The 288,358-nt window shown below is 37.1% G+C and overlaps 2 protein-coding genes across 2 annotated transcripts; both read right to left on the bottom strand.

The window, feature by feature from the left end:
• Positions 1 to 63,121: 63,121 nt before the first annotated feature.
• On the bottom strand, positions 63,122 to 279,085 carry LOC149550329 (protein SEEDLING PLASTID DEVELOPMENT 1-like). Its single transcript, XM_089793382.1, has 9 exons — positions 278,448 to 279,085; positions 209,145 to 209,359; positions 190,630 to 190,780; positions 139,592 to 139,783; positions 90,816 to 90,978; positions 90,265 to 90,518; positions 65,996 to 66,172; positions 65,678 to 65,839; positions 63,122 to 63,626 (listed from the first exon to the last, which is right to left on the bottom strand). The coding sequence occupies exons 1-9, from the start codon at positions 278,907 to 278,909 to the stop codon at positions 63,321 to 63,323; spliced, it is 2,082 nt and encodes a 693-aa protein (XP_089649508.1). The 5' UTR covers positions 278,910 to 279,085; the 3' UTR covers positions 63,122 to 63,320.
• LOC149550330 (uncharacterized) lies at positions 107,710 to 111,330 on the bottom strand. Its single transcript, XM_089795070.1, has 7 exons — positions 110,202 to 111,330; positions 109,830 to 110,062; positions 109,565 to 109,714; positions 109,292 to 109,423; positions 109,023 to 109,090; positions 108,480 to 108,885; positions 107,710 to 108,345 (listed from the first exon to the last, which is right to left on the bottom strand). The coding sequence occupies exons 1-7, from the start codon at positions 110,873 to 110,875 to the stop codon at positions 108,152 to 108,154; spliced, it is 1,857 nt and encodes a 618-aa protein (XP_089651196.1). The 5' UTR covers positions 110,876 to 111,330; the 3' UTR covers positions 107,710 to 108,151.
• Positions 279,086 to 288,358: the final 9,273 nt, after the last annotated feature.

The raw sequence follows: 288,358 nt of genomic DNA, 5'->3' as shown, positions 1-288,358 counted from the left end.
CATTACGACTTCCCCTTAGAACCTCCCATTAAGACAACTCCTTAAGACATCCCATTACAACTTCCCCTTAGGACCTCCCCTTACCTCCCCTTAAGACAACCCCTTAAGACATCCCATTAGGACTTCCCCTTATGACCTCCCCATAAGACTTCCCCTTAAGAAATCTCATTAGGACACATGTATTCTTTACTAGTACTCTTTATGTTCTTAAAATATATTTTTAAATTTATTGATTAAATGTTGTAACACATGTATTCTTTACTAGTGAGCTTTATGTTCTTAAATATGTATACAATCTATTGATTAAATGTTGTAACACATGTATTCTTTACTAGTACTCTTTATGTTCTTAAATATGTATACAATTTATTGATTGAATGTTGTAACACATGTATTCTTTACTGGTGAGCTTTATGTTCTTAAATATCTATACAATTTATTGATTAAATGTTGTAATACATGGACAAAATAACACATGATCTATGAAATAAAAATATGAATATTGAAAACATACATACATTCAACATGAACATAAGACATGAACATAACATGTGTACATCTACAAAATTACACATCTATGAAATAATACATACCCATGTAAAATGTATCCAAAATACCATATAAAATGTCTCCAAAATACCACATCAAATGTCTCTAAAATACCACATTGAATGTATCCAAATAACATATAAAATGTCTCTAAAATACCACATCAAATGTCTCTAAAATACCACATCAAATATATCCAAATAATATATAAAATGTCTATAGGACACCACATCAAATGTATCCAAATAACATATAAACAACATCAAGGTCTCCATATTAGAGTATCTGAAATACAACATCAAACATATCCAAATAACATATAAACCACCACATCAACCACATCCCCTTCTAATCCATGACCCCAAAAGGCTCTACGATCTGGGTCTAAACCTTGTGTCAAATGAAAGAAATTTGTTATATTATAAAATTATGTACATGCATGTATTATATCATATGTACATATATATCAAATATATATTAAAAATGTAACATACCTATGACTCATGTCGTGGAGGATCTGTTGGGGTCTAAAGATCTCGAAAACACAACATACTATCACTTAGACCCTATAGAACACATGCATGTACACAAGTTAGATTGAATCACTTGAATAAATGTATGTCTCAAAGTACACATGTAGAAAAGCTCAAGTACACGTTAAAATTATAAGTGTAAAGTATAGTAATAAAAAAATTTAAACATATAAATTTATATTTTATGTAGCATCATGTTATGCTCTACCAATCTGATTGATATCTGAATCATGTAGTGATAAAGTAGCCTAGTCCAAGTCAACCGTATGATTTGAAAGCATAGTGGTAAATAGATGCTACGGTACTATGGGGGCCTGAGTATGGGGGGGTGCTATAGGAGGTGGTCCAAGATCCACAATAGGTGGGGAGTTGGGTGTTGTAGGGCCCTGTATAGGAGCAAGTGCTGTAGAAGGTGCATGGATATCCTCCTGTCTCTGTGAACCCTATGATCCTACTATGCATGAAAGAATAGGGCTAATGTGTCCACCAATGTCACTAAGAGGAATCCTCATGACTATTGATAATGCTTGATATGAACCAAGAAGATCAAATGCTAAATAGGATGCCATATGATGCAATGCATCCACATCTGATATAACAGAAACCTCTAGTGGAGATGGTATATCTACTATCATATACACATCTTCACCTCTTGTGCTAGAGGATGCAGCTATCGAAATGGTACCACGAGATCATAACATATATCTGCCACATTAATCTAAAGACATCTCTTGTAACTACATAGCAACTGTGGCAATGTTTGAATAGATCTGAGTCCTAAATGTATCATCTAGAATAGTCATACCCACAACAATCATATGTGGAGCTCTCAGCATGACCAAAAGGTTTGGACCCACCATTGCCCATTTATTAACAAGTGTAGGGGTGTCCACAGGTCTAAATCTTTTTGGTAATCTATGGAGGCCCTCTCCAACATGTCTCAAAAAATCTATATAATCTACATCATGATGTAAATAAAATTTTACAAACAATTGTTTGCAAAAATAAAGAAGAAACTCATGCTTCTATGGCCACCTGTGATGAGAAGCTAACTAGTGAGGATATATGAATGGTGCAACAAGATGATTTGTACACTTCATAGCCAAATAACCTCTAACCCTAGACCTATCTATATAACAAGGAAACATGCTCTTCACCATACACTATAGACCTCTCGATCAATCTATGCATACTTCATAGTTCCAGTGACATTGCGAGAAGGGGAAGAGTAAAAAATCTCAATATTGATATCATCATATGGGTTGTATGTCTCTATCGGTTGAATCATATGCCATAACTCATCTCTCATAGAAACAATCTTCTCCCTATTAGGGAGAGTGGTAGAATCCAAAAGTGTAGAATCGAGAAACTTTATAGCATGAGATAACCTAGCAACTATATCTCTAAATAAATGTTGCCTCTCTTCAGAGGATGATGTAGGTCTACATGTTGTACCTGACTCAGTAGTAGAACGCCCTCCTTGAACACTAGCCTCCCTTGCCACTAGTACGAAATGCCATAATGATATGCAATGAAGATCTATGTCTATAAATGTAGAGTTAAGATATATGTAAGTACATATAAAACTAAAAGTTAAATTTAATTTAAAACATGTATGTATATATATATGTACAAAGTTGAATGTAACTAAAAAATATGGATCATCATTTTATTTAACACACATGTTAAATATATATCAACTTGATGTATCTAGCTCATGTATGTGAACACAAAATTGCATGTGTATGTGTGATAAAAAACTAATTTTCATAATTAAGTTAGCTTTCTTCTACTTAATTTTTAACTACATGTTAAAGCACATAGGTTTACTATGTTAATATTTTCTAAAATGTAACTTATTTTTAGCTATCTTGAGGTTTGAACAAGTTTTATAAGTTTCATGTACATGCATGTTATTATAGTTTCCAAGTTTTCTAAGTTTGAAATTGGTTAAATTTTAAGTTTTCAAGTTTGAACAACTAGAAGTTATTATAGTTTAGTTCTATCTAATGTTTCACTACATGTTACTTATCTATATAGGTTTGTACTATGTTAATATTTTCTCAAATGTAATTGATTTAGTTATCTAGGTCTCAACTTGAGTTTTCTATGTTTGATGTAAAATATACATTTATGATTAAGTAGATATTTAATTTAAAAATACTCTATAGTTCTTTATCTAACATAGGATGTAACTATATTTAAAAAAAATCTAAATACTCAACTACTAAAACACTTAAAATATAATTTATTTGATTACTATTAAAACACTTTTAAAAATAATTAATTTAACTAATATTAACATGTAATAACTAAAAAACAATTTCAAAAATTAAAAATAAATAAATTAAAAAAAACCACGTACCCTTACAGCTGAAACACCCTAATCCACTCCTCAAAATTTGAAATTTGCAATAGTGAAAATGAGCTCCAAAAGTGATTTTCTACCTATTTATAATTTATTGTACCCTTTCAACCATAAGGGTTTTGGCATAACCCTGGTGGCCACGTAGGCATGAAAAAGTTCCACACATGTGAGGCCATATGGGTTTCGATTGTAACCCTTATGGCCGAAACTCTTACGACCAAAATCCTCCTAGATATCCCAAAGGGTGACACAATTTCATGGTTTTACCTAGAGACAACATCAAAGCCACAAAGAATGACACATCACATGTGGAAGTTGGGATACAATAGAATGAGTCATCAAGGTAATATCATTCCATCGGATGTTGATTTTTTTATGAAATTTAAATTTGGATATTGTATTTTGTTTACTAATGATATAATGGATGTTCATGAAGGTCGGCAAGGCATCAATGAGAAACTTCAAAAAGGGCTTAAAAGTTATCCTAGGCAATTTAGTAGGTTATCATACTACGAGTACCTCTCAATTGCACACTTATTTGATGTTATGCATATTGGAAATAATGTAACCGAGACACTATGAAAAATATTGGATAGAAGGCGTGACAAAGAAAAATTGGTCAAAATTTGCAATGGCATTGATAAATCCAATTGTGCATTGAAATTTTTCCTTGAATCAAATAGCAGTGGAAATTGGATTAATATGAGCATCATTCCTTAGTCATTAACACAACAATAAACTAATTCCATATACAAAGCCATACAAAAACTATATTTCCCATAGGATTTGTTGCAAACATAAGCAGTCTCATATCAAAGAAAGATGATTTGGGGTCAGGGTTGAAAACACATGATTGACATATCTTCATCAAGGTAAGTCATGTTCTTCTTTATTTATAATAAATTTGTGAAACATCATGTACTTTTGATTATTTTATTTTATAATTTATTGAAAAGATCATTTTATTATTACTGCAGTACATTCTACCTCTATCTCTCCCACACAACATTGACAACATGAGTGTCAAATATGTTATATATGATCTTGGGAAATATATGAGGTTAGAAGTGTTATTTGTTATATTTTTTGTATAGAAGTGTTATTAGTCTCGTTAATATATTTTTGCACAATGAATATCTTCTAGGTGGTTATCATCTAAAGAAATTGATTAAAAAAACATATAAAAAAGTGGAAGAGAAAAATTTCTCAGCTTTTGTGTGAGATGCAAAAGTGTCTACTTTCAACTTTTTTAAATACACAAGAACACTACCTCATACATCTAGTTGAGGAGATCAAATTGTGTGAACCTATACCATCTAGGTCAATGTGGATGGTTGAGAGACACTTGAAATTTTTGAAAGGTTTTTTTTGACATAGAGCATATCCCGAGTGTTCTATGGGCGAGGGATATATGGTCTACCAGACCATGGTGTACATTAGTGAATATCTTTCCAAGTTTCCATCAACGATCCATGTAGATCGCATTTGGGATCCCAACTCCATGAATAGATTCGAAGGGGAGTACTTGATGGGGAAAGGTAGCTTAAGGAAAGTGAGAGGTAATTATAAAATGTTATTGTAGTTAATTAATTCTTATCCTTCATCAATATAAGTTGTTTCTAACTAGTTTATTTATTTTATACAATTGCTTGTGAGTGGGATGCACTTCATTTGTATATTGCAAACAATCTTGATTGGATGATAGTATAGATTGAATGATTTCAACAAATTTTTCACTCATTAACATGGGAAGGTGTTATTTCATTGGTTAAAGAAGCTCATCATAATGGAGATCCCAATGTTATGCCAATGGTAATTAATCTAGCAAATGATTTAAGAGATGGAAATGAACATATAAGTTAATCTATCATGATCCATATGTTTAATATTAACTCAAGGACATATGCATAATTTTGACATGTTTAAAAAATAACAGGTCAAGCACCATAGAGCTATGTACGAAAATAGTCACAAATTTTGCATAAAAAAGGTGAATGAGGCTAAAAGAATTTGTGATTCTGGGATAACTACAGTGTTCAAGCTCACCAATATTTTATCTAGAAACAACACGTGTCCTCAACAATCTGAAAATAGATACTATGACATTTTGGAAGATATAATTGAGTGTGACTTTAATTCCTTCAAACAAGTTCTATTTGATTTCAAATGGTACAAGCTACAACTGAATCAAAATGATCTTGATAGAGATGTTATTGAATACGATAATTGATTTACAATGATTAATACAACACCATTTGAGCCAATTGGAAATGAGTCATATGTTCTTCCAAGCCAATATGAGCAAGTATTTTATTTTGGCATTCCACATAAAAAAGTTGGTCATTTTTCATTAGACACAATCCAAGAGGAAGACAGGGAAAGTATAATGTGATTGAAGAAGAAGATATCAAAGAGGTGAAAGATGAAGTAGATGATGATGGTGGTGAAGATGAAGGAGAAGATGATGATGCTGATGATGGTGAAGATGAAGAAGGAGATGATGCTAGTGATGATGATGATGGTGATGATGCTAGTGATGATGATGATGGTGATGATGCAAAGATGTTCATGATTGCATTGATGATGATGATGACAACAATGGTGATGGTGGCAAAGATGATGATGGTCGTGATGGTGATGGTGATGGTGATGATGACAACAACAATGGTCATAGTGATGATCATGATGTTGACGATGGTTATTCTGATGATTTGGATGATGATGGCAATAATGATGATGTTCATGATGATGAGATGGATGAAGAAGATGATTAATGACATGATCAATGGAAATCTATTAGGTGTTGATTACTTATAATATATTTTTTTGTAGAGGTGTCAAATTAAAAAATATACAATTTTTTTTTTTTGTGATGTATGCATATTGTTCATGTTATGTTCTATGTAATTTATAGCATAAGTATCATGTAGTTTGCAACTATCTTAAGACAAATTATTGTTAACCTCATAATGCTTTTTGACAATTGAGTGCCAACACACTTAATTACATTCTACATTGGAGCCGAGTACATCATGTATGCTGAGCTACAACATGAGCTAAGTCAGAAAAGACATCAAGTGCCGAGTAATCTTCAAGTGTCGAACAGCTTTCAAGTGCCGAGTGAAGATTAGGTGCCGAGTGAGTACAGGTGCCGAGCATGATCCAAGTACCGAGCATCATTTAGGTGCCGAATCTTAAAGGATGTTGAGCAAGATAGGAGGATGTACAAAAGCCGAGTTACAGAAGGTGTTGAGCATCAGGAAGCAGTAAGTGCCAAGTAACACAGAATCAACATATGAGTTTGAAACTTCACAAACTCAGATGTAAACCATTTTCATAGCTGACATAAGACAAATCTCAGAAGATTTAAGTGATAAGATCAAATAATTTATATTTTCTATGCAATCTACATGCAGCCAATAAGAAAAATGGAGAAGGCATGCAACCAATAAGCGATGTGCAAGGAATAAGCTGAAATCAGAGATTAAATATGGATCATAGATCCATACCTAACCCTAAGTCTTCAAGTGTCTTTATAAGGAAGATGAAATTAGATTGAGAAGAGAGAGAGCATGAAAAAGTGTATAAGGAAGTCTAATATTAGAGAGAAGAGAATCAGATCATAGAGGATCAAGATCACAAAAGAGCAGATCAAGTGCCTGTATTCAACAATCGAAGGATTTTAAAAAGGCTAGTACTTTTGATTCACCCCCCCCTCTCAGAAGCATTCTTTCCAATAAGATAATCCAACAATTGGTATCAGAGCCCAGTTTCTCTCAAAGAGAAGCCTAACAACTTGGAGGAAAAGATCTAGGGATGGAAGTCTTCAAACTTGGAAAGATCATTGAAAACCAAGTGCTAGATGTGCATCTCACTCTACAAAAGGTAGAGGAAGCTAGAGTGGAATTAAGAAAATCTTTAAAAAGAAGAAAAGAGATAGCTATAGCTGAAAATGACTGATGCAGCAATAGCATAACTGATGGAGAAAAACAAAGCTAAAGCAAATGAGATAAGATCTCTCAAGATGGAACATGAATCACAAGCCATAATGTTATGTGAAATCACTGAACAAAAGAAAAGAGCAGTTGAGGACAAAGTTATGATGGAAGATGACAAAAGAAATCTTGCAAACAGAATGGAAGAAAAGAGTACTGAATTAACAAGGATCTCAAACATGCAAATGGATACACTTGCTCAAATGATGAACCTTCATCATGAACTTAATATGAAAGATATTGAGATCTCTACTCTGAGGATGCAAAATGAACAATTACATAATGAACTAAACAGAGAAAAAGAGATAGCAAAAAATCTCAACAAGTCAAGCAAAGCCATAAAGTACTTTGAATAGTTACTGAAATTCCCAAGATCAACCCATGATACATCAGGACTTGGATACAACAACACTGAAGTTGGAGAATCATCAAAGAGTATTGAGCAAAGAAGTGACAAAGGTAAGGAGTCTAAACCCACTTGTCATTTCTGTAATAAAAAGGGACATACTGCTAATATTTGCAGGAGTAAAAGAATCAATCAGTATAACACACATCAAAGCAAGAGTTACTGTCACAAGTGCAAAATGCAAGGACATATGACACAAGACTATAGATTCAAAGTCCCAAGAACACAAAGATTTGATGGACATTGTCATAACTGCAAGAAATATGGACATAAGGCATTTCAATGCAGATCAAAGCCCATGTGGACATCATATCAACCAGCAAAAGGGAATGAAAGTCACTACTATTGGGATTATAATACTAGGTATAGTTGTCACTATTGCCAGGAATATGGACATACACCCCAAAATTGCATAAGAACACATTTCAAGGGAAACTATAAAAGATGGTTGAGTCAAACTACATGTTTCAGTTGCTTGAAAACTGGTCATACCAGCAAAAACTATCCAACAAGGTCCAAAGCACCAAATACTGATGCCAACAAAAGAAAAGAAAAGATTGATTTCATAAGAGGACAAATGAACAAGACTTGGAAGAAGAAAGATGAGCGCAATACATCAAGCAAAGGGATCACTTCACCTAACGGGTCAAGTGATCACACTTCATCAAACTAAACATAAGGGAGATGTATGGGACTGATATACAAAGTTATATTATACATTAGTCCCAAGACAAAGAAGCACTGAAAACAAGAATTAAGCATAAGATAAGATGCTAAGACTAAACTTGAACAATGATGCTGAGTCATCTTTGGATGCTGAGTGAAACTGCTTAAGATGTCAAGTTATCAAAAAAGTTAGTAGATGTCAAGTAAGCATAGCTGCCGAGTGGATGTTGATTTGAAGAACATTTGGAAGCCGAGTGATAGGTTTAGGTACTAAAATGCATTAAATGCAAAAGTTTCTTCTGTCGTTTAAAAGTAAAATTCGAATTCATTCTTGAGTCATTCAAACAAAGAGTGATTATTTTGAGCACGTCTGAGTGATTTTCAAGCTTTCAACCAGTGATTTGGAGAAAATCAACATCCACCCAAGCGATCAAAGTATCTATTTAGGTATTTCTCACAAGTGCTAAGTTTTACAGTTTGAAAAGTTTTGCTTTAAAATTGTTGAAACCCTAGTTTGGATACAAATGGTGACAAGCTCAAAAATGACCCAAGAGAAAATGAGTCATGAAATTCAACTTTTTAGCAATGAAGTTAAGCAACCCGAGTTTAGAAAAATACTAGAGGTTGCATATAAAAATGATCCCGCTGGTGCCTATCCGCTATTCCTAAAAAAGTTGTTATGGTTCAGGATGTGCGAAAATGCTAAAATTGTAAAGTAGGAGCAATAGGAGATTTGGAAATCTTCAATGCCTATGACAAACTCTGCAAAAATGGTATTCTGAAATATAAGTTTTCTATCATAGAAAAGAAGGGTTTAACCAAAGCCCTAGTTTTCCCAATCATATTAAAAAATGAGTGGATACGCATTATACTCAGCAGAATCCATGATGGACCATTTTGGTTAGAATAAGGGCAAGTTAAGATTACTAAGAAAATGGTTCATAGGGTTACTGGTTTTCCAACCCTAGATCAACCAAAAATATTGAGGAGCGAAAAGAAGGAAACAATTGAGAAAAATACAGGTGCAAACTGGAACAACAGAGGAATGACCATAGATACTATTACTAATCCTCTTTTAGATTTTGCTGTAAGGATCATATCACATAAGTTCTACCAATCTAGCAGGTTAAATAGTTTACCCTGCATAGCAGTTGATGTGGCATACAAAATTGTAAAGAAAGACCACACTTATGATCTTGCAGAACTCCTGTTGCAACATATTAATGAAAATCTTGGAGCTATTAGAAAATCCAAGGGAGCACAGTGCAAATTTGGTCCAGTGTTGGTTTGCATGTTCTTCTATGTAATGAAGGAATTCCCTTCATTTGGAAAAGTCAACTGGAGTCAAAATAAAACAATTGTTGATCAAATTAATGATTTCATTGCACAAATGGGAGATAGCTTTGATGATCAAATGTCTATCTATTTTGAGGATTTCAAAAATGCAATTAAGAACATAATGAGAATACTAGTCTCACTGGTAGAAAAGCATATAAATGACATATGTTTTCTTGTTGATATTGATTACACCTACATACAAGTAGTCCTTCCTAGAACAAGATGGCTAAGACCATTAGGATATGAGCTTGATGTTGACCAAGCTTATGCAACCATCACAACTTCACTTGCAGAAGAAATGGATAAATCTACCAAGGCATTTGGGACATATGACACTGTAAAATCAAGAGTTGTGACAGAACTCAAGATAGTGTCAGCAGTAAAGAAAAAGGACAAGCTGGTAAAGTGGATAAAGAAGAAATTTGGTATTGAAGAATTAAGAGCAGCAGATGAAGAAGAAGAGATCAGTGAAGGAGAAGAAGAAAGTGAGCCAGAAGAAGAGCCTCCTAAACTAACTCAAAAACAAGGTGAAAAGAAAGATGAGAGTGCCGAGGAAACAAAAACCAAGGAAGCACCTATCAGAGGCAAAGTCATTAAAAGAAAAAAAAAGACCTCTCCTGCCTCTTAGCCCTCACCAAAGAAAGCTTCCATGCAAACACCAAAGAAGACAACAACCAGAGCTAAAACAAGGGCCTCTACCCAGAAGGCTAAAGAGGAAGCCACAAAGAAGAAAAACACAAAGGCACAGGAAGAGCAAAAGAAAAGGAAAAGATATGTGGCCCAACTTGATACTGATGAAGAAGATCAGATTGAAGAGGTAAGTCCTCCTAAATCTTCAATTGATATATTATGTAAGAAGATTAGGAATGGAGACCTAAATGAAATGAAAAATATTGATTACAATAAGTTAAGTAAAGAGGAACAAAATAGCATAGAAGAATCAGTCTATGAATTTATGGCACAGTTCAATTATACACCTCTTGAACTAGATGGACAATTGCCAAAGGAATTGTCTAAAATTGTAGAAGACAGATGGCATTTCTGCCTAATGATGGAGAAAGAAATGAGGGACTCAACCATAGCAAACTTACTGCCTGATTTGACAAAAGAACAAGTAACTCAAGAAGTCAAAAGGCATAATAAAAGGTTTACACCCAAATATAGGGCATTCTCCATCCTGAAAAACAAAATTAAAGAAGTTGTGTAGAGAACAACAAGAGTATGGAAAACCTTGTACAAAACATTTGAAGACGCTCTTGAAGAAATATACAAAGAAGAAGCTGCTGCCAAACTGAAAGAAAGAAGGAAGAGGAGAGAAGAGAAAACTGAAGAAGAGAAAAAGGTTGAAGAAGAGGAAAATAAGAAAGAAAGAGAGGAGGAAAGGAAAGATGAAGAAAAAGGAACTGATGAACAACAAAGTGTGCAAGACACACATCCTTCACCTCCCATCTCACCTCACTCACCTACCACACTTGCAGAAATCATAAAGATTAAGGATGTTGTTGACACCACTTGTCAAAACATCAATCCACTAACTGCAGTGAATCTTACCAAGATCCTTGACCAAACGAATCTACAAGCACAATTATGTACAAATCCCATATTGGTCGGTGTGGATAGTCTTCAAAAGTCAGTAGATAAACTTAAAGAGGTCAAGGTGCCATCACAAAAACCACCTCAAATCACTCAAACTACTGTACTTACATTTCTACCACCTCTGTCACCACCAAGATTAGGCACTCAAACTCATCAAGAGTCGAGTGCAACAATAGAGGTTATCATAGGGACAATAGCTCAGATAGTGAGTACACCCCCAGCAGCAGTAACACATCAAGAAGAAGAGGAGAAGGAAGAAACCTAGAATAAAGAGGAGTCTGCAATACAAACTTTGGTTGAATTACCAAAAATAGCAACTCCCACAAAACCTAGTCATGAGCAAAGTACTGAAAAGATAATTTTATATGCCAGTACACCAAGTTCAAGTTTTACAAGGGTAGCCAGGACCATCCATTATGGTATTCCTGAGCTTGATAAAGAAATCAAAATAACCTATTATGATTCAAGCACTCTCAATGAGGAGAAGATGAATGAAATACAAAGTGCATTGGATAAGAGGAGGAGACAAGAGGCAATGAGAAGAGATTACAAATACAAGTAGGCAATGAATAAAATAAAAGATATATTCATGGATGCTTTTAGTCTTCAACCTCCAGATGCAAATAGGCCAATACTTGAGCAATTATCTGATATAGTTGATCAAGTAAATAATGAAGACCATGATACTAATGCAAAACTATTGGAATGGTCAGAAAAGAAGTTTTTGGGAAAAGTCAACTAAAAAATAGCTAATAACATAATTTTGGGACAGGTTGACCTAGCCAAGAAATTAGAAAATGTAAAAAGTGTATTAGGGAACATATTCTCCCTTTACAGTAAATTGTGTGATTTTTCCATATTCACACATGAAATAAATCAAAAAATTTTGAATCTTGAGAGTAAATTAAAACTCTCCAGCATGCAACTACCCTCTGATCCTGCACAGAGTGAAAAGAAATTTTCTCATACTTTACACACTCAGAGCGAATTAGCTGCATTATCAGCAGAAGAGGCCACTATCAAAGAAAAGCTGATGCAAATTCAAGCCTCCATAACTCCTCACTTAGAAGTATTGCACAAGGAGCAATTGTATGCAGAAATAGTCTTGAAGAAGGATCCCAATATTTCCACACATGAAGGACTTGTTGATCTCGCAGCAGAGCTTGCAATCCAACAAAAGTCATTGGATATTGCCTTAAATAACTGGGATGCAGCTCTCCAAATACTCCTTGAGGTAAACAAGACATTTTTGGCCAAACATGGCATTACTATTTAGGACCCTTTGACATAAGTGTCAAAAAAGGGGGAGAAAATATATAATGAAGGGGATATAGATATTATACAAAGGGGGAAATAATGAGTTAATGAAGGAGCATAATACATAGCACAAGATAGCATAGATACTGGCACAATCAACTTAGGGGCAGTTACACAAATTTTGAGGTATATATACATTTTTCAATTTTGAGTAAGGTTTTTCAACCTCTGTATATACCGAGTAAGTTTAGTAAATGTACTCATAAGGTCACTTAAGTGTTTTTGTCACTCCTGTCAAAAGGGGTAGATTGTTAACCTCATAATGGTTTTTGACAATTGAGTGCCAACACACTTAATTACATTCTACATTAGAGCCGAGTACATCATGTATGCCGAGCTACAACATGAGCCGAGTCAAAAAAGACATCAAGTGTTGAGTAATCTTCAGGTGCCGAACAACTTTTAGGTGCTGAGTGAAGATCAGGTGTCAAGTGAGTACAGATGCTGAGCATGATCCAAGTACTGAGCATCATTTAGGTGCTAAATCTTAAAGGATGTTGAGCAAGATAGGAGCATGTACAGAAGCTGAGTTACAGAAGGTGCCGAGCATCAGGAAGCAATAAGTGTCGAGTAACACAAAATCAACATATGAGTTTGAAACTTCACAAACTCAGATGTAAATTATTTTCATAGCTTACATAAGACAAATCTCGAAAGATTTAAGTGATAAGATCAAATCATTTATATTTTCTATGTAATCTACATGCAGCCAATAAGAAAAATGGAGAAGGCATGCAACCAATAAGTGATGTGCAAGGAATAAGCTGAAATCAGAGATTAAATATGGATCGTAGATCCATACCGAACCCTAAGTCTTCGAGTGTCTTTATAAGGAAGATGAAATCAGATTGAGAAGAGAGAGAGCATGAAAAAGTGTATACAAAAGTCTAATATCAGAGAGAAGAGAATCAGATCATAGAGGATCAAAATCATAGAAGAGTAGATCAAGTGCCTGTATTCAGCAATCAAAGGACTTTAAAAAGGCTAGTACTTCTGATTCACCACCCCCCCCCCCCCCTTCTCAAAAGCATTCTTTCCAATAAGATAATCCAAAAATGATTTACATATGTAGGAAGCTATACCCTTTAACAAGGATCATACAAAGTGACATGGATCAGAGAGTATAAGTTTATTACATACTTTCTCTTTACCTTTGACATTAACTTTAGGAAAAAATCATCAATATTAGCCTAGTTTTATAGAAAAATATTTCACTCCTTCAACTATATCTCTCATTTGATAGGCTCTAGGTACCACCAAATAGGTATATGTTAGATTTGTCTTCCTCAAGTGAGGGAAATGTGGGAATAGAAAAGGACATTGAGACATGTAGTAGGTCTATGAAAGAGAGAAATATTAGAGGGGAAAAGCTTAGAAGAAAATTCAATAAACGCATGCAATTTTTTCTTTCTCAAGGGGGGTCATGTTGTTATGATGATGAGGCAAAGGGAGACATCAAGGTTCCCTTGAGGTACACACATCTTGAGAAAGAATGGGTACCCAAGGAACTACCTCCAATTAACACTATTTTTTGTGTTAACGAGAGGATATATCACATAGCTCCATCATCATTACATGGTTTGGGCTTATTTTTCATAGATGGCATAAAATTCAGTTATAACAAAGTCTTTGAATTGATGGAGTATGTAGGACCTTGTTACAATTACAGAAACTAAATAAGGATAGTTTAATATAAAAAAAGTATGGGTAGGTATGCACTATCAGCAAATTATCTACAATGGAAAGAAAATGATCAAAGTAAAAGATTTTTTGTATACATTGATGGAAGGCCAAAAGCAATAGGGAACATTGTAGGTTTTATAAATAGTACGTGTCTTGGGTCAACTAATAAGTGACCCAATTTCATTTTCAAGGCACGTGAGAGAAATTATGTTTTTATATGTGTGAATCAATAAATTCAGGGTAAGAGTTGCTAATAGATTACAATTTGAATCACATAGATACAAAGAAAGTTACTATCATGGGACTTGTAATTACTATATATGTAAAATTTAAACTAATTACTTCCAATTAGAAATCTAATATACAATTTACCATTTTAATAATAATTTTTTTTTTCCTAAGTGGACTATTCCTTTCATTATGTTGATGTTTTTATATATATTCTTTGTCACAGGGCGACATGGCCGATCCATCGGATGATAGAGGTAGGGATGTTGCTCCCATCCATTCTCTAGCATAGTTAAACCTTTTGTACAAAAAATTATAGAATTGTAATTTTACAAAATGTCATTTTATTATGTTACTTTCGTGAAGGTTTTGGACTTGTTTTGATTGTTTTACTGATAATTTGTGTCACAATTTGATTAATAGGGAAAGGAAAAAGAACATATTGCACAAGAGCAATTACTTGCTAATATGGTGGCCATAATATCATGCAATGATGACATTGCATATATCAGTGACCTTGTAACCTTGTGTAAAAAGACCCTCAAGATCATCAATCTACAAATTCTTGGGCTTATCATGGATCCACATCCAACAAAAGTGAAACATGCCACAATAAATGAATTGTGTCATAGAGCATGTTTTTTAGAAGTAAGAAACAATGAGTCTTTTCCTAGGACAATAGTTCAATAAAGCTTTATGTTTTATACTAATTTATGGATCATGAACCGTAGTATGTATGTTTTGTTACAAGATTTTTTGAGACCACACCAGGTTGTTCCACCTAACAAGAGTACCAGTGTATGTCCTTTAGGTATGTGATTTCAATTCTCAATCATTAGAAGGGACATTATTTTCTTCATGATTATTATTGACAATTTTATATTACTGTTGTCATGTTCACTCTTCTCCCTTACTTAACCACTTGTATTCATTCTTTGATACTTAAGATTGATATAATCTATTATCCATATACTCTATAATTGATACTCATTCCTAATATGTTATCTTGGCTATATGCGAAAAACTCATATATCTTTTCTAATTATAATTGTTGAACCTTTATGATGATATAGTCTTAAAAGTACATCCTCTAGACCAAATCCATGTCCACGAGCTTGTGATGATTCTTACTAAATATGTGACGGGTGTTGATCAAATCGTTAGTTTGGTTGTTGGTGCCCTTTATAAGACTATTGTCCTGTTGTGCTACTGGTGAACCTTTATATAAGTGTGACTCTCTCATCATGGTTCTATTGGTGATCTATGTTGTACATAATAGTTGGTCTAAAATTTTCTATTGTTGCCTCTAATATGATTCTGATGGTTGCTATAGTGTTCTTGTGATACTATTTTTGCATAACAATATCATTAAAAACTTGCATCTATAACTTTAGTTTGTGCCTCAATCTGAGTGCCAAGTTTAATCCAATGATTAAATCTCCATACATGTAACTGTATTCTTGTGTGTTGAAGATGATGACAATAGATATGTATCCAAAGATCTTTAAAAGATAATTCCTTCCTAAATCCTGACTGTGTTCATTTCTTCTTACACTCGACTTGATAATATTTATTTGAAATGACTCATGAGTGGAGAGTTTCTCTCGATAGCAATGCAATTATTATTATTTATTTATTATTAAATTCTATTAGAGGAAAATAGGGGACATGAAAAATACATTGTGTATATATATATATATATATATATAGTTTTTTTTAGGTGCTGATGATTTCCATATGCCTACTTCCACGAGGCCGGCTAGCACTCCAAGATTGTTGACTATAGGATCGATAACAAGGAGCACACAAACATCCACACCTATTGCAACTAGAGCTAGTAAATCCTTGTTTTGCTACATTTTTTTATGTGTTAAATATGATAATATTTGCATGTTCTTGTTCATTTGAGTATTGTATGACATTGATTAACTTTGTGCAGGGATAGGTACACCTTCTCATGGTAATAGAACTGATACTAGTATTGTTGATAATTTACTAGCCTTTCCTAGAGCAACTTGTGTTACTTCTATTGGATCACTGGAGGCATCAGTATTGATAGTTGAGAAAGATATCATTCCCTTAAAATTGCCTAAGCTTCTAGGTACTTTAAAATTGTAATTATTTAGAGTGTATTGTAGTTTAGTTATTCATAATTCATTTTCAACTAATGATGTCCTGATGATTTTGCAGGAAATGATCCTTTTTATGAAACTTTTTATGATTTAACCTTGAAGATATCAAGGCCCACATTACATAAAAGGTACGTAGCTTGCTATAATTTTTTGCTACATTTTTTTGTTTATCCATTTGTTCTAATATATTCAGCATACATAGCTTGAACTAATTTTTTTATCTAACAGTTTTGTTTTTTTGTTAAAAGCTAGACTAAGAAAGCCCCTAAATTAGAAGATCATCTCATAAAAACTATAGAGGAGTTCTTTGCTCAAAATATTTTGAACAGAGCCCAACTTCTAAAAAAAGCTTGCAAACATCTAAAGACTATGAGAGACTAGTACAAAAGGGCTCTAAAGCTCAACATAAAGTATGAGCATACTCCTATGTTGCCATAGCTAGAGTGAAATGAAATTATTAAAGATGCAAAAGAGAAATGACTATGGGATAAAGGAATTAACACACCACCCGACATAGGTATGCAGTCGTATTCATATAAATATGCACAAATTAGTGATCTCTAGTTATTCATTAAAATGCTTGACTTGATTACAATAACTATAATCATATATCTAACATGTATAATATTCTAGGTTAGATATATGCCTTTAAAAAATATTACATTTATATATCTAACATTTACCTTACCAAGAGCTTTACACCATCTACCAAAAGGGATTTAGGTAATAAATCAAACTCTTCCAAACATATACCAAAACTAAAGGTAGATTCAAACACCCATTACTAAACTCTCTCCAATTCCAAAATCTTAGATTCTAACTTGTTCATTAAGGCACATAACTTGTAGGCCCTAATTTAGGTTAACGGGCCTAAAGAGCACACTCAACCTATAACCTCCCAAAACCTTCAAGAACTATAACAAACAACCTTCAATACACCATTACCATGTCATAACCTTCCAAACTACAAAATTTTAGGCTCAAGGGATGCCCAAACCTTCAAATCCTTGTTATAATGAGGGTTTCATTGTTGAATATGATAATTGTCTCATAAACTTCAATTTCTCATCTATTCCATCCTTCCAAGAGAATCTTCAACATCTCATGAATGCATACCAACATTCAAACACACATGCACACCATAACCAGGCCTCTGTCACATTTTTTTTTTCAAGAATGATGATTCACTATTTTTGCTTACAGCAACAGTTTAACATGTTGACTCATGGTCAATTCTTTAGAAGGGGCAATGGTTACGATTCAAACCCATAAGATAACTATCAAGACAACCAAGAAAAAATTAACATCTTTCCTAATCCCCATATAGTGAGAATCATATAGTCATGTATTCTTTATTCTAAATTTGCATAGTATCTATTGTCTAACAGTGAGCAGTGAGACCTTTTGCCATAACTCAAAGATGTAATGCATACTTATAATATCAACAATAGCTCTAGATATTCATCGCCACATATAAGAAACTTAATAATCACCATGACCTTGAGACAAAGGAGGAGATAATAAGAGTAAAATCACAATACCATTATATCAGCAATATTTCACAAAAAATGACAGATTTATTATACAAACTCTTACACCCTGCTCTTCATATTTCTAACTCCACATCTCCTCTTTGCTTTCTATATGTGATTACATTGTTTTATACAAAAGCATGACCTTTCACCTCCTCTAAGAGCTCATCCAAGATGGATGACTTTCCATCTTCCAAAACATGTCATTTTTGCAAAAAAAATGCTGACAATTTTTTTTTACAATTTACATGTTTAATTTGTTTGTGGATTTATATAATCTAAAATATTTCTAGAAGTGTGATTGTGGATTTATATAATCTAACATATTTCAAAGTTTACATATTTAGGCTATAAGACACATTGAAGGCAACACAAGCTAGGAAAGAGAAGGTTGGTCAACACCATCTTGGCTCTAGTGGATATATGCAAATTCACTCACACCTTGTAAGTAGCAGTAAATGAAATTTCATATCAATTATTTTATATAAAATTAAAAATAAGAAATAAATTAATTATTGATGATATTATGCAAAAAATGCAGGGCATTGAATTTAATCTAGCACCCACAAAATAGGACAAACAAATTGGCTTCAAGCAAGGCTATAAAGCAGTGGTTGCTCGCCATTGTACTGATTCTAGTGCAATGGTTGTCACACAAGTAAATAGGCCTAATGAATAATAACAGTAATGAAGAACTTCATGAGAAATAATCAATTTGATGTTAATCTTGAACAATGATAACAATGCACACATGACATTTCTTTGCACCCTACAACTATGGGCATAGATCTTACTCATGATGAAAAAGGCACAGATCCTACACATGATGAAGACCTCTATGTGCATCACAATGATACAGATACATATTCAATTCCTATTGAAAATTAATCATATAATTATTAATAAAATTTAACATCTTAAATTGCAATTGGTTTAACCTTTATGTGATAATTTTTTAGTATGCAGAGCATGATGTTAGTGTTGAGCATGTTGAGGTTGGGGCTGACAAAATGTGACAGTACATGATGTGACACTATCAAGTAAAGAAAAATCCTTGTTTTGTTCGTTAAATTAATGAAATACTTATAACATTAAGAAAAAGTTTAGAATTAAACCCATTTAATTCTTATTGTAGGGGCGCATCATCCTTGTCATTAACAAAAAAGAAGAGGAATCCTGATGTTGTAATATTAGAACCACAATAGCCACAAGATTTCAAAGATAGTCATGATGTACATATTAGCCTTTATCTTCAAAAAAATAAAAAGGAAATGAAGAAATGAATGTTAAAAACCTTGTTTCATGATGAATGTGTTGATGGATTTTTATGAATGTTGCTTATTAATGAATTTTATGTAATGTTATTGAATATTGTTATGTGATTATAATAATTCACATGTTCACAAATTATATATTGATGAATGTTTATAGCTATTAATAAATTATATGTTGTTTTAATGAATAATATGTGAATATAATGATTGATGTGTTCACAAATTATTGACGAATTTTTATACATATTAATTAATTGTATGTCGTGTTAATGAATATTATGTGATTATAATGATTTAATGATATACTTCTAAAATGAATGAATAAAATATTTAGTTGTTAATGGAGAATTTAGAGTGATTATAAGGGGGGGGGGGGGAGAGGCCAAACGAGTTTCCACCTTTATGTGGTTGGTCTTTTTAAGTAGAAAATATGAAAGGATTCTCAAAACCAAGTGAAGCTCAAACTAAACCTATCAAAACTAAACAACAATATATGGTCCCATCAATTCTTTCCAAATGCCTTACCAACTTGACACTCAAACAAACCTTGACTAAATCTCATCATAACACCTTCTAAATAGGATTAGATGGATCAAACTCATTTGCTAATTTCAAAGGCTTTATGAACAAACTCCCAATGGAAGCTTCGCCATTTCCATCACAATTTGATTTGAATGTCATACTGTGACTATGGCATAACAATGACACATGAAAGGATCCAAACCTCCCCAATGCACACTTCAAACCAAATAAATAACCTCAATGCACTTGAACCATACCTATCTTGAACTAGCTCATTTTCAAGTTGTTCATCCTTTTGTTGCTTCAACCCCATATTCCTCTCCATGGCATCAAGCCTCATTATCTCTCTCTTTCTCAGTAGTATAGCTCTACCTCCTTTCCTCACACAATTTTTTCCTCTTCTTATCTTGCTCTCATTTCTTTTTTCCATTACTCAATGATCCCTTCAATGCATTGTTATATTAGTCAAAACATATGAATATGCTTTAAATGTTGATGATAAGTGTAATTTCCTCTAGAATATAATTCCTTAGTTACTTAAATGAAAAAAATTTAGGAATGAAATACATGATTTATGGAGGGTCCTCTTGTGTGAGGCATTTTTTTTGTGTAGGTTTTTTCCAAGGATATTTCCATTCATATATTTCAACTTACAATAATGAAAGTATTCTGCTAAGATTTGGATCAAATCTGTATTTTGAATTAATTTGTTTCATTTTTCTTGGTTTCAAGCAATACAGAAGGAGGCCCTAGTTCAATATGCAATCTCAATTGATATGCATAGGACAATAGGTGGAGCTAAAAAATACATGTTCGCATTTTTTTATATAGGTCATAAATGTAAACATGTTGCATCTTTTTAGCTCCCCCTGTTGTCCATGCATATGGAATGTTGTTGCAAGAACATTCTCAATTTAGAGTGGTTATTGAATCTTATTTTGGATGGGAGGGTGATGTAGGGAGCTCCCCTTAATACCATAAATTCTTAATAGAAACAAAGAAACACCAAAAAATGTGAGAAGAAAATATGGATTTCTTATTTGTGCCACAAATGTAGAATTACAGAATTCATAAGTACAATATGCTAACCCACATGGGCACCTTTAGTACAATAATTTGCAAAACAAGCTGCGAACTATCACCTAGAGCTCCCCTAGACAATGTTCGGGCCTTTCTTAAATAGGTAGTTTTATGCTGCTCGGGAAGGTTCTAGATGCTCAAACTTAATATCCTAGGGCCAATAGACCCTAACAATGCACATAGAGTTGGCCAAAGACATCTTTGACAAATTATTTTAGAAATTTCAGTAGCCCAACTTCCAAAGGCCATAACTCACGAACCATTGCTCTAATTGGCTATTACAACCACTTTTAAAAAAAACTAGCTCCTAATCTATAGGCTTGGAATTGTGCTAGCACCCTTCCATCGAATTTTCAAACCTCATTCGAGCACTCTAAGGCCTCCAACAGTGAGCCTGAAGATTTTTTTGCAAATTTTTCCACTGAAAACCTGCAATAATTTCTTTGATACTAATGCTTTAGCAATGAGATTTTTATGGTAGGCTTACAACTCTAAAATGAACCTTCCTATAAAAAATGACAACACTATGAGCTTGTATGACAAACTTACTAAAAATAGTAAGTTCCCATAAATCATAACCACCCTATCTACTAGTCCTTATTTAATAGAAAAGACTGAAAATAAAATATTTTTGGGTGATGCAAGATTGCCCTTGCACCCAAGATGCTTATGCATTACACACTCAGGGTAATTTGAGAAGTGACCCCATCACGTCTCAGGTGTTTAGAGGAAAACCAAGATAGTTAAACTCCTCCTTTGCTAGCCATGATGAATCCTCAACTAGTCTACCTTTCCACTTGACCAGATATTCCTCATAAGTTTTGTTTCTAGTACTTTTTCCAATAGGATTGTCGAGTATCTCCTCATTCTCCTTTGTAGTCAAACTAGCTGCTGAAATGATCCACTGCACTTTTGCAACTTCATCTCCATCATGTCCTTCATAATACTCTGTCAAATCTGAAACATTAAATTCTGGTGAAATATTCAATTCAGCAAGCAACTCCACTTCATACCCATTACCATAATAATGCCTCTTTACTATCTTGCACGGTCCAAATTTCTTCATCTTCAACTTATTACATGTACCCATTGGAAAATGCTCCTTTCTCAAATGAACCATGACTTCATCTCCAATCTAAAATTCTTTATATCTCCTTTTCACATATGCCTTAGCCTTATACTGTGTATTCATCTTTATGATGTGCTTCATCACCTCCTCATGGATGTTCTTCAAATGTTCTGCTTCAGCACTACTTATCTCTCCTTTATCCAACTTCCTTAGTTTAGAAGCATTTTTGGGACTACTCCCATATACAATTTGGAATGGTGATTTACCAATACTCCTATTGAAAGAATTATTATATGCAAATTTTGACTATGGTAAAATCATATCCCATCATTTTGGTTTATCTCCAACCAAGCATCTCAACAAGTTTTCCAAATTGGGATTCATAACTTCTATCTATCCATCAGTCTATCGATGATGTGATGAACTAAACTTCAAATATGTCTTCAACTTCTTCCAAAATGTATGCCAAAAATATCCAACAAATTTGGTATCTTGATTTGAAACTATACTCTTGGGCAGACCATGTAGTCTCACCACTTCTCTAAAAAACAATTCTGCTAGATGAACAACATCACTAGTCTTCTTGTAAGGAAGAAAATGTGCCATCTTTGAAAACTTATCAACCACTAAAAAAATAAAATCATGCTCGCCTTGTGTCCTCGGTAATCCAAGAACAAAATTCATGCTGATATCCTCCCACAGCTTCTTTGGTATAGGTAATGGTTGATACAACCCTATATTCTGCTTCACTCCTTTTGTCATCTAACATACTCTGCAACTTTGTACAAATTTCATCACATCTTGTTGCAACTATGGCCAGTAATAATTTTCAGCAACCAAAGCTATGGTTTTATCTCTGCCAAAATGTCTAGTCAATCCTCCACTATGCTTATCCTTGATGAGATTCTCTCTCATTGAACTTCTGGGAATGCACAACTAGTTTCCTTTGAACAATATATTATCCCAGATCATGAAATCAAACCACTTTGTCCTATCAAGTGTAACACGTTCTATACAAGCCTTTTACACTTCACCAAAATTAGGATCATCTAGATACAATGTACTAAGATCCTTGAACCCAACCACCTCTATTTGCATTTCTGTCAGCAAAAGTTGTCTTCTACTAAGAGCATCTGCAACTTTGTTAGAATTCCCACTCCTATGTTTCAAAAAAATGTATAATTCTGGAAAAACTCAACCCACTTTAAATGCCTTTGGTTCAATTTTCCTTAACTATTCAAATATTGCAAAGCTTAATGATCAGTATACAAAACAAACTCCTTAGGAAGAAGATAGTGTCTCCACTTCTTCAATGCTTGAACTATAGCATAAAATTTCTAATCATAAACAAAATATTTTCTTTTTGCATCATTCAACTTCTCACTAAAATAAGCAATAGGTCTACCTTTCTAGCTCAAAACAACTCCTATTGTAGTACCACTAACATCACAATCTACTTGAAACACCTTGTTAAAATTAGGAAGTGCTAAAACAGGCTACTCAGTAACTTTCTATTTCAACAGAATAAAACTCTTATCTGCTCCTACAGCCCACTTAAACTCTTTCCTATCCCCTCTCATTGTTTCAATTAAGGGTCTACAAATACTGCTAAAACTTCTTATGAACTTTTTGTAAGATGTAGCCAGTCTATGAAAAGATCTTACCTTTGTCACACTCCTTGGAGTAGGCCATTTAAGAAGAGCCTTCACTTTCTCTAGGTCCATTTTTAGACCTTCTCTTGAGACTACAAATCCCAGGTACACCAACTCTTTCTTTACAAAACTGCACTTCTTCAGGTTTATCAACAACTTTTCTACCCTCCACTTATCAAATACCTTGTGAATATGAATAAAATGCTCCTCTAATGTCTTACTAAAGATCAATATATCATCTATGTAAACAATGACAAACTTACCTAGAAACTCCTTCAGTATCTCGTTCATGAGCCTCATGAAAGTGCTTGGTGCATTGGTTAGCCCAAAAAGCATGACTAACAACTCATATAGTCCTTCCCTTGTCTTGAAAGTAATCTTCCACTCATCACCTTCTCTGATACGAATATGATGGTACCCACTCTTCAGGTCTATCTTTGTGAAATACTTAGCTCCACTCAAACAATCCATAATATCATCCATCCTTGGCAATGGAAACCTATATTTTTTGTGATCTTATTGATAGCACAAAAATCTGTGCACATCCTGCATTCTCCATTCTTCTTTGGTGCCAATACTACTAGTACAACACATGGACTTAGACTCTCGAATCAACCCCTTTTGCAACAATTCATGTACTTGTCTATTCAATTCTTCACTTTCTATTGGTGTCATTCTATGCATTGCCTTGTTTGGAAAACTAGCTCCTAGAACCAAATCCATCTAGTGACTGATCTTCCCCACTAGGGGCAATCCTTCTAACACATTATCTAATACTATATAAGAAAACTCTCTCAACATATCTACAACTTTTGTAGGTAACTCCTCTACCTCTTCTTTACTATCTTTAGGAATTATAGCAAAACACATATGCTCATACTTCATACCTTTAAGAAACTCTTTTCCATTAACAAAACATATTCTACTAGCACTACATACCTTTTCTTCTTTATCTTTCAATGGCTTCAACTTATGTTTCACTCCATCCTTAGTTAGAGTGTAGGTATTTTCTCACCCATCATGTACAACATGCCTATCAAACTGCCACGGCTTAACCAACAATATATGACATATGTTCATAGGTATGATATCACATAATATCTCATCTTGGTAGCTTCCAATCTTGAACTTCACTAAGCACTTCTCATTGACCATGACCTTATGGTCATCTTGCACCCAAGCAATACGGTATGGAAGAGGGTGCTTTTTCCTTTTCAGCATTAACTTGGTGACCATCATTTTTGACACCAAATTTTTAGTACTTCCACCATTAATGATCACATCACAACACTAATCTTCACATCTACACCTCGTGCAAAACAAGCTCCTTCTTTGTTCAGGTTCATTCTCACCACTCAGCAAGACTCTTCGATTAACTAAGACTTCTCCTCTTTCAACATCTTCAAAATGTGAGGATCTGGCATCTTCATCAACATGTGCAACTCTCACCTAACCTTCTATTCTTTGATCTATCCTTCCTTGGCACTTGGTACATTCAAATGCTCTATGCCCTTCTTTTTTGTAGTGAAAACATTTTCCACGGAAGCCTCCTCTTCCAAGTCCTTATCATCTACCTCTTCCTCTCCGATCTCTATTGTTCTGATCATGAAAATGATTGAAATTGTTTCCCCTCTAGTTTTGACTGCTACTTCTAACCTCATCCTTGTTCTTCTGATCATTATTAAGACCACCATAAGATCATCCACTAGATCTTCTACTGCAACCTCTTCCATTGTTCTTATTGTCAAACTTCTTGCTTAGTTTCTCCTCAACTCTTAGGGCAAACTAGTATGCCTCCTCAATAATACTCATTCAAACTAAACTTAGCTCATCTTGAATGATTGGCCTTAATTGATTAAGATAATGAGCGACTTTCTCCTTATCAACTTTTGCATGGTTGGTTCTAATGAGAACTCTTTGGTATACTCTTGAACAAAAATTTTCGCTTGCTTTGACCCTTGCATTTTCTTTAACAAATCAAGCTCATAATCTACGAGAATGAATTGTCGCTTTAGTTTATCTTTCATTCGATCTAGTCTAGTGATTTTGTCTTTTTTCTTTCTATTTCTCTCCAACTGAACCTCCTACCACAAAATCTTCACATGTCCCTTTAGTTTTTCCTTTGCAAACTTGACCCTATTAGGATCATCAATATCGTCATACTCAAAGTACTCCTCTAGTTCATTGATCCAATCGATTAGCTCCTCTGGGTTAAGATTTTCCAAAAATGTGGGAACCTCAAACTTAGGTCTTTTTCCAATCTTGGAAATGGCCCTAAAAACCCCTCTTCCTCTAGATTTAGAGTTGCCTCTACTTTGACATTTTTTTCTACTTCATCATCATCCTCACTTTCATCTCTTATGGGAAGATTCATTCATCTACACATTTGTTCTTCCAATGCTTGCATTTGTCTTTGGGTGGCTTGAAAACCCTTGGGTGTAACACCTACAGCTCTTCTACCACGCTCTCTTTATGGAGGCATTTTTGTGCTTCCATTGAAACCCTAGTGCAAACTGCCTCACAACCAACAATCTATCTACACACTCAACCCAAACCATGGTCTTGGTGTGAACTGCCTCATAGTCGGCGATCTATCCACACACTCAAGAGCTCTAGCTTTGATACCACTTGATGTAGGGAGCTCCCCTTAATACCATAAACTCTTAATAGAAACAAAGAAAAAATAGCAAATGCAAGAACAAAATATGGACTTCTTATTTGCACTGCAAATATGAAAATACAAAATTCATAAGCACAATATGCTAACCCACATGGGCACCTTCAGTACAATAATTTGCAAGACAAGCTGTGAACTATGACCCAGAGCTCCCCTAGACAATGTTTGGGCCTTTCTTAAATAGGTAGTTTCATGCCACCCAAGAAGGTTCTAGATGCTCAAACTTAATACCCTAGGGGCGATAGAATCTAACAATACACATAGAGTCGGCCAAATACATCTTTGACAAAATATTTTAGAAATTTCAGTAGCCCAACTTCCAAAGGTCATAGCTCACGAATTGTTGCTCCAATTGGCTATTATAACCACTTTTTGAAAATGCCAACTCTTAATCTACAAGCTCAAAATCATACTAGCACCCTTTCATTGAGTTTTCAGACCTCATTTGGGCATGCTAAGGCCTCCAACGATGAGTCTAAATATTTTTCTATAAAATTTTCCACTGAAAATCTGCAATAACTTCTTTGATATTAATGCTTGAGCAATGAGATTTTTATGTTAGGCTTACAACTCTAAAATGAAGCTTCCTATAGAAAATGAGAACATTTTGAGCTCATATGACAAACTAAAAATAGTAAGTTCCCATAAATAGTAACCACCCTATCTACTAGTCCTTTTTAAAATAGAAAAGACTAAAAATAAATATTTTTGGGTAATCCAAGATTGCCCTTGCACCTAGGATTCTCCTACATTAGAGGGAGAGAAACCAAAGACATATGGATGCTTAACAGGCTACAAATACTGATTCTTCACTATTTACATTCTACCATTGAGTTCCTTCTTTTGACTATTGCTACATTCTACATTTTGATGTTATTAAAAGAAATGTTTTGTTTCCTTTGTTCAAATGTGCCATGTATTGCTAATTGATCATGATTTCATTGTATTTGGTTGCAGGGTACCAAGCATCAAAACTGAACAAGTTAAGTTGGAGTGTCCAAGTTTGGCAATGATACTTGAGGTTTGTTACTACACTAACAATCTCTTTTATTAATTTATGATCTGGTTAGAACATTAGCAGTTTTATTTTCCTCGTTAAAAGCATTTTAGTTAGAACTTACTCTTGTATCATTTCATTATTGTAAATGGGGATGCTTGAACTTTGAACTCTCCAACATGGTATTTAGTTTTAGTGGGGTGAACATAGCAAGTTCCATGTGAATGCCTTAAAATGGCCTTAACATAAGTACTATGAATTACAACATGTTGCTTTCTTTATAAGTTGTATGCAAATTATGATTTATTTCCTATTACCATTGCTTCTCCGGTAGAAATGGACAACATGTTGCTTTCTCTATAAGTTGTATGCATACATGGAGCTACTCTCGCAAGAGATTGTGTATCACACTTGTCCACCACATAGGAGAAAGTATTTGATTGTCAATATACATATATCATGAACAATTGTCTTCTTTGTGTCATTTGAGAATGAGCCTATTATGTCATGGGTTACAATTTAAAAGGCTTGGGAAGAGGTGAATATAATCAAGCATATTCATACTTGTTCTTACATTATCTTTTTGAAATTACAAAATTGCTTTCACTGACATTATTAATTTTTGGTTGTGTACAACAAGAGTTATACAATCATACATTGACGTTATATACAAGAGTTTGGACTGTACATGTTGAGAAGTAAGCCATATTTTGTTTTATCCTAATTTTTGTAGTATTTTATCTGACGCTTGTGTGTTATCATGGTATGATATTGTTGTCATGGAGATAAATTACTATTGTTGGCGAGCTTTTTCCTTGTTCGGATTTGTGGTCTAAGTTTGTTGCAAATATTTGGCACATAGCTTTATAGAGTACATAACAAATAAGTTAATGATTTGAGATTTTTTGTAATGAAATTGTTTGATGCTGAGCTAGGGTTTCACTTTCAACACCATACTATTGACATCTTAATTATTTTCTAAACAACCATAATGAATATCTTTAGAGGAATTTAAAGTTTTTAATCTAGAAGTTGATAGCATCCATAGACTGTTAGCACCTTATCTAGATAACCTGAGAATACCAACTCAAATTGCAAGTGTAGAAATCACAACCTCGCTAGATTTAATAAGGATTTCAATCCAATTAAGGTGTTTCTTAAATGGTTGGTCCTAAAATAGTCCTTTAAACTCACATTATTTTGTATACATTTCGAAGGGCATCGTGTTCATATTATCATCTCTCCAATGACTAATTTTTATCAATAAAATTTACATCTAGTTATGAAGAAGAAAATGTATACAAATACTAAAACAAGCCATAACTTCTCTCCAGGGTTTCAAAATTTCTTCCTCGTGCTTGTGGAACCATAAAATTTTAAATCTATAATAATGATTTTTATCTCAAGCCTAATATACAACGAGACATCTAGTCTTACTCTGATATATTCTTGACTTCATAAGACTATTATTAGCCTCATGATATATAGTGGGCTATTTTTATTTTATTTTTAAACTCTAACTAGCATTGATATTCCAACGTGTCCTTCCATCGACAGTATGACTAACCCATCAAATCATCTCTAGCAGTAATCACTATTTCAACACATCTTATCATCAATGGTATGACAAACCTGTTGAATCATCTCTGACTATCGTTGATATTTTGACATTTCGAACTAGTTGTTATGATTTTCTTCCCATATTTTACTATTTTCCATGCAAAGAAACCTTGCATACATATTCAAATTTTCTTATTCCCAACAAGAGGAATATTGTTTGTTGAACATCCAACATTAATTTATTTGATTATACATTGTGGGTCTGCATACCTTCTCTTGTTCTCTCCAATGGGTGGGAACAATGACTGTACATTGGTGATGGAAGTTCCTTGCAAGTTCCTCCTTCCTTTTTTCACTTGTACATTTTTTATTCATCTTCTTTCTCTTTTGGAGGGGCTTTTTTCCCATGGGTTTTTCTCGTTTATGATGTTTGTGAAATATTCCTTTATACATGGCACCTCAAATGATCTTGAAGCAATGACCTATCTTTGCATGTTCTTTCATTCTCCCTTAAGTTGCACTCAAAGTGATCATAGGCTTACTCTAAGAAGAACCTTAGAATCTCTAACCCCATTCTCAACAACAATCTTAATGGAAGTTAATTGAAATGACATGGATTGAGGAGAGAAAATCTTACCTCATAAAAACTCATGGCTTGCATGAAAGGGCCATGGTAGTAATTGAGATGCTCAAGTTTCTCAAACTCCATTGGTAGTTTGTAAATGTAATCTAGAATTCAGAGGCATATGATCTCCTTAAATGGTTTATGAAATTTATTGTTGAATGTTATTTGTGATCCATCTTCATAAGACAACACTCTTAAGGAATTGCTCATACACTTGAGATGGTAGTCCTTAATTTCGATTGTAGGCTGCTCATTTCTTCCACAAAATAGGTGCCTTTTAACTTGTTGAGTGTTTGCACACAAGTAAACCATATATCACATTGTGATTGCATATAAAAAATGTATTTCTAATAAAATTAATAGAATGACATACCTCTTATTCTTTTAAAAAATGTAATAAAATCTAATAATACATATTCACACCCCCTCACCCCACTCCCTAGTGTTTCTTGATCCTAAATTGATCTTGCCAAAAACATCCACACCTTTACACACATTTTTTGTAGCAAAATATTTTGAGTGGCAACATACATAAACAAATATTTTTTGTTCAAAATAAATGCCAATATTTGTATTGCATAATTCATTTGATTTTTTTAGATGCCATCTTTACTGAAGAGATAGTAATATTTAATTATTTAATTATTATTGATTATATACAAGATACTACTAATGCTTGTATATTTATATTTGATATAATTTTATAGCCCAAATATTTTCTTGTGAATAAAGTCCACACCTAACAATATGAACCCAGAACAAAATAAGATGACAATTGCTACATTGTGGTCTAAGTTCAAAAGAAAGAGTTATGGAAAATGTTATTGTCCTTGCAAAAAATGCAAGGACTTAAAGAAACAAAGAATTCTAATCACAACCGCTCAGAGACATTGTAGGCAACATGATCACATTGAAGGGGGAAAGTATTTCAAACTAGTAGAACATGGAGGTGTGAATATTGAAGCAGAAGGTGATGCTCCCATGGAAGAAGATGATCTTGAGGCAGAGAACACAATTGAAGATGTTGGTATTGGTGCAACTGATAATGTGCCAGAGAATAGAATTGAACAAGATGTTAATGGTGCAACTGATGAAGATGATGAAGACTATGATAGTTGTGCATCTAATGATGATGAAGAGAACCTTGATATAACGGTAATTGGAAATGCATACAAGCCCCTGTACCAAGGCTCCCAAATAACACTTATCTCCAATGTATTGTTGCTAGTAAACTTCAAGGTTATGACTGGTATATCCAATGTAGCAATCTTACATATGCTAAGGTATAGTGTCATTTTTGTCATGTTCGATGTTAGTAACATTAATGTTCTTTATGTTAATAATGTTTTTCAATAGTTTGATAGGTGAGTGTTTGTTACCACCATCAAACATTTTGCCTTGCTCTTATCAAGAATTATTGGCCATTAGGAAAGATATTGGAATGCAGCATCAAACAATACATGCATGTTCCAATGATCATATTATATATCATAAACAACATGAATTTGCAACAAAATGCTCTAATTGTCACATTAGTAAATATTGATCAAATCAAATAACGAAAAAGGTGCCTCACAAGGTTCTTCAGTACATTCTCATTATTCCATGTTTGTAACAATTATTTAAGTGTACTAGCTTGACACAATTTATGGATTAACATGCACGCAATAGAATTTAAGATAACATTATGCGTATGTCTATGGATGGTTTTGCATTTAAGGACATATAAGATAGGTGGCCAGTATTTAAAGAAGAACCTCGTGATCTGAAGCTTTCATTGACAGAAAATGGTGTTAATCAATTTGGAGAGATGAAATTTGTTTACTCGAGCTGAGTTGTTTTTGTTATTAACAATAACATTCCTCCTTGGATGTCCATAAAGAGGGAGCACATAATGTTGGTAATGATTGTACTAGGTATTTTTCCATTTAATAGTCATCTAAATTAATCTATAAACACAATATCCAAATGGTCTTTATAATTATGTTTTGTTTATGTTCATTCAACTAGGTAAGTACCAAGTAAAAGATATGAATGTATATATTGAGCCATTGATTGATGAGTTGGAGTTGTGGAATGGGGTCACTATGTACAACATCTCTAGACCAATTGGTGACAAACAATTTCATTTTTGTGCAATGCTCTTATGGACAATACATGATGCCCCTAGACTAACATATTTTGTGGTATGTAAAACTGTTAATACATATTTTTGGTATGTAATAGTGCTAATGCATTTTCATTGTATGTTTAAGTTGCATATAACAATTATAAATATGAATCTTATAATACACATGTCATCCAATTATATACGATCTTGTAGGTCTTCTAATAGAGGAAAAATTTGCATGTCCAATTTGTGATCCAAAGATGAAATCTTGTCATTCAAAAAATTTAGGAAAGTAGGTGTTCAATGAGTATAGATAATTTCTCCACAAAAATCATAAGTATTGAATTGTTGAAAAACATCTTTTCAATGGGAAAGAAGAGACAACATCAAAGTCATGAAGAATGACACCTCACATGTGAAAGTTGGAATACAATAGAATGAATTGTTGAGGTAATGTCATTCCATCTAATGTTGATTTTCATATAAATTTAAATTTGGATAGTATCTTCCGTTTACTAGTGATATAATTGATGTTCGTGAAGGTTGTCAAGGCATCATTGAACAACTTCCAAAAGGGCTTGAAATCTATCCTAAACAATTTAGTAGGTTGTTGTACTATGAGAAATTTCAATTGTGCATTTGTTTGATGCTATGCATATTAGAAAAAATGTAATAGAGACACTATGGAAAATATTGGATGGAAGGTAGGACAAAAAAAAATTGGTCAAAATTTGCAATGACATTGATGAATCCAATCATGCATTGAAGTTTTTCCTTGAATTAAATAACAATGGAAAGTGGATTAATATGAGAATCATTCAATTGTTATTAACGTAGCAACAAAGTGATGCCATAAATGAAGCCATTTTTTAAAAAACTAAATTTTCTACAGGATTTGTTGCAAACATAAACAATCTCATATCAAAGAAAGGTGATTTTGGGTTAGGGTTGAAAATGCATGATTGGCATACCTTCATCAAAGTAAATAATATTTTTCTCTATTTATAATAAATTAGTAAACAACATGTACTTTTGATTTTTTTATTTTAAAATATATTGAAAAGATCATTTTATTATTACTACAGTATGTTCTACCTCTATCTCTCCCACACAACTTTGACAACATAAGTGTCAAACACGTTATATATGATCTTGGGAAATACATGAGGTTAGAAGTCTTATTTGTTAGACTTGTTGTATAGAAGTTTTATTAGTCTTGTTAATATATTTTTGTGTCATGAATATCTTCTAGGGGTTTGTCATCTAAAGAAATTGATAAAAAAGACATAAAGCAATGGAAGAGAAAAATTCTTCAGCTTTTGTGTGAGATACAAAAGTGTCAACTTTCAACTATTTTCAATGCACAAGAACAATACATCATACATCTAGTTGAGTAGCTCAAATTGTGTGGACTTATACCAACTAGGTCAATGTGGATGGTTGAGAGGCACATAAAATTTTTTAAGGGCTTGGTTCGATAGAGAGCATGTCTTGAGGGTTCCATGGTCAAGGGATATATGGTCTACTAGACCATGGTGTATATTAGTAGATATCTTCCCAAATTTGTATCAAAGATCCATGTAGATCGCATTTGGAATCCAAACTCCATTAATAGATTTGAAGGGGAGTACTTGATGGGGAAATGTAGATTGAAGAAAGTAAGAGATAATTATAAGATGTTATTGTAGTTAATTAATTCTTATCTATCATCACTATAAGTTGTTTCTTTCTAGTCTATTTATTTTAACAAGTTTTTCGTGAGTGAGATGCACTTCAATTGTATAGTGCAAACAATCTTGATTTGATGATGGTATGAATTGAACGATCTCAAAAAAATGGTCGCTCATTAACATGGGAAGGTGTTGTTTCATTGGTTAAAGAAGCTCATAGTAATAGAGATTCGAATGTTACCCCAATGGTAATTGATCTAACAAACAGTTTAAGAGGCGAAAAGGTACATATAAGTTAATCTATCATGACCAATTTGTTTAATATCAACTCATGGATGGATGCATAATTTTGACATTTTTGAAAAATAGTAGGTCAAACACCATAGAGCTATGTACTACAATTACCGTAAATTTTGTATAAAAAAGATGGATGAGACTAAGAGAACTTGTGATTCTAGGATAATTGCAGTCTTCAAGGTCGCCAATATTTTGTCTAGAAACGAAATGCATCCTCAATAATATGAAAATAGATACTATGCCATTTTGGACGATATAATTGACTCCGACTTTAGCTCCTTCAAACTAGTTCTATTCGATGTCAAATGGTACAGGCTATGAATGAATCAAAATAATACTAATAGAACTGCTATTGAACATGATAATTGATTTACAAGATCAATTGACTCAGTTGGAAATGAGCCCCATATTATTCTAAGTCAATGTGAGCAAGTGTTTTAATTTAGCGTTCCACATAAATAAGGTTGGTCATTTGTCATTAGATACAATCCAAGAGAAAGACCAGTATGATTGAAGAAGAAGATACCAAACAAGTGGAAGATGAAGTCGATGATGATGATAGTGAAGATGAAGGAGATGATGATGCTGATGATGGCAAAGATGAAGAAGGAGATGATGATGATGATGATGGCAAAGATGTTCATAATGATGGTGATGGAATTGATGATAATGATGAGGATGATGATGGTGGTGGTGACAAAGGTGATGGTGATGGTGATGGTGATGATGATGATGATGATGATGATGATGGTTATAGTGATGATCATGATGTTAACGATGGTCATTTTGACGATTTGGATGATGATGGCGATAATGATGATGAGATGGAATTAGAAGATGATGAATGACATGATTAACGAAAATATATTAGGTGTTGATTAGGTTGAAATATTTGTTACGATGCTCAATTCTTGGTGTTGATTACTTATAATATGTTTTTTGTAGAGGTAACCAATTAAAAAATATACAATGTTATGTTCTTTACGATGTATGCATATTGTTTGTGTTATGTTCTATGTAATTTGTAGCATAAGTATCATGTAATTTTTAACTAACTTAAGACAAATGATTTACATATGTAGGAAACTATACCCCTTTTACAAGGATTGTACAAAATGGCATGGATCAGGAGGTATAAGTTTATTACATGCTTACTTTCTCTTTACCTTCAACATTAACTTTAGGCGAACTTCATCAATGTTAGCCTCATTTTATAGCAAAATATTTCACTCCAACTATATCTCTCTTTTGATGGGCTATAGGACCACCAAATAGGTATCTGTCACATTTTTCTTCCTCGAGTGAGGGAAATGTAGGAATAGAAGAGAATAGTGTGACATGTAGTAGGTCTGCGAATGATAGACAAACTGGAGGGAAATTTTTTTTAAAAAAATTTAATAAACGCATGCAATTTTTCTTTGCTCAAGGGGGGTCATGTTGTTATGATGATGAGATAAAGGGTGAAATCAGGGTTCCCTTAAGGTACACACATCTTGAGAAAGAATGGGTACCCAAGAATTACCTCCAATTAACATTGATTTTCGTATTAACGAGAGGATATATTGCATAGCTCCAACATCATTACATGGTTTGGACCTATTTTCCATGGATGACATAAATGTTAGTTATAACAAAGTTTTTGAATTGATGCAATATGTAGGACCTTGTTACAATTACAATAACTGGCTGCAGATAGTTCAATATAAAAAATAGTATGCATAGGTATGCATTGTCAGCAAATTATATACAATGGAAAGAAAATGATCAAAGTAAAAGACCTGTGCACATTGATGGAAGGCAAAAAGCAATAGGGAACATTACATGTTTTACAAATAGTATGCATCCTAGTTCAACTAATAAGCGACCCAATTGCATTTTCGGGGCACGCAAAGGAGATCATATTTTTGTATGTGCGATAAAATCAATAAGTTCAGGAGAAGAGTTGCTAATAGATTAAAATTTGAATCACATAGATAGAAAGAAAGTTAGTATCATGGGACATGTAAGTACTATATATGTAATATTTAACTAATTACTTCCAATTAGAACTCCAATATACAAGATGCCATTTTAATAATAAGGTTTTTTGCTAAGTTAACAATTCCTTTCATTATGTTGATGTTTTTATATATATTATGTCACAGGGCAACATGGCTGATCCGTCAAATGAAAAAGGCAGGGATGTTGCTCCCACCCCTTCTCTAGCATAGGTAAACCTTTTGTATAAAAATTTATGCAATAGAAATTTTACGAAAATTTCATATTATTATGTTATTTTTATTAAGTTTTTGGGCTTGTTTTGATTGTTTTGCTAATGTTTTCATCACAATTTAATTCTTAGGGAAAGGGAAAAGAGCATATTATATGAGCAATTACTTGCTGATATGGCAGCCCCTGTATTATGTGATAATGGCATTGCATATGGTAGTGACACTATAACCATGTGTAAAAAGACCCTCAAGACCATCAATCTACACATTCTTGGGCTTGTGATGGATCCAAATCCAATAGAAGAGAAACAAGTGACAAGAAATGAATTGTGTCGTAAATGTTAGAGTTTTAGGTGACTCTACAACATCCTCAAGATCAAATGAAAGACTAAGATAAATTCCACAAGAGATTGGCAAGACAATTGTATGAAGATACAAGAATGTTATTATTGATAATGAACTTGATTGAAATCTAATGGATTGATTTGAAATGTACATAATAGGCCTCCTTATATAGACGAGATGATGAGAGACAATGATAAGGAGAAGATAAGTTATCACCCACACAAGGTGGAATCACATGTCCACCAAAGGTGGACCATCCTCCATTATGCAATGAAGTATGTGCATTGATGAGGATGAGAATGTGATAAGCACACTAAAGGTGAAATGAGATAACAACTATGACCACCTAGAGTGGAATTCTCCTACACCATGTGTTCAATTGAGGTGCAAACTCCCAACTATCTCAATCACAAACTAGTATGCAATGCATTATCTTAAGTAAGATTAAGTAAGTGTAATTAGTGAATATTTAATTACACCCTCCCCCCCCCCCCCCCCCACAACTTAGGGGAATGCACTTAAACTCACAATGCAAGATGGGTCCTAGCTACTAGGCCATTTTAGGTATACATGTACAATATGCAATGCAATACATGAAATGTAATCTCTCATAAAGTAGAGAAAGAGAGAAAACCTCATGGGAAAAATCCTCGTCCAGAAATAGAGATGAAAACAAGATACATGGATGGATGGAATACTCAATACCCCACAAAAATTGCATACATCATGTATATATAGAGAATGATTCCCCCATAGGAAGGAAATAAGGAGACATGATATTCCCCCACAATGAAGAAGCTCCAATGTATATGAAGAGTACCTACAAGCAAAATATAATCCAATGCCTACAAGAAACATGTCTCTCCTTAGGAAGAGATAAGCACATCAAATGATGAAGAAGTTAGTCCATGTAAACATGGAGGAAGGAGGAAGAAAGTCTTCATGTATACATCTCTGAAGACTAAATAGGTGTCTTCAAGTTCAAAGATTTTGTCACACCATCAAGTTGACCTATGAGATCTGAAAAACTAAGAGAATGTGAAGAGTTGGGAAATCCAATCTCCAAAGAAGGTGAAGAAGTATCTCAATGAGAAACCCCCCCAAATGTATTAACCAAATCTGTATTATGAGACTCATCTGAAAGAGCATCTAAGAATTCATTCCACACTGCAAGATCTTAAGCATAAAGATCATCCCGTTGAATAGTAGAACTCATGTCTAAAGAAGCAGGAGGTCGAGGAGTAGGAAGTTCAACACTTGTCTAAAGAACAAAATGATTCAAGTCTCCAATGTTCTCCTCACATGAATTATTCGCCCTTGATAAAGGGTTAGGTACATCATGACTATCATCATCATTATAAACAAAATATACAAAAGAATACAAGCATGATGTATGATCAACAACTTCCATAGCTATGACATCTCTAGTCTCCACATCCCTAATATAGACATAATCAGGAGTGAAGTCAACAATTTTACCTTGTGCCCCATGAGTAATTTGGTAAATGGAAAAGATATTAGTGGTCAAGGATGGTACACAAAGAGAATCATTAAATGTACCATGTCCCATAGGAATAGAACCTTTCCCACAAACCTTCATGTATGTATTATTACCCATCAATATAGGTGAAGTACAAGGCTCAATAGAAGAAAACATATCCATAGAAGATGCCATATGATGTGATGCACCTAAATCAAGAAGCCATTTACCTTGCTCAAGATGTGTGGAAGCAATGAATGCTTTCCCTTTACCTTTGAATGATGATGCAAATGTAGATGTAGAAGTTGCCTGATGTGTAGAAGGAGCAAACAATGATGAGGGTAGGTGGATATTGTTCTTTTGAATAATGTGAGTGAGCTCATCAATCTTCTTATGGAAATATTTATGCTCATCATGTTCTAGCTTTTTGCAATAAGCACATTTATCTATCTTTCTTCTAGATATTTCCTCTCTTGAAGAGGACTTGGATTCAATATTATGTTGTGAAGCAGAGTCATCACCTTTGTCATGTTACTTAGGATCCTTGTGTTATTTGTTTCCCTTTCCTTTGGGAGCCTTTAGAGAGGAGTTATTTGCAACCAATCCTTGATACTTGGAAGGCTTCAATTGACCCATGTGTGCTAACTTTGCTTGTTACCTTGTGAGATGAGTTGCAAATTCATTAAGTGAAGACATTTTGTATGCACTACCAATAGCATCCATAGTAGCATAAAATGTGGAAACAAATATTGAATATTCTAAACCTAGCTTGGAAAGAATAAATAATATCAATTGTTCATCATCTTTAGTAATACCACAATTAGAAAACTCCAATCTAATAGAATTGAACTTAGAGAAAAAGTCTTGAATATTGTCAAAATCACATACACTTAGACCTATAAGCTCATTCTCCAATTTGAATTTTCTTATTCTATCAGGTTTACCATAGATTCCTTCCAATGTTGTCTAGGTATCATAAGGATGTGTGTAGGATGCAATATGATATATCAAATCATTAGAGATGCTAGATCTAAGAGTGCCAAGTGCTTTATCCCTTCTATCAAACCACTTCCTTCTTTTTGCAACACCTGTAGCTAGTTCTAGATGTTGTCCAAGAATCACTCTAAGCAATCCAATACTCATCAACTGATTAGAAATTGCTTGTTTCTATTCATGATAGTTATAGGGAGTGAGTAATGGAACTTTTAAAAAATCCACAATGAAATCAAATGATGGCTGAAATCAATTAATAACTCCTTCAAATTATTGATTCAGTTAAAAAAATTGAAATCCAGGTATTCACAAAGTGCAAATATAGCCAAAAAAGATTGATTTCTAAAAGTGATATGCCCACTTTAAATCACTAAAATCTGATTGAAAATCTGGAAAGTAGAGAAAAAATCATGCACTTTAAAAAAAAATTGCACCTAAAAATGTTACTAGATGTGTCTAATAGAGCCTTGAAATTTGCAAAAAAGGGACTTGCGATTTTCAGAAAAATTCAGAGACAGAGATCCAAAATCACCTACCCCATTGCGTAGATTGTGAAATCCTACCTCAAAACAAAAACAAAAATTGCTCGTAAAAAGGAGTCCATATGGCAGAGATATTGTTGTTTGAAAATCGTCACTGAAATTTATTTTTTCAAATCACCATCGTTGCACCTTCAAAAATCAAATGGCTATAGATTTGGCCTCAAATGTTCGATTTGGATGAAACAAAATTCAATTTAAGGGATTTTGGACCTCCTCTATATGATGCCAACCTTTGATTTACACTAGCAAACTCCAATTTTTGTCTACAATAGAAGGTCACAAAATACGACTCCCAAAATCTTCTCCAAATTGTGATGTCCAAATTGCCAAATGTTGCACCAACAATGAGTCAAGCCAAAATTCCACTTTTTGAGAAGAGGTCTTCACACCATGAGAGCTCTGATATCATGTTAGAGTTTTAAGTGACTCCACAACACCCCTAGGGTCAAATGAAAGACCAAGATAACTTCCATAAGAAATTTGCAAAACAATTGCATGAAGATGGAAGAATGCTATTATTGATAATGGACATGATTGACATCCAATGGATTAATTTCAAATGTACATAATAGGCCTCCTTATATAGGAGATGTGATAAGAGACAATGATAAGGATAAGATAAGCTATCACCCACACAAAGTGGAATCACATGTCCACTAAAGATGGACCATCCTCCATTATGCAATGAAGTATGTGGAATGGTGAGGATGATAATGTGATAAGTGTACTAAAGGTGGAATGAGATAACAACTATGACAATGTGATAAGAGACAATGATAAGGAGAAGATAAGCTATCACCCACATGAGATGGAATCACATGTCCACTAAAGATGGACCATCCTCCATTATGCAATGAAGTATGTGGAATGATGAGGATGATAATGTGATAAGTGCACTAAAGGTGGAATGAGATAACAACTATGACCACCTAGCATAGAATTTTCCTACACCATGTGTTTAATTAAGGTGAAAACTCTCAAGTGTCTCAATCACAAACTACTATGCAATGCATTATCCTAGGTAAACTTAAGTAAGTGTAATTAGTGAATATTTAATTACACCAACAACAGAGCACATTGTCTGGAAGTAAGCAATAATGAGTCTTTTTCTAGGACAATAGTTCAATAAAGCTCTATGTTTTATACTAATTTATGAATCATGAACCACAATAGTTCAATAAAGCTGTATGTTTTGTTACAGGAAGTTTTGAGACCACACCAAGTTGTTCCACCTAACGAGGATACCAGTGTAAGTCCTATAGGTATGTGATTTCAATTCTCAATCATCAGAAGGGACATTATTTTCTTCATGATTATAATTGACAGTTTTATATTACTGTTGTCATGTTTTTGCAATCTATATTTTAAAAAGATAATACATTAAATTATGATTATTTTCCAAGTGTTGATGCTTTCCATACACCTACTTCCACGAGGCCGACCAACACTCTAAGATCGTTGACTATAGGATCGACAACAAGGAGCTTGCAAACATCCACACCTACGACAACTAGAGCTAGTAAATTCTTGTTTTGCTATATTTTGTTATGTGTTAATTATGATTTCATTTGTACTTTCTTGTTCATTTGGGTATAGTATGACATTGATTAACTTTCTACAAGGACAAGTACACCTTCTCATGGTGATAGAACTAATACCAGTACTAGTGATAATTTACCAACCTTTCCTAGAACAGCCTGTGTTACTTCTACTGGATCATTGGAGGCATCATTGTTGATGGTCGAGAAAGATATGATTCCCTTAAATTGCCTAAGCTTCTGGGTACTTTAAAATTGTAATTATTTAGATGTAATTGTAGTTTACTTATTCATAACTCTTTTTTGAGTAATGATCTTGTGATGATTTTGTAGGAAATGATCTTTTTTATGAACCTTTTTATGATTTAACAGTGAAGATATTTGGTCCCACATTACATAAACAGTACGTAGCTTGATATAATTGGTTGTTACATTTTTTCGTTCATCCATTTGTTCTAATATATTCAACATACATAGCTTGAACTAATTTTTTTATCTAACAATTTTGTTTTTGGTTAAAAGGTGGAATGAGCAAAGCCCTGAATTAAAAGATTTGCTTATAAAAACTATGAAGGAGTTCTTTGTTCAAAATATTCTGAACAAAACCGAAATTCTAAAAAAAGCTTGCAAACATCTAAAGATTGTGAGAGACTAGTACAGAAGGGCTCTAAAGCTCAACCCAAAGTACAAACATCCTCATATGGTGCCACAACGGGAGTGGAATGAAATCATTGAAGATGCAAAAGAGATGAGACTAAGAGATAAAAGAATTAACCCACCACATGACAAAAATAGGTATGTGGTAGTATTAATATAATTATTCATAAATTAGTGATCTCTAGTTATTCATTAAAATGATTGACTTGATTACAATAACTATAATCATATATCTATCATGTATAATCTTCTATGTTAGATATATGTCTTTAAAAAAGATTACAGATATATATCTAACATGTATACGATTCTGTAAACTATTTACTAACCAAAACATGACCTCTTCAAAAATTAAAGTTTGAGAAAACTACTAATCAAACCTTACTTTATTCATGCACTTGAGGTAAGTAAAATAGGGCATAGAGTTGAAGCAAAAGTACTATTACCCATGTATAAATCAAACATTAATTTTAAGTTATAATAAAATGAGTTTTTTTTCCAACTATAACATTTCAAAATTTTAGAAAACAATCATATTCAGAAAAGATTTTAAGATAACTTCAAAAACTCAAATTTTATACATTTTTTTTACTATAGTAAAATCGTTCATACATAACAAGGAATTGATATCTCAAAAAATTCAGAGACTAGTTCATATAAAGTGGTGTTTCAATCAAACTTCAAAATTTATACACACTATAGTTTGTAAAATTAAATCTTTCATAGATAAGAAATAATTGATTTGCAAACCATAATACCACCTTATTAAAAGAGTGGATTCTCTTCCTAGAATTGAGAAAGCATTTGTTGCTAAAGAGAATTGTCCATCATGATGTTGTCCATAGGCATTCCCAAGCTGGAACTTAAACAATTGTTCCCCAAATTATTATGCATGCATCCCTTCAACATATTTGAAATCTCACTATCAGCATTATGTTTTTTCCATGAATGTGGATTATATGTATTATTCTATCTTTGTTTAGCCATTCCATTGCCATAAGAAACTCCTACATTGCTTCCCACCATTGCATCAAAACTAGACAAATAATTTCCATAACCATCATCAACACCGCCCACATATAACTGCTCAGAATGCTTTGTGGATAAATTGTACTAGTTAATGGAGCCCAAGCCAAATTGGGTATGCATATACTATTGTCAAGATAATGAGTAAACAAACTATTTGCTTGACCATATAAATTTTCTCCAATAACTACATTGCAGCCATTATCTACATCTATGTCAAGACCTTGAATATTGTTGTTTGTCCCATGGTTGTTTTGAAAACCTAAATCTTTTGGAACTTGAACGAAAGATTCACTAGGCATATTGTTCCTTGTTTGGGTATTCTCTGGAAGAGAACCTATAATAACATGATTATATACATAGATTACGTTATATATCTAACATGTATATGATTCTATGGTTAAATACTTAAAAAAAATTATAGTTATATATCTAACAAAAAGGTATAGCTTAGCAGTTAAAAACCATATCAACTTTATAAAAACAATCGTAATTAGAGATATTGGAACACACTTTTACACAGATCTTGCCAAATGATGTTAGTTATTTCCATCTTATGACGAACATTTATATGAAAGGAGAGCAATTATCTGGAAAATAACATACCTTGTCAAAAAACAATATGATTAATCATATGAGAACCTATGCAACAAGGACTCGATTACCATGCAACCAATTTGACTAATCTTTGCATGTTTTTCCATAATAGAGCTTCAACTAGGCAGAAATTGACTTCATTCATGCATAAATACTAAAAGAGTTGTTCTAGATTTTGCTTTATACTTTTACCCTTTTCAAAAAAAATTGAAGAAGGTAAACACACACACACACACACACATATATTTGACTTGGATAGGTGATCCAAGTAAAAAAAAATGATAACTAGACCTCCCATACCTTCATTAGTTATAATGGTTACTTGTTAGGAAATTGGTGGGTTCAAACAAATTCTAGCTTAAGGCATATGAAAAAACAAAAATATCGAAACACATTTGTAGCACATTGATTTAAATTTTTAATGAGAAGACATCAAAATATTAATTAATTTTGTTTGACATATTTCTAATATATTTCAAAGTTACATATACAAGCTATAGGACACATCAAAGGCGACACAAGCAAGGAAAGAGAAGGTTGGTTAGCACCATCTTGGCTCTAGTGGATATATGAAAATTCACTCACACCTTGGAAGTAGCAGTAACTAAAATTTCATATCAATTTTTTAAATATAAAATTACAAATAAGCAATACATTCAATATTGACGATATTATGCAAAAAATGCAAGGCATTGAATTTAACCTAGCACCCACAAAAAGAGGACAAACAAATTGGCTTCAAGCAAGGCTATAAAGAAGTGGTTACCTGCCACCACATAGATTCCAGTGGCCAAACAAATGAAGAAGATTCAAGTGCATCGGTTAACACACAAGTAATTAGGCCTAATGAATACTAACAACAATTGAGAAGTTCATGAGAAATAATCTATTTCATGTTAATTTCAAACAATGATAACAATGCACACATGACAGTTGACTGCAATCTACTACTTTGGGCATAGATTTTACTCATGATAGCGAAGGCATAGATCCTACACATGACGAAGACCTTTATGTGCATCATAATGATACAAGTACATATTCGATTTTTATTGAAAATTAATCATGTAATTATTAATAAAATTTAACATCTTAAATTGCATTTGGTGTAAGCTTTATGTGATAATTTTTAGTATGCAGAATGTGATTTTAGTGTTCAGCATGTTGAGGTTGGGGCTGAACAAAATGTGAGAGTAGATGATGTGGCACTATCAAGTTACAGGTAAAAAAAAAAATTCTATGTTATGTTCTTTAGATTAATGAAATACTTATAACATTAAAAAAAAATGTTTAGAATTTAACTCATTTATTTCTTATTGCAGAGGCACATTAGCATTGTCCTCAAAAAAAGAAGAGGAAGCCTCATGTCATAAGATGAGAACCACAAGAGCTATAAGAGAGTGCCGAAGATAGTCACAATGAGCCTATTAGCCTTTATCTTCAACAAAAGAATAAATGAATGTTAAAAACCTTGTTTGATGATGAATTTGTATGAAAGTTGCTTATTAATGAATTTTATGTCATGTTATTGAATATTGTTAGGTGATTATAATGATTGATGTGTTCACAAATTATTTGTGAATGGTTATAGGTATTAATGAATTATATGTCGTGGTAATGAATGTTATGTGAATATAATGAATGATGTGTTTTCACAAATTATTGATGAATATTTATACGTATTAATTAATTATATGTCGTGTTAATGAATGTTATGTGATTATAATGATTTAATGATATACTTCTAAAATGAATGAATGAAATATTTACATAGTTTTTAATGAGAAATTTAGAGTGATTATAGGGTGGGGGAGAGGCCAAATGAGCTTCCACCTTCACATGGTTGGCCTTGTTAAGTAGAGAATATGAAAGGATTCTTGAAACCAAGTGAAGCTCAAACTAAACCTATCGAGTTGAGAGAAAACAAGACTTTCAACTTGGAGGCAAGTGGCATGCTATAGTGGACTGTGCTCAAAGTGAACTAGAGGCAGACCCTACCTCATATTAGGTTATATGTTTTTCATACATAATTGAGACAAATAATTTTGTATCAACTATCATGTGTTTCTGATTTGATATGATTTGCTTTTTGAAATGAAGGTTAAAATTGCTTTTGTTAGCAATCTTCCAAACAATGCTAATGAAGACTTTTAAAGAAAGTTGTTTGAACCTTTTGGGAAGGTATAGTTTCTCTTCATTCTTTATTATAAAATAAAAATTTGACAATTGTCAATTTTCTCGGCTAGTTGTTGACATATTTGTGTGTGGTTGCAGTTAGAAAGAGTTGTTATATCCAGAAAGAGTAATGTGACTGTTGACTTTGTTCACTTCTTGACATGCGTTGTAAGTATAAAATCAGATTTCACGACAATAATTTTTCATAAGTATGTTTTGTTCTTTTTTGATGCCACGGTTCAATTGATATAAAATTACAACATTTTTTAACACATTTGAGGTCTGATGTATTCTTTTGACTTATTTTTTCACATTCTATAATGGTTGTTTTGCCTTGTTTCTTTGTTGAGTGCAGATGGTGCATATTTTGCAATTTGTTGTTGAATGGGTATCATTTTTTTTGTAACAAGACCTTGATAAAGCAATCAAAGAACTTGATGACAAAACTATTGATTGTCCTGATAAAGCAAATAAAATAATTTTGTTCTTGTGCACCCTTCCACTGAATATCACTTTTACTATTTGTACATGATAGTTTTGTTTCTATTTTAAAGCTCCTATGTTTGTAGTGTTGACCTGATATCAAAATATGGATTATAAAGTCCATTAGAACTCTCATTAGCTTCATTCACTGATATAGTTATGTCATTGTTCAACCTTTGTTTGGGAGATACCTACTGCTTCATTGATTTTCTCAATTAGGTCATGGTTGCAAAGCCAGCAAACAAGGCTAAGAAATGAAATCATGAAGACAAGTGCTCATAATCTTTCCAGTTAACTTCTGCTCTAATCGATATATTCATCTCTCAATCTACTTTAGCTTAAGAAGAAAGGGCTTTGGAGTGAATTTTAGTTATTGGGTATGAAACTGTCAACAAAACATAGTTTGAATTGTTTTAGCCTTCCTAGCATTAATGGGGACTGTAGTGGGTGAGTTTATGAAAAGTCAAGTAGAAAATTGGGATGATTATGTGATAACAAGTGCAAGGTTTAAGGCATTCAGAGGGAAAAGGTCAAATTGGGAAGCTAGGTTTCAATTATAGAGAGATCTCATCATTAAAGTTGCTTAGCATTTGGGTCGAATTATAATCGATACAGAAGAGGTTAATTGTCTTCTCTTCCCTTCATTGTTGATATAATCTAATTATGCAGATTTTTGTTTTAATTTGGACATATTCACTATAGGACAAAACATTTTTTTCTTACACAACAATAGGAATTTGATTATATTTATGATTTTTTTTCCCAATAAAGCTTTTTAATATTTATATATAGTAAAACTATGTTAATATTTCATGCACTATGTTTTACAGATTTATGGCCATCGATTCCTTTTGAATGGATCTATCAACAGTCCTATAACAAACCTCACTAAATGTCTATTTGGTGGTTTTGTCAATGTGGCCATATTCATACTTGGTTCATGGTAGAATTTGTACCCATAGTTGACGAGAAGCTCTATCTCAAGCTATATAGCCACATCATGCCTAAACATAGCCTATCCTCACCCTATTTATATTCTTCTATAGCTCATTTCAAAATGATATACTCCTATTCATAGTGATGATGAGATAATCAAACTTACTAATATTTGATAGGAGTCAACTCATGTTTTGTTATCATTAAAAAGAGTAAGAGGGTGTTGGTTCATGGAATAGATTATTAAACTATTAATAGTACAATAATAGCACTAGTACAATTTCAGCACAACAACAATCTATCAAAAACCAAAAAAGAGAGTCAACAATAAAAAATGTCTAGTAATGATGTGATTAGCCTGCTATTAGCCTGATATACAATGAGACTATTTCATTTTTTCTAAACTTTGGTTGTCGTCAATATTTCGACATGGCCTGCCATCTATGGTATGATAAGCCCATTGAATCATCTCTAGATGTCCTTGATATTTTGACACAGACTGATATCGATGGTATGAAAAACCAGCAGAGTCATCTCTAGCAGGCGTCAATATATTGACGGGGTTTGTCATCAATGGTATAACAAACCCATCAAATTATCTATGGCTGGCATCGATAGTTCGACATTTCAAATTAGTTGTCTGACGCCGCCATGTGACATAGATGGGGATGATTTTCGATGGACTGGCTTGTCGATAAATTGACAGTCATGGAATGCACCAAAATTTTGATGAAATTCTAGTGACCTTGACTTTTGGCATTCAAGTGTTGAAATTTCAACTACCCACAAGTCAAAAAATTGGTCCAAATTTACTATTGTTACTTTTTTTTAAAGGTCCTTTAGGTGTTGCAAAGTTTTTAGCTTCAATCATTTTTCTAGCCCAAAGTGGTCTTTTCTTGTTGTTATTGTTATGATTTTCTTCTTGATGCTCCCTCTGAATCTTAGGGTCGATTAGATTTTCATTTGAGGTTTCTTCTAAATACTCCCTCTAAAGCTCAGGAGTAGGGTCTTCCTCCATTTTTGTGGGTGAATTCTAAATTTTTAACTCATTTGAGTACTTTGACCTTTTGAAGGTAATGCCTTCCTCAAATATGATTTCTCAACTCAGTTCTATTTGTCTTTGTCGAGTTATGTACATTATGTAGACTTTTGAAGTTTAACCTACAAAAATTCCCTTCTTCCCAAAAGGTTCTAGTTTTGACCTCTTCTCTTTGGGCACATGAATATACACGAGGCAACCAAATATCCTTAGATGGCTCATATTATGTTTTAGACTTGTAAAAGCCTCTTTAGAGGTTTTGTTATCAACATGTGAATGGGGACATATATTTTGGATGTAAATGACTATTCTTGATGCTTCTACCCAAAATGAGGTATCTAAAATTTTGTCATACATCATTGACTTTGCAGCCTCCACAATAGTTGTTTTTTTCCTCTTAGCTACACCATTACGTTGAGGATTATAGAGTACATTGAACTCCCTCTTAATCCTGACATTCACACAAAATTCTTTAAATATTTATGAAGTGTACTCTTTCCCATTGTTAGTTCTTAGTGTTTTAACTTTCTTTCCAAAGGAGTTTTCTGTTAGGGCTTTGAACTCCATGAACTTTTTGAGGATCTCTTTTGACTCTTTATGCTTAAGAAAGTAGATCTAGGTTTTTCTAGAGAAGTCATCTACAAAAATTACATAATATAGGCCACCTCCCATGGAGGGGGTAGACATGGGTCCACATAGGTCAGAGTAGACTAATTCCAATATAATTTTAGTTATGTTCAATTTGTTCTAAAAAGATCCCTTGGTGTTTTTCCCTAAGGCACATCCTTTACGTGTTCCATTATGATTTGGATTTAGTTTGAAAAAATCCTATCACTAATTTTTCCATTGAGGTTAGGGCTTCAATGTCATATCTCATTGGAGTAAGAAGTTTCATGATCAAGTGTTTGTTTAGATTCAATGCGAAGTTTGTATAGGTATCCTTATCTTATACCTATTGTTTTAGCTTTATTATATGTAGAGTTCTTTGGCCATGCTAGATTTTCCCATCCATGAAATTGACCGTATATCCATTATCTTCTAGAGCAGATATTGATACTAGGTTTCTTTTAATTTTAGGTACAAGGGGCACATCTTTTAGTTGGATAGTATACCTAATTCTAGTTTAATCATACAAGTTCCCACCCCTTTTATAGGGTGTAATCATCCCCAATGGTTACTTCTTTGTTAGTTTCTTCTACCATAGTATCTAGATGTTCTTGGAATCCAGTGATATGTCTTGATCATCCATTATCAATCACTCAAGTGTTGAATTTTTTTTGATACATGATTTCATAGTATTGAGTAGAATAAGAACTAATAATCATCTTTTGTATTTGATTTTCCAACTTTGGCAGAGGATGCTTGTTTCTTTGTCCTATCCAAGCTTTTGACAACATAGTGTCCATAGTGATCACATCTAAAGCATTGAACTTGTGAAGCATCTCTTCTTTTCTTGGATGAACCATTTCCATGAAAATTGATTTTCCTTTCGAAGCTATTATTTCCTTTCTTATGTGAATTTGTGTTAAGGACATGCATATCCTCATCTATAGATTTGTGTTTGTTTCCTTTTGACATTTGTCTTGCTTCTTCTTGAAGGCAATCAAATCTTAATCAATCCAATGTCGTAAGTGTTGGTCTCACACTTATACCTTGTATAAATGACTCCCATAAATTTGGTAGGCCACCTAGGGCTATTAGGGATAACTAGTTGCTCTCATTTTTGTATCCAACAGATGATGATTAATCCCTCAGTTTGTTTATTCTCATGAAGAATGCATTGATGGATTCTCATGTGTTCATGCTTATGTGATTTATTTGCCTTTTGAGTGCAAGAGTTCTTCCAGTGTTATTTATTTAAAATGAGCTCTCAAGGGTTTTGAACATAAGGAAAGCAATATCTTGTTTTGCTAATATAGGAACTTTATGATCCCTAACTATATCAACTATTAGTTTCATAGCATTTCCGTTATTCTCAATCCATTGCGAGTTTTCTGGTTCATTCTCAAGTTTTGTATTCTAATTTTTTACAAGTTGGGCTACTTTATTTCCTTTTAATAGCATTATTATCCTTAATTTCCAAGATGTGAAATTGTTTGCATCTTCAAGGAGATCATTTAATCTAATTGTGTTTGTCATTTTGAAGAATGTAATGTGACTGTAGTAACAAGGTAAGCAATTCGAGTTCTCAAATTCGATATGGATCTTCTTTACCTAGGCTCTAATACCATGTAAATGGGGTAATATTGATAGCAATTTTGATTTGAGGAATATTGATATACTTTGTTTGCTTGGAGATGATAATCAAATTAGAGTGGATTTGATCTACAACAGTAAAGAAAATTGTATATCAAAGCTGAATATGTATATGTTGATCTTTAGTGTGAAGTTGCGGATATGAAGAGAGAATACATTTATCTATTTCGATGATTATCTCTTCCATTTTGGTCTCTATATATAATGGCATTAAGGGCCATATCATGGATGGATATGTCCATTCATGATGTGCCTTCACATGAAGAGACATGAAGGCTCATAATGAAATATATAACACATCTGATACTAATCAAGTGAGATTAAGCATTAATTAAATTGCATTAGTTAAGACCTCTGATCTATATGGATTATGTGCTTGGTCCATATACAATATGTTGAGGACATATATGATCAACAACTGATCAATTTGAGCAATAGATCATTTACTCAATCTCTGAGAAATAATCAGGAAGTGTGGATTTCAATATACTATACTTATATATGGTTTCGATCAAGTGCAAGGATTCTTCCAAGGTTTGTGAAGAGCAATGCAAATATAGCACAGGTATTATTTGCAAGAACATGTATGCATGTATGTCAGTTCGCATAGTGAAGTGACATACATACATATATGCACTTTTGTTATTGACGTAATCCTTGTATCTAACCGAAGCTACAAATATCAACAAATAATCTTTTGAACCCTTCTTTTGTCTTATCCTATCATTTCAAGTACCTCAACAAGATTAAAAAAATAGGGCAAAGTCAAGGAAAAGTATGGGAACATCAGTGTGAATGAGAATAATGGAGATGGAGAGGTTAAACAGATTAAAATAGTCAAGGGTGGGAAGGAGATAAGCTAGAGAGGTGTGTGGATGGTCATCACTGTCTACATCAACATTATACTAGCAAGTAAATCTGACTTCACTAAGTAGCTAGTATTGCCTTGGATTGCCAGACACTCAAAAGTTTTAAGCATGGATGCAATTGCTATTTTGCAGGAAATATGAGATAAGTATAATGATGATCATCTTCTTTTGTAGAGTAGGATATGATCAAGTCATATTTTTCATTATTATATATGTTTGCATAAATGTTACTATAGGAGATAGTTTATTCCATGGTTACGGAGAGACCCGTCTCGCCCCTAAAAGTTGTGTCTCAGAGATCGATACACGTCTCAAAGACTTTTCGCGTCTCTAGAGACCTCAAAAAAGGTTAGAGACTATATGATAAAGTTTCTTGAAGTTTCCCAATCTCCTCATCCAAAAAGTGAAGTCTCCTCGAAGTCTCCTAATAAATAATAAATGTAAAATATAATATTAAAGAATTATATATATATTAGCCCTCATTTTAATGTTTTTAATGCAAAAATTAAGACCAATGAGATACAATCTTGTGATTATGTGAGTTTGAAATATTTGACTCTATATTAATGTGACATTGCTATTATTATTTACTTTAGTCTTTTAGTTTTATAGTATTACTATTTTCAAATTTTGTTTTTAGTATTAGACTCTTTAAACTATTAACAAAAAAATTGTCGTCTCCAAGTACCCTTGTCTCCTATTTTTGAAAATTTACCATATTGGTACCAATACCAGTATCAGAGATCTCCAAGTCTCCCTGTCTCCCGATGACCTTGGGTTATTCTCTGTGGCTTATTATTTATGTATCAAACTTATATTGTAACTTTAATAGTTTTATATTAAGGTTAATTTTTTAGAAGGGTCATTGGTTGAGCATATCTATGATTGGAATCTAGCTGCAAAGTGGCACATGTGTATTGGTTATTTTTTTTCTTCAATTGCACCATCCATAAGTAAGCTCTTGGACTTGATGAACTAAGGATATATTGGAAACCTTCAAATTGAAGGAATCTTTAGCGGAATATTTTTAAAGAGATAAGAAATTTATTCTAAGTATTGATCATGAGTATGTATGGCTATTAATCTCTATTATAGTTGATGTTATGAATTATTAATATCACTCTTGTTTGCAGAATGCAACAAGCTAAAGATATTGCCTGGATGATTCATTCAAAGGGAGATGCTCAGCCTGAGAGGGAGGTTGCATCATCTTGCTTATTGTTGTGACCAAAGTGGTTATTGATTAAAAGGGAGTTCTTATGGAATCCTCATCATTCTCATATATGCTTTTAATGATTGTGGTATTTGTAAAATTTGACTCTTATTGGAAAAAAATTTAGCTATGATTTTATGAGCTAATATTTACAAGAAATTAATAATAAGTTGTAAGGACAAACTTGATAACTCTTTCACTTATGAGAGATTCATAGTGGACATCATGTAAAGAGAGTCTGTGATGTCATCACATTGAGATATTATGTGATGGGAGTTGGAAGTCATGTTGAGAGACTCCATGATTGTATCACATTGAGAGAGTGCTAGATAAAATGTTGGTTGTCAACCTTATTATCATGGATCATGTCTACAAATGTAATTATATTACCATTGTAATAGATATGTTCCAAATGCATATTTGAATCTCATATAAGTATGAGAGAAGGAAACATGTCTCCAAGATTTAAACATGATTAGTTGGTATAAAATAATATAACTAACCATATATATATATAAAGGAATATTTGTATTATCATCAATAATGAAACTAATGATCATATCGATATGATTGCAACTACAAACTTAACACTCTCTCTTAGTTGGGAAGGATTGATATAGAACATATTATGTTCTTGAGCATACGAAGAGATATCATCTCGGTATGATATTCTTCGAATGATATATTTAAGGACATCAACATAAATCCATCAATACATATATTATATATGGAATTGGCTACGATTTATAACGAGACTAAATTTCTCAACACTTTTCCTTTTAGCAAGGAGGGAAATCAAGCAATTACTATAACATTATTATAGGTTTAAATACCACCTTAAGTGTGGTCTACAATAGATTTAAGTTATGGTGTCAGGCAATATCTGACCCAAAGAACCATAACAACTTTCATGTTGTTAAACAAAATTCGGGCCGAAGAACCAAGATAACACTTGCTCTAACACATTTTGGTGTTAGGAGATAGGTCTACTATTGATAAGATTGTCACCTTTCGATAGTTACTTTATGTTCATTATCATAACTTCCGACACTCCCAGACAACAACTTAATGTAGTTTGTTATGATAACAGGTCTAGTTATTGATAAGATCATCACCTTTCAATAACTCTCGTCTAAATACATCAATGAAAGATCATCATCTTTCATGACATATTTACAACAGCATCATGTAGTAACTCACATGATATCCACCATGAACCAAGACAGACGGTGGACCCACCATAGCCGCTACTAGAGGATGGAACAAAGGGTTTTCACCTAATACTTCTCTCATAGAGAAGAGCACATTACAAAAAAAATCTCTTAGAACTTCTCCTTATAGAGAAGATATCATCCACAAAGGATTGCATCTCAAAATTTCTCCCTCTGAACATCGACCCTGGGAAGTTAGGTCCTCTAGTTCCTCAGAAAATCTCTTCACCAAGGATGTCTATCGAACCTGCTCTGAATCTACTATCAATTTTCTGGTGAAAAGTCAACACTTCCTCACAATGCACTCAAGAGTAGACCCATAAAAATCATGCAGTCCCATACAAGTATTTCTAAACTCTCTCTAAGTATTAATCTTCTAAGCTCCCACATTGCCTTAGAAGAAGTGTCATATTCCCTCTCAATGTAGAAGAATCTCATAATCTCAATCATCAAAGATTTTTGCTTCAAGAGCCCCTCACTCTCTCCATCTTGATCATTAGGGTCTTTAGAGCTACTGTCATTAGATTGAGTCTACATAATATTGGTAGTATATGTAAAGTACCAACCTTGTTTTCTTGTAAGAATATCTTCAAACACAAAGGAAAATATCAAGGCAAATAACCCTTATAGTATGTATAGTTCTACGATTAAGAGAGAGACTACAAAGAGTAGATAAATCTAAAAGATAAGAATACTTATCTATACATGAAGATTCAGAAATTCTCTTAGATTATTTGAGAATGGAACATCTCCCCTCTAAATAAGGTTCAAGTGGGAATGGAACATTGAATATTATTCCCCCCACAATGTAAAATTTTCACTCATTCTTATATTGTTGAACAATTTTGCATCAATATGACAACCCCTTTCTAAGTTCCAACTTGCTAGTCTCTCTTTGAATCTCAATCTCCCTCTTTTCATGTGAGAACATTCTTGGGGGAAAATATCAAGGCATATAGTTCATATAGAAATATAAATAAGAATGTTAACATCAATTAGAATGTTAGCAATCTGACTCGTGCTTGTTACTAACAATAATATAAATGATTGTAACATAATTTATTTTATATTTTCAATAATAGAAGAAAGATAACAAAATACTTAATCTTTACCATTCATACTCCCATAATGATGTGCGTACTTACGTAGGTATGTATGTATGTAAAGTTGTTTCCACGTGTTCCCTATTATATAATACTTATTAAACATAAGAAAGAATATGAAATGGACATTATCTTGAAGTCATACCTTATTACTTGATACCCAAAATCCACCTTTGATATGTCTATATACTTATTAAGGATTATTGCACCTTTGTATAACTTATTCATATTCTTAGGTTATACATTGTCCAAAATATCTTTGATGTGGGTCTAGTCACTAAGCTATTGCCTCTTTATGTTTTTTTTTTTCTTTCAGAAATGATTGTCTTAATCTAATTTTCCATTGTTCTCTCCAGTCTATACGATTATGAGGTTACATTAATAGTGTGTGGTAATGTAGTGCCCTTTGTTTATATTTAGGTCAACTTGGTGTTAGTATTGATAAACACCAATAACACTTCTTTATTAATATTATTGATCAATTTTATTAACAATTCTCATTGTTGCCTTATAATTGCTCAATGTGACAAAGCAAAGCAATTATTTTCAAAAGACCAATGAAAGCAATGGCACATGGAGCGGACAACCTTCATACTTTTGTATCATTCAGATTATTACACCATGAACACCAACAAATGAAATGCTTGATCCTAACTTTTCATCTTTCAATGCTTTGGCTAGGAGCATAGCGACAACAAACTGTCTAGATCATTGGCATTAATATATATTGTTTCACCTAATGTGAATGCATGCCAATAAGAGATGGGTTGATCCCTTGTATATTGGCATAACTTCCAACACAAGTTGCCAGGAGGACACAATAAATTAGTATGGAGATTAATGATCAGTCAGGAACTCACAAATAGTAACGTTATGCGATAAGACCCACACCTTGTTGTAAGAGAAATTCATGGAGGGAGTCGAGTGTTAAAAATGAATATACTAGTTATGATAAACTTAGCATTCAAGTACTACAAATACAAGAAGTTATGGTAACTAGAGCTTGAAAGCAAATGCATTTTAAATCCATTATACAATGAATCTCACCTACTCCAATCTCAAACACTCCAACATCTAGCAAAGCACAATCTCTATTATGGTCTCTCTCTAAATTTGCCTGATGCATATATACATAATATAAAACAATATTTGTACTTGTTACTGATCACGCTGTATTGCAATGTCAACCACCTTAAATGATGTTATCTTTTCGAATATATGATGATTTATATTCTTCTATAATAGTGCTACAATCAACTCAGATTGAAGGACTCCACTGTCGTGAGCCTAGTTGTGTGCCATGAGCTGAGGGTTTGAGCCGAGGATTTTCTTCTTCCATTGTTGTAAGCCAAGTTGTGTGCTAGGGCCTGTGTCGAGTGTCGTGGAGCCAGGGTCGTGCTCTGTTTGCAAGGCAAGTCCACTCTCCTTGTCATGAGTTGTGACTATCAGAGTCATAACTATGCCTACGTGCCCTTGGGCCGGTCCACTCTCACTCACTCTCTTGACATAAGTTGTGATAGTCAGAGCCTAGTCATCGTGCCCTTGTTGCCTTTAACACACGGGTGCCATAACACACGGGTTGGGGGAGAAGGTAAGGTTTGGTTCTTTGCATGTGAACCGTTTGACAGAATGTCTGACTGGTGAACTATGCCTCTATTCATTGTTGTGTGTAGGCATTGGTGGAGGCATTTGGTGGCATTGTGATAGGTGTTTGATAGAATACCTGGTTTGTGGTAAAGCTGTGAATTTCCAGGGGCACTTTCTTTTTGTGGGCATACCTTCTTTCTTTATGAGCTATGACACCCTTATCTAATCCAATTACACTCCAGCAGCTCGTTGATCGCTTGACTACAGTGGAGTCCGTTAGTGTTGTCCAGCAAAATGTTGTTGCTCAATCAACTTCACTCTATATTAAACTTGCAAAACGGTTGGCTTTGTTGGAATATGAGAACCACACTCTATGAGATACTGTACAATCTCTAGTCGTTGAAAATATAGGCCTCAAGGCTAATCTGAACTCTGCTACATGCACCTTAGGGAGTTAGACACTATCAAAGAGAAATAATCAGAGATCATGGATAAGCATTCTTCACTGTTAAGGGAGACTGAATTGAAAGTGAGGTTTTGGGCTTCTTTATGCAGCTCTGCGGTTGAGGCTCCCCTTTTAGGTGTTGAGAAGTTAGTACAAGGGAAGATGGACAATGAGCAGGTTAGGAGCACCTGTGAACTAAACCTGTGAGTCCATGGTCTCCCCTCCATTGATGATCCCTCGACTGCTAGATACTCTTTCCTCAAGGATCAGTTGGACATTTCAAACATCACTCTTGACAGGTGTTGGTTAGGGCCAAATGACACTCTCTTCATCCGGTTCCTCTCCCTCTCTAACAGGTCGTGGACTCTTAGGGAAAAAAGAAAGTTATTCTCTCTTTCCCCTAAGATCTACCTAGATGGGGACCTCGCCCAATCACAGGTGGCAGAACTCAAGCAAGCTCGCGCCCTCGTTATGATAGCCAAACAAGAGGGTAAATATGCAGTCATCAAAAATCTTAAAGCAGTAATCCACGGCACCTTTCTTGCAGGCTGGGTTTCGAGGGCGGCCTCTAAGGCCAAATGACAGGCTCAGCGGCAATTGACCACAGGCTCTTTGTGCCTCAACTGTTGGAACGGTAATGGTATCCTCTGGTCTGTCTGGCTTACTTAATCAGACTATTGGTTCTGCTAACCTTCTTTTTATTACAAAGACAAATGAGAGTCACATGCATCCTCTTCCTGGTATTTCTGGCTATCAGTGGCTCTCCTCTTTTAGAGACAAGGTTCGTTGCTCTGGTGGGGTCAGAGGTTTTGGTGGGGTCACCTATCTTATTCAGGACCACATTTTCAATATGATTTCCTTGGTTCACTCTGACAACTATGCTAGGTTCATGTGGATTCGCATTGATCGAGGGACCTCACTCTATAGAGATACCTATATCACTGTCTGCTACTTCTTGCCAGCATTTTTGTACTACACAGTTCACAACACTGAGGGTAGGGACCCCTATGAGGACCTTCTTGAGCACATTACTAGATTATCTACCATGGGGGACATCATCATTTTGGGAGACTTCAATTTGTGGACCAAACACCTACAACCTCCCCTCCATTATCATAGGGTTGATCCCATGTCTATGATTGCTTCTGATTCGGGTTCTGTGGGTTTGCATCGACTCTCTGAGGATCCTTCAAGGACCCTTCACTAGGTATGGTCGTAATTTACTTCAGCTTTGTGAATCATTTGACTTAGTGATTTTGAATGGGCTCTCTTGTTTTCATGGCTCCAAACTCTTCACTTGTTGGCTACATGGGGGTGGTGTTAGCATTGTGGACTATGTTCTCTCTATGGCCTCCTTCATCCCTCTCATTTGTCGCTTTACCATCTCTTTCCTTCCTCTGGTTGACCATGCCCTCAGCATCACCCTTCAGTTGCTTCACTGATGGCAACACGAAGCTCTTCATCCATCACCTCAAACGACTTATCCCCCAGGACCCCTTCTCCAACTCCAAGGCCGTCACCTCCATGTTCCACTCACTTGAGTTCGCCTTGTGGGAGTCTGCCCTTTTCTCCATTCCCCACTGCACCTCCTCGCTCACCCCTCGCCCCACTTGTAGGTCTTGCCCCATGAACTAGTAGTTTAATGAGGACTACAAATCCTTTCAACGCATGCTTCACTCTGATCCATCTACTTCTTCCTCCTTTTCCTCTCAATTGAGGCTCGACCACCACTGCTTTCTTCACCATAAGAAAAGGAAGCTCACTTTGTTGCAGTGTAGATGTCTTTGTGCCACGTTCTTCTAGTCTCCAAAGCTCTTTTGGCGCACCATGTTTCCTCCCTCCCGCACACCCCCCTCCCTCCATTTTGGACCTTCACTCCCTTGCCTCCCACACCACCCTCTATAATATTCCTGGCCAACCCCCTCTCCGTATCATCCTCCCCCCCACCTGTTGTCACCTCTTCTCCTTTTTCCACATTTGTGAGGCAGTTAGAGTTATGAATAGTAGCAGAACTCCAAATGAGGTAGGATTCCAAGATGAGTTCTTCAAGTTGGGTATCTCTATCCTGAGTCCCTTTCTTAGAGTGCTCTTTAATAGAGTGGTTTGTGTCAACTTTTCCGACTATTGGTCACGACATATTATCTATCTGATCCATAAATCTAGGCCAGCTTCTGACCCCAAAAACTACAGAACCATCATGGTTGGGTATACCTTTACCAAACTCTATGCGACTGTGTTGAATGTTATCTTATTCAAAGAGCTCGATCAGTGACATTGTCGAGCTAGAGGTCATGCTGGTTTTGTATAGATTTTCAAACCACTAATCACATTTTGACCTTACAAGCCATCATTGAGAAGGCCTGCCACCGCTCAACAAAATTTTACTGTTGTTTGTTATCTTTCACAAAGCCTTCGACTCTATTCCTCCCGTGGCTCTCTTTCAACGTCTTAGGGACATTGGGATCTCAGAGATTCTCCTTATAACTATTATGAGGTTATACGAGTGCGTTGTGAGCAGATTCAGGACTCCATAGGGCTTCTCTGACCCTATCCAAAGCATTATCGGGGTGAAACAAAGTTGCCCTCTCTCCCCCACTCTCTTTGGCATCTACACCGACGAGCTTGAGGCATTTCTCCATGAGTGCTCACTCCCTAGCAATGGTTGTTACTTACATCAGGCGTTGTTACTTACATCAGGCGTTGATCTCTATTCTCTTATTTGCTAATGATGTGATTCTCCTAGCTTCTTCCCGCGATGATCCTCAATGACTCCTTGATGGCTTGGCCTCTTTTTGCGACTCACGTGAGCTAGTTGTAAATCTGGTCAAGACTCGAGTTATGGTCTTCAATTGTTTGAGGACATCACACCTCCATTTTTACTTCTAGGGCACTGAGATCGAGATTGCATCTTCATATACTTACTTGGGGATTAAGTTTTGGGACCTTGGTTCAACCTGAGACCAACTGTGCAACCCAGAGTCAACAAGGGGCTCGACTCCCTTGCTATTCTTGAGCAACAGTGCTTTCAACACCACTTCCAGGACACGATGACTAAGATGTCCCTTCTTGACTCCCTGTGTCAAGCTGACTGTCCTCTATGGCTCTACTATTTGGGGCCCCTCCCTCTTGGAGTTTGACTGGGCCTCTGTTGAGAGAGTCCAAACTCTTTTCCTTCGGCACATTACTAGATATCACTGGTCCACATTGCATAGCATCTTTCTGGCAGAGTTTGGTGCTCACCCTTTTAGATTGGGGACCATCTTTGATTTAGTTTAGCTTCTTCATTGGCTTCGAAGCTTCATTGATTCCTCCGATGATCGTCATAGATATTCCTACTTGGCTTACTGTTCCTCTATGGAGGTTGCGGGTTTGGACTCTGGTTGCAGGTCTTGTTGCTGGTACACCCAATTCTCTGCCCTCTTGGGCTCGATTGGTATTAGTTTGGATCGTCTTCCCCCCTTTCAGTTTTCTCTGGATGCTCCAACCCATCTTCTTCCACCTCAACGGGAGTTGAATGAGCATGTTAGACTTGACATCTACAGACAATATGTTATCATGACCTAGAGGAATCCCCCATATGGGCTTCGCTCATGTATGGCCTTCTATGCTGAACACTTCCTTGATATCTAGGGCAGGATCATCTTACACCCTTGGTACCTCACTTGTCATTGGACTCACGCTCTTCGCATCTCCTTGGGATCTTTTAGAGTGGGATCTCAGCGGCTACATATTCAGACTGATTCCTAGATCGACAAGGAGGATAGGATTTGTCGACTTTGTGACCTGGGGAGGTTGAGACTGAATCTCACTTTATTTTTCGTTGTCCCATTTACTATGAGATCCAAGGGAGATTCTACTATTTGTTTAGAGAGTGTCGGTCTCTTCCCTCATTCTTCAGATATATTGACCAGCACTATCTTGCACTCTACCTTCAAGTGACCATGTGGCTTTGCGAGCACACTATACAGCTCCAGCTTTGCTCGACATCGACCCCTACATAGCTCATCACCTCTTTCTTCAGTCCTATAGTCCCTGCCCAAGGATTGAAGCAACCTCCCTCTACTATCTCGATTCATACCAGATCTGTGAGACCCCGTAGAGATCACACTCGATAGCGACCTTCCAAAGTACTTGACTGCTCTAGTGCCCACCTTTCCATTTTGGACTACTTCTCACCTGTGAGGAGTTCTTAGTTGTTTTTATTCCTTTTCTTAGTTCTTTTGTTGTTTTGCTTTCCCGTTCTTTCTGCGAACACTATTTGGTGCTCCCCCTTGTTGGCATTTGCCCTTTGTATTGTTTCCAGTCCCTTAAACCCTCGTTGGTCTCTTGTTGGACATTAATAAATTTATCTTATCTTATCTTATCTACTCATTTCTTGTGAGTCCTTTTATGTCCTCTTCTCACTAGTAGATTTAATGCAAATAATATTTCCTTTTCTTATGTTGAGTTGAATTGTATCTCGATCCTATTTATTCCAATAGTATGTTTCTGTGATGATGCCACAAGTCTTAGAGCCTACTGCTCCATATGAATACAGTAGAAATTGAGTTATACTCGGTGGTACCATGTGATTTTCTAGTTAATATTTATATGTACTTTGGATTTCTCAATTCCAAAACAACCCCATATCATTTCCAGTCGATATAGTTGCTTCTAATTGTTTATTAGCTTTGGTTAGTTTAAATGTTGATTGAATTATTATTTTGAGTGTGTCTGCAACATGGGTTCTACTGTCGCTACATTAGTTCTCTGTGATAGTCACGATTTGAACTGTCACTCATAATAAAGCTATGGGTTACGATGAAGTTAGTTTTGATTCTCTTCTATTGTTTAACAATAATTATAATTCCTTCACAAATGATGACAGTTATAAATAGTCTTTCCTACATATAGAATTTGCATGGGCCACAATATGTTTTCAAGGACTCCTGTCTAACTTAATTTCCTTACCCTTCTTACATTTTTGTTACAATATATGAATTCTATCCACAAGAGTCTATGTGATGGTACTTTGAATCTTCTTCTTGTCTAGTTTGTCATGCCGGCTATTTTTGAATCAATGATTCTCATTTGCTAGATAGGATGCCACATTTGTATCGGATGAAGATTGCATCTCTTGCTTGTTATTGGTAAATGTTATAATAATAATATACTTTTTGTTTGATCATTTCTCTGATCTTATATCCTCCTTCTTGAATTAGTTGATTCTTGTGTCTACTTGCTGACCATTTCTTATAGATTCTTCTGAGAATAACCTTCCAATTCTTTTTCCTCCATACCCAATAGTCTCTATGGATCTCAAAAGAGAGACAATATACATTTGCAGCCTTCTCTAATACCATATTACATAACATGGATCATGTCTGCAAATGCAATTATATTGTCATTGTAATAGATATGCTCCAGATGCAGATTTGGATCTCACATAAGTATGAGAAAAGGAGAAATGTCTCCAAGGTTTAAACATTATAAATTAGTATAAAATAGTATAACTAACCATATATATATATAGGAATATTTATATTATCATCAATAATGAAACTCATGATCATATCAATCTAACTGTTATAACTACAGACTTTACGAACCTTACTAACTTGTCATGTTGAGAAATTTCATCACAACATCATGTTGAGTGAATCCATGATGAAAGGTGATTGTGACTTTTGCAGACTTGTCATTCCATGACGTCACATTGAGTGTGTCTGTGCTGAAATTTGACTGTGATTTTTGCAGGTTTTCATGTTTAGTGATTCCATGGTTTTTTATGATTAGATTTTATCATTGACATTTTGATTACAGCCTTTTGTGACTATTTAGCTAAAGATCTCTCTCTTGCTAAGAGTGAGTGTTGGAGATTGTAGCTGCAATAGAGATCTTTATCTCTAGGCGTTAATACCGTTGTGGTCACCTTCAGCTGAAAAGGACATTTGTGTTAATTTGTAATATTAAATATTAACACATCTGTCATTTAACATGTGTTGAGGTATGGAAATACAAAGAATTGTATTTGAAAATAAGGAGTCATATTTGGGAAAATCATGAGATCTTCGGTTGTAATGTGAAGAGTATCTCTGTGTTATATATATTGCTTCAAGTGAAAGGACATTACATACGAACATTTTCTTATCAATAAAATGCTAATTTATTGTGTGCCTGGATTTTTCCCTTCATTTTGGAAGGGGTTTCTCAGGGTAAGTATATGTTATATCTTGTGTGTTTTCCTTATTGTTGTTTATCATCTATTTTCTGAGGATTATCTTTAACAGTGTTTACAGACATACATATGAGTACACATGTCAATCATGTTCATCTGTTACAGGTGGTAATATTTTTGAACTTCCACAAATTATTCTGCAAAGATCTATCAACACTTGTCATCTTGTGCATATCCCTGGAAGGAATTTCTATTACCATTACTGATTAAACTTGTATTCTTAATATACTTATTTCTGTATTTCAGAAATCAGATACACACAAAGCAAAACAGACCTTCATCTTTAACAAATGTGAACAAGAAGTCATCCATGACATATCATCTGAGTTTAACAAATATAAAGAGGGTGTTTTCATTGGACTATACCAAGTATATGTCAGTGGACAATTTTTTGCTTGCATTGATTACATTAGAAGGTATATACAAATATGTCCCCATTTAATAAATTAATAATTAGCTATGAATAAGTACAGTATGGTGGAAATTACCATTTATAATTACACGGGCTTTTAAATTGAGGCTTCAATAGTCAGGTAAGAAAGGAAGTCTGGAAACAGTGGTACCTGATGTCCTATTGACATCCACATCTTCCAAGGAGTTTTCATGTCTTTCTTCCATGTTCATATCTGAAATATTGCTTCTTTTAGAGCTATCATTTAGTGGTAGGACTCGAAGTCTTGAGCTTGACTCTGCGCCTGCCTTCTCTGCTGTTAATTTGTAATTCTCTACGAGCCTCATTTGAAGGGCTATAATTTCAGAACATCTTGGAAGAAGCTCAACAGGCTGCCCCTTGGGAATTACAATATCTTCAATGGCTAGTCTAGCCTCCTGATAAACAAGAATAAATTAGAAACCTATTTATTTAGAGAGGTATTGATTCTACATCATGGTATTATAAACTATAATTCTACAAGGTCAATTAAAATTCCTAATATGTTCTAAAGCAATATATTAATTTATTAAATCATGTCACTATGTGATATCAATTTGTCTGTTCATCATGGTTAAGCCCAAGAGGTCCTTGATAGTAAGGTTATTCATGCTTCTGGTATCACAAACATAGAACTGATGGGTTGACCAAATGGCAGGTTCTGTTGATGTTGGATATGGAATCAGTTAGTATTACTATCTTCAGAGTTACTTGTCTGCCAGCCTTGCACTCTACATCTTTGTAGAGGTTTCCTGAGGTGCTGTGAATAAACATTATGTGGTGGTTGATGATGTTTGTTATGTTTTCCACAAATAGAATATTGTTTGTGATTAAATGGTTAGAGCAGATCGCTGCACTTCCTTTGCAAGAACCTGTGGTCCACCCTTTGTTGGTAGCACAGATATCTGAGTGGTGAGAAGCATAATTATTGATTTTGTAAGCCTGCTGTTATAGGGATGCAGAAGGGCAAGAATGCAGTAGTTATCCATATTAATAAATATGATGAAATTTAAAGGAAATACTCTTGAGCCTTATTATCTCTAATTTTAAGATTTAATTCCACTGGTAACTGCTTATCTACTTAGAGATTTAGACAGATGTGAACACATGTCCCCATCATTTAAACTGAAGTATATAGATAAACCAAAACATAACATAGATTCCAAGAGTGTTATCTATCACCCTTGATGATGAGTCGTTCCAAAATTCCAGTGCAAGAGATAATAATGGTATCCAAATTTGGAGTGATCGTAAAAATGTTTTTCCTTTGATTAAAACTTGAAAATCCAATTTCATATGAGCAATCTACACCATGAACCAAGACCAAAGTCCTATCTTCTTTTGTGCAAAGTGGATAATCAAACAATCCGCTGGATCCAACCATGGAAGTTCTTCATTTATTTACAATCCATTTGCAGATAGTTTTCGGACAGAAAGATGTCTGAATGGACAAATCAGCACCGTCTCCTTGAGCTTCCAAATATAACGTTCAGCATTTCCACTACTACTCATAAATCTGGTGAAAAGCATTTTTGCTCCTATGATTTCTACATTGTAGAATAAGCATCACCTGAGAATCTACTCCCAAATCCCTCCAGTTCTTGAGGTTGATAATAAGTTCCTGGGTTTCAACAGACTTCCCACCCCCGGTTTTGTCTCATTCTTATCAGTATGTCTGTCCCCATTATTGGTGACATATCATGATTTGTTGGAGCACAATTTATTACAATTGAGAATTCCAATCCACTAATTTGATGTTCTCTGTAAATTCCCATTATCTTCATAAACTTAACAGATTTATTCAGATTGTGTTCTGAAGATTTACAATCTTGTGTCTGATTTAGTCTGAGTTTTTCCTCTCAAAATTTGATAATATTTCTACACGACATTAGATGGGAGTGGCTTTAGAAAGGATAGAGAATCATCCACACTTGTAGCAAATGCTTTCACTATTTTATACCCTTTAAAGTCCTTTAATTTTTAAACTTTGATGAATGAAATTGAAGTCAGCATTCAGTTAGATTATTTATTCATCTAAGCAGTTAATATATAATCAAAGGTTACAAATTTAATTGAACAGTTATTCCTCTATTCATTTTAATTTACAAGTCCATACGCATTTTCAAAGCCAACCTACCCTTGCTCAGCTCCCCCAGCTTAATTTTCCCACATCACCTCTTCATCAAAGTTTGATATTATAAATTGTAAATTGATTATTAAGTTATTAACTGTTGATTACTGTGCATAGCATGTACATGATTCTATCTATATTACCCAATAAGCCTTGAGGCCATCACAAAGGACTGCAAACACAGTGTATACTGTATAGAGATGCACTCTCAGTTGAAGACATTTTTATACAATATCTCAATGTTTGTATACAGCCACAACTTTCAAATTAACAGCCAAAAGTTAACAAGCAAAAAAAAAAAATTCATGGGCTGTGTACCTCCAAAGCACCCATCTCCTCTGATGAATTTCTTCTATCGGCTGCTTCCTCAGAAATCATGCAACCATTCTTGAATCTGTTTGGTGAAAACAGAGGCGTTCCAAAACTTTCCATCCCCAAAATGGCACGCATTGCCCTTGCCATTTGTGCTGTTGTATTTGCCTGGATAAGACAAATAAATTTTATTTCAATCCTTTTAGTTATGATAATGTACTAATAAATACGTTTTCCTGATCTCAAGCCACTTTGATTCTAAAAAATTTCATCAGAAAAGCATTCACTTTGGGAAATAATTAAAATGAAACTTAGCCAAATTACCTTTATTACAAATACAGGTAACTGACGATATTTAGCCATTTCCTTAATCCAAGAATTCTGTTTGATCTTAGAATTCAAAGCAAGCATTGCATCAGCTGCACCTATGTCGTTAGTCAGCTCAACTGCATTTTCCAGCCCCATTGCCTCCAAAACTTGCTCCAGATTGGCTTCAATTATCTAAAGTGCAGTCTCATTATTAGTCAATTTGCCAAGCTCAAGTTTTTAATTCACAAGTGCTTTAAATAGTGATTGCATTGAACAATCTACGAAAGTGAGTATGCTGGCATTTCGAGACCATCATCTTCCTATTCTTGACTTTTCTACTGGAAAAGTAAATTGAAATTCAACAGCCAAAAACAGAGTCAAATGCTTCTCCAAGAACACTAAGAATTGCCCGAGCTAGCAAAATAGTTGTCATGAAAAAACCATGACTATCTGTTCCAGCAAACCAAATCATGAATAAATTATGAAATACTTCTCTTTACATATAAATGATGATATGATTATTAATACATTCTATATACATTTTTCCATCAATAACCCTCTGTGTATACAATCATTCTCACTTATGACCTTAAATACTTCTTTTGGATATTTCCAAAAGAAAAAACAAAAGACTCTGAACTTCTTAGTTTTTTCTACGTTTAAGGCTCTGTCATCTGTCAACATATTTCATGTTATTTGATGCAACATGTCTTCGGCATTTGTTCAAGCTTTGTATTGAAATCGGAAATCATTAATATCCACTATATTTACCATACTTGTTTTCATTTTTCTAGTTATCTTGGAGTTACTAAGATCTTCAGCTTTCCTACCACATTTATCAATGTAAGAACTTGTTTGGGTCAGTGATTTTCTGGAATTGTTTGCGGATGTTGTATAGTGTCTATTCATGGAATCCAAAGCAGTTCAAGAATCCAAACAGTTCCATTGACAATCAAACATCAAAGTACATAATTAGGGTTTGAAATTAAAGCTGTACTATACATGTAAGAGTTAAAGTGGTTTTCAATAAACATTTTAGTGTACGTTCTCAAGAAAGCTTTTTATTTCTATTTTGCTTCCATTATGTAGAATTTATTAGCAAACAACTTGCAAAGTGGACGACTCAAATATAATTAAGGTTGTGATAATATAATTATTATGATACAATAATTATATTGATTACTAATAATATCATAATTACATTGATAACATAACTATTATATTATTGTGAAATGATATAATTATATTTCATAAATTACATTATAATATAATTACTATAGAATTACAAATGAGTAGTACTTACAAAGAAAAGCTGTGAGGATCTCGTCACATAGATTATCTTTGTTCTATTTGCTCCTTAGTGTAAGTGCTATGCATTATTAACACATTTAATCATATTTATCAATTATTTGAAAATATAAAGAATGCTACGACAATAGATTACATTACAAAAGAGGAATTTTGAAAAACAAACAATGACCTAAATTTTGATTCTTTTTTTTTTTAAATATATTTTTAAAGTAATTCGAGCCTCCAATTGACGATCGGGTCGGCCATTTTTTCCTCTACGAATATAGAGGAATAATTATAATCAAATGAATATAATATTTATAATATGTTTTTGGGTGAGCTCAACTTTATTATATTATTGTGGACCAACATTATTATAATTATATTAATTGGGGAACCAAATTTTGGAAGGGTGGCATCCCCCCATGTATCCCATTTGATTGCTATAAAGGAAGATCAATCTTCCTCTATTGAGGTAATACAACATAGAAAATATATGATTTTTTTCATTAATAGATGTAGTGCTTGGGGGAGACAATCAAGGATTATCTATGGTTGGGAGGGCAAACAATTGCCCATGCTTAACAAGCACCAGGAAATCAACATGGTATCAAAGTAGTGTTCTTTCCTAAGGGCTTGTGAGATGTGGAGTGTTTGGTTGTATGCATCATTCCTTTCAAGTACGATTTGCTGCATCAATTGTTTCATATAGCAATCACTCCAAGGTAATAAGGATTAAATAAGCCAAAGGGACCAAAGTTCATACCCTTTTACACTTATGACAGATTGTATTTGGGTTTGATGTAGCAAAGAAGAATATGGGGCATTATATCACTGTGGGAGAGTAATTATACAAAACGTCAACCCAGAGCCTACATCAATGACACTAAAAAAAATGTTTTGATATTCAGGAGGATATTCCAAAGATGGGCAATATCTAATAAGCAACGAGCAACCAATAGCATAGCACCAGGCACCAACAATCTCATGCTTGTGAAATCCAAAGGCAAGCAAGCCTCATCTAACACATTGTGTTACATTTGTACCTCTTCTACATCTTTCTAGCTAACAATCTGCCTTTGTGGCCAAGTCTCTGCCTGTGTGAATAACATCGATATGACCTTGGGCAACCATTCGCACTCAGTACCACCTTTGTTGCCTAGCTTCTGAGCATGGACGACCTACAGGTGTGTAGTGTGAGCATCGAGCTCCTACCTCTGGCTGAACTTTTGTCTCAACCACATCTTCATTGATTCCTCAACCTAGCCCTACATTGTTGGTCGGCAAATGCAGCTTAATTTGGTCGCGGCATCTTTAGTTGGCTACACCCTAATCCTACTATGGCTAGTGGAGATTTCCCACATGTTTTAGAATCATCTAGCAATTTTAGGTCCCTCATTCAAATACCTCTCCTCTAGCAAAGATCGACTGCGTTGTTTGAAAAAGATTGCATCTGTAACCGCGCACATAAAAAATGTCTCCTATGCTGCTTTAAAATCTACAATTGTTGTATTTGGATGTGCTACTACCAAAGTACATCATTCCAAAGACAAAGAAAGTCGACCAATAATGTTATCTCTAATACAATGATCACAAAATACAGACAATATAGTCATGTGGAAATTATGTAAATAGCTAAAAGGGTGAGAAACAATATGTTCCCTTGCAGAGGAGGATTGGGTTATGGAGGAGGATTGGGACCCTTGCATAGACACTTGACCATCCATAGCTGTTCTTGTAATGGCATTTGGCTGAACCATGAAAGAATTGGGCCACTCTTATTGTTGATGCACCAGAGCTGAGTCAGATTGAAGATGACGATAGGTAATAGATCAGAGAGACGATTAACACTTAGACTCATTCTTAGCAATCTGTTTGATAGAGAATTAGGAATTTGGCCTATGAGATTATTATCATTGAGGATGAGTTGCTCTAACTTGGATAGCTTCAAAAGGCTAGAAGTTATGGACCCAGTAAGCAATCCAAACTCTTAGAGCTTAGCAAGAAGAATTTGAGTTGAAACCAAATGTTATTGAATAATATCTTTTATGACCAAAGCTCATCCAATGGCCAATATTTCTTTGTTTGTTTACATTGTCTGAATGAATTGTGCCATCGATTGCCTGTGAGTTTGAATGGAGTAAAAACTTTCTCTTGTAGAGATGGAAATTGAAGTGTCACATAATTGCACTAGATCCTATTGCACACCATCAGATATAGCAAATTGTCTCTGCAGATATCTAAATTCCTCTCAAGTAATACTAAGTTTCATTTTTATAATCCTGACTGCTGTTGATTTACAGTGAAAACAGTGTTGTGCAGTGCCTTAATCCTGCAGTTTGTTTGACAATTCACTCATTGGCATTTTTTATCGATAGGGCCTCAATCTAGGAGTTTATTTTTTTTTTTTAGCTTGTGTTTGTGATCCCGAAATTAGTTATTATTGTTCAACATTGGGATAAAAACCAATCTGAGAACATTTCAGACTCTCACTGTTGATAACTTCTAATGGAAGTTTGTTGTTGTCACTCCAAGAGTCACAAAGGATTCGTCCAGGCCCCAGTATTGCGACTAATTTTGAAACCCATTAGGAAGGCTCTCACATAACTCTCAAACAAGGAATCCAAATATAGACAGTTGTGAGTAAAGCCACCATAACAGAGAACTCAGAATAAACATCTAAGATAAATTTTCTATTGAAAGGGTCTAAGAACTAAGGAGAGACTATTCTTTGATGCCGGAAAAGAAAACCCCTCCAAAGTTCTAATTGCTTCTATAGACAACATTTTTCAATCTCTTAGAGTTCATTTATGTCTGTTGCTGCTCAATCTTCTAGAACTGTAGAGGCTGAGGTTGGTGTTGCTGGCTCAAACAGACGAGAGGCATTATAAGATAATTTTTATTGAAAAATAAATAAATAATAATCAAAGCCATTGATTTTAAGTTATACAATGTCACGAGAAAATAGAAAAATAAAAAAAATGCTTGAGGGCAAGCAATTTGAGGAAAGGCAGACTTGTCATGATCCCTAACGATAGATAATTCATGATGATTATAAAAAATACTCAACAATATTAATATCAATTTATAGATAATAAAAATCATATTTGATGAGATTTATATCATTATATATACTAATAATAATTAGATATTGTTAATGTAAAATTATAACCTCAAATCATTAATCCAAATGTTTAGCATATAACTTGGCAGTACTATTCAAAATAATAATAAAGAACTAATGCAAATGTAAACATCACAATGTATAACCTTTTAGCCAACATGATAAAAAGCCCATGTATTTTGACATCAAATAATATATGTTATATATAAAAATGATATATATGAACGATGAATGAATGGGGATATACCAAATTTATTGGATGAATTATTTCGACCACAATGATCATATAATGGGAAAATATATAATGTGAAATATATAAGAATAACGAGAATCTTATATATATATATATATATATATATATATATATATATATATATATATATATATATATATATATATATATATATATATATATATATATATATATATATATATAGTGATTGAAATGATTTAACCATTTCTTTGTTTCTTCAATATACTTCCAAGAGTTGATAGATGGTGTTGTGTGGGGAGAGGCAGAGTAAAACCAGAGGAATTATGGTGTCAAGCACTCTATGACAAGTAAATCCATGCTCTCTTCGAGATAGTATAAGAAGAACATAAACAATCTGGGTTAAACATATCACCTCATTGAAATGATATAAGATATTTTGTACCATTTATAATTAGTGAAGTGTTTAATAGTTGTTAAACTTGGATTGTTGATAGTCTCCAAGAAAGGGGTCATCACACCACCCTTTGTGGGTAAGGCAAGGTGGAAGCACCTGCTGTGGACAATGCAAGTTGGTAGTACTTTCTTTAGATAAGAGATCTAAGACCTCTTCCATCCTCTCCAGGCAACGTACGTTGTAAACACCCTCTGCAGGCAATGCAAGGTGGTGGTGTGCTCTTCTCTAAGAGAAGATTTGAGGTGTAAGAACACTTCTACCCTCTATGGGCAATGCAAGGTGGTGGTGTATTCTTCTTTGGGAGAAGATTTAATATGCAAGACCTCTCCTACCCTTTGCAAGCAATGCAAGGTAGGTCCATTGTCTGCAAGTATACAAGATGGTGTTCTTGATCACCCTCTAAGAGTCTCATGGTGATAATGTGAATATTTTGAATCCTCCCTAGCTAAGAGGGAATCTTGAAATTAGCTAGAATGGAATCTAGCATACTAAATTCTAACATTGTAAGATTGTTGTCCCTGCTAAGAGGGAGACTCCATTCAGAGAGAGTCTAACTATTAAACTTTGGAAGAGGAGGTCAGAAGGTTGATATTAGATTGAGAGAGAGAGATAGGCTAATCTAAGAGGAAGTCTTAGCATTCAGGGAATCTTAATGAATTCTTCTCTAAGAGGGAGATGCTTGAGCTGCAAGACTTCTTCATCCACCCCGTGTGAATAGGTATGGTGGATGACATTACATGGTTCTACTTATTCACCCTCTAAGAGTAGCTATGGTAAACATCATGTCAAGATTACAATAAACGCTTGTGGGTTATTTGATTTCCACCAAAGGTGATGGTTGACAAACCTTGTGTCTTGATTGTTCAGAAAAAATCCTCCCTAGCTAAGAGGGAGTGTTGATTTTTGTAGCTAGGTTGGATCCCTTCTTGGCTGACTTAGATATAATTAAGGTTGTGATAATATAATTATTGTGATACGATAATTAAATTGATTATTGTAATTGATAATTAAATAATTATATCAATAATATAATTATTATATTGCGAGATACTATAATTATATTATGTGATAATATGATTATATTATTGTAATTATATTGAATAAAAAAATATAATCGTGAATGCATGAATGAATATGCCTTACAACATACAAATAATTAAAATCTAGGGTTGCCACAATTTTGTGATGTCAAATTGGCAAAATTGAGGACAACACTCTCCCTCCCATGGGAAGATATAGAGGAGAAGAAGGATCAAATGGAACAGTAAAAAAATGGAGAAGACGGGATCTAGAGCAGATTGAGAGCAAAAGTATAAGGAGGGATCTGAAATAAGAATAGAGAAGGAAAGAAGAAAATGAGAAGAGAATATACAGATCTTAAATAAGATATGTGCAGATTCGGAAGGTAGTAAAGACATACTTGATAACTGAGAGCTAGTGAAGATTAAATAAGGAGTGAAATGGGCAACAGTTGTCAAATATACGTATCTTTTCATAAGCAAAGGGTGCGACCCTTTCGTTAGGGTGCTATTAGTTATCCTTGCCTGCTAAACATCAAAACCAGATGCGTACCACTTAATTATACGTGATTCATCATTTTATACATCCCTGTCTTTATAATCATTCATATGTTAAGTATGCCATACATATATATCCCTATTTCTATAATCGCTCATATGCTAAATATGACAGCACACTAAAGAATAAGCTGTCTATATTTGCTTCATAGTATCTAATATAAATATATATGGAACTTGTACTATATACGTGTTTGCAAAGATATATGTTTCATTAATCATGCTGATTTCATGTTATATCTATAATGGATAGTCATGCATTAAATATAACTGTAATCATAGTAATGCAAGTAAAAACTGTTAGCTTAATCAAGCTCTGTGTTTCAATTGCAATATTTATTTGTATGTTGTAAGGCATATTCATTAGCTTGTCTCAATTAAGCATTGAGTGACCAAATGCAAAAATGTGACCAAATGCATTTTCCAGAAATAGAAAGGGTCCATCTCAATCATCACCAACTTACCACAAATAGTAAGTACACAAAACTAAGCCCAAATGAAGTCCAATATGAGCTAAACGAAGACCAATCTGTAGCTTACTGAATTGTGGAGAAGATAAGACCCTCCCAAGTCAAGCCACTACCTTAGAAAATCCTCTATCCACACTAATTAGCCTATGAGGATCACATTAATAGGCTAATCCATGAAACTCTGATACTGAGAAAAATGGAGACATCACATTAATTAAGTTCAACTTAATAAATAGCTTCAACTATGCAACTTAATAACAAAGCTCAATTAAATATTTGAGATAGCATGGACTCAAGGTGTCACCCTTGCACTACCAAAAATAGAAACCCACTCTCCAGACTTAATATAAATAGTAAGTCAAACAAGCTTAGACCCTCAAATCCAAGTGTCAGCTCACAAGGGTCACGATGATAAATTCACATACCCATGCTTTTGAAACCTACTAAATTGGGGAAATCACAATCCTCCCTCCCCAAGATTGCATGTCCTGAAGCAACTGCAACCCAAGGTATTGAAGTATAACCTTTGACTCCTGTGTGGGATCCACCTCATCTTGTAGACCTTGCAACTTCACCAAAAACTCTTTGATGACCCACCTACACATGTGCCTCTATATTCAATATCGCCTCGAGGATCAACTCTAACTTCCCCTCATCATCCAATGGGAGTAAAGTAGAAGATGGAACAACATGCTTGCCTGACGCCTTCTTTTTCAGCTATTATGATCAAAGATGTCTTGCACTTTATCTTTGTGAGGCCACCATGCTCCGTGATAGCACGATCAAGACACTGCTTCCCCACCAGCACTCATCTACTCAGCTCTATTCAGTCTACCAGGCTTTCCAGATGTGTTAAATCCCATTCTGACTACTTGCACCAATGACACTCCTCTGGGAGAGGCCAAAGATAGTGCAGTGCCTCTACACATCAGCATTTGTATCATTCAGTAAAAGATTTCTTCTCACCCAAGAAAGACTCCTAGCGCTTTCCCTGTCTCTGTTCTTTGTTGCTATTACTTTGGCTGTATTCATTTTTGTTTGGACACCTTTGTGTGCTCCTACTGGTGTTTGCTTCACCATTGTAATCCTTACAGTCCCATAGACCTCTTTTTGGTCTTTTGTTGGACATTAATATCATTATCTTATCTTATCTTATCTTGAGGCACAATACATGAAATACACTATGCACTTTATTGTCCTTTGGCGAATCAAGCTCATAAGCTACCTCATCCACACATCTAACAATACAAAAGGGACTATACTAGTGAGGCTTGAGCTTCTCAACTCCACTCTTCCTAATAGATGCTTGCATGTAAGGCTACAATATTAGATATACCATATCACCCACTTTGAAAGAGGAAGAAATCCTTCGCTAATTAGCATACTGCTTCTGTTGATTCTAACCCTTATCAACCTGAGTTTGCATGGCAATTTTTAAGCTGAAATGGGGTCGGGAGAACTTAAACCACAAGGAAGTATATGACAATGTGACCTCAATCTCCTTGCCATAGAAGTGAAAGTATAGATATGAGGTCTTCAAACGGTTGAAGACCGTCACTTGGGTCTTGCCCAAGTTCACAACCAAGTGTCGTGACACACAAAAGGAGGCCAACCCATCAAGAAGTCATTGTAGCCCCTCTAAGTAGGAAACCAAATGAACCACGTCATCGACAATGTAACATCTACTTTTCTCGGGTCTTAACTAACAACTAACATATCAAAAAATACAATTATTACTTCATTTTCATAGGAAGACAGTTAAATTAGTTACGTTCATATGAATGAGATTAACAATTAAACTAAATTCCATAACTAAGAATTGAAAACACCATCAATGAATTTACCATGGAAATTAAAATCTACATACTATGAAATTCGAAACCGAAATCAATCTGGGGATGCTTCTACAATCACCTAGATTAGTCCACAAATACCACTTAGGATCAAATGACGATACCATCAAATACCATTATATCAAACTCAAAAGATGATTACCATCAAATACCACCATATCAATATCAAATGACGATTACCATCAAATACCAATATATCAATTAGGGCATCAGTTACCATTGGATCATTTAGGGCATCAGATATCACTATATTGTTTAGGATATCAAATACTATTGTATCATTTAGGGCATTAGATACCATTGTACCGTTAGGACATCAGATACCACTGTATCATTTAGGGCATCAAATGTCACTGTATCGTTTAGAACATCAGATACCACTGTATGATTTGGGGCGTTAGATACCTCTGTATCATTTAGGGCATCAAATGCCACTGTATCGTTTAGAACATCAGATACCAGATTTGGGGCGTCAGATACCTCTGTTTCGTTCCTTTTCTTCTTATTGCTAACTGTGGCAATAACATAAGATTAGAAGATATGCTCATAATCATTATTCTTATAAATGAAAGACCGAAACAACAATCCTATAAATATATTCCATATTCAGTTGGAAGGTCAATCAAACTAAATGATTATCAATTACATTGACAAGAAAGGTTGCTTTCATCAAAGGAAATAACCAAATTCCACGATATAAATTAATCCATCATATCTTCTACTTGTATCATATAAGTAAAAATACCTGTTACCAATAAATGTTTGAATACTCAACTTATCTTTATCTGATGCACATCCTGACATCTCGTGGAGAGGGGAAACATTGTCAGGAGCTTAACCACCCAACCATGGACCTTAAACTTATCCTCACACTTTCTTTAACAAGAAAGGCCCTTCCTACCCAAAATAGACATGGAAAAGCTTGTCAACCATTGAGCATCCAGGTCTCGAATCACACCACTCGATTTGACAACAGAAGAAAATAATAAACATGATCATGCATGAGCTAGTAAATGATTCCTTTTGAAAATGATAAATATTGCTATGTCACATCGATTGTGTTTCATGTTATTGCAGATTCCTTTCTCTCACCTCTTCACCCTTTTCCTTGGCTATACAGCCGGGTGAGTCCCAAGTGTTTGAATCTCAAAGCAACCAGCTCTTTCCGTTGATCCTCAACTGATATAAGAATATTATATCTTTCCATCTCATCACAATCTGTGATTCCAACAAACGTAATCTTTAAGACATGCAAAATAATATCATTTGATTTTGACTTTCAATGGTATAAATAAAATATGATATCATGTCAAGGATACTTGGCTTTTATTTATCATAAATAGTTCTATCTTAGAAATGCTCTATCTGATGATGTTTAAGCAAATGATTTGCATCATGATACAAGACTTTATCTTACTGTTATAGTAAATTGGAATGTAGTGATATCTGATAATAAAATATATTGTAAAGCTTGGAATATAAACACCACATAACCTAGTTAAATCTAGAAATAGAGTGGTCTCTCGTTGGACGCTATCAATCAGCCTTACCCTACAGAGGTATATGAAGTATAGGAAGAAGACAGGTGCTAAAAAGAAGTTGGATGCAAATTTAAAAAAATCGGAAAGTAACATGAATCTTGGTTAAAAGTTATCAGCTGGCACCTTCACAGAAAGAACTCCGAATGCAATCTTAGTGTGATTCCAATCATGTATTCAGCAAGAGTATAGATGAAATGAGAATCATTGTGGCAGAAAATATGCAAGAAAAGAACAAAGGGAAATATGCAGAAGGATATCTCGTGAGGAATGAAAAAACCATGGTCTCTCACGGCTTCCATAATATAAAGAGATAAAATGTTTCTTTGGCTTCCAAGAAGCTATAACATAAAAGAAGTGTCTTGGCTCTTGGACGCCAAATAAATATGCCAAGTGTTCAATCGGTTTGAGTAAAGAATTGAATAGATAAGAAAAAGAATTTGAAAGGTTACAAATCAAAAGAATAATATAAACATATTTATTTACTTGCAGGTAAATACATTTTATTAAGATGACACATTAAATGTTTATCCAAGGTTGTACCTTTTAAATATGTATATCTAAAAACATGTTTCATCTTGGAAGATTTATTTTACCTTCTTGTACATGCAATTAAATGTATGTATTAAATAGATAAAATCTTGTATAAGAATAATATTATGATGTCATCTTTAATTTATATCTATGTGCACATACATAAATATGTATTAAAATGATGTGGTGGAAAAGTCAACCAAAAGCCAATGAAAGTATTTACATTAATTAAGTTAGAATCATTAATGTTTTTAATGTTTATCTAATAGCTCATACATGTCTAATGTTTGTATCATGTTATGCAATCGTTAGGTCCTCAACCGTGGTGATTCACGATTCATAACCATTTGCCCAGTGATGGTGATGCTTCTGTGCCCAATTCTTTTCTAACAATGCTTCCACCTCTTTGATGTGCTCCCTATAAGGAAATCCTCCGCAATTAAATTATATTATCATAACAAGTTATTAATCATAAATAATCATAATGGCTAACCACCTTTTCAATTCTATGAATTCGTCGTAAATAATCAACTAGCATGTTATCTTCACATGAGATTACAACTACTAATCATCTTACCATGTTGCAGGATTATAACAAATTTAACTATCAACTGACTTCATGTGAACCTCAACGGCTATATGAACATTTTAATTGGGTCGAAAATTGGGATGTAACATACCATTCCCCTTGTGTTTCATTGTCCTCGATGAACTTGAAATTGTAACGAACATTATAAAGGAGTATTAAAATTCGGCTAAAATTTGGAATGTAACATACCATTCCCCTTTGTGTTCCATTGTCCTCGATGATCTCTACAAATTAGACACTAAAAGAATTTTCCAAATACAAGATGCATATATAGCATCATATCATTTCTTTTCAAATTTGAGTCAAATCTAAGTCATGACCAAAAATCAAGGTCTATTTTTACTTCAATACTTCCAAAAAGATGCTTGCATGATATTATAAAATTAAACACACACTCACCTAAGTTCACTTTACCGTACTTGTGGTCACCTCAACATCACTTGAGTTGATCATGTTGTAAGATATTCTATTTTATATTCCTATCATACTCATGTAGACGCTCACCATATCATTAGTTTGATTCCCATATTGATATCTTCATATAAGAGAATTTTTAGGGTTCAATAACTGAGAGTAAGATAAGTTTTCAAAATTGGAATTCTTCAACTAGCAAGTTCTAAATCATAACTTGATCACATAATTTAAGTCACTTATACATACCATCTGGCACATGACACTCATTAATGAGTAGATCATCCTTGCAAACTTACAAATCACCTAGAAAAGGTTAATAGGTCCATGTTTTCCATTTATGTAACCCTTCCTCATTCCTTGTCCCACTACTACTCATGTATCTAACTAACTCTTTGATATTGGTGCATGTGAAGAGGTGACAATGAGATTGGGGGTGGGATGGATAGGCGGTTGGTCAGGGATCTCATAGTGAGTAGAGGAGTAAGAAACAAGGGATCTGTGATCCAAGGCAGAGGAACAGGGTGCGCAAGAAGAGCTTCCAAGACAACAATAGAGAGGCATAGAGGGATCTACATTGCACTATGAAGAACATTCGCTTCTTGTCGCAAACAAAGCAGTGATAGGTTGGAGAAAGCAAAGAGAATTGAGCGATGTGAGGACTTGCAGTCCTCGCCAAGTCACTAATTCATGGGACAAGTATTTCTAGACATAGTATTGCAGGAAAGGGAGGAGGGACAATGGGGAATGGAGAGGAGGGCGAACTCCCAAACCATGATCGCAAGCAAACCAAACATGGAAGGGGCATCCCCAGAATTAGTAAATGAATCCTAGGGGAGGAGTAGTCTAAGGTGGCAGACGAAGAAGTCATGATCACTCTTGACGATGCAAAAGGAGTGTGGGTAAAGGGACTCACCATAGGAGAGGGGAAGGAGGAGTGGTGAGAGGAAGGGGAGGCCTTGAGGGTAAGGCTGAGGAGGGCATGATTGGCCAGGAGAAGGCGAGAAATGGAAAAGTGGTCAATGGCAAGGATGAAGTGTGAGAAAGAGCATAGTCAACAACATTTGCGCCACTGCAATGGGGCCAGCAAGTGAAAACACTAGAGCTAGGAAAGAAAGAGAGCATATTTAGGATCACCAAGTCCAAGATTTTGCATAACTATAGCAGATGGTGAATGCATCTAGTAAGGGGTCCTTAACTGCCATCTTAGAAACATTGCAAATCTAGGGTGTCTAATTTTGATTGAATCATACAAACCAAATATGACAAACAGTCATGGAGGGGGTTCTAAAGATCCCTTGTCTGCACATTAAAGTGTCCCATAATGATGATGTCACCCAAGGGAAAAAAACTTGGTAATGTACTCATGAAGATACTCCAAAGGGTCAATCTTTGTATTGTAAACTACATAGTACAAGGAAGCTGGTGAGAATCAGCACACCACGCTGAAGATGTCTCTATAATGCAATGCCATACGTCCAATGTGGATCCACGTGAACTAGGTAGAACTGTTAGAATGTACACGAAAGTCGTGCTGAAAAGAGTCACTGACCAAACGACCAACCCCACCAAACCCCTTGATCCCAACTAAACACTTGACCTCATCCCTAAAAGAAAATAGCTACCCGTAACCAAAGATTCCAAGAAGAGGATAGATGAGACTCTCATGAGTCTCTATAACAAGGAGAATGTCCAAAGGAACCAAGAGCATCCCAAATAATACCCAACAAGGACCATGCCCAACCACTGTTGCGACCATGATTTGCCCTTATTGATCACCCTCGATTCCCATCTAAACGAAGATCCCTGAATAACAGCCCTAAGGTTCCCGATGACAGCCGACTTCTTGTTGCATCTAGCCTCTGCAACAAGTCCCCAAGAATGTTTCAACTCTACTACTTGTGATTTAGTGAGATTTTCATCAAGATAGATCATAGTGGGTAGAGGAAAAGGCCTCCTCCTTGCCCTAAGAATCCGCAAATGGTTAGCAAGTGTGAGAAACCTAAGGAAAAGCGTGTCATCATGCCTAACCCATGCTTTGTCGAGTGTAATATCTGTAAGACCTAATTGATCGCTGAGAAATGGAAAGCCCTCAAAGAGAGGACCAGAGAAGGGGGAGAAGGCCCTGAAACCATAGATTTTCACGAGCTTACCCAACATGCTCTTCAACCAATTTGACATGGATAAGCTCCTCAACACTCGCAACAAGGGAAAGAGGTCCACTACTGCTGTTGTTGCACATCGAATCCCATGATTGTAGTTTTTTATCTATTTCAACAAGGAGCTTAATGTGGGAAGATAGCGGTTCCATTTGTTTGGCCTCAAGATCTAAAATGTCTGAGTCCTTAGAACTCTTCAACAATATGTTATTCTTGATAAGGAGGATCTTGCCATTCTTGGTGGCAAGTTAAGATATAGTAACCAACAGGTCTACAATAGAAGTAGTCATTTTGGCATTGTCGTATTTAAGCTTGTCCAGTCTATCCAATAGCTCGTCAAGTGCAATGTTTGAACATTGAAGTTTCCAACCTCTGATGCGTGGCTAGAAGAGAAGGCTCCCTAGGAGGGGCAACATCACGAATGGCTAAGTTGGACATAATGCACATCGCAGCTTATAGACAACATGAGAAATAGACTGTTTGAGCTAAGCAAATGGGCCAAAGGCAGAGCCCAGAGCTAAAAGCCCAAAATAATGTAGAACGAGTGCACAAAAACAATGTGTGCGAGTAAACTACGTGACCAAAATCTACAGGGACAAAGTAAACACACACACACACACACACAAGAAGTAGCAAATAGGAACCAACAAGAAAGAGATTGAGGTGCAAATACAAGCATGAAGATGTTGGTAATAGCCCACAGGTGAGCAAATGTGGGCCGAAAGAGAGCACAACTAGGCAGGAAGCCACAACCTAGCCAAACGTCGGAAGAGCCATGACAAAACTAGAGTTGAAGCCAAGAGAAAGAGAACAACACAGTCACACCAACACGCTTGCACATAGGGGCCAACAACAAGGAACAAAGAAAATAGTTGGGATAAAAAATGGTAACACCATGGCACAGGTACACAGGGGAACAATGAAAAGTCAGCAGCAACCAAAAATGCTCTAGCACAGTCTCTATGGAAAACACATACCTCGATCAAGGATGTCATCCATGAGATGGTCACTGAGGAACAAAGCTAGAAGTTAAGCATGGTCGTGTTGAAATTCATACTTGTGAGTGGCAACACGACAACCAGCTCTTGCAATAGAAGAGTGTGAAGAAGCAATCTCGGAGTGGCAGCACAACTAGGGAGAGGTAGATTGCTTTAAGGACTAAAATTTAGTGGATAAATACCTAAGGCAAGGTAGAATCAAATAGTATGGAAAATTGTGATTGAAGTTAACTAGTCTAAATTAATTATGGATGTATTGATTAACTGATTTAGGAGGATATGTGTCATGTCCCCATTTTGGAGGTAATTTGATTTAATTAATTAAATTAATTAAGTCGTCCAAAATAATGAATATTTTATGAGAATGACTAATTAATTATTTTAATTAAATAAATAAGTGGTATTAAGTTAATTATTTATAAAGTTATCAAATAAATAAATATTAAAAGATAACTTTATATTTAATTAATTTAATCAAGTGACTTGAATTATAAAATATTTTATAAAGTCACTTAATAGATAAAATAAAATAATGTTCTAGAAGTTTTTGGAGAAAGTGGAGAAAAAGAATATATAAGCATGGAGGGCACATTGTCTATCATCCAAGTTTATTTTCTCTATTGTGTCTACTTGAGCATTTGTGGAGCTTGAAGGCTTGCAAGTATTCAACTTAATCATTGGGAACGATACCTCCCAAGTGATTGCATAATTGAGGAGGTGAAAAATCCTCTGAAGGGTTACCCTTTGGAAGTGGCACTCAACCATTTCAAGTTGCACTTAATTTGTATACTCAGACTTACCTAAGGGTTTGAGTTTTCGTTACAAGAGGAAAAAAGCAGATCCGAAAAAACAATCCGAAAAAGCAGATTCGAAAAAGCAAATCTGAAAAAAAGTCCAAAAAAGCAAATCCGAAAAAGCAAACGAAAAAGCAGATCCAAAAAAGCAAAGCGAAAAGCAGAGCAAAAAGGCAACATTGGTAAAAATTATTACAGCCATCTACAATCAGGTTCCTTTGGATATTTTATGCATTTTTATCATTTAGATGCATATTAGAAGATAAGGTTGTAGGTGAAAGCTTGTATCAGATTTAAACATTATTCTTGCAGATGTAAACCAAGAGTCTTGGCCATTTCATACTAGCATTGTAGTTGACATTATGTGTGCAATAAAGGAGACATAAGTTGCTGGTCTGACATAGTTGTAATTGAATATGTATTTATCATTCATGATCAGCTTATTAGTTTGCATACCAATTGTTTGACAAAATGTAAATTGGTTGTAGGTTCTCTTTTTGGCATAAATAATGTTATGATTTTGCATATCAAGTGTTTGTATTACTGCCACTTGGCTATAAGTGCATTGACGCCATCATAGGTTGCATCCAAAGTGTTTGTCATAATTACTATTTGTTGTAGCTGCATATTGCAAGTAGTTTTAGTCACATATATGCATTGAATATTGTCAAAATAAGTTGCACATTCATGTTAGGTCATTATTTAGTCAATTTTGAGCCCTCTTGCAAAAATTCTCATTGATGCTAATTGAAGAAAAGAGTCATTAAAGCAAACTGAAATACTTTATCAATCATATGACCCTTGTATGTGAAGGGTTTGACAAAGTTTCTCAGTTCAGCATTAGAGGTTTGGTTTTTAGTGGCCTATTGGTAGGGGTCATTACAATGGTATAAGAGCGGTCTCCTGCCAACCTGACAAGGTTTATGCAGCCACCATTCAATTTAGTTAACAAGAGCAAAAACAAAAGGGCTCTATTTACACAGGGAACCAACACAACTAAGAACATGGCTGAAAGACATTCTAAAAGCCCACCCAGAATTATGAGAGATGATGAAGCTTTATAACATCAGGATAGACTTCTACAGTCAATAGAGCCAAGTACACAGGCAATGATAGCTATGATCCAACCTTTGATTGGGGAAACAGGAAGGATGACAAGAGCATAGCAAGATCACAACATGGGCAAAGGACACAGTCTAGGACAGTTAACAGACCCACACGGCCTACATTCAAGGAAGAAACTCTAGCACTCACACCTGATGCTATGGTAACAGATATTGCAATTGAACTTCGACAAGTGAGGAATGAGTGGAATTCATTACCAACATATGTACAAGACGGATGGACATTTGATAGGTACTTGAACTACAGAGCTGCCATGCAGAAGCAGACAGATAAACACAATGAGTTGCAACAGGTCACCAACAAGTTGACTGGATTTCTATTTGGCAGATCTTCTCACAGGGCAGATGACACAATTACCAGGAACTTGCATGAGGAGTTCGAGAATGTAGCTTTACAGCCAGGCTGAGGTCTTAGATTCTACTCTGCCACAAGAGGAAGTGGTGAAGGATATTATGCAGATTGATAGTAACTGTCAACTTGATACTCAAGTGCAGACAGTTGTATACAGGTCGCCAGAGGGTGATATCACAGGTACTTAGGATGGTTTGGTTACGACAGGCAATGACTATAGCATAGAGGGTTTAGATGATGATTTTGAGGATGTTGTTGTGCACGATGGTGAGATACCTGGTAAAGATGAGCAGACATTGAGTATTCATGAATTTGTTGAGAGGGAGCACCAGGCACATTTGGATGCTTCGTCACATGAGGTTGAAGTTGGTAGTACTTCGCATATTTGTCCAGCCAACTGAAGGTGAGCGAAGACAGTATTATGACTTCATTATCTCATCATGACAGGATGTGGGATATGATAGAGGATCACATCCGGGTGATTCAATTACAGGGCAGACATAAGGGAGTTCAGACAGAGTCTTCTTGTGTTGACTTACAGGCGATTAGGGAAGGAATGGGAGCGATGAAGTTGAGTTATTTACATCTTCTATTAGATCATGACCATCTTCTTAGCCTTGCCGAAGACTATTCAGATGCCTTAAGGAGGAAGGAGGAGGAAGTTGACAGGCTTTCTCGCGAGCTTGATGACACTCAAGCTTCTTTGGTGAATACTCCATCGGCATTATAGGACTTGGAGAGACATGGGGATGAGCATGGCGTGGAGTGGAGTTTAGTTTCATCTTGCGCCTCTGATACTCAGCTTTCTGCGGTAGGTGGATCATATGTGGTTGTTGATAAGGTTGTGAGTTCATCTTGCATTCACATCCAGGATACAGGGACAGTGTCAAACAGGTATGTGGAGTTGGTATTAGTCATATTACTCAGGTGAGAAGTTTGCTTGAGTTACTAGTTGATTCTAGTTTACGGATATGGACTCGAGATTGTTATATTGGCGTTTGGGATTTAGTTGACTGGAGATCTTTATCACTTTTTGGTAGTAGTGATTATTTGGGTGCTATCATGGATTTGATTAGCAGATTGCACGGTGTTATTTTTTCTTGTGCCAGCAACTTGTCCGATGTTGGTATTAGTTTTTATACACCGGTGTTGGGCTTTGTTCATATATCTAGTCAACCATTCTTGCTGGAATGTGTTGACGATCTTTCATATTTGGCAATATGTACAGATGAGTCCCAGGATCATACTAGCATTGATAACATCCAGGAGGATGCAGTGGGCAGGTTTGAGGACTTAGTTTCCTTGGCAATTTCTTTTGGTACAGAGGAGTTGGACAGTGGTGCTACAGTTTTTGATACTCCGTATGTTGATATGAGCTTTGGAGTTGATTTGCAGGATATGGATGGTAATACTCTAGAGACCAGTAACTTTGAGGATACTCCTTTGGACAATGCGTCAGAGGAGGATTCTAGGAGACAGTCTAGCTAGTGCCATCATGTGTCTAGTCAGCTGAGAGTTAGTGAGCGAGACATTGCTATCGCTTGCCAGCATTTCAATGTTGTTCGTCAGTTGTTAGCAGTTTATGGATGGGGTTCTCCTACTAGTGATGAGCAAGAAGGCAGTTATCTTTCCTTGACAGAGATCCACTCTTTATGGGAGGCTATCCGGATTCTGAGACAAAATTATATGCAGTTGGTAACCGACAAAGATTATCTTATGAAGTGGGGCAGTACAACATATGACGCATTATTGGTCAAGGAAGATGAGGTGAGTGAGCTTACTTGGCAGCTCGTGGTGACTTCTGAGATTCTTGAGAGTACACAATTGGCTCTCGAGGAGTCATAGTTTCATTTGGCTGAGGTGACCATGGAGTTAGAGCGATTGCAGTCTTTACTGGATTCCGTACAGTCACAGGTTGTGATGTCTCGCGATTCAAGGATGTCCATGGTCAAGATTGTCAGAGACAACGGAGATGGCGATGCATCCATCCTTAATACTAGCATTGGCATATCGGGTTCTCTTCCACAGGGTTCAGGTTCAATTAAATTGGGTGTTGCAGCAGATTGTTGTGGTATGCCTAACATGGTGGTGGTCTCTACTATTGATGGCATGGAGATTGGCGATGTTGTATCAGAGATCATGTGTGATGTTGGTGAGCCAACAACTGGCATGGTTCCTACTAGTGATACTACTCCTTTGGTGGTGTCTTCGGAGGTAGTAGTCAGTTCAGGCTTGGTTAGTAATCGGTTGCAGCTAGTTTCATCTGGATTACAGTCTGAGCCACTGACTGGGATTGGCGTATTCTATCGGCATTACACTGTGAGGTATGCTCATCAATTTACTTTTGATGACCATGTTGATGAGATGATGATACGGAGATGTACTTTGATTCCTAGTGCTTGTCATCAGTTATGCGATGTTTTGATGCCACGGGATGAGAGTTGCGATGGGCATGACATGGCGATAGGTTCTACAGTTGACAATTTCATAGTACATGACTTAGAGTAGGAGTTTGGGAGTGATGCTTCAGTAGTTGTTATTGATTCGACTCCTTTGGCTATGTCATCTCCTAACTTGGCTGGTGATCAGTTGCAGTGGGTTGCATCACCTGTGCATGGCGAGCTGTCGCCTAAGGTTGGTTCTTTTAATCAGCATTATACTGCAGGGTATGTTCATCAATTTGCATTTGATCCATGTGCTAAGGAGTTGATGGCAGGCCAACTTGGTTTGGATTCTATTTCTTGCTGTTTATCTTGTGATGTATACTCACCATCAGCGGTGCATGGGAGTTATGGTTATAAGACAGTGGCTGGTGATTTACAGAGTTGTGTTAATTGTAGTAGGTGTACAGTATGTGGATTCTCCGTACTTGGTGCAATTTCATTCGGGAGTGTTCACCATTGTGACAGAGTTGGATGGTACATCCCGCATAGCTCAATGGGATGCATTGATGGTATTTATTGTGTTGGCAATTTGGGATGTCCACTCTACTTGGATTCTGATATTTTGGGAGTTTGTATCTCGTGGGTTCCTGACTATGGCAGTAGTGGATTTGAAGTTCAGTTGAGTAGTGTTTCATGCTTCATTCATGGATTCTTCTTGGTTATATTGCAAAGGATATTGCAAGAGCCTGCATTGATTGACAGAAATATAGTTCATGACTACATTTGGAATCCAGATGGATTGATTGGTTTATTGTTCAGCCATTGCTTGGGGACAAGCAATTTCAGGAAGGGCAGATTGTCATGTCCCCATTTTGGAGGTAATTTGATTTAATTAATTTAATTAATTAAGTTGTCCAAAATAATGAATATTTTATGACGATGACTAATTAATTATTTTAATTAAATAAATAAGTGGTATCAAGTTAATTATTTATAAAGTTATCAAATAAATAAATATTAAAAGATTACTTTATATTAAGTTAATTTAATAAAGTGACTTGAATTATAAAATATTTTATAAAGTCACTTAATAGATAAAATAAAATAATGTTCTAGAAGTTTCTGGAGAAAGTGGAGAAAAAGAATATATAGGCATGGAGGGTTCATTGTCTATCATCCAAGTTTATTTTCTCTATTGTGTCTACTTGAGCATTTGTGGAGCTTGAAAGCTTGCAAGTATTCAGCTTAATCATTGGGAACAATACCACCCAAGTGATTGCATAACTGAGGAGCTGAAAGATCCTCTGAAGGGTTTGCCCTTTGGAAGTGGCACTCAGCCATTTCAAGTTGAACTTATATTGTATACTCAGACTTACCTAAGGGTTTGAGTTTTTGGTTGCAAGAGAAAAAAAGCGGATCCAAAAAAAAGTCTGAAAAAGCAATCCGAAAAAGAAAATCCAAAAAAGCAGTCCTAAAAACCAAATCCGAAAAAGCAAGCGAAAAAACAGATCCAAAAAAGCAAAACGAAAAGGCAGCATTGGTAAAAATTATTACAGCCATCTACAATCAGGTTCCTTTCGATATTTTATGCATTTTTATCATTTAGATGCATATTAGAAGGTAAAGCTATAGGTGAAAGTTTATATCAGATTTAAGCATTATTCTTGCAGATGTAAGCCAAGAGTCTTGGCCATTTCATACTAGCATTGTAGTTGACATTATATGTGCAATAAAGGAGACATAAGTTGCTGGTCTGACATAGTTGTAATTGAATATGTATTTATTATTCATAATCAACTTATTAGTTTGCATGCCAATTGTTTGACAAAATGTCAATTGGCTGTAGGTTCTCTTTTTGGCACAAATAATGTTATAATTTTGCATACCAAGTGTTTGTATTAATGCCACTTGGCTATAAGTGCATTAACGCCATCATAAGTTGCATCCAAAGTGTTTATCATAATTACTATTTGCTGTAGCTGCATATTGCAAGTAGTTTTAGTCACATATATGCATTGAATATTGTCAAAATAAGTTGCACATTCATGTTAGGTCATTGTTTAATCAATTTTGAGCCCTCTTGGAAAAATTCTCATTGATGCTAATTGAAGAGAAGAGTCATTAAAGCAAACTGAAATATTATATCAGTCATATGACTCTTGTATGTGAAGTGTTTGACAAAATTTCTCAGTTCAGCATTAGAGATTTTTAGTGGCCTATTGATAGGGGTCATTACAATATGTGAGATAAGGTTTAAAATTAATTGAATAAATATAAATTAATTCAATTAAAGATAAAGGGTAAAAATAAAGGATTAAATATTTATTTGTATGGCTGAATGGAGCTAAGTTGCCAATACTGTTCTGATTCAAATTCAGCTTCCCAGATTTGGCAAAGAAAAAATTGGGCGGATTCCAGTACTGCAGATATAATCGATATTTTCAATTATATATACATACACACATACATAGATAATATGTGTGTGTGTGTGTGTGTGTGTGTGTGTGTGTGTGTGTGTGTATTTATGTCATAGATTCGTACATGTAAAATGTTCAATGTTCATTAATCACTGGTTCAACACTTCAAACATATAGTAACAAGCTAGAAGCGTGATACTCATAAATCTATAATTGCCAATAAAATTATAAATAAAATACCGCATATATCACATTTATACTTTGCAAAAGTCTCAAAATGCCACTTACACAATGAAAATTTAAATAACAGGCCATATTTCATATTTAATATCCAAATTCATCCTAATTATCTTCGTAGGAATCAAGATCAACTTTGGTTCCAATTCAACTTCATCTCAACCAACAGTCATACTACTCACCATGTCCATGTTATGTGGAACAGCTGCCTCTTTTTCATCTACAAAGACTTGGGCAAGTTGTGCAACCGAGGCATCTCAAGCAACATACTCAGGGACTAGATCCTAATTATGGTTGAAATTAGTCTTAGATGCCTTTTAGATTTAAAATAAATAAAAAATAGCATGTGGGGCCAATTTTGGGTGCCAACAACCTTGGGTGCTTGTGGATTCCTCTAGATGCCTGACCAGAATTTGAGAGGAAATTGGAGTCAATACCAGCATTACACTGGAATCGGGATCTGGCAACTTAGAGAATGGGATAATGTCAAAGGTGGCTAATTATGGACAAACAAATTTAGATTTCTATAGTTTCCAATTATATTTTCTCACGTGCCCCATATCTATAAGCTCAAAGAAATATTTTTTCTCAAATACAAGCAATATGTGAGTCGCCTAAATAAGCTACTCAAAATGCTAATGGAAGCCTACTTATAGATCAAGAAACGAAGTAAAAGGCCCCATGTGTTTTCTGTCAAGCCAAATATACATCAATATTTCAAACTCTTCAAGGGAACCAAAAGAATTATGCCATCATCTTCATGAATCCTAACAGCTGATTTGATTTCATATAAATTGATTTGGCAAGCTACATAATTACCAAAAGGTGTAGGTATGGGTACTGGATTAAGGCAACCGCACCATTTTCCAGAAGATAAAATACAGGGTTGCATGGGTATAGGGATGGTCTGACACGAATGCACATATCAAAAAACTATTTATTTAATGAAATATCTTATGAATTGGATCACCAGCAAAAAGAGAGCTATTTCTCTTACTGTTATGTTATCTGAAGAACACTTCCATGTAGATAGCCTGTACAATTCAAAAAATAAATTTAAACTTAGGTCTTTTGTAGTCTTCCAAACAATGGATTTGAGATAATCTCAAGTTTCAATGTTAATTTCTTTGTTTTAAATAGTGAAATATGGATTAGATAATTTTTTGACCAATAGGGCTTTAGCGGATATAAATTTACTCTTCATTTTTTTTTTGTTTCTTTTGCTTTCCATAGGAAGAGACAGCTATTGAGGCATCAAGAGACATCAAGGCACATCACCTGCAAGCTAAAGACATCGTGAGTGAACAAAAATTCTTGCAACATCTCCTGATCCCAAAATGAATAATGATCTCTCAGCTTCTACCCTACATGAGGTTATGCATCTCCAAGTTAAATGATGCAACATGAAGATATGGATGGAATTTGGACACGCACTAGAAATAAATTTAAGATAAACAAAAAACGGAAAATCGCAAGCGAAGAGAATCAGCATTTTAAGCTGCTTCTAACAGACAAATATGTAGCCAAACACAGAAAACGAACATAGATAATATCAGGGCAAAGTTGCTTATCTTGAAGAAAATAAAATTTTCACATCTTGTATTTGATTCGTAAATACAACTTGGAGCTTTATAAAAAGTGAAAATAATCCCATACATCATCAAGGGCATGCAACCACAAGAATATAAAAGTCATGCATCCATATCACCATATGTAAAAAGAGACAGATGTCTATTATCATTCACTCATGTTAAATTTTGTATACCTGATATGCATATAATCGAAGAGGCATGTTATCATCCCTTCCAATGTTTTTAACTCTGCTTCTAAATGCAGAAACGTAATCATCATCATCATTATTGTCATCGTATGCATCAGTGTTGTGGCCAGCTTCAACCAGAATTTTGTCATCACTCTCATAAACAGAGTTTCCGAGTTTTTCTGGAGTCATTATGCTAGAACTCGCACTCATTTCCCCAATTGTATTCATCTTGCGAACCTCAAATAAGGGAGGCCGTCCTGTTAACGTTACAGTAAGCAATATTGTTTCCATATATTCAAGAAAAGAAAAGCGTTAATACTAACACTTTTTAATCACAGCTTGTTTGACTGACTTTACACATGATGGAATGATTCATAAGATTGTTGAATAAAAAAATGCACATGACGAAATACAAAACCTGCAAGAAGTTTATAAACAGGATAAAAGCAATAACCAGAAATGTGATATATGATTATATTCTTATTTAATCAACTCTACAAATCCTGCAACACTTTATAAGATCATTTAACAGAGGCATAAATAAGATACAATACCTGCAAGAACTGCATCAACAGTAGCTTCTAAGCTGTTATGAACTCGCCATTCAGCTTTGGACATCATCTCCACAGCACAAGTAAATACAGGCGGGCCTTTCCTCTCAAGTACTGTCTTTTGAACCCCCCTCCTAAATGCTTCTTCGTCCCCAAGTGTAACACTCTTTTAACATACAACCAGAAATCTTTAGTAGCTATAGAAAAAGATGACTCTAACATATTCGATTCCACTCATAACCACACATTGTAAAAGTGCAAACTAATGGCCTAAACAAATTTAAAGTTTCAATTAACTCAATTGAATGGAAAATTTTCAGTCTGGTTACCATATAGACAGATGGTTATATCAAGCAGGACATTTTTCAAGAACCCACATTAAAACTTGTGGAAGAACCAAAGACCTGATCTATACAGATTTTAAAAAGCTTACTAACTGTATCTGCAGTAATCATTTGTGTATTCATCCAGAACACAATACAAACAAGAGCAAAGCCATACATACATGTTCATATGCATTTTGTGCAAGCATGATAGCATGTATTCTAATTTTTTTCTAAATCATACAAGTTGGTGCATTAAATACAACAAGATAAACAATATAAATTCCATAAGAATTTTAAATATTTACATACTTGAGAACACTTGTTTGAACCTAAGAAAGTAATATGTTGATGTAATAACCCCTTGCCAGATTATAACTTCAGCAACTCCAATATTTAAAAATTAGTTGTTCAACATTCCATCAAACACTTGTCAAGCAATCCAGTTACCAGAAATATGTAATGCTCTGAATTTTCAACATATAATTACTCACCAAATTTGGTTAACTCTAAAATCCTATGCCATGGTTAAAACTCAGATTTCTAAATCTGCTTTATAGAATTGCACATTTAATGTAAATTGAGCATGCTGAACACACCAAATTAAATAACCAAATCAAGTATTTCTTTTGAGTGCATATGCAAAGGAAATCTTCTAACAATTAATTAGAATCTGACATGTGAAGGATCAACGCTCCAGGTGGGCGGATAAACGTACATAGATAAAATCACAATGCTGCTGCCATATGCATTTAGATCAAACCAATGTTGAAATGCTGATTCTGAATTGCATTTGACAGTCCACCAAAAACGTCCAACCTTCTGCTAGGCAACACAACTCACTCAGGATCAAACATGGGCCGTAGGAGATTAGCCGCTGGTTCCAATCACAAATCGCAGGGCAAGGAACATCCAACGCTGGTCACCATGCTACACCCACCGGCCCTTATACTGATCACTGCTCCTTATAATAAATCTCGGGTCATGTGATAAGACATCCAGCTTTCCCAATGCCCAAAAAATCAGACTCCAGGCCTCCGTGAGAATTAATACCAGCTGGAGTCAGTGTTCTCCAAATTCCATGCCCTTGGAATTATTACAGACTTTGCCCAAACAGACTTTCTAACACAATTCGATTCACCACTATGCAAAACGTTGGTTTCCTAGGCAATTCAATTGTAATGCAATCTCACCAATATAATTCAGTCTTCAATTATCCTCTTCTGCAATGCAGATAATCTTCAGCAAGCCAATCTCCGAGCACAGTAGAAACAGTAGGAGATTCTTGCAGCAACATATTGCACCCAAATCTGACTTAGACAATTCTTAGAAAATATTTACCAAACCCTCAGCCAGATGAGATAATAAAGTCAAGATTATTATCCTTAGCCACAGATTTACAGTAGGAGATGTTGGCCAATTGTATACTTCAGCACAATTGCCAAGAACTTTTTAGACTTAACCCTTATATTTCAACAAGGGCACACAATTCAGAACTCAGGAAAAAGCAAATATGTCTTCAAACATGCTTTTCCCAATGAAATGAGCTCTCATTTATAATCTTTTGTTGGCCAAAGTTTCCTAAAAAAACTCCACTTTAGAAATTGTGGAAGTTTCTAAAAAGAACTCAACACTTGAAACTTTCCAACATGCTTTTTAGAAATATCTCTAAATGTCATTATTATAATAATATAAATATCATTATAATAATGCAACTTAATAATTATTGAATAAATAAGAGCTCATGCAATTATTAACCTTATTTGCTGCAGGTGACAACCAACTGCCAAAGCCACCCACTACATTGCCAAAAATAACAACTGCCAAAAATAGATTTACTAAAAATAGTAAGTCCACAACTGGGACCCCCAAAACACACTGTCAACTCGCGAGAGTCACTATGATGAGCTAACTCCAACTGCATAGACTTGCCAAAAACGAGAGCATTACAATTGATGGCATTGAGAAGCTTTTTCTACAATTGCTATGGAGAAGAATCTCATTGATTCAAAAAAAGGTATAAAGTGGTGTTGGTAGACTTACTCCCTCAATAAAAAGATACAAGCAAAAGTCATAACCTCTACAACCAACTCAAGTAAGCACAACCAATTCAACTGCATGACTCCATGTCTAAAGGGGGTGTCTATTTATAATATAGTTCTATAGAGTTTCCTAGTGGGACAAGGAGGTCTCAAGGAAGGACCTACATTTGGTTTTTGTTTCTGTTTTTGTGTATGGTCATAGTACATGCCATTTCATATCTCCGTAGCATCTTTACAGCTTTATCATATCATCTCCATTCACTCTATGGTGATCGAAAACTCTATTATTGTGTGTAGTCATTCAATTTGTTTTTGTTTACGATGATTGCCCTGAAGGCCTGAAGATATGTGTTGTAATTATCTATTATTGTAATTTTGAATAGTGTGAAGTCCTGTATATTATCGAACTATGTAGAAGTATTGAGTATCACATACATTTTTGTATTGCAATTATGTTTTGATCTAAGTATGACCATTGAATCGATTCTATAAATCTTGCAAGAGTTTTTGATAAAATAAGGACAGGCTTATTGATTGAAAACAGTGTTACGCGGGGACACATCTCGGATATATTTTCAGTTGTCCCCATCCCGGAGTGCTCTAGCCTTGAGACATAAAATTTTGCATGTTAAAATGGCGAGAGGAGAATTAATTGTTTCCTTCTTTATGAAGATTACAAAGTTAAAGAATCAGCTCAACGCAATTGGAGAATCCTTTGCAGATAACGATTAGGTCATGTTAGCCATGAATGGTCTTCCCCATTCTTGAGAATCTTTCATTCAAGGAACTAGTGGAAAAGATGAACTTCCTAAGTTCGATCGGTTGAGAGTTGATTGCATTCAGGAAGAATGTAGACTAAAGGCTAGAGGGAATGGATGTCAAACTCATTATGAAGATGATCATGTACTTGCTGCCCATACTTCTAAAAGAAAAGGAAAGAAAGGTAACTTTGAAAGGTTCAGAGATAAGAATTTTCATTATGATTAAATTCAGCCCCTGATTCCAAGAAAAAAAGGTGTCTTTCTAGGGATTCAATGCTACAAATGTGATAAATATAATCATTTTGCTAGAGATTGTACTTCCAAACCTAAGCATCAAGCGACTACTACAAATGTTGAAAACTCTTCCCCTCTTAGCAACTCAAGTGAGAATTTGGAAGGGTTCCTATTCATGTTTGTTCTTTCTAGTAAAGTTCCTACTAATAGTGATAGTGCCTCTCGTCACATTACTGGTTATTGTGAACACCCCTCTAATTTGAAAGAAAAAGATTATTTTCTTCAATTTATCATTTGTAATGATGCATGCTACTCTCTGATAGGTGTGGTTTCTACATCTTTTCAATTAGATTTTGGAATTCATCTTCATCTGAGTGATGTTCTTTTTATTCCTAGTAATTAAGAGGAATTTGATTTCTATTTCAACATTGGAAGACAAGGGTTTGTTTACCGTACTGGATAAAGAAATCAATGCATACAGGCAATAGATAAGAATAGCAAAACTCCTTATATTATTCGCATATGCCAAAGATATTACATTATGCTTATGATATATGATGATTACAATGATCATGTTCGTCGACTATATACAACATGTCGGCTACATAATAAGAACTTTCCTGATACCGATGTAGAACCTTCCTGATACCGATGACATACATCCCAATACACACCCTGTCGGCCGATACTGACAACATACATCCTGATACCAATGACATACATCCTGATAATGATGGTATACATCCTGATACTGATGGTATACATCCTGATGTTGACTATATACATCCTGATACCATATTTACTAATGACATCATCCTCCCCAAAAGAAAAGTCATCTCCGGATGACCACACAACAAAACTCAACAACTAACTACATTTATTCATAAAAACAACATAGACATAGACATCATGAACCAAAAGACTATGTCTCAGACTGTGAAGACCGGCTGCGTCGAAGCTGATACACTTGATCTGTCCGGACCTTCAAATCAGCTCTGATCTGAGAGTTCTCTTCCACTACTTCCCTCAACATCAATGCAACCTCTTGACACTCAGCTTCTTTCTAATCATGAGCCCTCTTCGCTGAGTCCTTCTCCTGAAGAGCTTCTACCAAACGTTGCTTTGTTGCTGCTACCTGTTGTTCCGCCTACTGCTTCCCTCGTGCACTTTCCTCGAGCTATGCTAGCAGGGCTTTCCGCTTTGCTTCCCATGCAATCTGCTGGGTGGCAAGTCAGTTGGCCATCTCCTCCCGAGCCTTCTCTACCGTCTCCCAAGCTTCCTGCTCAGCCTCTGCCCTTCTTTGCTTTGTAAGCACCAACTCTCCCAGGAACTTGCTCTGCTCTGCAATGACAACAAGGGGAGAATGAACATCCTTATCCTTCTCCTCCGCTACTGGTATAGGGTTTGACACCTGCACCCCCTCATCTACTTTTTCTGTTGCTGTTGGACTCTGATCCTCCACCCCTGGTGATGCCGATACCTCGACTACCTCGTGCGTGTCCCATCAACTGGTCATACTTCTCACAACTGATAACTATAATGACTGGGGGTCTAGGGGGCAAAAGCCCCCAACGAGGTCGAGGGGCAGCGCCCCCACGGGGTCCTATCAGCGCCACTGCATGTCCCATCATTTGGTCCTGTCAACCAAACGGCTTCCAACTGTGTGTCCCATCAACTGTTCATACTTCTCACGACTGATAACTATAACAACTGGGGGTCTAGGGGACAAAAGCCCCCAGCGAGGTCGAGGGGCAGTGCCCCCACGGGGTCCTATCAGCGCCATTGCATGTCCCATCATTTGGTCCTGTCAACCAAACGGCTTCTAACTACGTGTCCCATCAACTAGTCATACTTCTCACAATTGATAACTATAACGACTGGGGGTCTAGGGGGCAAAAGCCCCCAGCAAGGTCGAGTGGCAGCACCCCCACAGGGTCCTATCAGTGCCACTGCATGTCCCATCATTTGGTCCTGTCAACCAAACGGCTTCTAACTGTGTGTCCCATCAACTGGTCATACTTCTCACGAATGATAACCGTAATGACCAGGGGTTGAGGGGCAATGCCCCTCACCGCCAAGACCAAATTAGCACTCTGAAACCCACTCAAAACTGCATGGAACACACTATTTCTGTCATTTTCTTCCAATTCCACACTCTTTCTGGCAACTGCTTATGTTTACCCTTCCCTTTGGCATCATGCATTACTCATTCCGAACTGTTTCAATCTGTCGTCGTTCTTCTTCTTTTTCGAAAACCTCCTGTCACCCTTCTTCTATATCTATTCCTAGACATTGTACGACTGCGCTCCCGTATTCTACCTACCTTATTGCAACTTCCAGTCTCGACTTCTTAACCCGTAACAAGTACTTACAAATGTATATAGATTTCAAGCTACAGAAGAGGTTGTACGAACACATCAAACATCCCCTTGATAAGTTGCCTTACGGATGCAAGACCATCTTTGATGCTGCAAGATTGCTCAAATGTCGTACGGTATCGTTCAAACAATTGCCGACAATGCCAATGTTTTATAATGCCGTATGGTGTTTAAATATAACCTGGCTGCCATACTATATGGTCAAGAAAACATCTTGTATCCATATAGTCTTGTGCAGCTACTCATCGTACAGTCTTTGCTATTCTATGGTTGTCGTAGGTAGTACAATTTCAAAGTTTTTAAATGTCGTATGGTTCCCTAATATATCCATATGGAGGTACTAATGATGTCGTACTATATCACCATGCAATATAGTGTATTTTAAAAAGACCGTATGGTGGCCAATTTAACAATGCACATGGTATTAATTGTCAAGCCGTATGATAACTGTGTTGGCTGCCGTATGGTGGCTAAAAGAATCCTCCAAACGCATACAGAACCTGTACGGTAGCAACCAGAAGACTTCTTCAAGTGCGCATGGAATCTGTACATTTTGACAGTAATTTTAACCTCCAGAAGCATATTAATTCCGTACGGTAGGAACCATGGAATCTTAATTCCCCAATCCTGGAATCTTAACTCCCCAATCTGTACGGTTGCAACCATAAAATTTAATTAAAAGTCTTCCTAGCTCCTGCCTTTGAATACCAGCCATACGATGCCCAGACTTAGAGATCTCCTTTTATTTTCCCTCCTATAAGGCCGTACGGTCATCAAGTTCTTTCCACTAATTGTGTTAATGACTCATTAAGAATCATGTTCCAAATTTTATTGCTTCCATACTCTAATCTTTTATTACTTTATTACTTCGCAGTGGCACTCAAAAATTATATTTAACTCTGTCCTTACTTATCTTGCATATGTACAATATTTACATATATACAGTACTTACAGTCATTCTTTTCTCCATTTTTTGTCTATAGAGGTGCGTTATTTCTTTCATGGTAGACATTCAACTTCGACCTATGCACTGTGTTGGCCACTTCCTTTCTGTCTAGTATCCATAGTTTTATTGCACTGTTATCACCCACTTCCCGGATCTGATATGGCCTGACCCATTTCACTTAAAACTTGCCTAGTTTGATCTTGTTCTGTCTTTCATACTTCAACACCAACTGTCCCAGATGGAACTTGTTCAATTTCAGGTGTCTATCATGCCATGCTTTGTGCCTGTTCTGTGTCACCTCTGTGGCCCCTTGTGCTTGCAATCATTGCTCATCAAGTTTACTTAAGGTACACGATCTCTCCGTCCGATTTTCCATATCGCCCAATTTATTCCCGAAGCTCGGTGCCATGGACTCCGTCAGTTGCCCCTTCTTGCCAACAATAACACCTCCACTCCGTACTGTTGCAACTTTTATTAAACCCTTCCTCTTTGTTTCCTGTGCAGACCGTATGATGTGTCCTTGCTACCGACACCTTTCTGCTATATCTATGGTTCGATGTAACATTTCCTTTCTACACAGTCGTACGGTAGAATCTTTCCTTTTTATGGGTTTGTACTATATGTTCTTCCCTTCATCTTTTGTCATAACCACCCTTCCTTCTTCTGCTTCTCTCTATTCCTTCGAACATTCATTTCCCTCTTTTTTCTCACCTTTGTCCACCCTTAACATATTACAGCTTGGAAAGAGTTCATAGTCCTCTATCTGCCAGTGGTAAAGATCGTTGACAGAATCCAAATCGCCATCCGTTGATCCTCCTTCCAACCGCAGGACTCTCTCCTGCTCTGGTTCCATACGCTGCCTCCCTTCATCTTCTTCAAAATCTGATGACAGAGCTTCTTCCCCCACCATATGGGTGTGTAAATCAATGACGTATTTCCGCCCTTTGCTTTCAAGTGATAGAGTATTTTTCTTCCAATCGTGCTTAACTATGGCTTGTATCAGCCACCCCCAGCCCAAAATGGCATCGTAAAGTCAAGCAGGAATGGTTGTGTTCCAATCATTACTGGTTGTGCTGTTAGGACTCCCAATGGTTTGATTCCATGTTGGTTGGCAGTCAACAACTGGAATGTAGGTGGCCACAATGTCGGCTGTCCCAACCTTTTCTAGGTGTCCTCTGGTAATACATTGACACTGGACCCTCCGTCCACAATCGTGTTTGTCAGAACAGTCACCAGAATTCCCATTTCGACGACTACCAAATGTCGTCCGGATGAGAGGGCTAACAGCATTGGATCTTCTACACTTGCGCCACCTTTCTCCCTTCCTTGTTCTACTGGTAACTTAGCAGTTGGATCAATGTTTGAGAGTACCATACGGAGTTGAGGCATAGTGAGCAACAGATCATTTATCCTGACGGGTACCTCGGTTTGTAATATTTGTCGTATGATGTTCTGTTCTGCGCAGTTCTGTGAGGAGGTACCAGTAGTGTCCTTCTGGTGTGCCTTCTCTGTCTGCGTTGCTTTCTGGATCTCTGCCCGCACTTCCTCCAGTCTCTTCTTTTCTTCCGTCGAGTCTGGGTACACTTTCGCTTGCTTCCGTGTGATGGCTAGAACCTCCTCTTCGTCCATCTCGATGATGATCAAATTTACTCTCAACTTCAGACACTTAGCATCTTCATGATCGCCAAGTCCTCACCATCTTCATAACAATTTCAGTGTGTTTTCCATTGTACAGTCCCAGGCGAAGTGGCCCCACAAATTGCATGCACGACATTGAACTATCGACCGGTCGTTCGCATCGTACTAAATTCAACTCCTCCCGCCATTATTGTTGTTTTGACCGCACTGATTATTTCTGTATACTCCCGATGTGGCACCTTCCGTACTGGTGTTCTCGATCCCTCCTGACGCGGATGCCTCCTGTGTTAGGAACACTTGCTACAATGCTCTTGTTTTCAGGTTGAAAGGGCATGCCTTTGTCGAATGACCCATGATCTGGCAAATCTCGCAAAATTGATCTTTCGGGCAGGATCCCTTCATATGGCCTTCTTTCTTGCACTTGGTGCACCATAGTTCGTTTCTCTTGGTCTCCCTCTGCATGTTCTTAAACTCTTTCATCATCCAAATCATGTCCTTTTGGAGGGCACAAACCTTCTTGCTGCCTTTTTCATCATCACTGCTTTCCTCTGTTGAAGATGTGTCATCATCTGAATCCGATGAGGTACTCTTCTTCTTTTTCGTCTTCTGGTCACTTTCCAAGTTCATTGCCCAATTGTACGCTTCAATGTATGACGATGGCGGCACAATCTTCATCTTCTTTCGCAGCTTCGAGTGAAGCCCTTCAATGAACCATCTTTTTTGTAGCCCATCAGTCGGCTTATTCTCCATTTTATTGATCAAGTCCTTCAGCTTCTTGGCATGGACTCGGACTATTTCATTCTTCCCCTGTTTTGTATTGTATATCTCTGCAACAATTTCATTGTCGTTGCACAACAGTTGAAATTCGGCAGTAAACTCCTTCTTAAGGTTGTCCCAAGTGGTTAATTTCTAGGGATCTGTATCGGCGAATCAATCAATTGCAACACCCCATAGGGTGGCCGAAAACTACCGGACCCATTCGTTTGTATCTGTTATGCCATTCGCCCTCCAAATTGTTTCGCAAGTTTTACAATGTCGAATAGGATCGATTGCTCCATCACCATCAAATTTAGGCAACTTCTCCTTTGGTCCTGCCATCCAAATACTGACGCTTGGTATCTCGACACCGATGCTTGGTATCCCGACACTGACGCTCGGTATCCCATCACTGACACTTGGTATCCCTATACTAACGGTTTGTATCCCGGCAGCTGTGCTTTTTGGTGAAGAAGGATCTCTGTTAAGCAAATCTATCCGTTCTAAAAGTGTATCGCAGATGAAGAGTTCGATTCTCTTTCGTCTAGATTCTCTTCCCTCAGCGAATACAAATTCAAAAAATCTTCCTTTGCTTCTTCCACCAACTCCACCCGCTGTCGAGTTTCTTCCAACAATTCCTCCGCGCTTCTGTGTCCGTCAGCAATCTTCTGGAACCTCCTTCTGTGTATGGCTTGCGCCAAAATTAAATTTTCTTGCGCAGTACGTATTCCATCTTTCCCCTTTACCTTATTTCGTTCTTTGTTAAGCTGATTTGGCATTAATCTTCATTCCTCCCTCCTTCCAGGTTCATAGGGCAACGACGCCAAATGTTTATTGTACTAGGTAAAGAAATCAATGCATATAGGCAATAGATAAGAATAGCAGAACTCCTTATATTATTCGCATATGCCAAAGATATTACATTATGCTTATGATATATGATGATTATAATGATCCCGAAGGGGGTATATATACATCTCGAAGAACCTTCCCGAAGGTGTCCGTCGGCTACATACAACATGTCAGTTACATAATAAGAACCTTCCCAATACCGACGTAGAACCTTCTTGATACCGACGACATACATCCTAATACACACCCTTTTGGTCGATACTGACAACATACATCCTAATACTGACGACATACATCCTGATACCGATGACATACATCTTGATATTGACAGTATACATCCTGATAATGATGGTATACATCCTGATACTGACGGTATACATCCTAATGCTGATGGTATACATCCTAATACTAACGGTATACAGCTTGATGTTGACGGTATACATCCTGATACTAACGGTATTCATCATGATACCATATTTACTAACGACAGGGTTATCATGTTGCTTTTATTGAAAGAAAGGTTCTTGCATGGAAGAAAACCAGCATTCAGACAACTCATGAGATTGGTGTATGTCATGACAGTCTTTACGAACTTTCAGCTCGTCCTATTCAAGCATTAGCTCATGATTCTCTAAGCTCAAGTGATCTATTGTGTAAAAGATTCAATCACCTTAACTTCAGAACCTTGTCATCCATGGAGAAGGTGGTAGTTGGTCTTCCAAAGATGAACCAAGATCATGAGGGTGTCTACAAAGGGTGTGCTCTAGGTAAGAAAATTAAAAGTACTTTTCATTGTAGTGAAAGTAGAGCAAAGGATATTCTAGAACTAATTCAATCTGATTTGTGTGGTTCCGTGTCTATTGTTTCTCTTTGCAGCTTTTGGTATTCTATTATTTTCATTGATGACTTCTCTCATAAGCCATGTATTTATTTTCTTAAATCTAAAGAAATTGATGAAGTGTTTTCTAGATTTGAAGAATTTAAGGCTCTTGTTGAAAATTTGTCTAACAAGAGGATAAAGGTTTTAATGTCTGATAATTGGAGAGAAAATATTTTTGGTATATTTCAAAAAAATTGTGTTGAGGTTGTGATTAAGAGGGACCTTTGTGTCCCTTATAATCCTCATCAAAATGATGCAGCTGAAAGAAAGAACAAGACTATTGTTGAGGCAGCGAAGGCTATGATCCATGATCAAAGTCTTCAAACATTTTTTTGGCAGAAGCTTGCAGGAAAATGGTATATATTTAGAATTGAATTCCTCATCAAATCTTAGACAATATGACTCCAGAAGAAACATTCTTAAGTACTAAACTAGATGGTATCATAGTAGTCATCGAAGAATCTTTGGATGTCTTGTCTACATTCATGTTCCAAAGAGAAAAGGACTAAGTAAGAACTTTCAAGAAAGAAAGTAGATTGCAATCAGAAGAGATGTCCCTTTTGAAAAAGATGAAACTAAAGGCACATCAAACTAAGGAAGTACATCTTCAAAAGGGACATCTCTTCTGATTTTGAACCTTCTCAAGACATGGATATGGCTGTTCCAGATTCCCCTTCTAAGATTTAGAGGGAGAATACAGAATTAGAAGAGTCTATTGATCTTGATGATTCAATTGATCCTATAGATACTTCTGTTGGTCCAAGTAACAATTTAGTTGATAAGAAGAGACCCCTATGGGCCACGTATACTATGCAAGACGCTGAAAAGTATGCAGGCCAACGTGGCACTTTTGAAGAAAGTAAAAGACCTCATAAGTTCACAGGTTATGTAGCCTTGATTAGTCAAATTATAGCATCCGAGCCTTCTTGTTTTGAATGGGCTTTAAATCAGCAAGTGCGGAAGGATGCCATGATAGAGGAGTATGAAACCATCATCAAAAATCATGTGTGGGGCATTGTTCTTAGGCCCAAAGATAAAACTAACATTTACTTCTTTATGAAGATTACAGAGTTAAAGGATCAGCTCAACACAATTGGAGAATCTTTTTCCGAAAAAGATTTGGTCATTATAGTCATGAATGGACTTCCCCATTCTTGGGAATCCTTCATTCAAGGAATCAATGGAAGAGATGAACTTGCTCAGTTTGATCGGTTGAGAGCTGATTGCATTCAGGAAGAATGAATACTAGAGGCTAGAGGCAATAGAGACCAAACTCATCATGAAGATGATCATGTACTTGCTGCCCATACTTCTAAAGGAAACGGAAAGAAATAACTTCAAAAGGTTCAGAGATAAGAATTTTGATTTGCTTTAGCCGCTGATTCCAAGAAAAAGAGGGATCTTTCTAGGATTTAGTGTTTCAGATGTGATAAATATGGTCATTTTGCTAGAGATCGTACTACTAGACCTAAGCACCAAGCAGCTTCTACAAATGTTGAAAACTATTCTCCTCTTAGAGACTCAAGTGAGAATTCGAAAGTATTCCTATTCATTTCTGCTCTTTCTAGTAATGTTCCTATTAATAGTGGTACATGGCTTATTGATAATAGAGCCTCTTGTCACATTACTAGTCATTGTGAGTACCTCTCTAATTTGAAAGAAAAAAATTCTCATCTTCAAGTCATCATTGGTGATTATGCATGTTGCTCTGTGAAGGGTGTTCTACATCTTTTCAATTAGATTTTTGAATTCCTCTTCATCTAAGTGATGTTCGTTTTGTTTGTAGTATTGAGAGGAATCTGATTTCTATTTCAGCATTGCAAGAAAAGGGTTATCATGCTGCTTCTACTAAATGAAAAGTTCTTGCATGGAAGAAGATCACCAACATTCACACAGCTTATGAGATTGGTGTACGCCATGACAGTCTTTACAAACTTCCAGCTCATCCTATTCAAGCATTAGCTCATGATTCTCTAAGTTCAAGTGATCAATGGCATAAAAGATATGGTCACCTAAATTTCAGAACCTTGTCAGCCATGGAGAAGGTGGTAGTTGGTTTTCCAAAGCAGTTCTCACCAAGCCACTTCCTAGAGTGAAGTTTTGTTATTTTTGAGATAAGCTTGGTATTGTGGAGAATGATGCTCTTGCTAAGAGAGAGTATCAATTTTAGTAATTCTTACACACAGTGTTAATGAGTTCTCTCTCTAAGGAGAAGTTCAAGGTGCAATCACTTGTTAATGAGTTCTTCTCTTTGTGAGGGAGAAGCTAGAGGTGCAATCAGTTGTTTATAAGTCATCTGTGAGAGAAGTTCGAGGTGCAAGCCCTTATTAATGAGTTATTTTCTATGAGACAAGTTTGAAGTGAAATCCCTTGTTAATGCATTCTTCTTTGCAAGAAAAAATTGGGGTAAAAGCCTTCTTCCATCCTGTGGGAGTAGCTATTATGGATCCACCCACTAGGAGTACTATGGTGGAAGTCATGTGTGACTCCATGATTTAATTTTCTAGTTTTTTTTGTTTCACCCTCTGAAAGTAGCCATTGTGAATGTTGTTATGCTGATATAACTGTTTTATATTGTGAAAATACGTAATGAGATTTTTCTTAACATTCTTTTTGTTTGCAGTTATATGTACTTGTCATGTGATGACATATTAAAGATCTCTCTCCTTCTAAGAACAATTGTTGAAATTAGTAGTTGCAATAGAGATCTTCGAGTTTGTGACTATTATGATAATAGATAGATTCTATTATTGTTAATGGTTATCTATTTGTAATCTATTGTAAATATTAGAATGTTTATAATATTAGTTAGCCTGTAATTATCTATCACCTTTCTTTAGCTTTATTTTAGATAGAATAGAATGTTTCTATTCTTTACGAACATTTCCCAAGGAAACGTCACTTTATTCTTTTGTATATATAGACCTCCCACTCTATGTTAATAACAAACAAGTATTTTACCAATTACTTCGTAATATGGTCTCAAAGCATAGTTGAATGTTTTTCGAAAATAATTTCGTATTGAAATTTTTGGTTTTTAATTTTTGAAATTAATCTTTTCCTGGTTTTACCTACTACCTAATGTCAGCCGACTGGATTGTCGTCAGTGTTTCTGTAGCCGACAGGATGATTGTCGGCGGTGTTTTTGTAGCCGACAAAGTGATTGTTGTCGGTGTTTTTGTAGCCGACGGGTAAATAGTTTGTAGCAGACATAATATTTGTGGCCAACAGACTCCTTTGAGAAGGTTCGGCGGATAGTATTTATATCCCGTCTGAGATCATTGTAAATCTTCTATCATTGATCATAGATCTTATGAAGCATAATGTAATGTTTTGGCATATGCGAATAATCTAAAGAGTTCTACTATTCATGTTTCGTTGTAGTATAGTGGTCAGTATTCCCGCCTGTCACCTAGGTTCAAATCTCGGGTTGTACAGATGCCCTGTAACATGAATTGAATTTAGTTTGATAGTTTAAATAAAGAAAAAAAAAAAAAAAAACGATGACAGATTCAAGTTGTTCGGAATGAGTAGCAGATGATGCCAAAGGGAAGGGGAAGCATCAGTGGTTGCCAGAAAGAGTGTAGAATCGGCAAAAAATGGTAAAAACAGTGTGTTCCATGCAGTTTTGTGTGGGTTCCGAAGTGCTGCCCCATGACCCCGCCGAGGGTGTTGCGGATATCAGTCGTGAAGTGTGACCAATTGAGAAGACTTGAAGCTGCTGCAATCATGGAGGGTCTGTGTACCAGAGGCACTGGGAGTAGGTGTTGGCCGGGAGGCTGTCTTGGTGGATGCGTAGAGAGCTCGAGAGGAGCTAATCATCCAGTTGGAGGCAGTGCAGCGACACTTGGCTCAGGGTACCGAGGAATTGAAAACAAAGAAAGCAGCACAGGTGGCTATCAAGGTCAGCTTCATTGAAGAGACAGTATTGTGTTAGCAGAGGCTACAGATGTAACGGGATGAATGTGGAAGTGATGTGACAAAAACAGATTTCTCTTGTTGTAGTCACTCTGTTAATGTATTTTGTTTGTTAATTTGTTTCAGATATTTTGTAATTGTCGTCCGGAGACGACTTTTCTTTTTGGGGGGGATGGTGTCAGCTGATTGGATTGTCATCGGTGTTTTTGTAGCCGACGGGATGATTGTCGGCGGTGTTTTTGTAGCCAACAGAGTGATTGTCGTCGGTGTTTTTGTAGCCGACGAGTAAATAGTTTCTAGCGGACATAATATTTGTGGCCGACAGACTCCTTCGGGAAGGTTCGGCGGATAGTATTTATATCCCATCTAAGATCATTGTAAATCTTCTATCATTGATCATAGATCTTATGAAGCATAATGTAATGTTCTGGCATATGCGAATAATCTAAAGAGTTCTACTGTTCGTGTTCCATTGTCTGTATGCATTGTTTTAATTTACCCGTATGGTAAACACCTAATACCTACTTTTGGCAAGGGTTTCAGAGACAAATATCTGCAATTGCCTGGAAAAAATCACATTTTTTTCTTGGGCATTTTTTTGAAAATCGTGAATTGCAAAATAGCAATTTCTTTGTCTAGAAAAATCGGCTTCTCTTGTCTGAAAAATCAATCTGCAGCCTCTACTGACGTCTACAAACTTGACTTCAACTCAACAAATCAGCTCACATTCGGAACCTAAACAAGGGTGTATTTTTTTTTTTTTATGACTTTTTTTGCAGATGTTTTTGCCACTTTTGTGCTTCTATAAGCTGGAAGATCTGTCATTTGTGACATAAAATCTGTCATCTTTGCCTGTAGTCGTGCCCTAGGAAACAAATCAGCCATTTTCCTGTAACTTTTTGCCTCTATTGCTGCCAACTAGGGTTTTCTTTGAAACCCTAATATTTGGGCTTGGAAAAAAATACTGATTACAAATTTTTGGTGGGTTTATTGAGAGCTCAACTGGATTGCCGTCCAATTTTTTTGAGTGCCTCAATTTTCATGCTAGCAAATCCAAAAATTGGCAACATATTCTTTCTAGGTTTATCGAGCTCTCTTCTAGGTACCCCTTCAAATTTTTTGGGTCTTCCGCTTTTTGCCTCGAAGAATGTGCATTCACAAATTTTCATGTGTTTTCATTGAAAAACGTACTATAGCATCATGGACTAATATTCTACTTAAGAGCAATTCAAAATTCAATAGTCGTAATTATGGCACTTAGAAGCAACGGATAATAGCAATTTAACATTATCAGAATTCCACAATCCATTTGTACATAACTTGTCTTCTGGATTTGATTGTGTGCGCTTTTTTACCATCAACGTTTCGGATCATACTACATGATCCATCATCTCTACTCCTGCACTTTCTCATCCTGATGATGGATAATGTAGTATGATCCGAAATGTTGATGGTAAAAAAGCACACACAATCAAATCCAAAAGACAAGTTATGTAATAGCAATTTTTGAATATCGGAATACCAATCAAATTGTTCTAGGTGTTATAAAGCGTCTGACCGCCCCTAGTACTAATCAAGATACATGGGATATGAATAATCAGGAGGCGTGATGCTTCTAAAATTATCCATAGCTGATAATCAACTCTCTCAAAATCCATCCAACAAGACAGTTGCCGCGATATGGGCACATCTCAAAAATCTTCATGAGACTTCTGACAAAAGCATAGCTTTCTTCTTGAAGAACACTCTCTTTTCTATTATTATGGATCAAAGAAACGTGAATCGGAATCGGATCGGAATCGGCAAGGCCGAATCGAATCGTGAATCGGCAATGAATCGGCAATGAATCGGCGATGAATCGGCAAATTTGAAAAAACCCTTTAAATTTAAAGATTTTAACAATTTAAAACTTATTTCATGCACCCTTTATTGAATATAACTTAAGCACACTATAACATCATCAAATAGAAGTTAAAACTTAACATACATAAACATGAACCATAAAATCCATCACATACGTAACTATGTTATCTAAGATTCTAAAATGTAAATTGTAGGCTAGCTGAAGTAAATAGAAATCAAATGATCATAATGATTTAAATCATAGAATGTATGTAAGATGATCCATAAGACATCAAATCATAAATTTATGTAAGAATCTAAGATAAAGATCCATGAAAGTTTGAAACTTTGAAACATATGTCTATCAATGATTCAGTATCAATATCTGTAAACAAAATATAAAAACAAGGCTCCAGCTCAAGCCTCAGGCTCATAGTCATCATCATCCTCAAGCTCGGCTACAGCCTCAGCCTCAGCCTCTGAGTATCCAGTCTGCCTAGTAGCAAGGCGTCTAATGTAGGTCCTAGAGGACTGTCGAGCCATATCTCCCGCATATAAGATGGGCTCACGAATGTCGCTAGGGCCTGTGTCTGTGCGTGCACGTGTGCGTCTACCAATGCCTGAAGAACGTGCTATATCCACCTGGTCAATCCACGCACGGTCTTCCTCAGTGAAGACTGGATCTACAACCTCTGTGAGCCACTCTGATTCTGGATCAATCTCCTCCAGAATGATCGGAGAGGAGTCAGTGCCCAAAATCTGTCTGATCCTAAGACGGAGGTTGTAATGAACGAAGATCATTCAACCTCTGCACTGTCAACCTGTTTCTCCTCTTCGAGTGGATGTGCTCGAACATGGACCAACTGCGCTCACATCCAGAAGCGCTGCTTGGCTGACTCAGAATACGAATGGCAATTTTTTGAAGTTTTGGGGTTGTGGCCCCAAACATTTGCCACCATCTATCTGAAATAAGGGAAAATAAAAATAATTAGTCTCATTTACAAATTACAAATTACAAGTTAACTCTAAAATTACATAATCAACTTTAAGTTTAGAATCTGGATTCATGAACATTGAATATATTATTTAATTTTTACCTGGCTGTATTGTTTCCCGAGCATCTATGGCTACCCTGCTAGAGAAAAGTGGCCCTTCTTTATTATTGAACTTATCAAGCTCAATAATTGCAGCACTGCTATCCTCATCAGTACTCAACCTCTGGATCACTGTATATAATCCGGTGAGAACCTCCTCATCCGCCTTGAAGTCAGGACGGAAACGAAATGCCGAATTCAAAAAGTAAGCTGCTGCATGGATGGGTCTGTGGAGCTGATTCTGCCATCTCCTATCAATGATGTCCCAAATAGGGGCATACTTCTCCTGCACTCCTGCATACTGAGCTCTAATGGCCTCCTTGGCCCTATCCATGCCCTCATATATGTAGCCCATAGAGGGCTTCTCCCCATCAGCAGTTCGTAGGAGAGATACAAGAGGCTCAGTGGCCTACATATAAAGTAAAACAAAAATTTGAGTCAAAACTTAAACATAGAATAATTCAATAATATAAGGTAAAACTAAATCATTAAACAATTAGCATAGTAAACTGTAAAATATTAAATGTTAAATTGCAATAAAATTACCTTAAGTATTTCTCTAGCAGGTTTCCAAAAACCATCATCATCAAATATGCAATCCACCACATCTATCCCTGCAGTGGTCGTAGCATAGGAAGATGAAATCCACTCCCGCCCAACAAACATGCTCCTCAAATCATCCCTTGATGTCAACAAGGACTGCAAGGTGATGAAATTCGAGGCAAACCTCGTGATCCCTGGACGAGCTAACTCTTTGTCTCTTGTGTACTTCCTCATTGTGCTAAGGACAAATGAATGATTATAAATAAACTTACATATGTTTTTTGCCCTTTCCACACATGACTTGACCCACTCAAGTTTGCCAATTTCCTCCAACATGAGGTCAAGGCAGTGTGTTGCACAAGGGGACCAAAATATGGTGGGGTGCCTCTCCATCAAAAGTTTGCCTACAACAATTTTAAGATAATTAGAAATTCAAATTTCAAACATGTTAGAACTTAGGAAACTTAGAAATTCTAAGTTAGAATTAGAAAAAGTTCAAAATTCAAATAAATTTATTTTCAAAACTTAAAAAGTTAAAAGTTTACCTGCAGCAACATAACTTGCTGCATTATCCGTCACCACTTGCACCACATGTTCCCCCACCTCTGCTATAACTTCCTCAATAACCTCACATAAGTATGTGGCGTTTTTTACATGAGCAGAAGCATCAATGGATTTGAGGAACATGGTATATCCTACAAGTAACAAAACAACGAATTATAATTACTATTAGCAATCAACAAATCAAAATTTGAAATAGTCAATCACGATTCAAAATTATGTATGTAGGAAAGTAGAATGATCAATCACCTCCACAGGATACAAGAAAATTGAGGAGTGTTCTTCCCCTCCTATCTGTCCAACCATCAGTCATGATGGTGCAACCCTTTTCGATCCACTCCTTTCGGTTGTCCTCAAGCTCATGCCTCATATCCTCAACCATTTCCTCCAGGAGGTATCCACTCAACTCAGCCTCAATTGGGGCTTTAAACCCCGGACCACAAATGGCAACTGCATCTATCATGTTCTGCCAATAAGGAGTCCTGTCACAAATAGATAATGATATTGATTAGAAATTTAGATGTCAAAAACTAAAATCATAAAACAAGTAGATATAATTAAAGTTTTACTTTTACTTTTAACTTTAACTTTGAAGATAACAAAGAAAAAAGAATCCATTACCTGGCTGCAATAAATGGAATGTTGCAAAAGTACCAGAATTTGCAAATCTCTTTTCTGGCAGCATCATGAATCTCCTTGTTCAAACCCATGCCCTCAAGCGTGGGTTGGGAGCCAGGAGTAGTGCGGGGCACAAAGTAACTATCCATTCTGCTTTTCCGCACTCTAGGCCGCAATAGGTTGGTGTTGGACTCTGTCTCAATATGAGACCGACTACCACTAACACTCACATGAGCACTAGCACTAGGATGAAAAGGAGGCCTAGAAGAACCCTCCCCAACACAACCTACGGATGCGGAAGCTGATGCAGATGCACTTGCAGATGTAGATGCGGTTGCGGATGTGGGAGCACGGGAGCCAATACCTCTTAACCCTTCAAGTTGCATTTTCTTAGTCAACTTGTCTTGTTCAATTTTTTCTAATGCCACTAAACAAGAGCATTTTGCCTCAGCGGTTTGTTGAGTGCAAACTGTGACATCATGGCCAGGTATGCCAGCAATGTGGTATTTCAATCTATAGATACCTCCCGAATTTATTTTTTCTTTGCAAAATATACATTTTGTTTGATATTTGGTTCTCCCAGGAAACTCTTCATTATATTTCCAGCATTCATCTTTTTTACCCATTGTGGAAATTGGAAAATGAAAGCAAAGGGCTGCTGCAATAAAAAAATTCATGTAAAAAATCAAAGTTTGCAACTAATAAACAAAAACTACAAAACAACAAACCCTAGTTTGCAATTTAGTAAAACTAAAAATAAAAAACATTCAAGATTTGCAAATGAACACTAAAAAAATTTAACAAAAAATGCATACTACACTAACATGCAAAAAAAAAACCAACACTTACCTCTTGCAAATGAGTTGAGGAGTGTTGATATTGACTCCTTAATGCTCCCAATGCAATTTATGGCCTCCCCAAATGGACTTCTGATCTCTTTGGTGCTCTTCCTTCTTGCCGGTTGGAAACCTATGGATTCTCTTTTCTCTTCTTCTCTCTCACTCTTCCTCTCTTCTACTCATACTAAGCAAATAGAAGGCTCTTTAGGGTTATAACAAAGAGGAAAGTCAACTTAGAAAGCAAATAAAACATGTGGTTTTTTTAAAAAATTGAACTTTCTATCCTTGCTGCCGCGACCGATTTCTGGAGATTCACGATGGCGATTTTGGCGATTTTTGCCATGAATCGCCGATTTTGGCGATTCAGGCGATTCACAAGAAAAAATCGCCACCAGCGATTTCCGATTCCAAAAAAATTGGGAGCCATGAATCTTATCGCGATTTCGGTGATTTCGGCTTATTGATTGAAAGTGTTGAAGACTTCAATCATAAGCAAGAACTGGTGTACTGGTTTTGATATCAAAATAAAGGAATCATCATTTTTGTGGGCTGCGTTGTTTCCCTCAAGAGGAGGGTTTATCCCAGTATAAGTATTGAGTGTTAATTGTTATTTTGTGTTTTTTAATTCCATTTGTTGCAATTTTATATTCTGGTTTGAAATTGAACGGGACATTGCTATAAAAATAGATGCATAAGCCTAGTACAACACACATATAATTCTTAAGAGGCTAAGACCAACGTCTTCAGAGAAAAAGCCAACAAACCCCCTATGGCTAGAGAGTTCTTTGAAGAAACACCAAGCTGCCTGCAAAAATTTCAAACTTAAGCCAACCAAGAGGCTCGATGAAGATGTCAAACGTCTAATACTTCACTTCCAAAGGATTCTCACTAATCTTGATAGCACTTTGACTATCAATGCAAAAGAGTGGAGGCAATTTGTGAACACCAAAGATCATCCAAAATATGCCACCAAATCCAATCTTACAAGAAGCAACCCAAGCAGCCATGTACTCAAACCTTTTAGAGATAAATTAACCACTGTTCCCAGTTTCTTACTACAATATGCAATAGCAGCTTAGCCCATGTGCCTTGTGTACCCTAGGATACATATTCTATCATCATCACAGACAACATCATATACGTTAAAGAATCCAACACATCAAAATTTCATATTCCAACAATAACCAAGGCCATGTCTTTGTTGCCTATATATGATGAATAATCTGTTTAGCTGCAGGCCAATTAATCTTCAGAGGCTAAGATTGCCAGTCAGACATGGGTTAAACATAATTTTGACACAAAATGCGATGTCTGCTCTAAGAAAACTTCATTCACCCTTCCACAGCATGCAGAATAGAAAGCAAGCATGCCATACAATACAAATGCACCAAAACAAATGTCCTACAGATGATGCTTTCTCTATCTCAACCAATTACAGCCTTTGGCTATTGTAGGGGAGCTATACAGTCCCCTTGTGACCCCTTAACATTTAGGACCTTTTGTAACACCATGCAATGAGTGGTGGAACAGGACATAATCAAATGCATACGAGAATTGAATCCCATATAGAACTCACTTATATTGTATCTTGCTAAACCACTTTTATTGTCTACTAATTATATATGTTTGATATATAAACCAATTAGACCATTATGGCCAATCCTGACAATTGATCTTCTACAAACTAGTTATTGAGAAATCTCGGTTAGAGTATGCATAAAACAGCTAGCATTTCTTTCTCATAAAGAGAATAATTATTTTTTGACCCCTTAAGCTTTTGACTCTCAAAAGTTATTGGATGCTTATATTGCATGATGACAGTGCCAATACCTTACCTCAAAGCATCACTATCTAATTGGAAGAGAGAAATCAGGAATAGCTAGCATCAAAAAAGAAGTCATTATTCCTTTGAGTCCTGTCAAAATCTTTTTGAGTCTCGCTCCAGAAAAAGCACCTTTCTTGGTCAAATTCAGCAATTGTATAATTAAGTATGTAGATCTTTTCTCAAATCTCCTATGAAAACCCATGAGTCAAAATCGTCTGCCATTGTGCAGCCATGGCTGCATAATGGAAAGTCCTCAATATCTTTATCTTAAGCTAAGAAGAAGGCTCTAAACAAATTGTCCTTATAGATAATCAAGTCATTAAATCCAATGGACCTGTCATCGTGTATTATGCCCTCTATGATTCTTGTTGCCCATGGATTCTTAGCATATTCTACTAAAATCAACTTCATCTGATCAGAAAATATCTCAACCAAAAAACATAAATGTGGCCTCCTAGAAAGTGTGTCAACAACTACATTTTTCTTCCCCAACACATACTTGATGTCAAGATCATCTGCCTGTAGCTTGCCAAGCCACTTTTGTTGCCTATCATTGAGGCCCTTCTAGTTCATGAAATTTTTTATGTTGTTATGATCCTTTTTAATGAAAAATTTGCCCCCCACTAAATATGACCTGAATTTGGCTAATGCATGCATAATGGCCAACATCTCTACTTTAGGAATGGAGTTGCCCTTCTCTGCCTCTCTGATTTTCTGAGTCTCACAAGCTAGATGATGTTTCTCCTACATCAAAATACACCAACTCCATCTCTTGATGCATCACACTCCAAGTTGAAGTGCTTGGAGAAGTCTAGAACAGTTTAAAAAGTTAGGAAGACATCACATGCTTTAAGTGTTCAAAACACTTAGTTACTAGTAAATGATGATAAATTACTAACTGAACAATTTAAATAATAGAAAGAAAACTTCCTCAAACTAACTAATGACGAAAAATATTAAAGGAAGTTTCAAAACACCAACAAAGACAACAATTATATCTATATTTTCATCCTTCTAATTAACCTACGGAAAACTTGACATAATCTGCAGGTCATTTAACCACAAATGCATATAAGGTTAAGTCCTCTTTAGAATGATCTCCGACATAAGCCTACTGCTAAGACTCCCTGGTTTGAGTTCTAATCAGCAAACCGCATTTTGCAGAAATTTTGTACATAGCCAAGAACAAGTTGAGTGCCTTCCAACATGATGTTGAGTAACACAGCCATCCCCCCCATTTTCCAAGGATCAAGATTGATCACCTTTCCAAGCAACTTCGATATTTGAAACCACATTTTTTCCAAAAATCATTGAAAGAAACTACTATTAAGTGACACCATGATTTTTTTGGAAAAAATTATCAAACCCTCAATGCAATGCTGAGATCATGCAAAATTTTGTGAAAAACTCTGGTACATTTGTATGAACATCATTTGCTCAAGAAGCCTTAAGTGAGACCCAAAACAATCTACAAGAAACACAATTCTATAAAAAATCATTCAAACATTTTGTAAAGAGGGTAAGACATGTTTTTTTAAAAGCTGTGACAAAAACCTTCATTTAGGGACAAACCATAGAACCCACCAAAAAATAATTAAAAAACCAACAAACCCATGACAAAGAAATTAAGTTTTTCTAAGAAAACAACAAAACACCCTTTTAAATCAAACAAATCATTATTTTCATTTTGGGAAAAAACTCATGTAAAACCCTCCACTAGTCATGTAAACCATTGTCGTGTGGTACTGAGGCATTCCAACAACCCAGTGCATGAACAAGAAAACGTTTCATCGCACCAAAAACTGGACCCATGTTTTTTGTGAAAAAACTGCAAAAAACTTGCGAATCAAAAAAAAACTGCAAAAGCCATGATTTATGTTCTTTAAAAATCACTAAAAACATAAAATCGCAATTTTGGTGGAGCGAAAAACTGATAAATAAACACATCTACTGAAGAAATCAATTTTATTGAAGCAAAAAATCAAACAAAAGGCCCTCAAAAATCTTCTGAGATTTTCCTCCTAAAATTTCAGGAAAACCATAAATTTTATTCTATATAAATATCTATCCAAAAAGCCCCACAATTTTTATTTTATAAAAAAGGCAAAAAAAATCTAGGTAATTAAACCATGAATTTTATTGGAAAAACTTGCCAAAAACCCACCTCTACTCTAATGCCATGAAATGATAATTGATTAAACTTCAATATTTAACGAAGGAGAGGAAAACTCTTTAAATGAGCAAACACCAGATCTAAACTTACCTAACAACTTAATGAATAGAAAGAAAACTTCCTAAAATTGACTAAAGATGAAAGACATACAAGTTCCTAAACGCCAAGGTACTGTTATATCTATATTACAATAATAGCCTAATAGATAAGAGAATGTAGACGTAGCAAGAGATATAGGATTGGATGTGTTGGGTGGATTGTTTGCAACCAACAATTTGGTCATATCCAATCACAAAATAGGTAGACCAGCCATAGCATATGAGAATAAATCTCTCCTACATTAAAGGAAAGGCTTCCCCTCCTCACCATTTCTCAAATCAACTCAAGGTAACCAAGAAGTTGAGAGATTTGAAAGAGTATTACCAATATTCTTTCCTCTTAACTTTTTGAAAAGAGTCCACTTACCCGCAGAGTGAGTAATGGACAAGATGAAACCTCAAACTACACTTCTATCAAAGGTTGTAAATGGCGATACTGAAAAACCAACACTAAGTCAAGGGCTAGTTGAGAGCGTCCCTGTTTGGCTCTAAGTTTGATCTTAATCTATGGTATAAAAATAACCTTCACTATTGGGGCACAAAGACTTCCAAAAGTAAAGAATTCTAACTATTTTTGTGAATTAAGGAGGACATACCAGCTGCAATCAATGCTCCTAGTCTATGTATCACCACAACCGCTCGCAGTCAAAGCTTTAGCTCCAATTGCTTCCTAACTCTTTATACTCAATTATCAAGAACACAAAAACACATGAATTAAAGATAACAAATGCAAATCACAGTCAGAGCTTCCAACTTGCACAAGTCACAATTGCACTCAATCAAAGTTCAGCTCCAATTGTTTCTTTGTATTCTCTTTTCTTTCAAAATAGTACTACACAATCAATATTATGCTTACACAATTTTTCCAAAGCTCTCTTTCATACAATAAAAGATTATTTATACAATGAGAGGGCAATTGTTTATATAGGCAAAGGAGTTGAGAAATAAGTGGAGGAGAAAGTCAGAGCAACTCAAACAACTTTGACCCGGTCAAACTAGGTGAGAGAAATTATTGGATTACATGTCATAAGGATATGCAATCGAATTATACGTAATAACATATTTTCATGCAATTCATTCTCTCCAACTATAAACATGAAAACTTAAAAAGGAAGACGATGGAAGAGAATTGAAACAATCCTAGGGATTGTTCTAAGGGCCTTGTACTTGGCAATGCTTGCAGGATTGGGGGTTCCTGTATTCTGCACCACTGCATCCTCTTTGATGAGTTTCTACTTGTCATTTGAAAGCTTGATGTGATCAAGCTTTTCTCATTCAAGTTGTCATGAATTCTCCTTTGTAGATTGACACATTTTGGAATCTCTGACACTTTGAAAACCTTCTCGATGGTGTACAAATGTAAACTTAGAACAACTTTCCATCAGCACCTTTAACTCTCTTTTTTTGAAGCAACGTGCTTGGCATATTCCCCACACAAACTCAAGTTCTCGAACAGCTATTGGGAAAATGGAGACCAAATGAATTACTGCTTCTTGAGGATCAAAGCATATCTTCTCGATAGAATGTATTTGTTCTTTGAAGAAGTTCCAATATATCTTGAAGAGTGTGTTGCAACATGAAGATGAAAACATCTTCCAATGAGCTTTGATCCACGAAAACCTTTGGATTTGAGCTACAATGACGAATACATGAGGGATGAGTGTTTGAAGTATGGATTAGACACTTATGGAACACATGATGGCTAGAAATGAATCGGAAAGCATATGTATTGGGATGGAAAGGGCCAAAGTTGGACTTGGAAGAATGGGTTGCATGTGGGCAATCATGGGTTTTTGTTGGGATGACCAAGAATTCAAGTTGAGATGCATATGGATGTGTGCAAATGGCGACTTTGGTTTTAAAAAGTGACCTTCTACCAAAGTCGGATTCTCCAAATGTAATTACATGTGAAGTGATTGACATGTAATCATGTAATTAAGCTCGAAAGATGAGATTCATGTAAGTGGGTTAGGGAAATTGATTTATTTGTAAATGCATATGAAGGATGGAATTATATGTAATTGAGGATGGAAAACAAGATTACATGTAATTTCTCTTGGAATGTAATTACATATATTGAGAAATGAACGCAATGTCGTTAGTAAATACAGTATCAAGATGTATTCCAAACTGTTTCAATCTGTCATCTTTTTGTTTTTTTAGAAAACCTCCTTTCTCTCTTCATTCTGCCCTTCTCTTCTAACTGCTTCAAACGTATGGCACCAAGAGAAGCCACACTTTCACTGATCCTTGACTGAAATGTTCATACGAATATAAGGCTATTAGAAGAAGTTGTACGGTGGTCCTTTGACAAGATTGTTGTACAAAAGCACCAAATATCCTCCCATAAACTCTTCGTACGAACACCTCAGATATCCCGAATCCGTACGCCAACAACATGAAGTTAAACCTCCAAATGTCGTACAGTGATACCCTCTAATGTCGTTCGGTGATATACTTTGCATGTTGTACGATGACACCTTCATGCCGTACGATCATATACTTTGCATGTCGTACGGTGTCTTATCTTCCTATCGTACAGTGTCTTATCTTCATGCCATATAGTGTTCATGACTTAGGCCCAAAACGCCGTACGGTCACTTACGGTGATAGAGTGCTCCAACCGTACAGTGATCACAAGCAACCTTCGTACTTCCTCGTGCATCCGTACGGTGTCTGCCTAGCCGCCAAACAAGTATTGGTGATGCAACAAATGCCGTACGGTATCAAGTCGTACAGTGAATTTAACCTGCCTTCTATCTGTCGTACGATGGGCTTTAGAAATGCCTTCAGAACCACTGCCTCCAGGAACTATCTGAGCGTCGTACGCTGCCTTAGACAAATGGAGAACTCTATATTCCTTATTCCTTATGCCTCTTCACCTGCAAAAGGTCATACGGATCATGCTTGTTGGAACACCCTTCATGTCATACGATGGAGGTGTCGTACAGTACTCTCTCTCTCTCTCTCTCTCTCTCTCTCTCTCTCTCTCTCTCTCTCTCTCTCTCTCTCTCTCTCTCTCTCTCTCTTTGTTACTTTGTCCTTACTTATCTAACATATGTACAATATTTACATATATACAATCGTTCTTTTCTCAGTTGTTCGTCCAAGGAGGTGCATTATTCCTTTCATGGTAGACATTCAACTTCAACCTATTCACTGTGTCGGCCACTTCCTTTTTGTTTCGCATCCATAGTTTTATTACTTTGTTATCACCCACTTCTCGAATCTAGTACGGCCCGACCCATTTCACTTGAAACTTGCCTAGTTTGATCTCGTTCCGTCCGTCATACTTCAACACCAACTATCCCGGTTGGAACTTGTTCAATTTCAAGTGTCTATCACGCCATGCTTTGCACCTGTTCTATGTCACCTCCATGGCCCCTTGTGCTTACAATCATCACTCATCAAGTTTATTTAAGGTACATGATCTCTCCATCCGGTTTTTCATATCGCCCAGTTTGTTCCTGAAGCTCGGTACCATGGACTCTGTCAGCTGCCCCTTCTTGCCGTCAATAACACCTCCACCCCCTACTGCTACAACTTTTATTAAACCCTTACTCTTTGTTTCCTGTGCAGACCGTATGATGTGTCTTCCTTGCTGTCGGCACCTTTCTGTTATATCCGTGGTTCGACGTAACATTTCCTTTCTGCGCAATCGTACGGTGGAATCTTTCCTTTTTGTAGGTTTGTACTGTGTGTTCTCTTCAGCTTCAGTCGTAACTACCTTTCCTTCTTCTGCCTCTCTATATTCCTGCAAACATTCATTTCCTTCTTTCTTACCTTCGTCGACCTTTAACATATTACAGCTCGGAAAGAGCTCATAATCCTCCATCTACCAGTGGAAAAGGTCATTCAACGACTCTAGATCGTCCTCACCCGACCCTCCCTCCAGTCTCAATACTCCCTCCTTATTAGGTTCCATTATCTTCTTCCCCTCGTCATCATTCTTGCTTTCACCTTCTGAGTCTAACGATGTTGCCTCCTCACCTACCATTTGCGTATACAAATCAATTATGAATCTTTTGCCTCCGTGCTCCAGTGATAGAGTATTCTTTTTCTAGTTGTGCTTAACCTTTGCTTGCACTAGCCATCCACGGCCCAAAATAGTGTCGTACCTTCTCCTCTTCAGCGGAACGACGACGAAGTCGAGCAAGAACGGTTGTGTTCCAACTGTCACTTGTTGTGCCGTGAGGACTCCCAACGGTTTGACCTCATGCTAATCGACCGTTAGCAGTTGGAATGTAGGTGGCCACAATGTCGGCTGTCCCAACCTTTTCCAAGTGTCCTCTGGTAACACACTGACACCGGACCCTCCATCCACAATCATGTCCGTCAACACAGTCCCAAGAATTCTCATTTCCACAACTGCCGGATGGCGTCCAGATGAGAGGGCTAGCAACATCGGATCTTCTGCACTTGCGCCACCTTCTTTCTCCCGTCCTTGCTCTGCTAGTAACTTAGCAATTGGAGCAATGTCTATGAGTGTCGTACGGAGTTGAGCCATAGTGAGCAGCAGATCATTTATTTTGATAGGTACCTCGGTTTTTAATATTTGTCATACAATGTTTTGTTCTACGCAATTTCGTGCGGAGGTACCAGTAGTGTCCTTCAAGTGTGCTTTTTCTGCCTGCGTTGCTTTCTGGATCTCTAGCCGCGCTTCCTCCAGTCTCTTCTTTCTTCCGTCGGATCGGGGTACACCTTCGCTTGCTTCTGTGTGATGGCCAAAACCTCTTCTTCATTTGTCTCGACGATGATCAAATTTACTCTCGACTTCAAGCACTTAGCATCTTCATGATCGCCAAGTCCGCACCATCTGCATAACAATTTCAGTGTGTTCGCCGTTGTACAGTCACGGACAAAGTGGCCCCACAAATTACATGCCCTGTATTGAACTATGGGTCAGTCATTCGCATCGTACTGAATTCGACTCCTGCTACCATTATTGTTGTTGCCCTTGATGTTGTTTTGACCTCACCAATTATTTTTGTATCCTCCCGACGTGGCACCCTCCATACTGGTGTTCCCGCTCCCTCCTAATGCGGACGCCTCCTATGTCAGGAACACTTGTTGCGGTGCTCTTCTTTTCAAGTTGAAAGGGCATTCCTTTGTCGAATGTCCCATGATCTGGCAAATCTCGCAAAATTGGTCTTTCAGCTAGGATCCCTTCGTATGGCCTTCTTTCTTAAACTTGATGCACCATAGCTCGTTTCCCTTGGTCTCCTTTTGCATGTTCTTGAATTCTTTCATCATCTGAATCATATCCTTTTGAAAGGCGCGAACCTCCTTCTTGTCCTTTTCGTCATCATTGCTCTCCTCGTGTGAAGATGCATCATTTGAATCAAATGAACTGCTTTTCTTCTTCGTCTTCTGCTCACTTTCCAGGTTCATTGCCCGAGTGTACGCTTCAGTGTATGACAATGGCGGCATGATCTTCATCTTCTTTTGCAGCTTCGGGTGTAGGCTTTCAATGAACCATCTTTTCTGCAACCCATCAGCCGGCTTATTCTCCATTTTATTGATCAAATCCTTCAACTTCTTGGAGTAGACTCAGACTATTTAATGCTTCCCCTGTTTTGTATTGTATATCTCTGCTACGATTTCATTGTCGTCGCGGAGTAGTTGAAACTTGGCCGTAAACTCCTCCTTAAGGTTGTCCCAAGTGGTTAAGTTCTGGGTATCTGCATCGGCAAACCAATCAATTGCAACACCTCATAGGGTAGCCGAAAACTGCCAGACCCATTCGTTCGTATTTGTTATGCCATTCGCCCTCCAAATCGTTTCGCATGTTTTACAATGTCGGATGGGATCAACTGCTCCATCACCATCAAATTTAGGCAACTTCTCCTTTGGTCCTGCCATCCCGACACCGACGCTTGGTATCCCGAAACTGACGCTTGGTATCCCGACACCAACGGTTTGTATCCCGGCAACTGTGCTTTTTGGTGAAGGGTCCCGACACTGACGCTTGGTATCTCGACACCAACGATTTGTATCCCAGCAACTATGCTTTTTGGTGAAGGGTCTCCGTTAAGCGAATATGTCCGTTCTGGAAGTGTATTGTGGACTAAGAGTGCACTCCATGCTCTTGCTCCCTCGGCACTCCAAGCCATGCGAGTTGGTTCTCTTCCATCTAGATTCTCTTCCCTTGGCGAATACAAATTCAAAAACTCCTCCCTTGCTTCTTCCACCAACTCCACCCGCTGTCAAGTCTCCAACAATTCTTCCATACTTTTGTGTCTGTCAGCAATCTTCTAGAACCTCCTGAGTTCGGCTTGTTGTGCCAAAATTAAATTTTCTTGCGTAGTACGTATTCCATCTTTCCCCTTTACCTTATTTCGATCTTTGTTAAGTTGATTTGGCATTAATCTTCATTTCTCCCTCCTTCCAAGTTCATAGGGCAACGGCACCAAATATTTACTGTACTAGGTAAAGAAATCAATGCATACAGACAATAGATGAGAACAGCAAAACTTTTTATATTATTTGCATACGCCAAAGATATTACATTATGCTTCTGATATCTGATGATTACAATGATCCTAAAGGGGGTATATATACATCTCGAGGAACCTTCCCGAAGGTGTCCGTCGGCTACATACAAAATGTCAGCTACATAATAAGAACCTTCCCGATACAACCTTCCCGATACCGACGACATACATCCCAATACACACCCTGTCGGCCGATACCGATGACATACATCCTGATACCATATTTACAGATGACATGCAATGTGCTTTAGCATGTGTGATACATTTCCGTCGAAAGGTGGAAAGTGAAAAGGTGAGATATGCTCTTGCATTCTTGGGAAAGAATCCTTAACCTTTCTGAAAAAAGGAATCAAAACAACAAATAAACAAGCAGCAAAACTATGCGCAAAGCAAAAAACATACTTTTCCTTTTTGACTCAACAATGTCAAAAAAACAAGTTGCTTTCCTATGCAATCTCAAATTTGGAATTTGGGAAAATTCCAAACACTTGCAAAATGTAAGGTTTCATCTTATTTAAGGAAGATTTGCAAAATACATAGCATATCTTTGGACAAATATACAAAATGAACCAAAATATGCAATGAAATACCAAAGATTGAAAACTTCAACTTACTTGGAGCCCAAAGAGTTAAATGTGGAGGATTAATAGATTTGAAGACCACTTCTCCAAATCTAAATCCACAAATAACTAACTTGACTCTTTCAATCTTGCAGGTAGTGGATATTGATGAGGATTAAAAGATATAGATGCCAAAAACGTGCTCAGTAATTGTAAAGTCTCCTCCTTCGCGCTAGCCTTATCGGCGCCTAGTTGGTCTATCATTCCATCTGGATAGGCTAATGGCATATGATTTAGGATGCTAGCAAGTCACAGAAGCTTGCGTTTCAGTTGAGGAGATTTAAATGGGAAATCCTAAGGTTTTAGTCACTTTATTTTATTGGATTGAAATATAAAGTACTTTATTATTTGAAGTCACTTTAGGACAAAATGACTCAAGTGACTAAAAGATGAAATAGTCTTTTAACTCACATTGCTAAAAGGTTTGTATCTCTCCACACTTCAAAGGTATTTAAGAAAGCTTTTTTCCTTGGGATTAACAAAATGAATATATGATATTTCTACAAAAGCCTAATGGTAGCTTAGATGTGATTGAATTTTTCCTAAGGACAAAACCCTTAAAGAAGGTGAGTCTGAACACAAAACTGGTACTCACATGGTATTTTAGAATTAAAAGCTGGAAGGATTCATTCGTATCAAGAGATTATAGCTCTAGGGTAGGAAGGTGATTAAAGTTCGTAGAGTTGGCACCACATACAGGACGCTATCTGAATAGTTGGAGTTTGGAAGGCTAAGAGGGACATCAATCATTCCATGGCAGAAGATCATAACCTCATATATAAGTGCATTTTCCTCTTCAATCAGTTGTAACCGCATCATCTAGCATCAGGTTGTAGCACTAAATGCATAGTAGCTAGGAGGGAATTGGACTGCCCTCAACTCTCGTCACAGAACCTATTCACGTGACCATCTCACCAGGAGTAATAGGTCAAGGGTCACAGCAATGATAACTTGCAGAGTTGGGTTATCTATAGGGTGACGGCATACGTAGTAGCAGTGAGTCGGATATATTCACAGAATACTAGAGACGCCATTATCATTCTGCCGGGTCACATACCAAACATAAATAAACCGCAATGGATGCTAGAGTGAGGATAGAGGTGAGTAAGTACAATCGATTGGCAGAATACAGATGATAGACAGCACCTAAAGTTACAACAGCTGAATGTGTGCACTGGGAGAACATTCAAAGCAGGTTCATACTCCCATATTAATATTCACACTACAAACGGGTCTATATGTTCTCTACACAGCTTGCAACTAGATCTCTGTATGTTCTTTAATATATCTGAACTCAGAAACTTGTCATTTGCATATTGCAAATCTGTTGTTGGTTAATTAGTCCGATTATAACTCATGATTACAATATGGTGATTTTGAAGCACCATCTAGCACTTATTGAAGACATCTATTCATAAGTTTGTAAGAGTCATTTCATATCATTTATGTGAGCAATCAGCATAGCGGCACGACAGTAGTAAGTTTTCTTAAGGACTTGTTTACATGACAACTGTTTGACAAAATTGCTCTTAGTTCAAAACCAATAATTCTTATCAAATCCAACAAAGAACATTTTAGTGGTATCAGAGGCATAGGTCATGCCATCTTGTGGGATGTAATGTCCCCATTTTTGGCTGACCTTGTGTAGAGTGTCGGATTTGCCTATCCTCGACTCTCGTAGGCAAATGGTGTGGAGAGAGAGTCAATTCTGCGGATCATATGGTCATATTTTGCTCTTGAAGAAGTGTTAAGAGGTTATATTTCATTATTATGTGTTATCGGGACCTACATGTTATAATTTTAAGTTGAGTTGCACTTTTTATTTTATAAAATTACTTTATTATAAAAAGTGCATCATAATGAGGTTTTATAAAGGATGTTTCTAGAAGTTCTAGCAACTTCTTAGAAAAAGTGAATAAATAGAGGGTTGGGCCTCTCATTTGGACATGCTTGGATTTGAGATTTCTTCTACTTCTTCCATTGTGGAGCAATTTGTAGTCTCTTGGGTCTGCAAATACTATTCGATCTTTGGGAACGAATCACTCCCCTAGATTGGCATAACTCAGGTAGTGAAATATCTACTGAAGGGTTGCATAATTGGAGTTGGTATTCAGCCATCTCATTGGAACTTCATTGAGAAATTGTTTGAAGGGTTTATTTTGGTTGGAATAAGGGTTTCAGATTTACCCTAGCATTGGTGAAGCGTTTGGCAGGGGTTTGAAGACAAAATTTGTGCATTTTCAGAATTGTCAAATCAGGGTTTGGAACCACATAATTGCTCATATCTTCTCAACCCCTTGGAGTTATTTTTTTATGGTTTGGTAGGGTTACTACCTAACCCTAGGCGCCCATATTCCTTGCATTTGGGGGTCCCAAAACCCCAGCATTATTTTTATATAGGGGCCGTACATGCTGGCTTGGGTACGGCCTTGCCAGTAGAATCAGCAGCAGCAATTTCGGGGTTCGTTTGGGGGCAGTTTGTGGAGGATTTAGTGTCTTTGGCAGCGGTTTACATCAGACATCTCCAGCAGCAATACTAGGTGCACATATTGAGTTTTTTGATTGTCAAAGGTGTTGCATACAAATAGTTGAACAGTCAGCACTGTCATTGCATTGTTGGTTATCTCCAGTTATTAGTTGCTGTTGTAAACCAGTCATCTATCATATAATCTGAACTGGGTTATTGTCATGTCATAGCATTGCATTGTCAAGGGTTTGATGTATTAGAAGTGCATAGTTGTGACAGTCCCCTAAATCTGATATTGTAAAATCAGTCATTAATGTAGATGCACAGCTCAGTCCATTATAATCAGTTGTAATCAGATTTGCATGCATTGATAGGATTGAATATGAAGGTTTATATGTTGTCATCAATCTATATTCATATGCATATGTATTAGACACCACAGTCCTTATATTCTGAAAGTATCAAATCTGAGAGTTTCCATATTCTGAATATTGTTAATGGTACTGTTATTGTTCATTACATTACATTTCGATACTGGCATTGTACTTTGTGGTTTCATTGCACAACAATTAGCCCTATTCGCAGCTCTATTCAGTTACATGCCAAGTGTTTGACAAATTGTCTCAGTTCAATTTGAGGGTTTTAGTGGCCTTAATAGTAAGGGTCATTACAGTGGTATCAGAGCTATAAGTCCTGCCATCCTGTGGAGGTCTTATAGGGATTTTGGAACAGCCAGATAGAGAGAAAAATGTTTGACAAAATGAAGGCCGGTCCAGATCAGGGAAAGGAAAGATTCTTACAGTTATTGAACACCTTAGCACAGGGACAGCGATCAGCAGAGCAGAGGACACAGGAACAGAGTCAGAGATTGGAGCTTATGATGCAGATGATGGCTCGTCAAATGGGGTTGACCGCTAACATAGGTGGAGGAAATAATCAGAATGGTAATAATCAAAATGGTAACAATCAGAATGGGAATAATCAGGATGGGACACATAATGGAGGTGAACAAATTGGGAACAATTTTGGTCATGCATCCCAGCAAGCTAGGACAGTGAGTTCGAGGCCCATGATTCCCACATTTCCTCCTAGAGCTCCAGAGCAGCCTGTACCTGAGCCTCAGATCACTGATATACAGGACCAGTTGAGGAGAGACTGGGAAGCCGGAGGTCCAGATTTTACTGCTGCAATTACCTTTAGGGAGTATATGGATGTGCGGATGAAGCATATGCCACGTGGACATGACAGGAACCAGAGCTATGAGCTACGGAAGAAAGTAGGGAAACTTCAGTTACCATATTATGATGGCTCGGGGAAGTCTACAGCAAGAGCTTGGGTTCAAAAGCTTGACACATACTTTCAATTGCACCCTATGCCTGAGGAAGAAGCTATTAAGTATGCAGCAATTCATCTGGATGGGTTAGCACACAAGTGGTGGCATCATGGTATGGTTACTATGGGTCATGCACACATTACCTCATATGTGGAGTCTGAGGAGAGACTGACTGAACATTTTGATAGGCCTAAGGATCGTACCTTCCCTATGACAGGCAGAAACTTGTATGAGGAGTTTAACAGACATACTGATTCGATACAAGGAGACATTAGCACATCTTCAGGAAATGGTTTATCTGCATCATCTTCACAGGTAGAAGGGGTTACAGATGTTGTGCAGGCTGAGCCAGTAGTATTAGAAGGTGATATCACAAGTACACCAAATTGTGTGATTGACACAAATAGTGATTCCAGTACAATTGGGCTGGATGAAGTTACAGCAGTTGAGGATACTGTCATGTTTGAGGATAGTACAGTTGATCAGATAGTGAGCATTCAGGACTTTGCAGAACATGAGTATCAAGCACAGTTGGATGCTTCTTCACATGAGATAGAGGTTAGTAGCTCTTCACTTGGTTTGGCAAGCCAGCTGAAGACAAGGGACAAGGATATTGTCGCGGCTTTATCTCATCATGACAGGATGCGTGGATTGATTGAGAATCACATTTGGATGATTCAACTGCAGGAGAGACAGAAAGGAGTCACAACAGGTTCTTCTTGTGACGACTTACAGCAGATCAAGGAAGGCATGGAGGCAATGAAGGTAAGTTACATACACCTACTGTCAGATCGCGATCATCTCCTTAATCTTGCAGGCATCTATTTAGATGCATTGAAGAAGAAGGAGGAGGAGGTTGACCGGTTTTCTCATGAGCTGGAGGATACTCAAAATTCCTTGGTGTGTATTCAGTTGGCTCTCCAGGATTCTGAGAGACATGTGGACGAGCGTTGTCTTGAGGTGAGCTCAGTTCGGGAGTTAGCGCGTATAGCAGGGACTCAGATTCCTTTTACAGTCAGATCACATGTTGATGATTTATCAGAGATGATAGAGTTTACAGGAGAGTCCCAGGATCTGAGTATTACAAATGATAGCTATTCTGAGGTTACTCCCTTGGAATTTGTACCAGGGATAGAGTATAGGAGTTCGACCAGTCAGCACAATCATGTGTCTAGTCAGCTGAGAGTTGGCAAGCGAGACATTTCTATCGCTTGCGAGCATTTCGATGCTGCTCGTCAGTTGTTAGCAGTTTATGGATGGGGTTCTCCCACTAGTGATGAGCAGGGAGGTAGTTATCTTTCTTTGACAGAAATCCACTCTTTATGGGAGGCTATCCGGATTTTGAGACAGGATTATATGCAGTTGGTAGCTGATAGAGATTATCTTATAGAGTGGGGCAGTACAGCATACGAGGCATTAGTAGTCAAGGAAGAGGAGGTGAGCGAGCTTACTCAGCAACTCAAGGTGACTTCTGAGATCCTTGAGAGAACACAGTTGGCTTTCAAGGAGTCACAGTTTTGTTTGGCTGAGGTAACCATGGAGTTAGGGCGACTGCAGTCTTTACCAGTTTCTATACAATCCCAGACTATGGTGTCTAGTGATCCGAGGATGTCCACGGTTGAGATTGCCAGAGACAGTGGAGATGGGAATGCATCCATCCTAGATACTAGTAGTGGCATATCTTGTTCCCTTCCACTAGAGTCAAGCTCGGTTGAATTGGGTGTTGCAGTTGAGCATTGTAGTCCGCTCGACATGATGGTCATCTCTACTACTGATGGCGTGGAGACTTGTGATATTGTACCAGAGATCATGTTTGATGCTGAGGAGTCGGTAGTTGGCATGGTTCCTATCAGTAGTACTACTCTTTTGGAGGTGTCTTCGGAGGTAGTGGCGAGTTCGGGCGTGGTTAGTGATCAGTTGCAATTAGTTTCATCGGGATTACAGTCTGAGCCACTGACTGAGGTTGGCGCATTTTATTGGCCTTACACTGTGAAGTATGCTCATCAGTTTACCTTTGATGACCATGTTGATGAGATGATGATACGTAGATGTACTTTGGTTTCTAGTGTTGGTCATCAGTTTTGGAATGGTTTGACTCCACCGGTAGAAAGTTGAGGCATATGACGTGGTGTTGGGTTTGGCGAGTGACAGCTGGATGGTTCATGATCAGGAGATTGGGGGTGATACTGCTGTTGTTGATGATTCAGCCGTAGTTCTTGTTTTCACTCCCTTGGCTATGCCATCTTCTCACTTAGCTAATGACCAGTCACAGTTGGTTGCATTATGTTTGCAAGATGAGTTGGTTGGTTCTTTTTACTGGCATTATATTTCAGAGTATATTCATCGGATTGCTTTTGATTCATGTATTCAGGAGTTGTTGGCAAATAGATTTGGTTTGAGTGATTGCTATCTATTGTGTGATGCCTATTGGCCGACAACGGGGCATGGGAGTTATGGTGATGCCAGCATGGCTGGTGATCTGCAGAGACATGTTGACTCCAGTTGGTGTACAGTGTGTGGATTCTCTGCACTTGGTGCAGTTTCATTTCGGAGTGTTCACCATTATTGCAGAGATGGATTGTGCGCTCTATGTAGGCCAGTGGGATGTGTTGATGACATTTGCTATGTTGATAGTTTCAGTTGTCCTCTCTACTTGGGTTTTGATATTTTCAGAGTTAATGTTTCATGGGTTCCTAACTATGGCAATTATGGAGTTAGAGTTCAATTGAGCAGTGGTTCACGATTCATTCATGGATTCCTCTTGGTTATTTTGCAAAGGATATTGCAGGAGCTTGCGTTGGTTGACTGCAGTACAGTTCATGACTTCATTTGGGATCCAGGTGGATTGACTGGGTTGTTGTTCAGCCATTGCTTGGGGACAAGCAATTTCAGGAAGGGCGGATTGTAATGTCCCCATTTTTGGCTGACCTTGTGTAGAGTGCCGGATTTTCCTATCCTCGACTCTCGTAGGCAAATGGTGTGGAGAGAGAGTCAATTCTGCGGATCAGATGGTCATATTTTGCTCTTGAAGAAGTGTTAAGAGGTTATATTTCATTATTATGTGTTATCGGGGCCTACATGTTATAATTTTAAGTTGAGTTGCACTTTTTATTTTATAAAATTACTTTATTATAAAAAGTGCATCATAATGAGGTTTTATAAAGGATGTTTCTAGAAGTTCTAGCAACTTCTTAGAAAAAGTGAATAAATAAAGGGTTGGGCCTCTCATTTGGACATGCTTGGATTTGAGATTTCTTCTACTTCTTCCATTGTGGAGCAATTTGTAGTCTCTTGGGTCTGCAAATACTATTCGATCTTTGGGAACGAATCACTCCCCTAGATTGGCATAACTCAGGTAGTGAAATATCTACTGAAGGGTTGCATAACTGGAGTTGGTATTCAGCCATCTCATTGGAACTTCATTGAGAAATTGTTTGAAGGGTTTATTTTGGTTGGAATAAGGGTTTCAGATTTACCCTAGCATTGGTGAAGCGTTTGGCAGGGGTTTGAAGACAAAATTTGTGCATTTTCAGAATTGTCAAATCAGGGTTTGGAACCACATAATTGCTCATATCTTCTCAACCCCTTGGAGTTATTTTTTATGGTTTGGTAGGGTTACTACCTAACCCTAGGCGCCCATATTCCTTGCATTGGGGGATCCCAAAACCCCAGCATTATTTTTATATAGGGGTCGTACATGTTGGCTTGGGTACGGCCTTGCCAGTAGAATCAGCAGCAGCAATTTGGGGGTTCGTTTGGGGGCAGTTTGTGGAGGATTTAGTGTCTTTGGCAGCGGTTTACATCAGACATCTCCAGCAGCAATACCAGGTGCACATATTGAGTTTTTTGATTGTCAAAGGTGTTGCATACAAATAGTTGAACAGTCAGCACTGTCATTGCATTGTTGGTTATCTCCAGTTATTAGTTGTTGTTGTAAACCAGTCATCTATCATATAATCTGAACTGGGTTATTGTCATGTCATAGCATTGCATTGTCAAGGGTTTGATGTATTAGAAGTGCATAGTTGTGACAGTCCCCTAAATCTGATATTGTAAAATCAGTCATTAATGTAGATGCACAGCTCAGTCCATTATAATCAGTTGTAATCAGATTTGCATGCATTGATAGGATTGAATATGAAGGTTTATATGTTGTCATCAATCTATATTCATATGCATATGTATTAGACACCACAGTCTTTATATTCTGAAAGTATCAAATCTGAGAGTTTCCATATTCTGAATATTGTTATTGGTACTGTTATTGTTCATTACATTACATTTCGATACTGGCATTGTACTTTGTGGTTTCGTTGCACAACAATTAGCCCTATTCGCAGCTCTATTCAGTTACATGCCAAGTGTTTGACAAATTGTCTCAGATCAGTTTGAGGGTTTTAGTGGCCTTAATAGTAAGGGTCATTACATGGGATAAACAGAAAATAAAATGACAGCAAGGTATGAGGAAGAAACTTTATAATTTTAGTCACCTCCAACTAGAACAAGCAAGGTCTTCTGAATAGATTGATATTGAGGATAGCTATTCAATGGATGAGAAATTGATTTTTGGAGCAGGTGAAAAAGCTGAACATACTAAACAAGTTGATCGGATTGAACAGGCAGAACAGATAAACAACATTCAAATGGCATGTAATGAAACTAAACCGCATCGAGAGGTAAGGGAAACATTGCAAGCTATTAGAGATGGGCAAAATAACATAGTTGATGCACTTCAACAATTCGCAGCTAATATACAACAATTAGCCCTAGTTAACAGGAGAGCCCCGAGCCATCACAATGGAGGTAATAGTGTAGCGGGATCACCCCGAGCTGTTACGGCTCCCACATGAAACACTAACAAGCCTTTGATGTCAGTTTTTAATGCAAAGGAAGAGGTAGCACCACTAGCGGCACCAAACTTACTACCAAACAATGTTATGACAATGTATGATGAATGGGATTTGTTTCTTCATCCAATTAAAAAAAATATGTCCTTTGTCCAATATTTAAATCAGAAAAGGGAGTCAGATAAATAGCACCAAGATAGGAGACCTAGAGCACCAAACAAAGACTTAAAGCATGCTATGAAAAAACTATCTCTCCCTACATTTGATGGCAGTAGTAAGACATCTGCGAGAGCTTGGATTCACAAGCTAGACATGTACCTAACACTTAAACCTATGTCAGAGAAAGAAGCCATCAGATTTGCTACAATGCACTTAGAGGGAGCGGTATATGATTGGTGGCACCACACGTTGGTTCCCTAGGATCATGGTCTCATTACATCCTATGAGACTTTCAGCTCTAAGCTGATTACTCACTTTGACAGGAACAATATAGAGCTCTATTACAGGGATTTGGCACAACTACGACAAGGTGGATCTCTAGATGATTTCACTGACAAGTTTCAATGAATCTTGGTGATGGTTCCAAACATGATAGAACAACGCAAGGTAATGTTGTTCATCGAGGGTTTACAGGATAGATATAGAGGTTTGGTTAAGGTACTTAAACCAAACACTCTGGATGATGCTATTAAGATCTCACACAATCTAGAGTCACCCTCTTCGATGTTACAGCCTCCTACGAAGACGTATAAGGGGACCACTTCATTCCAAAAGAACGAAAAACCAGCATAAGGCTACACCTCTTAGGATGGACTTTGAGACACGAAATGAACTCAAGAGGAAGAAGCTATGCTTCATTTGCAGAGAGTCATGGACACCCGATCATAGATGTCTTGCCAAAGGCAAGATACACTATGTAGAGGTACTTTCAGAGAAGAATGAGCAGCAAGAGGGCAGCAATGTTGATGGCAGTGATGACGAGGAGAACGAGGATCGACCACCTAGAGGAAGGAAGAAGGAAGGTACCCAAGGGCAGCCCCCTATCATAGCATCACTTTCTAGCGATCCCATAGGACACCCCTTTCGGTTGAAAGGAATTGTTAGAGGGCAGTGTATTATATGTCTCTTGGATACGGGTGCCTCACATAACTTCATAAGCTCACGATGGGTTACCAAGAGGAAGTTACAGATTGACGACATACATGAGTTTGAGGTTAGGGTGGGAGGAGGTGAGAGACTGAGATGCGTAGGGAAGGTGTTAGAACTTCCGATTCATTTTGATGATTTCCTTCTTGAGGCAGATTTTTATGTGGCGGATTTAGATGGACTAGATGCCATGTTGGAGAGATAGTGGTTACAAACCACATGACGATATACAATTGATCACGAAAAGATGCATTTGGAGTTCTTACAAGATGGTCGACAAGTGATCCTCAAGGCTATGCTAGACGGTGAACCTAGGTTGATTTCAACCCAAGGGATGGAGGCCATTATGAGGCATGATGACATGGAGTGGGCAGCACACTATTTTATTTCCTCTGAGGCTACCTTAGACTCGGGACAGCAACTTCATATTGACATTCAGCCAACACAAGAGGGTTTTTGAGGACATATCTCCAGGTATTCCCCCAGACAGAGGGTTTGAGCATATCATAGAGTTGGAGGGTGCTAAACCCATCATCACAACACCGTATCATCATCCCAAGCATTATAAGGAGGAGATAGAAAGGACGATTAAGGAGCTTCTAGACATGGGACAGATCATGCCTAGCTCCAGTCCCTTTGCTTCTTCAGTTGTATTGGTGAAGAAGAAGGATGGCACTCTACAAGTGTGTATAGATTATTGTGCTCTCAACAAGAGGACCATTAAGAACAGATACCCAATCCCTCACATTGATGAGCTAATGGAGGAGTTACATGGGGCAATTTACTTCTTAAAGATAGATCTCAGATTGGAGTACCATCAGATACGGATTCGCAAGGAGGATGTCCATAAGACAGCCTTCTAATGTCACTATGGTCACTACAAGTTCTTGGTGGTGCCATTTGAACTCACTAATGCACAAACTACATTTCAGTCCTGCATGAACGTCATTTTTAGGAAGCAGCTGCGAAAGAGCATATTAGTATTTTTTGATGACATATTCATTTTCAGCAAAACTCGGGAGAAGCACTTCTAGCATCTAGATGAGGTACTCAGTGTCATGGAGGAGCACTCGTTGTTTGCTAAGGAATCCAAGTGTGAGTTCGAGTTGACCGAGATTCTTTACCTTGGTCACGTGATTGGTGCAGATGGGGTGAAGGCACATCAAGAAAAGATTCAGACAATCCTAGATTGGCCACCACCAAGGAATGTATCAGACTTGAGAGGTTTCATGGGCCTTTGCTCTTATTACAAGAGGTTCGCTAGAGGTTTCTCTCAAAAAGCAGCTCCCCTCACCCACCTTACACGAAAAGGGGCTTTCAAATGGACAGTTGAGGCAGAGGATACTTTTGATAGGCTCAAACAAGTGATGAGCACATGCCCAGTCTTGGCACTACCGAATTTCTCTCGACTGTTTGTTCTTGAGTGTGATGCTTCAGGGAGTGGTATTAGCGCGATGCTCATATAGGATAGGCATCTGATTGCTTATAAGAGCAGGATGCTCAAGGATGGCGAGAGGTTGTACTCCACTTATGATAAGGAGATGTTGGCTATTATGCATGCCTTGGCCAAGTTCAAACAATACCTAGTGGGGGACAAATTCACAGTTATGGCAGATCACAATAGTTTGTGCTACTTCTTAGAACAAAAGGATCTTAATGAGAGACAAAAAAAAGTGGGTCAGCAAGATTTAGGCCTATGATTTTGACATTGAGTACATCAAAGGTAAGAACAATGTAGTTGTTGATGCACATTCTAGGAGGCCCTCAGTAGCGAAATGTTGTGCTATGTCTGAGATTTCAGCAGATTGGAAGTCTCAGTTGTTGGTTGAGTATTCTAAGAATACTCAAGCTTGTTAGATTATGGATGGACAGCTTCAGGACAGCAAGTATAAGGTAATAGATGATGTGATTTTCTATAAAGATTGTATTTACCTCATACTAAGATCTAAACTCAAAAGTAAGATTATGGAAACTCTACATGATGCACCATCAGCAGGACACCCAGGATTCTTCAAAACCTATAGACAGGTTAGGGAAAGATTCTCATGGAAGAACCTCAAGGAAAATGTCCTCTAGCATATCAGGGAGTGTCAGACTTGTCAACAAAACAAGTCAGAGCATGAGTTTTTGGCCTGGTTATTACAGCCTCTCCCCATTCTGGCCCAGAAATGGAAGAGTATTTCCATGGATTTTATTACAGGGTTACCTAGGGTGCAAGGTAGGGAATCCATTTTTCTGGTGGTGGATAGGTTAACAAAGTTCGCTCACTTCTTCGCCATAGCAGCAGATTGGTCAGCCTCTCAGGTAGTTGAGTTGTTCTTTCGGGAGGTCTCTCGCTTACGTGGTCTTCTTTGCACTATTGTGCGACACGGATAGAAAGTTCCTTAGCACTTTCTGGCAAAAACTGTTCAGATTGACAAGTACGGAGTTAACACCCAACACAAGTTATCACCCCCAAACGGATAGACGGACGAAGATAGTTAGCAAATGGGTGAAAAGTTATCTCCGGAGCTATGTAGCAGGACAGCAAAGAGCTTGGGTTAAGTGGTTGTACCTAGAAGATTATTGTTACAACTCCTACAACATGTCCATTCAGATGTCTCCATTTTGTGCTCTCTATGGCAACAAGCCCCTGTCATTTGTAGACTTGGCTTTGCAGAACAACAAGGCACCTCTAGTAGACGATTGGATACAGGATCAACAAGATATTCTTCAATCTCTACAGGAGAACATTCTACAGGCCCAAAATCAACAAAAGATGTATGTTGATCACTGTCGGACTAAGCAGAGTTTTGAGTTGGGTGACGTGATTTATCTCCATCTCCAACCTTATAGGCAGAGTTCCTTGAAGAAGACTGGGTCTCAAAAACTTCAGCCCCAAATTTTTTGGTCCATATCGCATTATGAGGAGGGTTGGTGAGGTTGCCTATGAGCTAGATTTACCTAAGGATAGCAAAATTCATAACATGTTCCACGTTTCATGCCTCAAGAAAGCAATTGGCCAGCATACAATACCCTCCATGGAGTTGCACCCGCTCAATGAGGAAGGGAAGCTTGTATTAGTTCCAGCAGAGGTGATAGAAGTCAGAGAGAGAAAGTTGCATAACAGGGCTATCGAGGAATATCTGATTCGCTAAAAGGATTTACCTTACGAGGATGTTACTTGGGAAAGCAAGTCTATCTTATAGCATCTGGCATTGAGATTTCTTGAGGGCAAGAAACCTTAGGAAGGGAGGACTATAATGTCCCCTTCTCCGCGCTAGCCTTATCGGCGCCTAGTTGGTCTATCTTTCTATCTGGATAGGCTAACGGCAAATGATTTAGGATGCCAGTCAGTTACAGGAGTTTGGGTTTCGGTTGAGGAGATTTAAATGGGAAATCCTAAGGTTTTAGTCACTTTATTTTATTGGATTGTAATATAAAGTACTTTATCACCTAAAGTCACTTAAAGGCAAAATGACTTAAGTGGCTAAAAGACGAAATAGTTTTTTATCCCACATTGCTAAGATGTTTGTATCTCCCCACACTTCAAGGTTATTTAAGAAAGCTTTTTGCCTTGGGATTAACACAAGGAATATATGATATTTCTAGAAAATCCTAATGGTTACTTAGATGTAACTGGATTTTTCTTAAGGACGTAACCCCTTAAGGAAATAGTTGAGTCTGGACACAAAACTGGGACTCACATGGTATTTCCGAATTAAGAGCTGGAACAATTCATTGATATCAAGAGATCATAGCTTCAAGGCAAGAAGGTGATTAAAGTTCGTAGAGTTGGCACCACATACAGGACGCTATCTGCATAGTTGAAGCTTGGATGGCTAAGAGGGACATTAGTCATTCCATGATAGAAGATGGTAACCTCAAACGTACATGCATTTTCCTCTTCAATCAATTGTAATCGCATCATCTAGCATCAGGTTGAAGCACTGAATGCGTAGCAACTAGGAAGGAATTGGACTGCCCTCGACTCTCGTCACAGAACATATTCGCGTGACCATCTCACCAAGAATAACAGGTCGGGGTCACAGCAGCAATAATTTGCAAAGTTGGGTTGTCTGCAAGGGTGATGGCATATGTATTAGCAATGAGTCAGATATATTCACAGGATACTAGAGATGCCATTATCATTCGGCAGGGTCACATACCAAACATAAGTAAACCGCAATGGATGCTAGAGTGAGGATAGAGGTGAGTAAGTACAGTCGGTTGGCAAAATACAGATGGTAGATAACACCTAAAGTCAGAACAGCTGAACGTGGGCACTGGGAGAACATTCAAAGCAGATTCATACTCCCATATTGATATTCACACTACAAACAGGTCTGTATGTTATCTACATAGCTCGTAGCCAGATCTCTGTTTTTCCTTTAATATATCTGAACTCAGAAACTTGTCATTTGCATATTGTAAATCTGTTGTTGGTTAATTAGTCTGATTAGAATTCATGATTACAATATTGTGATTTTGAAACACCATCTAGCACTTATTGAAGGCATGTTTTCATAAGTTTATAATAGTCATTTCATATCATTTATGTGAGCAATCAGCATAGCGGATGACAGTAATAAGCTTGCTTAAGGACTTGTTTACATGACAACTATTCGACAAAATTCTTGTTAGTTCAAAACCAATAATTCTTATCAAATCCAGCAAAGAACATTTCAGTAATCATCAAAACACAAATCGTTTTTGCGAAAACCATGTTTTGGGACATTTTTATAAAAAAACGTGTTCTTGATATGCATGAACATGAATTGTTTTTGCTATTGGAGGGCAAAAATGTGATAACCAACAGGAATAATAAGGACATAAACCCTAAAACGGCTCCTCCTAGAGCCAAAACATGCTCAAAAACACAAAGAAATGAACTTTTTTTATGGCAAAATGTGGCTTCAAAATGCCATAAAATGGATCTTTTTATGCAAGAAATCCAATGTTTAATGCATGATAATGCAAAAAGATGCAAAAACGGCCCTAGTTGGAGAAATTTCGATCCATACAATGGGCAGATCTGGGCATTTCCTCACAAAAACGTGTTCTTCATGAAGTTTTGCCCTTGAAATCCAAAATTGGGTTCTTATCTTGCATCTACATGTGTCTCAAAGGCAAATTGCACTCTATAATAGAGATTGCATGTTTTAAATATCATCAAATGAAGTCTTTCATGCAAATCGCACTCTTCAAGGGTCATTGCATGTTTTACAAACGCTCCAAGATGCAAATAGCACTCTTGGAGTCTCATTGCACATTTTAAAATACATGTTTAAGTGTTTTAAAATGCCCTTTTTAGTTCAAAATCATGGTCTCTAAAGGCATTTGCATATTTACATGTAAATGGGTTGAAAGACATGTAAGTGAACAACCTAAGTGATCAATTAAGCACATCTCTAATTAATTTTTGAGGAAATATCATTTAATTGGGTTAAAAATAACATTTGCATAATAGAATTAACATATTATGAGCAAATATCATTTCAAAAGTAATATTTAACTTATATGTTTTAAATAAAACATAAGTTACTCCAAAAATAAATCAAACTATATAGTTAATATAGTCACTTGAGTGAAAAATTTAAGAGCAACTCAACTTAAAAATATACCATAAGTGCTCTATAGTTACTTTAAGTGATCACTTAAAATGATAAAGTAACTTAAAAACATAACATAAAGTGATTTTTAGTTGTATTTTTCAAAAAGTGAATGTCAACATTAAAATATAACATGACTTTCTAAATCATGCAGTTGCACCTGGAGAGTCCACTTTTGGGGCACTAAAATGATCATATATTTTAATTGCCAACTCCAATTAAGCCCTAAGATAGACCGAATCGAAGGGAAAACCAACAACAATGATTTGAGCAAAATCAAAAGACCAAAAGCTAACAAACACACACTCAAAAACGTGAAAAAGGACGTTGAAGGCTTAAAAAATCAAGAATAGGCTTAACAAATTGAAAAACTAAAAAGACTTGACGAAAGTCTTTAGTAAAAGGATTCTTTATATCAATTAGAGTCGATTGGTTCATAAATGTTATCCAATTAAATAATGAACTAATTCAGAGAAATGTGAAACAAAGTTGAAAAAGTTTCGTATTGTTACCTATATTTTGTGGTGACAAAAAGCAAGACAAAGGGATGACACTGATGAAGCAATGAGGATTCATTGTTATCTACTTGTAAAATGGAGATCAAGCTAGAGCCACAAGCACATCTATCTATGCAAAGCAAGGAGCCACAATAGACATCAAGGAATACAGCCTCAACCTCTTCCCATGTTCTGACTAGACTAGGGAAGAGGAAGATGTGATATATAATTAATGAATTTTGATGATAAATTTTAAAGGTGGTCACCATAAATTTATAATATTTGTCATACATCTAGTGTAATAGCCATCATGATTATGCATACTGATGCAATTATGCATTCTGCCTTAAAATTGATCATTTCATTGGATTCATCTTGTCATTGATTTTTTTTTAAATGTGTCTGTAAAAAAATTTAAACAAATTTAAAGTCATCAAGTTTTTCCCGAGACAAAAGTTTTTGGTCTGCTGAGTTTTTGCTAAGTCTAAGTCTGCCACATGTGGTCACATTTAACATGGACGGGTAGAATCCCAATCATCAATATGATGTATAAAGGAGAAGCTATGAACGTAAAATTTTGTAGTGTCAATGAAGTGATTCTTGATAAAGACTTTCATTGCTGTGGTCCATATCATATTATTGGTCGTTCTATTTGCATGTTGATGTGATATTGTACTCTATTTTTACTCAAATCTAAAAGAAAACACTTTCCCTAAATTCAGAAGACTCGTTTCATGTGTTTTATAGAAGTATTTTGCACGATATTGGTTTTTTAATGAACTTTAGAATTTATTTAATTCATCAAATTTTCCCAAGTTGTGTAAAAATCAGGTCTCCCGAATTTCACCAAATCACAAGTTTTGAAACCATGGTTGTGGATTCGATTCTTTCCAGATGATTGTAGTCTTCTCCATTGTTGTCAACCAGATTTGTTTCCATTGCAATTGTATGCACTGAGTCGACTATTCTGGGAAATGCAATCTTTATACATATTCCTTATAGTCATCAAAATTCTGATCCATTATCAACTTAGAATCTGTAGGACCAAGTTGCACTTAGAATATCTAAGTCCATATCATAACAGATGGAAGGGCCACTTTCTTGGAGCAATAAAGTGATGACATACTTTGACTAGAAACTAAAACAGGGAATAATACATACAATTTCTCATTGTTCATGTAATACATAAATCCAGTACTGCAATCTAATGGAATAAATATATGCTTCTATAGATCATTTGTGAAAGTAGAAGGCAATGACTTCCATATGTTCTTGTCAGACCCATTTTAGGCCTTATTAAGATTTAATATTTGTGTTAGGTGTAGAAAAAGATGTCCTTATATAGTTCAAAAACTAGTCACACAGACAAGTCCATTTACACAGACGTCAACTATTCTATGCATAACAATACATAAAGCATTATTAACAAACACTTCATGAAGAAAACAGAAATACTTTCCTACCTGTATGCCACCAACAAGTATCTCCAAAGACGGATTCTTTATGAGATTCTGAATAGTTACTCCATGAGCAGTTCCAACCAGCTGGATTCCACGTTGAGCAATAGTACTAGCTGCCAATGCTTCAAGCTCTGTCCCAATTTCATCAATTACAACAGTCTCAGGCATATGGTTCTCAACTGCTTCAATCATAACCTGCAATTGCAATAACGATTAGACTCCATAAGGGATCACCTTAACATATGAAATTCATAAACTACCAAGAGATGTAACTGAGGTACCCAAAAGTAAAGACGGTTAAGAATTCCAAACATTACAAAATCAAACTTTGTAATAGTCAAGAAAGGATCAAATAGTTGTAACTCAGAAGGTTCAAACAGTGATATGGAAATTTCATGTGATAAGAATAAGTGATCGTTAACATAGTGATTAGATTGAAAAGAAAACTATAGGAAGATAAGATAATTTATTAAATGTCCTATTGATGTCTATCATGATGTTCCTATTCACCTCCAACTGGGTAGGGAGAAGATGAATGGGAGCATCCAATGAGTACTAGAAAAAAGGTATGCAATCAATATCAATGCCCACTAACCCTAATAGTTGAGCCTAGAGCATACCAACACCGGGCCCGATCAATGGGGGTGGTCGCCATGATCGTCTTCAAGGAGTGATAGGCAAAGTAAGAATACATGTGACGACCCTTAGTAGAGTCAACAAACCCCCAAAGTCGGTGAAGAAACCAGGTCAACTAGAAGATGACACCAAGTTTAAAGGGGAGAGCCCCAAAATGATGCTATTAGAGGTGGCTTGGTGGCAATTGATAATGTGTTGGAGAGGGGTCTAAACACACTCGAGAGAAGCCCATTTAGAGGCCAGGAGGGAGGGCCTCCAAACCACAAAACCATAATGAATAGTTGGTCCGATCAAAGAATCCATAAGGGACATCTTGGATGCGGTGTCCTGGAATTGATGTCGGAAGCACTATGTCTCAATCAGAGCAAGGGAACCCAGGCCCTTGTTAACCTGGTGTTGCATGGCCAATCTCATATTAAAACAAGGTCTCAAGAATCTGACACCCAAATAAGTGTAAGTTGATGAGATCTTGATCTCCTCGCCCTGAAAGAATAAGTTTAGATGGGAGGTCTTCAAACAGTTGCAGACCATAACACACGTCTTATCTAGGTTAAGTCTAAGCTATCTCGAGTCATAAAAGGAGGCCAAACCATCTAGGAGATGTTGAAGGCCCTCAGGGGAGGAGGCCAAGAGAACCACATCATCAACAAAAAGAAGAATGGAGATCAAGATCGAGTACAAATAACAACCATCATCAGGGAGTGAGAAGTCCGAAAGGAAAGTTGTTCTAAAATTTCATGCTGATAAACATGAGAATTACATCTATTCACATGTTTGAACAGAAACTACAACAACATATGATATAGGTATGACTAAAACCAATTTAAACAAGCTTTGAACTAGTTTACCAAATTTTTGGTTCAACCAATTCCATGACATATTGTAAGAATTTTCCCAAGGCCAAATTTTTGGTTCAACCTATTCCATGACATATTGTAAGAATTTTCCCAAGGCAAAGAATGAAAATGCCAAGATCTAGAAGCTCAATTAATGGCACAAATAAGAGCAAGAAAATAATATGATCAAATGATTAATCCAATATTTGATCAAATTATAGTGGATGCCCGATCAATTAATAAATACAACATAGATGTGCCTAAACATATAGGCAATGCATGATAACTAGGGGCAATGCAAGAGCTAACCTATCAACTAGACAAGGTTTAATGACATGTCCACCAATGGTGGATCATCCTCCATAGTACAACAAAGTATGTGCAACAATGAGAGAACGATAATGTGATGGGAGCACTAAAGGTAGATCTCACACATAAAGAGGTATGAGAATACAACTAACTCCACCTCAAGTGGATTTCTCCAATACCATTTGCTAAAATGAAATGTAAACTCCTTTGTGTTTACATGACGACTAAAATGCAGATGCATTATCCTAAGTAAACTTAAGTGTAATTAAGAATATTTAATTATGCCAATACATACCTACTACTATCTAGTGAGTCTACACACATCCAATACTATTTGCATGATGAGCATGATATTATGATAGCTAATTGTGAAGAGGTATGGTGAAGGATTAAAATTGAATTGTAATATAGAAAGGTCAAGCAGTATTAGGGACATGTGAAGCTAAGAGAACAGACAGACCCACTAGTGGTTGTCAACACATTAGGAGCCATCAATGGGGGTACAGACCCAATTTTCTGAACCACTTAATTTACATCATTATTCCTATTAATGCATCTATAGAGTGTCATATGGATACCGTTAAAATCATCTTTCTTTTAATATGTATTTACACGTCTGCACACAAACTGTAACATATTATGAACTGAATATTACTGAGCTAGTTTAAAGAAGTCAGACGCTGGTTTATCAATTCTTTTGTTTCACCCAGCCCCATGACATGAATATTCCTAACTCTTGAATATCCGAAAAACCAATGCAGTTTGCATTATCAAAACTGTATTATAATAGATAGTTATGAAGTGTTATGATAGATAGTCACGACTGAACTGTAGAACAAACAGATCCACAACCAGTCATTAACATGTACGGAACAAACAATATGGCTGCATGCAACTGTAATCTACACATCATATGCATCACACGTTTTCCCATAGAACATGTGATTGCTCATTGATTATAAGGAAGTTTTTTGGGAATGGACAACACTATAATGTCCCCTTTCTAGACAGTTTCCATGGTTGAGTTCTTAGCCAATCATTTCAACCCTCATGGGCTAATGTCTTCATTTGAGGATCTTTGGGTGAGATGTCACCTGAGCAATATGGACATCACTTCTATTAAGTATTATTTGGGATCAGGTCAATGTTTTTGCATTTATTATTTGGCTCATTTTGGCGGAAATATTATTTATAGTAAGTAAATTTTTGTTTCGCTAACACTCTTGGCAAGGCACTTGGTGTAAAGTTTCTACAAATTATGAACAATCAAATCTGATATGAAGCCTTTGTACTTTTCTGAAGATGGTCTTTATCAACACCGACCGGTATATATAGTATCCTTTGATGTATAATTCTGCAACTATATATTTATATCTGCTGTAATTCATAAGAGGCAATGAACGCTAAAGGAGTAGACTTAGTATTTCTTGTGTGTCCTTTATCCACATTCACATGCTATTTAAATAAAGTAACCAAGGGGCATGTCTTTACAAAGGACATGTCCCTTCCAAAGTCGGCCTTAATTGCTCTCTTAAAATCAGCGACTTTACAAGGAGACATATTGTTAATATTCAAACTAGCTAAGATGATTAGTTTAGTCTTTAACTATGTTGCCCAAAGGAGATGCTGATGTCTATTAAGGAGATTTATAGGACTAACTTACAAAGGGATTTTATGAGAGAACAAATTTGTACGATCTGTAATCAGACCAATATGATATATCAATATTACAGAATTAACACTCCCCCTTAACTTGATAATCATACTAAGAGATAACATATCTAGCAACATCAATTAAGATGAATAAGCATAGATTGATACTCTATATCTATTTGATTCTTCTAAGCATGTGGTACCATTGAACACATGATACAATGTCATATTGCTATACCTGTGATATGGCTTATCACTTATACTAGTGATGACAGTATTGCATGGAATGCAACATACAGGATAAAATCCGGAGAATGATTAAATTCTTCCTTTATCCAAGTTGTGATAGTATTGCATGGAATGCAACATACAGGATAAAATCCGGAGAATGATTAAATTCTTCCTTTATGCAAGTTGTGACTCATAGGTACTGGCAAGCCTATATCACAATATGATCCTAAGTTAAGATCTACCAGTTCACAGGATAAAATCAGGAGAATGATTAATTTTTTCTTTTATCCAAGTTGTGACTCATAGGCATAGAAATGTCTATATCACAATGTGATCTTAAACTCATCCAGATCTGATAGTAGTTCTCTATTGTTCAGCACATTATCTAAGAGATCGTCATCTCGCATAATGTCTTTTATACAAGTGTTCATTATCTCAGAGATCGTCACCTCTTATAATGTCTTTTATACAAGTGTTCATTATCTCAGAGATCGTCACCCCTTAAATAATGAATACAAATGGTGGAACCCATAACAGTCAATATCCTGACAATAATAATTTTAACTCCAAATTATTTCATTAATAATTAAAGAAGAAAAATGTATTATAATTCAACCATACCAAGTCTTTTCCTGAAGTGATCTATCTTCACTCGAGAGAGAGGTTTGGTAAGAATATCTATTGTCCGATCTGCAATGCAAATGTATTCTAATTTCACAGTATTCCTGTCTACCATATCTCTTACATAATGGTAAGGAATTTCAATACACTCGGAAATGTCATGGAAAACTGGATTCACAGAAAGCTTGATGGAACTCTGATTATCACAATGAATAATAGTGGAATTCATGGGTTGACCAAATATTCCCACAAGTAACTTTCTAAGCCAAACTGCCTCCCAAGAGGCCATTGTTGCAGCAATGTATTCAGCTTCTGTGGAACTCTGTGCTACTGATGCTTGCTTTCTGCATATCCAAGATATCATCGCTGAGCCTAAATTGAAAAAGCATCCTGAAGTGTTTTTCCTATCAGTAACACTTCCAGCCCAATCTGAGTTTGTGTACCCACGTAAGTCCAAGTCAACTTTCTCATACTTGAGCCCAAGGTTAAGAGTGCCTTGTATCTCATAATGTGTTTGACTATAACTAGGTGAATCTCCTTTGGCTCACACATAAACTGACTTAAAGCATTAACAACATAGCAAATATCAGGTCTTGTATTTACCAAATACATAAGAGACCCAATCATCTTTCTGTAAAGAGCAGAATCTATGGAGAGTGATTTTGTAGCTACTTCCTTAAGTTTGTGTAGATTAGTCTCCATTGGAGAAGACATAGGACTGCAGTTCCATATTCCAAATCTCTTCAAGATGTCAAATGTATACTTTCTTTGATTAAGTATGAGGTTGTCAGAATACTACCATACTTCCAGTCCTAGGAAGCAATGAAGAAGTTCTAAATATTTCATTTCAAATTCTCTAATTAGATCTTTCTTGCATTAATCTATAAGATGATCATCACCTGTAATTAGTAAATCATTAACATATTGTATTAGAATTATCATATCATCTTTGTCCTTTTTATAATAGAGATTTGAATCAGCTTCATGCATGAAGAATCCTAAACCAGAGAGATACTTATCAATTATTTCTCTTGAAGCCTGTTTAAGCCCATAGAGACCTTTCTTGAGCCTGAAAACAAAGAATTTAGGGTTATGAGTTTCAAATCCTTCAAGTTGTTCCAAATATACCTTTTATGTAATCTTTCTATTCAAAAATATTGTGTTCACATCCATCTGATGTACTTTCCATCCCTTTGATGCTGCAATAGCTAGAACTGCTCTTACAGTGGTGTATCTGGCAATTGAAGCAAAGGTTTCTTCATAATCAATTCCCTCTTTTTGAGAGAATCCCCTAGCAATGAATCTGAATTTATATTTTTCAATGCTACCATCAGCAACATGCTTGATTTTAAATATCCACTTAGAAGAAACAACAGATTTTCCTTTAGGCCTTCGAACAATTTCTCAAACATCATTTTTAATAATGGATTGGTATTCTTCCGTCATAGCATCTTTCCAAGTTGTATGTTTAATAGCATCTGAAACATTGGTTAGTTCTGATTTAGATAAATAACTCATGTTTCCTACATAACTAGAAAATATTTTGGGTCTTTTGCTTTCTCTGAAGGTTCTAGATGGTGCAACGAAGTCTTGTGCTTCCTCTACAATCTTAATAGCCCAAAGTAGTCTTTTCTTAGGATTTTGAGTTTCTTCAAGATTAAGATTTTGACTTTCATCTTCAATTTCTTCAATGTTCTCCCTCTAAAACTCAGATTCATGATTTTCTTCAAAACTAAGGGCTCTTTTGAATGTTAAATCTTCTTCAAATATTACATCCCTACTAAGTTCAATGTCTTTCTGATCGGGTATGAAAATTTTGTATGCTTTACATGTTTCACTATACCCAACAAAAATACCTTTCCTCCCAAAGGGTTCTAACTTAGTTCTCTTTTCTTTTGGAACATGAATGTATACTGGGCACCCAAATATCCTAAGACGCCTTATATTAGGTTTAACCTTAGTAAAGACTTCTTCAGGAGTTTTATCTCTAAGGTGGGAGTGGGGACTTTTGTTTTGAATATAGATAGCAGTACAAGAGACTTTTGCCAAAAGATAATATTCTAAATTTTGCTCAAATATCATAGCTCTTGTTGCTTCTATAATTGTTCCATTCTTCCTTTCTGCCACCCCGTTTTGTTGTGGGTTATAAGAAACAATATACTCCCTCTTAATTCCTGCTTCTTTACAAAACTCTTTAAATAAATCTAAAATACATTCCTGTCCATTATCAATCCTATGAGTTTTAGTTTTGTGTCCTCATAAGTTTTCAATTAAAGTTTTGAATTCTTTAAATCTCTTAAGGATTTCTTCTGATTCTTTACATTTTAAGAAGTAAATCCAAGTTTCTCCTAAAAAGTATATAGTATCAGAATCCTCCAAGAGAAGGAATAGATATAGGTCCACATAAATCTGAGTGGACTAATTCCAAAACATTGTTAGTTTTTCTAGTGCTATCATGAAATGGACGTTTGGTGTTTTTACCCAGAGCACATCCTTTGCATATGCTAGAATGATCTTTATTCAACTTAGGTAAACCAGTAACCATCTTCTCCATAGTCGATAAGGCTTTGAAATTTACATATTTTAACCTTCTATATCATATGTCGTTTATATCAGCAACTTCGTGAATTAAGGCTTGAATAGGTTGACTAGGTTCTATTATTAATTCTTAAAAGAATCCCTTTCTTTGACCAATCAACTTTGATTTCTTAATGAAGAGTTCTAAGACCAAGTCATTACTTTACCATCCATGAATGCAACATTATGTCCATCATCTTCAAGTGATTTAAAAGAGATTAGGTTCCTCTTTATTTCAGTACATAGCGTACTCTTTTGAGAAGTAGAGAAATACCTAACTTTAGTTTCAAGGTGCAGTTCCCAATTCCTTTGACTGAATGAGAGGAATTATCACCTATGGTAACTTCGCCATCAACTTCTTTTGATGTTGAGATGATCCACTATGAATTACCCATGCTTTGCTTGATATTTCACTTGATAGTGCAAAATACAATACACGATTCTCAGGATCATAGTTTTCTTCTTTCCTAGTAACGTTTGTACAGTTTACTTGTTGCTTTGTATCCTCAAGGAAATTAGATTTAGTGTCCAAATTTTTCACATTTGAAGCATTTTATTTTGGATAAATCTTTCTTAGGTTTGTCATTTCTTTGATTACCCTTCTTCTTGAAGTGATTCTTCTTAGCTTTATAGGAATTTGTGTTGAAAATATGAAGTTCTTCATCTTCAGTTTTCAATTTTCCTCATTTCTTAAGTTTCCTAGATTCTTCTTAAAGGCAATCTCCTTTAAGTCTATTGAAGTCTAGGAGATTGTCTCTAACACTTACTCCTTGTGAGAATGTTTCCCATGATTCCGGTAACCCATCTATAGCCATAAGTGTTAGCTCTTTGTCTTCAATTATGGTCCCCAAACTTGCAAGTTCATCTCTTTGACTAGCCACTCTTAGGAAGTATGAATTCATAGATTCTCCCTTCTTTATCTGTATATGATTTAGTTGCCTCTTTAGTGCAAGGATTCTATTCGCATTATTACTCTCATATGCATTTAATAATTCATTCATCATATTAAATGTCATCTGATGTTTCATTAGCATAGGTACTATTTCATTTTTAACCCCATCTAATATGATTTGCATGGCTTTCTTGTTTCCTCTAATCCATGTAGTTTTATGAGGATCAACATCAGGTCGCTTGAATTCTTTACAAACGAACTATATTACATCATTGTCTTCAAGAATCATCATAATTCAAAATTTCCAAACAACTAAATGTTCTTTTCCATCAAACCTATCTTCAGGTCTAATTGTGCTAGCCATTGAAGGTAGGAGTTGCTAGATATTTTAAATCTGATTGTCAATTTGCAAAGCCTAGGATTGACCACTAGAGCTTTGATACCATGTAAAGTTTCTACAAATTCTGAACAATCAAATCTGATATGAAGCCTTTGTACTTTGTTGAAGATGGTCTTTATCAACATCAACTGGTATATACAATATCCTTCATTTGATGTATAATTCTGCAACTATATATTTATATCTGCTATAATTAGTAAGAGGCAATGAATGCTAAAGGAGCAGACTTAGTATTTCTTGTGTGTCCTTTATCCACATTCACACCCTATTTAAATATAGTAACCAAGGGGCATGTCCTTAGAAAGGACATGTCCCTTCCAAAGTCGGCCATAATTGCTGTCTTAAAATCAGCGACTTTACAAGGAGACATATTGTTAATATACAAATTGACCAAGATGACTAGTTTAGTCTTTAACTATGTTGCCCAAAGGAGACACCGATATCTATTGAGGAGAAGACAATTATTTATAGGAATAACTTACAAAGGGACTTTATGCAAGAACAAATCTGTATAATCTGTAATCAGACCAGTATGATATATCAGTGTTACAGAATTAACACATGGGTATCTCACTTTGACAATTATTATCTTGATTCAGGATTCACTTCTTGGAGGAATTTAATAAGCTGAGCTCATGACTACTAATTATTTATAATGTTTCACTATATTAATTATAATTTATAATGACTTATTATAATGTCTAGGTTGGCACCAAGTCTTATTTAATGTATTTTGAATATGAGTGCCTCGTCTTGGGGAGGTGGGGAATTGATTGGTAATTATGAAAGTCAACCTTCATCAAAAGAAAATACACAAAGTTAGGATAAATGTGAAGGAGAATCTTCCCAGTTAATTGGCTTCAGGAAGAAATATAAAATGCCAAAGCTAAAAAATGAACCTCGTATGCATTTGATAATTGATTTTGTGAATCAGAACTTTCTTCGAGTGCAAGGGTTTCAGTAATTACAGCCTGGTAGAGTGGGATTCTTCATGAGTCTTTGCAATCAGAGATGTTGAGAGATCCATCGATTTTTGCAGATATCAATGGCTTCACTGGTTTAAATGAATTGTATTTAGAGGAGATTAAGTTTTTACAGAGTATAATTTGCAGCATTGTCATAGGTGGTTATATACAATAAATCACAGCATATAGAGAGAGCGTGTGGACACTATAAGGAAGTTGTTCCAAGTCTACATGCCACATGAGCCATATGGATCAAATGCCTTGCATCTAAGACCCAACACATGCAAAAATTGGGTTCACTTGAGCCAGAAGGATAGGCGACCAGATGAATTTCAGTTGTGTCCAATATTCTGAAGCAATAATCACTGAATTCCTAAAGCTGCATCAACATCCAAGTTCACTTGGTGTTGCTAAATTTCCATTAATGCAATTGTATGCAATCAAATCATAAAAATTTCTACTAAATTGGTTGTAAGAGAGTTTATTTTTGTGCATTTTTTTTATTAGATTAAAATATCAAAAAAGCATAAAATCACACAGTTGCTAGTAGAATAGGCGTGGAGCCAACATCGTATTTGTAGTGGTATAAGAGCAGTTTCCTGCAATCCTGCAGGGTTTGGTATTATATGCAGCCACAGAGATTTGTACCCCATAGGTATCACACACACAAGAATACAGAACTGTGGGTTGAACAGGTACAGGAACCACAATTGGACAATATAGGTAACAAGAGAGGTGGTACTCTACCTAGGAATCCTTGTAACAATGAAGATAGGGAAGCCATCGACAATTTTAGAGGTTTGGCAATTGGATGATAGCAGGTTTACTAATGTCCTGCAGTAGCTTACCACAACCATCCAGCAGATATCACTACCCAGGTGATAGAATAATGAACAGGAGCAGCATGATAGCACCATTGGGTCACAGAGTTCATAGAATGCCTACACGAACTTAGGACAGACCTACACATCCCAACACATCCCACATTCCTAAGTTCAGATGAAGAGGATGGTAGTGTGTAAGAGGAAGGGGGGTTGACTTTCACAGATAATATGATATCCCCAATGCAATTGAATAATTAAATATTATGGCCCCGACATTTAATTGTAATAGATTTTAGGCCCTTTTTATTTTTAGGCTAATATTTTATTTTGGTTGTGTTAGCACATTTTGTAATCCTTCAGGAAGTTACCCAGAGCCATATATACGACCGTGCTTGGCATAGTTGTGTTGATGTTTGGTAGCTTCAGTCGGATAAAACTATGAGACTAAGTGCAGATATATATGTCTTAGATAATAAAAATATATATATATATAGAGAGAGAGAGAGAGAGAGAGAATTATGTTATATTTTAATGAAGGGACATGTCTCCTCTTGACATAATCTCAATATAAATAAGTGATCGCTGCAAATTGGAAAACACATACCAAACATTATGGCAGTGCTCAGCACATTTGCAGAAAATCCTCAAAAAATCAACATGGTATCAGAGCCAGACTGCAAATGTAAGCAAGTATTCGAAAAATAGAAGCTTGCAAACATGATCCGAACTTAGGTCAAAACACAGAGGAGGATGGAGAAACTTGGTGGGCTGTTTTACAAATGCACTGGCCAACATCAACGCAAAAATGTTTTAGAAATAATCGCATTAACCAAGACTAAAGCAAAATGTAGAAGAATACAAAGGGCACAGAAGAATAATGATTGTCAGCTATAATAAATTCTGATTGGCACGATTAGAATCTGAAACTCTCAAAATGGAGGATGGAAAACACAGAGGAGGATGTCGAAACCTGGATGGAGGAACTTGATGGGTTGTTTTAGAAATCTTTGCACTGACCAACATCAATGCAAAAATGTTTTAGATATAATTGCATTAACCAAGACTAGTGCAAAATGTAGAAGAATGTAGATGGCACAGAAGAATAATGATTGCCAGCTATAATAAATTCTAATAGGTACGATTACAATCTGAAACTTTCAAAATGGACGACGGAATAAATTTGGGCCTCGTCTAGCATGCGTCCTTTCATCAAGATTATATATACAGCGGAGATAAGAATAAAATCGAAGACCATAAGAAGACAATGGCGGGGAGTAATAGGAAAGAAAGAATGCATTGGTATTTGATGGGAGAACCAACCATAGTCAATACTAAGAAAAATAAATGAGGCGACCTGCAAGGATACATAGATGTAGACTCCTGGGTGAGCTCTAGCAAAGGGGGAAATGAAACATACACATGGGTGACTGAGTTGGCAAGGCCCCACAATAAAATACAAACCATTAGTTGAGGTGTCAATACCCTCTTCAAGGAAAGCGAACACCGTCTCAGTCATGGCGAACAATACTTCCAGGGTACAAGGAGATTAATAAAAAAGATTTTAATAAAGTCAAATTTATTATAATATAGAAAACGTAGACCACCAGTTTGACCATAACAGAAGAGATAAGTCTCGAACAGGAAAATATACCAAATATGACTACCTCTTTGACGAAAACTTATGAGATTAATATCATCATAGCAATAAAAACAATCATTCCTAACACTAAAGACATGTCAGGGCCCCATTAAGAACATTGGGTTCCCAACATCAGCAAGCCACAATAATAACAATTGAAGAATGATTTAGTGGTTTCTGGCCTATGTTATTGAGCACATGCTATTTTCAAAAGGTTTATAGCATTGATTATGTCTATGTCTATCACCGTTCTAAAAGGAATGGATGTTAGTAGCTTACGAGAGATGGAAATTGCTCTCAACAATACAACTGTCAGCAATAGCTTGTCTTGAGACATGTATGTATGTATGTATGCCTCCCTACATGTGAAGAAAATGTGGTACACTGCAAGGTCATGCAAAGAATATCACATAAGCTGCACGCAATAATTAAGGGAAGGAGAAATAAATTATTAAGAGGGGACATTGACATGGAAAGTAAGGGAAACTATTGGAAGTCAACAATCTTGTTGAACATAAGCATAATTTGTATTGGGATGCATATTAATACAATGTGGTAAATAAATGATAATAGATTCCACACTATGAGATGAATATAATGGAGTCATTCAAGTACTCTCCTTCGACAATAACAAATTCAATTAGACCACCATATAACACAAAACTAGAGCTTTGGATGATATATCCATGAGTATTACAGAGGCTCTATAAGTATCGTACACTACCCACCAATGGATGAATAAGGAAAGAACTTATATTAAATGAAAGGCGACTCTCATGGGATCGAACCGTTATCGATGGTGGTAAACATTTAACACAATTTCATTTAGAAACCCTGCCTCCACGTGGACTTCATTGAAAAGGATCGAAACAGAATGCACACCCTTGTGACAAATTTGTGGGCCATGCGGACATGGAGGGATCCACGGGCTGAATGAGAAATGTCAATGAGTATTATGTGGATACCTCCAAATTGGAGTTGTAACGAGTATCTCATACGGATGGGCATGAAATGGGTGAGCCATGTGCTTCAGACACCTTATGTTTTTAATATTTCTTAAGGCCCCCATTTTGGGTTGTACCCATGGGTGTACTTGAAATAAGGCAAACTGAAGACTATTCATGCCACCTTTAAATGAGGGAGATTGAGATTTAGAGGGAGTCCGACACTTTGTTAAAGGCAAGTTTGGATAAGAAGCTCAAAAGATTGATGTTCAAAGGGAGTTTGACACATTCATCCAAAGGAGTGGATAGAGGATGTGTTTTAGTTGATCCTTGAATATCTTGATCATATCAGAATCATAAGGAGTTTTGACTTCATATGAACATTTGGTATCATGCATCTAACTGCATGATTTAATGGGCCTACCCCCTATGTAAATCATGAGGAAGTGATGACTTCCAAATGATCACCACTTGTATTTGCAGAAGTTATTGAAAGGTGACAATTTTACAATAACTTAATTTTTTATTATGATGTCTATGCAGATCATGATAGATTATACTTTGTATGGTGGATATTTATATGCAATGAATTATGAGAATGTGTGTGAACATACCTTATTAACATTTTGAGTACATGGTGAATGTTCTACAAATTGATATTCTAGGAGAATACTCATGATATCAGATTAGGTGTCAAACCTTATTGAGTACTTGGTGAATATCATGTATTCTGGGAGACCAATACTCATGATATCAGATGTGATATCAAAACTTTTTGAGTGCTTGGTGAATATCAAATGTCAACTTTATGGGAGACATTGACTCATGATATCATATGTGATATCAAACCTTATTTGAGTACTTGATGAATATTAGGTGTTGATATTCTGGGACACCAATACTCAAGATATCAAATGTGATATCAAAATAGTGATCTTCTTATCAAAGATGTACCTAAAATTTGTCATTCCTAATATTACCAATGGTGTAATATTTGTCGTGCTTTTCCTCCCTAGCTAAAAGGGAGAGTTGATGTTTGGTAGCTTCAGTCAAATAAAACTATGAGACTAACTACAGATATGTGTGTGAGAGAGATTATATAAATATATAATAATTTATATATATATATATATATAATTATGTTATTATTTTAATGAATAGACAAGCCCCATGAAGGGTGTCAGCCGACTTGGTTGTCGTCGGTGATTTTGTACTTTGTACCCAACGTCGTCGATAAATAGTTTGTAGCGGACATATTGTATGTGGCCGACGGACCCCTTCAGGAAGGTTCGGCAGAAAGTATATATACCCCGTCTGGGATCATTGTAAAGCATCTTATCTAATGCTCTGTATGTAATGTTTTGGCATATGCGAATAATAATATAAGGAGTTTTCTGTTCATGTTCCTATTATATATATATGCGTTGATCTGATTTACCCGTACGGTAAACATTTGGCACCGTTGCCAGGGATCGAACCCGGGTCACCCACGTCACAGGAAGGAATACTGTGGCTTTTTCCACAGGCCTCCCATTTTGTTTTCCATTGAATCTGATATTCAAGTTATGGTTTTCATGCCTGGCTGAGGCAATGAACAAGTCAGAATTCTCCGATTTCTTTGCGAATCGACCCTCACGAACCAACAGCCTGCGGTTTGTGTAGCTTAAATTTGAAGTGTCATTAGTCACATTGGACGCCACCACGAAGTGCGAATCTTCCATTCTGACGAGCCTACATATATCTTCCCGCGGATGTCTCATTTCTCGCGCTAATCCTGAGTCACTCCGTGGATGTCCTTGCCTATGGTTCTGCAGCTATCTTTTATCCCTCCACGGGTTGCTACTTCTTGCTAGCAAACGCCTTCAGTAGTTAGTCTCAACTGTTGGAAGGTTGATCAACTCCATTTCGGCCATTGCAATGAAACGCAGGGAGATTTTCTGGGTCATTCATCGAGCGGGATAGACATCAAGTTACGCTCAATGTAGAAATCTGCGTGCCGAGCCTCTCAATCGAGCAACTGCCCTTCACTTCTGCGCCTCCACAGATGTCCTCTGAGCAATAGGAATAGTGGGAACGACAAATCCATGACAGTAGCGACGACAACTCTCACCATTGTTACATAACCAGTGGGCTATAGTTGTACCTTTCCTCTTAGAAGTCCACCAATTGCCAGGCTCGATCTTCTCTTCCCATGGCTTTACATCATCTCCATGGACGTTTTCTATGACCCTTGGATTGACACTCTCCCGCAGCTACCTTTTTCTCTCCCACGGAAGGTATTCTGTGGAGTGTTTTTAATTCTCCTGCAGATGGTCATTTAGCTAGTGCTTCATTGTTGGCCTACATGCATTAGGAAGAACCCTATACGATAAAAGCCCACAAGAAGTCGTTATTGCATGGAATCGGTAGGCAAACAGAAGTAGTGCAAAAGTTAGTTGAAGGCAAGTATGGAGAAGAATGCAAGGGTTTTGGCATCTAGGATCCCAGTTGCAGGGCCGTCGAGTTCCAATACCAAGAAACAAAAAGTCAGGGAGAAACTCACCCACCTCACCGTCCAATTTGAGGGTCTTAATGGCAGTGAATGCCGGAAATGGTGGCAGGAGACCCCGAAGGCAAACCAAATTAAGCAAACTCTGATACAGGCACGGGTGCATTGGGCCATCCGGCTTCCATTCTTCTCCATCCGGTTATTTGAATCATTTTTGCGAACTATGATAAAGGCATATAGTCGGCACAGCAGAACAAGTACATTTATGTATAAGAAGCATCAGATGACGATTTCCTTTAAACCTAGGGATTTCACTAGGGTTTTCGGCATCCCTGGCCCCAGTGGTAAGAAGGTGGAAATTAAGAACCACAAGCTCTCTCAAGAACGGAATGAACATTGGATACGGCTAGTGGGCCGTGACCTTAAACCCGAGGAGATGGATTCAGTGGTTAAGGGGTCGAAATGCAAAGGGCTTCGTAGAGATTTCATTCGGGACAGTCACTAGAGGTGCAATATGGATGTGATCAAGAGCAGGTTGACAGGTGCGACTCGGGCTTTAGATATAGCATCGCCGCAAGTTGTATTCATGAATGGCATCATGCAAGGTACGATGTATGATTGGGCTTCAATCCTTGCCGACAGGATGGAGGAGTTCATGACACTCTAGCACCACACATTCTTTATGCCACACCATGCGATTGGCCTATTTCTAGAGGCAGCCATTAATCAGAGACCCATGGATGATTTTGAGGCGCCACCTCAGGGAAAGTTGGCACAGGGAGAGCCTCCGATATTTTATTGGAGACATCTAGACACAGGGGGGACAGCAGCGGGACAGAAGAAGGTATTTCGGGGATTGCAAACGGCTCACAGGGACACTGACAACGAACGGGAGGAGACTTCGAAGAGCAGCAAGGCGAAGTATGAGGAAGAGAGTACTTCCGCGGAGGTTGGCAATGAACCAGCAGATAGTGAGCCCACATTTTTCACCCCACCGCAGTTATCAACTTCGGTGCACTTGTTCGCTTCCACTTCACACATTCGTCCTTTTGGTCAGTATCATGCACCGGTCGTGATGACCCCACCGACGGTAGCAAATGTCTCACGGGCAGTGGCTGAGGGTGTCCCATCGGCGACAGATGTTGTTGCACCGACGACCACTCCAGATGTTACTTTCTCCACTTTCTCCACAGCCATAGCAGATGTTGTTCCAGTTGCACCAGTGGAGCGAATTGCCAACGCCGGAATCTAAGCCCCAGGTTCACTTTGATGTGATTGACTGTGATGCAGTCGTCACTGTTTTGTCTCCTTTGTTAGCAGTCGCTGAGCCAATCCAGCCAGCACACCAGGAGGAGACCATGGAACCCGCACAGTCAGAGCAGCCGGAGGTGATGGATAGAGCCAATGCTTTCTTGAGACAGCAATTCCGACTCATCCCTGTCGAGGTTGGTCCGTCCATCCAGTCCCACGGGCACCTAGGGGTATCAGCTATAGTACCAAAGCCTCATGAGGTGGGGGTGCCACAGGCCGAGGTTGCGCCGAGAGTAGAGGAGGCCGCACCGGATGTGGGCATGGTCCCCGCAGATGAGGAAGAGAATAGTGATGCCGAGTGGACGATGGAGGGTTTTGCCAAGGAGGATTATGCGTCGAACGAGGATAGGTGCAAGACTACCTCAGAGCTATGAAGGTTGCGCTAAAGAAGGGACACGATGTGGCATTGCAGGCTATGACTTGACAAAGGGAGTGGCATTTGGTTCAAGCTTACATCAAGAGGATCTGTCTGCAGCGGTTTTGTTCGTGTTTTGAGGAGAGAGGTCAGCCAGCAGTTGAGACACCGGAGATGTTGGCAAACTGGGCCACCGAGCTGGAGATTGGACCAAGTGACACTCCACTAATGAAGCTGTCACATGAGATCGTGGGACTATATAAGGAGGTTTATTATGCTCGCAGGCGCGCGGAGGCGGACAGGGCAGTGGACAGGGTTGCAGTTGAGAGGTCTCTGACAGCTAATAGAGAGGCTACAGAGAAGTTTGCAGCGGATTTGGCCAGTCAATAGGCAGCATGGGCAGCTGAGAGGGCAGCTTTGTTGAGGGATAAGGAAGCGGCTGTGTGGGATAAGGATGCAGTACAACAGGAGTTGCAGTTAGCCAAGACGCAGGCAATGGATGGGGCGCTTCTCCTGAAGGAGGCCATTGAGGGTAATTCATTGATATAGAAGGATTTGAGCATCTGGACGGATCAAGTCTATGAGTTGCGTCGACAACAGCATTCTTCAGGGGCACCACCTTCTCTCTAGTATTTTTTTTTTGTTGTATGTGGGTTGTCTCCTATTTTGTTAGTCATCAAGAGACAACTTTTCTTTTTGGGGGGGATGATGTCAGCCAACTTAGTTGTCGTCGCTGATTTTGTACTTTGTAGCCGACGTCGTCGGTAAATAGTTTGTAGCAGACATTGTATGTGGCCGACGGACCCCTTCTGGAAGGTTCAGCGAAAAGTATTTATACCCCATCTGGGATCATTGTAAAGCATCTTATCTAATGCTCTGTATGTAATGCTCTGGCATATGCGAATAATAATATAAGGAGTTTGTTGTTCATGTTCCTATTATATATATGCGTTGATCTAATTTACCCATACGGTAAACAAAGGGGCATTGTCTCCTCTTGATATAATCTCAATATAAAAAGTGATCGCTGCAAATTGAAAAATATGTACCAAATTATGGCAGTGCTTAGCACATTTGTAGCAGATCCGCAAAAAATCAACAAGTCGTAGGTATGTGAATTTGATAATTTCTTTGTACATGCAATTTCCAATTAGAGTTCGGTTGTCTACCATTTCGGACGTGAAAAATACTCCCTACTTGGCATCCATGGTTTCAATGGGAAGAATTCGTCACACTATTCTGCTATGCTCTTAGTTTGAGATTATTGTAATCTAAAGTTATCATTATTCAATACAATTTCCTCTTGCTACTGTGAATCTTCACCTCTGTGCAGTACACCATTTGAAAATCATCTCTATAGCATTGATCTACATCCCTTAATGTCCAAGCATGTAATTCTAAGTTGGATATCATTAGGCCGATCTACAAAGGAAGTAAGGACTACATAGAAAGCCATTAACAAATAAGACAGATTGCAATTGTACAAACAAAAAATCATATGTTGTGGTGATGCAAGTAACCAAACGATTACCGTATGACATAACATCTATTGATTGGCTCGGCCTCTTACCATACAACCCAGTCATCCCCACCATATGGGCAAGGACTTCCCAACATACGACATTATACATACAGGCCTTGATCATAATTGCACTCCGCAACACTTGACCCATTGATTGTACTACATAGATTGCTTACACAATCTTCCACAAGAAGGGTCAGGGTAGTTTCTATAGACTGCACAGCCTAGGAACATTACTGTGTTATCAAAGCTGATGATTTTGCTATTTTGTTGTGTAGTGGATGCAAGTGCACACCACAAGGAGAAATAGTTATGTTGATCAAATGGGGGAACCTCAAGACCCTACACAATGGGCATAAAGAACACAATGGGCATAACAATAATGTTGTCATGGGGAAAGCAAATCTTCAACATTCACACTCTCAACCATTGATGCTGACATTTCCACCGAGAACTAAAGCCCCTTGTAAAAAGAAAGAGCCCACATTTGAGGAAATGCAAGAGAAGCTAAGGCAAGATTGGTAAAACAAGGACATTGAAGCAAACATACCCTTTAAGGATTATGAAGATCTATGAATGAGATATTTGAGCGACAATAGTCATGGCCACCACAATGATGACCTATAATGGAAGATAGGAAAGGTAAATCTATCATCTTTTGATTGATTTGGATCAATCTCCAATGGGTGTGAGTACAAAAGGCGGACACATATTCCTAGCATAACTTGATGCCAGAGGATGAGGCAATCATATTTGTGCACTTTGCTAAGGGATCGCTCATGAATGATGGCATCATGGAATGGTTATCGTTGGCCTGGATCAAATAACCTCCTATGCTGAATTCACAGAGGTTGATAGACTACTTTGACAGAACGGATCAAAAACTTACGTTTAAGAAGATAGCGCAACTAAAGCAATTTGGATCAATCGCTAATTACATTATAGAATTCCAAAGGCTATTTGTGTTGGTAATAGATATTTCAGAAAGGCGATTGATTATGTTATTCATGGATTGGTTGATCAACCCTATGAAACGTTACGTGAAAGGGTTCACCACCCATTTTTGGTAGGTCTACACAATTGATGGAGTGAGCTCATCATAGCAACCCTTGTGAGCTGGCAGGGTGTTTTGGGGGTCCCAACTGTAGATTTACTATTTTTAGTAGGTCTAGTTGCTATTTTGGTAGTGCAATGGGTGGCTTTGGCAGTTGGGTCAGCTGCAGTAGATTAAGTTAATAATTGCATGAGCTCTTATTTATCCACTAATTGTTAAGTTGCATTGTTGTAATAATGTCTATATTATTATAATAATGACATTAAGTGATATTTCTAAAAAGTGTGTTGAAAAGTTTCTAGTGTTGAGTTTTTTTGGGAAACTTCCACAATTTCTGAAGTGGAGTTTTTTTAGGAAACTTTGGCCAACAAAAGATTATAAATAAGAGCTCATTTCATTGGGAAAAGCGCATTTGAAAAATATATTTATTTTTTGTGCCTTTGTGGCTTTTCCTGATTCTTGTTTTCTGAGCACTTGCTGAAGTATAAGGATCTCGTCTGAGAAGTTCTTAGCAATTGTGCTGAAGTATACAATTGGCCAACTTTCTCCTATTGTATATTTTGTATCTATGGAGAAGAATAATATGAATATATATCTTTTTCTAGCTGAGGGATTTTTTGAAGAGTTTATTGAGTATTGTTCTAAGCATTTATTGCAATTTGTCATTGTGGTATAACATATTGCACATTCTCCTACCGTTTCATGTTGTTTCTGGAGAATTGAATCGACTGTGGCTTACTGGTTTTGGGAGGAAGAATTTTGTGGAGTCTTTACAACTTCAAGACTGTTGAGTTGTGATTGAAATTGAATATGGGCGCTATCATTAGTTTCCAGCTGGAGAGGTTGAGCATACAAACTCCACCAATCATCTCACGGTTGAATGATTAAACCCAAGCACATTGCGATTGTGTAATGTCCCCTTTTTAGCATTCATAGCATGATGTTGTCATTAGCCTATTTCCCCACAGTCCCGTAGGCTAACCAGGGCATTAAAGGGGCTTAGAGGCCATTTGGCCTAGATAGTTTCAGTTGCACGTCTTTCTGAGGGGTTTTGAGGCAACTTTGGGCATACTTACTATTTATAGTAGGTCATCTTGGATATGGTCAGACATCCAATGGCAGCGGTATGTCGATGGTAATTGTTTAAAATCGACAAGAAGACTTGTTTATCATTGATAAGATTTTTTATGCATTGATAAAGCTATTTTATAAAGTTAAATTTAAATATTTAACTTTATTAATGCATAAACTATAGTTTGTGGGAAATATTTAAATTAAAAGAGTCCCCTTTATTTTATAACACATTGGAGACATAAGTTACATAAAGGGAGTTATCTTTTATCCCACATTGAGAAAACGAAAGATGGAGCTCTTGTGAGAACACTATAAAAGAAATGGAAGAGCTTCTATTTTAGCAGGCTGGGAAATATCAAAGAAATTGGAAAATTTTCTGGAGATTATGTCTCAATAGTTTGAAGGACGAAATCCCTTCAAGTTGGAAATCTTGACGCCATCGAAAGATATGGTCTTGAGATTCAACAGGGTAGCAGTCTGAAAAAGCGGAACCGAAAAAGCAAGCCGAAAAAGTAGTCTGAAAAAGCGGAACCGAAAAAGCAAGCCGAAAAAGCAGTCCGAAAAAGCAATTTGAAAAAGCAAATTGGAAAAGCAAAGCAGAAGGGGCAGCATTGAAGAAAATTATTACAGCCATCTACAACCAGGTTCCTTTATTAGTATTGTTTTTTTAGGGTGTTATAAGTTTCAGCTGTAAGTGTGCATTATACCAGCATTATCATTTGTAATCCATGTAAATGCCAAAAGTCTTGGCCATATTTCATGAGCATTGTATTAGAAATTTCATTGCAAATTAAGAAGATAATAGTTGCTGGTGTCATTTAAGCAATTCAATATCATTATTTATCAGCTAGTTAGTTTGCACACCAATTGTTTGTAAAAATGTCAGTTGGCTGTAGGTGTTCATTTCTCATGCTTAGATTATATATATGCACTGAATATTGTCAAAATTAGTAGCACACTCATGTTAGGCCATTGTGTAGTCCATTTGGGGTCTTCTAGCACAAGATTCTCATTGATGCAAATTGAAAAGAGTCATTTAAAGCCAGCTGAAATACTATATCAGTCATACGTCCCTTGCATGTGAATTGTTTGATGAAATTCCTTGAGCTTTCATCAGCATTTTTTGAGAGCAGATTTGAAGAGGGTCATTACAGTGGTATCAGAGCTATAAGTCTTGCCATCCTGTGGAGGTCTTATAGGGAATTTGGAATAGCCAGATAAAGAGAAAAATGTTTGACAAAATGAATGCCGGTCCAGATCAAGGAAAGGAAAGATTCTTACAATTATTAGACACATTAGCATAGGGACAGCGATCAGCAAAGCAAAGAAAACAGGAACAGAGTCAGAGATTTGAGCTTATGATGCAGATGATGGCTTGTCAAATGGGGTTGAATGCTAATGTGGTTGGAGGAAATAATCAGAATGGTAATAATCAGGATGGGGCACATAATGGAGGCGAACAAGTTGGGAACAATTTCGGTCATGCACCCTAGCAAACTAGGACAGTGAGTTCGAGGCCCATTATTCTCACATTTCCTCCTAGAGCTCCAGAGCAGCCCGTACCAGAGCCCCAGATCACTGATATATAGAACCAGCTAAGGAGAGATTGGGAAGCCGGAGGTCCAGATTTTATTGCTACAATCACATTTAGGGAGTATATAGATGTGCGGATGAAGCATATGCCACATGGACATGACAAGAACCAAAGCTATGAGCTACAGAAGAAAGTAAGGAAACTTCAGTTACCATATTATGATGGCTCAGGGAAGTCTACAGCAAGAGCTTGGGTTCAAAAGCTTGACACATACTTTCAAATGAACCCTATGCCCGAGGAAGAAGCTATTAAGTATGCAGCAATTCACCTGGATGGGTTCGCACACGAGTGGTGGCATCATGGTATGGTCACTATGGGTCATGCACACATTACCTCATATGTGGAGTTTACGGAGAGACTGATTGAACGTTTTGATAGGCCTAAGGATCGTACCTTCCCTATTACAGGCAGAAACTTGTATGAGGAGTTTAACAGACATGCTGATTCAATACAGGGAGACATTAGCACATCTTCAGGTAATGGTTTATCTGCATTATCTTCACAAACAAAAAGAGTTTCAAATGTTGTGTAGGTTGAGCCAGTTGCATCAGAAGGTGATATCATAGGCACACCAGATTGCGTGATTGACACAAATAGTGATTCTAGTACAGTTGGGCTGAATGAAGTTACAGCAGTTGAGGATACTGTCATGTTTGAGGATAGTACAGTTGATCAGAAAGTGAGCATTCAGGACTTTGCAGAAAATGAGTATCAAGCACAGTTGGATGCTTCTTCACATGAGATAGAGGCTAGTAGCTCTTCACTTGGTTTGGCAAGCCAACTGAAGACAGGGGACAAGGATATTGTCGCGGCTTTATCTCATCATGATAGGATGCATGGATTGATTGAGAATCACGTTGGGATGATTCAACTGCAGGAGAGACAGAAAGGGGTCACAACAGGTTCTTCTTGTGATGACTTATAGCAGATCAAGGAAGGCATGGAGGCAATGAAGGTAAGTTACATACACCTACTTTCAGATCGCAATCATCTCCTTAATCTTGCAGGGATCTATTTAGATGCATTGAAGAAGGAGGAGGAGGTTGACCGGCTTTCTCATGAGGATACTCGGAATTCCTTGGTGTGTATTCAGTTGGCTCTCCAGGATTCTGAGAGACATGTGGACGAGCTTTGTCTTAAGGTGAGCTCAGTTCGGGAGTTAGCGCATATAGCAGGGACTCAGTTTTCTTTTACAGTCAAGTCACATGTTGATGATTTCTGAGAGATGACAGAGTTTACAGGAGAGTCCCAGGATCTGAGTATTACAGATGATAGCTATTCTGAGGTTACTCCTTTGGACAGTGTACCAGGGATAGAGTATAGGAGTTCGACCAATCGGCACAATCATGTGTTTGGTTAGTTAAGAGTTGGCAAGCGAGACATTGCTATCGTGTGCGAACATTTTGATGCTGCTCGCCAGTTGTTAGCAGTTTATGGATGGGGTTCTCGTACTAGTGATGAGCAGGGAGGCAGTTATCTTTCCTTGACAGAGATCCACTCTTTATGGGAGGCTATTCGGATTCTGAGACAGAATTATATGAAGTTGGTAGTCGACAGAGATTATCTTATGGAGTGGGGGAGTACAGCATACGAAGCATTATTGGCCAAGGAAGATGAGGTGAGTGAGCTTACTCAGCAGCTCGAGGTGACTTCTGAGATTCTTGAGAGTACACAGTTGGCTTTCAAGGAGTCACAATTTCATTTGGCTAAGGTGACCATGGAGTTAGAGCGACTGCAGTCTTTACCAAATTCTGTACAGTCACAAGTTGTGGTGTCTGGTGATCTAAGGATGGCCATGGTCGAGATTGTCAAAGACAGTGGAGATGGGAATGCATCCATCCTTGATACTAACATTGGCATATCGGGTTCGTTCCCACTAGAGTCAGGATCAGTTGAGTTGGGTGCTGCAGCAAATTGTTGTGGTATGCCTGACATGGTGGTGGCCTCTAGTAGTGATGGCACAGGGACTAGAGATGTTGTATCAAAGATCATGTGTGATATTGGTGAGCCAACAGTTGGCATGGTTCCTGCTAGTAATACTACTCCCTTGGTGATGTCTTCGGAGGTAGTAGTCAATTCCAACATGGTTAATGATCGATTGCAGTCTGAGCCACTGACTAAGATTGGCACATTCTATCGACATTACACTGTGAGGTATGCTCATCAATTTACCTTTGATGACCATGTTGATGAGATGATGATACAGAGATGCACTTTCGTTCCTAGTGCTTGTCATCAGTTATGGGACGGTTTGACGCCTCGGGATGAGAGTTGTGATGGGCATGACATGGCGATAGGTTCTGCGGTTAACAGCTTGATAATATATGACTTAGAGCAGGAGTTTGGGAGTGATGCTTCAGCGGTTGTTATTGATTCTACGCCTTTGGCTATGACATCTCCTGACTTAACTGGTGATTAGTCACAGTGGGTTGCATCACTTGTTCATGGTGAGTTGTTGACTGAGGTTGGTTCTTTTTATCAGCATTATACTGCAGGGTATGTACATCAGTTAGCATTTGATCCTTGTGTTGAGGAGTTGATGGCAGGCAAATTTGGTTTGGGTTCCATTTCTTGCTGTTTATCTTGTGATGTCTTTTCACCATCAGCGGTGCATGGGAGTTATGGTTATGAGAAAGTGGTCGGTGATCTGCAGAGTTGTGTTTACTGCAGGAGTTTTGCAGTGTGTGGATTCTCCATACTTGGTGCAGCTTCATTCGGGAGCGTTTACCATTGTTGCAGAGTTGCATTATACATTCCATATAGGCCGGTGGGATGCGTTGATGGTATTTACTGTATTGGTAGCTTGATTTGTCCACTTTACTTGGGTTCTGATGTTCTAAGAGTTTGTGTCTCGTGGGTTTCTGACTATGGCAGTTGTGATTTTGGAGTTTGGTTGAGCTGTAATTGTCAATTTGATTGTGGATTCCTCTTGGTTAATTTTCAGAGGTTGTTGCAAGAGCCTATGTTGACTGACAGCAGTATAGTTCATGACTACATTTGGGATCCAGGTGGATTGATTCGGTTGTTGTTCGACCATTGCTTGGGGACAAGCAATTTTGGGAAGGGCGGACTGTAATGTCCCCTTTTTAGCATTCATAGCATGATGTTGTCATTAGCCTATTTCCCCACGGTCCCGTAGGCTAACCAGGACATTAAAGGGGCTTAGAGGCCATTTGGCCTAGATAGTTTCAGTTGCACATCTTTCTGAAGGGTTTTGAGGCAACTTTGGGCATACTTGCTATTCATAGTAAGTCATCTTGGATATGGTCGGACATCCAGTGGCAGCGGTATGTCGATGGTAATTGTTTAAAATTGACAAGAAGACTTGTTTATCATTGATAAAATTTGTTATGCATTGATAAAGCTATTTTATAAAGTTAAATTTAAATATTTAACTTTATTAATGCATAAACTATAGTTTGTGGGAAATATTTAAATTAAAAGAGTCCCCTTTATTTTATAACACATTGGAGACATAAGTTACATAAAGGGAGTTATCTTTTATCCCACATTGAGAAAACGAAAGATGGAGCTCTTGTGAGAACACTATAAAAGAAATGAAAGAGCTTCTATTTTAGCAGGCTGGGAAATATCAAAGAAATTGGAAAATTTTCTGGAGATTATGTCTCAATAGTTTGAAGGACGAAATCCCTTCAAGCTGAAAATCTTGACGCCATTGAAAGATATGGTCTTGAGATTCAACAGGGTAACAGTCTGAAAAAGCAGATACGAAAAAGCAATCTGGAAAAGCGGAACCAAAAAAGCAGGCCGAAAAAGCAGTCCGAAAAAGTGGAACCGAAAAAGCAGGCCGAAAAAGCAGTTCGAAAAAGCAAATTGGAAAAGCAAAGCAGAAGGGGCAGCATTGAAGAAAATTATTACAGCCATCTACAACCAAGTTCCTTTATTAATATTGTTTTTTTAGGGTGTTATAAGTTTCAGCTGTAAGTGTGCATTATACCAGCATTATCATTTGTAATCCATGTAAATGTCAAAAGTCTTGGCCATATTTCATGAGCATTGTATTAGAAATTTCATTGCAAATTAAGAAGATAATAGTTGCTGGTGTCATTTAAACAATTCAACATCATTATTTATCAGCTAGTTAGTTTGCACACCAATTGTTTGTAAAAATGTCAGTTGGCTGTAGGTGTTCATTTCTCATGCTTAGATTATATATATGTACTGAATATTGTCAAAATTAGTAGCACACTCATGTTAGGCCATTGTGTAGTCCATTTGGAGTCTTATAGCACAAGATTCTCATTGATGCGAATTGAAAAGAGTCATTTAAAGCCAGCTGAAATACTATATCAGTCATACGTCCCTTGCATGTGAATGTTTGATGAAATTCCTTGAGCTTTCATCAGCATTTTTTGAGAGCAGATTTGAGGAGGGTCATTACAGATTGCTTCTAGGTGAAATCACAAAGCAGTGTGCACTTGCGTTGGAGAATTGAAGGGGCTGCAGCTAGACTGGTATTGTATGGAACTCATTACTAGGCGCTTTCAGATGATAGTGTGACAGTCCATGTTAGGAGTCGACTTGAATTCTCAAGCTGGTGTTTGACTTTTAGGAGCCCATCGTGGACAATTGGAAGATAATTTGGGGTCACGGCTTGTCTAACTAAAGTGCAATCCAAGTGCAATTAAAAAATTGTAATTCAGTTTAATGTTTTTTTTTCCATAATAAAGTGTTATGAGAATCTATCTAGTCATAATCTAATTTTTAAAATCTGATTCCAACAACTTTTTGAAATTATTGATACATATCTACAAGACATAAATACAAAATAAATTTAGAAAACATTTTAATATAGCAAAACAACAAAGTGTGCATCCATATTTGAATTGGGAACCAGTTCACTTCTTTATAGTGGTATCAAAGTGGTTCCCTACCAGCTTGCAGAAATTAGGCTCAATTATCATTTTGGTCAGTGCTTACTTCTAAGATTGCCAGATTAATTTTCTGATTGGTATAGTGACATGGATGGTGACAGGAGATTCATTCCAAGAAGATATTATACTCGCAAAGGGTTTACTTCTTCGCCTAGGGATGCAGTGGTAATGGAGGTAAGTGTGTGCAATGATATTGGCATATCTACAGATACTTCTGTGATAAATGAGCCATCTAGTTGTAGTGTTCCAACCTAGGAGTGCGTAGGACATACAACCGAAAGGTGAATTTGTTTGACGCAAATTATCTTCGTATGTTGCAGTGTGATTCATACGGTGCAGGGGTTATGGTAAACATGTCGTATGGTGGAGATGTTGAAGGGAGTAGTACAGTGGAGTCTGTACAGGAGAGGTGAGGACCATACAACAGCACAAGAAGATACCGTACGTTGGTAGGGGAATTGTAGGAGGCATACGATGGTGATGAAATGAAGACCTGTATGGAGAAGATGAAATGAAGGGCCGTACGGAAGGTAATCAACCATGGGAGTGGTAGGAAACCATACGGTCGATCTAGGGGCCGTACAATGGTCTTGGGAAGGTCGTACGATGTAGGAGTGGTGGTCGTACAAAATGAAGTTTGCTGCTGAGTGGAAGTCGTATGGTGAGTGTGGGGAGGTGTTCATATTGAATGTACGGATGGTGTGTTAACAAATTCAATGCCAAAGTAAACACAAATCGTTGCAAGAGATTAAATTTGCTGAACACAAGAGAGTAGATTAAATTAATCACACTGATTCCTTCAATTCGCCATATGATGGTGCTCCAACTTGCCAGGTCCAAGCAAAGTATTACAGGCGACAGAATAGGGTGAGGGTTAAATCCCACCAAAACTAGACAAATCAAATAGCGAAGGTTTTTCACTTCCAAAATGGTGAACAATAGAGAACTCCAATAGGAATTTCAAGAAGTATAATCAAATTGCATACCTAATGACTACCTACAAGCCGTGCTTAAATAGTCGTTGGGGAAAACTTTCCCAGGGTGTACAAAGATAGCCGACGATGACACAAATTACGAAAACAAAATAAAAATGGGTCTGCGATATATTAAATCAATCAGCCCATTAACAATTGTTTGATTAATGATTTATTTTATAATGGGAACATTACAATCCTCCCGTCCCAAATTTTGCTTGTCCTCAAGCAAATGCAATGCCAAGTGCCGAACAATGTGCTCGCCCTCCCACGTCGCGTCATCCAACAGCAAGTGTTTTCAATGCACCAAATATTCCTTCACTGTGCAATTCTACAAGGTCTTCTCACGTACCTCAATGATCTCGGTTGGTTCCAATATGAGCTTTCCTTCTTCACTGAGTGGCGGAAGATCTATGGCTGCTGTGACGTTCTGCCCCATAACCTTCAAGCATGAAACGTGAAAGACGCTATGAATACAACTCCCCTCCAGAAGTTCCAGCTCGTAGGCGACTTCACCAATGTGACAAATTACATGATAGGGACCATAAAATCGTGGCTTCAGTTTTTCTTTTCCCTTTTCCTTCAATGAGGATTGTCGATATGGTTGGAGCCTGAGATAAACCAAGTCTCCTACTTTGAAACTCCTCTCCATTTGGTGTCTGTCGGCATACATCTTCTATTAATTTTGTGCCCGTTGTAAGTTTCCCTACAGGCATCTGAGGATGTCCTGTCCCTCCTAAAGCCGATCCTTTGCCCTCGGTGCACGACTATCACCCAAAATTGTGTCAATGAAGGAAGGGGGTTCGTACCCGTATAGAGCTTTGAATGGTGTCATTCTGATGAACATGTTGTATGTGGTATTGTAACAATATTCCCCTAGGTGTATCCATTTGACCCACGCCCGTTGTTGTGCCGAAACGTAGCTCCGAAGGTAACCTTCGAGCATCTTGTTCACAATCTCTGTTTGTCTGTCTATCTGAGGGTGGTAACTAGTACTTGGTAACAATTTTGTCCCAACCGAAACAATTTTGTCTAGAAAACACTGATGAATCACCCATCCCGATCACTGATAATGTTTCAGGGTAACCCGTGCAGACAAAAGACTTCTCTAAAAAAAAGATTGACAAATTGTGCAACCTGAAAATCTGAGGGGATGGCGAAGAAATGTGCGTACTTTGTCAATTTGTCAATCACCATGAAGATACAATCTTTTTCGTTCACCTTGGGAAGTCCAATTATGAAATCCATCGAAATGTTTTCCCACTTATGTTCTAGAATTGGTAGAGGTTGCAGTAACCCGGCAAGTAGAGTATGTTCGGATTTGTTCTGTTGGCAGACCGCACACTCTCTTACATACTGCAATACGTCTCCTTTAAGAACTTTCCATGAAAACCTCTCCCTGAGACTTTTGTGAGTTTTGAAGAAGCCCGGGTGTCCTGCCAAGGGTGAGTTGTGTACCCTCCTAAAAGATTTTCTACTTCAATTTTGATTCTGACACTAAAAAATCCAACTCTTATAGTAAATGATGTCATCCACCACTTTGTACCAATCATCCTGGGTGTTGCCATCAATGTGTTTTTGAGATATTCTACCAACAAATGTGCCTTCCAGTCAACTTAAATTTAGTTTAGTGAGTGGATAGTAGGTGTCCTGAACAAGGCACCTACAACCACATTGTTCTTTCCTTTCACATATTCCATGTCAAAATCAAAAGCTTGAACCTTGCTTACCCATTTTTGTTGCTTCTCATTCAAATCTCGTTGTTCCAGAAAATATTTCAAACTATTATGATTCGTACAAATGATAAATTTGGCACCCATCAAATACTACCGAAATTTGGTTAGTGCATGTACAATGACAACATCTCTTTGTCATAGATGGAATATAAGCGTTCTGTTTGCGTAAGCTTCCTACTCTCATAAGCTATCGCATGTCTATCTTGCATCAATGCCACAGCAATGCCTTCTCCAGATGCATCGCACTCCAAAATGACCGATCAAGTGAAATCAGGTAATACAAGTACGAGGCAACTGCTCATTGCCTCTTTCAGCTTATCAAAAGTGAGTTGTGTCTTTTCTTTCCACTGGAAAGACCCCTTCCTTGTCAAATTTGTTCAGGGTGCACGGAGCTGAGAGAATCCTTTAACGAACCTCCAGTAATAATTGCATAGTCCTAAAAACCCTCACAAATCCGTGAGTGATTTTGGGGGAGGCCAATCAAGGATAGCCTGAATCTTGTCCTAATGAACTTGAACTCCATATTTACTAACAACATGCCCCAGATACAATATTTCTATCATACCAAATTCACACTTAGATAGCTTGGCGAACAAAGACTGCTCCTTCATGATCCCTAAGACTTCATCCAGATGCTTCAGATGCTCCTCCCATGTCCTGCTATAAATAAGATCATCAAAAAATACCAATAAGTACTTACACAATTGTTTGTTGAAGATGTCATTCATGCATGATTGGAATGTAACAGGTGCATTTGTTAATCCGAATGGCATGACTGGGAACTCATAATGTTCGTAGTGACAACGAAAGGTCGTCTTTTCCATGTCTTCCTCCCTCATGCGGATCTAATGGTATCCAGAACGAAGATCTACTTTCGAAAAGTAGATTGTGCCATGAAATTCATCTAGCAACTCATCTATCCTTGGAATGGGATACTTATTCTTTATTATTTTTTGTTCAACACATGGTAGTCCACACACATGCTCATCGTCCCATCATTTTTTTTACCAATACTACTAATGACACAAAAGGGCTACAATTGGGACAAATCCATCCCTTCTCTTGCAATCCTGAATCATCTTTTCGATCTCATCTTTGAAATTCTTGGGATGGCAGTACAGTGTGGTTAGGGTTGGCTTGGCTCCTGCTTCCAATTCGATAGTATGTTCAAACCCTCAATGATGTGGTATGTCGGGAGGAATGTCTACAAAAACTTTATCATGGTCGTTTAAAATCTTGTGGAGATCATCACCTTGGGGAGGTGTCCATTGCCCTTTTATAGGTTCTACCGAAACAAAACAATGTGTAGCCCAAGCAATGTCATCACGCCAGAAAATTGCCTCCATCCTATTGTGAGGTTTTCACATCATCACCCCAAAAAAATTTGGGGACCCCCTTTTCTTCGATTGCCTTAGCAATTTTTTTTAAAGTTGCCCAGGGGTTTTCAATTTAAAAAAATTTACACCTTGGACGCCTTTGAGCCAGGAGGGATTAGATATGGTTTTTTTTTTCACCCGATGCAAAACTTGACTTTTTCGAAACATATAATTTTATCCTTAGGCCAAACATAATTCAAAAAAAAAACATTTTTTTCGATGGTTAAAATAATATCTAGCAAGATAAAATTGCAAATTTTGGACTTAGATGGATTTTTTAAAATTTGAAATAATTGTATCAACTTGAACATTTTCAAAATGAATTAGTTAGATTTAGTCATTTTGGAAAATCTTGAATTTTGGGCGAAAAAAGGAAAAAATTTGATAGTGCAATTGAAATTGGAGTTTGAATTTTGACTGCTAAGAAAAGGATTAATTTTGGTTTTTTTTTTTTTTTAAATTGAAATTGCATTGCAAAATTGAAGTTGGATTAAATTGCAAAATCTCATTAATTTGTTTGAAACATTGCCAAGGAGATTTTATAAATGTTAAAGAAAATTGGTAAATTGGAATTGAAAATTGAGATTAGCTTGCTAAATTCGATTTCAATGATATTTTAATTGCCAAAACATTATTAAATGAAAATTTTGACATCTCCTAGGCTTACCTTGTTTCTATTTTACACTTTTTGATCAAAACTTGCAATTAAATGAGCCAATTTCACTATGGGCTAAATAATTTTAATATTGCATTTAAATCTAGGCCATTAATTAAAGGGCTAATTTAATTTTGTTTTTCCTCCATGCAGGTCGGCCCACTTGAGGAAGGCAAAAAGTGTGGTATAAGAGGGGCTTCCTCTCCTCTTATTTTCTCATTCCTTTTTCCTCCATGAATGTGCAATTTTCCTCTAGAGGCGAATTTTAGACTTGGGCGATTTTTTAGAGAGGCAGATTTTTTCCTTTTTTGGCAACATTTTTTCTCCTTGCTTGGGCGAATTTTTACCCTAGTGCAATTTTGGGGATCTAATTTTTTTTCCAGCTTGGGCAATTTTTGTTAGGTCTGATTTCTCCATCTTTGGCAGTGATTTCTCCTTCCAGAATTGGGCGATTTTATTTGGTGAAGACAATATATGATTTAAGGTCTAATTTTTGGCAAGTGTGGGCAATTTCAAGGAAGTCGAAATTCTGATTTGTGCTAGCGCATCATTATTCGCGAGGATTGAAATTTCTAAGATTTGATCCGAACTTGAATAGGACCCGATTATTGGTAAAGGCAAATTTAAGGTAAAATTCTATTCATTTTTAGAGGTGAAGATTGGTATTAAAGGTGGATTCTATTCCTTGTTCTTGCTTAGTTTGTTTCCCTTATTTTCTTCTTGCACTCATCATCCACAGCTTCATCATTCCATTGATAAGCTAAAGTTGGGAGATATAAGTGTAGATTTCATAACAAGACACTTGGAGAGGCAGAAATAAGCTAGACCACCCTAGAATTGAAGTTGGGAGATATAAGTGTAGTCTATTCTAAGGTAATGAAAAGGAAAAAATAAGTGGTAGTCCCACCCCTACGAAAGAAGATTGGAGATTGAAAAGTGTAGAGATAAGACTTAGAGAGGCAGAAATAAGCTAGATTCCATCGATAGAAAGAAGGTTGGAGATTGATAAGTGTAGTCCATATCATTTAGAACGAAGGGGCAGAAATAAGTGTTTAGGATGGTAGATGTTAGTGCAAGCAAGAATCCAAAGGGAACGAATTCTAAAAAAGACAAGGAAGACATGATGCCTAAGACCACCTTCTCAAAAGTGAGGCGAATAAGTGATACCAATATCGGTACAGTGAACATGATACAGTTGAAGGATAGATTGAAGGAAGGACAATCCCCCATGGTGAAGAAGATCTACAAGAGCGGAATTGTACACACGGCAGCCTTCCCTCCTACCTTGCCTTGTATAGAACTGGTAATGGACTGTGCATCCCGGTTTGATATTGTTACCAAGTCCATCATTTTTGACAAAAGGAAGAGAGTGTTAGCCAACATCGGCAAACAAGTGGTTGAAGAAGTATTTAATATTCACTAGTATAAAGGCATGATAGTGGTAATGATAGATCAGGCGACCACGTTATTTTAGGATAATTAGGAGGCTTACTTCATTCATCTAAAGCAGAATTGGTTACACGAAGGCAAGAAGGGAGTTACCAGGTCATCAAAGCTCACCAAGTCAGATATCAATTCAAAGTACAACGATCTAATTGTGCTTCTCAACCGAATCATGGGTGTGGCTCAAGAAATGCAATTCAAGAACTGGATGTACTTCTTTATTGATGAAATTGAAAATGGAAAGAAAAAAATTGATTGGGCTAGAATTATAAGAGAAAATTTAGAGTTGCAACTTAGGACAGTGCAAAATCAAAAACAATTCTATATGGGGTCCTATCTTTTCCATCTTATTGCGAGACTATATGAAAATCCTGGACTTAAGGCCTTAGGAGTGATTGGCAATGGGTCGGGGCAATGTTTAGTGCATGAGTGCTATTCACAGCTTCATTTGCACAACACCAAGTATTATAAGAAGTTTTATGACACCTTTGCCATGAAGAAGGTAAGCATATTACAAGGGACACCAGATAAGAGGCTCTCAACAGAAGCGGAAGTAAAAGTTAAGAAGTATGGGAGTTGGTTCATCCAATGTCCACAATTTACATACATTAGAGTGGCAGGAAATACAGTCCGTCCCAAGAGACTTCCAAGGTACCCACCCGACAAGATAGTTTTGATGGAGTTGGCTAGGCAACTTGAGCATTATGACAAAATGATGAAACTTATAGGTGAGACAGGGATTACCTTCTCATTTGGAATAGGCAATGATACTTGCCCCAATCCTGTCGCCTTTGCAGCTGCGGAGAAAGAATTAGAATGGTATCATCTAGGATGGTATAGAGCAAGACAAGGATTCAACCCTAATGGTTTCATCAAGGCATCTCATTAAAACACATTCAAACAAATTCCTACTAATAGAAGATTTTTGGGCCAATGCACCGGATGACTTTCACGTGAGAAAACAAGCTTTCTCAAGATTGTTAGTTGGCGTGATGAGGGCAATCAAATGGAGAGGCCTTGATATTCCCGATCGACTGAAAGACGATGAAAATGTGCATGGAAGGTCGAGAATGTGCTAGATGAGGGTTTGTTTTACCCAACACCGAGTCCACGCTGTGACCATTTTGTTCACCAGATATTTTATTGTATGCCAACTTCTTAAGAGTTTCTTCCATGAATTGTTAAGTATCATTGATCTATGCCTAATTCCTTACAAGCTCCCTTAGTAGTGCCACAAGTTCGACGGCTGTGGGTTCCAGTTCGGCAATCATTCTATCAATGGAATGTGTTCTTCTTCTCTTTCGGCTATAAACTCTCATTCACTTTCCACAAGCTAGTAGGATCGAAGCTTTGATACCACTCTAATGTTCCAATCAAGGAGTGCATAGGCTGTACAACCGACTGCTGAATTTGTTTGACGCAAATTATCTCCATATGTTGCAGTGTGATCTATACGGTGTAGAGGTTATGGTAAACAGGCCATACAGTGGAGATGTTGAAGGGAGTAGTATGGTGGAGTCCATACAGGAGAGGTGAGGATCGTACAACAGCAGAAGAAGATACCATACAGTGGTAGGGGGACTATAGGAGGCGTACGGTGGTGATGGACCGTACGGTGTAGATGAAATGGAGGGTCGTACAAAAGGGAATCAACCATGGGAAGTGGCAGGAGGTCGTATGGTCGATCTAAAGGCCATATGGTGGTCTTGGGAAGGCCATACGGCGTAGGAGTGGTGGTCGTACAAAATGAAGTTTCCTGCCAAGTGGAAGTCGTACGGTGAGTGTGGGGAGGTGTTCAGATTGAATGTACGGATGGTGTGTTAATAGATTCAATGCCAAGGGAAACACAAATCGTTGCAAGAGATTAAATTTTCCCAACACAAGAGAGAGGATTAAATTAATCACAGTGATTCCTTCAATTTGCAATATGATGGTGCTTCAACTTGCCAGGTCGGAGCAAAGTATTACAGGTGATGGAATAGGATAAGGGTTGAATCCCACCGAAACTGGACAAACCAAATAAGGAAGGTCTTTCACTTCCGAAATGGCGAAAAACAGAGAACTCCAACAGAAATTCGCAATACAAGAAGTATAATCAAATCGCATACCTAACGACTACCTACAAGTCATGCTAAAATAGTCGTCAGGGAAAACTTTCCGAGGGTGTACAAAGATAGCCGACGGCAACACAAATTATGGAAACAAAACAAAAATGGGTCCGAGATATATTAAATCAATCGGCTCATTAACAATAGTTTGATTAATGATTTATTTTATAATGGAAACATTACACTAGTAAGGCACTTAGCAGTAGTACCTTAGATGTTTAGGTGTGTGTTGTTGATAGTGCGCATGTTATTGATTTTGAGGTTGACAATGATCACTCACCTAAGTGGAGTTGGGCTCAATTTACACCATCTGCAGACACAATTCAGTTTCCTATAGTGGCAAGTTCTAATGAGGATGTGGGCATTGTGGACACAATGGAGGTGAGTGCATTTGTTGAGAGCAATAGAGAACCACGTATTGCACCTAGTTCTCCTGTGGTTTCATTTGTTACAGGGGTTACTAGAGATGTTAAGGATTCTAGTGACATATATTTTACGGGGAGTCCATACTACTTCAGATTTGTGCAAGATTCATATGTTGTGTAGAAATTGTTTGTTCCTACGTCCGATGATTAGCAAAATGATTGAGTTAGTACAGAGGACATACTAGGACCTTCTATGGATCTAACTACAAGTGATAATTTGGCACAAGTGTTCAATGTTATATTGCAGGTCATGTTATTGCTTCTGTTGATGGAATTGGCATTTTGTTGGATCAGCAAGGACAAGAACATCACTTGCTTCTTATGGGCTCCCAGTGGAGGTTTTTGTATGATGCCAGATTCCTCAAGGACAAGAAATCTTAGGGAGGGATGACTGTAATGTCCCCATTTTTGGCACGCAATTGATGGAGTTAACTCATCATGGCGACCCTCGTGAGCTGGCAGGGTGTTTTGGGGGTCCTAGCTCTAGATTTACCATTTTGAGTAGGTCTATTTTTGGCAATTGTTGTTTTGGCAATGCTATGGGTGGCTTCGGTAATTGGTCGTCACATACGGTAAATTAAGTTAATAATTGCATGAGCTCATATTTATCCATTAATTATTAAGTTGCATTATTATAATAATGTTTATATTATTATAATAATGACATTAAGTGATATTTCTAAAATGTGTGTTGGAAAGTTTCTAGTGTTGAGTTCTTTTGGGAAACTTCCAAAAATTTTGAAGTGGAAATTTTTAGGAAACTTTGGCCAACGACGGATTATAAATGAGAGCTCATTTCATTGGGAAAAGCACACTTGAAAAATATACGTTTTTTGTGCCTTTGTGGTTTTTCCTAATTCCTGTTTTGTGAGCCCTTGTTGAAGTATAAAGATCTCATCTGAGAAGTTCTTCGCAATTGTGTTGAAGTATACAATTGGCCAACTTTCTCCTACTCTATCTTTTATATCTAGGGAGAAGAATAATCTAAAAATATACCTATTTCTAGCTAAGGGTTTTTTTGGAGATTTTATTGAGTATTCTTCTGAGCATTTCTTGCAAATTGTTGTTGTCGTATAACATATTGCACATTCTCCTACTGTTTCATATTGTTTTTGTCGAATTGAATTAACTATGGCTTACTAGTTTTTGGAGGAAGAATTTTGTGGAGTCTTTACAACTTCCAAGATTGTTGAATTGTGATCGATATTGACTGTGGGAGTTGCCCTTAGTTTCCAGCTGGTAATGTTGAGCATACAAACAATTCCAGCAATCATCTCAGGGTTGAACAATTAAACCCAAACACATTGCAATTGTTTTTAGGTAAAATCACAAAGCAATGTGGAGTTGCATTGGAGAATTGAAGGGGCTGCGGCTAGATTGGTATTGCCCGGAATTCATTGTTGGGCGCTTTCAGATGATAGTGTAACAGTCCATGTTGGGAGTAGATAGTGTGACAGTCCATGTTGGGAGTTGACTTGAATTCTGTAATGTCCCCCACTTAGCCAGTTTGGAGGTATGTTGTCGTTAGCCCATTCTTGTATGGTCCCGAGGGCTAACCAAGACTTCAAAAGGGATCCTGAGGTTATTTGGCCTAGTCAAATTTAATTATAGGCCAAACGGAGTTCATTTGTTGGGTTGTCAGGAAGACTTACTATTTTTAGTAAGCCAATAGGGGGATGCAGTGCCTTCAATTTTCAGTGATAGGATGAGATGCGTTTTGTTGGGCTTTTTCTAATGAGCTATTATATGTGGGATTTCGAGTTTATTTGGTATATTATTTTAATGTTTGAAGTTACAACGGTAAAGTGACTATTTAAATTAAATATTATAATGTTTCATAAAGTCACTTTATAAAAATCAAGAGTCCCCCTTTTGAGTACATACATAGACTTTGTAAAAAGAAAAAAAGAAGAAATATTAAAAGTCATGTATTATCCCACATTGGCAAGACGGAAGCATGGAGCAAGTGAGGAAGGGATTAAAAGAAAAATGATAGCTCTCATTTATTCAGGGCTTGGAAATATCAAAGAAATTGAAAAATTTTCTAGAGATTATGTCTCAATAGTTTGGAGGATGAAATCCCTTCAAGCTGGAAATCTTGACGCCATTGAAAGATATGGTCTTGAAATTCAACATAGCAGCAGTCCGAAAAAGCGGAACCGAAAAAGCGGGCTGAAAAAGCGGGTACGAAAAAATCTGTCTGAAAAAAGCGGGTACGAAAAAGCAGGCCGAAAAAGCAATTCAAAAAAAGCAAAGCAGAAGGGGCAGCATAGAAGGAAATTATTTCAGCCATCTACAACCAGGTTCTTTTGTTAGTATTGTTTTTTTAGGGTGTTATGAGCTTTTAGCTGTAGTGTGCATTATACTAGCGTTATCATTTTGTAATCCATGTAAATGCCAAAGTCTTGGCCATATTTCATGAGCATTGTAATTTTCATTGCAATTAAGAAGATAATAGTTGTTGGTGTCATTTAAGCAATTTAATATCATTATTTATCAGCTAGTTAGTTTGCATACCAACTGTTTGTAAAAATGTCAGTTGGCTGTAGGTGTTCATTTCTCATGCTTAGATCATATATATGCACTGAATATTGTAAAAATTACTAGCACACTCATGTTAGGTCATTGTGTAGTCCATTGTAGTCTTCTAGCACAAGATTTTCATTGATGCAAATTGTAAAAAAAGTCATTTGAAGCTAGCTAAAATACTATATCAGTCATACGTCCCTTGCATGTGAATTGTTTGATGAAATTCCTTGAGCTTTCATCAGCATTTTTTGAGGGCAGATTTGAGGAGGGTTATTACAAATTCTGCAGCTGGTGTTTGACTTTTGGGAGCCATCATGGACAATTGGAAGATAATTTGGGGTCATGGCTTTTCTAACTTAAGTGCAACCCAGCTGCGATTAAAAAATTGTAATTCAGTTTAATTTTTTTTCCATAATAAAGTGTTATGAGAATCTATCCAGTCATAATTTGATTTTTTAATTCTAATTCCAACAACTTCTTGAAATTATTGATACATATCTACAATGCACAAATACAAAATAAAATTAGAAAACATTTTAATATTGCAAAACAACAAAATGTGCATCACTATTCAAATTGGGAACCAATTCGATTCTTTACAGTGGTATCAGAGTGGTTTCCTGCTAGCCTGCAGGAATTGTGCTCAGTTATCATTTTGGTCGGTGCTTACTTCTAAGATTGTCAGATTAATTCTGTAATTGGTATAGTGACATGGATATTGACAAGGGATTCATTCTAGGAAGATATTATACTCGCAAAGGGCGTGCTTCGCCTAGGGATGCAGTGGTAATGGAGGTAAGTGTGTGCAATGATATTGACATATCTACAGCTACTTCTGTGATAAATGAGTCATCTAGTGAGGCACTTAGCAGCAGTACCTTAGATGTTCAGGTGTGTGTTGTTGATAGTACGCATGTTATTGATTTTGAGGTTGACAATGATCACTCGCCTAAGTGGAGCTGGGCTCAATTTACACCATCCGTAGACACAATTCAGTTTCCTATAGTGGCAAGTTCTAATGAGGATGTGGGCGTTGTGGATATAATGGAGGTGAGTGCATTTGTTGAGAGCAACAGAGAACCATGTACTGCACCTAGTTCTCATGTGGTTTCATCTGTTACAGGGGTTACTAGAGATGTTCAGGATTCTAGTAAGGTATATTTTATGGGGAGTCCGTACTACTTTAGATTTGTGCAGGATTCGTATGTTGTGCAGAGATTGTTTGTTCCTATGTCCAATGATTGGATTAGTGCAGAGGACATACTAGGACCTTCTATGAATCTGACTACAGGTGACAATTTGGCACAAGTGTTCAATGTTATATTGCAGGTCATGCATGTTATTGCTTCTGCTCATGGTATTGGCATTCTGTTAGATCAGCAAGGACAAGAACATCACTTGCTTCTTATGGGATCCCAGTGGAGGTTTTTGTATGATGCCAAATTGCTCAAGGAGAAGAAATCTTGGGAAGGGACGACTGTAATGTCCCCATTTTTGGCAGGTCTACACAATTGAAGTTAGCCCATCATAGTGACCCTCGTATGATGACAGGGTGTTTTGGGGGTCCCAGCTATAAATTTACTATTTTTAGTAGGTCTATTTTTGGCAATTGCTATTTTGGCAGTGCAGTGGGTGGCTTTGGCAATTGGTTGCCAATTAAGTTAATAATTGTATGAGCTCATATTTATCCATTAATTATTAAGTTGCATTATTATAATAATGTTTATATTATTATAATAATGACATTAAGTGATATTTCTAAAATGTGTTGGAAAGTTTCTAGTGTTGAGTTCTTTTAGAAAACTTACACAATTTTTGAAGTAGAATTTTTTAGGAAACTTTGGCCAACGAAAGATTATAAATAAGAACTCATTTCATTGTGAAAGCACACTAGAAAAATATTTTTTCTTTTTGTGCCTTTGTGGCTTTTCTTGATTCCTATTTTGTGAGCCCTTGCTGAAGTATAAAGGTCTCATCTGAGAAGTTCTTGGAAATTGTGCTGAAGTATACAATTGGCCAACTTTCTCCTACTATATCTTTTGTATATAGGGAGAAGAATAATCTGAAAATATATTTGGCTTAGGATTTTTTTGAAGAGTTTACTGAGTATTGTTCTGAGCATTTCTTGCAATTGTTTGTTGTGGTATAACATATTGCACATTCTCCTATTGTTTCATATTATTTTTGGAGAATTGAATCAACTGTGGCTTACTAGTTTTAGGAAGAAGAATTATGTGGAGTCTTTACAACTTCAAGACTGTTGAGTTGTGATCGAAATTGACTGTGGGAGCTGTCATTAGTTTCCAGCTGATGATTTTGAGCATACAAACTACTCCAGCAATCATCTCAAGGTTGAATGATTAAACCCAATGTGGTTGCTTCTAGGTAAAATAGCAAAGCAATGTGGAGCTGCGATGGAGAATTGAAGGGGCTGCAGCTAGACCGGTATCGCCTGAAACTCATTGCTTGGTGCTTTCAAATGACAATGTGACAATCCATGTAGGGAGTTGACTTTTGGGAGCCATCGTGGACAACTGGAAGATAATCTAGGGGCACGGCTTGTCTAACTGAAGTGCAATCCAGGTGCAATTAAAAAATTGTAATTCAGTTTAATGTTTTTTTTCAATAATAAAGTGTTATGTGAATCTATCCAGTCATAATCTGATTTTTAAATTCTGATTCCAACTTCTTGAAATTATTGATACATATCTACAAGGCACAAATACAAATAAAATTAGGAAACATTTTAATATTGCAAAACAACAAAATGTGCATCAATATTTGAATTGCGAACCAGTTCGGTCCTTTACATCGAGCATGCTCACCAAAGCAATTAGGAAATCATGTAACAAGGCCACACCTTCTACTTCCAAAGATTACATCCCTTCCCAACCACCTCTCTTACAAGAGATTACAGACAAGGAGCCAAATCAAAATAAGCCTCTGATGGATGAAGTCACTCTTCAGGAGATCCAAAAGAGGAAGCTATGTTTCACTTGCAGGGAACCTTGAGGTTCGATTCATCATTGTCTTGGAAAGGGGATGATTCACTGTATTTGCACATGATTTATGACACAAAACTAAGGAATGAACTTGCCATTCTAAGGAATGAACTTGCAAGTATATGAACCATCATTAGTGACACAAAACTAACACTGATGGCTATAGATGGATTACCAGATTCATGGGAAACATTCGCACAAGGAGTAAGTGCCAGAGATAATCCTCCTGACTTCAATAGACTTAAGGCAGATTGTCTTCAGGAAGAATCCAGAAAACTTAAGATTGGGGGAAAATTGAAAACTGAAGATGAAGAACTTCATGTTCTTAATACAAATTCCTACAAAGGCAAGAAGCACTTCAAGAAGAAAAAGGGTAATCAAAAGAATGGCAAACCTAAGAAAGATCTATCCAAAATAAAATGCTTCAGATGTGAAAAGTTTGGACACTACAGATCTAATTGTCCTAAGAATTCTAAACAACAAGTGAAATGTACAAACATTACTAGGGAAGAAGATATCTATGATTCTGAGAATCATGTATTGTATTCAACACTATCAAATGAAGTCTCAAGTAAGGCATGGGTGACTGATAGTGGATCATCTCGACATATTACAAAATACAAATATGCACTACACTATATCAGAAAAGGTTAATAGCGAAGCCACCATCGGTGATAACTCAACACATTCTTTTGCCACCATAAGTGAAAATTCAACACATTCCGTCAAAGGAATTGGAAATTGTACCTTAAAACTAAAGTTAGGTAGTTCTCTTCTTCTCAAAGGAGTACTCTATGTATCAGGAATAAAAAGGAATCTAATCTCGGTTACATCACTTGAAGATGATGGACATAATATTGCATTCATGGACGGTAAAGTCATAACCTGGGCTAAGAACTCATCATTGAAGAAAGTAAAATTGATTGGTCAGAGAAAAGGGTATTTATATGAATTAAATTCAGAACCTAGTCGACCTATTCAAGCATTAATTCATGAAACTGCTGATATAAACGAAATATGGCACAAAAGATTAGGACACCTAAATTTCAAAACCTTATCAACTATGGAGAAGATAGTTACTGGTTTACCTAAATTGAATAAAGATCACTCAAGCATATGCAAAAGATGCGCTCTGGGTAAGAACACCAAAAGTCCATTTCATGATAGCACTATTAAAACTAACAATGTTTTTGAATTAATCCACTCAAATTTATGTGGGCCTATGTTTGTTCATTCTCTTGGAGGATTCTGGTACTATATACTTTTTATAGATGACTTCTCTAGGGAGGTATATTATACTTAATCAAGGGAGGTATACATTAGATATCTTGAAGAGATTTGGAATGTCGAACTGCAAGTCTGTCTTCTCCAATGGAGGCTAATCTACATAAACTTAAAGAAGCAATAGCAGAAACACCTTCCATAGATTCTACTCTCTACAAACAGATGATTGGGTCCCTTATGTACTTGGTAAATACAAGACCTGATATTTGCTATGTTGTTAACACCTTAAGTCAGTTCATGTGTGAGCCAATGGAGATTCACCTAGTTACAATCAAACAAATTATGAGATACTTTACAAGGCACTCTTAACCTTGGGCTCAAATATGAAAAAATTGACTTGGATTTACATGGATTCACAGACTCAAATTAGGGTGGATGTGTTAAGGATAGAAAAAGTACTTCAGCATGTTGTTTCAGTTTAGGATCAGCAATGATATCATGGGTATGTAGAAAGCAGTCTTCAATGGCACAAAGTTCCACAGAAGCCTAATACATTGCAGCAGTGATGGCCTCTGAGGAAGCAATTTGGCTTAGAAAGTTACTTGTGGGATTATTTGGTCAAGCCATGAATCCTACGATTATTCATTGTGATAATCAAAATTTCATCAAGCTTTCTATGAATCCAATTTTCCATGACACGTCCAAGCATATCAAAATTCCTTACCATTATGTAAGAGATATGGCAGAATACTGTAAAATTAGAATACATTTGCACTGTAGATCAGACAGCAAATATTCTCACCAAACCTCTCTCTCGAATGAAGATAGATCACTTCAGGAAAAGACTTGGTATGGTTGAATTGTAATTCATTTGTATTCTTTAAATTATTAATAAAATAATTTTATTGTCAAGTTATTGACTATTATGGACTTCACCATTTGTATTCATTATTTTAGAGGTGATCTCTAAGATAATGAACACTAGTATAAACAACATTATGAGAGATGAAGATCTCTTAGATAATGAGCTAAACAATAGAGTTCTACTATAAGATCTAGATGAGTTCAAGATCACATTGAGATGTAGACATTGCTATGTCTATAAGTCACAATTTGGATAAAGGAAGAATTTTATTATTCTTTGGAGTTTATCCTATGTTCTGGTAGATCTTAACTCAGGATCATGTTGTGATATTGGAATACCAGTGCCTATGAGTCACAACTTGAATAAATGAAGAATTTAATTATTCTCTGGATTTATTCTATATATTGTATTCTTTGCAATACTGTTATCACTAGTACAATGATTGTCCTATCACAGGTTTAGAAATATGACATTGTATCATGTGTTCAATGATACCACATGCTAAGAAGATACAGATAGATATAGAGTATCAATCCTTGCTTGTTCATCTTAATTGATGTCGCTAGATATGACATCTCTCAGTATGATTATCAAGTTACGAGGGAGTGTTAATTCCGTGACTTTCCCTCATGCTGATCTGATTACAGATCATTCTAATCTGATCTTACATTAAATTGATTTGAAGTCATTGTCTTATCCTCTTATGGATAACGGTGCCTATCTTGAAGTACTAGTTTAAGGTCTAACTAGTCACCTTGGTTAGTTTAGGACTAAACTAATTATTGCATGGACAATTGCCGACTTTAAGAGATGAGTCAAAGCAGACTTTGGAAGGGACCCCCTTGATCTCTATATTTAATAAGCGTGTGTTGTAGTTTAAGGACACACAAGAAACAACAAGTCTGCTCCCTAATCAATACTGCCCTAAGACGACTTATAGAAGTGAAAAAATTTCCAAAATTATATCTCTCCATTCATTCAAGATTGTATTTAGAAGATTATCTATAGCAAGCATAAAGAAGGTACAATCTAAGTCTGATTCATAACAAAATTTTGCAGAAAATTTAAATAAACTCTGTGTGAATGCTATAAGGAAAACATTGCTCAGCTTGTAGGAAACAAACTTGTTTGGGAAAAGAAATGAACAAAATTGAGCTTTTTAAGGTATTTAAGTGTTATAATGATCAATTTAAGAGTTTACAAGTCATTGGAGTCAACCTAGATACCAAAAAACATTCAAATTTTGCAAAAAAAAAAATGTTTTTTGCTGCTTGAGAGTATGGGTTTGCCCGGTCTGAACCATCCCACAAAAGTGAGAACCTTGTGATATTGCTATCAAGATTTAACTGCATGATTTTTGAGTCAAACTCATTGACCCATGTTTCATGAGTAGTGATTCAACATGAATCCATCTCTCATGAGAATAAATGGAACACTTAGCACTCATTGGATCGAGGTGATGCTCACAGGGAACCTTGCTTGCACCCACAAGTGAATCTGAACCATCCCACAAAAGTGAGAACCTTGTTTGCACCCACAAGTGAACTGAACCCATATACAATCCACATTCAAACTAGACCTAGATTTGGATATCCTATGGGCAAACCCGAAAACTCAAATAAAAACATACATATATAACATTATCTTATAATGATGCCATGATTAATTATCCTACAATAACTAATCCATGTTTTGATCCAATTAATCCTCTAACTATTCCCTTAATCAGCATTTAACAATGATGTTATCATAATTGATTATCCCATTATTGACAATATTGATAAAAATTAAATTTTCATATTTATTATTACAATATCACAAAAATAAGCATTCAAATAATTATATTAACTTTCATATTTAAATCTAAATTATAAAAATAAAATAAAATAAAGCAAGTATAAGTCAATAATATATTGATATCAAACTATTACAACAAAACAAAAATTCTTTAAAATGAAGTTTTTGGAAATGATCAGAACCTTTTAAATATTTAGATGGAACTTTATAAATTTTATGCATTATCTGTCATGTCCCCACTCTAGCTCAGTCTAGCAGAGACATGTGAGTCAGCTTATTATGGGGTCTTGTGGGCTGACAAGGTTGGATAGAGACCTAGTATGGTTATTCAGTGTTGGGCACTTGGTGTTCTAGCGGTTATTGATCAGTTGGGAGACGTTCCTTGTTTTTAGGAGACAGTTCCTATATTTATGGGGTTCATTCCTACTTTTTAGGAGGTATGATCATGCACAGGGTTGGGTTTCCATGAGTTTGCTCTTTGGGTTCAATTTCAGAGGGATAGAGCTTGTTTCTTAAAATTTAGGAGCATCCCTAGATTTTAGGGATGAGACTGCCAGTGGATCCTTGATTTCTGACTTCAGTCACAGACAGGTGACAGGATGATTTTATGGTTTGTGATGTCAGTTGGGCATTTTGTAGCCATTTGGGTTATATTTTTAATATTTCCTAAGTTAGCGTTTACTAATTAAATAAGGCTAAGTTAATAGCCATTTTGGAGTAATAAGGGGAATTTTGACCTCATTTGGATGCGTACCCCTTGGTGTGATAACTCGTTAGAAAGGTCTTGAACTTTTCTAAATCTTTCTCTTTGGTCTCAAGGCGATTCAGTGAACGGATTTATGTCTATGGAGAAATAGGGTCATTTTTAGTAACATTGCCACTTTAAATTAAGACTTAAATCACTTTTGTAACCCAATGCCTTTTGGAGTCACTTTAGGGTTCAATTTGCTTTGGAAGGGGTTATAAGGAGATGGAGGCACCATTCCTCATTCATATTATGCATTTTAAACTTGTTTACAAATTTGCTCTGCTTGGGCGATTTTATTCTGGGACGCAAACCCCAAGGTATTTACTGGCTAGGACGTAACCCTCAGCAGTATTTGGTCTTGAAATTTTCAGTGGTATTAGCTGTTATCAGGGAAGGAGGACGCCATTTCAGCTTGGATTTGCAGTATTGTTTAGCTGGGCACGATTATTGGTACATGGGAAAGTGAGCCTTGCAGCAGTAGCTGCCATTTGCAACACTTTGAAATATAGAGAGTCGGATAATCAGCAGCAGATGTTTGCATGTTCACAATCCTTTTCCATCAGCCAGTTTGGTGTCATTGTTAGGGAAAATGTACTGGATCCTTTATTTGGCTCTATAATTCAGAGATCTGCCTGGTACAATTTGTATCAATTCTGATTTTGCTACATATTGTTATTTATTTTCAGACTCTTTTCATATCATTTGCTCCTTCTCATTTCTATGTTGAATAATCATCAAAAACGCAAAAACAAACAAACTCTTCTGCATTTCCGTCTAGTTCTGCAAGTAAACTTTATTAAACAGGAAAAAAAAAATTTAAAAAGAAAAAATATAATTAAGCTACAGCAGATTAGCAACAGAGATCCATCAGGGATCTTTCATTATCTTCTAAGGTATCAGATTTTCTTCCTAAACTAGACGTGACTGGATGAGTGTTTAACAATAGGCATATCCCTACCTAAAACCTATTGCATTTCTTTTAACAATATTTTTAATAATTTTTTTAAGTTTAAAATGTATACTTGATGACTAGTTAATCATTTTTTTAAAAGATGCAAAACAAATGTAACGAAATTTTTATGTATTTTTGTCCATAAAAAAAGATAAATTTATTAATGTCCAACAAAAGACCAACAAGCGGGTCCAATGGACTGCCAAAACAAACATGAGGCCAGCTCACAAAGGGATCACCACATGGTGCCAAAGGAGAGAAAATAAGAACAATAGGAGCAAGAGCAACAACCACCACCTAGTTTCCCTTGGCAACTGAGAAGGAGTTCAGAATCGAAGGATAGGCTCTAGGGCAAGAATGGGCCCTGGGTCATCTCTGAAGACCTTAGGAAGAGAAACCTAATGAGACTGTATGGGGTCTCAAAGACCTTGAGAAGCTTGAAGAGGAGTCAAGTGAACTGTTAGCCCTACAAGAAGGAAAGACATCTATGAAAAACTATGTGATGAGTTGCTCAGAGTGTTGTCTCGTGGGCGCCTATTGCTGAAGAGAGTGGTCTCAAAGTCTCAAGGTCTCCTAAAAGTAAAGTGTGAGGCACTATTGCTCAGTATATTTGAAGAAGGGAGAGATTGGGTCTCTCTGAACAAGCAGTAGAGTTTCCCTTTGATCCCGTAGTAGATAGAGCTATGGAAAATGAAGTGTGACTTTGCCTCAGCCACCCCCAAACTAAAGCTAGTAGATATTGTCCTCCCTAGCCAACTGATGTTCGATTTGTATGCGTAGCCAGTGAGACCCCGCTCTAGAGAAGCTAGATGTGTGTGCGACTAGTTGTGAGATATGTACAAGGGGGGAACAATTATCCCATTCTATATATCAAGTTAATTCTCCCCATAGAAATCCATGTTTGGGTGAAGCCTCCAACGAATCTTGTCCAAGTGGTGAGGATACGCCATCTACAAATGTCTATCCTGACATGTGTGTTCAGTTCCTATAGGGAAGGTAGAGGATAAGTTGGGATATCTAAAGAGTACTACAAGGGAGAAAGGTCATCAAAGTCAATCCCAACAAGTCACAGGGGGGTTTAGGCCTAAGCAAGCCAAAATCAAGCCCAACTAGAGGTACCAAAGCTCGCAAAGGCCGACGAGGAATGGTAGGCAAGGTAGGAGTATTTGTGTCAACCCCCTAAAGAGTTAGTGAAGTACCTAAGGTGATTGAAGAACCACACAAGGTCAAAAATAGTACCCAAACTCTGTAAGTACAATACTGTGAGGTCTAGGCTATGTACATTTGAAGATGCACTAAAGGAGAAGAGTCTAGACCCACACAACAGAGGCCCATTCAAACTCTAGCACAGACAGGCTCCACACCACAAACAATAGAGTGTAATCGATCTGATCAAAGTATCCCAAGTGGGTCAACTTGGACAAGGTGTCCTGAAAGTGATCTTGGAAACATTGTCTCTCAACAAGGGCTAAGGAGCCATACCCACTGTCGATGTGGTGTTGTAAAGAGAAATGCAAAGGTCTCATACTAAAGTTAGGACCAGAGAACTTCACACCAAAATAAGTGTACGAAGTAGAGATCTGCACCTCCATGCCCTAAAAGAAGTGGAGGTGAGAAGTCTTGAGGCAATTGAAGACCATCACCTTGGTCTTCCGCAGGTTAACTGTCATTTTTCAAGAGTCACAGAAGGAAGCAAGGCCATCGCAAAAGTCTCTATAAGTCCTCTAGAGAGGACGCCATAAGGACCACATCATCTAAAACTAAAAAGGCAAGATAGATATCAAGACCTCGTAAATCCCCGAGAAGTGAGTGTGCCTCAAGAAAACCCTCCAACTCATCAATGTAAATCCTAAACAAGGTAGGAGATAAGAGGCAGCCTTGTTTCACCCCAATGGTGCTCCAGATGGAATATGAAAACACGAGGGGTGATGATGTGGCCAATAACTGTCTAATAGGTTCTAATGATGGTCATCAAAAGAGTATCAGAAATACCAATGTTGCAAAGTATTTGAAACAGTGTTCTCCAAGGAATAGAGTCAAAGGCCTCACGTAAATCTACAAAGCAGCAATAAACCTTCAAGGAGCAATCTCAAACCTCCTCAATCACAACCCTAAGAGTAAAATGTGGTCCATAGTTTGATACTATTGTCGGAATCCCACCTGACCTCTAGCCCACATCCACTTAATATTTGAAAATAAAATACAAGCGTAGTTGGGCAAAGAACATGGTGGGAAAGACACTAAACAGAAAACACAAACAATGGTGAAGAAAACATGCAGCTGAGAGAGGAATTGCAAGGAGAACACACAACAAATACATATAAAAAGAAATAATTTCCATAAAGAAAAGAAATCAAAGAGCCCTTGCACGTGCTTTTACTCGTGTTGTTTGACCATTGCTTGCTCTTCTACCAGTGTTGTTTGTTTACCCTTTCCTTGCCTCTACTCACATTATTACACTCTGTTTGTTCCATCACGTTAAGACTTACGTTAAAAATTAAGGGCTTTTGTTAATTTAAGTTTTTTTAAAGTTTAACCATGATATGACACAGTCAACTAGGTCACCAAATCCAAACATGTCTTGCAGCTCATAGTTTACCGTGATTTTGGGTAGAGGTGTGCATGATATCTGAGCCAAATCGATGCCATACTTTATCAGTATCTGTACCAACCATGTATACCAGGGGGTGGCATATCCTACGTTTGCAGACAAACGTGATGCCAACAGCTACTATCTCATCCTTTTGGGTCCATACTGTTAACTTTAGGCAGGGGTGGTAGACTAGAGGGGAGAGGGGTGACAGTAGGGAGAGGAAAGGAAGAGGCTGGAGTGAGAGTATATTTGTAGAACTAGAAATATAATTAGAAAATTAAAATTTATTTGAGGGCTGAGGATTAAAACTCAAATGATAATACACCTGTATAAGAATGTTAGGAAGCAGGGTGGAAGTATCAAAACGAAAGGAAAGGAAACATCTTTTTTTAGATTGTGGTGTCTGCATCCCTATGTACCTAACCATGCTTAAACTGCAGGATATAGATAATCTAACCCTCTGAATATTTTAACCTAAGCAACCCCCAATAATTACAAAACATCTTCACCATTTCATCGACTCAAGTATAAGAGGATGAGGAGCCATTAGTTGGCATGGGTATATGACAAACACACAAGTGCAGATACAACGCACCAAAGCCACTACTTTATTTCATCATTTCCTTTACTATCATCTTGAGAGTATAGTATAAATATTTATTATACATATTTTCCTTGTTTATTCATATGCCCATACGTTTATAGTCTATGCATTGTATAGAATTAATTTTTTGAAATCTTTTAATGTATGCCAAAACTTTTGGGTGTTAGGTAAACAGATCACCTACCCATTTACTCGTCTCAATTTCTTCATTAGCAAAAGCTTGGTGAAGACATCAAAAATAGCTAGAAAGAGAGGTAAAAGTGCAGAAATGTACTTCTCTAAGGAGCCTTATGTATAGCATATCTAGAGTACTTAGGAAGGCTTTAGACAGTGGAATACTTAGATAATTTTTTATTTTGCTTCATGTTGACAAAAATGCAATATGGTGAAGCTCTTGAGAATCCAGAAGCTTGTCAATAATATTCTAAAAGTGGTCTGTACAGATACAGATCCTGTTTTAAACAACACAACGGCTGGTGGATCATTGCAATCACACAAGCATCTCAGGTTAAAGCTACAAAGCCAACAGAACAAAACTTGTAGCAAATTGTAATTTGACAAGATGAAAAAAAAGCATCCCTGAGACCATTTTAGCATATTAAACATAGTCCACAGGATGTTTAAACTGATTTCAGAAGTTAAAGGAGGTGATGCTATTTCCTAGTCAACAATTATTGAAACCTTGTCACATTTTCCTGAATATTTTATACAATGTAAACTTAAAGGGAGTTCAAACTTCAAAGTTTAATCCAAAGCCGTAAAGCTTCTCTGATAGTACATACTCTGATATAATGATAATCAATGGAATTACAGAGACTGATCAATCATATTCACATCCCTCTTGTACTTTCAGCATATTCATTACAGAGATTGATAACATAGTAACCTGTATGCTTTGGAACCAAACAGTAAACCAACTTTGAGTATTAGACCACAAATGATCCCTATGATATCCAATTTTGTCGTAGGTTGGTTTCACTTCATTAAAATGATAGTTTCCATTTGGAATCACACATGACCCTTGTTTAGATGAAGTGGTCATTATGCAATTTAATATTCATCCTGATTCAATGACTGTTAGAATGTTAATCATTGAGAAAACAGAAAATCTCTGTTTTGTGTTTTGTTAACATTAAAAACTAAATACAGCATAAACATGTAACTCAAAACTCATGGAGATCTAGAAATACTTTATGCTGCATATCAACATTTGGGACTTGCATTCTTCGAGCATTTCCAATGCCTGGATGAGGTATATCTCCATCACCAGCTATCTCATTTGACGTGTCAACAATCACAACTCGTTTGTTACAGTCATCTGCCAACATTCTAGATATCTCCCTGCAACATTATAAAGTGTCAGCTATCAATCAAAAGAAAATGAGAAACCATAAACAATAAACTATTCTAAAGATTTGCATCTATTTCATCTATTTTATCTACAACTAAGATTTATATCAAGAATAAAATAGCTGCAATTGTATAAGTAGGGATAGAAAATCTAACACAATTATTTTCTCTTGCAAGCAAATGTCTAGCGGCAGAATTTCACTTATCTAATTTAATCATTAGGAAACATCAGGCAATTCCATGGTCGGCTACTGTATTTGGATAATTTGTATTTTTCACTACCAAGTCCAAACGTTCTTGGTTCCTCCAAACCTCACCTAAGGTTCCAAGTTTGAAGTACCCTCTACCACCCAATCCCTAGAATTTGCAATACGGCCCTACTCCCCATGGTTTTCCCACTTTCCCTAAGGCATGGAAACACTAGAGTAAACTAGATCTTGTAACTACATTCCAGATCTTACGTTCTCTTTGCACCCCAATCTAGGTCATCTTCCTAACCCCATTTTGCTCCCTCTCCACTAACATTTCCGTTCACTCCCCAAGTGCATAACTCCCAAAGGAGTCATTCGTGTAACCCCTAATCTCCCTTTCATAGTTCCTCCTTGCCAAGCCTTAGGCTCACAAAGGAACTTTGAGCCTTGGCACCCAAGATTTCGAGAACCAAGTCCCTCTCAAACCCAACACAACAATTTTGTTTTTTATTTCTAATCCTTTTTGGGCCCCAATCTCCACTTTCCTCTTCCCCTCACCATTGTTTCTAGTTCTAATTCCATGTCCAAACCCAATCCTTGATCAAGTACAACTCTTCGTTCCCATTTTGCATTCTTCCCTTCTTCAGTCACTCGCTCTTAGTCACATTGAACCTCAAAGACCTAAGTGCACCTTTCACATATTCCACTTCTCCATTTCCTCCTCTCCTTTCATGCCCAAGTCTTGGCCATTTCTACACATTACTCTCAAGTTCAAAGTTGAGCCAAACCTCCACTAATGACATTCAAATACTAAAAAACCCCTAAAGTTGCAAAATGATTATTTAACCTATGATTATTTAACCTACATTAACCACTCAAATGCTACCATTACTCCTCTAGGGCATCCTCTCATGCCAAAAAAATCCTCTAAGATTCAATAATGCATGCCAATGAGGACTTGCATCCTCTCATGCCAAAAAAATCCTCTAAGATTCAATAATGCATGCCAATGAGGACTTGCATCCAAGATGAGCGACCATGCTTCTTAATGGATTTTGGTGAGCTCCAACTACAATGCTCTAGCACAATTTGCGTGTCCCATGGCTTTGTACTCCTCCCACACATGAAGATAATAGATTTGGGCTCCCAACTTCCTCATCTACCCCAACTCCCATGAGTTGTTGGCCACAAATATGTATTGATCTCTAAATCCTATTTGGAAAGGTATTCAAAAGGTTAGTCACTTCAAGTTAGCATGATAAAGGTGCAAAATTCCCTAGGGTTTCAATACTTGTTAATCTATCCACCATTAGAGCTATCACTTGAAACTTGCAAAAATATAGTTTAAAAAACACAAATTTGTAATAATACATCTGGATAATCAATTGTAGACATTTTGGAAGGTTTTGAGTTGAAGAGTATGACAAGTTTTGTGTTGTTTAAGGTTTTTTCCTTTGCCACATTCATTGGGTGATAGTAACAATGATTAGTTGCATCCTAGCACTTCAATCAATGCCACCTATTTTTTTCATATTGGTCTTTCCTATGGTGTATATGAATGTTTATGAGTTTCATAAAGGCTCGTTAAGTAAATATGTTTTCATTATACGATAACTTTATTGCAATTTCTTCTTTAGTTGTTTGAATAGCTATATATAACTTTGTTTCAAGTAAGACATCAAATTTGAAGAAACAAGCCTTTGCCATACATTTAAAATCATCAAATATAGCCACCAATAGGAAGTAGGAAGCAAATGGTATGCGTCCGTGTTTCACTAACATAATAGAACAATCTTAAGTAAACCCCTACCATTATACCTTTTGGAAAGTCATGTTCAATATTATCATACTTGCCAAAGTCTATGAGGTCGAACCAAACTATCTCAAGGAAGTATAACACAATTCTTATTTGCAGATAAGTGTAAAGTATTTACTAGCTATAATGAGGTTTATTGCAGCTAGTTAGATTTAACCTAGTTATAATTATAGGGGTAATCTTTACATCTGGGTGGCTGTTATGGGGTAAATTTTTTTCATTCTCCTTGATCTGAATGCCTGTTAAAGCATACCTCTAAGACCAGCCTCCAAGGTTTAACCAAACCTTAAAGTGTAGGAAAAATTGCCCACTCTCGTCATAAAGCTTCAGCTATACAAAATTTGTTGATGAACTCCCTATTTACTTTCCTAAAGACAACCTATGGCCTTAAAAGTGAAGAAAATAAGTAGTATTTTCAACCTGTAGTTCTGGGACCAAACACCAAACACCCCCCACATACATATTGGACACACAAATCAGATACACCCTTGAAAATCCATTTTTTCAGCTTGTTTACAAATTTTAGCATTATTTTTTAAATTTTCAATGAGATTTTTTAGTTTCTATAATAGAGTGGCCTCGAGTTCACCAAGGATTGAGTCTTGGCACAACTGCTAAACCCAGCAACATAGCAATATTTTTCCATGTGGCTTGTAAACAAAAATGGCTATAGACGAAAGGATTAGTGACCTAGGTAAATGCAAATATTTTTCAACTAGTATAGTCATGACACAAATAATGTTAGATTGCTTTTATTTATTGAGAATTGAATGGGTTAGCTAAGGAATCAAAGATAGCTGTCATGTCCCCTTTCTAGAGTGGACATCAGAAACGATAGAGTTGGCCTATCATTAGAGTCTCGTAGGCTAGTAGTGGTGTTTAGGGACTCAGTCAGAGTACACAGTGTTTGGATCTGGAGTTTCAAACAGTAGTAGAGCAGCTGAGAGCAGTTCCTTAATTGTAGGAGTTTGCTACATTTTAGGAGGTGGAGATGGGTTACATTCTTGAGTCTCTATGAGATCATTCTATGGTTTCAATTTCAGGAGATTCGAAGACATTCCTATTTTTTATGAGCATCCTTATTTTTGAGGGATGAGACTGTCAATTATTTCAGATTATCCGACATCAGTCACAGGAGGTGATGAGTTCAGTTTCACCTTGTAGAGGTGTTTTGGCTATCAGTTCGCTATTTGAGAAATATTTTAATATATTTAAATATTCTCCTAAGTTAGCATTTTAATAATTTAAATAAGGCTAAGTTATAGCCATTTTGGAGTAATAAGAGATTTTTTGGCCTCATCTGGGTGAATATCCCTTGGTGTAATAGCTTGTTGGAAAGGTCTTGAACTTCTCTAAATATTTCTCTTTTGACTAAGAGCATTTTGGTGAACGGATTTCTTTCTATTGGGAAAAAGGTCATTTTCTAGATACTTGACCACTTTAAAAATCAAAAATATATTATTTTATAACCCAATGCCACATAGGGGCACTCTTAGGGTTCGAGCTAAGTTTGGTGGGTTATAAGGAGGTAAAGACAAAGTTTGAAGGCATTATTGACATATTACATCTTGGATTTGTGTTTTGAGCTCTGATTGAGCTTTTAGCATTTGGGATGCCGAACCCACTTGCTTTGCCTGTTTGGGACGTAGGCCACAAAATAGTGGTTTGGATTCTTGCAGTTAGAAGCATCTTGGACATTGTGCATTGTTTCTTTTGGGAATCCAGTACTGAGTCAGAGTTTTAGCTGGGGGTTGGGTATTTTATCCACTTGTGGGCACTTTGCAGCTGTACGGCCACGCCTGGCAGCCATCTATTTTTCAGCGTACAGCATTTGAGAGTTGGATTTTGGCCGTAGCTTCCTTCTAGGCTCATATTTCACCTTTACGCCTTCAGGTTGGCTTTATTCTTAGTTGTAATCATATGGATATTATTGTAAATCTTTATCTGGTTACATATTAGGCATATATTCAAAAAAATCTGCTTGAAGCAACTTTGCTTTAAACGTATTTGGAATACATTTTCAAAACTAGTTCACGTTATTGTACTTCTATCATTACTTATTAATAAATCATCAAAAATATAAAACAATCAAACCCTTCTACAACTTCTGTCGAGCTTTGCAAGAAAATTTTAATAAACAGGGAAAACAAATTTAAAAATATAAGATTACTACAGATCAGCGAAAGAGATCCATCAGGAATCTTTCAGTGGTATCAAAGCCTAGAACCTGCCAGCCTGTTGGAAAAGAAATCAGTTCAGTTACAAGCCAATACCATGGCTAGAAATAAAAATGGGTGCTCCAAGGTTTCATCTTCGTTAACAAGCACAAGTAAGATGCCTCTTGCCAAGACATTCAATGTTGTAGTTATGAGCAGCTACCATCAATATTGTTCTCTTCCTAAGGAGATGCACAACCTCCTTTCCTTTACAAAATTTATGGGTGTACCTGAAGCAGATGATAACTAGGTATCTACAAGCTCCTTTTAGCAGCAAAAAGAGAAAGAAATATTAAATGATAATAAAGAAGCCATTGGTCACAAATTGGAAGAGATTACAATCAGGGGACAAACCATTAGAGATGTTGGAAATGTGACACCAAGGTATGAGGACTATTCTGAAATTTGCAACAACAGTTCAAATCATGAGGTAACATTTATTTCAAATGGAGGTAATGATGTTGGTGATGGTATTCAACTTAAGAATGGGATGACAAGTTTAGTATGCAGGCAGTCTGATTTTGAATCTCATTGAAGCCAAGTTGAAGACTTCTTTGAGCCATTTCTATCTAAGCATGTGAAGAATCAAGATGGAGTGTTGTTTGATGATTGGAATAGAAGCATGGAGGAGGTTCCCACAACTCTGATTTGGGGCAGCGATAGCTTACACCCTCCTCCTTCTTGTAATATGGTAACTCTTTCACTTGGGAATAGTCATGAAAGCCCGTATGCAAGTGATGGCCATGAGGCTTTCTATGATAATACACTTAAATGGGTCAAAAATATAACTAGAACACATCATAATAATTCTGAAGTTTATAACAGCAGTGACACAACTTTGTTACCTCAAGATGTGGCATCCTTTGGTCAAGAAGAGAACAATGATTTGTATTCTATATTTGAGGCTACACATGGTGCAAGCATGGGACGTGATGATGGGAATGGTACAAGCCATCATAAGCCTCATTTTGTGTACTTTGGGGTAGATTATATAAAACATTGTCAAAGGTTGAATAAATATTGGTTAGATAGAGCTATGCAAGCAAAGATACTTGCTGCCCAAGCAAGACAATGTCTCCAAAGAGTCAAAGAATGCCATAATCAAATAGATGATGCAAGGAAGCAAGGGGAATCATCCATTAGATCTTTATTTCTTCCAACGGAAGAAGAGGCCAGCGTTGATTTAGATGGAACAACAAGTAATACAGAGGGTCACGATTATTTTGGTGAGCTTGCACAAGAGAATAATCCAGACATAGGTATTTCAGAGGCATTGGGTGATGAGACTTCATGTCATGATGAGTCTGATTTCTTACACCATACCCTAGAAATCAAAGTAGTGTGTACTCATAGTGACACTGAATCTCAAGATCATGATTTGGTTGTATGTGCAGACACATGGGGAGCTGATGAGAGTGAGCATAGTGTGGTGACATCAGTTTCATCATTGACAGAGGAGGTGGTCTCAGAGGTACAAAGTTGCAGTACTATAAATGAGGATACATGCATTAGTGAATGCATACTGGATACTCCTTACAGTGATGTGCATGACTCCAATACAGTATTCTACCATAGCGCAGATTCAAAGGTAGTACACATGCCTAAGAACTATCATTTTCAGACTCCTCATTGCTTGATTAGAAAACTCAAGGTTGATGATAGGAGGGTAGACATAGTGGTTGAGCACTTTGATGTCACTCGACATATGTTATCTACACTCAGTTGGAGTGCTCTTATGACTGACAAGAAGGATAGTGGAGGATTTTCCATGGCAGATTTCCATGCTCTTCATAAGGCTTTGGGGATATTGAAGCAGGACTTATACTATCCGTGTTGCAGTAGTGTGCTCCCATCTTCACAGGATAGAGTTATTGACTACAGGCACGTGACTCAGCAATTTGGGAGGATTGGTTGGTGGGACCAGCATTATGTCAAGCAGTTTCTGACATGGGCTATCACATCTATATCACAAAGACTTCATCCAGGATCATGGTTACAGGATGATGTGGGTATTAGCAGACATGATGCTTTGGACGATTATTACCTTCGTAGTGGTATCACAGTGATTGCGGACACATATGGCATGATAGAGGTTTCCAGTTATCCCTGTTTATACCTGATGGAAGGGTGTTGGTTCAGATGGTGTTTGAATCCAAGTGTTGTTTTGTTTGACGCCTTGTCTCATAGGGATTCCAATACGTTACCACCTTGGTTGTGGGAACACTCTCATCCAGTGTGGGATCCTAGTATTATCCTATACAGTGCATTTGATTGGGGGATCCTTGATGTGTTGCTTCATATCAAACACCCAGGAGTGTATATTAGAGTGGCGCAACAGGAGTTTGTTCATTGCTTGTGGACAAGCAATCTCCGAGAAGGGAGAATTGTAATGTCCCCTTTCTAGAGTGGACATCAGAAACAATAGAATTGGCCTATCATTAGAGTCTTGTAGGCTGGCAATGGTGTTTAGGGACTCAGTCAGAGTACACAATGTTTGAATCTGGAGTTTCAGACAGTAGGAGAGCAATTGAGAGCAGTTCCTTAATTGTAGGAGGAGTTTCCTACATTTTAGGAGGTGGAGATGGGTTGCATTCTTGAGTCTCTATGAGATCATTCTATGGTTTCGGTTTCGGGAGATTCGAAGACATTTGTATTTTTTAGGACTCCCTATTTTTGAGGGAAGAGACTGTCAATTATTTCAGATTATCCGGCATCAGTCACAGGAGGTGACGAGTTCAGTTTCACCTTGTAGAGGTGTTTTGGCTATCAGTTCGCTATTTGAGAAATATTTTAATATATTTAAATACTCTCCTAAGTTAGCATTTTAATAATTTAAATAAGGCTAAGTTATAGCCATTTTGGACTAATAAGGGGCTTTTTGGCCTCATATGGGTGAATATCCCTTGGTGTAATAGCTCGTTGGAAAGGTTTTGAACTTCTCTAAACATTTCTCTTTTGACTCAAAGCATTTCGGTGAACGAATTTCTTTCTATTGGGAAAAAGGTCATTTTCTAAATACTTAACCACTTTAAAAATGAGAAATATATTATTTTATAACCCAATGCCACATAGGGGCCACTTTTAGGGTTCGAGCTAAGTTTGGTGAATTATAAGGATGTAAAGACAAAGTTTTAAGGCATTATTGACATATTATATCTTGGATTTTTGTTTTGGGCTCTGATTGAGCTTTCAACATTTGAGATGATAAACCCATTTGCTTTGCCTGTTTGGGATGTAGCCCCCAAAACAGTGGTTTGGATTCTTGTAGTTAGAAGCATCTTAGAGATTGTGCATTGTTTCTTTTGGGGAACGCAGTACTGAGTCAGAGTTTTAGTTGGGGTTTGCGTATTTTATCCATGTGTGGGGCACTTTGCAACTGTACGGCCACACCTGGCAGCCATCCACTTTTTCACGTACAACATTTGAGAGTTGGATTCTGGCCGTAGCTTCCTTCTAGGCTCATATTTCACCTTTACGCCTTCAGGTTGGCTTTATTCTTGGTTGTAATCATCTAGATATTATTGTAAATCTTCATCTAGTTACATATTAGGCATCTATTCTACGAGATCATTCTATGGTTTCAATTTCGGGAGATTTGGAGACATTCCTATTTTTAGGAGTATCCCTATTTTTTAGGGATGAGACTGTCAGTTATTTCAGAGTATCCGGCATCAGTCACAGGAGGTGATGAGTTCAGTTTCACCTTATAGAGGTGTTTTGGCTATTAGTTCACTATTTGGGAAATATTTTAATATATTTAAATATTCTCCTAAGTCAGCATTTTAATAATTTAAATAAGGCTAAGTTATAGCCATTTTGGAGTAATGTGGGGTTTTTTGGCCTCATTTGGGTGAGTATCCCTTGGTGTAATAGCTCGTTGGAAAGGTCTTGAACTTCTCTAAATATTTCTATTTTGACTCAGAGCATTTCGGTGAACAAATTTCTTTCTATTGGGAAAAAGGTCATTTTCTAAATACTTGACCACTTTCAAAATGAGACATTATTTTATAACCCAATACCACATGGGGGCACTTTTAAGGTGCGAGCTAAGTTTGGTGGGTCATAAGGAGGTAAAGACAAAGTTTGAAGGCATTATTGACATATTACATCTTGGATTTGTTTTTTGGGCTCTGATTGAGCTTTCAACATTTGGGACACCAAACCCACTTGTTTTGCCTATTTGGGACGTAGCCCCCAAAACAGTGGTTTGGATTCTTGTAGTTAGAAGCATCTTGGAGATTGTGCATTGTTTCTTTTGGGGAATGCAATACTGAGTCAAAGTTTTTGTTGGGGTTTGGGTATTTTATCCACCTGTGAGCACTTTGCAGCTGTACGGCCATGCCTAGCAGCCATCTACTTTTCTACGTACAGCATTTGAGAGTTGGATTCTGGCCGTAGCTTCCTTCTAGGCTCATATTTCACCTTTACGCATTCAAGTTGGCTTTATTCTTGGTTGTAATCATCTAGATATTATTGTAAATCTTCATCTAGTTACATATAAGGCATATATTCAAAAAAATCTGCTTGAAGCGACTTTGCTTTAAACGTATTTGGAATACATTTTCAGAACTGGTTCATGTTATTGTACTTCTATTATTACTTATTGAAAAATCATCAAAAATATAAAACAATCAAACCCTTCTGCAACTTCTGTCTAGCTCTACAAGAAAATTTTAATAAACAGGGAAAACAAATTTAAAAATATAAAATTACAGCAAATCAGCGGAATAGATCCATCAGGAATCTTTCAATAGCATTATGCTTGTTAGGCATAGAGCCTTTACTTTTTCTTGGAAGGTCCATGCATGCCATGAATCATGACCAAAAAAATCATTGTGACCAAGGGCAAACCCTAAACCACTTCCAATAATGCAAATGGTAAAGGTTCATCAACCACTCTCTCAGTGCCATGAAAAGTTAACAAGCCCTAGCCTTAAAACAACAGCCCATTTTTTAATCAACTTCTCCTCTTACATATAAACTTATAAACATCTAGAGTTTTTCTGTGTATATTATGGATTCATTAAGTGTTGGACAAGTCCTAGAAGGATTTCAAGAATGGTGTACTATGAGAGCCTTCAAAGAAATAGCTGCGTGAAAGCAAATATATTGTTTGTGGCTAACCTTCTTGACCCTCAATGCCTCAAAAACAGGGTCCAACCAAAAAGGATCTTTTAAGCGCACACCATTTCATTCTAATAAGTGAAAAAATTCTCAAAAATCTAAGCAAAGCCTAGCAAAAGGCACTAAATACTTGAATTGCCATCTATAGAAGGCAAAAAGAGATTTACAGGCTACAAATTTACCAATCATACATTTTCTCCCTCAACTACTATGAAGGTTAAATCATTTTTGGGAAAAAATCAAACAGTTTCAACAAAGCTCTTGAAGAAGGCCAAGCTTCTCATAATCTTCTTAAACACAATCTTTTGTACCAAAACTAAAATTCTCAAAATTCTTGAAAATAAGAAGGAAAACTACCTCAACACTCCTTTTATACAGTGTTTATGGAATCCCGCAACCCTCAAATCCAAACAGGCTAAGTTGTTAGACTGATCACTGGCTCACTCTAAGACAAGAATGAAACTTATCAAAGTGGTATTGTAATAAATGGTTATGTATTTGATGTCTATTCTAATGCTTTCAAATCTTGTTCAAAGGACAATTTAAAGAAAGGTATGGAGATTTTTATGCAGATTTTACAAGTTTCCTCTAGTGGTCTGCAAAACAGTTAAGAACACCAAAGAAAGATGGCGGCATCAACAAAAAAGATTTGGCATTCAAGCAACCTACGGCTATGAAACTATCTTGGAGACTTTGAAAAAATCCCAAACTCTTTCTAGGATAAAACTATATATTGAAAATATATTCCCTTTTCAGACGTTTACCTCTCCAATGTGAATAGAATCATAGCTTGATAGTAATTGGCAAGCATTTCTAAAGGGGAAAGGCATACCTACATTAGGGAATTTCATGGCACCTTAGAGAAGGAAGAAAAATCAGATTTCAGATAGAATGATGGAATTCACACTGTCCTCCCTGAAAAAATAGAAAGAAATGGGCTAATTCAAAAGGCTGATTATTTAGTAATTAATAGGACTACCTTACTTGGAATTATGATATCTTCAAGTTTTATATAAGAGAGTTACCCCAAACAAATAAATAGATTATTGTACTCCTACCAAATTTCTATCTCTGGATCATTTTATGAATAAATAAATAAAATTCACCCATAAAGCCATCCACAGGATTTAAAATGTGATGTCATTCAACAAAAGTTAGAACTAAGTTCCATGTGTTAATCAAAGAAAATCTTAGTGCATCAGACAGTTTTAGCAAGGAAAAATAGATAAACTGATTTTCTTTGTGAGATGCATAAGCATGGGAAAAATGGACAGCTTGCCATCAGAATGTTTATTTGGAACACAAAGATGCATTACATATACAAGTTATCAAGATGAGTTTTTTTCAAACAGAAGTCAGACATATATCTCGGCTTTGAAGAGATGGTGTTAATGTTTTAAGGATTGTTTCTGCAATGTAATAACACTGCCATGATATTGTTGTGTTCCAAATGCAGATTTGAATCTCATATAAATATGAGAGACATGTCTCATGTAGAGACATGTCCCTATGGTTTAATCATCATTTAATTAATAATAATATATTAACAAAAATAATAATATGTATAACAATATATATATATATATACTATTTAACATGAATAAGTATATATAAGAAATGATGATTTACCAATAATAGTAATGTATCTCAAATCAAATCAATCCGACTGAAGCTACAACCTTAACACTCTCTCTTAGCTAGGGAGGATTTGTATAACACATTATGCTCTCAAGCATTTAAGGATATCAATATATCCATAAACTTAGATGTTATCTTTCAATATCATCTAAAGTATGATTCAACAAGAAAAATCAATCATATGATATTCATCGTACTTATATTCTTTTGGTATGTGCACTGGCATCAAAAATATCCTTGATGCCTACCAAAAGAATATGTTATATCCTAGTAGGATATGACTTGTCTAATTTCTGGCACTCCAAGACAACAACTTAATGTAATCTATCAGATAACAAGAAATCACAATGTCACGGTCTCTATCATGATAAGTATCATGATCTCTCGCACTCCAGGATGACAAATGAAGTATAATCATGATACGTTCGTTACCATGACTACCGGCACTTTGGGACAACAACTTAATGTACTATGTCATGATAACAGGTCAAGCTATTGATAAGATTGTCACCTTACAATAGCAATCCTTTGAAAATACATCAATGAATGATCGTCACCTTTCATGACATAATCCACATATGCAAAATAGTTACCACCATAAACCAAGTCAAAGGGTGGAACAAGGACTTTCACCTCAACTTCTCTCTTACAGAGAAGAATGTATTACAAAGAATTTCACTTAGAATTTCTCCCTCATAGGGAAGAAATCATTCACAAAGGATTGTACCTCAAAATTCTCCCTCTGAACAATGATCCTGGGAAGTCAGGTCCATTAGTTACTCCCTTAGAGGCAGTCTTCCCCCAAGTATGCCTGTCGGACTCACTCTGAATCTAATATCGATCTTCCAACTTTCTAGTGATAAGTCAATACTCCCTCATGTCTCTTTCCCCAAGGATGTCTGTCGGACTTACTCTAAAATTGATATCGATCTTCTGACTTTTTAGTGATAAGTCTATACTTCCTCATGATGCACATAAGAGTAGGCTCATCAAAATCATGCACTCACACGCATGTATTTCTAGACTCCCTCTAAGTATCACTCTTCTACAACAAATGAAGTATAATCATGATACGTTCGTTATCATGACTACCGGTACTTTGGGACAGCAACTTAATGTAGTATGTCATGATAACAGGTCAAGCTATTGATAAAACTGTCACCTCACAATAGCAATCCTCTGAAAATACATCAGTGAAAGATCGTCACCTTTCATGACATAATCCAAATATGCAAAATAGTAACCACCATGAACCAAGTCAGAGGGTGGATAATAACTTCTCTCTCACAGAGAAGAATGTATTACAAAGAATTTCACTTATAACTTCTCCCTCATAGAAAAGAAATCATTTACAAAGGATTGTACCTCAAAATTCTCCCTCTGAACAATGATCCTAGGAAGTCAGGTCCATTAGTTACTCCCTTAGAGGCTATCTTCCCCCAAGTATGCCTGTTGGACTCACTCTGAATCCGATGTCGATCTTCCAACTTTCTAGTGATAAGTCAATACTTCCTCATGTCTCTTTCCCCAAGGATGCCTGTTGGACTCACTCTAAACCTGATATAGATCTTCCAACTTTCTAGTGATTAGTCAATACTTCCTCATGATGCACACAAGAGTATTCTCATCAAAATCATGTAGTCACACAAATGTATTTCTAGACTCCCTCTAAGTATCAATCTTCTAAGTTCTTACATTGACTGAAGAAATGTCATACTCCCTCTTAATGTAGAAGGAAACTCATAATCTCAATCATCAAAGATATCTACTTGAAGAGCCTCACTTTATCCAGCCTGATCACAACTTCTTTGAAGCTAATGTCATAACCTACCTAATGTGTCATTCTTCTTTTCCTGCAAGATTAAACTTCAAATACAAAGGAAAAGATCAAGGAAAAATAACTCATATAGTACATATAAAACTAGAAATGACAGAGAGAATATAATGCATAGATGAATGTAATACTTAAGAATTATAAATACATATCTGTACATCACCATCATTAATACAAGTTACCCAAGAGATGATTCAGATTTCAAACTCTAATGATGTCCCTTCTCTTACCTCTCCCTTCTAGAGATGGTTCGAGTGGGAATGGAACATTGATTATTATTTCCCCCTACAATGTAAAATTCCCACTTATTTCGTTGTTTTAGAATTCATTCCAAAGTTGGCTAGAGTAGACAAACAATGCTCAATTTTGTATCCTCCTCATTCCGTCTTTGAATCATTGCATTATTTCATGGAACTATATTTAGATTTAGTCCCTTCTAAAAACTTTATTGCTTTTGTATTCCATTGAGCCTTGTCAGTGTTGATAGTCGTCATTTAGCAAAGCTTTATGTGTTTATCATCTTACCAACAAGTGAATCAATTGGTTATATTTGTTCCATGTTTGCTTTAAGAAAAATATTTCCTATCCCTATGTTCAGGAATTGGTACATTATATCTCCAAGATTACTATGTAATCAGAATTCGGTAGTCATTGGTAAGGTCTTATTGATGTATGTCAGTTAGCTTGTCCATCATATAATATTATTAATATTCAACTTAATATCGTGCCCCATGAATTGATAGCTTGTACGTTAATTGGGCTACATTAAAAGATGAATTCCTTGCAAAAATATATATCTAACTTTTGATGGTTTTCTTCTTCGCCTAGCTCGACACACCCCACCCAATTGTTTGTCTACTTCAACCCTTGACACAACACTACCAGTCACATTGCCAAGCAATTTGTAGTTCGGTAAAATAGAAGTGGGTGAAAGAGTTAGTCGGAGTGGAGAATAGCATTCTAATTTTAGCTCCTTTTGCCAACTTGTATCACGAACACTATATGAAGCAATCTACAGGACTCACAATATTTCCTTGTCAAAGTATTTGTCACTCGTATAATAATCTAGACTCTAAACAAGAAATGAAGTTTTCTTCATGTCACTTGGAAGAGTATGCAGCCTACGTAGTCACTCATGTCTAGATAGTAGATAAAATCATCGCAATGTGAGAGTAAATAGAAATGTTCTGCAATGCCATTTTGTATTCTTGGGAGCTTTTTTGAGGTATAATAACCTTTATCTTCATATACAAAAAATGCAAAAGCATAGCATCCTTTTCCAAGAACCAGCCAATGCAAATCACAAGGGTAAATATGATAGAAGACATGAATGATTTTGGTATAGGTTTTAAGCATCAACAAAAGCTCAACTAAACACCATGGAAATCATGCATAGTTTGGGGAAACTATCACAATATGAACGAAGTGGTACACATTGCCTATTGTATTTCTGTGAGGATTATATCGTCATCTTATATCACAGTCCTGTACAATGAAGTGTATTGTTATAGATGGTGGTGGTGAGAGTATGTTTCACGTCATCTCCATAATCGTTGATGAAGACATATTAGGGAATCGAACCAATCTCAATTTTCCTTCACAGTTTTACAAAGTATTCCTTCAAATCTGGGATGGCCAAATCCAAGTGAGAGAGCATATATAGATTTTGATGTTTGCAGATGTACCCAGTGGATTCCTCCAGTGTTTATTCTTTTACAATGATATTTTCTTACCAAGCATAATCAGACAAGTTAGAAATTGTAGTACTTTTTCTCCAAATATTCATTGTGCCCACAATGCATGTCACCATGCTTGTCACTTGCAATGGCAGTCATGATGTCCATCCCCAAGAAAATTTCAGTTTGTCGGGAAAGACTAGTCACATTAATAACTGGAAAGATCTGCCACACATATTTATTGATTGTGTGAAAAAAAATCTATTAAAAAACTGGTTGCAATCATCCTACAACTGGAGGCCGTTATTTTGCATAGTCTCTTGTCTCAATTTCTTATTATATCATATCTATTATTGCATATAGTTACAATTGCAGTTGGCTATGATACAATGTTAATGTTTTAAGGATCGTTTCTATAAACATAATAACATTGCCATGATATTGGTGTATTCCAAATGCAGATTTGAATCTCATATAAATATGAGAGGAGACATGTCTCATGATGTAAAAACCCCAACTGTCCTCTGACTATAATACTATTATGTGAAATATGAATTGTATTATATTTTATTTCTTTCAGGCTTTTGTGAATTTGGATGCCCAAACTTAAAAGAGAATGAATCACAATTATTTTAAGCCACACTAAAGCAATTGTATTAAACACTTATTTTAATGATTTGCTTACATAATCTAAAATGAACAAATTAAAAAAACCTGGTTATGATTATCGGTAACTGATGCCAATTGACTGATCTCTTGGTGCAGACCCAAATCACAAGGTGGAGAATGTTGAAACAAGCTTCTTAGTGGCGATTTGGATATCCTCAACTAGACATTATTGCCAAAGTCTGGTTTCAACCCGCAGATGATCTGAAACTGAAATACGATCTGCCCTTGCAAATTCCTAACAAAGCCGCATGTCTCCTTAGCTAAATGTGATTGCCTGAATTCCATACGTAGATGTTGGTAGAGTTTCCCACACTGCTAGCAGAATACGCCATCCCTATCACTTATACCGTCCAGCCCTGTGAAGGGTTTAATTGATTCGAAACCCACCAAAGACCACAACACAGCCAACGTTATATTCTAGGAGTCCAACCTCCAAACTTGACATCACAAGCCTCCAAAATGACAAATGTAATAACCAACAAATAATTTAGTGGGAGACACGCAGCAATTCCCAAGTTGACAATTCAAAGTCTCTTTCAATTTGCAGGTATTAATGCTATCGATCTGCTTCAATCACAAAGACTTCTAACCACAAAAAACACAGCCAACGAAAGCCCTCTTAAATCACATTGCAAACAATTCAACTCACTTTACCTCCGCAGTGGTTGAATGGACTTATTAGAACTCTAGATTGCAGCTTTTCTTAAACATAGGTATCATAGTAGAAGAGGGAAGAGCAAATTATTTACCTCAGCATAATTTGCATACACCAACTCAGAATTCTCAGAATTATAATTCCAATCTCCCAAACACAGATAATCACAAATAGGAGATTTAAAAAATGAAATCACCATACATCAGCAGTGACTTCAAGCAATCTTTAGAAACTCAAAAACCCTTATACTTCAACAAAGGCTCATAAATTAAGAACTTAGGAAAAAGCCACAAAGACAACAAAAGCAAATATGTATTCAAGTGTGCTTTTCTCAACAAATGGGCTTGTATTTATAACCACCAAATTCCCTTTTGTTGCCAAAATGTAACTTCAGTCAAGAAGCTTCACCACACAACATTAATTAGAAGCTTCTTTAGATTCTCTCACTTCACTTGGCTTAACCAATTAATAAATGGCACTTTCCAATGATAACTCAACTCTCAACTTAAGTGAAATTATAAAGTTAAATTATAACTTTATAAAAAGTCATTTAATAATTAATAATAATTTGGCCACTAAAAATATAATAACTCCCAAAATACTCATCATTTAAATATCTCATCTAAAACAGGAGTCATACCTATTATTTCTCCACGTGACCAAATGCACTTTCAATAAATAGAAAGGGTCCATCTCAATTAACACCAACTTACCACAAATAGTAAGTACACAAAACTAAACCCAAACGAAATCCAATCTAAGCCAAATGAAGACCAACCTGTAGCTTACTAATATGTGGAGAAGATAGGACCCTCCCAAGCCAAGCCACTGCCACAAAAAACTCTCTATCCACAATAATTAGCCTAAGAGGATCGCAATAATAAGCTAATCCCTAAAACTCGGATACTAACAAAAATGGGGACATTACACATGAAGAGACATGTCTCTATGGTTTAGTCGTCATTTAATTAATAATAATATATTAACAAAAATAATAATATGTATAACAATATATATATATAACATGAATAAGTATATATAGAAAATGATGATTTACCAATAACAATAATGTATCTCAGATCAAATCAATCCAATTGAAGCTACAACGTTAATAGTTGGAAGGGGAAAGCTTTGGTCACAGAGATGAAATAACCAGTGGATCAATCAATGTTGCAAAATAGCTAGATCTTCAAGGCATCTATTAGGGCAAATCTCCTCTTTATCTTTATTTAGAACAATTTTTCTGGAGTATTTTAATGTAATTAAGAATTCTTAGCTTTAAAGCAAGCATATTTTGGGATAAAATTAAAGTTGTGACTTGGCTAACTTGCTTTGTAGTTATCTTCATTAAATTGTTTTCCCATGCAAACTGCAAAATATTAGAATAATTGATTGCATGAGCATGCAGATTTTGTAGAACTTGTAAACAATTGCTGCTGGTACTTCCATTCAAATGGTAAATTTTCCTATGCTTGACACAAAAGTTAATTGTTTAAGCCGGTGCAACTGGTGGAGGTTTTGTGTTCCGTGCAATATATATATATATATATATATATATATATATATATCATATGCTTGTTTTCCAAGTCTTGTATTGGGGGTAAAGTTGTCATGCTATGTCTGATTTTATTTTTTTATAGGCAATGGGCAGAAGCCTAGATTATATATCATTTATTATTTTTCGTTGAGATTAATTATTACAATGTGTTAAGTTTGAGTAGATTTGAATCCAAGACCTCCCAAATGAGAGGCTCACAATCTACCGTTGTGATGTAGGCTCTTGCCTATGCTGTGTCTGATTTTATTATCCATATACATGTGATATAAATGGATTTTTCAAATTAAAATATAGGTTGATACTAATTACAAGCTTTGAATTGTGATTGTTAATTTGGATGTTGATAGCTTTAATTATCAATATTCCAGATTTTAAGTTGTGGAATCGGCAGAAAATGGCAATGGTGAATGTAATCTTTTCAATCTTTGGTGACTTTCTCTCACACTTTGCTAGCTGCTGGTAGCATCAGTTATATAACAAGCTCTCTGGAACCTATTAGGATTTCCATCAAAAGAATTTGTTTATAACCATATTATAATAATTGTCATCAGCTTAAACTTTTATGGGATTGCAAATTTGTACTTCTATGGGACTTTTAAAAATACAGTTATAAACTTGATTGGGAATTTATCCCTCATAACTCTTACATTAATGTGTTCTGTATAGTACAAGTGGTGAATACCTGCTTAAAGAGATCATCTCAGCTATTTCAAGTTTTCCACAATATTGTTTGCTAGGGAGACTTCCCATATATTGTGCCAGGAAAACAAAATAAGCCAGTTCACTAAATGCTACATATGATGTCCAAGAAGGGCAGATAAGTCTAATATGAAGTAACATTAGTTTAGTGCTGAGTTCCTTGTTAGAAAATAACAGAGAAAATGGAATGCAGTTCCATCTACATCATAAGACCTAGATTTTATCTGTTAAATGGTCACAATTGAAAGGCTATAACACAATGTTTGAAGGAAAAAACACCTAATGACCGTGGTCTTTCCAACTCCAGGAGGCCCTATAAGCAAAAGAGAACCTCCACCTTCAACCAAGTCCCGAATCATATCTGCACTTCCAGATAATGCCCGGCCAACTCGACAAGTCAGGCCAATTATACGCCCTCTACGATTTCGAATGGCACTAATACGATGCAAAGAACGATCAATGCCTGCGCGATTATCATCTGCAAAGTCCCCTACCTGCAAAGGAGTGAAACTGAGCTCTATAAAAACTGATATAAAATGATACAAGCCTACCTTGACAGCCATATCATTTGCTACATGCATTCTTAATATGTTTTGTGTGTCTTAAAGACTACCATCAAAAACTTTTTAAAATCCCATGGACATTAGAAATTAGAATAGAGAGATCGAACCCATCTTTGAAACACGTGAAAAAGAACAGCAATGATTACAGGGATATATAATTGCTTATTCTAAAAACAGTGAGAAAGCACAAACTGCAGTGAGCATTTTTCACCACATATCAACAGGGAAGAAGTCAGGAAAATGGATACGAACGAATCAGTTTGGCTTTATTCCACTTTTATAAAACACGCAACTACCCTGCCTCTTTTCTTTTTCTTGATAAGCCTTGAAAAGTCTAAATAAGAAACAAAATATATGTACAAATAACATGACAGTAAATGTAAGTCTTCAAAATAAATGCAGTGCAATTCATTATCCCTTGAACTGTTTTAAATTTCATGTCTTTTGAGCGTCGGTTTTGAAGGTTTCCATCAAGCTTATCATCATCTTTCTTGCTATGACATTTTTTTTTCCTTCTCTGATTGCAAGAACTTGATTTTTTGCAACCTTCAAGTTGTTTTTCAATTTTGTCTGGTTGTGTGCTTAGTTTTTAATTTTCTTGTCATCCCAGATTGATTGCAATTTAAGTTCCGCTCATTTTGAGCTATCTTAGACCTCAACTAGAGCTGTATATCAAAAGTTATTAAGGGTACTGCCGGCAGGCTTTCTAAGCCTGACTGCATATCTTCATTCTTTGATTAAAACCTTGCCTAAATAGGCTTTTTGTCAACCATTGCCTAGCATCATGGGCGTTATTTACTTGTAAAGTGGAATTAAAACTCCATCTTTATATATTTGCATGAGGATATATGGATTTTAAAGAGTTTATGATATAATAGTGTGCTTGTTAAACCTGGTTACATATTTTCTTTTTAAAGTTTAAATTGCTTGTGATTGTACATGAGAAGCCCATGCATGTATTTAAATCATTAACTATATGCATAAAAGGTGGCGATTTTGGGAGCAATTACATGTTTTAAGTAACTTGTAAGTGATCTCATATAGTCCATCCAAAGTTAAGAGTGGCAATTTTTAAATGTATTACATGTTTTAAACTCCTCCTGTATGTTAAAATTTTGAACATGTAATATGTAATGAGAAACCCATTGCTGATTATTCAAGGCACGTCAAGAAACAAGGGCATCTTTTTAATATGTTTTGACTTGTAACAAGCTTGTTATAAGCCTAAGTGTCATTTATTATGGGCTTTGCATTTTTAATAGACATGTGATGAATGCCTAATAGTTTGTTATAAGACAAAACGTAGATGTGAGGAGGCTTTACATCTTTCCAAAGGGAATGCATCACCTGCATTTTCCTTCTAAAAGCCTAGGCGGCAATTTTTAAAGCTCTCACATATGAGAAGTTCCTATGCGATACATGTAATTGCTCCTTCAAAAAATGTCAAAACCCTATAATGTTCCCATCATAAAATAAATAATTAATCAAACCGTTGTCTATGGGCTGATTGGTTTGGTATATCGCAGACCCATTTTTATTTAATTGTTTCCGTAGGTGTAGCCATCGGCTATCTTTGTAAACCCTCAAAAAGTTCCTCCGAAGGGTATTTAAGCATGGCATGTAGGTAGTAGTTGTTATGTGGTTTGGATTATTTGCTTTATACTACGAATTCCAATTGGGATTCTCTTTTGTTTGCCATTTCCAAAGTGAAAGATCTTCCCTACTTGGCTATTCCGATTTCGGTGGGATTCAACTCTCATGCCATTCTGTCTTTGTATTAATTGCTCGGGTCTAGCAAATCGGAGCATCATTATTATTTGTGAGTATCATTGTTTCTAGACTATTGACATATGTATATATAAATTGCAGTGTCCATTGGTGCTTCATCTATGCTATTGGTTTGTTGGTTTTCATTCTATTTCATTACCATGAAGGCGTACAATCACGTCACACATCAACATTGCTTATTCATTCTTCGTATTCGCTAGTGTACGGCATTCCCATTCACCCTCGCTCTACCACCGTATGGCCAACCCCAGAACACCACACAACATTCACCTAGCAATCCATACATACTCCAAGACCTTACTGTACAGTCACCTACATACCGTACAACTAGTCAAACCACCATACCATTCGGTCTCCTAGATGCACTACCCTCCATTCCCCCATCCACTGAGTACCATACGGCCTACCCAGGTTGCATCATACAATCACTAAGACTTAGTGCAGGCATTGTCTGGAAGTGGAATTTGGCAATCACCAAACTCGTATACGGGCAATCCAACTCTTGGAGATGAATCGGACAACGGAACATTACAGTGGTATCAAAGTCGTAGATCTTACCAACCTATAGACAGTGAATGAAAGTTAATAGCCAGAAAAGGAGATCTCATTCGGTTGATGAACCCACTCCTACCGAACTCATGGCGCTACTAAGGGATCTTTCAAGGAATTGAGCTCAAATCAATGATACTCAACAACTTATGGAAGAAACTGACAAACAATAAGATATCTAGTGAACAAAATGGTCATAGTATGGACTCGGTATCAAGTTAGAAAACCTTCATCCACCACGCTCACAACCTTCCACGCCGACTTTCACTCCACGGACGGAGGTACTACATGGAGGAAAGCAATCAACTTTTAAGGAAGTTCAAGAACAGTTGAAAGAAGATTGGAAGAATGCAAACTTGGAAGAGGATATATCCTACAAAGATTACGCAGAATTAAGAATGTGATACTCTGGAGGCGGAAACAAAGGATATTTTAATGGAGATCTCAGAAGAAAGTTAAGTAAATCTATCTGGCTAATCCAAATTCCCAATAAGACCTCCACAGGATGGCAGGAAACCGCTCTGATACCACTGTAATAACCCCAATAGGTTATAACTTCTTCAAACACCAAAAATCTTTATACTTCAGTTGTTTGACATTTCGTCAAACACTTTGCAAGCAAGCCTCTGATACCACTGTACTAACCCTCCTCAAATCTGCCCTCAAAAAAATGCTGATGAAAGCTCAAGGAATTTCATCAAACAATTCACATGCAAGGGACGTATGACTGATATAGTATTTCAGTTAGCTTCAAATGACTTTTTCTTCAATTTGCATCAATGAGAATCTTGTGCTAGAAGACTATAATGGACTACACAATGACCTAACATGAGTGTGCTACTAATTTTGACAATATCCAGTGCATATATATGATCTAAGCATGAGAAATGAACACCTACAGCCAACTGGAATTTTTACAAACAGTTGGTATGCAAACTAACTAGCTGATAAATAATGATATTAAATTGCTTAAATGACACCAGCAACTATTATCATCTTAATTGCAATGAAAAATACAATGCTCATGAAATATGGCCAAGACTTTGGCATTTGCATGGATTACAAAATGATAACGCTGGTATAATGCACACTTACAACTGAAAGCTTATAACACCCTAAAAAGCAATACTAACAAAAGAACCTGGTTATAGATGGCTGTAATAATTTCCTTCAATGCTGCCCCTTCTACTTTGCTTTTTTCGAACTGTTTTTTCGGTTCTGCTTTTTCAAATCTGCTTTTTCGCACTGTTTTTTCGTACCCGCTTTTTCAGCCTGCTTTTTCGGTTCCGCTTTTTCGGACTGCTTTTTCGTATCTGCTTTTTCGGATTGCTACTATGTTGAATCTCAAGACCATATCTTTCAATGGGGTCAAGATTTCTAGCTTGAAGGGATTTCGTCCTTCAAACTATTGAGACATAACCTCCAGAAAATTCTCCAATTTCTTTGATATTTCCAACCCCCCTAAAAAGAAGCTCTTCCCTTTCTTTTATAGTGTTCTCACAAGAGCTCAATCCTTCGTTTTCTCAATGTGGGATAAAACATCACTCCCTTTATGTAACTTATGTCTCCAATGTGTTATAAAATAAAAGGGACTCTTTTAATTTAAATATTTCCCACAAACTATAGTCTATGCATTAATAAAGTTAAATATTTAAATTTAACTTTATAAAATAGCTTTATCAATGCATAACAAATCTTATCAATGATAAACAAGTCTTCTTGCCAATTTTAAACAATTACCATCGACATACTGCTACCACTGGATGTCCGACCATATCCAAGATGACTTACTATAAATAGTAAATATGCCCAAAGTTGCCTCAAAACCCCTCAGAAAGACCTGCAACTGAAACTATCTAGGCCAAATGGCCTCTAAGCCCCTTTAATGTCCTGGTCAGCCTACGAGACCATGGGGAAATAGGCTAAGGACAACATCATGTTATGAATGCTAAAAAGGGGACATTACAGTGGATGACATCATTTACTATAAGGATTGGATATACTTGGTGCCTAAATCCAAACAGAAGCAAAAAATCCTAAAGAAAATACATGCCTCAACTTTGGCCAAACACCCGAGTTTTCTCAAAACCTATCGACAACTCAGGGAGAGGTTTTCGTGGAAAGGACTTAAAAGAGATGTGTTGTAGTACGTACAGGAATGTGCAATCTGTCGGAAAAACAAATTTGAACACACTTTACCTGTCGAGTTATTGCAACCCTTGCCTATACCAGAACAGAAGTGGGAAAGTATCTCTATGAACTTCATCACCACACTTCCTAAGATAAACGGGAAGGATCGTATCTTTCTGGTGGTTGATAGACTAACGAAGTATGCACACTTCTTCACCATCTCCTCAAATTTTCAGGTTGCACAAGTAGTCGACTTATTTTTCAGAGAAGTTTTTCATCTGCACAGGTTACCCCGAAACATTGTTAGTGACAAAGATGGCTGGTTTATCAGTATTTTTTAGACAGAATTCATTTGGTTGACAGGAATAGAATTGTCACCAAGCACTAGCTACTACCCTCAAACAAACGGAGATTGTGAACAAGTGGCTAGAAGGCTACCTCCGGAACTACATTTCGGCACAGCAACGAGCATGGGTCAAATGGATGCATCTGGGGGAATATTGTTACAATACCACTCATCACATGTCCATCAGGATAACACCCTTCAAAACACTATACTGGTATGAACCCTTTCCATTTATCGACATGGTACTGGGTGACAGTCGTGCACTAAGGGCAAGGGACTGGCTTCAGGAAGGGCAAAACATCCTGAGATTCTTGAAGAACTTACAAAGGGCGCAAAATCAACGAAAGATGTATATCGACAGACATAGGATCGAGAGAAGTTTCGAAGTGGGAGACTTGGTCTATCTCAAACTCCAGTCATACAAGCAATCCTCAATGAAGGCAAAAGGGAAAGAAAAATTGAAGCCACGTTTTTATGGTCCTTATGGTGTATCTCACCACATCAATGGAGTTGCTTACGAACTGGAACTTCCAGATGGAAGCCGCATCCATAACGTCCTTCATGTCTCCTACCTGGAGAAACTTGTGGGATAGAACATCACAATAACCACAAATCTTCCGCCACTCAATGAAGAAGGAAAGCTTATATTGGAACCAGCCGAGATCATTGGTGTACGTGAGAAGACTCTGCGGAACCATACCCTAAGGGAATACTTGGTACACTAGAAACACTTGCCGTTGAACAACGCAACTTGGGAAGGTGAACACATTCTCCAACATCCGACATTGCATTTGCTTGAGGACAAGCAAATTTTGGGATGGAAGGACTGTAATGTTCCCATCATAAAATAAATAATTAATCAAACCTTTGCATGTGAGCCGATTGATTTAGTATATTGCAGACCCATTTTTATTTGATTGTTTCCATAGGTGTAGCCGTCAGCTATCTTTGTAAACCCTCGAAAAGTTCCTCCAAAGGGTATTTAAGCATGGCATGTGTTTACCGTATGGGGTAAATAGATTAATGCATACAGACAACAGACAAGAACATGTAACACAGCAGTACTCCTTTTATTATTCGCATATATGCCGAAGAGATTACATAGTACTTCCAATGATGATTACAACCATGATCCAAAGTTGTACATATGCCATTCCGAAGAACCTTCTTGAAGGGCTTGTTGGCTACATGTTGGCTACATAATAAATACCGAAGACATCAACCCATCGGCTACACAATATCTACTGACGACGTCAACCCATCGGCTACACAAGATCTACTGATTACATCAACCCGTCGACTGCACAATATCTACCGACAACAGCATGTAGGTAATAGTTGGTATGTGATTTGGATTATTTTCTTTATACTGCGAATTCTTGTGGGGATTCTCTTTTGTTTGCCATTTCAGAAGTGGAAGATCTTCCCGAGTTAGCTATTCCAATTTCGATGGGATTCAACCCTCACCCTATTTTGTCTTTGTATTACTTGCTTAAGTCAGACAAATCAGAGCATCATTATTATTTGTCAGCATCATTGCTTTTGGACTATTGACATATGTATATATAAATTGCAATGTCCATTGGCGCTTCATTTGTGTTATTGGTTTGTTGGTTTTCATTCTAATTCATTATCAAGAAGGCATACAATCACGCCACACATCAACATTGCTTATTCATTCTCCGTATTCGCTAGTGTATGGCCTTCTCATTCACCCTCAGTCTACCATCGTACGATCAACCCCAAAACACCACACACCATCCACTTGATAGTCCGTAAAGACTCCAAGACCTTACCGTACGGTCACCTACATACCATACGGCTAGTCATACCAACATACCGTATGGTCTCCTAGACGCACTGTCTTTCATTCCCCTATCCACTGAGCACCAAATGGCCTACTCAGGCTACACCGTACAGTCACTAGGACTTAGTGCAAGCATTGTCTGGAAGTGGAATTTGGCAATCACCAAACTCGTACATGAGCAATCCAACTCTTGGAGGTGAATTGGACAACGGAACATTACAAAGCCTAGGCGGGGACTTCGAGAGCATCAACATATTTTAAAAAGCCAAGTATATGACTTGCAATATTCATTGTCTAAATAGATTGTGCAAGACATGTATGTCTTCTTCCAAAGCCCGGCCAAGCTGAAAGTGGCAATTTTAAATGACAACACATGTGTTTTTGGAAGAAGCAATGCCCATTTTTAAATACAATCGTTGTTGAGAAACTCGTCATTTCTCATTCATGAGCTTGTAATTTTGTCCATAAATCCTATATAGAGCAGGATATGACTTATTGTTGAAAGAAAATCTCATTTTCAACTTGCAGCAAAAACCCGTATAGGGCATTTAAAAGTGATTTTTAGAGGAGACATTTTAACTTGTAACATCAAACAAGAAGCCTGTCTTAGGTCAAAAACATCACTTTTCAGCTTGTGCCTTCTCCCTAAAACCGCTTTTTTACTCAATGTGTCATTTTTGCATTACATTGTATCTTGGCTTGCAATGTCAAGCAAGGAATTTGATTTGCAGGTTTGAATAAGTCTTTCGGTTGATATTATTTTGCATTTTGATCCTTCATCATGGACATTAGTCAAAAAAGTCTCTTACTGACCCATGAATGCATTTATTTTGCATAAAGACTTAATCAATCTTCTTCCCTATATAGCTTTTCAAACCTGGGATTTTCTTCCAAATTCTAATCACTTGGATTTGTAGAAGATTTCTTCAAAGATTTTGAGAGAGTTATTCACTTGCATTTCTCAAGAGGAGGTAAGCTTCTATTTTGCAAATTTTCTAGGGCTTTGTTTGTTTTCTTTCAATGCTTTTGTTTATGTGTTTGCTTGTTTTTGTAAATGAAAATGTTTAATCTCATTTTCAGATTTGTAATTTTTGTTTATGTTGATCTTCCCCTTTGTGGTTTTCAAGATTTCTTGAAAGTTGCAAATACAAGTTCTTCATTCTTCTTGCATATGCAATCAGGATTAAAAAACTCGTGCTTAACAATATATCACTCCAAAAAGATCAAGTTACTTTCCCATCATGAAGTGCAAACTAAAAAGCCCACCTTCAAGTGTTTTGTGTTCATTTTTCCCACTATTTCCAAGGCTGCAAATGGACATAAAAATCTCATTTGTATGCATCAAGTGTCTTCTAGATAACTTGTTGTGGAACATAAAAATCCCACCTAACTTTCTATTTGTATATATGCAAATGCACACTCCATTTTCTCGCTCAAAGCATGTTGTTCGCTCATATGTAGTGCCTCCAGAAAACCCTGTTCTTATATGCAGTGCCTCCAGAAAACCCCTTTTTTTTAATTTTTTTCCTTCATTTAAAGAGCTGATTTTTGCCCAAAATCCTTTGCCCTTTGCTGCTCAAAAGTTATCCAGTTCTATAGCCTACTTGCATGCTTCCGGATCTATGGAATTTCTGCCCAAAATAAGTGCTCTATGGATCAATAAAATGAAGATGTACTTACAATTTGAAATTCCCAGGTAACAGGGTCACTTGCATACACGCTTGCTATGTCAAAAGAAACTCCTCCAAAGGAAAAAGATAAGAAAAAGATGAAGTACGATAAATACGAAAATTCCATCTCACCTTCTGTAATGTCCCCAGTTCCTCCAATTTGGAAATAGGGACATTATCCTAGAAATCTTTATACTGTTGATTATTTCCTGGGATTTCTATATGTTTTCTTATCATATTTTTCATTATATTTTCTGATGATCCTTCCATTTAAATTTGTTCTCCATTATATACCCATCCATTTTAACCTCCAAAAGACATGACCGATCAGATCAATTATTAATATTAGTTTAATAATTGTTTAACTTATAATTAAATTTATAATTTAGATTATATTTATAATTATTAATATTTATAATCATATTTTACCTTTGATTAATTAAGGTTGTTTAACATTATCTATTAATATTAGTTTAATAATTGTTTAATTTATAATTAAATTTATAATTTAGATTATATTTATAATTATTAATATTTATAATCATATTTTACCTTTGATTAATTAAGGTTGTTTAACATTATCTTATATCACCCTTTTAATTATATTTAATTATAATCATCTTTATTATGATATTCTTTTTTGATATTATTATAATATTATTATAATATTATCATAATATATTTAATAATATTATTATAATACTGTAATAATATTATAATATTATTATTATGTTTTCTTTGTTAATTATTCCTTCTTAGCTACTATCATTATAAAACTCATTATATTACTGAATTTTATTAGAAAAATAGGGGACATGACACCTTCTCACGTCACTACATATGTGGATGATATTCAAGATAAAAAGACATGGGTGCATTCCTTGAGAAGGTTGAAACTTCAACCAAGATTGATATGGTTCCTGTCAAACAGAGTTACATCCACCTAGTTACTACTTTTCCTATGGCTTCCCTAAATCCAGAATTTGTCATGGCATGTGTGAAGAACTTTGTTCATCCATCCAAAACTATTAGAGATCAAGATGGAAACAACATCATCAGTTTGGATCCTGAGACCATAGACTGAATCTTCAAAGTAGCACCCATTTTTGTGATCATGGACACAACAAAGGAAAAGGTCTTAGAAAGGTAGAATTATGGGAAACGGGATTGTACTGAGAAATGATCATTGGTTAATTAACAAGAGGCCCAACTTGTCTAGCAGAATTAGGGGCCTTAAGGAATCCAATATTTTTGAGCCATGGATGTAATAATTTATCTCCTTGATAATCAGATCAAACGGGACAATAGTTTGAGGAGAGATGATCAATGACATTGTCTGTAAGCAATTGTCTAAGATGATTACCATTTGCACATTGTAATGTCCCTCCTCAACTTCATACAAATTTGGGACAGATCTTTCTTTTAGCACTTTAACTCCAAAATTAATTCCTTTAAATCCTTGCTAGGAACTATGGAACAGTCCTGTTATCGTACTATACATGTGTGCATTTTGCCTTGCAATAGAATCCTTTGGTATCTGTGAATATCAACAAGATTTCTAAGACATCTTGCAATGTTTGAATAATTACTTGATTTAATAATAGGATTAGCTTAATACTCTCATCAAAAATGTCATCCTTCATCTTTTATAGTCTTGAACACTAAGCCTCCTCATATCTGAGTATGTGCAAGAATATGTTGATTAGATTCTATCCAATGCGGAATGGAAGTCTATGAATCATATCTCTTCAATTCTAGAGCCACATGATAATTATTTGGTGGCTCATCTCATAACTTGATTAACTGGTCACTATAGCTTCTAGTGATTGTTCTTCATACTATGCGATGTTGAATTGATCTAAATGTTCTTAACAATGATTCTGATTTTATCATGCCCATCAATATCCTTCTTGATAGATGGCTCCAAGTATTAATATTGTTAACATCTCCAACAGTTGGGTTGTTCAATATTTCCCAAGTCTACCCCAAAAGAATTTTCAGTATTCTTTCTCGATACTCTTACCCACGTTTAGATTGATTCTCTTTTCATCTTTTATTAGCTAAGTAGAAACATTTTCCTACTGTGATTGTTAGCTCCTCTTCCCTCGGTGGATATCTCCATTTCCGTTCCCTAAAGGTGGAATGTGCTCTGACACAGCTAGCATAGTCTTTGAATTATAATTAGCGTTCCATTTGTCTTCCATGGAGAACTCTCAATATGGCTTCTGTTATGGTCATTCAATAGGACGTATCTATAGTTTGCACCTCGAGATAAGTACCTTGAGGTATTCAAGATAAGCACCTTGAGGTATTCGGTTATCAATAAAAGTGCTTAAATTTTGGCTCATGATGTATTTAAGTTCTTCAACTCTGTATGCGTCAACTTCTATTGTGCCGAATCCACATTCTCCATCGCTGAGTTGGATTCTTTTTGTATCTTTTCTAATCCTAGTGCCCTCTACATATCTCATCACTAATCATATTTATGACCGGATAACTGTGTTAGTCTTTGTTGACTATATATATCCTCTCATAGTAATGTTCGATTATGTATTGTACAGTAATACATCCTCACGTTGGATTTTCTATTGCCCCATCTTGCTACTTATCCCTATCGTCGATTATTCTGTGGAGTGTCTTTGGACCTGTTTACTGTTTACACATATAAGTTTATAACCTATCTGCTTACAGTTATTTGGATTGGCTCACTGTTTTGAAATTGATTTGGTCTACTGTTCCAGCTGTCGACTTGATTGTTGTTTGTGCTGATGGTATTAGTATGTTCATCACTGTTACCTCCTTTTCCCGTGTTGATTTCCGTCTTATTCTTTGTCATGTCCCCACTGTTAGCCGACTGGATAGTTCTGGCAGTATTTCTAGTCTGTAGCCGACGGTCCGGCGGTATTCTATATTCTGTAGCCGACAGTCCGGCAGTGTTTAGCCGACAGTCCGGCGGTGTTTTTGTATGCTGTAGCCGACGTCGTCGGTAAATAGTTTGTAGCGGATAGAATAATTGTGGCCGACGGATTCCTTCGGGAAGGGTCGGCAGTAGTATTTATATCTCGTCTGGGATCATTGTAAAGGGGGAATGATTCATCTACTATTGCGAATAATAATATAAGTTCTGCTGTTCATGTTCTATCGTCTGTATGCGTTCATTTTCTTTACCAGTACGGTAAACATTTGGCGTCGTTGCCTTATGAATCCGGAAGGTGGGAGGAATGAAGATTAATGCCAAATCAGCTTAACAAGGATCGGAATAAGGCGAAGGGAAAAGATGGAATCCGTATTGCGCAAGAGAATTTAATTCTGGCACAGCAAGCTAAACGCTGACGGAGATTCCAAAAGATTGCCGACGAAAACCGAAATGCGGAGGAATTGTTGGAGGAGACTCAGCAGCGGGTGGAATTGGTGGAAGAAGCACGGGAGGAGTTCTTGAATTTGTGTTCACCGAGGGAAGAAAATTCAGAGGGGAGAGCATCAACTCGCACGGCTCGTAGTGCCGACGGAGCATGAGCGTGGAGTGACCTCTTTGTCTAGGATAGACTTCCGCAGGAAACAATTTCGGAGGATCCTCCGTCTACACCAAGGGTTGCAGCTGTCGACACCTCCAGTGTGGGAGTGCAGACCGCCGGTGTGGGAGTTCAGACTGCCGATGTGGGAGTGCTGACCGCCGGTGTGGGAGTGCAGACCGCCAATGTGGGAGTCCAGACTGCCAGTGTGGGAGTGCCGACCACTGTAGGAGTGCAGACCTTCAGAGTTATGGCGGGACCCAAAGAAAAATTACCGAAATTTGAAGGCGATGGTACAGCCGACCCCCTCCGACATTGTAAGACATGTGAGACAATCTGGCGGGCAAATGGAATCACAGATGCCGACGAATGGGCCAGGCAATTTCTGGCAACCCTACGAGGTGTCGCGATTGATTGGCTTTCGGATATGGATCCGTAGAAGCTGGATACATGGGGTAACATTAAAAAGGAGTTCTTGGCGGAATTTAAACTCTTGCGGGATGATAATGAAATTGTAGCGAAAATTTTCAATACCAAGCAAGGGAAGCACGAAACTGTCTGTGTCTACGCCAGGAGATTGAAAGACTTAATAAACAAAATGGAAAGCAAGCCAGCGAACGGATTGCAGAAAAGGTGGTTTGTGGACGCCCTATGCTCGAAGTTGCGGAGGAAAATGAAAATTGTGCCACCATCATCATATGCCGATGCTTACAACAGAGCACTCGACCTTGAAAGTGCGCAGAAGACAAAGAAGAAAACTAGTTCCTCTGACTCTGATGATGACGAATCCGCTGGAGATGATAGCAGCGACGACGAAAATAGTAACAAAAAGGTTCGTGCCTTACAGAAGGATATGATTCGAATGATGGAGTTTAAAAATATGCAGAAAGAGCCAAAAGGTAATGAATTGTGGTGCACGGAATGTAAGACCGACGGTCATACTAAAGGATCGTGTTCGAAGAACCAATTCTGTGACATATGTCAGATCATGGGACACTCGACAAAAGACTGCCCCTTTAACATGAAAACAAGAGGATCTCCGCAGGTGCTTCTCACACAGGAGGCCTCCCCGTCAAGTGGTAACGGAAACACGAATGCCGTCGGCGCTACATCTGGAGGATACAGGAATAATCGGCGTGGACAAAATAACAACAATAACAATACCAATATGAGTAGAAGCCGGATTCAGTATGATGTAAACGGACGACCAATTATTCAGTGCCGAGCATGTAACTTTGGGGACATTTTGCACGGGAATGTCCAACAGCAAATACACCTCAACTATTGTGCTGATGGTGCGGACCCGGCGATCACGACGACTCAAAATGTCCAAAATCCGGAGTGAACTTGATCACTATTGGAGCCAATGAGGAAGAGGTTCTGGCAATTACGCGGCAACAAGCAAAAGAATACCCGGACCCCACCGAAGAAAAGAAGAAATTTGCGGCAGCACGGGTGGAGGTTGGACAAGTATCTCAAGCAACAACTCCTCCGGACACCGCCGCCACCTCAGCAAGAAATTCCGCAAAACAAAACATAGTACAACAAATTTTGCAAACGGAGGTGCAAGTAAAGGTAAGTGATTTGCTTCTCACTATGCCCCAACTTCGTTTGGCTCTTTCAAATATGGCAGGGGAATCAAGCCTCGAGAAGGAAAAGTCACTGGGAGAACCGACTCGACGGAAAGAACAAGAAATTGTTACAGGAGGAGACGACCAAATGTTGTTGGCACTAACATCCGGATGGCACCCTGCAGTTGTCGAGATGGGGATACTTGGACATGTTCTCACAGACACCATAGTGGACGGAGGGTCCGATGTAAATGTATTGCCAGAAGAAACTTGGAGGAAACTTGGACAGCCGACATTGTGGGTTTCAACTACTGACCGCCGATCAACATGGAATTAAACCACTGGGTATCCTCATGGCACAGTCGGTAACCATTGGCACCCAGCCGTTCCTCATGGATTTCGTGGTGATTCCATTGAAAAGGAAAGGCTATGATGCCATCCTGGGCCGTGGGTGGCTTATCAAAGCAAAAGCTCGACACGACTGGAAGAAGAACACTTTATCCCTGGAAAGTAAAGGTCGCCGATTCGTCATTGATCTGCATACCCAAATGGTAGGGGAAGAGGCTCTATCGTCAGATTCTGAGGGAGAGGAGGACGAAGGTAGACAACAGATGGAACCGGATTAGGAGGGCGTTCTCCGATTGGACGGGGGAACAACGGATGACGACTTAGATTCCGTCAACGGTCTTTACCACTGGCAAATGGGAGACTATGAATTATTTCACAGCTGTAATGTTCTGTCAATTGAGAACGAATATCCACAGGAGTTTACTGAAGTAAAGGAGGGGGAAGCACCGTTGGATGTTACACTCGCCCATGCATTCAGTAAAGGACAGACAATCAAGTACAACGAAGCTCTGCTGCAAACAATGAATTTGGAGGACAAGGCAGAGCCAAAGAACATACTAGTCGGAGATAATTGGGATCCAGTACTTAAGGCTGTGGCATTCAAGATATTTATGGATTACAAGGATGTGTTTGCATGGACATACAAGGACCTCAAAGGAGTACCATCGGAATTGTGTGTGCACCGCATTCCGCTAGTGGACGGAGTTGTACCTGTACGGAAGCGACCCTACAAAATGAATAAGAACTATGCCGCACGCATGACGGAGGTGGTTCCACAGGCAGTGACGGATGCTGTCCCACGGATAGTTGCCGAGTCATTGCCAACGGCTGTAGCGGAGGTGATTCCAGTTGCACTAGCAGATGTCACCGTCACAGTCACACCGGGAGCAAAGTCGCCACTGCCACAGTCTGAGCCGCAAGTTCGGTTGGAGGTCATTGATTGTGATGCAGTGGTCACCGTTTCATCATCTTTTTTAGCAGAGGCCGAGTCAGCCCAGCCAGTACCAGAGATGAACATGGAGCTTGCGCAGGTCGACCAACCGGAGTTGATGGATAGAGCTAGTGAGTTTCTGAGGCAGCAGTTCCGACTCACTCCGGTGAAGCGGGGTCCCTCCATTCAGTCTCCTAGGAGTTCAGGAACATGGCCAGCAGTACCAGAGCCTCAGCTTCAGGAGGGAATGCCACATGATGTGGTTGCGCCAACAACAGAGATAGTGGCACCGGATGTGGGCATGGCTCCCGCTGATGAGGAGGAAAACAGTGATGCAGAATGGTCATTGGAGGCCTTCACCAAGGAGGACTATGGGTCAGATGAAGACAGGTGCCGAGATTACCTCAGGACTATGAAGTCTGCATTGAAGAAGGGCCACGATGTGGCAATTCAGGCCCTGACTCGACGGCGGGAGTGGCACTTGATCAGAGCATATATCCGTGGGATTTGTCCTCGGCGATTTCAGACTTGCTTTATAGATAGGGGCTGGCCGGCAACGGAGACAGCTGAGATGTTGGCAAATTGGGCCACTGAGCCGGAGTTGGGACCCAGTGACACCCCTACGATGAAGCTGGCACATGAGATTGTGGGACTGTACAAAGATGTTTACTATGGTCGTCAGCAGGCGGAGGCTAACAGGGTTGCAACAGAGAGATCATTGGCAGCAGAGACTAAGGCTAGACAGAGGCTAGCCGCCGACTTGGCCCACCAACAGGCAGCTTGGGCCACAGAGCGGGCAGCACTACTAGCAGATTTGGCAGTAGCGGTGCAGGAGAAGGACGTGGCTAAGCAAGGTACGGAGGCAGCGGTTCGAGATAAGGATGCGGCTGAGCACGAGATGCAATTAGCCAGGACGCAGGCCATGGACGCGGCACTTCTTCTAAAGGAGGTCGTCGAAGATAATTCTCAAATTCAAACAGATCTCTGCATCAGGACAGAGCAATTGTACGAGTTACGTCGCCAGCAACACACTTCGAGGACGCCCCCTTCTCTCTAGTTTCTTCTGTGGTCTGTAAGTTGTCTCCTAATTTTGTTAGTCGTCAGGAGACGACTTTTTTTTGGGGGGGGATGGTGTTAGCCGACTGGATAGTTCTGGCAGTATTTCTAGTTTGTAGCCGACGGTCCGACGGTATTCTGTATTCTGTAGCCGACGGTCCGACAGTGTTTAGCCGACAGTCCGGCGGTGTTTTTGTATGCTGTAGCCAACGTCGTCGGTAAATAGTTTGTAGCGGATAGAATAATTGTGGCCAATGGATTCCTTCAGGAAGGGTCAGCGGTAGTATTTATATCCCGTTTGGGATCATTGTAAAGGGGGAATGATTCATCTACTGTTGCGAATAATAATATAAGTTCTGCTATTCATGTTCTATCGTCTGTATGCGTTCATTTTCTTTACCTGTACGGTAAACACCCACTCTAGCTCAGTCTAACAGAGACATGTGAGTCAGCTTATTATGGGGTCTTGTAGGCTGACAGGGTTGGATAGAGACCCAGTATGGTTATTCAGTGTTGGGGACTGGGTTTTCTGGTGGGTATTGATCAGTTGGGTGACGTTCCTTGTTTTTAGGAGGCAGTTCCTACATTTATGGGGTTCATTCCTACTTTTTAGGAGGTATGATCATGCCCAGGGCTGGGTTTCCATGAGATGACCCTTTGGGTTCAGTTTCAGAGGGATAGGGCTTGTTTCCTAAATTTTAGGAGCATCCCTAGATTTTAGGGATAAGACTGCCAATGGATCCTTGATTTCCGACTTCAGTCACAAACAGGTGACAGGATGATTTTATGGTTTGTGATGTCAGTTGGGCAGTTTGTGGCTATTTGGGTTATATTTTTAATATTTCCTAAGTTAGCGTTTAATATTTAAATAAGGCTAAGTTAATAGCCATTTTGGAGTAATAAGGGAATTTTGGCCTCATTTGGATGCGTATCCCATGTTATGATAGCTCGTTGGAAAGGTCTTGAAATTCTCTAAATCTTCCTCTTTGGTCTCAGGGCAATTCGGTGAAAAGATTTATTACTATGGTGGAAAAGGTCATTTTCTAGTGACATGGTCACTTTAAAATAAGATTTAATTCATTTTTAATAGCCAACGCCAATTGGGAGTCACTTTAGGGTTCGAATTGCTTTGCAAGGGGTTATAAGGAGATGGGTGCCATTTCTCATGATTATGCATATTTTTTAAACACTTCTTTTCAAATTTGCTCTGCTTGAGCGATTTGCATTCTCGGACACAAACCCCAGGGTAATTGCTGGCTGGGACGTAACCCTCAGCAGCATTGGGTATTGGTTTGTTAGTAGTTTCAACAGTATTCAGGAGGAAGGTAGACGCCACTTCATCTTGGGCCTACAGTTTGTTTTGTTAGGCATGTTCTTTGGCGTAGGGGAGGTGAATTCTAGCAGTCATACACTGCCATTTCTTGCAGCCGTACTCTGTCATTTGCAGCACTTGGATACATAGAATAATCGGTTACTCAGCAGCAGATTCTTGCATCTTATCAGCCCGTTTTCATCAGCCAGTTGTGGCGTCATTGTTAGAGGAAATGTACTGGATCTTTTATTTGGCTCTATAATTCAGAGATCTGCCTGGTACGATTTGTATCAACTCTGACTTTACTGCATATTGTTATTTATTTTCAGACTCTTTTCTTGCCATTTGCTACTTCTCATTTCTATGTGGAATAATCATCAAAAACACAAAAACAAACAAACTCTTCTGCATTTCCGTCTAGTTCTACAAGAAAACATTAATAAACAAGAAAAAAACAAAAAAAAAAAATAAATCTACAGCAGATTTGCAGCAGAGATCCATCAGGGATCTTTCAGTGGTATCAGGACAGATTTTGGCACCTGGGTATTGGATAAAAGTTTTTGATAAATCATTTCAGCATCTGGGTAGTCACTAGTTGGTGGATTGAATACAAATCTATGCATCCTGGTGGAGAAATACACAGATTCTACGAGCGCAGGAGAAACCAGTGGCAAGCAGAGGCCGCCAGAGATGCACATATACCAGCTATCGGTGAGGCACAGGGTGCTGCTGGCGACGGCATGCCTACAGAGGCAGAAGAAAGAGAGATGGTGCGGACCCTATTCACTACTCAACCCAGGATCGCTCAGGCTCTAGATAGGTTACAGGATACCTTGGAGCGTTTGGATATGGGTGGACACAGAGGCAGGCAAAGTAGATCAGTTTCAGTGGCTGGTAGTCAGCGCTGCCATCAGTCCCATTCTTCAGTTGGGAGCTCCCTTCATTCCAATAGGAGGCATCGCCATCGTACACCTACTACGAATAGGCCATTGCTTCCCCAATTAATACCAGGTGAACGGCCAGCGCAAGTGGAACCACCAGAAGTGGGGTTTCAGGAGTCAGTTTTGGCGGCCACAGCTGAGTGGAGAGCTCTACCTCCTGAGGTTAGGGACGTCTTCCCTCTTCCCCAGTATTGTGCACAGCGTAGAGATACAACCAAGTTCAGGGGAGATCGTGGTAATAGACTACCACAACAGCAGCAGAATTATGACCTCAATAGAGCTACTGGGAAGATTACATTGGCCCCATATAATGGCTCAGGAGACACTAGTGCACGAGCTTGGGTCCACAAGCTGGACATATACCTTTCATTGAGGCCCATGCCTAAGCGTGAGGCTATTCAGTTTGTTGTGTTGCATTTAGAGGGGATTGCCTATGATTGGTGGCACCATGGATTGGTCACCTAGGATCACGCCTTAGTTCACTCCTATGTTGAGTTCACCGAGCGACTCATTGCACGATTTGACCGTAAGGATACAGAACTTTATTACAGGGAGTTGGCTCACGTTAAACAAACTGGTCATGCAGAAGCCTATATTAATGAGTTCCAACATATTGCAGTTATGGTACCGGATATGCCCTAGAAACGTAGTGTGATGTTGTTCATTGAGGGTTTGCAGGATAGACTAAAAGGATTGGTACGTGCTTTCCAACCAGCTACTCTTAAGGAGGCTATTGATGTGACATTGAGATTGGATACTATTCCCACTTCTTATCAGGCAGATAAGAAACCATTTAGAGATTCACGACCTGCACAAAAGGCCAATATGACACAGAACAAAGGAGGGGCCTCATCTAAAACTCCTTGGATGAATCAGGAGACGAGGAATGAATTGAGGAGGAAAAAGTTGTGTTTTTCCTGCAAAGAAACATGGGAACCAGGACACCGTTGCATGGGTAAAGGAAAGGTTCATTTGATTGAGGTGACTTCTGAGTTAAGGGATGAGGAGGTTCCTAATACTGATATTGAGGATAATACAGAGGATGTTGAGCAGTTTCCGACACAGTTGGAGTTAGACACCGCTGAGCCTGTGGCATCAGCTAAAGTAGCTATGGCTACCCTCTCCAGTTATCCTAAGTTTCATGCCTTCCGGTTGAAAGGTACACTTAAGGGTAAGCGGATCACCAGTTTGGAAGACACAGGTGCTACGCATAACTTTATTGATCAAAAATTAGTTGAGAGGCGTGGCTTACAATACGAGGAGTTTGGTGGTTTTGGAGTGAAGGTGGCTGATGGTGTCATTTTGGGTTGTACCAAGCGGATTCCACAACTTAGTATTCAGATGGGAGATTATACTTTGACTGATGACTTCTATGTGCTTCCCATAGAAGATTATGATGTGGTTTTGGGCATGCAGTGGTTACAAGGTATTGGGCGTTACATTATTGATCACCACCGTATGCAGTTAGAGTTTCTTTCTGGCGGGCAGAAGGTGATTTTGAGGGTAGCGTCAGATGGTGGACCCAAGGAGGTGACTTCTCGCAGGATGGAGACCATCCTTAGGCATAATGGTGTGCTTTGGGCTACACACTGTTTGGTTAAATCCAAAACACCCATATCTCAGGATGGCTGTGTATTTCATGTGGACATTCAGTCAGTGATGGATCGTCACAGTAGAGTGTTTGGTGATATACCTCCTGGAGTGCCACCAGATAGAGGGTTTGAGCATGGTATAGAGTTGGAGGATGAAGCAAAGCCAGTGATTACTACCCCATACCGTCATCCTAGAGCCTATAAGGATGAAATTGAGAAGACTATTCATGAGCTATTGGACATGGGTTTCATTCGACCTAGTTCCAGCCCCTTTGCTTCTTCTATAGTGCTTGTTAAGAAGAAGGATGGGACTCTACGGATGTGTGTAGACTATAGAGCTTTGAACAAGAAGACAATAAAAAACAAATATCCCATTCCGCGCATTGATGAGTTGTTAGATGAGTTACATGGGGCTGTCTACTTCTCTAAGATTGATCTTCGTTCAGGTTATCATCAGATAAGTGTATGAGCAGAGGATGTACACAAGACTGCCTTCCGTTGTCATTATGGGCACTATGAGTTTCTGGTAATGCCTTTTGGCCTTACCAATGCACCAGCTACTTTCCAGTCCTGTATGAATCATATCTTCAACAAGCAGTTGAGGAAATCGGTTCTAGTGTTTTTTGACGACATATTGATTTACAGCAGTACTTGGGAGGACCATCTCAGACATCTCGAGGAAGTACTTAGCATAATGGAGAGTCAGTCTCTATTTGCTAAGCTTTCCAAATGTGAGTTTGGATTGGGGTAGGTGTTATATTTGGGTCATGCGATCAGTGCTGAGGGGGGGAAGGTGCATGAAGAGAAGATTCAGACGATTCAGAATTGGCCTGTTCCTCGGAACATTACTGAGTTACGAGGGTTCCTTGGATTGTGTGCTTATTATAGAAGATTTGTGAAGGGTTTCTCACAGCTGGCAGCACCTTTGACAGATCTCACAAAGAAAGGATCGTTCAGATGGACAGAACAAGCACAGGTGGTCTTTGATAGACTCAAGGAGGTTATGAGTACTTGCCCCATTTTGGCACTACCTGATTTCTCGCAGCCATTTGTCCTGGAGTGTGATGCGTCGGGCTTGGGTATAGGAGCGGTGTTGATGCAGAATAGACACCCCATTGCCTATGAGAGCAGGAAGTTGCAAAACAATGAAAAGTTGTACTCTACCTATAATAAGGAAATGTTGGCTATTATGCATGCGTTAGCCAAGTTCAGACAGTATCTTGTTGGCAGTAAATTTGTGGTGAGAACAGACCATAACAGTCTGAAGTATTTCCTCAATCAAACAGAGCTCAATGATCGACAACAAAAATGGGTTAGCAAAATTCAGGCTTATGACTTTGATATCGAATTCATAAAGGGGAAGAATAATACTGTGGCTGATGCACTCTCTAGGAAACCTTCATTGGCTGCCCTATGTTCATTGAGCGAGATTTCAGCAGATTGGAAGGCTCAACTTTTAGTTGAATACTCCAAAGATCAGCATGCTTGTGAGATTATGGAGGGATTGATAGTGGATGACAGATACAGTGTGGTAGATGATATTATCTACTATAAAGACAGGGTTTACCTTGTTCCGGGTTCTCAGTTGAAGGAACAAATTTTGCATGCTCTCCATGATATTCCTACAGCCGGACACTCAAGATATGGTAAGACTTACAGGGCGGTACGTGAGAGATTCTCTTGGAAGGGTCTCAAAGATGATGTTTTATGCCATGTCCGTGAGTGTATGACTTGTCAGCAGAACAAGTCCGAGCATACCTACCCAGCGGGATTATTGCAGCCCTTGCCTATACCGGAACAGAAGTGGACAGGGATCTCCATGGATTTCATTACAGGTCTTCCTCGGGTTCAAGGGAAAGATTGCATCTATGTTGTTGTGGATAGGCTAACGAAGTATGCCCACTTCTTTCCCATTGCATTAGATTTTACAGCATCGCAGGTGGCTGAGTTGTTCTTCAGGGAGGTGTTTAGACTTCATGGTCTTCCCAAGACCATTGTGAGTGATAGGGACAGCAAATTCATGAGTTCCTTCTAGTAGGAACTTTTTACACTAGCTGGTACTTTGTTAACACCTAGTACTAGTTACCACCCTCAAACGGATGGGCAGACAGAAATAGTTAACAAATGGGTGGAGGGATATTTGCGTAACTATGTGTCAGGGCAGCAAAAAGCATGGGTGCGTTGGCTGCATTTGGGCGAGTATTGTTATAATACTACGCATCATATGTCCATTGGCATGACGCCTTTCAAAGCTCTCTATGGATATGAGGCATTATCTTTCACTGATTTGGCATTTGGTGACAGTAGAGTTCCCTTGGCTCAGGATTAGTTACAAGAGAACCAGGATGTCATGAGATCTCTTAGGGAGAATTTGCAGCAGGCCCAAAATCAGCAAAAGATGTACGCTGACAGGCACAGGATTGAGAGGGCATTTGAGGTGGATGATATGGTCTTTCTACGTTTACAACCATATCGGTAGAGCACCCTAAAAAGGGGCGGAGCTGAGAAGCTCAAACCACGTTTTTATGGTCCATACAGGATACTCAGGCGAGTGGGAGAGGTTGCATATGAGGTTGAGTTACCACATGGCAGAAAAGTTCATAATGTATTTCATGTATCTTGCCTGAAAAAGGCCCTTGGACAGCATATTATAGTTTCACCCGAATTACCTCCTATGGATGAGGAAGGTAAATTAATTTTGGTCCTTGATGAGATTCTTGAGGTGAGGGAACAGCGGTTGAGAAGCCGAGTGATTCGAGAGTATTTGGTTCGATGGAGAGATCTTCCCATAGAGGATGCCACCTAGGAGGGTGAGAGCATTTTACAGCATCCTGCATTACAGTTGCTTGTGGGCAAGCATCTCCGAGAGGGGAGGACTGTCATGTCCCCACTCTAGCTTAGTCTAACAGAGACATGTGAGTCAGCTTATTATGGGGTCTTGTAGGCTGACAGGGTTGGATAGAGACCCAGTATGGTTATTCAATGTTGGGGACTGGGTTTTCTAGTGGGTATTGATCAGTTGGGTGGCGTTCCTTGTTTTTAGGAGGCAATTCCTACATTTATGGGGTTCATTCCTACCTTTTAGGAGGTATGATCATGCCCAGGGCTGGGTTTCCATGAGATGACCCTTTGGGTTCAGTTTCAGAGGGATAGGGCTTGTTTCCTAAATTTTATGAGCATCCCTAGATTTTAGGAATGAGACTGCCAGTGGATCCTTGATTACCGACTTCAGTCACAGACAGGTGACAGGATGATTTTATGGTTTGTGATGTCAGTTGGGCAGTTTGTGGCTATTTGGGTTATATTTTTAATATTTCCTAAGTTAGCGTTTAATATTTAAATAAGGCTAAGTTAATAGCCATTTTGGAGTAATAAGGGAATTTTGGCCTCATCTGGATGCGTATCCCATGTTATGATAGCTCGTTGGAAAGGTCTTGAAATTCTCTAAATCTTCCTCTTTGGTCTCAGGGCAATTCGGTGAACGGATTTATTACTATGGTGGAAAAGGTCATTTTCTAGTGACATGGTCACTTTAAAATAAGATTTAATTCATTTTTTATAGCCAACGCCAATTGGGGGTCACTTTAGGGTTCGAATTGCTTTGCAAGGGGTTATAAGGAGATGGGTGCCATTTCTCATGATTATGCATATTTTTTAAACACTTCTTTTCAGATTTGCTCTACTTGAGCGATTTCCATTCTGGGACGCAAACCCCAGGGTAATTGTTGGCTGGGACGTAACCCTCAGCAGCATTGGGTATTGGTTTGTCAGTAGTTTCAACAGTATTCAAGAGGAAGGTAGACGCCACTTCAGCTTGGGCCTATAGTTTGTTTTGTTGGGCATGTTCTTTGGCGTAGGGGAGGTGAATTCTAGCAGCCATACACTGCCATTTCTTGCAGCCGTACTCTGTCATTTGCAGCACTTGGATACATAGAATAATCTGTTACTCAGCAGCAGATTCTTGCATCTTATCAACCCGTTTTCATCAACCAGTTGTGGCGTCATTGTTAGAAGAAATGTACTGGATCTTTTATTTGGCTCTATAATTCAAAAATCTGCCTAGTACGATTTGTATCAACTCTGACTTTACTGCATATTGTTATTTATTTTCAAACTCTTTTCTTGCCATTGGCTACTTCTCATTTCTATGTGGAATAATCATCAAAAACACAAAAACAAACAAACTCTTCTGCATTTCCGTCTAGTTCTACAAGAAAACATTAATAAACAGGAAGAAAACAAAAAACAAAAATAAATCTACAGCAGATTTGCAGCAGAGATCCATCAAGGATCTTTCATTCTCTCTTCTCTCTCTTGTCATCGCTGCTAGTTTGGTAATGTTCTTCTTATTCTTCTATCTATCCACGTTCTTCTAATACTGAAGTATGCTCTTTATTTCACACACCTTCTCAGTAATCTAGGAACGTCTGCCATATATCACAATGATATTTTTCCTCCCTTACTCTATATCCAATGATGGGAAAGGTCACAACCTTTAGTAAGGACAAGTTTAATTCTTTATTTAGTAACCAACTATATTATATTCCAAAATGTATAATTATTTTTATTATAGTTCATCAAGTATTTCTGGTTTATTAATTGAATATATATATATATATATATATATATATATAATTAGTTTTATGCTGTATAATTAATGTTTTATATTTAAATATAGATAAATATCATATTATATAATTATTTGTTGAATACCTTATATTTTTATTCATTTGTTATATTATATATAATTATTACTAATAATCCTATATATGAAATTATTAGTAATAATCTATAGTTATTTATTAATTTTATTTAATGTGAATATGATTACAATTATATTTATATGTATCATTTATTTAATTTGTATCATCATTCAATTTTTCTCATAAAAGGGGACATTACACACATTCTACATGGACTCTTACCTAGTATACACAACTACTGCCCTTAGGTCCTTTTTTGGCCTCTCCACCAAAGAGAATAGATCATTGGTGCTTGCCTATGTGGGAATACTATAAACAGCTGACTTTGAGACCCAACTACATTCTGACTTTGAGACCCAACTACATTCATTACCAAAGGGTGGAGGATCGTTTATATGGACACTACATATGTTTGTTGACAAAAAGATTCCTAAGAAACATGTCTTAGTTGAGGCCTAGAACAAGATGAATGAGTACAGTTGCCTCTTTCTATAGTTTCCCAACTTTACATATATCAGAGGTGGTTACTTCCAGGGTGAGCCCTACACCTTGCCACACTACCCTACAAACAAAATCATCTTGTTGGAATTGGCCTGATAGGATTTGAACTTTTCTATGTTAAGGTTTCGATGTCTGTAAGAATATTGCCAAAAATTGGGGTTCAAGGGGTTTTTAATTTTCTATTTGTGATCTTCCCCTGTTGTTTACAAACTCTAGGAGTTCTGAATTGTGAAAAAATACAGCCATGCCTACCAAGAAAACCCACTCTAGAAAATTTAAATACGAGGATAGGAACCTGTTCCACAATCTTCTTGATCAATTACCTAGATCAACTATGGAGAAACCCATTACTAATGAATGGACTAAGTTAGGAAAAAAGATGTGCTCAAATTTGAAGGACAAATATGATTAGGCCCAAGATTCCTCTATGCTAGTATCAGGGTTAGAGATTTTTAGGTAGTGATATGGCCAATCAGCTATGGGCAGTCCCTTGTGGAATGTTTAGCAATATGATTTGGGGAAGCTAGTTGTTCCTACCATTTTCTTAGATGTTGATCTATTGTTAATGTAGGCTAAAAGATATGAGCCAATCACCATGGAGATTGGGGATTTGGAAGGAGAAACTTTGATACAAATTAGTGATCATGAGATTACGTATATTTTTTATTTGAGTGAAGCTTCAGCTATCTTAGAGGAGATTGATGTGGAGACATTTCATAAGCCTATATGCACATACTCCTGATACAGTCAAGAAAACTGTTATTGAAGCAAATTTAAAGACTCTAGGAGTGAAGTACACACCGATGGAGTTGGGAAAAGAGCCCTATAATGTTAATTATTTCCAGAAGTCAATTTTGATACCCACACCTCTATTTGTCAAGTATTAGGGCTGTGTAATAATGAACATTTTGCTAAAGAAACTTTGTGGATGTGCCTTAAAATTCAGACTCAATATTGTGTTATAATTTATGACTACCCTTCTTACTTGGAGGAAAAGATAAATGAAGGGCTCTCATTTTTACATAATGATTTTGCACCAAAGTTCCAGTGGTACTCCCTGTTGATACACATGATCTTGTTTAAGAATATGGCATATTTCAAGGATTTCATGGATTTGAGTTTAGAAGGAGAGAAGTTGTCGGTGCACTTATGGTCTATAGTTATGTCTCCAAATTAACCTAAAGGAAGCTTCATTTCATTTGATAATCAATTTGCCCAATCCTTGAGATTGAGATTGGTGCCATCTATAGAAAGGATTCCCTTGCCTTTGACATGTTTTTAAGGCTTGTTGACCTAAAGTATACCCCTGTTATCTCCCATGATTGGGGAGATATTATTCCCTATCCAGTTAGTACTCTTTTCAAATTGTATGGTTTTACTGGTGTCCCTTTGGTTATGCCCTGTCATGTTCCACTAAGCTTGAAGTTTCTAGAGATCACAAGACACATGGGGGAGATACAAGAAAAGGAATTACCACACAAAGACAAGAAGGGTCTCCTTTTTACCAAAAGTTCACTATTTTTCACCATTTCTCTATGCTTAGGGGTGGGTAGAAAGGGATTCGTAATACTTTGGTACCATTTAGGATGGGTGTTGGTCTTTCCAAATGAACAATGCTAAGGATTTTTATAAGATATATATGAAAAGAGTAAAGAAGTGAAGGTGGCTCATAAATTTTATTTCCCTAAAAACATAATTAGAAATGAGCTTATCTCAACTCACAAGATGAAAAGAGGTGTTGGTTAACATATAAGAAGATGCTTGATGAAATTCATCAGCATGATCCAAAGTATGACCTCTTGGTTCCATCAACACCATAGCCCGCAAAGTGAAATTTATGCTACTTCAAGAGAGAAGATGGGTAGGTCTAAAAATGACAGAGTTGTCTTTGTTGAATGCAAAGATGAGCCTGACCAACCAAAACAAGTTAAGGAGAAGGTTGTATTAGAAAGTCCACCAAGATAACTGAGAGGGAGGGGGGAGTGAATCAATTATCAGGTTAAAACAATTCTCAATATCTTTATTAAATCCAAAACATGTAAACATTAGCTGCAACAACCATAGAAAGATAACCATACACAATAACAACAGATTTCGATAACTAGAGAAACCCTTGATCAGAGGGAAAACCCCGGGGGGCATGGTACCCACAAAATGATGTACTAACATATAAGTTCCTTGTAAGAGGATGGACCCTATTAAGAGTCAATGAAATACATTCAATACATATCAGTCCCTGTTAAGAGACTTTGAATCCATGTTAGGAGATTTCAACCCTCTTATGAGTTGTGCCAACCTTGTTAGGAGTTGTGGAAGATAGAAGGACCCACTGTCTAAAGAACTTCAAGGGCAAGACCACCAAACTCGTTGTCCAATTGGCTTTAGTACTATCTTTTTTAAAATAATACAAGTAAACAACTGTCCATGGTAACTTCTTTGCCAAATACAATCTCTCTATCATCTCATTGTGCCTCAACTACACCAAAAACGTCTCTAATCAAAAATAATTCAATATCAGGTTCATTGGATCTCACATACAAGTTCGCATACTTGCATTACACATTTTTCGTTCACAACCAAACTCCACCACAAGGAAATAATCTTTCCTTTATACCAAGTCCTAGAATAAGTTATTGAGTTGACCTTGGGACTTTCTCAATTTACAATAATAATATAAGGCCACCTTAAGATATTATATTTACATGTTACATTACAATATTACAATTTTCACAATTACAACCAAACTGTCGGCTTGCAATCTTCATAACTCTTCACACCTGTAATCTCTAATAACTTAACCACATCATCATCAGCTTGTCTTCTACCTCTATACAACCTCACTTAACCAGATTCTATCTCTATTAGGAGATATAATCAAAACATTAGTAACTATTACACAAGAACTTTGTCTGAACCTTGTCTTTAGTAAATCTCGAATAACTGTCCACTGTCTTCATATTTCCACACGTGCTCTTAGCCACATCATCAGGACACTTTGTAGAACATTCGGTTAATTGTGCATAGCTTCATCGTCAATCTTCGAACCGCACGACCTCAATCTTTGTCTTCTACTCTACCTGTCCTCACAGAATAACCAGTTTGTTTACATCAATGACAAACACAGTCATGAATGCAACACCAATCACTAAATCATGTCTCCAACAATGGTAGGATCCCTCATAGTAATACCATTAACATTTATGCTAACAATCTCCCCCTTTGGCATTGATGGCAACATAGATGAAAAACATCTAAGTTCCATAATACGAAATATCTTTGTTGCATATGCCCTGCCATTCATGTTGCCCATGAATGTCCACTGCATTATAATCATCTTTTCAAATCCTCTTCATCAGTCAAATTTATCTCTCACAAGAACATCAATTTCCCCATAGATATTCTTCTCATTTACATCAATATATATAAAGAAATTTCATGTATTACTCTCCCCATAAGATATCTTCTACTCTCTAGAACATACATAAAGAAATTTCATGTATTGCTTTCCCCATAAGATATCTACTACTCTCCCAAACATACATATACAAAGAATGATTTTCATGTGCTACTCTCCCCCCATTGACATCAATGATAAAGGCATCATTATGTCAATACAAATACATAAGATATGCAATAAGCTCAAGCATCCAAAGACGTTAAAATACTAGTTACCAAGAGTCCTTCATGACTCAGCTCAAACCCAAATACTCCCCCATAGAGGAAGCATCAAGCATCCAATTCAGATAAAGAATAGTGCTTTGTTACCACTGGACTGATGCAATCTCTACATCGACTACTCAAAATTAGGCAGAGGCATAACCCCAAGCATACCTCTCAAGTACTTAAAAGTATCCTTCGACAAAGGATTTGTAAATATGTCTACAAACTCCTCCTTTGTACTGATATATCCAGTCTAGTTTCTTTTTCTACAACATTTTCTCTCGAAACATGATACTTAATGATATGTGCTTTGTCTTTGAATGTAAAACAAGATTCTTCGATATATTGTACTTGTACTATCACAATGTATGATAATAGGCTCTATAAACTCAATGCCAATGTTCTTCAACATTTGTTTCATCCAAATGATCTGATTATAGTTATTCGTTGCTACTACACACCCTACTTCTGTCGTGCTCTGTGAAATACAGTCATGTTTCTTGCTTAGCCAAGATACCAATCTTCTTCCAATGAAGAATGTTTCACAACTTGTACTTTTTCTGTCATCCATACTACTTGTCCCATCCACATCAGTGTATGCAAATAAGGTAAAGTCATTTGATCTGTCATACCATAATCCAAAATCAAGTGTACCCTTCAAATATCTAAAAAAGTCTTTTCACTACTACATAATGTAATTCTTTAGGATCATCTTAAAATCTCACAACAATACCAATTGCATTAGCTATATACTATCTAGTGTGTGTTAGATATTGCAATCCTCCAATCATAGACCTATACTCTTCTATTCAACAGTAGGTGTTTCATCTTTGCTAGATAAATTGTGACCCAAATATATAAGTGTTCCAAAAGGTTTGCAACTCTCTAAACCAAATCTTGTCAACAAATCTTTCAAGTACTTAATTTGTGATATGAAAATGCCATCATTGTTCTGAACAATCTGCAATACCAAAAAATATTTCATCTCAGCAATCATGCTCATTTCAAATTATTTCTTCATTTCTATTGCAAATGCTTCACTTGCTTCACCATCACCTTCAAAGATTATATCATCCATAATCACTTCAACAATTAAAAGACCATTTTCAATTTCCTTCAAATATAAATTATTGTCAACAGTACCTTTAGCAAATCTCAATTTTGCCAAATATTTGTCCAATCTCGCATACCATGCTCTAGATGCTTGTTTCAATCCATATAATGCTTTCTTCAACTTACGAACCATATCTCCTTCTTTTGTCAAAGGAAAACCTTCAGGCTGCTCAATGTAAACTTCTTCACGTTCTCCATTCAAAAATGTTGATTTGACATCCATCTGATACACTTTAAATTTCTTGTTAGCTGTATATGCCAAAAACATTCTGACTGTCTCCATTCTAGCAACAAGTGCAAATGTTTCTTCATAGTCAATACCTTTTTGTTGTGTATAACCTTTACATACCAATCTTGCTTTGTTTCTCACAACCTCTCCTTGTTCATTCATCTTATTTCTAAAAACCCACTTAGTTCCAATAACATTTTTTTCCTTAGGTCTAGCAACCAATTCTCATGTATCATTCTTTTCAATCTGATCTAATTTCTTCTCGGATAGCTTAAATCCAAGTGTCACTTTTACAAGCTTCACCAGCACTTTTAAGTTCTACTTGTGAAATCAAACATAATTCTTCTCTTTGCACCTTATTCCTTGTCATCACTCCTTTGTTCATGCTTCCAATAATCTAATCTGCAAGGTGATTCTTTATTAGATTCCTATTAGGTGTCACTGTCTCAACTCTAACTTTAGCTCTAGGATCATTCTCCTGGTTAGTCCTTCGATAAGTTTCTTCGTTAGAATTATAATCAAGCATTCCCTCTTGAACTCTAAACTACTCATCCACTTCAACGTTTGCACTCTCAACAATAGTCCTAGTTCTCTGATTAAAATATTTGTGTGCTTTGTTTTTCAATGAATAACCAAGAAACGTACCTCCTTTACTCCTTGAATCAAACTTACCAATATCATCTTCCCTCTTAATGTAGCACTTACTTCCAAAGATTCTAAAATACTTAACTAAGGGTGCATGTCCAAACCAAATCTCATAAGGGGTCTTATTAGTACCTTGTTTGATCTTTGTTCATGGCATATATTGTTGTATTTACTGCTTCTCTCCAGAATATCTTCACCACATTTTTCTCAAACACCATAGCTCTCGTTGCCTTTGTTCCTGATTTGTTTCTCCTCTCTACTATACCATTCTGCTCAGGTCTTTTAGGGGCTGAAAGTTGTCTTTTAATGTCATTCACTTCAGAAAAAACCAGTAAACTCATTTGAAATAAACTCACCACCTCTATCAAATCTCAAACAATTAATCTTCAAACCAGATTCATTTTCAACTCTATTCTTTAACATTTTAAACTTCTTAAATGATCTATTACATGCTACCCACATCATCCTACTAAAATCATCAAAAAGAATCATGAAATACCTTTCACCATAGAATGCTCTTGTTTTTGTAGGACCACTCAAGTTTGTGTACTATCTCCAACTTCATTGATGTAGTAAACTTCTTGCTCGGAAAAAAACTTTTCTTCTACTTTGCCATAACACATTCCTTCCATACCATGTTAGTAGGCTTTACAATTTTAGGCAAATATCTAATAGCAAATGTAGTATCAATCTTTACAATATTATCAAAGTTTATGTGACAAAACCTTTTGCACCATAACCAACTCTCATCAACTTTAGCAACTAAGTATGTTATCTCAGTAGGATTCAAGTGAAAAACATTAACTCTCATCCTTGTACGAGTACCAATCAGCTTACCATCTTTCTTTTTGACAATGCATATCTTTTCTATGAATTGCAATTGATATCCCTTGTCAACTAGTATCCAACACTCAAAAGATTATGTTTCAAACCATCAACAAAGTAAACATCATCCATATTAGTTTTTCCATCAAGAGTAATAGATCATTTTCCCTTAATGTGACAAGTTGCATTGTTTCCAACTCTAACTATTCCACCATCATAACTATTAAATACAATGAATTTGTTAATATCTTCAGTCATATGATGAGTATAGCCACTATCTATAATCCAATCAGATTTCTTCCTTTCAACTTGTGATACTAAATCTCTTTCTTCTCTAGCTTCTTTTTTTCCAAGACTTTCTTCCTTAATAGCAACAAATCATATTTCATCACTTCCACTCAAAAATCTTTCCACGCTAGCTTCTAAATCCTCATCATTAGCAAATAGACATTTCCTTGGCTTATAAGGCTTCTTCTTATACTTTCTCTCTTAGGACATTTACAAGAATAATGACCATGCTCTTTACATGTCCAACATTTAAAGATTTTTGTACCTTTAGGTTCTCTCTAAATAAGCAGGGTAAGCCCTTCACCAATCATCTTGACTTCTCCTAATTTTCCTCTGATGCTACTAGCATAATCTCCACTAGTACTAGCACTTCTTGTCAATGTAGGTCGACACTTAATGTGTTGAAAGCAGTCTCAATTCTAGGCAAATCTCCACTTTGTCTCAAATTAATCTCAGTTGATTCCAATCTCCCAAAAAGAGTCTCTTGTGAAATTTTTTGGGCAAGATATGACATGTTCAATCATCTGCGCTATCTGCTTATATGTTGGTGTTAAAGTTTTCAAGATCTACCACACAATTTCATCTTCATCCTTCTTTCCATCACAAGCCTTAATTATTGCAACAAACTCTGATATTCTACTAAAATAACTTCTTACAAATTCATCTTCCATCATTTTAGCTTCTTGAAATAAACATATCCAATTCTACAATATAAACTTTCTAGCATGCTTATCACCTTCAAAACTAGATTGCATAGCTTTCCAAATTTTATGTGTTGAATTTAAGGATTTGACTTGACTGTACTCATTTTCAAGAAGAGTTATCAAAAGTGTTTCTCTAGAAAGCATATTGCACATAAACAATTCCCTCTGAGGTTCAATACACTCCCCAAGCTTATCTATCAACCACTTCCTTCTCATTCTTCATGATAAGCCTATATCCCGGACCCATGCATAGCAAATGTGTCTTCATCTTCTACTTCCAACTGTCATAATTAACTCCATCAAACTTTAGACTTTCTTTTCTGAAATGACTCACCATAGATCTCCTTAAGCTGTTAAGCTTTTCCTTCAAGGACTTGACACTCTGATACCTTGTTAGAGAGTAGAGTCCACCAAGATAACTACGAGGGGGAGTGAGTTATCAAATTAAAACATCTCTCAATATCCTTAGTAAATCAAAAACATGTAAATAGTAGATGCAACAACCATAGAAAGATAACCATATACAATAACACTAGATTTTATTAACTAGGGAAACCCTTGATTAGAGGGAAAACCTTGGTGGGCATGGTACCCACAAAATGATGTACTAATATATAAGTTCCTTGTAAGAGGATGGACCCCATTAGGACTCAATGAAATACATTCAATACACATTAGTCCCTATTAGGAGACTTTGAATCCCTATTAGGAGATTTCCAACCTTGTTATGAGTTGTGCCAACCCTGTTAGGGTTTGTGGAAGATAGAAGGAACCGCTATACAAACAGCTTCAGGGGCAAGACCACTGAACTCACTATCCAACTGGCCTTAGTATTACCCTTTTCAGAATAATACAAGTAAACAACAACCCACGGCAACTTCTTTGCCAAATACAGTCTCTCTGTCAATTCATCGTGCCTCAACTACACCAAACACTTCTCTGATCAAAAGATATTCAATATCAGGTTCACTAGATCTCACATGCAAGTTTGCATACTCACATTACATATTTTGTTCACAACCACACTCTACCACAAGGAAATAATCTTTCCTTTATACCAAGTCCTAGAATAAGTTATTGAGTCGGCCTTGGGACTTTCACAATTTACAATAATAATAGAGGACCAACTTAAGAGATCACATTTACAAGTTACATTACAATTTTACAACTTTTCACACTTACAACCAAACTGTCAACTCGCAATTCTCATAGCTCTTCACACGTGTAATCTCTGACTTTGTTAACTTAACCACATCATCTTTAGCTTGTCTTCTACCTCTGTACAACCTTGCTTCACCCAATTCTATCTCTGTTAGGAGATATAATCAAAACATCAGTAACAGTGTAATGTCCCTTTTTTCTGGGACATTATTTTTCTGTGTGGCCAGCTCACTTCGCCTAGGTTTCAGAGGTGAAAAGGTTCTTTACAGGGTTCAATTCAAGATTTGGCCTAGACATTTCCAGTTCCAGACCCATCAGAGCAGTTTTGACAGGTTGTCCAGATGCTTACTATTTTTAGTAAGTAAACAAAGCTCAGTATTCTTAATATCCCAGTGTTGATTTGGAAGCATCTCGCCGAGAGCTTTCCAGCCTGATGATTATGTGGGTTTTGACTAAGTGACCATTAAAGTTCATTTAATGTGTCACTTTATTTTAAAAAGCTACTATCACTTAAGTGACTGAAGGACAAAAGTGTTTTACCCCATATTGCCTACAAGAGCGTGCATCACATTGGGAAAAATGTTAAAAGGTACAACAAGCTTCACATGAGAGCATACATGAAGATTATAATATTCAAACAAATATTAATCTGGGAATTGGAAACAGTTGCTGGTTTCTTCTTCTAGGACGCAAACCCTTGGAGAAGCGTTTGAAGGTTGGATGCAAACCTAGCCTTCTTACAGGATTCATTTATATTTCCAATCTTACTGTCATTTTCTATTTATAAGGTTGGATTACTTGAGTTGTTGCACGTTATTGTATTGCTTATGTATAATACAGTAGCGCATTTTGAGTTATTTGAGTTAACTCCTGGTTTTAATATGTACTTCTGATTATTGGAGGAAATAAATACATTTCTTTTCTGGAGTTTCTCGTATGTTAATTGTTGGTTATGGACGATTAATGTTCTAGAATTTAGATTAAGTATTGGCTTATTGTCTGGATTTGAATCTGCACCTAAATATCTAAGGTTCTTGGGAAAATATTCATAAAGGGATATTACAGTGGTATCAGAGCTAGTCTTCTTGCCAGCCTGTGAAATAGTATCCAGAAGCAGATATTGTTGTTTTCACAAATTATTTCTCAGATTGTTCAAGTACGAACGTTGGGTCTTCCTCGAGCACAAAGCTCCACTCCATAGGTTGGGCAGTGAATTATCATGCAGTGGTTCCTAATGATGTGATCTACTCAGCCATGTATATTGAGGAGTAGCATTTTTTTTAACTTTTCGAATGAACACAGATTGATGCCATCGCTGAAGCAATTGAACAGCAGATTCAAGTTAGCAATATGGTGTTTATCTTTGATGGTGTTGGGCATTAATCGGCAAAAACAAACAAATGCAGTGTTGTTTGAAGACATCGTGAGCATACAGTCAAGAAGGGGGGTCGAGTTGCCCACAGGCATATGGGACTAGCCATACAAGCAGTTAGCGCTAGGCATTGAAACCTTAAGAGCATCGAACTCTCCCAGTCACAAGTATTTCCCAGGCAGTTTTCCGAGTGCATTATTTCCACCTTGCATAGCAGATTTTCCTATCGGGACAAGTTGTTTGTATTTAAGGAAGGTTGAGTGGAAAGCTAGGTATGGAAAGAATCCCGCAAATACAGTTCAGAACAGGAGACAACTCATGCATAGTGAATCCGCGCAACTGAGCTCGAGCTTCACTGACGGGCTATGACTAGTTTCATCCGCGGAAGGAAGGCAGAGTTGGAAGTCGGGAATCCGCATGAGAGGTTTGTTTTTAGTATATTTTGGGCGTAATACACAAAAGAGAGTGAGACGACTCTGAATAAGCGATATTTATCAATGCACGCGAGCCATCTCTGCTAAGTTGCGTCAGGTGTGTAGGGAATTGGACTTCGAACGCGTGGAAGAAGTGTCTTGCGGGTTGCTAATCGCGTCCAAGGTTACTGCATTACTGTCTACGTGCGGACAGGCTGGGATGAGTTGAAAGATTTTCCATTTGGGCATAGAACCCACGCTACTTTAGCTGGCTACCATATTTTGTCCAACAAGTAGTTATATGAAGTTGTAGTTTTGGTTTCGCGAGGTACAAAGACAATCGGCATATTACATATCACAGCGAAACTCGGGCAAGTCTTCCATTTTGCGGGCTAGATATATTCGGAATGAACAGTGGTAAATCTCGGGTGTCATTTTTAGTAGCATTAGGGCCTTAAACATACCCAAGATAAGGGTCACGATAGAGTAGGCCATAAACAGCAAGTAGCATGTGCACTTCCCATGCCCCACGCGGTATCGCATCTTCTTCTAATCGCATCTCAGAGAAAACACGGGGAGAAGCAAAAACCATTTCTTGTGAGATCACATCATTCTCCATTAACGATATGCCGCTCTGTGAGGGGCAGTGCAGGATATCGCTGCACAGAGGAAGGAGGCGGCCTTGGTAGAACAGGTCATCTGTGATGAAAATTTTTTGCAAATTCATGATCAAAAACAGAATTGCAAGGGCTGAATTCAAAATTGGACTCTTTCCCAGACGAGGATGATTTCAAGACTCGCTTGCAAATATTTATCACCAATCTCCATGGCTGAATTAAGGATCTTTTCTTCTTCCTTTTATCTGTGACCGACAGATCTACCAAAGATGGAGCCTCGTCATATGTCTCAAGATCAATTCCTTGACTAGAACCAGAATCAAATACAAAATTTTCCATTCTTAAATAATCTAAATCATTAACAAGAAGAATTCTCAACAATCTGTATGGACAAATGTTCCTTCTTGGTTTCCTGATGATCAATGGAAAATGAAAAGAGAAAATTAAATTGTAAGCATTTATTGCTGAAACCCCGTATAAATTAATCCATCAGATTTGCCCTTTTCTAGAAAAGCCAAAAGATTTGTAAAATCCCAAGCACACAAAATTCTATTACTATCTGAGATAGATCGAGTTACGGCAGGATTACAGGTGTACAGAGATGAGATTCATTCAAAGCTTGTGCAAATAATGAAAGAAAGGTTACTGGTCCACCTCCGTATTTTGCCACAGATTGGGGACAGTTGGAATAAACTAGAGGACAATCACACTTCAGCCCTGACTCAATACTCAGTATTTAGATGTACAAACTGGACTCATGACACTTGTTTGACGAAATCACTCAAGGCATCTAATGACACACCAACTGTTTAACAAATGCACTAATATAAAAGAGGAACAATTGAACGTAATTATCAGAGATATCTGATCTTGTTTAATGCTAAGCACCAAATTGTTTGCTAGTTTGTCATCAATCATCTTGGAATTTTTGTTGTCAGCTAAGAGTGGGTTAGTGTCAAAATAGTCTCCAGTTTTGAAGGAGTTTCCAACTCATACTCATTGCAAAAATTTGCATATTTACCATCACCAACTGCAAGCACGGGAAGTTATGTTCAAAGATTGAGCTATTAAGGCACACCAACGTATGTGTACGAGGAAGCCAAATTACCCAGACTTTGTGAGTAAGTCACATACGAGAAGAGCTATCCAAGCAGAATTTAGAAACTTCAAATCTTACAAATACGCTTAACAGGGAGATTCATGCTTTAAAGGCGCAACTAGAAACTAGCAAGTATGAAGTGATCAAATACTGTATAGGAACTGTTGTTTCCGTAACTACTGTTGGCCTTGGCTTATTGCGTATACTAAAGTAATTAAAAACAGTGAAGCAGTTTACGAGAACAAATCTGATTTCAATTGTAACAGTCTAAGAGTTAGGATTGTGTGAATTGGAATCAATTCATTGGCATGAGATGTTCAATATTCAAAATTGTGCTTGTTCATATATTCCATTCCTTATGGTTGCACTGGAAATGTTGGAATAATGGAGGGTTCCTAGATGAGGTTGGATCTGCTAAAGTTTATCAAAAATGAGGCAAAGACATTGTGGAAAATTTGTTAAGGTATAAGCTCGGAGTGCAGATAGCAAATATCGTTTTCACTACAGAGGTGCCTACTAGAATTTGTGCAAAATACTTGATCAATCAGCGGTTCTTGAATCATATCATGTTTGATAAGTTCACACTAAACTGGAAGGATATGTGTACTTTACATTTTGGGTTGTTGACAAGGACAATCTTTTGAACTTTAGTAAGTACTAATATTGTAGCCAAAACAAAGTAAAGTAATACGAGTGCAACCATCATCACCTATGGGAAAAGTCAAGAAGGATACTGACAAATGGCAGCACCAATTAACCCGAGACTTCCAACTCAATATTAAAACTGAAGTAAGAAGACTATACAATGATTATAACAAATTCCCGCCAAAGCTTCAAAAAGATTTGCCTTTCATGGACTATGTGGACTTTCGGCTAGAACTGCAAAATAAGACGGATATGATGAGAAACAAATTCTATGATTTGGCTTAAGATCTCCTTGCAGAGGACAGTTACAGGAATTTGCATGAAGAAGGCATTAATCAACTTGATAGTAGTATTGAAAAAGATAAGTCATCTTCGCATGATAATATACAAAACAATAACAATGGCACAGGTATACTAGCAGGTAATTGGGAGACAGAATTATCTGATGAAGTTGTTTCCACTAGTCTTTCTGATGAGCAGGTTGATGGCCCAGGTAGAAGAGTTGACCAAATTGCCAACTTTGACAACCCCCCATCTTATTTAGACAAGGAAAACACCAGCATCTTATTTGGGGACATGAAAATTAACCTGGATGAATTTTACGATGAAAACAGGCTGAAGATTATGTCAAGTTTTGAGGAGAAGCAAATGGACCGCAATGTTGGCAGGATAGCTGACCCAACACACACCAAGTTAGAGGATATATCTGAAAATGTTGTTTCCCCAGGTGATGAAAAATCAGTGGATTCAATGGAGAACAGCCCACTTGTGCTTGAAGGAAATGGTCAAAAACCATTATCACTCCTTGACTTATTGGATATGCTTTGGTCAAATAGGATAAGATTGTCCAAGTCTTGACGAGGTTGGATGATTCTTCCAATTTGATTAAGGATCTCATGCGGAAGATCGTGATAGAAGAGAGGCATGGGAATGTTTCCAGTATCACAAGTTCTCCATTACATACTATCTTTGAAACGTTGAAAATGATTAAATTTGAGTACTTGCAGCTATTAATGGACAGGGATCTAGTAATAAAATTTGGAAGGGACAAGGAGAGAGAGGTAGATGAGTTATGTCTTCAATTGAGCTTAACACATTATTCCATCCACGAAACTGAAAATCAAACAAGTGGGGCAGCCACTTATGAAGAAGATGACAGTGGTTCAAGAGCACAAGAAATCACGCAAATCATTGAAGGAATTCATAGAGTGGGTAGATGTGAAGGCAGGCAATGTGATTCAATCATGTATTTCCCGTTTGAGACTATCTATGATGAGAAAAATTTTATGGATCAACAAGTTGATAAGACTGAAAATTCTGATTTTTATGATAGCAGCTGTACATTTTCACAGGAGGACATGTTTAGTGATACAACAAGTGAGGATAATGCAGAGTTTTCAAGTATTGGTGAACCTTCCTTTTATGAAGACCTTGACATGAACGAGAGTACTTATGGTGGAGTGCGAAATTCAAATTTATCTTTTGCATGCACTGAGAGATTTTTCAGCTTACCCAGAGTTTTATCACCTAGCTCTTATGAGATGGACACGGGCTACTTATTGATTGGTGATTTCACTTGTTGGTATATTCCAGCTATTAGTGGTTTACGTATGTATGTTGGTAATATATTTGTTGATTCTGTTTGGCCTTCCAAGGTCAACAAGTTATTTGTAGGTGAGTGGGGAGATCACATATTACCCTACATTCCACACGAGATGTCTACATTTCTATTTCCGCGGAGTATTGAAGACAGCGTTAGCACTCATGATGTTGGTGATTCACCAACTGCTCTTTCATTTACCCAGGATCTTGTTGATTGGGTGGCCAGAAATCCAGGTGTTACTAGTATCTTACATCTGGCGGATTATGTTGTGTTGCTACACAGTCACATGATTATAATCTGTGTGTTTCAGCCTTCTGACATACCAAAGATCCAAAGATCAAGATTACTTCGTTTTCAACTAGGTGATATAGTGATTGAGTTAGATTGGTCGGATCTGTCTTTGTCATCGGCGCAGATGTTACAGGAATTGATCAGTGGTATTTCAGACAGCACACGAGTTCTCACTTGGGACCCAAGTGGAGCATCCCTATGTATTGCTTTTTATCAGGGAGTTTGTTGGAGAGTTTGGTTGCTATCATCTTGGGGTGGATATTGATATATTGTTGAGCTCCCATCTTCTCTTGACAGTAGAGACTAATAGGGTCACTCATGGAGTGAGGCTTTCATCCTGGCTCAGGGTATTGGCACACAGGGCAGCAGCACATGGCAATTAGTGTCCCTTTATGGTGAGCCTTGGGACCCTGACATTCAGTTGTTTGGCACAGCGATTCCTCTTGTACTGTTTCGCCATTCGGAATTTGGGATGATGTATGCCGGGTTACATCGACTGATGAATAGAATCGCCTTCTCAAGGCGAGTATGGGATCCTAGCATTTGATTTCTGCAGGTATGAGCGGATTGCTTGAAGGCAAGCAATCTTTGAGAGGGGAGGCTTTGTAATGTCCCTTTTTTCTGGGACATTATTTTTTTGTGTGGCCAGTTCACTTCGCCTAGGTTTTGGGGGCAAAAAGGTTCTTTACAGGGTTCAATTCGAGATTTGGCCTAGACATTTCTAGTTCCAGACCCATCAAAGCAGTTTTGACAAGTTGTCCAGATGCTTACTATTTTTAGTAAGTAAACAGAGCTCAGTATTCTTGATATCCCAATGTTGATTTGGAAGCGTCTTGCCGAGAGCTTTCCAACGAGCTATTGCACGCACTTATCCGAGGTCATATGATCAGTTATTTTAATGCCTGATGATTATGTGGGTTTTGACTAAGAGACCATTAAAGTTCATTTAATGTGTCACTTTATTTTAAAAAGGTACTGTCACTTAAGTGACTAAAGGACAAAAGAAAGTGTTTTATCCCACATTGCCTACAAGAGTGTGCATCACATTGGGAAACGTGTTAAAAGGTACAACAAGCTTCACATGAGAGCATACATGAAGATTATAATATTCAAGCAAATATTAATCTGGGAATTGGAAACAGTTGCTGGTTTCTTCTTCTAGGACGCAAACCCTTGGAGAAGCGTTTGAAGGTTGGACACAAACCTAGCCTTCTTACAGGTTTCATTTATATTTCCAATCTGACTGTCATTTTCTGTTTATAAGGTTGGATTACTTGAGTTGTTGCACGTTATTGTATTGCTGATGTATAATACAATAGCGCATTTTGAGTTATTTGAGTTAACTCCTAGTTTTAATATGTACTTCTGATTACTGGAGGAAATAAATACATTTCATTTCTGGAGTTTCTCGTATGTTAATTGCTGGTTATGAACGATTAATGTTCTGGAATTTAGATTAAGTATTGGCTTACTGTCCGGATTTGAATCTGCACCTAAATATCTAAGGTTCTTGGGAAAATATCCGTAAAGGGATATTACAAACAGCAACACAGAAACTCTATCTCAAAGTTATCTTCAATAAATCTCAAAAAACTATCCATTGTCTTCATATTTTCATGCGTGCTCTTAGCCATGTCATCAAGAGACTCTGTAGAACATACAATTAAGTGTGCATAGCCTCAGCCTCATCCTCAATCCTCGAACTGTGCAACCTAAATCTTCGTCTATTGCTCTACCAATCCTCACAAAATAATCAATATTTTGACATCAATGACAAACACAATCATGAATGCAATGCACAATCACTAAATCATGTCTCGAGCAATGCTAGGATACTCCCCCATAGGAATACTATCAGCATTCATGCTAACAGGTTGAACATAGGGGTATGGATTGGGAAATAACCAAAAAAAAGAGAAGGGGGAAAGAAATTGTGGTGTATCAAACTGTCCCCAAGAAGAAAAGATTAACTGGTATCATTATCCATGAGGTAGCAGATCCTCCAAGAAGATCATCTTCTCCTTCTCCACCTCCTCCGCCTATTCCTTCACCAACAAAAGAGCATCATAAGATGGTCCCTAGAAAGGACCCTTCAACCAAAAAGATGGTTGTTGACCCATCTTCTCAAGAAGTGAATACTAACCATGCAGATGAAAGAAAGGTACAAGGCAAAGAAATGAACAAAGATAGGGAAGAGGAGTCTTCTAAATTGCATTCAGTACCTAAACATAAGGAGGTTTCTAAGGTGAAAATGGTTACTATTCCTAATGATATGAGGGAAGGTATAAGTGAGGTACTTGGTACGGGTAAGGAGGGGGGAACTTATCAATTAAAATTGTTCCCAGAATATGAAGAAGATGATGATGAGGAAGAGGACACCATTATTATACTTGATGAATTAATCAGAGAGGGAATTCCTCCTACTCCTATTGCTCAAGCACATAATCTAACACTACATGAGATAAAGGGAAAATTACCTAGAGATTTGAGGGTGGAGGCATGTAATGAATTCATGACTGATGATAATTTTGTAAAAAATTTCATCCCTTTTCAACAATTCCTATGGCAATTACACATTCAAGAATTCACTCAGTTGCTAGATGAAAGGAGAGTGCTAAAGTTGAGCTTACCAGATGAGTTTATCACAAATGACGTAAAGAATGAGATGAATCAAAGGTTCCAAGCCATCACACCAGAGGAGAGAAGAGAAAATGCCAAAAATGCGAGTGTGTTGATTCTACCAAGCCAGGACCTTGTTGATGCAATAGCAATTTATTCAAATAGGATTTCACATGAAATTATATCATTTTGAGCCTGAAAAAATGAACCAAGCAATGAAGGGAATCTACTATAGCAAGGATTTTTCTACTCTTGTGATTTGGCCCTTATCTACTTCACAAGGGAAAAGGGAAATTGTAAATGACACCGGCATGAGAGAAAATGTGGTGTAGTAGAGGGTAAGTGAAACCCACATTGGTGAAGTTGTTGGGGGTTTGGTGCAACATACATTATTTGTCCAAGGCTCTATTGATCAGACAAAGAAAGATTATGATGATTTGGCTCAAAGATATAGGCATGTTTATAAAGAATATGAGATAAAATCTAGACTTTGATAATTTGGACAATCAGGTGAGGCTATTCAGAGAGAGAATTGCAAAGCTAGAGGTTGTTGGCCCAACTGATGAAGGTGTTATCCTTAAACAACTAAGAATGATGCATGCAATGAAGGATGTTGACACATTACCAATCTGCAAAATAATTAATGATGATACTGATAAAGCATTAGGTGAATTGCAACACAAAATTTTTGTGTTGGAAAGAAAAGCTAAGCATAATAAGGAAAATTTCGAGATGGATAAAAGAAGCATTGTCCAGACAGCTTTACTGTATTTACATGAGAGGGTGAATGCTAGGTTGCCAGCAATTCATTAGGGCTATTCTTTATTGCATCAGACAATAAGAAAATTTGATAAAGATAGGCAGGTTGCAAAGCCAACCTATGAGAAATGAGTGCAAAGGGTTGAGAAGATGAAGACAATTGAGTTGACATCCAATTTTGATGCCAAAAGATCACCATTGATTCAACAAACTGCTAGATTAGTTAAATCTTTAGCAGCCTTTCCTATATTACCAAACCATATTGAAGCCAAGATGATTGAATTTCAAAGAGGCTTTAATACTTTAGAGAATACATTGTTATCTCCCATCTTCGACACAAATAAGAAGGTGAAACAATACTAAGTGTAGCATGAGAAGGCACTTGATAGTATAAGCATGACAAGTGATCAAATACTTTTGGACTTCAATATGGAATATTTTGAGACTTGTATGGGAAAGATAATTAGTTCCCAGTTATATGATCAAAATTTTGAAAATGAGGTTAACCAATGCAATCAAGTACAACCCATACAGAAAAATGGTAGATCAAATCTTGGATTTCAATTGGCCAGCTAATAAAGAGTATGAGGTATGGGTCCAGCGATATACAATTGCAGATAAGTTATCTTCTGAGGCCCCACCACAACAACAATCTGAATAAAGGTTTGATTCTTAAAACAGCATGTCATTATACAAAATAGAATGGATGGTCACAAGTTTGAAAGTGTCAACATCAACTACTCAAGGGTAATGAATTGCATGCATGTTTCTTCCTAACTAGTTTTTCTTGTTATGATTCAATTAATTCAAATCAAAGTTTGACATGTATCCCATTCCAAGGTCTGAAGATTGTTGCAATCCTTCTCTATAGAAGGATTTCCAAGACTTGGAATGAGGGTCCAATGTAATGATCCGAGCTAGCAATGACCAATTGGGGTTTCAAAAATTAATGCAATTATGGGCCTACAGGATGTCCGTACGATGTGGGGAAGAGTCTCTATGATAGCCATACGGTAGTGTACAAGAGTATCGCACAGGAGTTTGGCGTATGGAGATGAGATGACCGTACGGTGTGTATGTTGCCAACAGGAAACAGTACAGTGGTGCACCAATCCATACGAGAGGGAGTTTTGGTTGTCGTACGATGGGGAAAAGAGGTTGTACAGTGACTGAGTCAGTCTGTACGATGCAAGTTTGAGCCTGACATATGGTATGCAGTCTGTACAGGGAAATGTGCAGCCAAGGAAAGGTCGTACGGTGACTTAGGCAAGCCATACGGTTAATGAAGGAGATTGTACGTTGATCCAAAGATAAATTCTAGAGCCGTACGGATGGACAGAAGGTGAGAGAAGATAGTACGGAAGGATGGATGGAAGCAGCGCAGAAACACAATGTTGCACGAACACAAAATTATCAAACCAATGGCAATCACTATAGATTTCAAACATAAAGCAATGCCCGAACAAGTATGAAAGAACATTCACTAGATTGATAAGAATTGCAAATAATGAGAGCACTCCAACTTGCCAGATACAAACGAGTTGAACACCAACGAAATAGGGTGAGGGTCGAATCCTACCGAAATCGTGCAAGCCAAATAGGGAAGGTCTTTCACTTCCAAAATCGCGAACAATGCCGAACTCCAACAGGAATCCATAGTACAGAGAGATATAATCCAAAAGCATACTTACAGACTACCTACGAGTCGTGCTTAAATACCCGTCGGGAAAAGCTTTCCAAGGGTGTACAAAATTAGTCGACAACGACACAAACTATGAAAACAAAAATAAAAATGGGTCTAAGATAAAATAAATCAATCGGCCCATTACGAAGATTAATTTATTATTTATTTTATAATGGGGACATTACAGTCCTCCCGTCCCAAAATTTGCTTGTCCTCAAGCAAGTGTAATGCCAAGTGCTGGAGGATGCTCGCCTTCCCACGTTGTGTTGTCCAACAGTAGGTGTCACCAGTGTACCAAGTATTCCCTCACAATGCGGTTCCATAGGGCCTTTTCACGCACTTCGAGAATCTGAGCAGATTCCAAAATGAGCTTCCCTTCCTCATTGAGTGGCGGAAGGTTGGTAGTGACAGTGACATTTTGCCCTATAGCCTTCTTCAAACAGGAAACATGGAAGACATTGTGAATACGGCTACCCTCTGGAAGCTCCAGTTCGTATGCTACCTCACCAATGCGACGAATCACGCGATAGGGACCATAAAAACGTGGCTTCAATTTCTCCTTCCCTGTTCCCTTTAATGTAGACTGTCGATATGGCTGAAGCTGGAGATAGACCAGATCCCCTACTTCAAAACTCCTTTCTATCCGATGTCTGTCGATGTACACCTTATGTTGATTTTTTGCTTGCTGCAGGTTCTCCTTCAAGCTCCTCAGCATGTCCGGTCCCTCCTGTAGCCAATCCTTCGCCCTTGGAGCGCGACTGTCACTCAGAACTGTGTTGATAAAGGAGAGGGGTTCGTGCCCGTGCAGAGCTTTAAATTGCGCCATCCCGATTGACAAGTGATACATAGTATTGTAGCAATATTCCCCAAGATGGATCCATTTGACCCACGCACGTTGTTGTGCCGAGACATAGTTCCGAAGGTAGCCTTCGAGCCATTTGTTCACAATCTCAATTTGGCCATTTGTTTGCGGGTGGTCACTTGTGCTTGGTGATAACTCTGTCCCTGCCATCTGAAACAATTTTGTCTAGAAAATATTGACAAATTGTCCATCCCGATCACTAACGATGTTTTGGGGTAACCCGTGTAGGCGAAAGACTTCTCTGAAAAATAGATGAGCGACTTGTGCAACCTAAAGGTCCAAGGGGATGGCGAAGAAGTGAGCATATTTTGTCAATCTATCAACCACCACGTAGATACAGTCCTTTCCATTCACCTTGGGAAGACCTGTTATGAAGTTTATTGATATACTTTCCCACTTATGTTCGAGGATTGGCAAGGGTTGTAACAGTCCGGCAGGAAGAGTGTGTTCGGACTTGTTATGTTGCCAAACTGTACATTCTCTCACATGCTGCAACACGTCCCCTTTCAGTCCCTTCCATGAAAATCTCTCTCGAATACTTCTGGAAGTTTTAAGGAAGTCGGGATGTCCAGCCAGAGGGGGGTCGTGCACTTCCTTCAGGATCTTCTGCTTCAGTTTGGGTTCTAGCACTAGGTATATCCGATCTTTATAATAGATGATATCATCCATTACACTATACCGATCATCGTGGATGTGACCATCCATTATCTCATAGGCAAATGTATTCTTGGAATATTCTACCAACAGTTGTGCCTTCTAGTGAGCTGAGATATGGTCTAGCGAGCAGAGGGTGGGTTTTTTGGACAAGGCATCTGCAACAACATTGTTTTTCCCTTTTACATATTCAATGTCGAAATCAAAAGACTGAACTTTGCTTAACCATTTTTGTTGTCATTCATTCAAGTCTCACTGCTCCAAGAAATATCTTAGACTGTTGTGATCCATACCGACGACAAACTTGGCACCTACCAAATACTGTCGGAACTTGGTTAGTGCATGTACGATGGCCAACATTTCTTTGTCGTAAATGGAATACAAGTGTTCTGCTGGTGTAAGCTTCCTGCTCTCATACGCGATGGGGTGTTGATCTTGCATCAGAACCGCTCCAATGCCTTCCTCGGACGCATTGCATTCCAAAACGAACAGTCGGGTGAAGTCAGGCAGTGCAAGAACCAAGCAAGTGCTCATGGACTCTTTTAGCTTATCAAAGGTGAGTTGTGCTTCTTCGTTCCATTGGAAAGCCCCTTTCTTCGTTAAGTCCGTTAAAGGTGCGCTAAGTTGAGAAAATCCTTTGACAAATCTCCTACAGTAACTGCACAATCTGAAGAACCCTCGCAGATCCGTGAGTGATTTTGGGGGAGGCCAATCAAGGATAGCCTGAATCTTCTCCTGATGCACTTGAACCTCGTATTTACTGACAACATGCCCCAAGTACAATATCTCTGTCATACCAAACTCACATTTGGATTGCTTGGCGAACAGGGAATGTTCCTCCATGATACTCAAAACTTCATTCAGATGCTTCAGGTGCTCCTCCCATGTCCTGCTATAAATAAGAAGATCATCAAAGAATACCAATAGATACGCAACTATTTGTTGAAGATGCAGTTCATGCATGATTGAAATGTAGCAGGTGCATTGGTCAATCCGAACAGCATGACCAAGAACTCATAATGTCGGTAGTGGCAACAGAAAGTCGTTTTCTCCACATCTTCTTCCCTCATTCAGATCTGATGGTATTTGGAACGAAGATCTATTTTTGAAAAATAGACCGCACCATGTAGTTCATCCAACAGCTCATCTATTCGTGGAATAGGATACCTGTTCTTTATTGTCCTTTTGTTCAGCACGCGACAGTCCACACACATGCGCATAGTTTCGTCCTTTTTGACCAACACCACCGATGATGTGAACGGGCTAAAACTGGGTCAAATCCATCCTTTCTCAAGCAATTCCTGAATCGTCCGCTCGATCTCATCCTTGAATTTCTTGGGGTGGCAGTACGGTGTGGTTATGACTGATTTTGCCCCTAATTCCAACTCGATTGTGTGTTCAAACCCCTGATGAGGTGGTATGCCAAGAGGAATATCCATGAAGACTTTTTCATGCCTACTTAAAATATCCTGAAGTTCATCATCCTGTGGAGGTGTTCGGTGCCCCTTCATAGGTTCTGCCAAGATAAAACATTGCACAGCCCACTCAACGTCATTGTGCCGCAAGACTGCCTCCATCCAATGCGTGGAAACTTCCTTCGAACCTTCATTTGCCATCCGTCGGAGGACAACCTTCTTTCCGTCAACCACAAAAGTGAAGTCCATCTGCTTGAAACTCAAGTGTATTCATCCAATGTCTCCATCCACTGTATGCCCAGAATGACTTCCATTTCAATGAGGTCCACTATGAAAAAGTCCTCCGTCACCGTGTGATTCGCCATTGTGATGCTTAGCTAAGGAACAAGGTGCATGCAAGGCAGGAAAGTCCCTCCAGCTACCTTAACCTGAAAGCCTACATGTGCTTCTATAGGGAGACTTCTTCACTTTACCAAGGATGAGTTTATGAAATTCAAAGTAGCTCCACTATCCAACATCACCGTAACCCTTTGTCCTTGAAGGGTACCCCACACACGGAAAATTGTGCACCTCAGACTGCCAGCCAATGCAATGGATCCCCCGCGCTGTACCAAGGTGGCGATCCTCTTCGTATGGTTTAAACTGGCCATGTTGGTGTCAGTGTTAGGTTGGTCATCTTCAACCGGCATTTCTTCTCGTTCGTGTTCATCCTCATCATTGGACACCACCTCGATATAATGGATATTTCCCTTCCCGAGGCATCAATGGCCAAGCTCCTAGGGGCCTTGCAATTGAAACACAATTTCTTCCTTTGAAGTTCCCATCGGGTAACTTCATCCAATGACGGCTTCTTGGGCGAAGGTTTGTCTCTCGAAAACATCGATGGTTTCGGATATGAGTGACTTCGAAAGGATGAGGTCGATGCCGACGACAATGCCATACTTCGTGCCTTACTGATTGCTTCCGACAGGGTAGACGGATTGAATCCCTTCACCCAACCCTTCAATGGTTCTGCTAGTCCATCCATAAAGAGCATGACCCGCCTTCTTTCGGAGATGTCCGTGACCAACACAGAAAGTCTCTGAAATTCCACAATGAACTGATCTACGGATCCAATTTGCCTCAGTTGCACCAGATCTTTGAAATTGAGCTCGGGGTCTTTCCCATCAAATCATTCTATTAATCTCTCCATAAATTCTACATAGGTCTTTATTTGATCATGCCCTAATGTGATGGTGCCGTGGTGCCACCATTCGTGTGCAACTCCTTCCAAGTGCAACGTGGCAAATTTGATAGCTTCTTCTTCAGGCATCAGATTCAGCTGGAAGTAGGTATCGGCTTTCATCACCCACGCCTGTGTTGAAATGGAACTCGATCCGTCAAATGGAGACAGATTCACCTTACTCAATTTTCTGCTGAGATCATCGTTAAAGTATCCTCCTCTATTTCTGCCTCCTAAGTATCTCATCCTTAGATCTGCGTAATCTTTGTAGGAAATTTCCTCTTCAAGGTTTGCATTCCTCCAGTCCTCTCTTATCTCTTCGAAAGTTGGTAGCCTCTCTCTGTGATGTGCTTCCGTCCATGGTGGAAAAGTCAGCATGGAAGGTCGAGAGCGTGCTGGCTAAGGTTGTGGTTTACCCGATACTGAATCCGCGCTATGTCCATTTTGTTCTCCACCAACTTCTTGAGGGTTTCCTCCATGAGTCACTGCATATCCGTGATCTGTGCCTAATTCCAAGCAAGCTCCCTCAGAAGTGCCACAAATTCGGCACCCATAAATTCCCATTCGTCAACCATTCGATCGACGGAATGTGTCCTCCTCTTCCGGCTATAAACTCTCATTCACTGTCCACAAGCTCGCAAGATCGAAGAGCTCTGATACCACTGTAATGATCCGAGCTAGCAATGACCAACTGGGGTTTCGAAAATGAATGCAATTATGGGCCTACAAGATGTCCGTACGGTGTGGGGAAGAGTCTCTGTGATAGCCGTACAATAGTGTACAGGAGTATGACACAAGAGTTTGGCGTACGGAGATGAGATGACCATACGGTGTGTATGTTGCCAATAGGAAACAGTACGGTGGTGCACCAGTCCATATGGGGGGGAATTTTGGTTGTCGTACGGTGGGGAAAAGAGGTCGTACAGTGATTGAGTCAGTCCGTACGGTGCAAGTATGAGCCTGTTGTACAATATGCAATCCGTACAAGGAAATGTGCAGCCGAGGAAAGGTCATATGGTGGCTTAGGCAAGCCGTACAGTTAATGAAGGAGACCGTAGGTTAATCCAGAGAGAAATTCCAGAGTCGTACGAATGGACAAAAGGTGAGAAAAGATAGTATAGAAGGATGGATGGAAGCAGCAGGGAAACACAATGTTGCACAAACACAAAATTATCAAAACAATGGCAATCACTGTAGATTTCAAACATAAAGCAATGCCCGAACAAGTATGAAAGAACATTCACCAGATTGATAAAAATTGCAAATAATGAGAGCACTCCAAATTGTCGGATATAGACCAATTGAACACCAACGGAATAGGGTGAGGGTTGAATTCCACCGAAACCGTGCAAGCCAAATAGGGAAGGTCTTTCACTTCCGAAATGGCGAGCAATGCCGAACTCCAACAAGAATCAGCAATACAGAGAGATATAATCCAAAAGCATACTTACAAACTACCTATGAGTCGTGCTTAAATACCTGTCGGGAAAAGCTTTCTGAGGGTGTACAAAATTAGCCGACGGCGACACAAACTACGAAAACAAAAATAAAAATGGGTCTAAGATAAAATAAATCAATTGGCCCATTACAAAGATTAATTTATTATTTATTTTATAACGGGGACATTACATCCAAGTTCTCATTTTATGAATACATGTCATACTTTGTCAGTCCTTTCTGTATTAAGTCTAATTAGTTCTTTATTGTACTCTGATAACCAAGAGAAAATATAAGATTTTGAACCAGTGTTGTTTTCTATTTTGCGTCATGAAGATTTGATTACATACTTGCATGTACCAATTTCAAAGGAATTAATACAAAGGTTTACACAGGAATACTTTGTTTTGAATTTTGTCTCCATTTCTAGTATTGTGTGGTCTTCTAAATATTTTGAGAAGTTCTCCAAATTTAAAATGCAATTTCATTAAAAGTGTATGTCATTTTATATCTTGCCTTCAATTCAATGAATTGAATGAATGCATGATGTAAATTGATGGGATCATAGGGATTCAAGAGTGGATTATATAAGAGGGTTCAAAATAATTGTTAGAAATATCATTTACGAGGTAAATGATTTCATTTACAAAGTAAATGAATAGATCTAAAGACTTACAATATGTAATTTGACTATGTTGACATCACAGAGATAAGGCAATTAGTCAGTGTTGTGGTTAAGCAAGATTTTCACGCTTTCACAGTTAAATCAAAATCAAATCAATATCATTTTTACTTTGTGTTTTAGATCTTGAAAGTGGACCTTTAGTTAGCTTGTAGGTTGACAGATTATTTGTATAGTTGTTATATTTCTATTGTTATTGCATAAGCACAAAAGAATTGGGGTAATTATCTGCTTTGTTAGGATTAGAGTTGATGTGATGTTATGAAGTGAAAAATCTAACCCTAGGTTTTCTGGCCTAAAATTTGCAAAGTTCAAAGAATGGAGAGAATTGTCTCGTTAGTTGGTCTAGATGTCTGATTGGATGTGTTGATTATGAGAGTTAGCTAAACCCTAGCGCTATTAATTCAATATGCTAGGTCGTTTAAAATCTGTCAAATCAAAAGCCAACACATTCATGCCATGGAGATCAAAACATCTGAAAGTGGTTGTATCAGCATCACTAGGGCATAAATCTACATCACCTAACTCCTCCATAACACTAAAATCATTAGTGTCATAACAAGGTAGCTACATGCCCTCATCCATCCCATCTAAGAAGATTCTTGCCTCCTTCAATAATTCAACACCATGACAACTGTCACAAAAAATTAGGACTGTCAATGTGCATATCCTCCACAGAGCCTTCAAAAACAACTCTCACCAAGAGAGTGTAAACTAACAGTGGTAACAAATCCATCATTTGCACTTGCACAATCTACAACATCATCAACATACTCATATGAGGGACCACTATCCTGAAAATCAAACCCTATATCACCTGTATGTCCACTACTACAAAATGATGTAAGACTTCCATCAAGGGTAGTTAGCATGTCCTCAGCATTCTCCAAAGCACTAACTCTCAAATCCTCAAACTACTACAACTCAATGTTGCTATCTTCTAATGAAATGAACATAGCGACATGCCCCTGTTTAGAATTTCCAACATCATAACTGCATATAGGACTAGTGGTTGCCCCACTAAGCACAACATAATCTTCACCACAATCATTGATTGCTGAAAACTCATGGGGAAGACTTTTGTATGTCTCACCTACGAAAAACTCTAGTTTATCTCCCTATATTCACAATAAAGACCTTTTTAAAATGGAAACCATACATCTAGTTGCCCTATCAACTGTTGTCGGAATTGAAAGACCTAATTTCATCCTTTTCCAAATTTTGCCTAAGCTTTTCCATACTTTCTATCAGGGCATTTGTTTGCTTCCTAAGATTACTCCTGCTATTCAACCGGTTTTCACATTTACTAGATTTCTTGTATTTGTCCATAACTAAAATAAGTGCAAGAGTGTTGGTCACTCAAATATCACCAACAAAGCCAAGATAGTAAATTTTTCCCTACTGCACAAGATGGTAGGAAATCGTTCTGATTCCACTATAAGAACCTCAACTGCTTCAAATCAAACAAAATCAAATTACTCCACTTTTTAGATGTTTGACATTTTGTCAAACACTTTGCATGCATCCTCTATCTCACCATCCTTTAATTTTAGATTGTATTTGCTTGCTTGAAATGATGCCAAATGTGATTTAAATACTTCCAAATGACTCCTAAGATGTCTACACAAAGAACTATAGTGCGATTGCAATTCTTTTGACCTTTCAAATGCATATAGATGCCATACACAAAGTAAATATGCACCTACAGCAGCTAGACATCAATGCAAACAGTTGGCATAAAAACTAAGTATCAACAATACTGCCCTTGTGATTCAACTCCTTGTGACTCCATGATATTAGAATTTAATGCAATTGATCACAAACTGAAATGTCAAGCAAAGCCAACGATTTGCAAATTATTACAACTTATTGTCATGAAATTACAATCAATAAGAACTTGGTTTGATGAACGCCACCAACAGTAATTAGGCATTTGTACTTGCATCAGACTCTTCTCCATATTCCACGCTCAAACTGCAAACTCTCACCAACACGTGCTAACAGATGGCACATTCAGTTGCTATCATCCACATGAAACGGCAGCCTCAATAAAGATGCCCAACAGTGGTGTTGAAATGACAAGTTGGGGGGTAGGTATGAATGCCCAGTTTGCATGCCAAACTTCCAAACAACAATGCTGCCCAGTCTAAAATAATAGCAGAAATAATGGCACCTAAATTTGCAGCATTTAATTAACCTCCATGCATAGTGATTACAGTATAGAAAGCTGGGATAATTTTCAGCTTGTAACCCTTAGTGTTGACGCTAAAATCAGATTGAAATCAATTTGATTCCCTATACAACAGTAATAAATTTAATGCACAGTTCAAAATCAGAATAATGATTCAATTTGCTATACAACAGCACCTAATTAATGAACAGATCTAGAGGAATCAGTCCTCAAGAAATTCACCAATTTCAAACCCTCAACGACTTCACAAGATAAATAAACAATAGCCAAAAGAATCAATTCGTTTTCTCCATGAAGCCTCTTTTATAATGCAACTTGGCTTCTTCCTCACACTATTCATTAAAGAGCCTTCATCAATACATCTTTCAATTAATAAATTAATAATAATTTGTTAATAAATTAATAATAACTCCCCAAATATATATCCTTTAAATATGTTGTCTGAAACAGGTTTCGAGACTATTATTTCCCCATGTGACCAAATGCACTTTCCTCAAATAGAAAGGGTCCCTCTCAATCATCACCAGACTTGCCATAAATAGAAGGTGCATGAAACTAAGTCCAACCGAAATCCAAATTGAGTCAAACGAAAACCAAACTAGAACATAGTGAATTGTCAAAAGACAAGAACCTCCCATGGCCAAGCCTCTAAGTTAGAAGACTCTCTATCCACAATAATTAGCCTATGAGGATCACAATAATAGGTTGATCCCTCAAACTCTGATGCTAGCAAAAAAGGGGGTATTACATTGAACTTATATTTGTTTGAATGTGTAATTGTTTTAAGGAATAATTTGTAATGACCCTTACTATAAAGGCCACTGAAACCCTCAAACTGGACTTAGGAATTTTGTCAAACAGTTGGCATGTAATCGAATAAGGCTGCAATATTACTAATTGTTGTACAACGAAACCTCAATATATGATGCCAATAATGTATGAACAACAATTCCAGATTATAACACTACCAATCTAAGAGATAGATGACAATATGAAACTCAAATATGAAGTCCAATGCAATTCTGATTTTTATGACAGCAAATAGAACTGATTACAATGAGAGACTGTCACAACTATGCACTTCTAATACATCAAGCTCTTGACAATGCAATGTTATGATATGAACAATAACCCAGTTCAGATTTGGAATGCAAATGACGAAACTTTTACAGCACCTGGAATAGCTCCAATTTTGCCGGACATGAATGCTGAATTAATGCCACACGAAGACCTCACAATCTGCCCCAAACCGACTCACAAAATTGCTGCTGCTGCCCAACTGACAGGGCCGTACAGGTACGGCCTGGTACGGCTGCTAGATAAAAATATTGCAGCGTTTTTTTGTCACTCCCAAAAGCAATAAATCTGGGCGCCTAGGGTTGCTGAATAACCCCCTAAAATATGAAATTCATCCGTCAAGCCAATTAGGAGTTATGAGCAAAAACGTGGGTCCAAACCCTGGACTGGCAGTCTGAAAATAATGCACAACTGTGTCTACAAACCCTGTTAATTAATCCACAAATGCTAGGGCACAACTGAAACCCTTATTCCAACCAAAGTAAACCCTTATAACTGAATCTCAATGAAGTCCAAATGAGATGGCTGAATTACCAACTCCTCAAATGCAACAATTCAGGTGATATTTCACACCCTCAAGGTCGCCAATCCAAGGGAGTGATTCATTCCCAAAGATCAAATAATTTGCAGACCCAAGAGACTACAAATTTGCTCCACAATGGAAGAAGTAGAAGAAATCTCAAATCCAAGCATGTCCAAAATGAGAGGCCCAGCCCTCTATTTATTCACTTTTCTAAGAAGTTGCTAGAACTTCTAGAAACATCCTTTATAAAATCTCATTATAATGCACTTTTTCTAGAACTTCTAGAAACATCCTTTATAAAAATCTCATTATAATGCACTTTTTATAATAGAGTAATTTTATAAAATAAAAAGTGCAACTCAACTTAAAATTATAACATGTAGGCCCCAATAACACATAATAATAAAATATAACCTCTTAACACTTCTTCAAGAGCAAGCTATGACCATCTGATCCGCAGAATTGACTCTCTCTCCACACCATTTGCCTACGAGAGTCTGGAATAGGCAAAATCCATGATCAATGTTATGTCGAACTAAAGAGGGGACATTACAGTCCGCCCCTCCTGAAATTGCTTGGCCTCAAGCAATCTCAATGCCGGGTGCTGCAAAATAGCTTCCCCCTCCCAAGTAGCATCCTCAACAGGTAGATCTTTCCACTTAACCAAGTATTCTCTGATCACTCTTCTGCGAAGCTGCTTTTCTCTGCTCTCCAGGATGGATTCTGGCACTAAAATCAATTTTCCCTCATCGTCTAAAGGAGGTAATACTGCGGAAGGCACCACATTCTGACCCAACGCCTTCTTGAGGCGGGACACATGAAACACATTGTGCACCCTGCTGTCTGCCGGAAGCTCCAACTCATAAGCCACCTCACCAATTCGCCTGATAACCCTGAATGGTCCGTAATAGTGTGGCTTGAGTTTCTCTGCACCACTCTTCTTAAGAGTAGATTGCCTGTATGGCTACAACATGAGGTAAACCATATCATCCGCCTCAAAACTACGCTCAATCCTCTTCTGGTCTGCATACTGCTTCTGATGGTTCTGAGCTCTCGCAATATTATCTTTGAGAGTAGCAACTATATCCTTACTCTCCTGTAATAATTCTCCTGCACTGGGTACCCGGCTGTCGCCCAACAACAAATCCAAGAAACTAGGTGCTTCATAACCGTAAAGTGCCATGAAGGGTGTCATCTGTATAGTGATGTGATATGTAGTATTGTAACAATACTCGCAGAGATATATCCATCTGACCCAAGCTCGCTGCTGAGCTGCCACATAATTCCTTAAATACCCTTCCACCCATTTGTTCACAATCTCCGTCTGACCATCGGTTTGTGGGTGATAGCTAGTGCTGGGTGTAAGCTCCGTGCCACATAACCGGAATACCTCCTGCCAAAAATGACTCATGAAACGGCTATCCCTGTCACTCACAATGTTCCGAGGCAATCCGTGTAATCTGAAAACCTCCCGAAAGAAAACCTCTGCCACCTGAGCTACTGAGTGGGTAGTGGTGATAGGAAAGAAATGAGCATATTTTGTTAATCTATCTACCACAACATAAATACAATCTCGTCCTTGTACCTTGGGCACCATGGAGATGCACTCCCACTTCCTGTCAGGGATCAGAAGTGGCTGTAGGAACCCTGCCAGATAGGTGTGTTCTTGTTTGTTTTGTTGGCAAACAAGACACTCTCGAACGTACTGCAAAACATCAGCTTTCAGCCCCTTCCAAGTGAACCGCTCTCGAACTGACCTGTAAGTCTTGAAGTACCCGGGATGGCCTGCTGTCGGTGAGTCGTGAAATGCTCTCAAAATCAGTTGCTTAACCTTCGATCCTGGGACTAGGTAAATCCTGTTCTTGTAAATGATTAAATCATCTACAAGTGTGTATCTGGTATCAATCACTGTTCCCTCCACTATATCGGAGGCCCATGTATCCCTGGCATACTCTGCTATAATCAAGTGTCGCCAATCCTCTGATATCTGAACCATAAGAGGGAGGTGTGGCCTTCGAGAAAGAGCATCTGCAACAACATTCTGAGTTCCCTTGACATATGAGATGTCAAAATCATATGCCTGCAATTTACTTACCCACCTTTGCTGGCGATCATTCAGGTCCCGCTGTCCCAAGAAATGCCTTAAACTGTTATGATCAGTTTTAATACAAAACTTGCTACCCACAAGATATTGTCTGAATTTGGCCAAAGCATGCATGATGGCCAACATCTCCTTATCATATATACTAAATGAACGCTCGGGGCCTCTGAGCTTCCTGCTCTCATAAGCTATGGGGTGCTTATTCTGCATAAGTACAACACCTACTCCCTCTCCAGATGCATCACATTGAAGCTCAAATGGCTTCGTGAAATCAGGTAATGCTAGAACTGGGCACGTAGTCATTATCTCCTTAAATCTCATAAAACAGTCCTGTGCCTTCTGAGTCCACACAAATTCCCCTTTTTTCAGTAGATCTGTCATGGGAGCTACATGTCGTGAGTAGCCACTAACAAACCTGCGATAGAAACCACATAATTTCATAAACCAAGGAACCCCCTCAACTGTGTAAGGTTCTCTGGTGGAGGCCAATCAACAATAGCGCAAATCTTTTCAGGATCCATCCGCACTCCATCTGCACTAATAATGTGTCCCAATTATAACAGCTCGGTCATCCCTAAGTCACATTTGAACTCTTTTGCATACAAGGACTCCTTCTGTAAAATGCTCAACACTATCTCCAAATGCTCTAGATGCTCCTGCCATGATCGGCTATAGATCAAAATGTCATCAAAAAACTCCAGCACGAATTTCCTCAACTGATGGTGGAAAACTCTGTTCATAGTGGAGTGGAAAGTGGCAAGTGCATTGGTCAGACCGAAAGGCATGACTACAAACTCAAAGTGCCCACAATGACATCTGAAAGCAGTTTTCTCAATATCCTGTTCACGGACTCTGATCTGGTGATATCCTGTTCTCAAATCAATTTTCGTGAAATAACAAGCCCCATGCAATTCATCTATCAACTCATCAATGCAAGGAATGGGATACCTGTTCTTAATGGTTCTCTTATTTAATTCCCTGTAATCAACACACATCCGAAGAGTTCCATCCTTCTTTTTTACCAAAACAACAGAAGATGCAAAAGGTGACTTACTTGGTCGGATGTGCCCCATAGCTAGCAACTCCTCGATGGTCCTTTCGATCTCATCCTTGAGTCGCTTTGGGTTTCGATATGGTGTGATCATGATAGGCTTAGCACCTTCCTCCAGCTCAATAACATGCTCAATGCCTCTGTCCGGTGGCCTGCCTGGTGGAATCTCACTGAATACCTTTTCGTACTTAATCCTCAATTTCTGAATATCAGAATGATATTCCGTCTTATGTTGCTCCTCCTGTGTAGGTGTCAAAGTACAAACTGTTGCCCACTCTATATCATTATGCCTAGTTAATCTCTCCAGCCGCCTAAATGAGATAGTCCTGATGTCTCCATTACGGATAGCCTTAAGCACATGAGTCCTACCATTCACTTCGAATTGTATCTCCATATCCTCTAGTCTCAGGGTAACCACCTTCAATGAATGTAGCCACTGCATTCCAAGTACTATATCCATGTCACCCATGTTGACCACATGATAGTCCGCCTTAAACTCATAGTTGTTCAGGCGCAAAGGTAGGTCTCGTACCATCCTGTCACAACGAAGAGTGTATCCATCAGCTACCTTGACTCTTAGTCCCACGAACTCCTCAGTAATGAGTCCACGCTTCTCCACGAATCGTGCATCAATGAAATTATGTGTGGCACCTGTGTCCAATAATGTAATAACCTTCTGCCCAGCCAAAACTCCCCGAAGTCTGAAAGATCCCTCTCTCTGGATACTAGACAGTCGTGCTTCCTGTAAATGTAGCTCCGTTCCCTGCTGTTGCCCTGCACTGTCTATCTCCTGCTCTCCCTCTGCTTCATCAGGATCCTCATCATGATGTTCTGAACTATCTGAATCTGAGCCTTCGTAATAAGCCCACATTGCTCGGTTGGCCTTCCCTTTTGGCCTCATAGGACAGTCATGGCCATACTCATGCGGGCCTTTGCAATAGAAGCATAGCTTCTTCCTACGCAAGTCATTAAGTGTCTCCTTGTCCAACCTCTTACTTTCCTCCTTAGGTAGCTGTGCCTCTCTATGAAAGGGTTTCCTGTCCCTATCTTTTCCTGAAGGGAAACTCTTTGCCTGGAATTTATTTTTAGAAGCTGAAGAGGAATCCATGTCACGAGCTTTCTTAATGGCTTCCTGCAAAGTGGGAGGGTTGAGAGCTTTAATCCACCCTCTCAACGGATCAACTAGCCCATCCATAAATAAAACCAATAGCCTTCGTTCAGATACATCTGTTACTAACACTGCAAGTTTCTGAAATTCTGAAATGTATGTTTCCAATGATCCCCATTGTTTAAGCTGAGCTAACTCCTTGAAATGGAGTTCTGGATCCTTCTTATCAAAACGTTCAATCAGTCTCTCCGTAAACTCCACATATGAGGTAATGTGTGCATGACCCATAGTGATCATACCATGATGCCACCACTCGTGTGCTAACCCATCCAGGTGAATTGCTGCATACTTAATAGCTTCTTCCTCAGACATAGGGTTCAATTGAAAGTATGTGTCAAGTTTTTGAACCCAAGCTCTTGCTGTAGACTTCCCCGAGCCATCATAATATGGTAACTGAAGTTTCCCTACTTTCTTTCGTAGCTCATAGCTCTGAGTCCTGTCATGTCCACGGGGCATATGCTTCATCCGCACATCCATATACTCTCTAAAGGTGATTACAGCTGTAAAATCTGGACCTCCTGCTTCCCAATCTCTCCTCAGCTGATCCTGTATGTCAGTGATCTGGGGTTCTGGTACTAGCTGCTCTGGAGCTCTAGGAAGGAACGTGGGAATCATAGGTCTCGAACTCACTGTCCTAGCTTGCTGGGGTGCATGACCGAAATTGTTCCCAATTTGTTCGCCTCCATTATGTATCCCATCCTGATTATTCCCATTCTGATTGTTACCATTTTGATTATTTCCTCCACCTATGTTAGCATTCAACCCCATTTGACGAGCCATCATCTGCATCATAAGCTCCATTCTCTGATTCTGTTCCTCTGCTCTTTGTTCGGCTAATCGTTGTCCCTGTGCCAAGGTGTCTAATAACTGTAAAAATCTTTCCTCTCGCTGATCTGGACTGGCATTCCCGCCTCTATCCATATTGTAGTCGTAGTCTTGATCAAAGAATACCTCCCCTGTGTCTGTATGACTGGATTCTATGTCCACCTGTACAGATGAGCTAGACTGTTCGCTCTGCAGGTCTGAAATCCTATCTTGTCTTGCTTTGGTATTGTGGAAATTATAAAGCCTTTGTCGCATGCTCAAACATAAATGTTCTGATTTTAGTCTTTTGACATTTCGTCAAACACTTTCCCTTCTATCCAGCTGTTCCAAATTCCCTATAAGACCTCCACAGGATGGCAAGACTTATAGCTCTGATACCACTGTAATGACCCTTACTATAAAGGCCACTGAAACCCTCAAACTGGACTTAGGAATTTTGTCAAACAATTGGCATGTAATCGAATAAGGCTGCAATATTACTAATTGTTGTACAACGAAACCTCAATATATGATGCCAATAATGTATGAACAACAATTCCAGATTATAACACTACCAATCTAAGAGATAGATGACAATATGAAACTCAAATATGAAGTCCAATGCAATTCTGATTTTTATGACAGCAAATAGAACTGATTACAATGAGAGACTGTCACAACTATGCACTTCTAATACATCAAGCTCTTGACAATGCAATGTTATGATATGAACAATAACCCAGTTCAGATTTGGAATGCAAATGACGAAACTTTTACAGCACCTGGAATAGCTCCAATTTTGCCGGACATGAATGCTGAATTAATGCCACACGAAGACCTCACAATCTGCCCCAAACCGACTCACAAAATTGCTGTTGCTGCCCAACTGACAGGGCCGTACAGGTACGGCCTGGTATGGCTACTAGATAAAAATATTGCAGCGTTTTTTTGTCACTCCCAAAAGCAATAAATCTGGGCGCCTAGGGTTGCTGAATAACCCCCTAAAATATGAAATTCATCCGTCAAGCCAATTAGGAGTTATGAGCAAAAACGTGGGTCCAAACCCTAGACTGGCAGTCTGAAAATAATGCACAACTGTGTCTACAAACCCTGTTAATTAATCCACAAATGCTAGAGCACAACTGAAACCCTTATTCCAACCAAAGTAAACCCTTATAACTGAATCTCAATGAAGTCCAAATGAGATGGCTGAATTACCAACTCCTCAAATGCAACAATTCAGGTGATATTTCACACCCCCAAAGTCGCCAATCCAAGGGAGTGATTCGTTCCCAAAGATCAAATAATTTGCAGACCCAAGAGACTACAAATTTGCTCCACAATGGAAGAAGTAGAAGAAATCTCAAATCCAAGCATGTCCAAAATGAGAGGCCCAGCCCTCTATTTATTCACTTTTCTAAGAAGTTGCTAGAACTTCTAGAAACATCCTTTATAAAATCTCATTATAATGCACTTTTTCTAGAACTTCTAGAAACATCCTTTATAAAAATCTCATTATAATGCACTTTTTATAATAGAGTAATTTTATAAAATAAAAAGTGCAACTCAACTTAAAATTATAACATGTAGGCCCCAATAACACATAATAATAAAATATAACCTCTTAACACTTCTTCAAGAGCAAGATATGACCATTTGATCCGCAGAATTGACTCTCTCTCCACACCATTTGCCTACGAGAGTCTGGAATAGGCAAAATTCATGATCAATGTCATGTCGAACTAAAGAGGGGACATTACATAATTAAAATTGACAAATCGCTAAGTAATACAGTATTGTTCCAATCCTATGCACACATAATAATCTTATTGCTAATAAATGGAGTTACAACAGCAATAGATATCTCTGATTTATAACAGCATATGAGTAGACTTATAATGTCAATGATACATCAAACTCTACTTACCCAAATTGTTGAGAGCTACAAATGTTCAACCTTCAATGCATTAACTGGAATGTTTACAGAACATGACTTCAACCAACACTTTAAAAATATTCGGTATGCTGCAATAAACTATTACAGACCTGGTATGTCCTCTTGTTGGTCAGTATGGCTCACTCTAAGAAGCTGTAAACTTGTACGATTCACCTCCTTAGCCAAAGCAGCTCGCTTTTGGGTCTTCTTTGATTAGTTTGGCATATATTAACCCTTCTGAAATGATGAGACCAACCTCCAGCACCTTGTTTCAACAAGGCAACTCAAGTCTCAAATACAATCCCAGCCCTTTCCAATCAAACTCTCTTGGCAGCTCAGAAAAGAAAGTAGTAATAAATATCTCAATGAGCAGATTTTACCTTGAAACTTGAACAAATCCTCTTGATAGTATTTGTAATGTCCTCATCATAAAATAAACAAGATATTTAAAATTTGTTCGTGGGACCGATTGATTTAGTATATCTCAGACTCATTTCTATTTTAATTATTTTGTAGGTATTGTCGTATCCTGTGTCGTCACTTAGTTTCTCCCTCGACGAGGTATACATGTCCGTTAGGTTGGTTTTCTTTGGCATGTGACTTCGATTAATTTATTGTACTATGAATTCCAACTAGAGTTCTATCTTTGCCATTTCAGAAGTGAAAGATCTTCCCTATTTGACTTGTTGCAGTTTTGATGTGATTTAATCCTCACCCTATTATGCTTGTATTATTGCATTATGAATCTCACAAATCAATCCCTCACCCTATTCTACTTGTATTATCCCATTATGGATCTAGAAAATCTAGAGCATCATCTATGTCTCCAAATGTAATTCTTGTTCGAAGACAAATTGCATTTATTGTGTTTGGCAAATAATTCTATTGGAGAATGTTCATTCATATTTGGCATCCAATTAATATCTTAAGATGCATCTATTGGCATCTCTAAGTTACTCAATTTTGCATCTCTCCAACCATACGATCTTGTAACAGTATTGCTTGCATGCCCGACTCTAGAGACATTGTGCGATCATCATACCCTACACCTCTAATGTTGGCATCTAGTTCCCACCATACGTTTTTGGCTTGCCTCCCTCTCTTGTGACCTTTGTACGGAACTATATCGTATGTCCAAGTCTATATCATACGCCCAAGTCTAGACCATACTCCTTCCTTATTATCCCAGTCATGCATCGTGTCTCCATACTGTACAAACTATTCCTTTGCAAACCATGTGAACTTCTTGTTATCACGGTACAGACACCTATTACTATACGGACACCTTATTGTTGTTCCTACTAAAGTTCAATATACTGAGAGGAAGGGTGAATTAGTATACTCACTAATCTCAACTTTTTACTTCGGATCACGATTCTCACTTGTCTACGGGTTAGTGCTAGCTATAACTCAACCGGTCAAGATTAAGCAAAAACACAAAGCATGAAAATAGCAATACATAACACAATATTTATCTCGTGACAACACAAATTGGGTACAAACCACGATGTGTGAGTCGATCCTCACAAGCTTGCACTCTTCTGAAGTGTGCCCAATTAAGAGCTTATCCCTATTAAAAGATTATAATGACACTGTAAGGTGTCACCCTGTTAGGGGGTTTTGATAAGACCTATTAAAGTCTTGCCCTATTAGGAGCAGCCTAGTTAGAGGACTTTGGAACACAAGTTAATGTATCACCTTGTTTAGGGATTTGTACAAATACCCTATTAGGGTCCACCCTTGATGGGATTTATTGTTGTAAAGATTAGTAAACAACAGAAAACGATCTGTCAATTTAGCTATCGAACTTAGCTTAAAATAGATCCTTCTTCAGCTCTCTTGACTAGTCTCGAACTAGGCTTTGCCTTCTCTCGACTCTGCAACTTCAGACTCTAATCATTTGTGTGCTTGGCTCTCTTTTCTTGTGAACACAATATACCTTATGTTGTTCAGTGTTCACTCTCCTCTTCTCAACACAATCACTCCTTGAAGATGACCTTTCTCTAATCACTCTCCTTTACTCTGTGAGATTCCACTTTAGCTCGACTCTTCTGACTCTCTGGCTATTCATTCGGCAACCTAACCTTTATTCTTCCAACTCTATTTTCTTTTATACTTTCCTCTTGCTTCACTTAGAAGACTTGATTTAAGAATTCAAAATTTGAATTCCCACCCTACTGCTAGCTAGGCCTCACGTTGTAGTAGTGTGTCACTCTTGTCAGGTTATGGCGTGTTTGTACAGGAGTAACGGGTGCCATATGTTTGTGATGACTTGCTATTGTTGGAAAGAATTCAAATTTGAATTATTTCAACTATTCCTCGATCCTTTCCCCCATCATCATTAAATGTGACGTTAAGTGCACTCTTACCCCCTACATGAATAGGCAGTCACGGGTTTCTTGCTTCATGTTCATCATGCTAACTTGGGTGATTCAACTCACTGTTTTGTCTTCTTTTCCTTCTGCTTTGCTTCCTCCTGCTTACACAGACTTCAGTTAGCATGCTTTGTCTAAGTGGATCACCTTTGACATCGCCTCTATTGGGCTTCCACATCTTCTCTACTCTAATTACCTTTGTGAGTTAGAGTCACATATTAGTGTGCTTTGTCGATTGTCTCTCTCGACCGGTCTTGATTCCTTCATGTGTGTTGCCAACAATGACAACACCTTTGATGACTAAGTTTACCAATCAGTCTTCAAGACAAATAGACCAACAATCTCCCACTTTCACATTGATGGCAACACTTAGTCATTTTAGCATGCTCTGTTTTGTGTAGGTTCTTTGCTTTCCTCCTTTCATTGTCTCCCCTTGAGAGAGTGCATTTTCATGATTTGATCGTCTGCAGCTCCTTTGCTCCTCTCAACTTCTCCCCCTTTGATAGCAATGCCAAAGGCAACCATCTTTTCTCACATGTTGCTCTCTTAACTGCTCCCCCTAAGGAGTGGTCCCTTGTTCTCATCAATTCACCTTTAGTCTGCTTTGTCCCTTAATCATGGATTGATGCCTTCCTGACTGAGCTTAGTTCAAGCTAGATAGGGATAAGACCCCCAACCCTTCTCTTAGATACTCGAAAGTATCTTTCTGAAGAGGCTTTGTAAAGAAATCTGCCAATTGCTCTTTGGCTGGTACAAATTCCAACCTAACCTCTTTTACTTGCACTTGTTCCCTCAAAAAATGGTATTTAATGGGTATGTCCTTTGTCTTTGAGTGCATAACCGGATTTTTTGATATATTGATTGTACTACTGTTATCACAGTTCACAACTACTAGAACTCCTCCATTTTCTCCTAAATTCCTTCAGGCAATTGTTTTCATCCAAACAACCTAAGTGCAATTCATTGCTGCAGCAACATATTCTACTTCAACTGTTGAATGCGATATACAATTTTGCTTCTTGCTGGTCCAAGCAACTAATCTTCCTCCAAGAAAGAATGCACCTCCAGTTGTGCTCTTCCTATCATCTATGTTTCCTACTCAATCAACATCTATGAAGACACTAAGTTCAAAGTTACCTTTGCGGGATACCATAGACCATATTCTTTAATACCCTTTAGATACTTGAAGATTCTCTTTACAACTGCCATGTGCAATTCCTTTGGGTTGGCCAAAAATCTAGCCCTTAACCCAACCATTTGTGCTATGTCCAATCCATTGCACACCACATACCGCAACTTACCAATCATGGATCAATAAAGTGTCTCATTCACTTCAAGACTTTCATCTTTCTTTGATAGCTTGCAACCGGTTACCATTGGAATACCTACTGGTCTTGCTTCCTCCATACTTAAAGTCTTCAGTATTTCTTTCACATACTTAGTCTTTCCTATGAAGATTCCTCCTTTTAATTGGAAGACTTGAAGTCCAATGGAGAACTTGATTTCTCGGAGCATGGACATTTCGAACTCCTTCATGGATTCAGCAAAATCAGCACTTAGCTTGTCATCTCCTCCAAAGATATCATCCACGAAGATCTTTGTAATCAGGAAACTTATTTATGTTTCTTGCTTCAAGTATGGATTGCAATTATCAATGGTTCTTATGAACCCAATTTTTAATCAAGTATGAGTGTAATCTCTCATACCATGCTCTTGGTGCCTATTTCAGTCCATACACGGCTTTTCTCAGTCTACATACTTAATTCCTGCCTTGCTCGTTTTCAAATCCCTCAGGTTGCTCAATGTAGACTTCCTCCTCCAATATTACATTCAAGAATACAAACTTTACATCCATCTAATATACTTTGAAGTTCTTGTGTGTTGCAAATGCTAGGAGTATCCTAACTCCTTCCAATCTGGCTACCAGTGCAAAGCTTTCTCCATAGTCTATGCCTTCCTCTTGTGCATAGCCCTTGCAAACAAGTCTAGCATTGTTTTTTACCACTTTCCTTCTCCGTTCATCTTGTTTCAAAACAACCATTTCGTACCAATGACATTCTTGTCATCTTGTTAGGCGACCAAGGTCCATATATCATTTTTCACTATTTGATCAATGTCTTCCTCCATGGCCTTTCTCCAATCTTGACCTTTCAGAGCCTCTTTTGTAGCCTTAGGCTCCATGTGTGAGAGTAGACACACTATCTCTCTCGCTTTTCTCCTAGTTATTACTCCAACATCCTCATCCCCAATGATCTGATATGTCGAGTGGTGTCTTCTCACATACTTTTCTAGCACCGGCTCATGCATGAGAAGCTTGACCTAAAGAGCAGAGAGTAGAGGCACCCAAAGGAGAACCGATGCTAAAAAAGTATGTGAGAAGACACCACTCGACAGATTAGATCATGGGGGATGAGTATGTTGCAGTAATAACCAGGAGTCTACTTTCACACATGGAGCCTAAGGCTTCTTATGCATGAGTCGATGTAATTTCTTGTACAACTTCTGCTTCAACCGGTACTCTTTCCACTGTATCATTTAATGGGATGTAATCAAATTGCTTGTAATCTTCAAGTTCCTTCTTGTTGTCTTCCCCATTCTTCTCTAAGAATGCATCCACCTTTACATTGGCAAATTCCATAATTTTATTTGTCCAAAGATTCAGACACCAATATGCTCTACTCTTGGTAGAGTATCCCAAAAAGATACTTTCATCACTTTTACGCTTGAAGTTCCCTTGGTATTCATCCCTCTCGATATAACATTTGCTTCTGAATACCTTGACGTAACTAATGGATGGTGTGTGACCAAACCACATTTCATAGGAAGTCTTCTTTGTCCCCTTCTTCACTTGTACCCTATTTGAGGTGTACAGAGTTGTGCTTACAACCACTCTCCAGTAGATATGTGCAACATTATTTTGGATCATCAATGTTCAAGCACAGTCTATGATAGTTCCATTTCTTCTTTCAGAGACACCGTTCTGCTAAGGTGTCTTAGGAGATGACATTTGCCTTCTAACTCCATGCTCCTCACGATAGCTTTCAAATTCTTGTGAGGTGAACTCTCCTCCCTAGTCTAACCTCAAGCACTTGAATGCTCTATTGGTCTCTCTTTCCACCATTGCTTTGTACACTTTGAACATGTGGAAGGCTTATGACTTTTATTTCAAATAAACAGTCCACATCATTCTAGAAAAATCATCAATAAACAACATAAACTATTTGTCACCAGATACACTCATCCTCATGGGACTGCACAAGTCAATATGAACTAGATATAATACATGTTCTAAAGTAAGTGACTTGCTAGAGAAACTTGAACTTGCCAACTTTCCTAATTGACAGAAGGACAACACTATCACATCTTATTGCATTAATCAAAATAGTCCTTGATTAATCTATATACTAAGTTGATTTAATCTCTATTGGTTGCAGAATGTAACAACAATGATCTTTAAAGGGAGATGTTTAGCTTCAGAGGGAGTTGTTCTTGGTTGAGAGGGAGTCTTTATAGCATCCATGTCTTTCTTATACATGCTACTAATATTTATGATTTTGAGAATCTTGTTGGAAAAGAGTTTCAACTATGATTTTATGCATGTGAAATTTTCTTATTTTAGAAACAAGCTAGGTATAGTTAACTTTGAGACTTAAATGGAACTAATTCTTATTTTTGTTATGCCTATTTCTATTCTTGTGTGAATAAATAAGATTGTAAGAATCAGCTATGATATCTCTTTCACTCTGGGAAGTGAACATCATGTTGAGAGAGTCTATGATGACATCGCGTTGAGAGATTATGTGATGGGAGTTGATGTCATGTTGAGAGATTCCATGACAGCTCACGTTGAGAGAGTCTATGATTAAAGGCTTAGTTGTGATTCTTACAAGTCTATCATGTTGAGTGATTCCATGACAACATCATGATGAAAGTTGATTGTCTTTCTTGTAGGGTTTTCATGTTGAATGATTCCATGAATTTTATAGGATCTATGTGATTAGGTTTTATCATTGACATTTTGGTTGCAACCTTGTGTGATTGTTTAGCTAAAGATCTCTCTCTCACTAAGAGGGAGTGTTGGAGATTGTAGCTGTGATAGAGATCTTTATCTCTGGGCATTAATACCGTTATAGTCACCTTTAGCTAAAAAGGACATAAATGATAAATTGTAATATTAAATATAAAGACATTTGTAATACAACATGCGTTAAGGCATGGAAATACGAAGAGTTATATTTAAAGAGTTATGTTTTGATGAGACACTCAGTTACAATGTGAAGAGTCTCTCTTTGTTATATATATCGCATCAAGTGAAAGGCATTGTAAACTTGTATTCATATTATCAATAAAATGATCTTTTATTGTGTGGCTGGATTTTTCCCTTCATTGTAAAAGGGTTTTCCAGAGTATCTTCTAGTGTTTGTTTTAGTGTTATGTTTCCCTGATTGCTGTTTATCATTGATTTCTGGGCTGAATCCAACGTGTCTGAGGACAATTTATGTACTGGAAGTCTATTTCTTGAGGATCACTCCATAAGGTTCAGTTGGGTAAATCATTCATGCGCTTGACCTCACACAACATCAGGTTAACCTGAAACTAAAGGTCACATGAGCCATTGAGCATAGAGCATTCTCCTGATGTCCTAGTCTCAACCATAAGATGACCCCTTATTACTTCGGTACCAAATCTTAGGTTGAATAACCTACAAACTTCAGCTGTAAAAACTTCCCGTCTCTATCTTAATAAATAAAAATAAATGATTCAATTCAAGTGATCAATTAATTGAATTCAGAAAGCAACTATATGTAAGACTATTCTTCCATTTCGAGGTTACTTAATCTTTTTGGTTGAAAGTGCAGAAAGTTATTACAGTTCTGTGAGTTAGGGTGAAACCGTGCATGCTCCTAGAAAGTGTACTTTTATTGGTTAGATATTTTATCAGCTGCAATTCACTTTTCCTTTTTGGCAGAAATCAGGAAAAAAAAAATTATAGAACTACAGGGAAAAACTGTGAAAAGAAAATTTTAAGAAACTTACCATAGAAATTGCTTGCTCCAAATCCTGGAAAGTAACAGACTCTTCAGAAATCTTGAAATCTCCAGACGGAAAGCGTGCGAGAGGCTTTCGTCCCAAGTCCATAACAATTTCGATCAGATGTTCAAACTCCGGATGCCCAACAAGCGATTTCCTCATTTTATGGGGTAAGAGGGTTAGAAGCTTTCTCAACTCAAGTTCAAATGCCGGTGTAGAAGTAAAGAGAGAGCCATTTAAGGAAGAAAAAGATTTGAAATGGGTTTGACCGTTACTGCGGCGGCAGAGCTGAAAAGAAGTCAAATTCAATTTTAATGATGAATACAACGGGAATTTTCGACGGAGCTTATGATTTTGAAGAGGAAACACTTTATGTGCGTATGCACCATAATTTGAAATGGAAATTTGTCGTGCGTTTATAGATGTAGTGGAAGTAGGATAATTGATGTTTGAACAACCAAGAGCCATGGATGTACGATATGTAACAGCGGGATCAACCCAAAAAAATGTAATGTAGACTTAGCCTTTGTTTATTTATTTAAAAACCAACCAGATCACTTTTGCCATCTACAATTTTAGCCACATAAAATGACGAACTCAAACGTCTGGGGATATTGTTGGTACTGAGGTATGGTTTTCTTTACGTTGTCGATTTTGTCAATGTTCATGAAATAATTAATATGTTTCTTGGTGTAATGAAATATTATTCACTGTTTTTTTAGAAGTTAGATAATAAAATTTGAAGAAGCATTGGTACCTTTGAAGGGTGTAAGGATTAAGTCGGTAGTATTGTATACTTTTGATGACTTCTTTAGTATTAAATACTATGTTTTTGGTTATAATTGAATTTTTTGCAGCTCTTGTAACATATTTGGTAGAATATTTTCAGTTTTACTCTTTTGTGTTGTTAGAATAAATACATTTTATTTGAAGTGCAATAAGATTTTGGTCAGCTTCCTTTTTTTTTAATATAACTATATATCAATTAGTCTACATTTTGAAGTATCTATGAAAGGTGAAAGTGGGTCAAATAGAGATCCTGCCTACTCATTTCACTCTAGATATAAACATACAATTTGTTATGTAAATGATATCACTAATCTCCCCATGAGCACCATTAACAAGTCCTATCCAAACATTTGTTGTAAGCATAATGTTGCATAGATCTATCAAATTCTCTCATGTCATCAACACTAAAGTGTAAATCTATACGACTCGATACCCCCAATAATGTTGTGTTGGGTTTGTATCATGTATGTTGTATAGTAGTTGACGAAATTATGCTTGCATTTTATTCTTATGTTCTTGTCAAAAAATTGTTTACAATGTAGCAACTTTTATAAATTGGTCCCATAGTAACATGTCATTTGAATGTGACGTGTAAATCAATTTTCTATAAGAAGGGATAGTTGTGTTAGGTCACCCAGAAAGTATATTCGATACTCCACCAAAGTATATGTATTGTCAATTGGGAAAGCCCTCTTATAGATGACTATCAATTGTAAAGATGATCTTTGGACCTATGAAGCTTATTTCATCAATAAAGACACATTTCACATCTTTTAAATTTTCTTGGTAATGAAACAAATCACACGATTGAAAAAAAGAACAAAAACATTCTCCCTACCCTTGCATTTATATTACTATCATTGACACGTATAGACACACCTTTATTCATCGTCCATATCTATATTTTATCTTATCCTGCCTCCCCCCCCCCCCCTCTCTCTCTCTCTCTTCACCACTCCACCACTTTATCCCTCTCCATTTTATTATCTTTTTAGACATTCTCCCCCACCTCTATTTACCTCTCACACCTTACGATGTCTTATATCTCCCTATCTCTATCATTTCCTATAAGAATTGAACAGTGAGTCCTTTTTAAAAAGAAATTCAAAATTGACTTTGTCTCATCATCTCTATCTCTTCCACTCCATATTCCTCCATATTTGTACATTTGATTATCCCTTCTCCTCCATACCCCCCTCTAGATATCCATATCTTTTTATCCCTTCCCCTCTATATTTCACTTTGTATCTCTATATCTCCTTAGCTTTACCTATCCTTCTACAATCTCAAAGAATTCTTTAAAAAAATCTTGGCAACAAAGTAAGTGAAACAAATTGTTACTTTATTTTGTTTGGCTTACAAAAATTAATATTCGATTCAAAATATATTATTATGTATTATAGTAAAAACCTACTCAATATTAATCCATATTCGATCTACCTTATTATATGAACAATTTCAATATATACTTTCTTGTTTGAGTGAATATGTTTTCAATTCGATTAGTTAGTATACTAAATATATACTTCTCTTGATCGCCTTCAAGCTAATTCTCTTCCCCCCCCTTTTAGATTTTTTTTGTACCATTGGATTTTAACATAAGTCATATATTAATTAACACATGTAGAATAATTATAATTTAACAAATATAAATTTAAAAGTAACATATCAACGTATAGCATTTGCTACACTTAAAATTAATATTAATATTAAGAAATTAATTAATATTACAAATATTAAATGAAAGAATTTTAAAAATACAATAAAAATTGATGAATGATAGCATAAGAGTTTTTCAAATGAAAATAAAATAGTTTGGAAAATAAATTGTATAATAAATAAAATAATTATAAGTAATAATAAAATAATTTTTTAAATAAGTAAAATAATTTTAGATTTGCTTCATAAGAAAATAAATAAAAATGAAATAAATTTATGTCCAAATAATTAAAATTGATATTAAAAAATTAAAACTAGTGTTTAGGCGGGGGGGTGTGAATTGATGATTTTCTAAACTTGAAATGCAAAACTATAAAATAAAATAAATCTTGATTAAAATTAAATAAAATATTTTCTTAAGAAATAAAAAGTTATATTAATAATTTTTAATACAAAATAGGTAAATTTTGTTTTAAAAATAAATGGCATATAATATCATTTTTCAAGTATGCTATACTTAGATTATTGTAAAGTAAAATTAATAATATTATCTACTATCAATTTTTAAGAAGCGTGAAAAAAAATAGCAAAAAAATTAATTGTGTTCGTTGAATTTTTATCCTTCTAGTTTATTGTTATTGTTTAGAAAGATATATATTTTATGCAAGAGCACTTGAAGTTCTATGGTATAAAGTTAGTTGTTGCAAATAATAACCATAAGAATAGTAAGAGAAATCATTCACAAATGTTTCCATCACTTATACATGATCTTCTTTGGTGAGTGTATTACCCAAATTGCATTATAGTCTCCTTGACATTTTCAGGTGTTAGATTCAAAAGATAGACACTACATAAGAAAGAAAATACTCAATAAAAAAATTAATTTCTCAACAACTATGAAAGCCACCTAATGACAACTAAACTATTGTACTCCATCTTCATTTGTACATGTCTTCTCTTCTACCTGGAACTTGTAGTGAATGGCATTTTCCCGATGGCTATGAAAGTTCCCACCTTAAAAGCCAAAATACAGTTGTAAATGTCAAAAAACATTTGTCTAACAAAACACTAGACAAAACTACCGAAAACCCACTTCTTGAAAAATGGGAAACCAAGGTGAGGTGTTCAACAACAAATTGGCAGGTGTGAGTGCAGAGGACCAAAGGGGAGGAGAGTTGAAATGGTGGTTCAGACAAAAGGACATGTGGTTTGGAGGGATGACCTTTACCACATTATATGTGCCACTTGTAAATCAGCAGTGAACTTGCAACCATCGCAAAAAATATTTTTTTTGTTAGTTTGTTTGTTTTACTACATTCCACCATGTTGGATTATCAGATGAATCCAATGACAACTTTGAGAGTAATAAGCCTATCAGCTTAAAAATTATTTGATGTATTTAATATGAAAGTGTTCAATTTTTAGTTAATAAATAATGTTTAGGGGAAAAGCTCTAATTTGTTTAGACTAATTTTGTGCATCTAAGTCTTCTAAATTGTAAGTCAAATTATGTTGATCTTTTTGGTGTATTTATGTAGGGGGGCCAAGAGCTTAGAGCTATGGTTTTGGTGTTTGGACTTTTACAGATCTCTCTATAGAAGTCATAGAGTCTGAAGTGGTCGAAAGCATTACTTCAAAACATTCGCATGGAGCCTGACACATAGACCTCCCAACTATTGTCACATTAATGTCCAATTAAAATATAAAATATATCCAATTACTAATTACTTTTGGGTCAATGAATAATCACTTTATAACGTGAATCCGCCCACTAGGTAAAAAAGGTGGTGAAGGGATCATTTTAATTAAAATACATTGTCTCTAACATTAGTCAAAACCCCATCTTATTACACCCATCTAAGCACCCCACTTAACTACAATTGGTCATATTCTTGATCACCTTAACATATTCAAATGTTCACCAAATCTCATGTTATCAACCATGGTTTACCCAATTACTATGGTGAAGGAACCCTAAATTAATTCATTTTCATCACATCTTCGACATTTGTAGATCTTCCGCCAAAAACTATTATTGCTTTTCTCTCTAGGTCATTGCTCAACATTGTTCTTATTTTGTTACAAGGTGAAAAATCACAAATTAGTAATATCTCATCATTCATTATCATTCAAATAGTTCCTACTATGATATTCCTACACCTTTAGTTGTATGTTTCAATCCTTCCAACTTGAAATGATTGCATGTAATGTGATAGAAAGAAATAATCAGATCTATAAGATTTCCACAATCCATTAACATGAGTTAAAAAAATTTGGATTTGATTGTGTAAAGTTTTTTATCATCAACGTTTTGGATCATACTACATGATCCATCATCAGGATGCAAGTTTTTTATCAGTTCTTCATGTTATCTTGCACTTGCATCCTGATGATGGATCATGTAGTATGATCCGAAACATTGATGATAAAAAACTTCACACAATCAAATCCAGAAAATTTTAACTCAAGAAAGAAATAATTTCAAAAAATGGTAACGAAATAGTGTACATTATTGATTAATCATTGCTTGTTGTTTTACTTTATGTGAATCTCCATAGTTTCTTCGAATTTTCAGCTTACATATGGGGTTTCTATGTGTTTATCATTGTCTTTGACATATTTACTTGAATTATTGCATGTACTGTGATTTAATCATTGATTGGTGTTGTATTCACTAATTTTCCATTTTATAAAGGGATTTTTTGAGGGTTGAGTTGCAAGTTTCACTCGGTCACCACGAGATCATTGCATTTAATGTCTTAAAAGGGAATAATTAGAGGAAATGACAAATAAATAGTTAAGGTTTCTCTGAGTTTTGAAAAAATTAGAGAAAATGTGAAAGGAAAATTGTAAATCATTTATGTAATTACAATTTAGAGTTTGTAATGAATTTTTTGTGTTGTTTATGATGATTTACCTATGCTAATAGTTGTATGTTCAATTGTTTTGGCTTTAAATCATTGCATGTAATGAGGTAGAAAGAAATAACTAGAGGAAATGGTAAAGAAATAATGTTCATTGTTGATTTAATCATATGTTTCAATCATTTCAACTTTAAATCATTACATGTAATGTGATAAAAATAAATAAATAGAGGATATAGTAAAAAAATAGTCTACATTGTCGATTTAATCATTGCTTGGTGTTGTAGTATTTGTGAATCTTTCCAATTTCTTCCTTTTTTCCATTTTAAATTTGGGGTTTTGTTTGTGTTTATCATTGTCTTCCACATAGTATTTTTCTAAAAACCTCAGCAACAACATACACTTCCCATTGACCTTCTTTACCAAGCTTACACTACTTGTGTGCATTCTTAATTTGTCATTTATGTTTTTGACACCTTGCAAATACTCAATTGCATACATCTATTGATTGCATGTACTATTGCATGGAAATAAATTATTAGAAATAAATAATATGATATAAAGAAATATATAAATTAGAGGAAATGGTGAATAAATAACGTAGATTGTTGATTTAATCATTACTCGATGTTTTACTATTTATGAGTCTCTACAGTTTCTTCCATTTTTTCATTTTACATTTGGGGTTTTGTTTTTGTTTATCGTTGTCTTCAACATAGCTTTTTTTTTTAAAACTCCAGCAACCACATTTTCTTCCCCTCGACCTCCTTTGTGTACCTTACACTATCTGCGTACTTTCTTAATTCATCATTGGTGTTTTTGACACCCTACATTTACTCAATTGCATACCTCTAGTGGACTACATATATTATTCCATAAAAAGAAATAATGTGATATAAACAAAGAAATAATAAGAGGAAATGGTCAAGAAATAGTGTACATTGTCAATTTAACCATTACTTGGTGTTGTAGTATTTGTGAATCTCCATAATTTGTTCTATTTTTCATTTTAAATATGGGTCTTTGTATGTGTTTATTATTTTTTTCCACATAGTATTTTTTTGAAAACTTCAACACCCAGAAATGCTTCCCACCACCCTCCTTCGTCATGCTTAATTCACTGTTACTTTCATAAATTTTCATTTATTTGTTTGGCATCTCGAATATGCTCATTTGTATTCAATTATTTAATTGCATTTTCTCATTCAAGTAACTAACGATATTATTAAGATGTCATCAATGTATACATTGTTTAGTTGACATTTATGGTATACATTGTTAAGTTGATATTAATTGTATGAATTGTTAAGTTATCATTGATGTATGCATTCCTTGACCTAGAATTACATGTATGCATTGTTTAGTTCATATCGATTGCATGCATATGTATTATAATGCATCCATTCTTCAACTAACATGCATTGTATGCATTACTCTAGTTTTCAATCTGTTACTTTTCATTATTCACCTAACTTTATTTCCATAATAAGTTTACATTAACTTGATGTGCCTGTGAATGTATGTCCAGTGTCAAGTAAAATTATCTGAGGTTAAGTGATAACCTTCATTTTCTTGTCCTTCAATAAGTGTTATTGATGATTGTCATTGTTTCTCACTTATATGCTTCACTTAGTATGCTTCGAACCAAGGTAATGTCTACACATATTTTAATTATGGGAAATTGATAAAAATTGGTACACATTGTGAATTCATGTATGGGTGAAAGGCTCGCCAATTGAATTAAATTAAATAGATGGCAATAGAAAAAAGGAAAGAACAAACTATTATACAAAGAAAACATTGAATGCAATTCATTGTATAAAATAACCTATTACTTCCCACCACAATTTGAATTTTAAGTTGGCCAACCATTTGTTCAATGACCAAATTCCTATAAGAAGGATACAATACCATGTTAAATTCTTTGAAAATTCCTTGTCCGATGGCTCCTGGTTTACTCTATGTAGTCTACAAATTCTATGTTCTTCTTTAGGTTGGTATGAAATTTCATTTCCATCCTCTTTATTCCTTATTATTGTATGCCTAATGTATGCTTGCATAATGTTCAATGCAAGTTTTTTTCTTTAATTTTACTCCTTTCACTACTTACAATATATGCTTACTGAAGATTTTAGTGTGATGTTTAACGTATATTGAAATGTATATGTCCTTTTACAAATTACCATTGGTAGCATTTCTATTGCAAAATAAAGTTATCAAAGTTATATGTACTTATCACTTGCATATTACTGTAGTTTTTTCATTCAATAAATGTTTGCTTGTATGCATATAGTGTGGATTTCTTTTCAAAATCGTTAATAGCTATTTTTCAGGTCCATTAGTTTTGTAATGTTGTCAATGAGTACATCACAAAACTAACTCTAAATAGCGCACAATTAGTTATGTGATAAATTCGCTAATGAAATGTATTTTTCAATCTAATAAAGTTGTATTCAATGTACTCTCAAAATTCACATTATTGTCTTGCTTTTCTAATGTTCTCAATGGATACCTAACAATTCTATGTTCTTTTATATAATGTTCTCACTGAAATCATTACAAATAAAACTCAACATTTTGCATAATTAATTATGCAATATTTTCATTGATGAAATGTACATGTCAATCTAGTTAAGTTATTTGATGACTTTATATTGAACTTTTTTATGTATTCATGCAAGCTTCATACTCTTATGTCTTGCATTACTAAAATAATTTTGTAATTTTATCAATGAGTACATTACAAAAATAACTCTGCATTTTGCACAATTAGTTTTACGATGTATTCAAAAATTAAATATACATATCAATCCACTTATGTTATTTTCAGTGTACTCTCATATTTAACATTATTACTTGACTTTTGTAATGTTCTCAATGAATACCAAACAATTCCCTATTCATTTATATGTTATTGTCAATGGGCACATTGTAAAACTAACTATTCATTCTGCAGAACTAGTTATGTGATGTATTCACTGATGAATTCTACTTGTCAATCTATTTAACTTATTTCATGCTTCCAAATTGAAATTATTTTTGTATTCGTGTAAGCTCACAAGTGTCACATCTCATATTTACTCTCAGTTTTTATATTGTTGCCACTTAGTATATTACAAGACTAACTCTACACAATGCATAAGTAGTTTTCTAATTTATTTAATGATTTAATGTACTCAATCTTGTTAAGTTGTTTTCAATGTACTCATTGCTTTCACATTGTTGTCAAGTTTGATATTGATTATATTCCTTGTGCAATAGACCATGAGCAACATGAAAACTATGAGAACAATGCAAGTATATTTAATTAGTAATTTCTAACATCCTTAGATCACATTGAAAACAAATTTCTCTTAAGTATTATGAATTTGCCTCTCTTTCTGCTTTCCTCTCCCTCATCTGCTCCTTATGAATTACATTCTCCTCTAGCTACTTCCTAATCTTCCCTTGTTTTTGTATTTGTTCAACACATTCATCAGAAGTAAGAATATTTGAGTCCTTGCATAGATGAAGCATCCCATGTTGTGTCCCTTGTGCAAAAGCATGAAGTAAGAATATTTGAGTCCCTGCATAATCCCATGTTGTGTCTCGTGTGTAGAAGCATGCATCCTTCACACAAGTAGTTGTAGGAATTTATTAGTTACACCACTAGGTTGTTTGTTGTCAAGTGGCATGCATGGTACAAAGTTAGCATTGTCATCATCATTTCTTTGGACCTGGGTATCATCACATTGATGACTATCCATTTTCCATTTTGCAAATCAATAGATAATTTTAGTAGGGTCAACATGTGGTGGGGAGGGTGTTGAGAGGGATATATCATCATCTGCACACATGATTGGTTGACCAAAGTTTATGGGAGCCTCTCGCAACCAATCTGATTGAGAAGCATGTGTTGGAAAGCTCAAAACTACATCATGGTTTACGAGATGCTCATGGTTTTCTAGGCTATCATCATTTGATAGGTTGTCATGGTTTTTTACTTGATTCAGGTTTGGTGGTTTCTCATTGTCAGGTGCAACAATAGCTTCCCTTGATAATTTTTTACATATTTTCTCATGAAAGTGTTGATTGTATCTTCAATGTAACCTCTAACTTTCATGAAGGCTTCAATATTAATTCCCCCCTCCCCTTTCCTTGCATATCATCAATACTTGCATCACCAACAATTTTTTTTGATCCATTATTTATGGGTTGTGGCCTAGTCCTACCTACTCCCTATCCAACATCATTATCAATAATGAAACCCTCACTTGGCCTTTTATCAACCACTAAGGCCTCCCTACTGAAAGGTCATATCCCTATATGGTGGAGCCCACTCACTATATTACTAGCAATTAGTGTCAATTTGAAGACTTTGTTGGCCAACGTTGCCAATTTTTCATGACCAATATATCAATTTGTGGGTTCCTAGCCAACCAAAAATTTTTGATATCCTTTGAAGTATGTCTTAAATGGTGAAAATACACTAACGTCTAATGGGTGATACTTATGGATGGTATGTGCAGGAATTGTGAGTAAATATATGCCTAGTTGCCTTACTTTATGAATTGTTTTTCATGCCACATGACTGTCATGACCATCAAATACAAGAAGATATGTGTT

This window comes from Cupressus sempervirens, chromosome 7 (assembly GCF_028749045.1).
Source record: "Cupressus sempervirens isolate cs-2001-9-10 chromosome 7, ASM2874904v1, whole genome shotgun sequence".
NCBI lineage: Eukaryota > Viridiplantae > Streptophyta > Pinopsida > Cupressales > Cupressaceae > Cupressus > Cupressus sempervirens.
Note: the sequence above shows the minus strand (reverse complement) of the source record. Positions and strands in the feature narration are given on the sequence as shown.

Bases quoted from the DNA above. Each gene is read 5' to 3' on its own strand.
- LOC149550329 (XM_089793382.1), bottom strand. From the start codon at position 278,909: ATGGCTCTTGGTTGTTCAAACATCAATTATCCTACTTCCACTACATCT. The intron at 139,784-190,629 runs GTATTTCTAGAT...TTGCAATTGCAG, and splicing joins ATGTTGATATGCAGCATAAA to GTTATGATTGAAGCAGTTGA. The intron at 63,627-65,677 runs GTACACAGCCCA...CTTGTTTATCAG, and splicing joins AGGAGATGGGTGCTTTGGAG to GAGGCTAGACTAGCCATTGA.
- LOC149550330 (XM_089795070.1), bottom strand. From the start codon at position 110,875: ATGAATTTTTTTATTGCAGCAGCCCTTTGCTTTCATTTTCCAATTTCC. The intron at 109,424-109,564 runs GTAAACTTTTAA...AAATTGTTGTAG, and splicing joins AGCAAGTTATGTTGCTGCAG to GCAAACTTTTGATGGAGAGG. The intron at 108,346-108,479 runs GTAAAAATTAAA...CCCTTATTTCAG, and splicing joins TCGGGAAACAATACAGCCAG to ATAGATGGTGGCAAATGTTT.